Source organism: Leptidea sinapis, chromosome 14, assembly GCF_905404315.1.
Source record: "Leptidea sinapis chromosome 14, ilLepSina1.1, whole genome shotgun sequence".
Classification (NCBI taxonomy): domain Eukaryota; kingdom Metazoa; phylum Arthropoda; class Insecta; order Lepidoptera; family Pieridae; genus Leptidea; species Leptidea sinapis.
This window is the reverse complement of record NC_066278.1, coordinates 10,041,911-10,325,583: the sequence shown is the minus strand read 5'-3', so window position 1 is coordinate 10,325,583 and position 283,673 is coordinate 10,041,911. Positions and strand designations below refer to the sequence as shown.

Sequence of the window (283,673 nt, the reverse complement as noted above, 5' to 3'; positions counted from 1 at the left end):
AGACGAACTGTCGACCTTCATATAATCCAAATTGGCACTGTCAAACTGTCTTTTTGGATATATTAGACTGTCATCATAACAATGACGTCATCATATATTTTTTTTTGACAATAAGTTACGTTCAGCTGATGGTAACTGATACGCCCTGCCCATTACAATGCACTGCCGCTTAGCATTCTTGAAAAACCCAAATATTCTGAACGCTACTACAACCGCGCTCGTCACCTTGAGACATAAGATGTTAAGTCTCATTTACTCAGTAATTTCATTAGCTGCGGCGCGCCTCAGATCGAAACACAATAATCACACATTACTGCTTCACGGCAGAATAAGGTGCTGTTGTGGTATCCATAATCTAGCCGGAATCCTATGCAAAGAAGCCTCCCACTGGTAAATGCCCTTAGTAGGCGGCGAAGAACCTTTGGCTCTGGGACTTCCCTATTATTTTTATGCCCCAGGGAAGCACAGGGAAAAACGACGTAATAATGAGTTATTTATAAATGTAATGACGTATTACATAATATTAACATTACTTCTTAGATAAAGACATGTGATTAAGGCTGGACGTTCTAAGCATGTGTTTAATTTTCTTTACTTACGTAAATGAAGGTATTTACAAAAAAAAAAAAACACAAAATTTCTCTATCACTGTGATCAAATAATTGTTACAGGTAGCTTTGAATTAAGAACGTTTGAATTCAAATACAAGCTTAGTTGAGAATTATGTCATTATCCTATTATATATGTTTTGGTTAATGGAAAAATAATCACAACTAATATTTGAATCTGGAAACTCAATCAATGCCTTCTTGTACTGTTTTCCGCAGATTTTAAAATACTATATTTACCAATCCTTTTGATTTTTAAGATACCTAATAGTATCACTTCATTGTACCCATGTACATCTAAGTCATTTATTTCTTATATAAATAAAATTTAAAAACAAAATTTTATGAACGATGCGAAACTCGAACCCGCGACCTTTCGTCTTCGTCGTCGTCTTTCTTCTTACCAACTGAGCCAACCGTTCGAATGACGTATCGTTGATAAAATCTTGTATGCTTTGTTCGTAAGAGTTGGTGGCGCTCGCACGGACGGAATAAAAAGAATTCGTTTTCAAATTTCATTTGTGTAATTAATCCCAGAAGTGATGGTTATCACTTTAAAAAGTAACAAATTGTTCACATTTATTTCTTCTCTGAATGTTATACTTCCGGAAAGGGCTCCATCAAATGAAAAAAATAAATCAGAAAACAGTTATTTATCGTTAGTTTTGTTGGTAGTTTACGACGAATTAGGAAAAACTTACGGCCTTACAAATAAAATTGGCATAAAGATATAATAAACCAAGAACATGTAAAATGTTTACAAATAGACATTTTGCTTACGAATGGTGAATTCGGACGTATAACGTTTCCCGCGTTTATTTGCAAGGCAGCTTGTCATTCGGAAAACTTCAGAATTGTCATTGTATTGACAGTGATGTCAACGATAATGTAAATACTTATATATAGATATTAATACCATATTTGTGCTGCAGAAGAGGGCTATTCGCGCCATTTATAACCTAAGTCCTAAAGAATCATTAAGAGAAAAATTTAAAGAAATAAACATTTTGACTGTTGCTTCTCAATACATTTTTGATAATGTTCTGTATGTTCATAAGTACATTGAATTTTTTTTTTAAAAAGGTGACATTCATAATGTTAACACGAGGAACAATCATAAACTTGTTGTATATGCTTCAGCAATATGATCCCAGAAAATGTACAAAACAAATGTGTTACGAAATTTAAAGGAATTGTTAAAAAACGTTTGTGTGGGAAAGGTTACTACTTATAGCATAAAGGATTTTCTTAATGACACCACGGACTCCACGGACTGGCAATAAAGCGAACACCCTCAGGATCTTTAATTATAAATGTTTATTGTACGATATCACATTGTAATCCATATTTTATATTAAAAAAAAGCCCGCTGAGTTTCTTGCGCCCATTCTTCTCAGGTCTGAGGCAGTCTCTTTTGAATGGGTGGTAGTTTTTGACGTTCAATAAATGATTTTAAATCCTATTTTGATTAAAATTTTTGAATTTGAATTTGAATAATAATATTGACACACTCTTACACAAATTATCTTGCCCCAAACTAGGCATAGCCTGTACTATGAGTACAAGACAACGATATATTTAATACAATAAACTTACTTAAACATACATAAACACAGATAAACATCCGTAACTCGGAAACAAACATTCATATTCTTCATATTGCACCTACCGGGATTCGAACCCGGGACCTCTAGCTCAGTAGACAGGGTCACCCACCTTATAAAATGAGGTCACTAAATAAAATCAAACATTGCTTGCTTGCACTCAACTAACTTTTACGTAAGTAAAGTCTTAGCAAAGTCTGAGTACGCTGTATAGATCTCAGTCTAAATCCATCGAGTTGGAAAAGTACAGATGCGTTATATTTTAAATTGAATGTTTCAACGTCGAGTTACGTCCCACGCAGCCAAAAATCATAGATGAAAAATTACAGGAACTATAACGTGGATTTAGCGCGGGATCGGTTTAGGATCTATATCGGTCGATGGTATCACTGCAACGTCTAGCATCGTCTAATTATAGTGCGGATATCACTCCAGCTGACTACAATCTAGGATTATTTTAATTTGCTTGTCTTGACTATGAAACGGCTTTTTTGATTGGCTCGTTCTATTCTATTCTATTCTTCCTACTATGGCTCCTGTGGAAGGTATACCACAAGTTTGCCAATGTCACGTTAAGGTAGACCACCAACCTTAGAATATTCTTTTACTAATTTTAATGATAGTGATCGGTGCTTAAGATTGAAACAAGTTTTATTTTCTTATACCTGAAACAAATATACATGCTGTTAGGACTATAAAGGACATACACAAATATAATTACATAAACTATTTAATATAAGTACTTAGTGCTATTCACGAACGGTTTCATAGCTGACGTCTGTCATACCAATTTGGGCTACCAACCAAAGAGCATGTAAATACTACGTAATAAGAGGCGGGATTTGCCTACTTACAATTGACATTAGTTTAGTAAGAAACGTACATTCATTTTTTTTTTTTTTTTTTTTTTTTATGGAATAGGAGGACAAACGAGCGTACGGGTCACCTGGTGTTAAGTGATCACCGCCGCCCACACTCTCCTGCAAAACCAGAGGAATCACAAGAGCGTTGCCGGCCTTTAAAGCCTGACATAAGTATGAAATTGTAGTAATTACAGTATCGTGATAGGCCATGAAGTATAATCCGGCTAAGTTTGATAGCGAATACTAACTTAAAACGTAGTGGATTTTGGATACCTCCATTTTTTACAAGATTATAGCCGTCATGTGTCAATCTATCAATGACTGCACTTTTCATACAATCGAGAGTATCCCTTTTGTCTTAGAGAGTTTCGCCAGCCACCAACTGCTAGATGCCCCAGCTCGTGATTAGACGACAAATTCGAACATCAATAAAGTTTCATCCAACCAACAACGAACAAATAGACTTTATTTCTGATAAGATAATATTCCAATACTATAACAAAGCTGAGTTATTAATATTTTATTTATCATAATATTACTTACTAGTTATAGTTGCCCGTTGCATTCGCAACTAAAGGTTTTATCTCAATACTGCCTGTCAGCCTTTAAGTTGGCATAGCGACATCCCATTTTGCACGGACGCCAAGAAAGGGAAGATATTGTTAGGATTTTACAATTGCATATTTATTTAGCTCGTGGACATCAATAAAATTATCATTAATCAGATTTACCTCTGATAAAGGCCCTACCTAGCACTCTACAATCCATTTGACCGCGTGCAACGCAGAGCAGCTCGAATTGTCGGGGACCCAGTGCTCTGTGAACGGCTGGAGCACTTGGCGTTGCGTAGAGACGTCGCTTCATTGTGTGTCTTCTACCGCATTTATCACGGGGAGTGTTCCGAAAAGCTGTTTAACCTGATTCCTGCCGCCGAATTCCACCTTCGCACGACACGCCACAAATTAGGATATCATCCCCATCATCTGGATGTGTGGCGGTCCTCCACAGTGCGGTTTTTCAAGGAGCTTTCTTCCTCGTACTACTAAGCTGTGGAATGAGCTTCCTTGTACGGTGTTTCCGGGACGATAGGACAAAAAAAGCGCGTACACCTTCCTTAAAGGCCTGCAACGCTCTTGTGATTCCTCTGGTGTTGCAAGAGAATGGTGACCCGTACGCTCGTTTGTCCTCCTATTCCATAAAAAAAATATATATTATAATATAATCTAGTTAGAAACTAAATTCAAACATCGGCAATAACTTCAATGTGATATAGAGAAGACTTATTTTTTACTTTTTAGTTACCAAGCTACAATATTAATTGTGAGTGCAAAGGCTGTAGGTACGTTAACAAAAGATTTTTAAAATGAAGAAAATTTAAAAAGTTCTAAAGTATATAATATGCATATTTGTATCCGAAAATTATTTCTGATATTTTTAAAATATTATGTTACTTAAAAAAGAAAGAAAGCTTCCGGTGATCGCAATTAATTTATAATATCATGGGACAGCTATATATACAGCTTGTTACAAAACTACCCGTTAAAGGAGAAAGGTCTTACAACGAGTTCATTCACAATATTTAAGAACCGTCGTAGCATACCCCAAAAAATAAAAAATATTATCTATTATTTTCACTGATATGCAACCCTATTTCAGTAAAATTAAAGAGTAAACTACGCAGAATGTACATCTATTTCTACCTAATTCGTGGAACGACAAAAATTTTAAAAGACCTAATCTAACGAAACAACTCAAACGAACGCTTACTTTTTCATAATAAACATATTATCATACACTTGTATATATAAGTATATATACTTAGTTTGGCCAGAAATACTGTTACAATTAAAAATAAACAAAATATTACATTTGAATTTGGAATCTGTCATTTTTATATGATTGTTCATTGAGTTTTCTCATTTTGGCGCTAATACATTGTACAATATTTTGCGATATTAAAATGCAGTGGGGTGATAAAGAGAACCGAATTGCTGTAATTGCATTACACAAAGTAGGTATGGAGCCAAATGTAATTCTTATTTTCCATACGCTTGGTATTGGTAAAATGTTTGTGTACCGGGCTATAAGTAGGTAAATTGAGACCTCCTCTGCTTGTGACAGTAAAAGATCTGGCCGTCCACGTAGTGTTCGTAAGAAAAAGGTAGTTAAAGCAGTAAGGGAAATGATTCGAAGAAATCCTGTCTGAAAGCAAAAAAAATTATCTCGCGGGATGAAGATAGCACCTAAAACCATGTCGCGTATTTTAAAAGATGACTTAGGACTTGCAGCCTATAAGAGACGTACTGGTCATTTCTTAACTGATAATTTAAAAAAGAATAGAGTGGTAAAATGGAAAACTACCTTATAATAAATAAATATATACCGTAGGTATATAAAATAATAATAAACAGGACCGTATTTATGCTTAAAGCTCTAAGGAAGCTTCCCAATTAGTCGACAGAGAGCGATGTGGGCACTACCCGACTTCAGAGATGGTTTGATGATATAGCTATGAAGGAGTGACTGAGCCATACTTTTGTGAAAAAGGTATCAAAACATCGGCAATACTGTATCAAGATACTATTCTTGTGGAGGTAGTGAAGCCCCTTAACAACACCATGTTCAATAAACAAGAATGGTCCTTCCAGCAAGACTCGGTGCCGGCTGATAAAACTCGGTCTACGCAGTCATGGTTGTTTATATATATACATATAAATAGATGCAACGAAATTCGACAAAAAACGTGTTGACTTGTAGTCATGTCTTTTGACGTCCCAATAGCAGCAGCAGCATTAAGATTTAATCACGTTACATATATTATATTCATAATTAAATTACTATTTATCGCAAAAAACAAAAGTTAGACGTTGCCAAATCTATTATGTCTGCGACGTTACAGCGACAGGTGATGTGATTAAGAATAAACCAACGGTTAAATTATAATAATATCTTGCTTGCGTTCGGTGCCAATAATTGTATTTGTTCTGAAGTTATAGGTATTTCTTTAGGCGAGTTATCAAGAAATGACGAGTGCGCGTGCATCACTGTGCAACACAAAAGTAACAGGTTGAAGTTGGTTCCTAAAATTTTCTGACGTTTGCGTCATTCCTTATTTTTGGGTTTCTTCGTCCATTATTAGGACAAGCAAAGGGTTCAAGTCCATACAGCCGTTTTCATTAGTTTATAATGAATTGTCAAAGCCATCTTTGCAAGATTTTTAAAAAATTGTTCTTTCTAAAAACGTAGAATAGCACGAGAAATAAATCATTTTGATGACTTTTGCTTCGTTAGGCCAAAGAAGTAACTTCTTGCGTGCATGCACAAGTACACACACACTTTTTTTATATCCTCCACCTCCTCGCGTCGTTTCCCTCATTACTGAGCGTCATGACTCCCCCGCTGCCTCAGTTTCTCCCGTACGATTTCCCTCCATCTGCTGCGATCCTTAGCTTCATGAAGGGCATTGTGGATGTTCATAGAAGATCTTTTTTGGTCCGACCATCTCGTGGGGCTGCGTCCTCTGGGTCATTTGCCATCTACCTTGTCGTCCTTTTTATATAAGATGGGCAAATGGGCAAGAGATTCACGTGATGGGAAGTAATATAAAGCCAGTTGCCCAGTAATTTGACTAGAGCCCTTTCAAAGTTAAAGTCAAATCAACTATATTCAATAAGGTTTAAACTAAGCCCTTTTGAAACTTCACTATAAATATTTCTTTTAAATTACTAAATCTACATCTGCGGATAAAGTAGAGCTCATGAGAAGAACATACAAGAAACTCAACGGCCACTCTTTTCAATCAATAGAGTATTTTACAATAGCTGTATTTATTAACTATAATAGGTTGACCTGACACGGCAAGCACCACCCGTTCACGAGATGACGCATGGACCAGCCATCATCCCCTTCTCACATATTTATTGGAAGAAGACGACTCGGCACACGACGCCAACGCAAGCAATGCCATTTTAGTGAGGAAGTTTAACCTTGTTATATCATACGCATAATAACTACAAAATTACAAAAATAATGTTCACAAAGCACATATGATTCTATTAAATACAATTACAGTGGATTTTATTTATACCAAAAGAATATTATAATATTTTTACGTTAAGTTCATAAGATTATACAATCTTATAATAATAATAACATATTTTATTTGACACACACATCAAACAATACATAGCTACAAAAATAAGAATAAAAAAGAAATATTATAACTAATACTAACCTAGAACATATTTTACAAAGCTTAAATAAAGAACTATCCCCAGATATTATATAGCAGCTGTGTGGCAGTGTGTGTCAAAATGGATGCTACTCAGGTTGCCCGTGACAATTGGTCTAGCACTGATTTTCAGTAGATCCCGTTTGACGCTTGGTGCTGAGTAATAAATTATTTATCCCAACATAATATTATATAAAAAAATAAAATAAGAAAGCCAATAAAAGATCCAACCTAGTACTGTTAAAGTCCATTATTTTTTGAGCAACCAGAGCTGGCCAGTCTGACCCGCCATTACCTATTGCTTCATTTTTACTCGAAAGTTTGAAATTGTACTGAGGTTACGCAATGGTGGAGACAGGTTGTTCCAGCATTTGGTCGCGCTATAACGAAAGCTACCTCTGAAGGCAGTTGTATGATGTTTAATATGAAGATATATTATTAGGTGGACCAGGAGAATGTTTTTTCCATACTTCTTAATCTTTAGATTAAGATGGCATTTAATCTAATCTATTTCGTATTCAAACCGGGTGTATGTGAGTTAAAATATTGCCGAAGGTACAGGTGTGACTACTATGAAATTAATAGCAGTCAAATAAAACATTATCTAGTTCATCGCATATCAGTACTTTTGTGTGTTCCAGTGAATTTGAGAATGATTTAGATTCTCTATTCAGTACATATATAATACTTTTGCCCATGTTAGTGAACTTCTCTAACGGCTGGCCTGATTTTTCAAACTTAAGACGTTTTTACAGGACGACGTCTGTAGGGTTTGCTAATATATATATGTATTTATGTACAAGAATTGCTCGTTTAAAGATATAAGATAAACTAAGCCTATGGATGTGACATATTTGGGTCAGTAAAATACTTTTATCTCTTAGGCAATACCTAAAAATGATCAAAAGCACGTGATACAGTCAATAACCCATACATAAATTACGAATGGCGACCGGCCAGAGTAGCTCTACCCGAGGCACTACCAAATATTGGAAAAGTTCTGGCGAAGATCCAATTTAGTTAGGGTATAGCAAAATTTTCTCAGAGAATATAGTATTAATAGCGCCGCTGAATTTGCACAATGAGGGTCAGACAATTTACTAAAGAATAACGTCTCTCTTGTCTGCCGTCTAGTCTCGCCGGTTACCAAGATATCCTCAGATTATAATACTTTTCGGAAGCATCTAGAATTTCAGAGCATCTACAGTTATAGGTTATAGGTTATCACGGGCTATTATCCGCAACTCGACGACTACAGCGTGCCTATTTTGCGTGGTGAGGAGGGCGGCTAATCCTGCCACCCTAGTTCCTCAAGGTAATGTATCAAACCTCTGATGTCACCTATGACCTCGGGGAGAGTCCTCGGTGACCCCAGGTGTTTGGCCCGGTATGAGGCCACACTCCTACACTCCAAAATGACGTGTGCGGACGTTTCGTCCGCCTCCGTGCAGGCTCTGCACAGTGGGCTGTCGGTGACACCTATATTGAACAGATGCTTGTTAAAAGGGCCGTGACCCGTTAGTACATGAGTTATTTTCCGTAACCTAGGTCGTGGAAGTTTTACTAGCTTGCGAGAGAGCTTGGGGTCTATTTGAGGTAGAGCTTCTTTTGCTTGTCTACACCACTTACATTCATCCAGTACTTATTATGTAATTCCTTGGTGTGTTGGCGTATTACCTTCGTAGGCCAGCTAGGCGGGAGAGGGATAGTTGGTTCTGGTCCTTTTGCTGTCATCGCTGAGCCTCTCCTGGCCAATTCATCAGCGGCATCATTCCCTCGTGAGTTACTGTGTCCCTTTATCCATTGAAGAGTTACTTGGTTGTTATTTTCGCATAACTCCCTCAGACATTGGTGACAGTTGTATATTAGCTTAGAGGTGATAGTGTGGCTTTGTAGGGCTTGTAGTACTGATTTGCTATCTGAAAGGATGCGGATGGAGTAGTCTTTTACCTTTCGAATCAAAGTAGCAGTGACTGCTTCTATGATACCCATACATTCTGCTTGGAAGACAGTGTTATGAGCACCTAGTGATGCAGCTATTCTTATATTTAGGTCATCCGAGAACACTCCGTATCCCGTGCCCGACCTTGTCTTTGAGCCATCTGTGAAAATCCTGAGGTTTTTTGTACTGAGGTCCTCTTTCAGTTCTTCATACAGCTGTATTTTGTATCTCTTATCGAATATGTATTCCTTTGGAGATCTATCACTTACTGCCAACAGCAGAGGCTCCTTTTCAATCACCTCATTTAGAACCTCTGGGTGTGGAGATTGAGTGGTTTTCCAAAGATTTAATGTCTTCAACCTTACTGCGGCGCAGGCCGCCTCTTGTTTTATATAGAGGTGTAGTGCCGGAAGATTCAGCATAGCTTCTACAGCCGCGGTAGGTGTAGTTCGCATACATCCTGTGATAGCCATACACGCTAGTCTTTGGAATCGTTGCAGTTTATTACAAGTAGTGATCAGCTTGGTGCGTGGCCACCATACAACTGCGCCGTAACATATCATAGGTCGTATCACAGCTGTGTAGAGCCATAGTACGATGTTCGGGGCAAGTCCCCATGTCTTTCCCAACATTCTACGGCATTGCCAGAAGGTTACGGTAGCTGTATTTATTTTTGTTTCCAAGAGGGCCGCCCAGTTTAACTTGCTGTCAAGTATAACTCCTAAGTATTTCACTTCGCTGTTTAGTTGGAGTTCGGTGTTAAACAGTTTTGGCAGTTTATAGTTACCCAGAACTCTTTTGTTTGTGAACATTACCAATTCCGTTTTATGTGGGTTGACTGATAGGTCGTTATCTATGCACCATCTTTCCACGATTTTCAATGCTGCATTTGTTACTTCACATATAGTACTGGCAAACTTTCCGCTTATTAATATAGTTAGGTCGTCTGCGTAGCCTACCGTAAAGTAGTGATTTTCGTTTAGAGTGGTAATTAGATCATTTACTACCAAGTTCCATAAAAGAGGTGAGATAACTCCTCCTTGGGGGCAGCCTTTAGCTACAAATGCTTTCTGTGTCTCACTTTCATTTAGTAAAATCACTCTGTGTTTGAGCATGTTTTCAATCCATGATGACAGAGTTGTACATACTCCATGGCGGTGTAATGCTTCTTTTATTTTTGTAAATTTTGTCTTATCGAAGGCTCTTTCAATGTCCACGAAGGTTCCTAGACAAAAGGTTTTTTCCGAAAGTGCGCCCTCTATAACGTTCACTACAGCGTGAAGTGCAGATTCGGTGCTTTTACCCTGACTGTATGCGTGTTGGTTGGGGTGTAGGGGTATGTTCTTAAGGTAATTCTCCCTCAGTTCTCTTTCACACAGCCTTTCTAGGGTCTTCAGGGTAAAAGAGGTAAGACTTATGGGTCTGTAAGATTTAGCGTTAGAATAGTTACTTTTACCTGGTTTAGGTATGAAGATCACTTTAACTTCCCTCCATATCCTAGGGATGTATCTACGCGCTAGACACGCCCTTTAAATGTTGATCAGCTGGTTGTGGAGACCTTCTCCTCCCCATTGCAACAAGGCGGGAAAGATCCCATCAGGTCCTGCTGACTTAAAGGGGTGAAAGGAATTTATAGCCCACTTTATTTTATCGGTTGTCACCAACTTGTGTGCTTGTTGCCAGTCAGCTTCCTCAGCGGTTATGTTTTCATTTACCCACTCGATATGCTGCATTATTTTGCATCCTGGAAAGTGAGTTTCCGTCAGGGCTCGCTCTGTTTCCTCTGGTGAGTTGGTAAATGTACCGTCAGGTTTCAGCAGGGATCCGAGGATTTGCCTGGGTTGGTTAGAGATTAATTTCCTTGCCCTGTTGGCCTGGTTATGGCATTGGATGCTGCTACAAAATTTACGCCAGCCTTCTGATCTTCTGTATCTGAAGCGTTTCTTGTATTCAGACTTACACTCTTTGTAGATGTCCCAGTCGTATTGATCGCCTGTGTTCATTGCGCGGTTCAGATATCTCCTCACTTTTTCCCTGAGCCTTTCTAATTCAGGTCCCCACCAGGTCTGGGGTCTTGGTCTGTCTGATTGAGGGCTGGTGAGGGGACATGTAGCATGATAACTGGCAGTCATGAATTCGTATATTTTTGCTATTTGGTTTTCGATGTTGTCTACTCCGATTATCCTGGCTGGGAGTGTTTCGTCCTTTAGACGCGATTCCATCAGCAACTTGTACTGAGTAAGAATCGTTCTGCGGGGTTTCCTCTTGGGAGGCGGTGTAGTGATGTTTACCTCCATGTTAAAAAGTATCCATCTGTGGTCTGAGCAGGATGCTTCTTTCGACACATGCCAATTGGATATATAATCAGACATTCCCTCTGTTGCTAAGGTGATGTCTATAATTGTTTTGCTCCTTCTATTTACAAAGGTGGGTTCTGAACCTACATTCAAGATATTGAGGTTAGTAGAAAAAAGGTATTCAGTGAGTTGCTTACCCCTTTTGTTGGTTGTTTGCATGCCCCAGAGCGGGTGATGTGCATTGCAGTCTGCAGCCACAATAAGCTCGCTCTTGGTTGTCTCGCAGTAGTTCACCAGTTTGACAAGTTCTTCCGGCGGTGGGTCTTCCCCGTCAGGCATATAGACGGAGGCGACCACTATCGCTCTCTGGTGAGTTGGAAGGATGTGTCTGTCCAGTATTTTTATTGCGCATAAGTCTCTGTAACAAAAATCTGTTAGGGGTTGCACATGTAGATTATTAGAAATGTAGATACAGGCTCTAGGGTGTTCTGGTCCTGAGTAATGTATAAGCTTACCTCCGATATTGGAGAGATGGCATATCCGGCCCCGCCTAACTTGAGAGATCGCAGGTTTGGATAGCAAAAATGAAAGGAAAAATAAATTGCGGGTGATCTGGGGTCGGGTCTTTTTTCCATAGGACTTGTAGTTTAGCCGGAATCAAGATAAATCGCTGATCGCCCGTAATTTATATTTCCTTTAATTTTTGTTATATTCTTTTCCTTTTCCAATAAGGGTCATCCTACTATTGGCTTACTGCTATAGGCTTCAGCACTTGTCTAAAGTGATAATACGTGGTGGGTGATTTTTCAAAACTTTCACACTAATATAGAACCGCTATATCTCGTCGTTGTCCGAGTGCAAGCTCAAATGGAGCTAATGACACTGTTTTTCTACTCTCAACCGTCACCGAGATTTCCATCGGCTTACCATGAGGATGAAAGTGAGATCAGTTATCAAAATAGAATATTATTTAATCAACAAAGACTGCATCATCCGAATACAATGCGAAGGCCAAATCCTACGTCATACAAAAGCATTGCAGCACAAATATGTATATCAGGTCATAGTTCGAAAGAATACATTAAAAAGATAACGTGGATATTGAATAGGCAGTTATTTGATTCTTATAAACTTATGTGGGTTGATCTGGCATCTGTTTTATAGCGAGTGTCGAATGTTTGTGGCAACAATGAACCCTTTAGGTTCTGCCTAAAATAGAAACACGCAATATAAACCTTTTGGCACACATAGCATTTAATAATAAATAAATACCTTTTGATTAAACTGTAGATTATAAAAATAGCTTTTATGCATAAATTAATATTAATTATAAATATAAAAATTTGATTGCGTGTATCGCATAAAACTCCGTATCACATACTATTTTGACTAATCTCTCTTTTAACCTTTTGATTATTTAGGTTTTCTGAGTTCCTCGCAGACAATATTGATAAAATTTGACCATTGTTATTAAAATACAAATCTACTAATATAATAAATTTTTATAATTAACATAATACGTTAGTCACTCAACTCCAGAACTTTTTCATTACATACATGCATTAAATTTATGTTGAATCGGGATCGCCTTTTTAATCCACAATACGGTTTTAAATAATTTTTTCGCGTATCTTTTGAACTAAATTTTGAACAAAGTCCGTTCCGCAGTATTTCCAAACCAAAATGAGATTAATTCTGTCGTGCGTGTGGTTAGCTCAGGTTGAAAAATATTCAATGAAAATGTTATTTTAAATCCTCAGATGTCCAAAAGAGCAAGACAGACGTAATCAGTTATCATCATGTTACCCGGTAATATGGTTTGTCTTCCTATCCATAAAAATAAGATTTCTTTTTAAGTTGTTACTTAGTTATACTTTTAATGAATAATGTAATAAAGATTATATGTTTTTATTCTTTCAACTTTTTTATTATTTCGATTGGCAATTTTTATCAGTTAAGCAATTTTAATTCGTGATTTAATCTTTCACTCGGTACCTCACTTTCCTTATCTCTTTTCCGTAGCTATCCTGTATTTTAACTGATCACGTGACTGATAATAAGTTGGTATTGACTGCAAAGGAATCACAAATTACGATGATGACTGCTCGCTTTTTTACTTTTCTCCTATAACACGCAGTATCAATATATGATAGAGGTTTTTATCGGGTATGCTTCGAAGAGAAAATTAATGTCAATCAACATACATTTTTTCTTTGATTAACTCATAACACGACTGTTAAATATATTAATTATACTGTTAATAGATTTTTGTGTAAAAGTTACATTTTTATTATTATTTTAGTTAACCAGACGTCTCATTACACGCTTTTTAACCCTTTAAAAGTGTTTTATTTAAATGAATATAAAACAAATATATGTATAGGGTTTCTTTAGTATCCCAATAAAATATGAATTGAAAATGAAGGTTTGCCAGGAACACCGTCAGAAGTAAACTTTAAAATCCTAAATAACATATTCTTTTGTGGAACAAAATGCTAATTGTTAATTTTTTTTTATATAAATTCATATTGTTTGATTTAGTTTTTGTTCTTGTTATTCTATTACTATGGAACTCTAAATGCACAAGACGGACTTATGCTTGACGGATCCAACTCAAATATTTTAATTCAACATAGTATTTTCAAATTGCTTATTGAACCTCAAAACTGCCAACAAGTTGAAGAGATTTGCCTCAGACATATGAAGAACAGTCGTAATACACCCAGCGAGCCTCTTTTTTAATTAATTAAAATTGCATTTCACCTTCATTCGATAAAAAATAGCCATAGGACATAGGGGATCCCTCGATTCTCGTTGAAAACGTCATTTGTGCGTCAACCTTCAAACGTTTTCTGAGATGCTGTTGTAATAGTTATTTATGCAACTGTTGTGTAGTGAAGTTGTTAGAAGGGGTATTACAACATAATGTGGATTTATTACACGAGGCGAAGCCGAGTGTGATAATGGTATCACATGAGTGTTTTAATACCTAATTATAAACAGTTGCATACAAGACTTTATCTACACCCAGAATATGAATCCTCTAAAACATTCTGGAACAGTTAGCGTACTGCTAACAGTAAAACACCCGTCCTAGTAGTAACCTAATATCATTAATTACTGATTATATACAAATAAAGCAAGTATTCATGAAACAATTATTTATTTTTGTTGTAACTTACATTTTTTATAGTGCAATAATTAAAATTCACTCGAATATAATTTTCTTTTGCATGTTTCAGAATCTTTAATAGAGAATTTAAAGCATGGGTGTAGATAAAAGCATATTCATCTTCCAACAAAAAGGCTTACTAACTCGGCTTAACCGACTCGTGAGTAAAACAAATTTATTTTTGTTCGTGTCGTTAGAACTTTGATAAAGATAACACTGTCAATAATGTATAGAAAGGCGACATCTGTTAATATGTTATTTCTTTGAATTTTTTTACCAAGAGTAGCTGCATCTCAAATTTATATTAGGAAGAGAAACGGACCAAGAATGTACCCCTGTTGTTTTTCTTAGTTTGTATACGATGTGATTAATAATTTTTGAGGACCCAATATTTTGGCCATTATAACTACAAGTAAATGCGTGTGGATGTTATTGTTAAGAGCACATTTCTGTGTACGTGCATTCATCTTTATCTACGATCACTTCAAAAACTATTTATCACGACTACGTGAATACGTGAGTGTAACTTCAGGAAGGCTCCCCCCTTCCTGGTTAGGATGTATGCGAAATTATGTAATTACTTCATATTAAACAAGAGAGTGAACCCATAAATATATTTTATTTATATTACATAACCAAAGCTTTAATAGTAACTAGCTTTTACCCGCGATCTCGTCCGCGTTGAATAGTTACTTAGTGCATTTTTTATTTTTATTTATTTATACATAATCCACAACACTTACAAAGATTTAATTTATAAAAAATCTCGTTTGTTTTATGGATGCCCCTTAAAAACGGCAAAAAATCACGTTTGTTTTATGACAGCCACCTTAAATATTTATTTTATTCTGTTTTTAGTATTTATTGTTATAGCGGCAAAATAATCTGTGAAAATTTCAATTGTCTAACTATCACGGTTCATGAGGCTGGTGACGATAGACAGACAGGCAGACGGACGGACAGCGGAGAGGAGTCTTATTAATATTGTCCCGTTTTTACCCTTTGGGTACGGAACCCTAAAAAAAATTAAGGGGGGTACTCCATACCTACATGTTACGAAATGTCAAAAAAATCTACTTAACCCCCTATTTTTTATAGCTCAAAAAAAGAGTTTCCCCATGCACACTTTGCAGCCCTATTTAGCTTCTGCCTGCGACTCCGTCCGCGTGGAACTTGTTTAAATATCGTAGAGCCATACAAATCTCCACCCCCCATTTCATCCCCTTAGGAGATGATTTCCGGGATGAAAACTATTCTGTGTGCTTCCCCGGGTTTCAAACTATCTCTATACCAAATTTCATCTAAATCGGTTCATACAAACTTTGTACCCCTTTTGCATTTTCTTGTATTGTAATAAGGAGTCTATACGCAAAGTTTCAAGTCTCTTACCTAAAATTTTACTCCATCCCCATACAAACTATCAACCCCCTTTTTACCCCCCTTAAGGGTGGAATTTTCAAAAATCCCTTCTTAGTGGATTCTTACGTTCTAGGTTCAGCGAGCGAGCAAATTTGGGAAAAAAATGTGTCATATATACTTTTCTGTACCCTTGAGATACTTGCAAAATTTGGCAACTTTTTGGCAAATATCGGTTGGCTTGTTAAAACGTGAAAGCTTAGCAAGCAAAGAGAGTTCGCATTTATTAAATTAATTATGATTAAACGTGAAATGTTTGTTGTTACAGCGATGCAGACTAAGGCGTGACACACCGGGTTGACAGGCTTCAACCCTCGCGATGTCGCAACCGCCACATGGACGCGGCCGAGCGCGTCTCCCGGGCCCCCCCTCGCCCGCTCACTACCGCCCCCCCTCGCCATGGGCTCCGAGCCCCCCACCCCTAATATCCGGACCAAGACATTCAACAGCCATAGTCTCACCTCCACCAGTGCAACCATCACCGAAACCTTTCCGTCCATTACAATCCCCACATCTACGGCAACATTCTCCATCGCCTAGCTCTCATTTTTCAATTTCTCCCTACCCTATGTCCCCCATTTTGGGGCATAGTCCCGAATACTATTACTCCTCACCATACGAAGCAGTTCGGGAGTATGACTATGCAGAGCCAGTTCCTCCACGGCCAATGATCTATGAAGAAGAGGAAGAGAGAGGCCCATCTACTGCGGAGATCATTGCCAACCAGTCTCAAGAAGGTTACGTGGATGAGAAACTTGCGGAGTATCAAGCTACCATTCAACTTTTGCAAGGTATGTTTATATGCTATCCTACAAGAATAAGGAATATTTTTTTTTACAAATGGTATTCTGATTTTTAGTAGCGAATCTAAAATTTCTAATTCCAAAATAACTTTAAGAAATTATTTATATTTTTAGGAGCTTGAGATGTTTTACAACAGATATGGGTTTACTTTTAAGACTACATATTCCATTTTTGATATTTGTTTTTTATCTCTAGTACAGTAGTAGTAAAGATAAGCCTTTTTAAGTGTAGCCATTTTAAATGAAGTTACAGATACAGTCTCACAGTTGATGATGTCAGAAAAATACCACAGATATGTCAAAATTACTTTTATCTCTTATTTTTGATGTAACGAGACGAAATAAGTATGCAACCAGGTTAGCTTCAATAGATACGTAGAGATAAGACGAGAAAATGCGTAGAGATAATTTTCTCGTGCTGCGCATGTTAACCCTGCAGGTTACATGCATATTGTTTTAACTTCATATGTTTATATTAGTGTTTCTGTTGATACAATTCTATTGTAAATATACACAATAATCATTTGAGTATCAAGTAAGCTAAATAACAAATATATATGTTAATTGGATTATGACAATTTATTTCAATTACTTCAATACAATCTGCACTGTAATCACTGCTGCCACCCCCCCTCTTTTTAGAAAATGCATGAATGCGTAGCAATACTACTGTAGCTAGTGTAAGGCTACCTACGCATTCTAGTGGTTTACAAATAAACTTAAATTACATGAAATTAACATTTTTGTACAAATATTAGGTGTTCATTATTCTTTTACACTCTCTAAGTTATCTATTCTATTCGCTTCCGCCCAATTTACATTCTCTAATAGATTGGAACTACAATAAAAATGTACAATGATCATTTGATAGAAAGACATCAAGATAACCTTGGCATCTAAAGATAGGATCGTGTAAATAGATCGAGATGTGAATTCGTACCATCTCTTATACAAATTTGATTTTTACAATGACGTAACTATTGTTTATCTATTTTTTTTTTTACCACTACTAGCTGATACCCTCGACTTCGCGTGACTGAGCATATAGTACTCATAAAAATAGGTGTGTTTTAAACCTCTTATAATTTTATATTAAGGGTATATTCCGATATGCACTGCGTCCACTGTACAGTGTGACATAAATTTAGTATACTGTGAAGCCATTCCTTTATAGTTAGTTATACTGGTTACTGTTTAAAACGGAACGCAATCCCGTAAACTGTCAGCCGCATTTTTTCACGCAGAATTCAAATGAGTGTATTAAAGTTTTCTAGTTCAAAAAAAACTGTTGTTAAATTTAAAATATTTGGGATTAAACTATAGGTATTGTTTATAAAACGTTAGGCACTCGAGTGGTTTTGACTGATCACGTGATCAAAGTATTGCGAGTACCTTACCTCGAAAACACCAGTGCTCACAATAGAATATGGCGGCGATTTATGACATCATATATTTACCTAGGGTACTGCGGCAGTATACTGGCAGTCCATAACGGAACAAATTTTTCTACAGTGATAGCACTGTGCAGTGCATATCGGAACGTACCCTAAATGAAAATATGGCAATATTTTTTTTAATAAGGGCGTAGTGTCTATTGAATTAAACATAGACTGAGATCTATAGAGAGTACTTACTTAGAGAGTTTACATACGTAAAACTTAGCTTAATCTATGTTTTCGTTTTAATAGTCATATGACAGTTGAAATTATCAAAGAGGATGAAAATACTACGTAATAAGGTGCGGGTTCCCTATATATTATTATACTCTTTGCTGCCTACGTAAAAATTGAAATTTAAGGCCGGAACGCATTAGCGCGGCGCTGCGCAGCGCTGCACTGCGCGGCACTAAGCGTCATATTATTATTACAACCATTTTATATGGAACGTGTCGCACCAGAGCGGTGCTGCACTGCGCGTCGCGTCAGAGTTGCCTCCGAAAGAATATTTTGACGCGCAGCGCCGCGACGCGCAGTGCAGCGATGCTCAGTGCGACACAGCAAGTGGCGCGTCGCTTCAGTATGCATACTGTTTATTGTTAAATCGATAGAATTTTGTCTTATAATTTAATTAATTTTAATAACTTAATAAAAATAATTTAATTTATTAATTTTATTAGTTTAATTAAATAAATTAATAATTTTATTACATTTATTTATTTTGGATGCATACCCTTACAAACTAATTTATTTTGTATATTACAGCCATTGTAAAATACTGTATTGATTGAAAAGAGTGGTCGTTGTGTATCTTGTATATTCTTTTCAAGAGCTCTAAGTTTTACTTTATTTTTTTCCGAAGTATTATGGTAGATTCAGTAGTTTATAAGAAATATTTATAGTGACGATTCAAAAGCGCTGAGTTTAAGCCTAATTGAAAAAAGTTTATTTGACTTTGAAATCTTATTTTTTTTCTCATCCGTAAATAGGTTCTTCTTCTGCACGCAATAAAGAAATAATGACCTAATCCTTGTCACTATCGCTCATCTTGTGATGTTGCTCGCACGCAAACTGCTATAGAAATGACGCGAGCTGCCGCTTACTGCAGTTGTAGTGCGATAGGTACCGTCGAGCGATGTGAAGCGACGCGCATCGCAGCGCCGCTGTAACGCCTTTAGTATAAAACGAGCAGTGATTTGACATAAATTTGAAATAGTAATTACAATATTACGGCGACGAAGTATAAACCGGCTTAGTTTGAAAGCGAACAGTTGCTTAAAACGTAGTGGATTTCAGCTATCTCCGTTTTTTACAAAATTATAGCTGTCATCTGAATCTGATCAAAATGAAAACCTATCTATATCCTATCATCATATTTATAAAGATTCTTAGCCTGGTAAATAACAATTTCACAATGGTAACAATATTTTAGTTTTAATTACAGCGTGACGTATAAAACGTGCAAATGACGTCAGAATATGAACAGGTATACTGGCGTCATACATAAGACAATCTCTTTTCAACTATGATCGCCTGGTACGAGAACGCTGTATAAAATTAATTTCAACGACTGTCTTACGAATTTTCGATCAAGACACGTGTCATGATGTGAGACTCTCATTTTATACCCGTCCCAAGAAAACTGCTCACCGCCGCCGCTAGAGAAGGTCTCACTTCAATAAAAATAGAATCGGTTGAATTTGTTGTTGCGGGCTTCTTCTTAAACTAAAGCTAACTTCTTCTTAAAAAAAAATATACCCATAGTATATGTTTAAATAACATGGTATACTTAAACAACTTGTTATGTTTTAAAGTAATAACCCTCATTTCTGGGATTAATTACATAAATAAAATTTGAAAACAAAATTTTATGAACGATGTGGGATTCGAACCCGCGACCTCTCGCGTTCCGTGCGAGCGAGCCCTCTCTCGCCAACCATTCGAGTGACGTATGGTGATGAAGCCACAACCTGAGAGTTGAACAAAGCATGCAAGATTTTATCAACAGATAATAATAGCTTAACTCTTCATCATTAATAATTAGAACTTACAATCTTCTTAAAACATGTCTTGAGGCAACCGCCATGGAGGATGTCCATTTCCGCAACACCAGAGGTCAAGAGACGCGATGCCGGTCTTAAAAATGGGAGTATTCTCTATATGCTCGAAGGTTGATATAAATTGAGATACTCAGTAAAACACGTTTTTTTAATGACCTGGCCAAATTTCCGTCCTCAAAACCCCCGTGTAGTAAACAGACATGATAACACATCGCTAAACAAACACCTATTCATAATCGGCGTAACGGACAGTGCAGAGGTTGTCTGTCCGAGGACGAAACGGTCACTCACGTAATTCTACGAATGTTTAGGGGTGGCCAAACGACTTGCAAAAACCTTAGTGAATATACGAGGTCGCTCCGTAAAGTCTGCGAACAGTCCTACAAGTGTTCTGAACTTCTGGATGGAGCTGGGCTGGTTGGAATGACTTGCCAACACTGCACGCAATGTGGACCCAACTGAGTTGTTTAATTGCGGAAACAGGAAACAATTTATGTGAGTAATTTCCGAAGGACGAGCAATCTTTACACAGTTTTGAACCGTACGGGCTATCCCGGAAACTGAAACAGAGGGGTCAAAATATTGCTGTCCAATGTATGGATATCCTCCAGGATTTCATTAGCATGCGCTATCGATTACTAAGGGATTCCAACTATATATCGAGGCAAGCTCTAGACAGGAAGCCCCAGGGAAAACCTAAACGAAGACGTTCAAAGTAACCCTGTCACCGGACCGACATTGATGAAATTAAATATATCGAGAAAGCCTGGAGAGACAAGAGAGATGCTCAGGACTGATCCGGATGGAGATGCACTGTGAATGCCCTCTGTTTTCCTTATCTGGCCCATACAACATACTAATAAACTAGAACTACACCAAGCTTTGACATCTTAATGTCGATTTCTACAGGGTATTTATTATAATTATGAGAATCAATGAACATATAAAATTTACGCCGAGGGGAGGCTCCTATGCCGATGTAAATCCGACCCGATGGTGCCGGCTGGATTATGAGTATCACAACGGCGCCTATTTTTACCGTGAAGCAGTATTGTGTAAGCATTACTGTGGTTCGGTCTGAAGGGCGCCGTAACTAGTAAAATTACTGGCCAAATTATACTTGACATCTTATGTCTCAAGGAGATGAGCACAGTTGTAGTGCCGCTCAGAATTTTTGGGTTTTTCAAGAATCCTAAGCGGTACTGCATTGGAATGGGCAGGGCGCATCAATTACCATCAGCTGAATGTCCAGCTCGACTCGTCCCTTATTTTCATAAAAAAATATAATATAACACTAACTAGGTACCCTATGACTTCGTCCGCGTACACAGAGGACTGAGCACGTCGGAACGACATTTCAACTAAGTCTTATAGAATAAACGAAAACTTTTGTAAATAGTGATGTGTTATGCAAAGTCCTAGTACATTATTTTATTCTATTATCAATACTTTTCGCAGCGGACATGATTTAAAGAATAATTTAGGTATTTCTTACTTGGGTAAAATTTTTGGAGATTAAGAAAGGATTCCTATTTTTTTTTAGAAAATATATGATAGCCTATATTACCCGGGGATAGTATAGCTTCCCAACAGTGAAAGATATTTTCAAATCAGTTCAGTAGTTTCGGAGTCTATTTAATGCAAACAAACAAACTATTAGATCATTCCTCTTTATAATATTGGTATAGATTTACAATTAGTAGTGCTGCTTGACACGATGCTACTTCATAAAATAGTTAACAATCAAACGGATACTTCATTATTACCAAAAATAAATTTCAATTGTAAAATCCCTAAACGTACAGTTTGTACCAACAACATATTTAAAGATAATCGTAGCCGTACTAACCTAGCATATCACTCCTGCATCAATCGTATTTGTCGCCAATTTAATACAGTTTCTCAAAATAATCAGCAACTCAATTTATTTAATTCCACATCAACCTGCTTTCGTTATAATGTCATTGACTCCCTGCGTAAGGGAGCTAATTTGAAGAAATTACTATTATTTTTGTTACACTACTTTAAATAATCTGTGTGTCTCTAAATCTTTTGTACACACCAGTTATTGATATTTTTACTATTTGTCTTTCCGTTTTAAGTCTCCTTGTTGATATTTTTACATTTGTGCATAAATATTGTTGGTTTGTCGAATAAAGTAAAATAAAAAAAATTAATACTACTAACAATTAATTAGAACTAGAGTGCAGTTACTTGTAGACGTGTCCTAATCTTTCACGTGCAGAATAAATTTCTTGGTAGAGTATTTCAAATTTGTATCTAGGTCTCCTCGTTTATGTTTAACATGTGATATTTGCGCTTGGTGCTAAGCCAAAACCTATAATTTCGGGGACGTGGACTCTGTCAATCACAATCTTCAAGATTTAACGGACTTGTAAGTATTTGCCAATCATATTCTAATATTACACTCTATATCCCAAAATAACAATAGTGTGTGTCTGCTTATGTTCGTACGTGAAAAGCTATACTTCTTTGGCATAGTAAAACAAAAGTTGTTCCAAAACTTTTATATTATGTATGTACAACGCAAATATTTGCCTTATTATTTAAGTTAAAACTAGCGGGTTCGAGTCCCGCATCGTTCATAAAATTTTGTTTTCAAATTTTATTTGTGTAATTAATCCCAGAAGTGAGGGTTATCACTTTATAAAATAACAAATTGTTTTGATTTGCAAAAGCGACATTTCAAGCCAATTTCCTAATATGCAAATATTGGGGTTGAGCAGGTTATCAACTGTAAAGTAGATCCTGTAGATAAAGCCACAACCTGAGAGTTGAACAAGACATACAAGATTTATCAACGATACGTCACTCGAACGATTGGCTCAGTGGAAAAAGCGCTCGCACGTAACGCGAGAGGTCGCAGGCTCGAGTCGCGAATTGTTCATATTTTTTTTCAATTTAATTTGTGTAATTAATCCCAGAAGTGAGAGTAATCCTAGGTTTTCACTTTTAAAAATAACAAGTTGTTAAGTTAAAACTATTACAATACAAATCTCTGTATTATATAGTAGCTGACCTGGCAAACGTTGTTTTGCCATATAAATGATAGATATAGCGACCTGTCAAAAGTTACAAATTCGATACTGACTTGATAGTTTTCACTTTTTAATTTTAACTATGCCAAGGAATACGATGATGTAACACATTCCACTGTCTATGCTAAAGTCAGCGTTAATGTTAACATTAAATTTGACTTTAACCGTAACTATAACAATTAATATGATGCAACCCAACCCTAGGTACCTGTTTTAATGTATTGACAGTGTTACTTGCAAAATATTTACAATACAAGATAGAGATTAATCTACTATTTTCACTGTGTTGCAAAAACGTGTTGCTTTACGAACCTATTGTAAATAAATAATTCATTCTTTAAATTTAACTGCGCATATATATTACCTACTATAGAGTCTGAGACACAAATTTTGAGTAATGACTTTCCTTAATTCCGATATGCTGAGAAGTTCTTTCAAGTCTATCGAGAATTTATGATCGCACGATAGAACACAGATAAATTTTACAAGTGTGAGGCTCCTTTGCGCAGTAGGTATGCCGGCTAGATTATGGGTCAACGCCGCCTATTACTGCCGTGAAGCACTTATGTGTAAGCATTATTGTGTTTCGATCTGAAGGGCGCTGTAGCTAGTGAAATTACTGGGAAAATGAGACTTAACATCTTATGTCTCAAGGATATGAGCGCAATTATAGTGCCACTCATAATTTTTCAAGAATCCTGAGCAGCACTGCATTGTAATGGAGAGGGCGTATCAATTACCATCAGCTGAACGTCCTAAAAAAATTTTTTTTTTTTTTTTTAATTCAAGCCTCGAGCTCGTGGTGATATACGTAATACGTATAAGTATCGAAGTAAACACAAAATGATGTGTTTATTGCATAATAATATGAATCTTCCATTTTTCCATTCTACGAATCTCTTTTCGGGAATCTCAATTAAAAAACAACGAAATAACACATTTGTTCCAACATCAAAAGCTTTAAAAATACAATTTGTTTATAAATTTCGACATCTCAAATTAGCAGCCAATGATCCGAAGAGTGATGCGGTCAACATCGGGACATTATCGTTACATTTTAAAGTTTCAAAAACAGAACAATAAACAATGTTGGATTCAACAAATCTGACAAAATATCTGACCGACGATGCACACGATCTCCGGTTTAAAATAAATATGAGTGAAGTCTATATATAAAGTTATTAAAATAGAACGCCTGGAACGCTAACGTGGGCTTAAACACATATATATCTATAAATATCTATGGGTAATTACAAACGGGAACAGACCAGCCAGAGCTCTAGTATGATATCCTGTTCATAGATTAACGGCGGTTCCCAATATTCAGTCTATCTCTTACTTGAGATAAAAATTGTAACTATCGTTGACTTTTCTGTCCCGATAAACTTCGTACACACTGTCTGTCAATGGGACGACGTATAGCTTACCAGCGATAGAAGTTTGTATGGAAATTGCTATTCACGCGTCCCAATATAAGGCGATAAGAATGACTTATCGGGTATATTGGGACAGCTTTAGATTATTGACAGCTAATTACTGACAGTAGAAAGTAGTAATTTATCTCTATCTGTAGATAGTATATTGGGAACGGCCGTTAATGACTAGATCTTATCTATCCATAGTTATGTCCAATATAGTTATAATCCAATGCCGTATATCGATAGGTTATTGAAATGTAAGTAAGTGTAAAAGGATAGATTTGTCTACCACTAGTAAGTTAAACTAAGCATAGATAGGTTTTTGTAAGCGGCCGTTAGTCAATTTTTATACCAAAAGCCGGGATGTCAAAGTCAAAGTCAAATTTTCTATATTCATTTGGGCTTAAACTAAGCGCTTTGAATCTTCACTATAAATATTTCTTTTAAATTACTGAATATAACAAATGTTCGGAAAAAGTAGAGCTCGTGAGAAGAACAGACAAGAAACTCAACGGCCAGTCTTTTCAATCAAATAGAGTATTTTACAATGGCTGTAATATACATAACAAATTAGCTAGCTTGTCAGGCACAATAAAGTATTAAACCTGGCCTGTTTTTATGGGTTAACTAATAGCAAGGGGCTCTATCTAGACGTATAAATTATGAAATTTATCGAATATACTCACACCTAATAGGTTATCCAGATGTTTTGAGTTTTCTTAAGTGTTAATTCCGCCAATATTTGTCTTTTAAACAATTCGATACGTGCTTCGCCCCTACACGAAGCATCCTCAGGACATGTTGACTCTCCAAAATCTGGCACGATAGAGTTTAAAATACAAATAACGGCGGAATAAACACATAAGAAAACTCAAATCATTTGTATAATTATGGATTTCCGCAAAGTAACGCCTACTTCAATAAATTTTCCTAATAGGTTAGTCAACAAGTTTATAAACCGTGATAATTATTAATAAATTTCCAAAAAATTTGAGCGATGGCTCAATAGATTCGGAAAGACTTTAAGCATTCACATTTAAGAAATAAAAAAAAAACCCTAAAGAGGAGGAAATTTTCAATGGATAAGGTCCGATTCCCGGAACTCTTTCTATATTATTTATAGTTAAAGTCAAAGTCAAATAAACTTTATTCAATTAGTCTTAAACTAAGGACTTTTGAATCGCCCCTATTAATATTACATTTAAATTACTGAATCTATCATATGTGCGGATAAAGTAGAGCTCGTCAGAAGAACATACAAGAAACTCAACGGCCATTATTTTCAATCAAATACAGTAATTTACAATGGCTGTATGTAATATACATAATAAATTAGTTTGTAAGGTGCTGAATCCAATGATAGTGTTTAAATCTAATATATAAAATTCTCGTGTCATGGTGTTAAGCATTGAACGCCTCCGAAACGGCTTGACCGATTCTCATGAAATTTTGAGTGCATATTGGGTAGGTCTGAGAATCGGAAAACATCTATTTTTCATCCCCCTAAATGTTAAAGGACCACACGATTTTTTCTTTAATTTTTTTGAATTTTTTTTTAAATTTGTTTGATTATGAGTCCGCATTAAAAATACATACAACTTCAAATTTTCACCCATCTACGATCAACAGTTACTTCTGTATCGGGATTTTAATATCGGCAATACAACGTTTGCTGGGTCAGCTAGTATATATATAATATTTCACAAAACGTAATAAATAATAAACTATACAATATATGTTATTATAAATAATCGGATATTGGATGCGACAACCGATAATAAAATTGATTTATTGAATTTCACTCTTCATCTGGGGTAAATTTCAGATCATACATTATGACTCAAATCAAAAATTACTTTGACTTTAAATATAATAATTACAGCTATGGCTGTACGATCCGCAGAAATGTTTAATGAGATTTTACCTGTTCTGTGGTACAAAATTCGTTGTTAAAATGACGGTCGGCTACGTTCTTGTCATTGCTCTGGTATTAAAAGAGAGTATTATAAAAAAACTTATAAATATTTGCAATGATACTAGACCTCTCATAAAAACTGACGTCACAGTATTCATCAAATTTGGGAGATTTAACTCCAACCTTGTGTCTTATTTATGACCGCAATGTAAAGTTACTCCAAGTTTACAATTGCTTCTCCCTATCATGTTATTCATGTAATTGTGTAGTGACAAAGGTAATATAAAGACAAAAGTTTAAAATCTATATATATAAAAATGAATTGCTGTTCGTTAGTCTCGCTAAAACTCGAGAACGGCTGGACCGATTTGGCTAATTTTGGTCTTGAATTATTTGTGGAAGTCCAGAGAAGGTTTAAAAGGTGAATAAATAGGAAAATGCTGCTTAATTAAATAAAAACAACAAATTTGTTTTTCCTTTGATGTGTCCATACATAATTTCTATGAGATAATTTATTGACGCACGGTTTGACAGTTCTGCTGTGAAACAATTTCATTACGACAGCAGGGTGCATATTTTACGAAGTAATTCTTGATGTTATGATATATATTATTGACGAATTCGTAAAAAACATTATTTTATATATGATATACATAACACAGCAGTTGTATAAGAGTGATGCACATTTAATATGATTGCAGACATTTTGTTGTTATGGTAACATTAAACACAAAAAAGGTTTGTCTCTATATGCAGATTCTGTTAATCTCGTAATTAGTTATATCGCGTTGGTTAAGTTATTATTATCAATAAAAAGTTTGTATAAATTATGTACAGGTATGTTATACCTATTTGCATTTAGTCATTTCCTGTAAGTGCAATAATACTTAGTCTTATTTATAATAATATTTAATGTAATTATTAACCCCCGTATTCATAATAGTCTGCTAACTCAAAGCATTGCTAATTCGCACTCTGTCTTCTTCTATTGACCTAAGTCAGAATGAGAAAAAACACTCCTAAGCGGCTGTTTAAAGTTAGCGGACCATTATGAATAAGGGGGTAAGTGATTAATAAATAAAGCTATACTAAATAGAATACTAGGCGAGTTCGTTGAGCCGGTTCTTCTCTCTCATAGCAATATTCGTTACAAAAGCGGCAGTTGTGTATTAATAGACATAAAATATTTCTGTAGGAATTAATTGTTTTTGCAAATAAAATAACGTATACAAAGTTATTATGAAAATGACTGTCGTGTCCCATCACATTATCGGCGGAAATTTCGCTGTAACCAATCAATATTTCTTCAATAGCCTAAAATATATTATTAAGAAGATTTGAAATTACGTCCGAACGCATCAATATCTGTAATTCTTATATACACCAGCCGTTCCCGCCTGCTTCGCTTGGCGAATTTTAAAAGGAAATTAATTAATGAAGGTACGTTGGAATTCGAAAAATTACCACCTACGGTAAATTTCGCATCGAATGGTGGTAGTTTCATGTCGATACGATCAGTGGCTTAGCCGTGATTGAGCCTCAAACAATGACCATTTTTCATTAGAAAGATTCTGTCACTTAAATTATTAATCTAATAAACTCACACCTAATAGGTTAGTCAACAAGCTTAGAAACCGTGATACTTATTGATAAAGTTCCTGAAAGTATGAGCGATGCCTCATTTGATTCGGAAAGACTTCTAGAAAAATGTATTGAAAGTATGTATTTATTAACACATAAAAAATTGCAATTATTAACAACAAATTAAGTGGAAAAATATACAGCATCAAGTTTTTCGTTAATAACTCAAAAAACATTAACATTTAAGAAATAAAAAAAGGCTTAAAGTGGAGGATATTTTTCAATAAACATTTCCGATTCCCGTAACTCCTGTATTATTTATAATTTTTATTCAACGCCAAAACCACTCCTCCACGCGTCCGATATGCTATGCACACTGCTGCTAAAGACAGGATTCACATTAAATAATTTGTTTATTATATTATATAACATAGTAACAGATATTAATTCTAAAATTTCTCTTTAATCTTCTATCATCTTAATTTACTATCTTATTTTGCTTATATTTATATTTTCATTCGATACATTTTTCTAGACGGCATTCCGAATAGAATGACACTAGACTCATATTTTTAGGAGCTTTAACAAGATTTGACACGTTTTTGCAATAGCCGTACCTAATTAAACTCTAAAATAACTGAAAATATCATAAGAGCGCTTTCGCACTACGTCCGATCCGAATCCGATCCGTGCCTAATCTATAATATATATATAACTAGCTGACCCGACAGACGTTATTCTGTACATAATAAATAAAATAATGTTTTTGATGAATTTGTTAATAGTTTCAGTTCATTGTAACATAATATTATGCTCCTTGTTGTTATAATTAAATTGTTTCACAGCAGAACTGTCAAACCGTGCGTCAATAAATTCTCTCACAGAAAATATATCCATACAAAACAAATATTGGAAATAAAAATTATTATGGGTCCCAAAACGAAATAAAAACTATCCCAGCTCTCAAGTTGGACTAAACTGCACTCCATGAAGTAATCCCCATTTAAACCGTTCATTAGTTTAGGAGTCCATCACGGATATACAACGTGTCACGTAATTTATAATATATATTAAGATATATGTATATATCTAATCGATCTATCGGTTGACGGAATGAAATCGGATGACGGAAGCCGGATCTAGTGCGTAAACTACCACAGAAATAGTTCGACTACCTCGGACCGTGTTTTCACGGATACGGAACGGATTCGGATCGGACGTAGTGCGAAAGCGCTCTAAGTCAATATCTGTCAAACGTATTACATATTATATTCGAGATCAAGACCGATTGGATACATCGATATTTTGCGAGAACCTACGGGCAACATTAAGATGAATATTTACAAACAAACCCTTTCGTGTGCGTCGTTTATTTGGAACTAGGTCGACCGCTTCGTAAATACATCACCGGTATAATAAATTATTTGGGTATAATTCTTGCCAACGCACTGCGTGTGTGTTCATTTGTTTCTGCTTGTAAAAGTGCCATTGCCAATTTATAGACTACTGGGAATTTATAAGTCTAGAGATGTCGCTTTTCAGGTATTAGGTACTAAATTCTTACTTATTAAGTACGAGCAGACCCAGCCAACGTTATATTTCCATCATATTTAACACCTGGAGTTATTCTACCAACTTTAGGTAGCTAAAATTAAGTTTGTTTTTTACCTCTCGAGAAAGTTAGAAAAATACAAAGATTCTAATTAGTTATTCATATCATACTATTCTTTCAATTTGATTTCTGAACGACGGGGGAAACATCAAATGAAAAACAAAATAGTTGTTTTTATTTCATTCAGAACATTTTCATATTTATTTACCTTCCTGGACCTTCTCTGGACTTCCACAAATAATTCAAGACCAAAATTAGCCAAATCGGTCCTGCCGTTCTCGAGTTTTAGCGAGACTAACGAACAGCAATTCATTTTTATATATTAAAAATTATCGCCATGGCTTTTAGGTAGACATAGATTTTTTTGTGTGACATAAGAGAACGTAAGATCATGACCGGCATGATGATCACGAAGCATCCTTACACAAACAATAGCTCAATAGGTTGATGCATTTAATATACGATAATTTATATTTCTACAGTTTATGAAAAAATGATAAGAGTGAAATTTTAAGATTTTTTATTATTTATTATAATTAAATACATTGTTCTACATGCCTAACATAGTCTCATTCTCAAAAACAGAAACAAAGAGGCAGCATTAAATTAAACTCCTCTGGATGGCTCACTAGGAAACCCTGTTTAGAGCCAACCAGTGATTACCGTCTGCTATGTAATTTTATTTAATGTTAATAATTAATGAAATAGAACTAAGACTGACACTTACACAATATTTATCTAACTTTAAAGCATACCTATCTTATAATAAGAACTGTATAAAATTAATTAATAATAGATAAAGATTTTTTTTTGGTTTCTTCGTCCTTTGTTAGGACAGGCAAAGGGTTCAAGCCCGTACATCCTCTCGAAAGCTCCAACCCTTATGGATCTTTTGTCTTCTCTGTCTGTACAATGTTTCAGTAGTACATCCTCAGGCCAATCGAATCTATAACAACATTGTTCTTAAGCGAGGATGTCTTATTAAACTTTAACCCTCATTATTAATTTTTTTTCTATTCATAATTTTCCGCTAACTTTAAACAGCCGCTTAGGAGTGTTTTTTCTCATTCTGACTTAGGTCAATAGAAGAAGACAGAGTGAGAATTAGCAATGCTTTAAGTTTGCAGACTATTATGAATAAGGGGGTTCAAAGTTCATAGGTATACTATATAATGGCTGTTAGTAGGTATCTACATTAAAGTCTTTCAACATTAATTGGGACTATTTTTATGACTAAGTTCCTTCCCAATACTGTTTGCAGTAGTTTTGGGCCCAGAATAATAATAATAACATTTTACGGATGCAGCTTGATAGTAAAATAAACGCCATCTATCAGTTACCAGTGTAACCATATTAGTTGGTGTACAAATGCTGCCACAGCCATTTATAAACATTTCATATCAATCCGACCTATGGTTCAAACACTAAATATCACTGTTAACAGCGCCATCTATCCGACACTAGCGTAACTGTGTTCGTCGGAGTGGTCATGTCGTCAAAAAAAGGTTTATTTAAATTAGGCACACATTATCTTTTATATAATTAGACTATAAATTCTATAGATATACAGTACTTTATATTACATCACATATTACACTTTAGGGATATGATATGATTGAATGCAATCAATCATCTCAATCTGTAGCGATCAATCGACAGGAGGCAAAGCGAAGTAGGCACAGACTAATAATAATAAAATTCTTTATTGGTTTTAACAAATTCTCCATAATAAATAGTGGCAAGAACCTCCTTTTAAGCATATAAAAACAGATTACGGCCCCATTTGCTATTTTCCTATAATAATTCATCTTTAGTTACTACCATACAGAATATATTAATATGTATATCAATCGTATAAGTATATTATCATACCCAACATTTCGTGTAAACATACATGACCCGGTGTTACGGACCCCTTTTCATAAAAACCCCTCCAACGAATTTCATCGAATTCCAAATTTTTCCACCAAATTCAAAGACAAATAAACTTGATTGAATTTGGTTTAAACTAAGCATTTTTGAATCCTCTTTATAAATATTTCTTTAAAATTACCATATGTTCGGAAAAAGTAGAGCTCGTGAGAAGAACATACAAGAAACTCAACGGCCAGTCTTTTCAATTTAATAGAGTATTACAATGGCTGTAATATAAAAAACAAATTAGTTTGTGAGGTGCTGCATCAAATATATGAATCGTGTTCACACTTAAAAACGCTTATATAATATAAAATATTTCATAAAAAGTATTAAATAATAAACTGTATAATTAATATAAATTATCGTATATTGGATGCATCAACTTTAGAGCTTTAAATTCATTGTAAGGATCCTTCGTGAACACGATGGTCGTGTTTACTGTTAAAATTAGTAATTGCATCCAATAAATACAATTAGTTATTAACTATAACAGGTCGACCTGGCACTACAAGCGTCACCCGTTCACGAGTTGACGTCTCTTAGTCTCCATATAAAAAGGCATAAAAGGCATTTATTTTCTCAAAATTGATTCCTTTAGAATTCTTTTTGATGTCATTTCTAATAACTACTAGATACTACTACCGCTTCGGAAACAAATGCCGCTCTGAGAGAGAAGAAGCGGCGCAAGAAACTCTCCCATTTGCATTCCTTTTTTTTGCGCTCTTTTCAATAAAAATATACAATATTAATTAAAAAATTTAAAATTAACAGTTTCACCACAGTTTTTACCAAATTATTTCTAAACCTCTCAAGACGGCTTCCCGTAACTGGTATAATCGTCACCTTTTTTGGTCTGACATTGTCCAATCTTGTATTTACTTTTATAAGTTGCCCACTATGGTCGGACTGAAGATTATTAATTATGAGTTTACTATAATCAATAAAAATAATATTTAATTAATATAAAATCTAAATAATAGTAACATTTGTAAAAATATTAATTAAACAGTTTGCTGTTGTAGAAGTGGTTCTAGTAGGTTCCCAAAATACATTGAACAAATTAAAACTTTGAAATAAATTTTGAATGCTAGTACAATTGGCTGAAGTTTCAAGCAAGTTTATATTAAAATCTCCAACTATTATAACTAAGGCTGGCCACCAGTCCACAGACAATCCGTCGCTTTAATAGATCTATCAAGCACAGGGCCGGGCTCTCGTACAGCAAATTTGGTTGGCGACTCAAATCATAAACATATTTGAATATGCAACCCTAATGCTTAATTTAGTAACCAATGATACTCAAATAAAATTTTAAAAACAAAATTTTATGAACGATGCGGGACCCACGACCTCCGGCGTTCCGTGCCGGTGCTCTAACCAACTGAGCTAACCGTTCGAGTACCGCCTCAATATAAAATTCTGTTTACTTTGTTCAACTCTCAGGTTGTGGCTTCATCTACAGGATCTACTTTACAGTTGATAACCTGCTCAACCCCAATATTTGCATATTAGAAAATTGAATTGAGATGTCGCTCTTGTAAATCTAAACAATTTGTTATGTTTTTAAAGTGATAACCCTCACTTCTAGGATTAATACACAAATAAAATTTTAATACACAAAAAAAACCAATGATAGTAACATCATCCCGTGGTATGGTGTACTTAGGCTAATAATAATAGTATACTAGGACTTACTCAGAACAAATTTAAGAAATATATTAAAGCTTCTTTTTTTGGCACTTAGCCAGAATGGGTCTCAATGAATCAAACCTGTGCAGATTCTGCTGCGAAGCCACTGAAGACCCCATACACATTCTTCTGGAATGCGAAGCCATTGCCAGAATCAGGCCGGGGTGTCTTAAAACAACTTCGCTTAAAGCAGAGGGCGTGCCTTGACCCTCTGAGGATCGTACGCCTTTTAAAAGTAAATAGGTCTCGAGGATATAATTTAAATCTGGGCACAGTAACACGTATCCTAGTTAGTAGCCTCGATTCTTAACTTTTAAGTTGAGGGCAGGCGCGCTAACGCAAGAAGGGGGCACAATATATCCTAGAATTTAAGTGCATTGAAATCCCCAAATCATAATAAAAAGGCATAAAGGCATAAAAGGCATTTATTTTCTCAAAATTGATTCCTTTAGAATTCTTTTTGATGTCATTTCTTATACTACTAGATACTACTACCGCTTCGGAAACAAATGGCGCTCTGAGAGAGAAGAAGCGGCGCAAGAAACTCTCCCAGCATTCTTTTTTTTGCGCTCTTTTCAATAAAAATATACAATATTGTACAGTTGCTATAAAATAATCACAATCTAGTCCCAGGCTGTCCGATCATTTAGATATTCAGCAGTGGAGTAATAGGATTTACGACAGAGCCATTTTTTTATAAAACATTTAAATTTATTTATAGATAATGCCTGAACAGTGGCTGGGACTTTATTGTAGAAGTGTATACATTTACCCTTAAAGCTATTATGTATCTTATGAAACCTACTAGAATTAGTTACAAGCAATCCCTTATTTCTAGTGTTATAATAATGATATAATAATAATAATATTAAGTTTTTTGACAAAGAAGGCTTACTATTATACTTATATATATAGTATAGTAAATTGTACAGAGGATAATCATCTATGATTCTTGTCTGGTTCTGCGCAGGCCACATAAAATTGTACACTTATTATTTAAATAGCCTGCGTTGTTATATGACATTTTAAAAGATGGGCAGCGAGTTTCTTATCAGTTCTTCTCCCCATATCATAGCCCTTTTGTGAACTAATGTAGCTGACGTTTACCAAGTGTTGTTTCAATATGTTATGTTGACATAGACACAGGAATAGGTTCTCAATCCAACTGATTTTTTTTATTGAGTGTTTGTTACTGTCGTTTGTGAACCGATTTGAATTTTTTTTCGTGTCCGTTGAAGTAAGACGTAGAATAACAAAATAAAAATTAGGTGACGATATCTTGATTATATTATCAGAATTAGAATTTTCTAAAATCGTTATTAGAAAATTATTTGAAGAAAGCCGTATTCAATGTCGCTCCCGCTGGAATATAATATTTAAAGTATCATATATTATTTTTCTTTATTCAAATCAAAGTTAAACGATCTACATTGGCATTCAAAAGTAGAAAATATTTATAACTAGCTGTTACTCGCAACTTTCTCCGCATTTCCAGTGTTATTATTAATTGGTGCTCCAAAACCATCATATAACCATGATATAACCTCTTATTGTTAAGACAACGTTCGTAAGAAAAATTTTCATACGACCGTTTTTTGTCCAACTTACTTTGCAAATCCTAAGACTAAAAGTCTTTTTATTTCTCGGGTTAATAATAAATATATAGTTAATGACACTCAAATCATGTGGCTTAGTAACAGAATTATCAAAATTGGTTCAGTAGATCCATAGATAACCTCACAAGTTTTACATCTTTATAATATTGATGTTCCTACTATATTTTAGTTTGGCTTTTCAATTTTTTTTTATTGACATTAAAGGACGAGATGAGCAGGACGTTCAGCTGATGGTAATTGATACGTCCTGCCCAATACAATACAGTGCCGCTTAGGATTCTTGAAAAACCCAATAATTCTGAGCGGCACTACAATTGCACTCGTAACCTTGAGACATAAGATGTTAAGTCTCATTTGCCCAGTAATAACCCAGGCCGAAACATAATAATGCTTACTGCATTACTGTTTCACGGAAGAAATAGGCGCCGTTGTGGTACCCATAATTTTCCTGTTCAAAGGAGCCTCCCACTGGTATTTTGATAGAGAACGAAACAGGCCACTTCCAAATTCACATTCGGGGTAAAGTTTTCACTTACCGGTTATACTGAAGCCCTCAAGTTCGTCTCGTGCCTTATTTAGGAATATTTCAATATTCCTGTTGTAACGTAGCCTCTTTGCAGTTATAATTAACTACGGCGCTGATAAAATAAATATCTGATTGTTAATCAAGCGACCTGTGTGACATCGACGCGTGATTCGATTCTCGTAGCAATCACGATTCTCGTGAGATATACCTGAACTCTACCTATATTATTTGGGTTATTCAGAATTTACTTGGATTTTACAGAACACATGCAGACAGACAAGACAACGTTTAAGTCATAGATACAGTTGATTGTCTCCTTGATAATTCTGTCCAGATTGAGCCTGACTTATTAAACCACTTACTAGCTAACTAATCAAATACTAATACAAGGCAAGTATCCGTCCCTACTCTGTGCTAATATATAAAAAAAAGTGTGTGTACTTATGTATGCACGCAAGAACTTATTCTTCTTTGGTCTAACAAAGCAAAAAACTAATTGTGTGGTTTTATGAAACCACGATGCAAATGAAACTCTTTTTCACAAAATGACATGTTAATAATCTAAATAAAAAAAAAAAATCTAAAAATAATGTTTTTTTTTTTTAATTAAATATATATATATATATATATATATATATATATATATATATATATATATATATATATATATATTATATTTTTATTAATCAATAAAAAAAACAAAGAAAATAGCGTGGAGCACAAATGAGTAATAGTCTATACACTACACGGTCAGCTGCTGATGTAATAAAAGTTTCACTTTAAAAATCCTTCCTTTAAAAATTATTTATTCCTCGTGCTATTCTACGTTTGTAGAAGGAACAATATTGTAAAAAAAACGATGGGTTTGACAATTCATTATTGAATAAAGAATATGTCTGTATGTGCTTGAACCATTTGCCTATCCTAATAATGAACGAAGAAACAAAAAAAAAACTTAAAATTTCACTCTCATCATTTTTTCATAATGCACCTAAAGAAGTATAACTTCAAAAAAAGCTTTCCGGAAACATTATAAACGAAACAACAACGAACTATATATTCTAACGAGTTATTGATTGTATATATCATATTATTATTTGTAATATATGAAATAACACTTTATTCATGTATTCGTTTATCTCCAATATTCCAACAAAGATAAGGCAATTTTATAGATCACTTACTAAATATGCCCGAGTGCTAGAGTTGGCGATAACTGCAATGACTAAAGTTATAAGAATATATGAAACCTGTATGGAATCTAGGCACAAACGTATTACCTAAGTTAGCCGGTACAATGCCAGCTCATATTTCTAGCGCACGCTGGACCGGTTTAGGTAGTACTTAAGCCTCCTATACACGACACGATTTTCTGAATAAATTAGGTTAACTTGACGTTAACTTCAGAATTTATTATTAATGAGAGTGTAGTTATGACTCAAAATGCCACCATTTTTATTTTATAATGCGTAAAATTTCTTTCACATTTAATTTCCGATTAAGAGTTGCTGAATTCTAAATAGAAACATTTTACTACCATACAGAATAGTAGAATAACTTTTATTCAAAATAGGTTCATTAAAACACGTTTATATCGGCAATAGCATTTGTAGGATACCACCGATATTAAGAATCGATTCAAAAGCTTGGCTCTTGTTGAGAAGAATCGACAGGAAACTCGAAAATTGTTGCAATTTGAAAAATACAAATATAATAATACCAGTCACCCATGGCGACATTTTTAATTAAAAAATTATACCAGAAGCTTAATTTCATTATTTAAATAAAGAAAAAAAAATAACAATTTAAAATGTTGAGGGAAAGCTGTTAGTAATTGTATTATCATAGAACTTTACCGAAGCTTTATCACTTGTGTTTTCATTTTGCAGTTACTGAGTGGTTTTTGAGTAAAACAAACCAAATATTAGAGATTGCATCGACTTAATTTTAATTGATGACTAGCTGTCCCAACAAACGTTGTATTGCCATATAAAGAAGGTAATAAGAAAAAATCTACAATTAAATTAAAGTATGTTTTGAGACCTTCTGAGAAAGTTAGAAAGATATAACGATTCTAATTAGTCAATCATTTTTTTTACTATTCTTTCAATTTGATTTCTGAACGACAGGTTCAACGATTTCATCAAAGGAAAAACAAAGTTGTTATTTATATTTGATTTCGACCATTTTTATATTTATTCACCTTTTAAACTTTCTCTGGACCTCCACAAATAATTCAAGACCAAAATTAGCCTAATCGGTCCAGCCGTTCTCGAGTTTTAGCGAGAGTAACGAACAGCAATTCATTTTTATATATTATATATATATATATAGATGGCTCTATTGTTTTTCTACTCCAAAAAAGTAGTTAATAAATAGGTATCCAAAACTTAGTATATAATTTTTTTGTTTATCCTTTTAAAAGTATAAATTGTTAGACAGTTCTTACTTTCTTACTGGGCTGCCGGAATAAAATATTGCGTTTCTTTAGAATATTCAATTTCATCTCAATTCACTTGAATTAATTTTTAACTTTACAGAATGATAGTCTCAGGTTCTAGTGCAATATTTTTTTTCTGTCGTCTGTAGCCTCCTTTATTCTAGATTTCTCTAAAGTGGGCGTTATCTTTATCATGTAAGTACTATTTGTGAAAAGTAATTTTAGATTTTATTGCGATGCTACATCAATGAGATTTATGTGGACACATCTATTATAAGTTCAGTAAAACTATCTTAAGAGCATTAAAAATTTACAATTCGATTATGCTCTTTGGCAGTTTTCTTACGACTAATCTATTTGGAATAAGAAGAAATAATATGTGAAGTTAAAAAATCTTCTATTGCAATTGCAATTGCAAATCTAAATTGCGCTCGTCTCCTTGAGACATAAGATGTTAAGTCTCATTTGCCCAGTAATTTCACTAGCTACAGCCCTTCAAATTATTGCTTCACGGCAGTAAATGTGGTACCTATATCTAGCCGGCATCCTGTGCAAAGGAGCCTCTCACTACCAGACTATACAATAGTTGCCTCTTACGAGACCCTTGGGACTGGGACTTTCTTATGCTTTTTATGCGAGGGGAAACACACTTGATGGTGCTTTAGTTATTACCGACAGACCCATTGCGGAGCATGTCTGTTAAGAAACCATTGCTCATGAAATCCTGAATATATTCTATTCATATTGCGATATTGCGATATTCAGGGCTAACTATACTCGGCAACCCTACCTCACCCCTAGGACTCCAATAGACTGCTTCGCATCTGGTCGGAGATGGGTTAGCTGGAGTAATACAGCCAAAATTTCACGCACAATAGACCCTAATAGAAGCCCCGGGAACCCCGTAGACTTTAACTTTCGATTCTTTCGAAACCTCGCACCTTGTGCCATACTCGATAGAATAGCATTCGCTATAATATACAGACTAACTCTCAAGACTTCTCTCTTACATTAGATGATCACCGTCCATCTGCGTGTAAGGTACACTAGAATATCGCCACCTAATCTACCACGGCAAATGTATACTTGTCATTGATTAACTGGCGGCCCTATTGCTCTACTGGGATGCTTTGTTTCTCGTTCTCACTCTTTAGGATATTATTGAAATCTAAATTAGATGGTTCTTTAACTATTTACATGTTAAGGGGTCATCGTGATTGTGGTCTGTTGTGTAATAAGGGGTATTAAAATACGAATGTGGGTTTATCCATGGTTTATGATAATAGTATCACATGAGTGTTTTAATACCTAATTATATACAGTTGCATACATGACTTTATCTACACCCAGAATATGAATCCTCTAAAAGATTCTGAAACAGCTTACTGCTAACATTAAAACAGCCAGTCCTAGTAGGAACCTAATATCATCCATTACTGATTATATACAAATAAACTAATTAATTAATTAATTAATTAAATTAAGAATGATTTATTTTAGTGCTATTATTAAAATTCACTTGAATATTATGTTCTTTTGCAGCGTTGAATATATCTGCCGGTGTGCTATCAAAACTTGAATCGCTCATTTTTTCAAGAAAAATGGCGGGGTTTCGAATAACCTATTTTTTTTCCGGCGCGCCACTTTCTGGTAGTGTGGAACGTGCGTAAACGAAAATGTTCTTTTTTTGGAATTCATACAGATACCACGCATCGAGCAATAAGAATGAGGTTGTTTGTTGAAACTCTTTGCGCATGAAGGGATCCAAAAAAAAGGAGTGTTGTTATTAAATTCAGTACAACATTACAACACTCGTTTGGATGATGTAATGGTTATTACGACATTGGGTGTTTTAATGTTGGTAATAAGCTAACTATTTCAGAATCATTAGAGGATTTAAAGCATGGGTGTAGATAAAATAATATAAGTTTTGTCAGAGATAGTTAATTCAGCGACTACACTAGTACGCGGTACAGAGCTCGTTACATGACTGCTCGTCTTACAACAGATACATATTACATTGCTATTTTACAACTATAATGAAAGGTACAGTCATGTAGAAACATAGCGAATAAGAACAATCGTGTCGCTACAGTTCGGTCCTTATACTATTTATTTATTTATTTTATGACAGTATGGGACGAGACGAGCAGGACGTTCATCCGATAGTTATTAATACGCCCTGTCCATTACAATGCAGAGCCGCTCAGGATTCTTGAAAAACCCAAAAGTTTTGAGCGGCACAACAATTGGGCTCGTCACCTTCAGACAACATGTTAAGTCTCGTTTGCCCAGTAATTTCACTAGCTACGGCGGCCTTTAGACCGAAACACAATAATGCTTACACGGCAGAAATAGGTGCCGTTTTGGTACCCATAATCTAGCCGGCATCCTGCTGCCTCGCGGAGCCTCCCACTGATAATACTGTTCAGCGAATGGTGTCGCTTTAGTAAAATGCAATTAGCTGTAAGAAAACCTACAAAAAATTATTAATTTAAGCGTCATTATGACATAAAATCATAAAAGCACACGGCGCGGCTCGTTTGAGAGATATAATTGGTTTGACAAACCGGCCTCAGGTATTTCTTATAATTTATCAAAAACATTCAAGTGATTGTACATACTTCACTTATTTTTAACTTGAAAATTATGACTTGAACCGTAGCCTATTTTTAGATGCTGTTATGTTGAGATGTTGGGATTAATGACATGACTTTATTTACTCGTATTTGAAAACTGTAGTTATAAATATGCTCAGTAATATATAAGTAATATATTGAATCACAATTGAGTAACAATCAAATAAAATATCATATTTATTTATTTTATTTTACTTTATTCGACAAACCAACAATATTTATGCACAAATGTAAAAATATCAACAAGGAGACTTAAAACGGAAAGACAAATAGTAAAAATATCAATAACTGGTGTGTACAAAAGATTTAGAGACACACAGATTATTTAAAGTAGTGTAACAAAAATAATAGTAATTTCTTCAAATTAGCTCCCTTACGCAGGGAGTCAATGACATTATAACGAAAGCAGGTTGATGTGGAATTAAATAAATTGAGTTGCTGATTATTTTGAGAAACTGTATTAAATTGGCGACAAATACGATTCATGCAGGAGTGATATGCCAGGTTTTCAATATCATATCAATCAAATAAAATAAAATATTGAATAAAATCAAGCTTTCACTTATTCTTACGATTTAAATCAGGAATTCAGGTAACCTTAAGGTGTGACCAGTCGATTATTCGGTCATTAAAGCGGCCAAGTGTGAGTCGGACTCGCCCATGAATGGTTCCGTAGCAGCAAGTAACAGAATATAATAAATAGTTCTTGTAGTTTGTTGTAACTTTGATGGATGGTTTACTAATATAGTCTATTTTTTTAACCGACTTCAAAAAAGGAGGAGGTTCTCAATTCGTCGGTTTCATTTTATGTTTGTTACCTCAAAATTTTCGACTGGGTGAACCGATTTTGATAATTCTTTTTTTATTTGAAAGCTGGTGCTTCCCGTATGGTCTCATTGGGATCTGGTCCAGATCTGACAATGGCATCCATGAGAAAAGTATAAAATTAAAACCCAACCAGTATGGCTGGGTTCTGATTACGGAATCCATGACAAAGTAACGGAACTCTTCAATTCTTAGGAGCAAATTAACGATACTCGGCCGAATATTTTTTATGCTATCATATCTATATATTTATGGATTTTTGAGTCACCTATCGTAACGTCATGATGGTCAAGTAATTGTCGTAGTAAAATATGATGATCAATGGAACTCCATAAAGACTTATAGTAAGGGTGCCATCTGTGGCTGAACTTCTGTCTGTAATCAAATTGCAAAGCACTTACGTTCATTGCTGCATTGAGAAATTTTGCATATCTACACATATTTAGACAAATTGTTAGTTAGTGTACTTCAAATTCACTAAAAATAAAAAAATATTAACAAAAAACAACCGACTTCACATATACTATTCCAAAATAATAGATATAATATGCACTAAAGAGAATAAAAATAATTGCGAATTTTTATACAATCTAATTAATTAACCTAATTCTAGTTACGATTATTGTAATTTTTGGAGTCGACTTACCGAGTTTCAACAGTATAGCTCTATATAGTTTGGGAAAAAAATGGCTGTGACATACGGACAGAAACATAGACGGACATGACGTAAAGTCTGTAAGGGTTCCGTCTTTTGCCATTTGGCTACAGAACCCTAAAAACTTTATACTAAAATTGAAAGTACTTTACCTAATCAGTAAAATTACATGAATAACTATTTAAAAATCATACCAAAGTAGGGAAGTATCCAAAATTTATATATTAAACACAGCCATACATAACTGTACATATAATTCGTCATTGTATAGCACAACAGGGACGTCATTTCGAAAAACTTTTTCTTTTTTTTCATCATTGAACACAAGATTTTGTACTTACTAAGACATAAATAGAATTCAACCAAAAATAGTTTTATTTATTTATTACATCACAAAATGCACAGAACTTAAGTTAGGTTATAATAATACTATTGTAGAACTTAGTTCTAGTAACGGATTTATAATATTTATAATAAGACGTGGTTGGTATTTATGCGAGTGTGCTTGTATTGTTGTTATGTTATATGGAAAGAAGAATTGTTGTTATTGTTATATGGAAAGAGAAGGAAAAACTCATATAAAAATGTTTTTCACCTAAGAAGGGCCGGAATGAACTTTAAAAATAGAACTGCTGTCAGCTGTGGAGAGTGTTATGTGAAAAAAACTAATTAAAAAAAAATGCTGCGGCCATGTGACGTTCTAAATAGCCAGTGTGAACTTAGTGCAAACTTCTTTGAGCGAAATAAGCGGCAACAATTACCCATTGAGTTACATAAAAAATTAATTAAAAAGTCTACATAATTTGTCGTTCGTTGTTCGTTGTCTTTTAATAATGTCGTATTATGCATCAGTCACAAAAATAAATAATGTAAGTGGTATCTAAAGAGATAAAATTATGCATAATATTTAGCAGACGGAAGAACGGAATGACTATACCAACCTCTCTTTCTTGTGGTCAAAGGCCTTTGTCCTTGACTTCCCAAATATGCAGCTGGCTATAAAATTCGGCAATATAACACCAGTGGGTAGCAGTGTTTTAGTTACTGGCTAATAATTGTGCTTGATAAGGTAAAACAAAACGGCTATGGTTAGATTGGCCTTCATTAAATTCTGCTACCTACCTACCTTAGGTGGTTAGTGTTTCTATAAGGTTCTGAAGACAACAATAACTTTGTCAACAACGACAAATAATGAATATCCGTCGAACTATGTGCCCTGCCCACTGCCACTTCAGTTTCGCAATCATTTGGGCTATGTCGGTTCTCCTACGGATCTCCTTATTTCTGATTCGATCTCGCAGGGAAAGTACAGTAAGTCATCACTGGCAACACACACTGGTCGAAAACCTTCGTCTTCAGACAATGAGATATTTGGGACAAGAAGATTTTACGGAGTTTCCCGAACGCTTCCCATTCGAGTTGGATTCGGCGAGTGACCTCTTTCGCGAAATTGGACCTGCCTAACTGTATTATTTGTCTAAGGTAGACTTACTCGTCAACAATTACGAGAGTACAGTTCCCAATTGTTACGGGAGTAGGTGCGACATGGACATTTGACATGATCTTCGTCTTATCCATTTTCATTTTGAGACCTCCTCCTTGGGTAGCTGTATTGAGGCCATAGGTCATATGGCTTAAGTGCTCAATGGTCTCTGCCATGATTACGATATCGTATGATAATCGAAGGTGAATGATGTGTTCGCCGTTGATATTGATGCACAGTCCGTTCCAGTCCAGAAGCTCAAAGACATCACGACAACGATCAAGACAGACAAGCGTGAACATCTTCGGCGATATGACATCGTCTTAGCTGACTCCCCACTGCAGGAGGCACCTAGATCCTCGAAGCAGGAAGATCCTCGAAGCTTATCTTCGAGGATCTGATCCTGGGATTGACATGTTGGCGTATCCATATAAACACTACATTATAAACATGGCTCAGAAGAGATATGAGCCTATATTATCACCCTTTTTTGAAGAACAGTATCACTATACTTCTGTGCGATGCTTGGGCCTTTTTCCCGTTTGAATGGCTGTTGAGATGTCTTCAAACATGGCCTCCAAGTGTGTCGAAGTCGTAGCGTAAGCCTGTATGACCTTCAGCGAATACCGTTCAGTAATTCTGAGTATTAGGTACGCTACCCTAGTCGACACGCTCCCCATCTCAGTTACGTTGTTGACGAGAGACTTGTGAACGAGGAACCCGACACCACCCTGGGACAGTTGGTCGCCCTTCCGGAAGTAGAGCAGATGTCCGGAATAATACATATAATATATATACATGAATATGAGAGAAAAAACATTACTTAATCCAATAATAACAGTTATTTGAAGTCACTCAATTCTAGAAGAAAGAATAAACTGCCCTCCTCGTCCCTAATTGTCATAAACAAAAATGGTGGAGTATAAAACGGTCGCTCATATAATCTTGGAATGTAAAAAAGTTGCTGTCCAATCGGCAAAAATTCCCAGAAACTTCTGCGAACATTTCAGAAAGCTTCTGAAAGATTAGGAGGTCTAATTGCGGAAACAGGATATAGCCCCTTACCATGCCATCAAAAATTTCAAGAAATTTCTTATTTTGTGTGAAATCATGGCTCCCCAACTCGGGTGTATACAGTCTACATCCTGCAGCTAATAGGTACTTATTTTTAACCACTTCTTCTCATTTAAGCTAAATTTTTCGTAATCGGAGGTGGATAATACAATTTCGAAATTTTTTTTATTTTCATCAGTCTTCATGTTTCCGGTCAAGTCGTAACATTATAACTAAAGAAAGCACTATCTTAACTTTTATAAAAATAATACTAAAGGCCAAATAAATCACTTGAACTTTCATTACTGTCTGTCAATCGGTCTTAATTTGAAAGTAGGACAACTAGAGAACAGGTAATGTCTAATATGGCGACTCCATGGCGGTCGAGTTACTGTGCCACATATTAAAACTTCAGAAGCTAGAATTATATAAGTACAGAAAATTATTTATGGTGACCACATATCCTGAGGAAAATTCCCATAGATTCAAATTCATATCCAAAATAGAATATGAAATCACTTATTCAAAGTTAAAAACTACTACCCATTCGGAAATGTATGCCTCAGACCTGAGAAGAACGGGCGCATGAAAATCAGCGGGCTTCTTTTTTGAAGTAAATCTAGGTGCGACTATCTTAGGGGTAACTCGGAATTTTTTTCTGACGGAAGTAACGCTCAGTACAAAAGTCAATTGAAGGAATTTTGTAGCCATTATAATATTTTAATGGTTTTAAAAAATATTTCAAATTGTTCAGTAATATTTTTTAAAAATCACCAGGTGTTTAATTTGTTTATCTATTACTACCATTGCAATAAATAATATATAAATTTTCAGAAATTTTCAGACATTTGCGACACTTGCGACAATCGCTAATTTGTTTTTGGTTTCTTCGCCCACTATTGAGACAGGCAAAGGGTTTGAGCCCATACAGCCATATTTGTTGATATTCAATAACAACATCATATTGATATGTGGTAATAATAATTTAACCTTCAATTTCTTATGATAAATTATTTTATTTAATGAGTGAAAATTTTATAATTTGCATTAAATCATAAATAGAATATAAAATAAAAATAATAATCTGTCAAATAAAATGGCGGAATCCCAGGAACATTTTAGTCTTAAAAGAGAAAATGAAGAACCTGATAATGACTTGACCTGTAAAGTAATTGTTTATTTTCTGATGAATAATATCATAACATAACATTATAGCATTCTATGTAAAATATATTAAATCTCACTTGATAAAATAATACATATTTATAATTATATGACCTAATAAAGGCCTTTTTTATTTTAGGTAGAGAAAATGCCAACTTTGCTCAAAGATATAGTTATATCGTCAGCGTTTCCTATTCCACATAGAGTTTTCCGTACTACATATATCATTGGAGCATAAGGCGGTACGCGACACGTTAGGGCGTTGGTGATGATGATCCTATCATCCAGTATCCACAATTAAATTACATAGTTAAACATACAATCTTAAAGTTAAAGATTAATTTGACGACCAATGTGGTTAGTGACCCTGCCTACTGAGCTACCGGTAGATGCAAACATTTATGTGATAAATATGGATGTTGGTTTCCAAGTCATGGAAGTTTATTTATATTTATGTATGTTTAAGTAAGTATATAGCATTAAATATGTCGTTGTCTTGCAACCCACAGCAGCCAGACTATGCTTAGTTTGGGGCAAGATAAATTATGTAAGTGAGTCAATATTTATATCTTAGATTATGGATTGGTCTCCGCTGCGCTCCACCGTTTAAATCCCATCAACCAATCCTCAATCTAAGATTTATTATATATATAAAAATATAAACTTAACCGCCTTTTTACAATCTCATATTTATTACTTATAGTTTCAATATTATTATAACAATAACGTACGCTAAATACTAAACCAATAACTCATATTATCAAACGGTATGACTCAAGCATAGACAATTAATTATAGCAAAAAATATAGAACTTTAATTAAAACCTTGTATTTTTTATAGATATAGTTTTTGGTAGCATTGAACTAGGTAGAAATGTAATGCAGTATTTATTTCCAATGGTACTAGGAAATCATAAAATTTGGTAACATGAAATCTTAACACTGCTAATATTATCGCTGAAATACGTCCAGTATCTATTTTATTTTGATAATTATTGTATTGTAACTCGTGGTATATTGATAACGAATGATTAGTTTGATAATATTTTGCGAAATTATGATTTAATTTACATGAACCGGAGTAAATAACAGTTTACATTTACCAGTGGTAGGATCCTTTGCACAGGATGCCGCCTAGATTATGCGTACCACAACTGCGCCCATATCGTCTGAATAGCGCCGTAGCTCACTAGCTAAAGTCTCACGGTGACGAGCGCAATTGTAGTGCCGCTCAGAATTTTTGAGTTTTTCAAAAATCCTGCATTGTCATGGGCATCAGCTGAACGTCCTGCTCGCATCGGCCCATATTTTCATAAAAAAAAACCTCCATAAACAAACAGTATAGGATATGTTTAATTTAAATAATTATGAATGACTTCTAATTATAGTTACACTCATAATTGTGAATCATAACCAAGACCATATTTTTTTATTTATTTATAAATATACAGTGTTTTTTTATGGAATAGGAGGACAAACGAGCGTACGGGTCACCTGGTGTTAAGTGATCACCGCCGCCCACATTCTCTTGCAACACAGTTTCTTCTTAAAATAATACAAAGTCCTGTAAAACTGTTTACACAGTTTGTCTACAGGATCGAGCGAGTCTCATTAAATAAATCTTAAAGCCTATTTTACAAATGTTATTCTAGTATACGATGAAAATAGATTGTAGAGTCCTTATGAAACAAAACGTCGCATATTTCTAAACTGTGGCCTACCTAACTGTGCTAATAAAAAATCTGTTTAAAACTCGTAAATGTTTTAATGAGAAATAATCAGAAAATATTGCATTAATTTGGTTTAGTTATGTAAAAACAGAGCTTGGTCAATAACATTATAATCTTGTTAAATAGAGTAAGAATAATGAATTGTTTATTTCTTATAATTGGTCACAGATTAAGTACCTTGAAGTTCAGTTATTCAAATTTTTAACTTAAATATTTTTAATGATAATTTAGTTTAAGCGCAAATGAATAAAGTTTATTTGACTTTGACTTTGATAAAGTCAACTACTGTTTACTTAACATTGAACTACAACTAATTTGTGAAACCAAATTTAATATCATTAAATAAATCCCTTGATTGTTTTAAGTGAAGCTAATGTTTAACTTCGTCTGGTCGGCGTCTAGTTTTGCGCATGTTAACTTAGCCACTAGCTTTAACTTTATTATAACTCTCGCCACTCAGTATTGAGCGAACCTCCGCATGAGGAGGACATGTTGCAATGTCGGATAATCGCGACTCACCGCCTCCGAGCGGCCTCCGGAACCGTGTCAGTTTCTTCGAGAGGGTCTGGAGTGGTCGGAGAAGCAGCGACACCGTAGACTCTACAACGGATGTCGACGATATAGAGCGGCGCATCGAACAGCGCAAACGGCGCCCCGAATCGCCGAAAATTGAAGTTAAACTTAAACACACACGCGACACCCAATCGCCGACAAAATCATATGAATCTACATTCCCAAATTTGAAGTTGAGACATGTTGAGACTGAGGCCTTGGAGAAGGAACGTCAGGTTGAGGGAGACCTGGCCTCTGGATCCCGGATTGTGAAGTTTGAACGTGTTGTAAAGAAGTCTGTCGGCGAATTAGGAGAGGATAGACCAGATTCCCCCCAGGGAGAATGGTACACGGAGTACAAGCATCATGCTATCCACAATGTGAACAGGAAAGAATACTCCAGGAGCAGATCGGAATATGACTCTCACATCGCAGAAATACGAGGTATTTATAATCTAGTAATTGCACGAAATAAATTTTTGAACAAAATATTACTGAATAAGTGGATAAAATTAGTATATAATTTAATGGATCTTGCAGTGCGTCTAATTTAAGGTTTAAAATCTAATATAAAAACATGATCACGATTACCCGCGTTTTAATCCTTTAAAAAGTTTTTTTTAATGGATGTGAACTATTTATTAAAAATTCTAGACAAATAATAGAAAATCTAATAAGGTGCCCGGCGAATAAAAAACTTAAACTGATATTGATAGTGTCTTCTAAAATATTGTGAATTTGTTACGATTTTCCCTAAAGGAATTTCCCCTTACAGTTGATCTGTGGTGGTAGGATAATGGTAACCTTGTATAATCTCTTAGTCATGCCAATAGGGCCATGCCATTAGCATGAAAAAATATGGTAGTAAAAAAGCCTTATATTATTATGTTTATTTATTTTGGTAAATATAAAATTAAGCTTGTTTAATAAGACGTGATTTTATGTATGTATGTATGTGTGTATGTAATAAAACGTTCTCAATACATCGGAAGATATTTATTTATTGAATAAAACTTTACAGCATTTATATTTTACAAATTATTACTTTAAACTATATACATGTATTGCCTGTTACGAAGTTTGACAGGATAAATTATAATGAAATAATAACAATATGTATAGACAAGGGTCGATAATTTTTCAAACCAAAAAAAGTAATAGTAGGTTGAAACCGTTTGGAAAAGGAAGATAATATAACAAAAATGAAAGGAAAAATAAATTACCAGTGATCTGAGGTCGGAAAACGGAAAAGGGGGGGTGTTTAAGGGTAAAAAACAGTTTATCTTGATATTCGGTCTACTACTAACCACAAGTCCTATGCAAAAAAGGTAAATAGCCAAGCTGTAGGTAATAAAAAGATCTACAACTTTTGTTTGTTATGTTTTCACATAACATCAAACTTTATGTGCAAAATTCAAAAAACTAAGTGTTTGTTTTTTGGAGGATTTAAGAAATGAGAATTTTGGAAAAAATAGATTCAATACACAATAAGGGTGTAATGAATAGCGTTGCAAATAAAATAATATTTATTATAATTTTGGTTTCTGTGAGCCAGCCGTAACAAGAAGAGACATGCCATTAATTTTTCTTTAGGGTTTTAGAAGAACTACCATTCTCTTGTAAGTTATTATGTATCTTAGGTTAAGCCTGCGTAGCTAAGCCATATTGTGCATTTATAACTTGGTTGAAAAATGTTATATTTTTCTATTTACACAAACACTTAATTAGTTTTGTTATAAGTTTCAGTCAATAATTATCTAATTGATGGTGCAAATAGTATCAATATCTGTTACGTTGTTTAGGAGGGGTTTGTGGATATACAGATAGCGGAAAACGAGTTTGTTTCATAATATGTGATGATAAAAGATATAGTAAATATACACAACCGCGTGTGTGTATGTGTGTGTGTTAATCTGAAGCAGTACTGCCTTGTTTAACATTTACGTATTTAGGCCGAAAGCTTAAGTTGTTACATGCCAGTTACCTTCCTCATGGGGCGAGGTCGGGGTGACCAGGGCTTACGGTTAAAATAATTATTAATTATTAATAATTGATGACTAAATAATTAGGACAACCACCCGACACACGACACAACCACTGAAATGTAATCCTTCTAAAAGTGTCTTCTATCGAGTCTTCTCTTGAGAAGGTCGCGGAATGGGGAAAATTGAACCTTGTCCAATTTAACCCCCAGAAGACTCAAGTTTGCGCGTTTACCACTTAAAAAACCCCATTTGTCGTATCACCGCTCTTCGACAACACTTCCCTCAAAGCCTCGCCTAGTATCGGAATACTGGGTCTCGAAATCTCGAGCGATTGCCAATTTCGTGGTCATCTGGAAGGCAAAGCCAAATTGGCTTCAAAGAAACTGGGCGTCATTAATAGAGCACGGCAATACTTCAAGCCGGCCCGGCCCACATACTAGGGCTCTACAAAGCGTAGATCCGGCCACACATGGAGTATTGCTGTCATCTCTGGTCTGGCGCACCCCAGTATCAGCTCGATCCATTTGACCGCGTGCAACGCAGAGCAGCTCGAATTGTCGGGGACCCAGTGCTCTGTGAACGGCTGGATCACTTGGCGTTGCGTAGAGACGTCGCTTTATTGTGTGACTTCTACCGCATTTATCACGGGGAGTGTTCCGAAGAGCTGTGTAACCTTATCATCGTCACCGTCTGGATGTGTGGCGGTCCTCCACAGTGCGGTTTTCAAGGAGCTTTCTTCCACGTACTACAAAGCTGTGGAATGAGCTTCCTTGTGCGGTGTTTCCGAGACGATACGACATGGGTACCTCCAAAAAAAGCGCGTACTCCTTCCTTAAAGGCCGGCAACGCTCCTGTGATTCCTCTGGTGTTGCAAGAGATTGTGGGCGGCGGTGATCACTTAACACCAGGTTACCCGTACGCTCGTTTGTCCTCCTATTCCATAAAAAAAAAAGTTCCTTATCGAATAAACAATTTTAAGGATATTTAAATATGAAAATTTTCTAAATTTATTTCTCTTAAGTTACTGAGTTGTTCTCAAAATGTTTAAAATCTTCGTTGTATTTTAATTACATGAAAAGGCGTTTTCTTACATCAGAAATTTATGATAATTAGCACAGTAATGACCTTATACATCTTGAAAATCTGGTTGTTTACATTTGTGATGATAGATTCAGGGAGGCATAACTCCCAAAAGTACCATAGGTGACACAAAACACTGTTAAAATTCGTTAATATCCTAAGTCTTCTATAAGTATCTGATTAATAGGTGTATATTATAATTATATTATATATATATATATTTATAATTTTCAAACAAAATGTTTTATTCAAATAAAAACCTATCAGCAAGTAATTCAAGGGATTTCAAAAATAAATGCTTTTTTTTAAATAACTTACCTGTTAAGTACAAAATTTTCGATTTATTAACACTTATATTTCGTTTTTTTTAGTGACATTTTGTTTGTGTACGAAGAGTGTCCCAGTGCCGATGTAATTACAGCCACATGAGACAAGTCATATTAAGTCGGTCACCGTGCAATGTAATCGGTTTGTATCGCATTACGGTACGCCTCGGGTCGTTTTGTGATTTTATATAAAATGGTCTTCTTTGGTAGATATATTCGATTGGATTTAATGCTATGCACATTTTTAAGAGATCCCGAGTTGCGCACCTCATCCATTAATTCAACAATTCTTTCCTCGCAACATGTTTTTTCTGACGCCCAAACTTAACAGATTTGTTCTTACATAAATATTTTTTAAGAACTTTGACCGAGGGATATTGTTTATAAATTAATTGTTTCATTAACTGAAACCTTTTTAATATAACAATTTTAAAACAGCATACCTTAGACAAAATCGTGAGTAAAAATTCAAAAACTATGGTTTCGTTCTTGACAATTTCCTTCTCCAAAAATTAATCAATCGAAACGAAATTTTGGAAAGTCAATGGGAAGGAAACATTCTATGTCAGACTGTTTTGATTTTATAAATATACTAGTGGACCCAACAGACGTTGTCTTGTACACACGTCTTAAATTTGAAAAATCGGTCCAGCCGTTAGGAGGAGTTCACTAACATACACATGAGCAGGAGAATTATATTATATGAACGGAATTGAGGATCTAAACCAATCTCAAATTCACTGGAACACACAAAAATATTATCAAAATCGGTCCAGCCGTTTAGGAGATAGTTCAATTGTGAATCTAAACCATCCTCGAATCCCCTTGAACTCATACGAAAAATTTCATCAAAATCGGTCCAGCCGTCTAGGAGGAGTTCAGTGACATACACACGCACACAAGAATTATATATATAAAGATCTTCCTACTCATATCTTCTCTTTCTTGGCGTGCGTCCGTGCAAAATGGGATGTCGCTGTGCCAACTTAATGGCTGACAGGCTTGGCCCTGTTTCAGTATGACATCTCTCTCTCTGTTATCCCTACTTAAACATTATATTGAGATAAAACCTTTAGTTGCGAATGCAACTGGCAACTACTAGTAATATTTATAGATCCAGTGTCCTGATGTTCCCAGTAAACTCCTAAACTAATTAACGGATATTAATGGGGATTATTTCATGGAGTAATCCAATTAATTTAGTCCAATTTGAGTTTTTATTTTGATTTGGGATCCATAATTAGTTTTATTTCAATATTTGTTTGGTATGGACATATTTTCTATGTGAGAATTTATTGACGCACGGTTTGACAGTTCTGCTGTGAAACAATTTCAATAGAACAAAAGGGAGCATATTTTACGCAATTATTTTTTGATGTTATGAAACAGTACTTTATCTGTTACTAGCTGACCCAGCAAACGTTGTATTGCCGATATTAAAATCGCGATACAAAAGTAACTGTTGATCGTAGATAGGTGAAAATTTATTTTTTAAAGCTGACTCATAATCAAACAAATTTAAAAAAAAATGTCAAAAATATTAAAAAAAAAATCGTGTGGACCTGTGGACTTAACATTAAGGGGAATGAAAAATAAAATCCGATTCTCAGACCTACTCAATATGCACTCAAAATTTCATGAGAATCGGTCAAGCCGTTTCGGAGGAGTTCAATGTTTAACACCATGACACGAGAATTTTATATATTAGATGTACAGAACAGTTATATAATATATTATAAAGTTTATAAATAGAGGAATTATGACTGAAATCAACTTTAAAGTTATAGTTTTCGGTTAAAAATATGTTTTTTTTTATACAAAAAAATGTTTTCAGCTGTCAGTTCATTTAATTTTAATTGTAATTAATACTGTAAATTGAAGGTGTGTGTATTTTATTGCTTATAAAGTGTTTTTTATTCTATTCTCTTCCTAAAAGTCTCGAAGTCCCGTGTTTTGATAGTAGGCTGTTTCCAGGAATTGACAGGAACTCCCAAACTTTAGTCAGGGCGCATTATTTCCCATCACATGGATGTCATGGTCGTCTCGCTCATCTCGTGATTTTTTTAATTAAAAAAATACTATGTCAACTAACTCCTTATGTAATCTATTAGTTACCTTATAATCTGTTTGTGTGGCCGTACCCAATGACCGATAAGCCGGCGCCTTGTGGACAGACAATCTTATTAAAGGTAATTAACTGCTTATTGTGTTACACATTACTTATCTGTAGAAATTCTCGTTAAGACATGTTATTATTAAACAAAGTACAAAGAATTACTCAAATGCCGATATTTAAAATTATATAAAAAAAATATGTATGTATTACACAAATAAAATTTGAAAACAAAATTTTATGAACGATGCGGAACTCGAACCCGAGACCTCTCGCGTTCCGTGCGAGCACTCTTACTAACTGAGCCAACCCTTGTTGAATTGTTAAGATTGCAAGAGCGACATCACGAGACAAATCCCTAATATGCAAATATTGAGGTTGAGCCGTTTTCCAACTGTAAAGTAGATCGTCTAGATGAAGCCACAACCTGAGAGTTGAACAAAGCATACAAGATTTTATGACGATACGTCACTCGAACGGTTAGCTCAGTTGAGTGAGCACTCGCACGGAACCGCGATGTCGTGGATTCGAGTCCCGCATTGTTCATAAATTTTGGTTACACATAGTTTAGAATTCTTTTTGATGTCATTTCTAATATACTAGATACTACTACCGCTTCGGAAACAAATGGCGCTCTGAAAAAGAAAAAGCGGAGCAAGAAACTCTCCCAGCATTTGTTTTTTGAGCTCTTTTTAATGAAATATAAAATATTGTCATTGCGATTGCTATAAAATATACATTATCTAGTTCAGGCAGGGATCGAACACAACCACTTAGATATTCCACTGTGGAGTAATAGGATTTACAGACCCAATTTTAATAAAACGTGTAAATTTATTTAAAGATAATGCCTGAACAGTGGCTGGGACTTTATTATAAAAGTGTTCACATTTACCCTTTAAGCTATTGTGTGTATGTATGTATCTTATGAAGCATATATAAATTAATCCCAAAAGCGAGGGATATTACTTTAAAATAAAAACTTGTTAAGTCATTATTATTGGTGTAACTATATTGTCGCATTGTGTGTTATTTTTCTTCCGGGACATTCAATATATTGTTTGATAATATCCATGTTTCAAATATACATAAGTGACTCTTGTGTAGAGTTCAGCAATATAACAGTTCTAGCCCAACTAAACTGAAGCGAAATTTCTTTTTGGTTGACTTTCAAGGTCTTGTTTATATTAATAATAATAATATTGACACACTTTTTACACAAATTATCTTGCCCCAAATTAAGCATATATAGCCTGTGTTATGGGTTGCAAGACAAAGATATATTTAATACTATAAACTTACTTAAACATACATAAATACATTTAAACATCCATGACTCGGAAACAAACATCCATATTCATCATATAAATGCTTGCACTAACCGGGATTCGAACCCGCGACCTCTAGCTTAGTAGGTAGGATCGCTAACCACTCGGCTATACAGGTCGTCGTATAATGTGATGAGACCTATGACTATTTATAGAACATTAGATGAGACGGGTAGATATTCACCTCACAGTAGTTTTGCCCAATACAAGTTAGTAGGTACTGATACAAATATTTTTGAAAATTTATTGAAGTAGGCGTTACTTTGCGGAAATCCATAATTATCCAAATGTTTTCAGTTTTCCTTAGTTTTAATTCCGCCAATATTTGTCTTTTAAACAATTCAGTCTGAGGCAAAACAGTCTGAGGCAGTCTATTTTGAATGGGTGGTAGTTTTTGACGTTCAATAAGTGATTTTGAATCCTATTTTGAATAAAAATATTTGATCCAAATGTTTTGAGTTTTCTTTAGTGCTAATTCCGACAATAATTGAGACATTCGAGTCATGTGCCAGATTTTGGCGAGACAACACGTCCTGAGGATGCCTCGTGTAGAGGCGAAACCCGTGTCGAATTGTTTAAAGACAAATATGGGCGAATTAACACTAAAGAAAACTCAAATCATTTGTACAATAAATCATTGCTATAGTTTGATGCGATTACTTATTATGACAGTAATCACGACCATCATGATCACGAAGCATCCTTGCGGAAATAATGAATTCAAGCTCTAAAGGTTGGTGCATCCAATATATGATAATTATTTATACTTATACCATTTATTACTTTTGAAGAAATATTTAAATTTTGAACACGATTCATGTTTTGGATGCAGCACTTTACAAACTAATTTGTTATATATATTACAGCTATTGAAAAATACTCTATTGATAGAAACAAGTGGCCATTGAGTTTCTTGTATGTTCTTCTCACGGGCTCTACTTTTTCCGAACATATGGTAGATTATTTATATTTTTATAGATATAATGTTTGACTTTGACTTTGTACTTAATTCTTCTCACGAGCTCTACTGTTTCTGTACATATGGAATAAATTGAAAAGATATATTTACAATGACGATTGAAAAGCGGTTAGTCGAAGCCTAATTAAGTAAAGATTATTTGTCTTTATTCAAATTCAAATATTTTGATTCAAAATAGGATGTGACATCACTTATTGAAAGTCAAAAACTACCACCCATTCCAAAATGAATGCCTCAGACCTGAGAAGAATGGGCGCAACAAACTCAGCGGGCTTTTTTTTCATATAAAATATGTGTTACAATAATAAAAGTAACATTGTACAATTCAACTTATTATTTAATAGCCTGAGGGCGGTCGCTCCATTCCCAATCTTCGGTATCATTAAGAAAGTCTTTTCTGTTATAGTAACCTTTACCACACAAACGTTTTTTAACAATTCTTTTGAATAACGTAATACTTTTGTTTTGAACATTTTCTGGGATCCTGTTGTAAAAGCATATACATCGCCCCACACATAACTCGACTTAGTCGAGTTGTCAAGTCTTGTCAACTTTGGCTAGTTGTGATATATATGTGTTCTAATGATACTCTTACAGAAAAGTCGATGATGTCATGAGGTTAAGAGATCAAATATCTTCAAATTTTAATGTTTACGTTTTTCTTATCGTTTTGCTTTAGCGACCAAAAATGTAACGCTGTAGTTTATGTTGTGACATTCATTTCAAGGTTAGATAAAATGCCGGTGAAGCTAGGGTTGACAACCGTAATCTAAAATAGAGTATTGTACTTTATTTCATGTGTATAGTGTACTCTATAAACTTATAACACATCTAGAATACGTAAAAACTCTTTTTGTTAAAACTTACTTGTTAACAAACATAACATAAAAAAGTGTGTGTGTGCTTATGTATGCACGCAAGAAGTTATACTTCTTTGGCGTAACAAATCAAAAGTCCTTAAAATTATTAATTCCTCCTGCTATTCTACGTTTGTAGAAATAACTAAATTGTTAAAATCCTGCAAAGATGGCTTTGACACTTAATTATTAAATAACGAATACGGCTGTATGGGCTTGAACCCTTTGCCTGTCGCAATCATGAACGAAGAAACCGAAAAAATAACGAATGTCGCAAACGTCAGAAAATATTAGGAACCAACTTCACCCTGTTATTTTTGTGTTACAGTGATGCGCGCGCATCTTAAAAATTCACTCTCATCAGTTTTTCATAACGCGCTTATGTATAACTTTAAAAATACTTTCTATTTACAAACTTTCTTAAAATCAATGTCGTAAAACACACATATAAGGACATATAATTCGCAGTCTCATACGGAACGGCAAAAGTGTGCTTAAAGACAATGTAAGCACAATTTTCTCCTTAGTCATGTGTCAACTGTCACTGTCCGAATCAAATCTGAACTGAATACATGTTTTACATTGCTGCTTATTGACAAAGGATATTTTAAACAACTGAAGTAAATGCGGCAATGTATAGTTATAGCAGTCGAAGATTATTATGGTGTGATTTTTGGCATGTTCCATATTTCGGCTTAGTTTTTGTACGACGTCATATGTCTAAATGTATAAAACTTCATTGACTAAATCCATTAAAGTTCCGGCGTTCCTGAACGCAATCAATGTGACAATTTGTAAAAAGAAAGGAAATATTTTCAAAAATTTAAAGAAATGATACTCTTTTATGAATCCTTATTTTCCCTTACTGATATCAGACATACCCGCGGTTATACCTCAAAATCAACAAAACTTGTTTTCTTAGGGAGTAGATTACAACATAACGCAATGAAAATATTCCGACGCAAAAAATACCGTGCACAAAGAAGGATCTAATGATAATTTTTAACCGAATAGAATATTTATATAAAATTTGAAATATCTAATAAAAAATTTGTAAGTTGCTTCCCAAAAATAAACTTTCGAGTAAAAAATCTCCGAATTTTAAGCGATAACAATATTCTTTTTTTAAAGAATTGAATAGAATTAGTACTTTTCTAAAACTTAAACCGAACAATTTTTCTATTTATTAAGTAATTTTTGAATAAACAAAAGAAAACCAGTAAAATAAATGCCCATTTGCAGCTTAGCCACATGATCAACACAATGTAGGGTTGGTTGTAGCTTCTTGACTTGAAAAGCTTGACAACCCTAGGTGCAGCCAAAATATGAGTTTTATGCAGATTGGTATAAATATTATCTTAATTAGAGATTCAAGAACCAACCAGTCCGTGTTATTCGACTTTTATCAATGTTTTACTCAATATTCTGTTGAGTAATAACTTGCATTTTTAATATTTGTTCTTAAATTTACATGTTTAAATAATAATATTTATTCGTAGCGAGATTCTTTTCCATCTTTGCATTAGTTGAATTATATTATTGGTTATAATTACTTGTTTACCCGGACACCACGGTAGCGCAACCAGTCGCCGCTACCAACAAAATATATTTGTTCTTAAATTTACATGTTTAAATAATAATATTTATTCGTAGCGAGATTCTTTTCCATCTTTGCATTAGTTGAATTATATTATTGGTTATAATTACTTGTTTACCCGGACACCACGGTAGCGCAACCAGTCGCCGCTACCAACAAAATATATTTGTTCTTAAATTTACATGTTTAAATAATAATATTTATTCGTAACGAGATTCTTTTCCATCTTTGCATTAGTTGAATTATATTATTGGTTATAATTACTTGTTTACCCGGACACCACGGTAGCGCAACCAGTCGCCGCTACCAACAAAATATATACAGCTCTTTAAGGAGTTAGATACTCACCTGGTGTCGGTCTGGTTGCGTAACCAATTTGGAGGCGCGAACACCTCGAATGCGTCATGCATGACTCTGGTGTCTATATGGTGTCTAGTTTGGTAGCTTTATTTTTAAGAAAATATGGGACGGGACTATCAAGACGTTCAGCATACGGTAACTGATACGCCTTGCCGATTGCAATGCAGTGCCGCTCTGAATTCTTGAAAAACCCAAAAATTCTGGGCGTCATTATAATTGCTCTCGTCACCTTGAGACATACCATGTTAAGTCTCATTTGCCCAGTAATTTCACTAGCTACGGCGCCCTTCGGACGGAAACACAGTAGCCGCTTAATAGCTTACGGACACCACGGTGGCGGACACAACTGGTTGCGCCACTGTGGTGTCTGGGTGTAATGTAGCCCTAATACGTCTATAGCCTATAATCGTTAAGTGTGACCGGGCGATTATTCCATAACTATTACAGATATCAAAAAACTTTTAACTGATATTGAAAGTACGTTTCCTAATCAGTAAAATGACATCAATATCTTTTTTTAAATCAAACGAGAAGTATTCAAAATTTTGATATTAAACACATCATACAATGAACAGGCGGGGTTCATAATTTATATGGCAAAACAACGTTTGACGGGTGAGCATTAAGTATTATAATAATAGTGTGGTTTTGTACCAAACATAGTAATGTTTAATAACACGACACGATTTATTGATTGCTCCTAAGCGTAGCGTAAAGGTCACAGAAGTTATATTACGAAAGGCTAACATTATAAAACGCATTGAATATAGATTATATTAGGTTTAGGTAGCTCTTTATAGGATCTATTGATTAGTTTTGTGTTCTGTAACTGTTTTACCATATTATTATAGTAAATATCTAATTAACTGAAATTCCTTTCTCGAAGTTTAAAATTGGGTGTTTTATTTATTAAAATACTAGCTACCCGGACAGACTTTGTTCTGTGAAAAGTTTATGGAAAATTTTTAATTAATATAATGTAATTTCCGAGTGAATCCGTTATTTATATATCAACAATCAACGACGATAACATACAAATATAAGTTTGGTAAACTGCAATACTTTATTACTTTAAAATCTGTAATATCTTCGAAAATATTTATTTAAATAACATGCTGTAATCGCTTCATAAATAAGCCATTATTTCTCGTAAAAGTAAAGGATAAAAATGGTTATTGTGGGTTATCCCAAAGCCTCCCTAAAGATTACCCCAAAAGGTACAGAACGCTACTAAAATTATTATGTAACTATGTCATAGGTTTCTTTTCCATTCGTCTTATCACATTTATTTCATATCTCTAACACATGTTAATAAGGTTCGTTCTTAGGCTGACATCCATAGAGCGTACTTAGATTATGCTCAGACTTTACTAACGTAAAACTTAGCTGAGTGTGATAAAACGCAAACTTGATTTTTGCATTGGGTTTTCTTAGCTTAAGCTCAGCCTAATTTCAGTTACAAAATGTCTGTTCTTCATCATCAGTCTTCCGACGTCCACTCCTGGACAAAGGCCTCCCTAAAGATTTTCACTCGGCTCATCCGAGTTGGATTCGACGAGTGACCTCTTACGCGAAATTGGACCTACCTAACTGTATTGTCTGTCCAAGGTAGAGGTACTCGTAGAAAATTTCGAAAGTACAGTTCCCAATTGTTATGGGAGTAGGTGCGCCATGGACATTAAAAAAGACATAAATAGGAAAAAAGACACTTAACATGATCTTCGTCTTGTCTATGTTCATTTTGAGACCCACTCAAATGACTATAAAAATGAAATTAAAGATTATACTAAGCTCACAGTTTTACATAAATACGTCCTATAGATCACAGTCTTACTCAAAAACTGGAATGTTATCGCCTTAACAAGTTGTGTACTTAAATATGACGTCACACGATGATGTCACTAAAATGTTTACGTGCCTCTTGAGTGTTGCCTTGTGACCTTGAATATTTCAATGCCAAATGAAACGGAATGGAAAATAGTAATAGTCAGTTGACCAGTGTATTTTTAATAAAAAAAAACAATTTTTAGTTTTCTGTAGATATTAACTACAATTCATACGAATTGTTTTATTATGAATTTCGAGTTTTTTTGGTTGTTAAGTTTAATTATCAATAACTCTTTGTTTTGTTATATAAAACTTTTTGATAGGTTTTTCAAATATATTGGGTATTGTCTGCCAAAAACAGTGACAGTTTTACCTGTGTGAGCTCCTTTGACAGGATGCCGGCTAGATTATGGGGACTACAACGGTGCCTATTTCTGCCGTGAAGCAGTAATGTATAAGCATTAATATGTTTCGGTCTGAAGGGCGCCGTAGCTATTCAAATTATTGGGCAACTGAGACTTAATATCATATGTCTCAAGGTGACGAGCGCAATTGTAGTGCCACTCAGAATATTTTTGGGTCTTTCAAGAATCGTGAGCATCACTGCATTGTAATGGGCAGGGCGTATCAATTACCATCAGCTGAACGTCCTGCTGATCTTATCCCTTACTGTCATAAAAAAGTGACATTATTATGTTCTGGGTCAAAACACATCACAAAAATATCACATAAATCTTATGCAGAAATTGTAAAAATATTTTTTAAACGACTTGAAACTTAACTAGGTCGGTAATGCAAGATGGCTGTCTAGTGTACGGTATCATTTTTTTTTAATGAAAATAAGGATCGAGACGAGCAGGACCAATCAAAATAACGACAACAAGTAAGCAGAACTTACGTTTATGGTAATTGATACGTCCTGCCCATTACAATGCAGTGCCGCTCAGGATTCTTGATTATACATACATAGACAAAAATTCTGAGCGGCACTAGTACAGCGCTCGTCACCTTATAACATAAGATGTTAATTTTCATTTGCCCAGTTATTCACTAGCTACGTCGCCCTTCAGACCGAAACACAGTAATGCTCACACATTACTGCTTCATGGCAGAAATAGGCGCCGTTGTGGTACCCATAATCTAGCCGGCATCCTGTGCAAAGGAGCCTCCTACTGGTAAAACAATCAAGAAAATATAGAATAAGCGACCAACATCAACATAAATATTGTTGTTATGGTTTTATATCGTCGGCTGACTTATTAGCCTCAATCGCTGAGGTTAAACCTATATTAAGAAATAAGTGTGATCTCATTCTTGCTTTCTACGTTATCATTTTGTTCGTTGGGAATAATAAACGACGTACTCGAGGTCGCAGCGACTCACCATGTCATGAGATACGCCATTTTGTTTTAATTTACTTTTTATGACCACTTGTTTAAAGGGATATTTTTAGAATATTAGTAATGACTAGATTATGTTATGACTAAAGGGCTGAGAGCGTAGTGTTGTTTTAATTTGCATAGCATTACACTTAGATTAAAGATTAATATATAATAATAATTAATATAATACAAAATACTTACTGATCATGCGTGATCCCAGTGACTTGAATTCTTTTTTTTTTATGGAATAGAAGGACAAACGATCGTACGGGTCACCTGGTGTTAAGTGATCACCGCCTTTTTTTCTTGCAACACCAGAGGAATCATAATTCAGAATCATTGCCGGACTTTAACGAAGGTGTACGCGTTTTTTTCGAAGGTACCCATGTTGTATCGTCCCGGAAACACCGCACAAGGAAGCTCATTCCACAGCTTCGTAGTACGAGGAAGAAAGCTCCTTGAAAATCGCACTGTGGAGGACCGCCACACATCCAGATGTTGGGGATGATATCCTAACTTGTGGCGTGTCGTGCGAAGGTGGAATTCGGCGGCAGGAATCAGGTTAAACAGCTCTTCGTAACACTCCCCGTGATAAATGCGGTAGAAGACACACAATGAAGCGACGTCTCAACGTCGCAACGCCAAGTGATCCAGCCGTCCACAGAGCTCTAGGTCAAATGGACCGAGCTGATACTGGGGTGCGCCAGACCAGAGATGACATCAATACTCCATGTGTGGCCGGACCTGCGCTTTGTAGAGCGCTAGAATGTGGGCCGGCTTGAAGTATTGCCGCGCTCTATTTATGACGCCCAGTTTCTTCGAAGCCAATTTGGCTTTGCCCTCCAGATGGCCACGGAATTGGCAATCGGCCCGAAAAAAATTGGCTCGAAATTTCGAGACCCAGTATACCTATACTAGGCGAGGCTTTAAGGGAAGTGTTGTCGTAGAGCGGAGATACGGCATATGGGGTTTTTTTAGTGGTAAATGCGCAAACTTGAGTCTTCTGGGGATTAAATTGAACAAGGTTCAACTTACCCCATTCCGCGACCTTCTCGAGAAAGGACTCGATAGAAGACACAAGTTTATCCCGGCACTGGTCGACGTTTTCCCGAGAGAGACCTGCATGGCCCGTGTATACGGCATCACCAGAGCTGTCGACTGCAAGCAATGTATGTTGGCGGTGTCCAACATATTATTGATATGCAGTAGAAACATCGTGGGAGGTAGCACACAGCCTTGGGGCACTCCAGCGTTCACGGGCTTGGGACTCGAGCAATAACCGTCGACAACGACCTGTATACTGTGCCCAGTGGTCCACTTGCATAAGCTCTCGGGAAGCCCAAATGATGATAGTTTTGCGAGGAGCGCCTTGTGCCATACACGATCAAAGGCCTTCGCTATATCCACGCTAACTTCCAGGCCTTCCCCCTTGCTTTCAATAGCCGCCGCCCATCTGTGTGTTAGGTATACCAGAAGATTATTTCTTGTAGTATTTTTTTTACAGTTTTACATATGCGTGGTAACGCAACCCGGTATTTGAGTTTCAATTATTAGCATAGTTTAACGTGTAAGTAATTAATGAAAAAGAAATAAAATTATAATGCACACAAACAATAGTAAAAAAATTACAAAATTTTCCGTTATAAACTAATACATAAACATCCAAATACCGTTCATCCACTTTGTTAAAATCGTCTGCCATCCATCCGAAGATATATCACAAGCAGGGTAGGTTTCGAGAAGAGCGTTGAAAACAGAGAGAGACTTCGAAGTTAGCGTATGAAACAAACAATAATTGATTATAAATAATATCACATTGGCATGAACACTCGTTGTTATTGCAATAACCATATGCTACATTAAACTCTATTGTAAATACTTATATGGTCATTATTGGTAGTAGGTGACGGAGGTTTTTAACGAATGTGTGTTGCCAGTGATGACATACAGAACGCAGACGTGGTCGCTTACTATGAGGAAGCTCATGGTCGCTCAGGGCGCAATCAGACATGAGGTGGAGGAGATCTATAGGTGAACCAAAGGCACCAGCCAAAGCCCAGTGGGTGCGAAACTGAAGTGGCAGTGGGAAGGGCACAGCCCGAGGGACAGATGGCTGTTGGGGCAGTAAAGTCCTCGAATGGCGACCACGTACCGGAAGACGCAGTGTTGGTAGGCACAAGATGGACCGACGATCTAATCAAGATCGTTGATTGGGTTTGATGAGGGCAGCGCAGGACCGTTCGTCATAGCAATCGTTGGGGGAGGCCTTTGTCCAGCAGTGGACGTCTTTCGGCTGAAATGATAATGATGAATTATTGGTACTGACGTTCTACAAATATTAATAAGTTTCCATGATGTATTCCACTACTTTCAATGGGACCCAAAATACATGCATTCTCGCCATCCTCTTTTAAATTAAGTGCTAGTTTTTGAGTTTATTAATAAATATGTTTTATAAGATAAAATAGTGTAGTAATCTTGTATTGAATGTACCAACCGGTTGACTTTGACCGTCTAACAGCAAGATGTATAGTGTTATTGAATCATCTGGACAATGTCGTGGATATTGAATTACCATTGAAACTGTAGCCACTTCACGACTTCTCAGCTCTCAATGTTGTAACAAACAGCTCGCAGATACATTCTAGTTTTATGAGTCTTTTAAAACCTGATTGTTTTAGGTTGTAGGATCCAAGCGTTTGGATATTTCTATTCAGTGAGTTATATTTTAGTATATTGATATTATTTACCTGAAAAGGAATGTATTTAAGAAGGGAATGTTGAGTGTTATTTGAGAGGAAAGAAGATGGGTGATTTTTTTTTGGAGTGGATTTCCAACGAGCTGTAAGGATGGTTTTCGTACATTTTTGAAGGTACCTATGTCGAATTGTCCTGGAAACACCGTGCAAGAATGCTTATTCCATATACGTGGAGGAAAGTTCATGAAAACTGCACTGAAGAAGAGTCCCAGACATCCAGATAGTGGGGATAATATCGCAATTTGTTGCATGTTGTGCGAAATTGGAATTCGGCAGGAATTCGTTCAATCAACTCTTCGAAACGCTCCCCTTGATTAATGCGATAGAAGACCCACAATGGAGTGACATCTCTACGTAACGACAAGTGATCAAGTCATTTACAGAGCACTAGATCCTAAACAATCCGAGCAGCTCTGGTTTGCACGCGGTCAAATGGTTCGAGCTGATACTGGGGTGCGCCATCCCAGAGATGACAGCAATACTCCATATTTGACTGGACTGCTGCTTTGTAGAGAGAGCTAGAATGTTGGCCGGCTTGAAGGAATATAGACTTTATAGAGTGTTCGTTGCATGTTTTTACTCGGAAAGAGAGATTTTAATTTCTTGCCATCCAGATTGGGAAAAATATAACAATTATCTACGTTAAATATTTATTATTTTATTAAAACAATGCTTATAATTAAGCTATATTTACAATACTGTTATTACATTAAATTAAAACTATAATTACGAGGCAGCGTACCAGGAATACTGGCAGGATTTCTGTTGGATAGCTAGGTTAATAATACCACAGTGTCTGAAGATGAAGGTTTTCAACCAGTCTGTGTTGCCAGTGATGCATTACGGTACGCAGACGTGGTCGTTAACTATGGACCTGATGAGAAAGCTCATGGTCACTCAGAGGGCAATGGAGAGGGCTATGCTCGGAGTGTCCCTGCGAGATCGAACCAGAAATGAGGAGAACCGTAGGAGAACCAAAGTTACCGACATAGTCCAAATGATTGCGACACTGAAGTGGCAGTGGGCAGGGCACTTAGTTTGACGAACGTAGTTAGATAGCCGTTGGGGCTGTAAAGTCCTCGAATGGCGACCACGTACCGGAAGACATAATACAATACATTGGATGAGGGCAGCGCAGGACTGATCGTCGTGGAAATCTTTGGGGAGGCCTTTGTCCAGCAGTGGACGTCTTCCGGCTGATGATAGCTGATCAATTGACCGAAATAACTAAATTGAATGAATATATACAATTTTGTCAAACGTAGTCTTTCAATTTAAGGCCCAGCATACAAACTTGGAATACTTCATGTTCTGTCCGAAAACCACACAATGTACATTGTTTACCGTTCCTCGTATCGGCCGGGGTCTTGTTATTGACCCGGCTACTTGTTAACAAGCATGTCATGTGATAACGCGGTGACATCACCTTTGCTTTGTATGCTGCTCGGATTGATGCAAAGGCCATGAATTTTGATGAATATACCTTTCGCTAACCTCATCTAAACAAATCAACAAGATCCCAGAAAATATTCAAAACTAATGTATTGAGAAATTGAAAAGAATTGTTAAAATACGTAAAGGATACTATAACATAAATGACTTTCTTAATGATTGGGAATGGAGCGACCGCCCTCAGGCTATTAAATAATAAGTTTTATTGTATGACATTACATTGTAATCATATTTATTAATGAAAAAAAGCAGAAGCCCGCTAAGTTTGCTGCGCCCGTTCTTCTCAGGTCTGAGGCATACTTTCTGGAATGTGTGATAGTTTTTGTCTTTCAATAAGTAACATCATATCCTATTTTGAATAAAAATATTTGAATAATACTTTGAGAGATCTTTAGTAGGGGAAAATACTTATGAGTTCATCACGGTTCACCTTGAAATGGTCTTGATATATTTATATTAAAAAATTACCCATAAACCAAGAATATATAAGCGTATAGAGGACGTGACAGCTCGATTATGCGTGACAACCATTGATTTGTCAAGGTGTGCGTTAGCTAGCGGTTTATTATATACTATAGGCTGGTATCAACTAACTTTAGCAGTCACAGACATGTTATAGTACCGGTTAAGCAAAAAATGAGTTGCACCATTTGATAATTTTTAAATGACGACATAACTTTAACTGTTAACCGTAACCATCTAATCTTCACCGGTTAAAGCTGTTGTTAATTTTAAATAGGGACCTGTCAAAAATTTCAAAGAAAGATTCGACTTAATTGTGGTGCCCTTCAGACCGAAACACAGTAATGCTGACACATTACTGCTTCACGGCATAATTAGGCGCATTTGTGGTAGCCATAATCTAGCCGGCATCCAGAGCAAAGGAGCCTCCCACTGGTGAGGTTTGTGTTTTGTTGATAAAACCAACCTCGCTTATACATTGCATACTTTCTCAACTTTCATTTAAAATAAGTTTTATCAAAACAGCACATACTTGTACATTCAGGCAGTGATATATTGTACTATGATATGTCACTTTTCACCATTAACTTTAATTATGCCAAGGAATACGATCATGTAACACATTCCGCAGTCTATGTTAAAGTCACCGTTACTGTTAACGTCCAATTTGACTTAACCGTAACTATAACAGCTAATATTAAGAAACCCAGCCGAATATCATGGTTAATAATCAAATTATAACCTATCAAAGTATTAAATAAGCAAGCCGTTAAGCAAGACTACTTGGTTTTAATGGGTGGTATACGATAAAACAGTGTTAATAAATTATACATGGCTATTAAATGTATTTTTATGGTGAGACATTCAGTAAGCCGATTATATCAGTTTATTGAGTTCAAGGACAAGGAGGCTTCAATCTCAAATCTCCTGCAAAACTACCTTTTAATAGAATTAAAAAAAATTACATATCCAACGAGATGGAGTTTATATGAAGATCTAGTCGGGGCATCTTAAGACTCCACTTTCCGTCCTTCTGTATGTCAGCGGGCTATAATTCATAATCCGCAATAGTAATACAGATCTTTGACAAAGTGTGTTACAAACTGAAATTTCTACAGTGTTTGTTACATACTGAAATATTAACAGTGCATGTTACATATCGACCAATATCCAAAAAGGCTACTTCAATCATAACATATACATTCACTCTGATAGTCAGGCAGCATTGTTGGCTTTAGACGCTGACTTGACGTCGTCTAAGTTAGTCAATAACTGCGTTGAATGCCTGAATTCATTAGGCATGAAAAACAGAGTGATTCTCAGATGGGTCCCAGGGCATGCCGGAATCATAGGCAATGAAATGGCCGATGAGCTCGCAAGAGCTGGTGCTAAAGCAGTCCAATATGGTCCGAAACCCATTTGTGGACTGCCTAAGAGCGCCATCCGACACACCCTGAGTAACCAATGTAAACAAGAAGCACTTAAACGCTGGAACAACTCTTCAGGTTTAAACCACTCTAAAGCACTGATAAGGGCATTCAACAGCAGCTATTCGAATGAAGCCCTATCTTTGAACAGGAAAAATCTATGCATACTCACTAGGATGCTAACCGGTCACTGTCGCCTAAACAAGCACCTCAGTGTGGTCGGCATCAAAAGCGACAAAACTTGCAGATTCTGCCTTGAGGATGATGAAACGCCTATTCATCTACTCTGCGACTGCGGCCCACAAATGCATAAGGGTAACACAATCTTTGGCGACTACTTCGTGCCACCAGATAGTGTTTGCAACACTCGCGTCAAGGAACTACTGCGGTTCGTAGAGGCGGCAGGGCTTGACGACGAGCTTTAGTATGAGTGGCGAACACAATAGTTCAATCTTTAGCGAATTTTAATAGTTTGTGTTACAAACAGTATATTTGGACAGCGTATGTTACCTTACCTTTACCGTATGAAGGGCGCCGTAGCTATTGAAACTTGAGAACTTTGAGACTTAAGATATTATGCCTCAAAGTATATGCCGCTCAGATTTTTGGGTTTAACCAAGTATCCAGAGCAGTACTGCATTCAAACATACATCTTATAAAAAAAACACCTTCATTTGAATAAGATACTTATTGAGTTTTATTTTTATGCATCCTAAATAGGTCAGTTTCATCTATCAAACTTAAATTACGAAAGTATTATTATTATTTATCGAGTTTTTACCATAAGAAAAACGAATTTAATACTAATTTGTAATAGAAACATGAGAATTATTTATATTTTCAAAATTAAGAAACATAGTTTATTAACTGTATGTTACGTGACTGAAATCGTGGACCAATATAGCAGAAACAATTTCTTGTTATTTTTGGAAAAATCAATAAAGATTGCACTGCACATCTGACGTTTCTTTGTTTATGTAATTGTGACGTCATGTTCATGGCGGGTCCCTTTTTGGTGCGACTATTTATCGTTTAAATTTAATACAACTTTTCTTAGCATAAAGGGGAATTATTTCGAAGAAACTCAATACCAGTTGGCTGCTGAATCATTACTATCATTTTAAAATATTTATATATTTGAAAAAATCGAAGAGTTGCCAATTATGTTTTACTAACAAGTTCTTAGAACCATCAGCGGCTTACCTATAAATACTAATCAAGAAAATGAGAAGCGATTATTGGAGTTTGATGACCGTTCAAATCTCGAACGCAAGTTTTATGGTTATACCAATATTTTTAGTTTCTTTAAGCTTTTTCCTTTTAAAAAAATAAATATGTTAGATGCGAGGGCATTTCTGAAAACGGCTACATCGCTTGCGTAAGTTTTAAGTGTACATATTATATTAATTGTTTGTGAAATCTGCAAAATGTAGATAAACTAAAAATACTTTGATCAGAACTTACTGATATATTATTGTATACTTACCATCTTATTTTCTACATTATTCAGCCTATGTGAATATAACTTAGAATTATCACACGGGTTATCCTGCCTAAAATCGGCAGGCCGTATCAGTCGTCACGCCAGCATTAATGAAGTCATCCGCAGGGCATTTGCCGCTCTTAATATACCAGCTGTTTTAGAGCCAAATGGTATTACCCGCCGCGATGGCAAGCGTCCTGATGGAATGACGCTGGTGGCTTGGGCACGGGGAAGGGCGCTGGTGTGGGACGCTACTTGCGTCGACACTCTGGCTCCTTCTCATGTCCAAGTTACGTCAGTTGGTGCTGGGGCTGCTGCTTCGACTGCCGAAGACAGCAAGCGTCGCAAATATGTTGGTCTCAGTGAGTCATACATCTTTGTGCCGTTTGGTGTCGAGACACTTGGCCCGTGGGGCCCAGAGGCGCGGAGAATGTTCAAAATACTATCTTCGCGCCTCAATAAGGCTACTGGAAACCCAAGCGCTGGCAGCTATTTCGGTCAACGGATTAGCCTTGCTATCCAACGCGGTAATGCTGCCAGTATTCTTGGTACGCTTCCACGTAATGATAGTTTTAATTTTATGTAGTCGTAGTATTGTAAATATCGTTATAAGATTTGTTTTGATTAAATTAACTTTATACTTAGAATTTAAGTTCTCGTGTAAGTGAATTGTAATAATTCTTTATTATAATAAATATCTTAACGTCATCATAAAAGTATAAATTATTTACTAGTTTAAAAGACCTTGAAACCAAACAGTTCAAAAGCGCTAGGATTAGTGTATTAAAAAAAATTAATGGCTTAATTGTTCCGTCGCCATCATCAATAAATTCGCATAAAATTGTAGTCTTGCTCTACGCTCTGCCGAATCACGACTATTTAAATTAACTGCGTAGGGCGTTAGTGGTAATCCTGTAATCTAAAAACAACTTATAAGTAACAGAGGCGTGACGGTAACACTGTCAGTGTTCTATTTATTAAGCTTAGATAATTTATACGTTTAGATAGAGTCTCTTTCTGTTAGACAATCGATAATAACAGGCCAGGTTTAATACTTTAGTTACAAATTACGTCTTACACTCGCGATTTGTATGACATTTTGTGATAGTGTGGGTGCATTGCTCGAAATAGAGTTTAATCCTAAACTCAATGTTTTTCGCCGTTTTCACAGTTGTCATAGGGCCGTTTTCAATAACGCATCTCTAGTTACGGATAAATTGCTATCACTGTTTAATGACAAGATCTTATCTATTCATAGTTATGTCCAGTATAGGTAAGATTGTAGACGATAGGTTATTGAAATGTAAGTAAGCGTAAAAGTATAGATTTGTTTACCTCTAGTAAGTTAAACTAAGGATAGAAAGGTTATTGAAAACGGCCGATAGTCTATCTAGACGTATGATCTAAGTTATTTAGCAGGTTTGTTCAAAAAACCTATCATTGTTCAGTGTCATATTCGTCATTTTCTTGTCTGAAAACTCTTGGGTTTAAAATTCTCGTGAAAATTTCAGTCCATTGTTCCCATATCTTAACTAGTTGGCGTGAATGGATAATTTATTTATTAAATAACGAAAATCACTTGAATAACTGTACGGTATTCAAAAGGGTTATCTATTCTCTATTTTATTGATGGTCTAACGGCCGTTCCCAATATACTATCTACAGATAGAGATAAATTACTACCTTCTACTGTCAGTAATTAGCTGTCAATAATCTGAATCTGTCCCAATATACCCGATAAGTGATTCTTATCGCCACTTCACTGTCACAATTTACATACAAACTTCTATACCTGATAAGCTATACGTCGTCCCATTGACAGACAGCGCGTGACGGAGAAGATGAGTTACCGTCGATAAGTTTATTGGGACAGAAAAGTCAACGATAGTTACGATTTTTTATCTCAAGTAGGCCACAACCGGAGATAGACTGAATAGTGGGAACGGCCATAAGTTGTCAACTCAACTAAACGAAAACTTTTTACTACTTAGATATTAACAAATACAATCGAACTTGTATTACAAGAATAAGCAAAGTACGATTTCCTTAAATCGGAACGTAACTTCATCAAAATTGGAACTAAAACGTTATACAAATGATTTAAGTTTTTTTTAGTGTTAATTCCGCCAATATTTGTCTTTAAAACAATTCGACACGTGTCCTTCCTCGTGCCAGATTTTGGCGAGACAACACGTCCTGAGGATGCCTCGTGTAGAGGCGAAACACGTGTCGAATTGTTTTAAAGACAAATATTGGCGGAATTAACACTAAAGAAAACTTAAATCATTTGTATAATTATGGATTTCCGCAAAGTAACGCCTAATTCAATAAATTTAGAATAAATTTACTAAAACGTTAATTTGTGTTACATGAATACGAAACTTAACATAAGGTCGCTTCAATTCTATGTTCATTTTATTACGGGAATAGGGCTTTTGGCGTCAAATGAAACCTTATTATGTAGATAAGTCTATAATATAATATTTATTCATAGAGTATATTATTGTTATTCGCAATGGGTGCTTTAGATTTCCACTAACCAGTAAATTTATTCTATTACCTCCAAGAACTTGTACCAATCGTAACATCCATAAAATACTGCATTTACAATTACAGCAAAACAAACCTTAAGCACAACAGCACAAAAGTTAAATTCGAATATGTGCGAAAAAGCTTTTAAAATCTCGACCTGTTCGGTTGGAATCCAAATAAGTTATAAAAGGCACTCGTTTGTGCACTGTTTTGACTTTGTTTTTTTTTTGGATTTAATTTATTCCAATGTTACTTAATAGCGATTGAAACTTAGGACATTTATTAGACATTATTTTTACTGATTTTGTTATTGTTGTTTAAAATGGTGCGTCGACCAGAGATTGATATTTTGTAATAAATAGCCCTTTAAACAATTTAATGACAATAAGAGACGAGACGAGCAGGACGTTCAGGCGATGGTATTTTAAACGCCCTGCCCACTACAATGCGGTGCCGCTCAGGATTCTTGAAAAATCCAAAAATTCTACTACTACAATTGCGCTCGTCTCCTTGAGATATGGCGACACTAAATGCCAGTGACCTTGAGCGATATGAGTTAGCGGCTGCCGGTCGCCAGCTATGTAACAAAGCCAATAGTTTAAAAATTCTTGCGTGGAAAACGTAACATTTTAACAGTTGCAAACAGTTTATATGCTTACAATCCTCGTTATTCATTTATTATCTGAATAAATGTACCTACACAAAAAAGTACAAGCTATAAGAATAACTTTTCTGAGAGTAGTACTAAACAAATGTGTCATGCCATGCCAAAAAACTTGTATAACTGCAAAGAAAAGTAGTAGTTTAAAAAGGACCTAGAGTGTTAACTATAACCAACAGCAAGCATTAGCAACCTAAAAATAAGACTTAAGGGTATTTGTCACATTATTAAGTAGTGTTCATAGCTCCAAATGCTATATTTTCACCACAAAATTTGTCTAAAAACACCTTGTTTGCGTGTTTTCTCTTTACCCTTCGCCTTGAGTCACACTAGCTACGGCGCCCTTCAGACCGAAACACAGTATTGCTTAAACATTACTGCTTCAGGGCAGAAAAAGGCGCCGTTGTGGTACGCATAATCTAGCCGGCATCATGTGCATTCGAGTCTCCCACTGGTAAACACACTGCTTAGTACCGATGCTTCCAGAAAATACCAGATTCTTTGGGCTATTACTAGTGCTGCCCTTAGTTGATACTTCTTTTGAACATTATTTCATCTTTTTCTTTTATAAATATATTATATTAAGCGTTTCACCATGTAACGTGTACAAGTCTTATAATTAGACGACTTTCAAATGTAAAGATCTGTTTTTATTAATTAATTATGTTGTAATCATAAGTGAAATAGATTTAAAAATTTCGGTGGCCATTACTGCCCTTCATAAGTTCCACTTCACAAAATGATGCTTTGTGTATAAAATAGCTTGTTATTCAAAATCAAATATTTTTATTCAAAAAAACTTTATAACAACAACCGACTTCAAAAACACTAATCCAAAACAATAGATAATATAATTATGCACTAAAAAGTATAAAAATAATTGCGTATTTTTTTACAATCTAATTAATTAAACTAATTCTAGTACCGATTATTGTTATTTTTGGATGATAATGATATTCAAAACATAACAGTCTATACTCTACAGTTTGAGTCGCATTCTTGCTAATATCAGAGAATTGGTATGACCAAGCAAGGTTATGACCGTATGATCTCATGAAAGACCTAAGCAGACGAAAATAAGCTCTATTTGCAATGAGTTTGAATGCGTATTCGTTAGCACTGAATGAATGTATTCAAATAAGGCGGAGAAGTAGATAATTTAATGTACGTGAGGATAATGAAGTTGGGTTTATGGGCGAGTTTAAACCTTAGTGTTTTCTCATTCGTGTAGGTGTTATTATACTTGTGTGCGGTCTTTACTCACCTACGCCCTGACTATGCTAAGCCCTCGGTGTACAAGTTTAAGTCTGACACTGTGTGTTCTCAGTCCACTAGAGTCTAGATGCAATACAATAAAAATGAAAGTATAAGCACTTTTTTTATTTAATGAACAAAATTATCTTAATATATACATTAATAAAGACATACTCGCAAAACCTTGACGGCCTTACAGATAAACCTGGTATAAAGTTATAACTGATGATAAACAAAGAAAATGCAAAATGTTTACAAGATCGTTGACAACACTGTCAATACAATGATAATTCTGAAGTTTTCTGAATGACAAGAAGCCTTGCAAATAAACGCGGGAAACGTTATACGTCCGAATAATCCAATCGTAAGCAAAATGTCTAATTGTAAACATTTTGCATTTTCTTGGTTTATGATTAGTTATAACTTTATGCTTTTTTTATTTGTAAGGCCGTTAAGGCTTAGTAAGTTCGCATTAGAATTATTATTTTCATTACTTAAGGCTTAATAACAAATAGTGGTAATATAAAAACATACTTCATAGGTATTCCTTGTTATTTATTAGCTTCTATAATATAGTATGTTTTATCTTTATTTTGAAGTATTTTCTTTCTTTCTATCTTACTTGTACTATTAGATATTCTTTGGTTTAAGTATAGTGGGAGTAGATAGGAGTAGATATTACCAGTGAGAGGCTCCTTTGCACAGGATGCCGGCTGGATTATGGGTACCACAATGGCACCAATTTGTGCCGTGAAACAGTATTGTGTTTCGGTCAGAAGGGCGCCGTAGCTAGTGAAATTATTGAGCGAGACTTAACATCTAATGTCTCAAGTTGACGAGCGCAACTGTAGTGTCGCTGAGAATTTTTGGATTTTTCAAGAATCCTGAGCGGCACTACATTCATTCGTATTCCTGTATATATATCTCCCATTCATGTTACTTGAATATTTCGTAAATAAATCTTATATTATTTCGTTGATAACAAGTTATAAAAGAAATCAAAGTTAGGGCATTTCTTATTTTCAAGGATATGTATAGAAATACATTTATGATTTGATTTGATTTATTTACGTTAAATATTATAATATCAATAATGTTATTTGTAAATGAGCAAAATAATACTGGGATTGTTTCTTGAGCTATTATTTCTCTCTCAGAGCGCAAATGTTTCCGAAGCGGTGATAATAGGAAAACGGAGTTCTAATTTGTGGCTTGAGCAAAGAGTATAACCCCCTTATTCATAATAGTCTGCTAACTTAAAGGATTGTTAATTCTCACTCTGTCTTCTTCTATTGACCTAAGTCAGAATGAGAAAAAACACTCCTAAGCGGCTGTTTAAAGTTAGCGGACCATTATGAATATGGGGGTAAGTGTTTTAATTTATTAAAAAAGCGTATCGAAATATAAATATACATACATATAGTTAGACATCCACAACGAAACTGACTCGGAGGCCGGGCGACCACGACATGGGCGGTCTGTGATACAATGGTTGTAATGGTGTATTCAAAGTTTTTTTTCTTTTATGCTGACGGGTTATATTAATGATTTAGTCTTAATTTTGTCATTTTGATATATAATGAACTATGCCCTCTAGTAACGTGAAGTATTAAATCCTATTTTAATAATATTTAATAGGAGATATTATTTAGATTTACACTCATATAACTCAGAGAAACACATACACACACGAGTGTAATTGTGTTTTTACATTAGTTATTGCTACACAAACAAAATTTTTTGAACGATGCGGGACTCGAGCGCTCTTACCAATTAAGCCAACCGTTCGAGTGACTAATACGTTGAATAGATCTTGTACACTTTGTTCAACTCTCAGGTTGTGGCTTCATTCACTCATAATAACTTTAACTTAACTCACAATAAATTTAATCCCAGAAGTGAGGGTTATTACTTTGAAACATAACAATTTCATTAGTTTTTCCGAAAAAGTTATTTTTTTGTTATTATTTTAGCTAACCCGACGTTTCGTTTCAAACTCATTAACTATTTACGTGGAGCAAACAGAGCTCTGTCACTCAGGAATCTATCATTTATTTAAGTTATACTTACCTACCAATCATTCGTTCGTGATTCAAAGCTAATTAACATAACTTGATTTATTGACTTGTTTTATTTACAACTTAAATTGCTTGGAAGAATACTTCGTCGAAGAGTGATGTAAGCCACACAGATAGTATCGCATTTTATTTAAAAATATGCTTTACAGAGTATATTCGTAATTCACGTGCTAAAATTATAATAATTCACATTTTTCATATATCTCGTAGGTGTATACCTACCCAATAAAAGACTTACTCGACTTAACAAATAAACGCAAAATAAATTTACTCCAAGTTTAAAATTGCTTCTCCCTGTCATAATAATAATAATAATAATATTGACACACTTTTTACACAAATTATCTTGCCCCAAGTTAAGCATATAGCCTGTGTTATGGGTTACAAGACCACATATATAAATTCACATATATAAATTCACATAAACATACTTACATAAATACATTTAAACATCCATGACTCCGAAACAAACATCTATATTCATCATATAAATGCTTGCACCTACCGGCATTCGAACCCGGGACCTCTAGCTTAGTAGGTAGGATCGCTAACCACTCGGCTATACATATCTGAGAACAAACCACGAATATGCAAAATGTTTACATGTAGACATTATGCTTATTATTGGTTTATTCGGACGTTTAACGTTTCCCGCGTTTATTTGCAAGTCTGCTTGACATTCAGAAAAATTCAAATTATCATTCAAATTCAAATTCAAATATTTTTATTCAAAATAGGATGTGACATCACTTATTGAAAGTCAAAAACTATTCCCACCCACAAAACCACCCATTCCAAAATGAATGCCTCAGAGAAGAATGGGCGCAACAAACTCAGCGGGCTTTTTTTTTCATCGAATAAATATGTTTACAAAGTAATATTGTACAATTAAACTTATTATTTAATAGCCTGAGGGTGGTCACTCCATTCCCAATCTGTGGTATCATTAAGAAAGTCATTTATGTTATAGTAACCTTTACCACACAAACGTTTTTTAACAATTCTTTTGAATAACGTTATACTTTTGTTTTGAACATTTTCTGGGATCTTGTTGTAAAAGCATATACATCGCCCCACAAAAGACTTACTAACTCGACTTAGCCGAGTAGTAGGCATCATAAGTTTATGTCTGTTCCTGGTGTTAACATTATGGTTATGACAGTTTCTGGCAAATTCACTTATGTGCCTATGACATACATTACATTATCAAGAATATATTGAGAAGCAACAGTCAAGATGTTAATTTCTTTAAATTTTGCTCTCAATGATTCTTTAGGACCTAGGTTATAAATAGCGCGAATAACCCTCTTCTGCAGCACAAATATTGTATTAATATCGGCAGCGCTACCCGATAGCAATATACCATAGGACATAATACTATGGAAATAACTAAAGTATACTAGTCGCGCCGTATCTATGTCAGTTAATTGTCTAATCTTTTTAACCGCGTATGCTGCAGAACTAAGTCTGTTCGCCAATCCTTCAATATGGGGGTATGGTAATTGTATTGACAGTGTCGTCACCTCTATACTAAACATTTTGCATATTCTTGGTTTATTCTCAGGCATACCTTTATACCAAGTTTATTTGAAACGCCGAAGAAGTTTTGAATCTGGAATAAATTTACTTCGCGTTTATAATAGCACAGAAGAAGTTAATCTGTGTCCCTCGTGTTAATATTATAAATGTCACAGTTTCTAGCAAATTCGAATAATGAACATAAGAAAAGTTTGGCAATCTATTTATTTATTATTACAAGGAAACATAACAAACACATCACAAGAACTGAACAATATAGGAAAGAGATACAAAATATAAATATAGATGCGTCCTAACACATGTTTCACAAATATAATAATAACAAAAAGAAAATCAAAGGTATACAGTCACAAACGCAAACATTCACAGAAGTAACTAATTTGATTATGCGCATTGATACAAAAGATGTAGACAGATGAAATTAATTAAAACTTAACTTGGGGCAACGATAACAACGATTTTAATCAATTAAAACAATCTCTGCTACATATAGAATTATAGAAGAAATAAACATCTAAGGCCTATATATTCGTTATACCTGAATTGTTCAACCACATTGAAACAAAACGTCGTGTGAATCGAATTAGTGATTCATTTCGTTCCGTGGTTTCTGATCCAATAACAATCTCGAAGGTCGTTAAGGTTTTGATAAACGAACGATAATTATACATGGAACTAACTATTTTTAGCGTTTTATAGATCAGAAGGACAAAGAAACTTGTGGGTCAATGCTTAGTCATCAGCCTAGCGAAACTCTCTAAGAAAAAAGCGATTCACTCGATTGTATGAAACGTTCAGTCATTGATAGATTGACAGATGAAGGCTATTATAATCTTGTTAAGAAAAGGAGATAGCCGCAATCCACTACGTTTAAAGCAACTGTTCGCTTTCAAACATAGCCGGATTATACTTCATCGCCAAGTATGGCAAATTTATGAACGATGCGCGACTCGAACTCGCAACCTCTCAGGTTCAGCGAGAGATGTCGCTTTAAAAATAACAAATAATTTATTCATTTAATCAAAGAAATTACACTTATGAATAATATCTCAATTGTTATAAATTTCACCACCTGCCACTTCGGAAAAATTTAAACCCCACTGAGAAGAAATGGCAAGTATTAGACCACTCTTTCAAATCAACACTTACAACTTCATAGTTTTGCAAATTATGATACAACAAAAATATTTAACTAAATGTCATGTTTTATTCATATAAGTTAGTCTTAAATTAAAAAAAAAAGTAGTTATTGAGTCAATAGATGCCCCAATCCATACACTGTCAATAAATAAAGGTATTAATCGTATCTGGGTGTTATTACGGCCAATATACATGTATGATGTGTGTGTGACAGCAATCACTTTTTCTTCGTTCTCATTGTCGCATTCAAGAAAATAACATTGAGAGCATATGTACTATAACAATATATCATAATCACTATGCAAACGAATACATAAAATTTATACGCTGTCATCATATCGATATACTAGCTGACCCGGCAAACGTTGTTTTGCCATATAAAGTATAATTCACGCGATAGTTTTATAAGTAATAAAATATTTCCTATATTATAGCCTGTACATCATTTTGTTCTATTGTCTATAGTTTTTGCAGCGCACGCAAAAATAGGTTTTCGATTTTACACCTTGTGTTACATAATAGCAATTTTATTACGGATCCCTAATTTTGAAAAAAAAAAAACATAGCCTATAGCCTTCCTCGATAAATGGACTACCCAACACTGAAAGAATCATTCAAATCAGACCAGTAGTACCAGAGATTAGCGCGTTCAAACAAACAAACAAACACTGCAGCCTTATAATATTATAGTATAGATTATTATGTCTAAAAAAGGGAGCAAATTTTTGTAGTTAGACAAAAAGAAAGGATGAAAGAAAACTCATTTATTCACTCAGGCCAAAATGACTCTTATGAATGTCTAACATTTTACCATCACTTCGGAAAAGTTGGGCTTTAATCCATATTTACAATGTCAGGGTTCAGCATTTTACATTATATTTTATACAATGTATGTAAGGAGATGCACCGAAAATACTCATGAATTCTGACTTATTATTGTGTAAGTTAAAAGGAGAAAGAAGTGATTAAACACAAAAAATACTCTCAGTAACAAATACAGTAGTTGTATCAATCCGCATATACTGTAAATAAGTAAAAGTATTATGCGAAAAATTTAAACAAATAATTTAAAATGGTATATTATCAAAATTAAAATAAAAATCCCCGAAGACAGTACCGACCAGGCACAACAAACACGACCATTCCCAAGCATGATACACGTACCAACCATCAATTTCCTTGCACATATCTTAGGGACCGACCCGTCTCATGACACAGCCACGGGCTGTGCTATAAGCGAGCATTTACAAGCCCTGTTCCGGGAACTCTACCAAAAACCAAACAGAAAATTACTGGACCTTTACGGCCTTTTTAAAAATAAACACGAATCCTTAGAACCTAACTTAATATCTTACTTAAATTTCTCAGTTTCAAAATGTTTACCATGACAACCGATTTATATATATAAAATATTTTCAAATAGTTACTGTAGAACTAATGTGAAACAATACGGTGATAGAATAGGATTTACAACCACTGCCCTGTATAAATACCACTGGACAGGCTGTTCCATATTATGTTTGACAGCAAATTTTTGTGCCTATTTGAAGCGCCACTCGCGAGCGTCCAGAGAACTAATTTTGACATAAAATACAAATGGCTGCGAAAGAACGTACAATACTCTAAAATATTTTTGCATTTTTAAATAATTTTGTTCGTTTTCCGTTACTTATACTTCAAGAATCAACGTAATAAAGTACTTTTTTTAAAAATAGTTTTCCACCATCTATCGATGTTTGCTGAGGTTGTCATCACTAGTTTTAGTACCGCAGACTCTCGCTACATGGCCAACAACGCCAAAATGGCGAATATCAAACAGGCACAAAAGCACTTTGACAGCCGCCACTCCAGTGGTATACAGTAGAGGTCAGAGGATGTAAATACTACGTAATAAGAGGCGCGACTGTCTGAGTAAAAATTGAAATTTAGATTATTAAGAAACGTGCAGTCATTTGACATAAGTTTGAAATAGCAGTAATTACTACTGTGATACACTGCACTTATATCTTAATATATATAAATTACGGGACACGTTGTTTGTCCGCGATGGACTCTTTAACTAATGAACGGATTTTAATAATTTTCTTCATGTAGTGCAGTTTGGTCCAACTTGAGGGATAGGATAGTTTTTTTTCGATTCGGGACCCATAATTATTTTTACTTTAAATATTATTTTTATTTCAACGTCTGTCGGGTCAGCTAGTATGTATATAAGGAGTAAATGTATACAAGAAGAAATTCTAGATCACGAAAATATGAACACAAAAATCTGTCATGATTAAAATATTTATACACGTTGTGATAAAAACTCTAATAATGAGTTGATGAATGGAAACCTTGGACTCATTCGCTCTCCCGTTAAAATTCAATGTTGAAATCGGACATGGTAATTAATAAGATCAAAGTCGAAATAAATAACGCTTTTAGCAAGAATACATCAAAACAACAAAACGGAACGTCAGTGATTTTAGCTGGTCATATTAATTTTAAAAGTTTGAAATGGTTGTTTGGATTTGTATAAGAATAAATTTTGGTCTTATAATATCCTTAGTTCTATTAATAACGTCCTGAATTGAGAATAGAAATAGACAAACCTATTTATTTACCTATTATTTTATTTACCTATTTATCCTACTGACTAAGCTAGAGGTCCCGGGTTCGAATCCCAGTAGGTGCAAGCTTTTATATGATGAAATTACCCCCCTTAACGATCAAATTGCCCCCCCTGCATGGGCGTGGGCCCCCTTTGGGAAACAGTGGCTTATAGCATATTCCCATTTTAACTTACAGCGTATCTCTTAAATTCTTGTATTTCAGATGACCATCGAGCAGACACTTATCCATTTGCTCCTCCAACATAAGAAAAATACAATTGCAAATTATTTTCCTCAAATATTCTCAAATTTAACAAACATCCTTATGTTATTAACACAACAGTGATTTCTTATTCCTTATGTAGAAACCAAGAAACTGGATAATTAATAATTTAAAACAGACGTTGAATTAATGAAGCGAATGTCCGAAAGTGTTTCGGGTGTTTGTTTACGAGCGTGACCTTGACATCGATACACGTAACTGATGTTTGTGTGTCAGTCCGTATTATGATTTAATGTTGCCAACTGCTGATGTCATTTATTAAAATGGAGGATTTATTTATAATTTGTAATTAGGTTTTCTTATTGAACAATAATTTATTGCGTAAGATTTTTAGATTTACTAGTGGGAATTTCAATTTAATGTTAATTTTCTTTAAATTTTATGTTCACAAGGGGTGAACGCTATTAGATTATTAATAAATAGGTACTTGAAGGGATAGTAATATCACGAACACAAAATAATAGAATAGTTATTTTAAGTTATTAACTTTGACGTGTCCGTTCGGTGCAACAGCTACCAAGTACGAGCCAAATGTCTCTAAACTAAAATATCGTTAGCTATGCTGCACCAACCAATCCTTATTCCTTAGTTGACTTAGGTTGGCAATCCTAGCTGGAACATTCAGGAACAAACTCTTATTGGCTGTATTGGCTTTAAAATACATGTAAGGTAATGAAAAAAGAAAATGATGAGGCATCTTCACTCTCATCATTTTTTACGCGCATCACTGTAACACAAAAGTAACAGGTTCAAGTTGATGCCTGAAATGTTGCCTGATGTTTGCGTCATTCGTTATTTTTGATTGGTTTCTTCGTCCATTATTAGGATAGGCAAAGGGTTGAAGCCCATACAGCCGTATTCATTATTAGTTTTAGGATGTCAAAACATAACTCCTCAAACTTTGAATTGGTTGGTTTTATTCAGTGTTATTTACTTCTTTAAGATTATAAGATAATAACATGAAACCTTATAATCTAACACACTTCTACACGAGGCACCCTCAGGAGATGTTGGGTCGCGAAACTCAGGAACGACAGTGTTAACCATCCCAATAATACCATTAAAAGTCATTACCTAGACGGGACCCAACTTGCAATCTTTATGTGATGGAAACACATTAAATTTCAAATAAGGAACACAGTTCCATACCGTCGAGTATTCTAAATCTACATACATAAATATTTGCATACATCACAAACCAGTTCCTCTGGTCTCGAAGACACCAAAGCGGCCATTTTGAATTAAGTCTGCATTCTGCATTTCCATTTTATTCCTCGCTATCCTCGCCCACACGTCTGTAAAGCAAGGTATACATATAACATTATTATTTATTGTATGTTACCTTGTATTTTGCTACTGCTAAACAAACAAGGCAATACTCTAAACAAAACTGAATTTGATTTTAATGTGGGAATAGCTCAATTTATTAGCTGTTTACGACATGAATGATATCAGAAAACTAAATGTTTTAAATTTGTGTTTGTTCCGGCTCAGTTTTGAAACGGCTCGTCCGATTTTGACGAGATTTTTACTGGCAGATGCTATTAGGAGACTGCAGTTTAGAAACTTGTGAATAAATGTGAAATTCCAAAAGGGAAGGATTAATTTTGATACATTTTTCAGGCAAACTTCATGTTATTAGCCCAGTATCAGACTGAAATACTATTTGATTAATAAATAAATAAAAAAAATTGACAATTGTTAAGTCAAGTCATTCTAATCGGAATTTTAATCTTAATAAAGAATAATTGACACTTCCGCTTCACTCTTTTGTTAAATTTAACACATTGCTGAATTGGAAGAGCGGAGACACCTGGTACAGGCATTATTTGCTTAAAAGGTGACTCCGGCCACTAGCTGCTGTAAACTATGATTTTAAGAGAAATAAATTATTATTATTATTATTAACTCTACTTCCTTTGGTAGGCCCCACAAGATGGACCGACGATCTGTTCAAGTCAAAGTCAAAGTCAAAAAATCTTTATTCACTGTAAAACTTAATAAGTTATTTAGTGCAAGTCAGGATGAAGTACAAAAGTTACAATAGCATTCAAATGAGTATAACAATATTCATAAACAAAATTTGGAACATTAATTCCAAATATCTTTATCATTCAAATAATCTTTCACATTATAATAGGCCTTAGATGTTAATTTATTTTTTTGCGACACATTTAAATTTTTTATAGGTTTAAAAGATTTAGCTATTTTACGGAGCTTAGTAGATGGAATTGCGAGCTTAGATTCCCGGAATACGTTGGATGAGGGCAGCGAAGGACCGATCGTCGTGGTAATCTTTGGGGGAGGCCTTTATCCAGCAGTGATTCCGGTCAGTCTTCCGGCTGATGATGTTGACACTTTCGCTATAAAAATTTGTCGATTAACTTATTAAATAATAATTGTTCTTAGAGAGATGCTTCCATAGATAGGTACTCAACAACAAACCAACTTGGTATTACTATTTCAAAATTCCTTGATGTTAAAGAACTGCATTAAATCTTCCAATATAGCTTGTCATTTCTTATTGGTACCTGTGGCATGTCTTTTTGCAAGTAGGCCTCTTTTATTATTTGGGTCCTATTTCTTGTGTGACATCTACTGAAAGCCTGTCTTAAATTACGTGTTTATTAATACGCCAGTAAATATTTTATTGCGTTGGAAATACTTATAAATGTAGTGTTTTTGTTAATACTGTCACGAGTTTAATTGTTTTTTTTTTCATATCGAAATATGCTTAACTTGCATGTGTATGTATGAACGTAACAGCAAGCCTAAAGAAATATTCACGTAAAAAAACATGACAGACTTGTGAACTTCAACAAGACAAATCTGGCAATCCACGCGACCGCGCGATTTGCAAGAAATTCCTTGCCTCGCACAGCCACTTTGTGGAATCTAAGTTATGACCGAATATATGAACCGATACGACTTACCTTCAAGAAAAGACCATACTCACCTTAAAAGCCGGCAACGCATCTCTTGACAGCGCTGGTTGAAAAGAAAAATATTTATTTGTTACGTTATAGTACAGTACATCTAAATCTAAAAGACTTAAAAATTACAAAATACATACGTAAACAAAATTGAGAAATATTATTATAAAAAAAAAAATTATAATTAAGTACATTACGAATTTTGTAGTTGGTTTAATTTTAAAATCTTATACAAGCTGTGCGACCCTATAGGATTGCAATAAGATTTAAATGTAATTTAATTATAATAGTCTTCCGTTGGGCCATTTGGTGACGTCGCCTTAAATTCTTCCTTCTATATAATACCTTCCTACATTAATCCGACTGCACCGAACGATGTTACATTACCTAGCGTGACGCTTCAGTCTCATTCAATTCCCGCAATATAAACAGCGAAGATTTCACTTCAAAAACAAAATCCATTTTAATGTCACAGTATAACAAACGATGACCAAACATTAGCTATTTATATCCTGTTGGCAATCGCAGCAGTGACATTGGTCGGCGGCGCCGGCCGTGACGTCACCGGCCTAACAATACTGAATAGATATGAGACAGGTTACAAGTAGGTTACAATGACAGGTTGTATTGTTCACCTTATGTACTTGTTTATGGCTGAGAGAATTGAATGCAAGTACAGCTATCGTACAACCTTAGATCATTGTTGACTGTTGACAGCTGTTGTTGTTGACAGCTGTGAAAACGTCGAAAAAAATTGAGTTTAGAGTGTATTATGAGCACTGACCTGTATAAATACCACTGGACAGGCTGTTCCATATGTTAGACAGCAAATGTTTTGTGCCTATTTGAAGCGCCACTTGCGAGCGTCCAGAGAACTAATTTTGGCATATAATACAAATGGCTGCTAAGGAATGTACTATACTCTGAAGTATTTTTGCATTTCGAATTCATTTCGTTCGTTTTCTGTCTTATTTATACTTCTAGAATCAACGTTATAAAGTACACATTTTGTTTTTGAAAATAGTTTCCCACCATCTATCGTTTTGCTCAGGTTGTCATCACTAGTTTTAGTACCACAGACTCTCGCTACATGGCCAACAATTGCGAATATCAAACAGATACAAAAGCACTTTGACAGCCACCAGTCCAGTGGTATATAGTAGAGATCAGTGCATCAAACTTTGAAACAAATACAGCCTTAAATGATACTTATTAGTTACGTAATGCGAAACGTAAACAAAGAAATATGATTCTTAAATATTCACAACAAGCATTGAAATGGTATTACTTCTAAATGTGTATTTTTATATGTAGGGAAATTCTGCGGATGTTTATATTTTTGTGCTCCAAAAAAGGGCTAGTGGAGCAATTTTTAAAAGACTGAAAGACTCATGCCAGAGACTCAATTCGGGAAAACATCAAGTTGACACACATCCGAACTCTTTCGTCAGAATACATGTACAGGTTGTCATCATTAGTTTTAGTACCGCAGACTCTCGCTACATGGCCAACAGCGCCAAAATTGCGAATATCAAACAGATACAAAAGCACTTTAACAGCCACCAGTGCAGTGGTATATAGCAGAGATACTGATCTCTGCTATATACCACTGCACTGGATACTCATAATCACTGGATTATGAACAATTCACGCATGCTTACACAAAGTAACGTACAAATCACGAGTGTAAGACGTAGCATGTCACGCACACTAAAGTTATAAACCTGGTATTATTTTATCGGTTGTCTAACAGCAAAAGACTAACCCCCTTATTCATAATAGTCTGCTAACTTAAAGCATTGCTAATTCTCACTCTTCTCTCTCTCTCTCAGTCTTCTTCTATTGACCTAAGTCAGAATGAGAAAAAACACTCCTAAGCGGCTGTTTAAAGTTAGCGGACCAGTATGAATAAGGGGGTATATCTAGACCTATTATTTTTCTAAGCGTACAACTTCATAAGACGGCCAAAATAACTTGACACCTGAGAAGAATTTGGAGTTTTAGAATCTTTTGTGAACAATTGACGGGACGACATCTTTTTCTTTTATGGAAGAAGAAGATAAACGACTTAAGTAAAGGGCTTTCTATAAGTTATTTATTATAAACATATTGGTTATAAAAATAATTGAATTTGATCCCCAGTGGGGCTATTGTATTATTTTCCATGTCTGACAGTATGCTTTGTTATCAGCAAAGTTATTTCGGGTAAAATTATCGTATAATTTTTGACCATTTAATTGACGACAAACTTCACTCTGCGAAACTCGAAGTAAAAAACCAAAAACTTTCGACTGTTTAAATTGATTCCACGTTTTGTTCTTTGAACATAAAAAACACACACACACAGATACATTCTCTCCAGTGCGGAAAATCTACGATATCAAACTAATCTATGTAAACAAACTTTGATGTAAAAAGGCGGTCGTGGAAGATAATTTTGATTATTCGCTGTCACGCAATTTACTATACAGAGTGTATCAAAATTACTGACTTATTTTATATTGTTATATTTATTCACTTAACTACCGGCCAAGTTGGGTTATATTATAGAAATTTCCAGAAAGATATTTGATAACAAAAATTGATTTATCTCATTTAATTACGAGATGGTAGAAAATAATTTTTAGTATCTATTTATTAATTTAATTCAGTACATAAAACAATTATAATATTAGTGTAGAAAACAATAGTTGTTCTGTTTATTATTTTAATAATTTGATATTTTAGAAAATAAGTTTATTTAATTCGCGATTTTATGTTCTTTTAATTTTTTTATGATATCAACTAAGAAATAGAATTCTTTATGATCTCTGTTGGTTTAAGTGCTTCCTGCTCGTCTTGTCCCTTATTGTCATAAAAAAAAGTGTTGATTGTGCTTTAATCATCGCATCTTCTTTCTGGCAACCTACAGCCATCACAGTTGTATCATATAAAAACGATCCAATGTTACTGTTTTGTACATCTGGAATATTACAGGAGTATAATAAAAACAGCAGCGGACCTAGATGTGCTACTTGTGGTACTCCAGCTTTTCTTTTTATAAGTTCTTACCTTAATATATTGTAGTTTGCGGAAATTATTACTAATAGCTACAAGTTTTTTATAAGAGATTATTTCGATTAAAAACTCTTAATTAAAAAACTCTCGTTAACTTTGGGTTTATATATATGAGGCCTGAGCCAATGACATTCTTTATAGCAGAGTGAGTGATCCTGTGAAGTTTCCTATTGATCCAACCAGCAGATTTATCCGTTTTTAGCAAGGTCAATAAAATGATATAAGAATGAAGTACAGGAAAGCCCAGCCTGGTGAAATATGTTTTTTTTTATAAAATCCGCAATAAAAAAATATCAATCCAATTTAAAACTACTTGCTTTCGAATACGATTCCTTTCCTTTAAGACGTTTCAGGAAGAATGATCAGAGACAGGTCGTTGGCCGTACCGGGGTGTACCACCTGCGTGCCTCTTTAGAAGCCTACAAACACGAACTTTGAAACAAATACAGCCTTAAATGATACTTATCAGTTACGTAATGCGAAACGTAAACAAAGAAATACGATTCTTAAATATTCACAACAAGCATTGAATTGCTATTACTTCTAAATGTGTATTTTTATATGTAGGGAAATTCTGCGGATGTTTAAATTTTTGTATTCCAAAAGAGGACTAGGTGACGAGCAAAGACTCCCTAACTCTTTCGTCAGAATACATGTACCTACATGAATACAATGTATTTCAGAAAAATATTACTTAATTCAACACATATTTTGATTTGAATCCATTGCATTCAAGAAGAAAGAATAAACAGTAAAGTTGCATGACGTGTTAAAGGTAAGCTAGGGTAAAGGGCTCCTTCATGAGGTTTTTTGTACAATTTTACAATAAAATACCGGACAGAATACTCACTGAGCACAAACTTAAGAAATATATTAAAGTTTCTTCGACAAAGAAAAGTCGTAGCATAAAATGTCTCCTGTTTAATTAGCGGTTTATTAGAATTTACAATTACTTCACTAAATAATTAAATGCAATGCATGGTATTTGAAGGCAACCACTCTGGTCAACTTTTGAAGATCAACTGGCTAATCGCTAACACGTTAGTCATCGATTGACAATTGACTGAACAAAGAGGAGGTTAAGTTGTCAGGAGGTACATTAGAGAGAATGGCTGCGAAGGAACGTACAAAACTCTGACATATTTTTGCATTTTGAATTAATTTCGTACGTTTTCCGTATTATTTATACTTCAAGAATCAACGTTATTAAGTACATATTTTTTTGTAACTAGTTTCCCACCATCTATCGATGTTTGCTGAGGTTGTCATCACTAGTTTTAGTACCGCAGACTCTCGCTACATGGCCAACAGCGCCAGAATGGCGAATATCAAAACAGGCACAAAATCACTTTGACAGCCGCCAGTCCAGTGGTATATAGTAGAAGTCTGTGTTTGTAACACACAATTTTCTAATCTAACTTTCTGTAACAACGAGTATTTATAGCAAAACTAGGTAGCAAGTGCGATACTGATGGTTCTTAGAAGTCTATGAACTCATGAACTGCAAATAGCGATTACCATGCAATCATTCGATATTTGGCACGTTGGCGTCGTTATTGAGCGCAATTAGTTTGGTGAACTTGACTGGCAATTATAAAACTGACTCATCGCATTATTGCCTTGTTGAATGCATGAATTACGAGTCCGGAACTGGGATGTGGAGTGTTAAAAATATTATATTTTTATGGAATAAGAGTGTCATTGATCAAGCCGTCGAAAATCGAATCCACAATCGACCAGTCCTGGAAGAAACTTGTGTCTTCTATCGAGTCCTCTCTTGAAAATGTCGCGGAATGGGGTAAAATCAACGTTGTTCAATTGAACCCCCATACGACTCATGTTACAAAAAAATCCTTTGGGATTTAACCGCTCTTCGAGAACACATCCCTTAATGCCTCGCCTATTATCGGAATAGTGGGTCTCGATTTAACTTGGCGTTGCGTAGAGACGTCCGTCGCTTCATTGTGAGTCTTCTACCGCATTTATCACTGGGAGTGTCAATGACGTCATATAACTGCTATCTACTTCCCATATGCAATATTTTTATGTAGGTTTTCTTTTTTAATTTATTTCTAACCACAATAATACATCGCAAAATGGGAAAGTAGGAAAAGAATCGCAATCCATCTAGGCTCACAGATAACGTGACTGACTACTATGTTTATCCCTACTAATATTATAAATGTGAATGTAAGTATGTTTGTTACGCTTTTACGGCGGAGCTACTGAACCGATTTTGATTAATTTGGTACAGCGATAGACTAGAGCTTGGGAAAGGACATACACATACATTTTATCGCAGAAAAATCCACGGTTCCCGCGGGATTTCTGAAATTCACGTCGATGAGCTATAACTATTCCAATACTTGATTTAGTTTGCCACAGCAAACCACCTCGAAATAAGATTAATATAATATGTTGGGAACGGGAGCGAAAACGGAAACTGGAACTGGAAAAGGGACATGAGATTAGTATCTTACCGTACCGTAAATCTTTAATTCCAAATTTGCTTATTATTTTTAAAAAACCCATTATCTATGCCGACGAAGTCGCGGGCATCAGGTAGTATATAATATAAAGAGCTTCATTCTTATGAACGAGGCTTAGTGCCATTGCATCTCGTCGGGGAGAAGAGGGTTCAACTACAACCACCACGGCCACGCGCTTATAATGTTATAATATTATATGAATGTTTATTCGAAACTTTTACAGGCTTTACAAACACTATTAAAAATTATATTATGTAAAAATGTACCCTCACTGAATGTGAATTTATGTTGTTTCAGATGAACAGGAAAGAGTGCAGAAGAAGACGTTTGTAAACTGGATCAATTCACACTTATCCAAGGTAATAACTACTGCTATCAAGGTATAATGACGTGAAAGAAAAACTTATATAGCTTTATACGTAGGTGATATTCAAACACACCAGTTGTGCACCTTTTCGTTTAAAAGTATTTAATTTATTTTCCACTACGCTGGACACAGAAATGTTTCTGACGTCTTAGCTTTACTATGCTATAGGTGAAACTTAACGCACCTTCTTAGAAATTGCTGCACGCTGTCATCTCCAGTCTGATGCGTGTAGCTGGTGGCAATCTTGCTGAGATTCTGGAGACAGTGCTCCACTTGCAGGATCTTGCCTTGCTTGCGTTCTCCTCGTTCCGTAGTAAGATGCCGTCTGAGTCATCACTCTGGTTGAACCCCTGTTGGATCAACATTATTTACAATAGCCAATATTGTATCATTCATAGTTATTTCCTGAAGAGTGTTGGGATTGTATCTTGCTTAGTACTCATCTCATATTTTACCAGTGAGAGTTTTCTCGCACTGTATGCGGTTAGAAGAGAAAAACAGCGACGCCTTTTTATACCGTGCAAGCATTATTGTGAAAAATTGTATTAAGAGCCATAGATAGTTAAATTACTGGGTTGATGAGCCTTAACATCTTATGTCTCTTCACATCTTATATCTATTAATATCTTATGTCTCTTCACATCTTATGTCTCTTCATATCTTATGTCTCTCAACATCTTATGTCTCTCAACATCTTATGTCTCTTCATATCTTATGTCTCTCAACATCTTATGTCTCTCAACATCTTATGTCTCTCAACATCTTATGTCTCTTCACATCTTATATCTCTCAACATCTTATGTCTCTTCACATCTTATGTTTCTTCACATCTTTTATCTCTCGACATCTTATGTCTCTTCACATCTTATGTTTCTTCACATCTTATGTCTCTCAACATCTTATGTCTCTGAACATCTTATGTCTCTCAACATCTTATGTCTCTTCACATCTTATGTTTCTTCACATCTTATGTCTCTCAACATCTTATGTTTCTTCACATCTTATGTCTCTCAACATCTTCTGTCTCTGAACGTCTTATGTCTCTCAACATCTTATGTCTCTGAACATCTTATGTCTCTCAACATCTTATGTCTCTTAACATCTTATGTCTCTTAACATCTTATGTCTCTTAACATCTTATGTCTCTTAGCATCTTATGTCTCTTAGCATCTTATGTCTCAAAGTGACGAACGCATTGTGATGCTGCTGAAATTTTTGTCAAGAATCATAAGCAGCAAAGCGTTGTGATGGGCAGGATGTTTCACTTACTACGGTAAATTCGTTGTTCGGCGACAGTTTGAGTAGCTGAAGCCATAAAACAGGGTTTAATTATGCATTTTACTCAACCGTTATTGAACCCAGAACTCATTATTCGGTATCTGATATCACTTGGTAATTGTATTCGTCGTAAGTGGAACAGTAAGTTACATCGTTCACTTTGAGTTGAATACAGAACCTTGTATTGACATATACTATAATGATTAATGACCATTTCAATGTTAAAGCACTTTGAGTCCATTAAATGTCGATGATTCTACAAATATCTTTTGTAACTTGATTTTTTGAACAGTGGGACACATCTGAAGTTATGTCATTACTGCCTCATAAGCTCTCATGCAGCACGAGAAGAATTACACCAGCATTGCCGACTTTTAAGGTTGATGGTGCTTTTTTAAATGTGCCCATGTCATATCAGTCAGGAATAACAGACGGAAATACATTCCCTGGTTTGGTACATGGAAGAAAATAGATTAAAAATAGCACCCCGGATGACACTGAACCAGTTGCCGAGGATTCTATTAGAGTTTGTAGTATGTATATGGTGTTGCTGACAGTCGACCGCAGAAATCAGTTCAAACTGCTCTTTGTAACTTTTTTCCTTTAAAATATTTGTAATTATTATAATTGGCAATCATACATTTTTGCATAGAGTCTTGCGATATGGAAATTACTGAGACACGAAGTGGCAGGAATTAAGGATCGGCTTGATTACTGTCACAACCATGACCCATTTGTATTAACAAAATACTATATATGAGTAAAATAGATATAAATAGCATAGAAATTTAGCAGTAAATAGAAAAAGCTTTGCAACAAGTTGCAATTTGCTCATGAGATCAGACCATCATAAAACTTTAGTTCTCATATCAAATTTTGTTCGCAGCGGATACCTCCGATGAGAATTGATGACCTCATCTACGACTTACGAGATGGCAGCAAACTGTTGGCGCTCCTTGAAGTGCTGTCTGGTGAAAAACTGGTACGAACTTAATACTTTTACTTGATCACTTATCATTATCAAGGTTTAGAACACAATTAACAGGATATTTACCAATTCGCAAACAACCCTACCAGTGCTAGCTCCTTTGTACAGGATGCCGGCTATTATGGGTACCACAACCGCACCTATTTCTGCCGTGAAGCAGTAATGTGTAGACTTACACAAAGTCTGAAGGGCGCCGTAGCTAGTGAAATTACTTGGCAAATGAGACTTAACAGCTAATGTCTCAGGGCGACGAGTGCAATTTTATCCCGCTGAGAATTTTAGAGTTCACCGTCGAAATATCGAGAATACAATCTCGAATCACGGTAAATTTCCATTATTAGTTCTAACAGTAAGGTACGGCTTAATGTTCAGGATTAAGACTAAACAGTATTACTTCAAACCACTGACCTCTATAGCACTGGACTGGCGGCTGTCAAAGTGCTTTTATATCTGTTTGATATTCGCGCTTCTGTTTGATTTTGGCGCTGTTGACAATGTAGCGAGAGTCTGCAGTAGGTACTAAAACAAGTGATGAAAAACTCAGCAAACATCGATAGATGGTGGGAACTACTTACAAAAAAAATGTTGTTGTGTAGTTTATTACGTTGATTCTTGAAGTATAAATAACACGGAAAACGAACGAAATTAATTCAACATGTAAAAATACTTCAGTGTATTTTACGTTCCTTCGCAGCCATTTGTATTATACGTCAAAATAAGTTCTCTGGACGCTCGCGAGTGGCGCTTCAAATTTGCTGTCAAACATATGGAACAACCTGTCCAATGCTATTTATACAGGACAGATGAAACATTGTCAAACGTAGTCTATTCAGAGTAGAATCTTGACCATTGCTACACTTCAGTATTTTTAATGAATAATAGTGACCGATAAGGACTTAAATATAAATATAATTACTTTGTATATTGTTGACTTGTAATATTTTAAAAATTAATCTTAAGATTTCTTCTCTTTAATATTGAAAATGTATGGTCCATGCAAAGCAGATTTATTTATAGAGGTTTTCTTTTGGAGAAGGAGGACAAACGAGCGTACGGGTCACCTGGTGTTAAGTGATCACCGCCGCTCACATTCTCAATCTTGCAATACCAGAGGAATCACAGGAGCGCTACCGCTCTTTAAGAAGGGTGTACGTGCTTTTTTTGAAGATACCCATATCGTATCGTCCCGGAAACACCGCATAATGAAGCTCATTCCACAGCTTTGTAGTACGTGGAAGAAATTTGCCTGAAAACCGCACTGTGGAGGAGTGCCACATTTCCAGATGGTGAGGATGATATCCTAATTTAGAGCATGTCTAATTTAAGCCCCTTTTTGCCAACTATTGCCGATTAGTAAAGCCACGTGAAAAAGATTAATGATACTTGTTGCTGATTAGGTAAGTATTCAGATTAGCCAGTTATTGGCTTAGCCTGAAGCCCTAAGTTAATTTACGTAAAGTAAGCCTAACACAAAATATACGACAGTCATGTCAAAAGCCAGGCAACCTTTTGTAATGCGTCATCGTTGTTCGTAATATTTTCCTAATCTATCTTTGGTTAAGTAAAGATTAATGGCTGTTTACTGTAAAATGTGTACATCTTTAAAATTAAATTTGAACTTGCATAAAGAAATATTTCGAATATGGCAGCTCAAAATTAATAATATTGCACGATAATGAACCACGTAAATTTAAGTTGGCATGAGTATCTATGATCTATAACACCATTTTTCAATCTTTGTAATGATTTTGAGAGATGGCGCTTATAAGTATAAAAAAATATTGAAGAAGGTGTAAACTAAAGTAATTTGGTTTACCAAAATTTTTCTTACGAAAAGTTTAATAATATTTTAAAGAAAAAATAGGAATGGCAATGCATCATGAGTATGTACTTAGGTTTCAATTTAAGAAACCAAACTAACTTCCAAGGTGTTAAAAGTCTTATGAGACTTTTACTTTACACGTGTGTGGGGAAGGTTACTATAGCATAAACGATTTTCTTAATGACACGTCAGACTGGGAATGAAGCAAACCCCCGCAGGCTCTTAAATTATAAATGTTTATTGTACGATATCATATTGTAATCCATATTTTTGTATAAAAAAAGCCCGCTGAGTTTCTTGCGCCCGTTCTTCTCAGGTCTGAGGCAGTCTATTTTGAATGGGTGGTAGTTTTTGACGTTCAATAAGTGATTTTGAATAAAAATATTTGAATTTGAATTAACTAAAGTAAGTTTTGTCAACAGCCAATGGAACGTGGGAGGGTACTCCGCCGGCCACATTTCCTCTCCAACGTGAACACAGCCCTCCGGTTCCTGGCAGGAAAGAGGATCAAGTTAGTGAACATCAATGCTGCAGACCTCGTGGATGGTCGACCGGCTGTTGTCCTCGGACTCATATGGACCATCATTCTCTACTTCCAGGTACATTTACTCTCTCTTTCATCACAACTCTTAAACTCCACAAATGATTTAAGCTTTCTTTAGTGTTAATTCCGCCAATATTTGTTTTTAAAACAATTCGACACGTGTTTCGCTCCTACACGAGGCATCCTCAGGACGTGTTGTCTCGCCAAAATCTGGCACGAGACTGAATCAAATGAGCCGGAAGCCGCTGTTTTGTACCCTCGTCCCATGAAATGACGCGCTGTGATTGGTCGGCTGTTGTGACGTATTACCCCCGGAACAGACACGTAACAAAGGTGATGGGACTAAATTTGTTTGTTCATTCAACAATGTAAACATGTTATTTTTGTGTTTTATTATTTCTAATTGCTCTAACACATTTAAGCGAAATCCTTTTTCACATGTATGTAAAATATTAATTTTTGTTTTAAAAACAAATATTGGCGGAATTAACACTAAAGAAAACTTAAATCATTTGTATAATTATGGATTTCCGCAAAGTAACGCCTAATTCAATAAATTTTCTTAAACTCCAGACAAATCTATAATACATACAGAATGTGTAACAACCACATCCTACAAGTGGGAGGTTTCAATTGGACCATGATTCTATAAAAGCACTGAAAATTTCCTAAATAAAAATGTGATGCATGACTAACTATGACTAACTAACTAAAAAGTCTACAAAAAACTTTGTTTTTATTTTGTCTGTAACTACAAAACTCTCTCGCTAAAATGTCAATGGCTATGATTCAGTTACTCTTACCGCGGATCACGTAAGTTACCAAAGAAAAGATTTCCTGGAATTTTTAGATGGTTAATTGACAAATATTAATAGTATTAAGTTAAAAGTTAAGTTAAACTTTTAAAATTTTAAAGTTATTGCTAATTTAAACTAGCCGAATAGAAATAAATTTAAAACCCATGATGTTTATGACGTCATAAATTTTCATTTCATTTCATTTCAGAGTTAAACACTAAAGATTCATAACATTAAAATAATTATAAATTTCCGCCTAAAATAACGCCTATTTCAATATCTTATTGTTCAGAGAGGCTGAATATATTAATTCATAGCACATGATTGAAGTCCATTGGTGGTGGTGATGTCACCATTAGCTTACCAATTCCACGAACGAGTGAAGTTAATTTGTTAACATCATTTCCATTCACGTTTGTGATATGCTCAGAGTTGTAAAAATTAGCATTTATATTATGTATATAAAGTTTGTACCTACAAGCTACAGATGAAAATTATAGTCATCTAAATGCTTTGGGTCGATTTAAGGCAATATTATTGTCAGATATCAAAAACTAAGCGTAAAGACAGAACGGCTTATGTCGAAACTTTTTTAAGTTTAACAAGTACCTATAATTGATAATTGTAATATTGTGAATAATGCAATCGAAAACAATACCCGGTATTTTCTTCGACGCTAATAATGTATAGATAATATATATCGTATTTGTATTTAGAATTTATTTAGTAAAGCTTAAATTTAGCACATAAAAGTATAATTTAAATACACATAAATATATATAAATTAGTTTAGTTATTAGGAATTACACATGAAGTACTCACAATAGCGTTGATAGAATACAGTGTGATAAAGCACTTTTGAATTTAAGCACAAAAAAAAATTAATATTCTTCCTTTCAAAAAAATAATTTCTAACTAAAGGACTATTCAAAAAAATAGTTTTTATAAAATGTATCTTAAAGTTGAAAGTTAAATAATAATTATTTATACAGTCCAAGAAATGTGTCTTACAGTAAAATAAGTTCTGCCGATTTCTCGTTTTAATTGGCTTGAATAAAATTTGTTTGCGCAAGCTTCGATCAATATATTGGACCCACAGGAGAGAGAAAAGGTGGGTTTGGCTTCTGCATGGGTTTTGATATGATATGCATGATAAAAATATTTCATTTGATAAATCGACGTACTGCTAGAGGTCACAGAAAATGGGACTTAATAAAAGTGGATTGAATAGTATTCTTAAAAAAACATGGTTTTATTTTTATTTTCATTACCCGATATTTAATTTATTTTTATATAAAAAATTGTTGGCGAATTCTTATTTGAATAAAATATATTTTATGATAGTTATTTAGCTTAAATTCTGCCAAAATATATTTATACACATACAAAATGCATTGAATGAAAAGAGGCGACATAACAGCTTCACTTCTGAACACAATTTTTTTTTAGTTTAAATTTTTTAACTCTATCCAATTTTTATAAGCTGCATAAAAATTTTGACGTTTACTAACTATATCTTGTCGCATCATAAACATAAAAGATCTTTGTAGAATTTATAAACACTGTATCTATTTGAAGCATTATAGAAGGACATTTCAAAATTATTTATTTTCAGTTATAAAGGTGCTTCACATTCAAAAGTACAATTTTAATAAGATTAAAACTATTTTAGATTACGCTACCTCAAATGTACTTTATTTATTTTATTTGTTTTAAAAGCATGACGATAGAACGAGTATTTTAGATATTAATAATTATTGTAGTATAGAAAATTATTATCACTGCTTATTAATGTTGAGTTCTTAAATATTGGCACAATACGACTAGACAATTAAGTGGATAGCTTTAGCACAATTATTTGCAATTTAAAATTTGCATCGAATTAATAGCAAGTTCAAAATATTTATAATAAGTTGCTTACTATTTAAAATGTTATCAATTTATATCTGAATTTATTTAGAACTGAGAGTTACGAACTAAAGAAAATTTATGAAATTAGTAATTTTTAACCGACTCCAAAAAGGAGGAGAATCTAAGACCGATGACGCTAATATTTATAATCCGATTTACGTAATTCTTCTTTAGTTCATAATACGTAAACGTAATAAAAATTATACATAGTTTGGCCCAGTAGTTTTCATTTTATGAACATTTTTTATGAAAACGAAGCTATCCCGCTCATAGTCACGCGTGGCGGGTTTAGGTGCATACTATTATTACATTTGGTCTGTAGCATATGTTTTTTGTACTCAAAGAAACGTCAAAATTTTGAAGAGTACTCATCTCACAAACAATTGACGTTAGATCTTGTTACGAGAATACGTATCATACGATTTCCCTACAACGGAACGTAACTTAATCAGAATTGGAACTGAACCATCAGATTCGCTTCGTTCCTATTCTCGTTTCGTTACGAGAATATAGCTACCGAACAAAAGACTCTCAATTCAGAGCTCGGTGAGGTAACATAACCTAAGGATGCTTCGGGTAGAAATGGGGCATAGGTCTAATTTGTTTCAGCTGCGTTAAAATCTAACCGCAATTCAGCGGGAACCGATCTTTCTGCGGAGGACTTAGCCTTAGGAGCCTTTAACTCTATACCGTCCTAGAATGCCCTGTCCCTGCATATAAACTAACAAAACTTAACGGAATTAACATTAACCCCCTTATTCATAATGGTCCGCTAACTTAAACCAGCCGCTAAGGAGTGTTTTTTCTCATTCTGCCTTAGGTCAATAGAAGAAGACAGAGTGAGAAAGCAATGCTTTAAGTTGGCAGACTATTATGAATAAGGGGGTAAATATATAACTATATAACATTTTAAAATAACGACTAAATTAATAAAATTTATTATTTAATTTTTAATAGTATTAATTCCTTTTATTTGTAAATTGCTAACTCGGTAAAATTTGTTAGTCGACTCGCTAACAGATCCACAAAAATTAAAAAAATATATACTAGAAAAAATAATTTCGTTTTTAATTTCATGTTTATTTTAGAGTATTAATTATTATTAGTAAAGTAAGATAGTTATGATCTGAATAAATTGTTAATAGTTTGTAATTTAAAAATCTATATTTTTAACTAGCTGACCCAGCAAACGTTGTATTGCCGATATTAAAATCGCGATACAACAGTAACTGTTGATTGTAGATGGGTGAAAATTTTAAGTCGTGTGATTTTTTAATGCTGACTCAAAACAGATAAAATCAAACAAATTAAAAAAATGTCAAAAAAAAAATTTGGCATGGACCACCCTTAACATTTAGGGGGATGAAAAATAGATGTTGTCCGATTCTCAGACCTACCCAATATGCACTGAAAATTTCATGAGAATAGGTCAAGCCGTTTCGAAGAAGTTTAACTACAATCACCGCGACATGAGAATTTGATATATTAGATTTGCTAACTCTCAGTTCTTTAAAACGCTTTTCTTATGTATAATGTCAAAACACTGCTTGTAATAATTAATTTAATTAGCGATATCACACCGTGTTTTATCTTGAATGCACATTTACACATACGATTTTCAGTTTTCATACATCAATAAATAAAAACAGGAATGACCCAACATTAAGACTATGTTTTGAGGAATGGGCCCATTTAGACTAAACTTCGGAGACTGATTTCTTAAGATATTTCTGGTTTTGTCATTAAACTGAATCTCATTAAATGATTTTTAACAATAGAATCCGTTGCGTCTTATAATAATTTAGATGCAACAACCATTTAATATTAAATTTAATTTTAGAATATTCGAACTGTTTGATTTTCGAAGTAATTTAAAGTCATTTGAATGTTCGTAATGAGCCGTATAGGTTATAAATATATTTTTAACTACCAACTAGATAAAAATAATTAAACAAAAATTATATTAATTTACAAACAACATCATTATCAGCTTAGATCATTTATACATCTAGATAGACTGTGACAGCTCTGAAATCGTTTCGAAAATTGAGGTTGACTGTTAACCTCTATTATGAGCAATACACGCAGATTAACGCAAAGGCCTGTTTTCATCGGTTGTTAGCAAGAGTAGATCTAGACGTATAAATTATCTTTCATTATAAGTATCAAAATGTTGTTTTAACATGTAGTAGTGCACTAAGAATGCTGACAGCATTGCAAAATAAAAAAATATAAAATTTAATTTAATTCATTACGTTTTTTTTTTAATTTTTTTATGAAACTAAGGGACGAGACGAGCAGGACGTTCAGTTGATGGTAATTGATGCGCCCTGCCCATTACAATGCAGTGCCGCTCAGGATTCTTGAAAAACCCCAAAAATTCTGTGCGGCCCTACAACTACGCTCATCACCTTGAGACAAGATATTAAGTCTCATTTGCCCAGTAATTTCACTAGCTACGGCGCCCTTCATACCGAAACATAGTAATGCTTACACATTACTGCTTCACGGCAGAAATAGGCGCTGTTGTGGTACCCATAATCTAGCCGGCATCCTTTGCATAGGAGCCTCCATCTAGTAAAACCGAATGTTCTTTGTAACTCCGAATCGAAATACTGTTTATTAATTGATTTAACGAAAAAACAAAAATCCTAATCTATCCGATCGGACGTACATTTTTTGTCATTACAATAATTGTTCAATAGTAATTGTATATTTAATGGTAATAAGACGGCAAAAAGTGTAGTTACTTATATAAGTAATATATATATATATATATCAACTCATCTTACAAGCAATCATACAATTGTATGATGATCGTCATTCTTACATCATGTTACGTCGTCTATGGGCAAATATTTTCTGTGAATGAATTAACTGGAGGATAGTTTTAAGATAATTCAAAATTGATATTTTTATATATTCGAATCAAACTATGAGCAAATTATCCACCTTAATTCGTTACGGCAACAAGCAGTTTGCGGGGCAAATAATTTTATCATCGCCACTTTTAGGATAAAATTAAATCATCTAACTGCTAACATATTATCATAATTAAGTGACTTTGGCACGTTTTATAAATGTGTAGTTATATCACTAGCCAAATTATGTATTATGTTGATAATTATCAACATTTTTGGCAATCTAAAGGTATTTACTGCACTGAGATATGTTTATTTTGAACATAACTTTACAAGAACCAGGAATGACGAGAAAAGAACAAAAACTTATATAAAATATCTTTATGGTTGTAAAGTAATTTTTGATGTTATACTTCATCAGGCGCGTTATGAAAAAATGATGAGAGTGAAATTATAAGATCACTGTAGCACAAAAGTAACAGGGTGAAGTTGGTTCCTATATTTTTTTTAGTTTGCGACATTCGTTATTTTTTTGGTTTCTTCGTCCATTATGAGGACAGGCAAAAGGTTCAAGCCCATTCAGCCGTATTCGTTATTTAATAATTAATTGTCAAAGCCATCTTTGCAAGTTTTTTACATCAAACGTAGAATAGCAGGAGGAATAAATAATTTTAAGGATTTTTCTTTGTTACGCCGAAGAAGTATAACTTCTTGCGTGCATACATAAGTACACACACTTTTTTTGCCTTTAATTTTCTTTTTCAATTGTTATTGTATCAAATTCAAGTTATTGGTATCATTATACCTAATTGAACTAAAGATGAATTAAATTTGCATTCCTTTATTGTTTCATAGATTGAGGAGAACAGCCGAGCGCTAGAATACCTCGGCGGTTCGAGATGCGCGTCAGTCATGTCTCAGGAATCTGGTACTGCCACTCCGACCCATAGGGCCGAGGACAGATGGAAGCAGGGTGCCAAGAAGACTTTGCTGCAATGGGTTGCGAATGCTCTACCTAAGTAAGTATAAGAGACTTATTATACTTGGCGTTGCGTAGAGACATCGCTTCATTGTTTGTCCTCTACCGCATTTATCATGGGGAGTGTTCCGAAGAGCTGTTTCATCTGGTTCCTGCCGCCTAATCCACCTTCGCACGACACGCCCCAAGTTAGAATATCATCCCCACCATCTGGATGTGTGACGGTCCTCCACAGTGCGGTTTTCAAGGAGCTTTCTTCCACGTACTACAAAGCTGTGGAATGAGCTTCCTTGTGCGGTGTTTCCAGGACGATACGACATCAAAAAAAGCACGGACACCTTCCTTAAAGGCCGGCAACGCTCCTGTTATTCCTCTGGTGTTGCAAGAGATTGTGGTCGGCGGTGATCACTCAAGGCCAGGTGACCCGTACGCTCATTTGTCTTCCTTTTCCATAAAAAACCATGAAGGCGCTGTAGCTAGTGAAATTACTGGGCAAATGAGACTTGACAACTTATGTCTCAAGGTGACGAGCGCAGTTGTAGTGCCACTCAGAATTTTCAGGTTTTTCATTAATCCTGAGCGACACTGCATGTAATGGGAGTATCAATTACCACCAGCTGAACGTCCTGCCCGTGTCATCTCTTATTTTCATAAAAAAAGGCACATGATTTCTTAAATTTATGATGCGTTAAACTTATAGCCATTCCTACATTGTAAAATCAGAATGTTTCACACATACTTTTAGGACACATATAACTAACTTTTTAAGTAATAGAAATGATAATTTTTGTACCTAACGTTTGATATATTTATCATAACATTCCACATAAGAAAACATCATTCGATATCGAGTTCACGCTATCAAGTGAGCGTAGTTGTAACTCATGGTACGAATTTCATCGAAAACTATTCGATTCACGGTTACTCGCTATCGACTTTAGTAAGTGATCGAACGATTCGATTGCTAACACATGGTAGAGGCACAGATGTTAAGCAGGGTGTAAGTTCTCACTTCACTTACTAATTGCATTCGCTTTGCATATTAATGCACAATGAATGACGTGACATTCATTAGCATTCTTCGCGCGTTTCATGGTGTGAGTTACATAATATTAACTTACTCCTTTAAATACTTTCAACTAGATAGCCAGATGGCTTGGTCTAACGATAACGTTATACCAAGATTGGTATAACGTTATCGTTTTTTTGTATGTAGAAAAAGCTACTGTAGCTATACAGGCTTCCTTATGAGGATTGTTGACGAAATGTGGCTTCTAGAACAGTGACAATTTTAACCACTCCTTACGACCTATGAATTTGTAAGACTCGATTAATTTATTATGCTTGTTGTCATTGGAGGAGAATTTCAGAATTGTGTGCTAGGAAGTTGTTTTATAATAATATATTATATTTATACAATACTAGCTGACCCGGCAAACGTTGTTTTGCCAAATAAATTATTTTTAGAGTTAGACAGTTTCTTGGACATTGCAACATTACTTAATTTTTCTAAAATAAAAGAATTTTTCTAAAATAAACGTAGCCTATGTTACTCCTTATTACATCAGCTACCTGCCAATAGGAGAGCTACCTTTCAGAGATTAGCCGGAACAAACAGACAGACAGACAGACAAAAATTGTAAAAAAAAAATATTTTGGTATATGTACCGTGTATATATTCATTTAGATGTAGTAAAAAACGGATATTTCAATATTACAAACAGACACTCTAATTTTATTTATATGTATAGATTAATCAATTATTCCCTAGAGGCTTAGCGATTAGATGTACTCACCTACGTTAAAAAAATATATTTTCATATAATTGAATGACGTATGTGATGAACTTCCAGTTTATTCCTTTTCCCCGAATAACTGCGTTATAATAATCTCTTTATTTCTCGCAGGGACTCAAACATCCAAGTGACAGACTTCGGCCCATCATGGCGGGACGGTATAGCCTTCCTCGCTATAATTGACGCGATCAAAGCAAATCTCATCAACTTGGCTGAGATGAGACGAAAGACGAACCGACAGAGACTAGAGCATGCTTTCGATGTGGCAGAAGAGCAGTTGGGCATTGCCCGACTCCTGGACGCCGAAGACGTAGACGTGGACAAGCCAGATGAGAGATCCATCATGACATATGTGGCGCAATTCCTGCACAAATACCCTGAACCTAAGGTGAGGCCAATCAAGATAAGTTAGGAGTGTGGTAGAGCACATAACCTTAACGCGCTGTTCATAACTTCATAATTCTTAAAGGATCACTTGATTGACAAAACTATTATGGTTTAAAGACTTTACAAGAACGTATTTCTCACGGGGAGTGTTCCGAAGAGCTGTTTCACCTGAACACCTGTTCGCACGACACGTTAGTGGAGGTACTACAGTGCGGTTTTCAAGAAGCTTTCTTCCACGTACTACAAAGCTGTGGAATGAGCTACCTTGTGCGATGTTTCCGGGACGATACGACATGTTTACCTTTAGAAAAGCGCGTACACCTTCCTTAAAGGCCAGCAACGCACCAGTGATTCCTCTGGTGTTGCAAGAGAAAGTGGGCGGCGGTGATCACTAAGCACCAGGTGACCCTCTAATGTCTCCTTTACTATAAAAAAAAGTTAAACTGTAATGATCGACCTGGATACAAAACATTTATTAATTTTTAAGTGATATCCGAGAGATTACTCTTATGAAATTCACTTCTCTTCTGAGATTAAATAAACAAATTTATTTTGCACCAAAATTCATGGACGGTGCGGGACTCGATGCCGCATCGACCGAAATTTTGGTATGTCATCTCCAAATCTCAGGTTGTGGCTCCATCTACAGGATCTACTTTACAGTCGATAACCTGCTCAACCCCTATAATTGAATATTCGGATATTTACTTGAGATGTCGCTCTTGGAATTAATCTAAGTTCGTTTGGTTTGGTTGGTTCTGTTAGTAAGAGCGCTCGGAAGGAACCCGTGAGGCGCGGGTTCGACTCCCGCATCGTTCATAAATCTTGATACAAACTAAATTTGTAAAACTATTATTTTTATAACGAAGCAGGAGTAAAAATCATGCAGAGTCTCTCATTTTTAAATTCTTAGCCACTAGCACAAATTATCAAAAGTATTTTTAAATCGTTAAGTGCCTATGTCTAATAAAGAAGATTGGTCATCATCAACTGTAAAAAGATATTAATTATTTATCATTGTTACTATCAACAGCACCCATATTGATATGAGATATAAATAAAATAAATCGTAAATCATTGAGAAAATCAATGTACTCGTATCTCTCGTTTGAATAACATAACTACTCTGATATTTCTGATTTAAATTCAACGTCATAATTCATTATTATTTATGAATTATAATAAATAACATGAAAGATGTAAACAGCTTCGGTTCGTATCATTAAAAGATATTTATTTATAAAACGTGATATATGCATTTATTGTTAGTTGAACGAGTCTTTGTTGCAACAGATAATGTAGGGCAGATAAATAAAGGACTTGATAATGAAAAGTATCGACTAAGTTGTTTTTCCTTGTCTTGTTGTAATCAGTCACATCGTTACAATTTTTGAACCATTTTTATGTTCAATGATGTACATGTATTATACATTGCTGAAAGGCTTATATCATTGCCATTTTGAAGAAACTTTTACTTCTTGAACAGAAAACATAGATTAGAGATATCGCGATGTGTGAATAATAAAAAATTTCATGAATTTCCTTCCTTAATCAACATTTTTCTTCATAAGGTTTACAAATTATCTAAAGTATAAATATTAATTGAAAACAAGATTAAATTTCGTATCGTTCATTATATTTCTACTAATATTATAAATGTGAATGTTAGTTTGTTTATTACGCTTTACCAATTTCGCACCTTAACCACTGATTTTTACTTTTATAGCGAATAAAGGGCTAGGCGAGGTTGAAATAAGGGATTTAGTTAAGGGATTAGATGTTGGAAATTTGTATGAATGTTCGTCATTATCGAAAACAACACCGTGAAAATTTGTATTTAGGCACTTGATAAGAAATAAATAAATATTTGTTCTAGCGTTTTTAGAATTTAGACCTGTATGAGGATGAAAGTTCTATAGTTGGTACCTTATAAAAATGTATTAACCACAGATATTTGTTGTGCATTATTTGCAAAGTGAGTATATTAAAAAATAAAAATTGCTGCCCAAAGTAATGTACGTATTGCGTACGTATCTACGCACGAATCGAATCGCGGGAAAAAGCTAGTATATTTATACTGTAAAGCCTAGATTCAAAACATCTATTTATAAATGGGTTATGAAAGTATGCATAAAAATAAAACATACTCTTTGGTCAATTGGTTACTATCATCATCACACGATAGTTTTTCACTATTCTGTCCATAGTTTAAAAAGGTATTCAACCTATTTATTAGAATTTTCGTCGAAGTCCAAAAAACAAAATTTATTTTGTACAAAATAATAAGTGTTTGATTCCCCTCCACATGCATTTCGCTTCAACCAAAATCATAGGCACAGCAAATAATGTATTATGCCTTTTTTTCGATGACAGGCCTACCTGGTCTTTTAGGTATTTTCTTTAAATATCTGAGACCATGAACATTTTAAAAAACATTGTAGTCGGTTTCATGCCGTTTTTTAGAAACTTCATTCATCTTACAGATTTCTCTCCAAATATTACTTAAGAATTACTGACTTAAGAAGCATGATAAAAATATTGACAAAATTTTGATATTGCTTTCAGACTACAGGCCCAGATGCAGTCGCAGCTGTGCAAGAAGAATACGAAATACTACGAGCATGGCTTGCCGAACGTGTCATCACAATACAACGGCAATACGACTCCAGAACACTTTCAAGAAACTACCATGATTATCTTCTAGCAGAAACTGAGCGAATTGCTCGCGAACCGCTGTACCGCAAGCTGGAGAAACTCATGTACACTCAGAGTCTCGTTGCAATTGCACCAAGTTCGTGGCGCGAACTTGTTTCACTGTGGATCGAACTTGAAAGGCTTCATAGAAGATGGCTGTGGCTACTCGATTCAGATTTACCAGGTGATTTCAGAAATATTGGCGAATGGCTCGCTAGAGCTGAATACCTTTTATATTTCGACGAAATACCTACAGCATTAGATGAAAGAACAGCTGCTGTTATCAGCGAAAAACTTGAAGAGCACGCTGCGTTTTTCGTTGATTTGCCTGAAGTTATTGACCGGTTTGAAGCCGCTCTTAGGTCACCAGAAGCATCACAGATTCCCCCCGAAAGACTGCAAAATATTAAAGATCGTCTACACACTGTCAATCATGATGCTCCACAAAGAAAAGCAAGATTAAAGTATCTGGAACATAAATGCTGCATCGTTGCATTCACGGAATTAACGAAGGCTAAATTAGCCACTTGGACCGGCAAGTACGGTCGAATCGATCATGTTCGTGCCTTATTAGAAGATTACGACAATTTTGTTACGAAAAATAGGATATTCCAAGAATTTGACCGAGCTTACGTAGATATTAAGGAAGTAGCGGAAGAATATAAGAGAGTGTGTGAAGTAGATAGGACTGAAGCGAGAGAAATTGATGCGTTTTTGAAAGATGTATCCGAAACTTGGAAACGTGTAGCTTCTGAGGTGAGATGTGCTAGAAGTGTACTTGAAGAAGTTGTTGCTCATTGGGAGAGATGGGTGATGATATCTGATCAGTTTACTACTTGGTTAGACAAGGCACAGCATATGTTACGAGTGTCTGAAGATGAGAGATTAGAATTCTTCCATGATTTGACTGTATGGAAAGAGAGGCATCAGATGTTGGGTGATACTGCAGGATTTCTGGCAGCCACATGTACAGAAGAACAATGTTCAGAAGTCAAGAGAAAGTACGTAGAAATAACTGAGAGATGGGAGCGAATTTGGGAAGAGGCTGAGCGGTAAGTTGACATATATTTATTTTAAATTATTATATAAAATTTTGTTCTTTTGTAAGTTCGTTCAGATGATGCAGTGGAAGTTTAAGGTCAGTCGGTTTCTACAAGGTGAGCCATGGCGCCCTCTTGTCATTGGCTTAAAATTAAAAATGTGATAATCATTCTAGTTACGTCCGTGGAGGTGATGCCCTAAGACATCGCCGGGAGTTGGCTACCGGGATTCAAACCTTGGACTCATGGCTGATTACTGCGGATAATCTGCTATCACGGCACCCTCGGGCCAATACTGTGGATATACAAACTTACATCGATCAGTTGTTGCAGCTTAACTCAGAGGTTGAGCAACATGAAGAATTGTTCAAATCTATAAGCAGGTCGGTGAATTATAAAAAATCTAGTACTTTTTTATTTAATTTAATTATTACAAGAAACCCAAGATAAATTCTAAGATAGATTCTACTATAACTAAAACTAGATAAAACTTCCGATAATTGAACAAACTTAATTGTAAAAGAAAATTTAAATGATTTACCATGTATTTGCAGAACATTCCAAAATGCTATCGCCGATCTTCCCCGGGATGAAGTAGAAGCCAACATGTCGAAGTTGAAGCAACAAAAAGAGGCTCTAGTGAAAGTGAGAGCAATGGTTCCTGTAAAACTGCACCAATTCAGGCAATTATTGGTGCAACACGAATCACTGGAGAGTGGACAAAAAGAGATCAGTCACTGGTTAGATAAAGCTGAACAGACATTGAGAACTACAACTGAAACGAGACGGTAAGTCTAATATTGTGGGTGAAGATTGTATAAATCATTGACCTATGCAAAGATAAAACTGAGTCGATATTAATAATAAATTAACACTGTAACTTCTATGAATGGGAAGTGGATTGCAGAACCTAATTATATTAACACTTTTATTTGTTGGTTAGTAGTAGTTAGTATAATTAGTTGATTTGATATGGCAAAATACAGAATGCGATCATTTTAAAGTAACGTTCTCAAACAACCATTTGCTGCCAATATATAAGTTCGTCTTTTTCAATACCCAGCGAGGTGATAGAAGAAACCTATGAGATCCACCGCACTTTCTTCTCTCGCACTACGTACTACCGCTCGATGTTGGAGAGTAAGAACAAGGTGTTCCAAAATATCGTGCGAGCTGCTGATGACGACAAAAGTGCGGATGTCTCCGAACAACTGACTCTAATGAAGGATCTTAATGACAGGTACTAAAAAAAGATTTCTTTGTTTTAATATTTTATTAATTTGACCATTAATTGACATTGGATGGCTTCATGCCTTTTAATAATGAATGCAGAAATAACAAAACATATTGTCCGTACTTTACAACTTAAACCTTTACAAACAGTTCGTTAACTCCATTTAAGACTCAAAAGAGAATCTATATTTTCACAAATACTGAAACTTGTGTATTAGCCTAACCTATTAGCCGTTAAACGATAAGCAGACGACCTGTACAAAAAAACTCAAATAGAAATGTAAACTTTCTGTTTGCTGCACAATTAATTGTGCTAGATAAAATAATTCTGCTTTTTAATATTATAATTGCGCTTATAATCCAGATTTATATATAGACAATCTATCTTTAAACAGATTCGCGTACGTATCATCGGAGGCAACCCGTCGAGAAGCCGATCTTCAGCGATTAGTTCGCGCGTGGGACGAGTTCGAAATGAAGAAGCGAAGTGTCGAGGAGTGGGCCACGAGAGCTGAGGCTCTACTTGCAGACACCAGGGCTGACAGCAAGCAGGCACTGGACTTACACGAGCGGTTCTTCCATGGCGCTGATGAAAGAGCTGTCTCTGAGCTGGTCCGCTCCGGAAGGGAGCTTGTTGAGGTAAAAGCTTAATCAAAATCTTAAACCTATCCTCATTATTACTACTTCTTCCACTGTCATTGCTCAAGAAACTTGCTATCTTCTTCTTTTGGCAGTGTTTCCTTAAAGGCCAACGATGAACAGGAAGCTCATATAGACTATGTATGGTGATGATTAAAGTTAGTAATTAAAAGTCGTGCTATAAATAAATGTAAGAAGAATAAGTATAATAATATAATTGAGTAGGTGTTTAGAGTATAGGTTGTATTACATTATATAACGTTGTTGTTAATACTTTTGTTATGTCTTATATTCTTTCAATTCTTATATTAATCTTCGCTGCAACAAAAAATATCATATAATTTTTTAAAATCATTCCAACTCTCCTCTCCAAATAATTATGCTATTCGCAAACAAAAAGCAAGTAAATTTGTCAAAATTTTTTCAATTTCGTCTTTAAGTCAAAGACTTATTAAAATATTGTTTTGTTTTTCATTTTAGTTTAACTTCCCCAGTGCTAAGATAGAAGAAAGTTTTTTCTGCTTAAAAATATTTCGTTTGATAAATGGAGATAATTAATACTCAGAAGTTAGTTTCTGACATTAATACAAAATAACCATCTGGAGACTTGACTGTCGTTATATTTATTTTCTTTTATAAATATTACTCTACTGCTTGGTTTCAATAGTTGGTCAAAGAGGAAGATAGACCCAAAATAGTAAGAACTGTTGAAGAGTTGCAGAGAAGATGGAAAGGTCTTCTAGAACAAGCACCGCCACACCTCATGAGAATGGAATTCAAACTTGATGAGACGATATTCCACCACTGCATCAAAGATATTGACAAGGAGATCGCTTATGAAGAACAAGTAAGTTATTAAAATATGTAGTTCTTAATCTTTATAGTAGTAGGCCGTGATTACTTCGATACAAATTCCAGAAGAAGTATCAAAACTAAATTTACTAAGACCATTTAGTATCTACTAAGATTGTCAAATTGGTATTCTGTGAACTCGACTCGCGAAATGCGCGGTGGGCTTAACACAGTTCACTGTGTGATAAAAGTCCTGCTGAGACCACTCCGCCAGAATTAAGTATTAACTTATAGAAAAAAAGATTACGTTGTCCCAAAGGAATAATCAACGCCCGCCAGAAATGTTCAGACAAAAATGTGGTACGATTTGTTTTCCCAAACTCGAAGACTGATAATTTTATAGCTTATGTCTACCATGGTGCTCAGTTCTAAATATGGCTCACAACTTTTGAATACGAATGCTCATTTGTTCTTTGATTCCATAAAAATAAGAATTAAACTGGCAATAATTACAGATTACTTTATCTGGACACAATGATATGGTATGGGTACCTTCAAAACAACCGCATGCTGGATCTCTTGTGCTGCAAGGGAGAACTTTAAAATAAGATATATTTTGGACAGTAGCACGCGAGTTATCTCAAGGACACTCGCAGCCACTCAGCTGATCCAAGCTCCTCTCTCAAAATCTACACCACTTTAAATATTTTGTGAATAATTGTCCACTGATAAGCAGCATATCAGTGATTATATTTTTTAACGAGTAAAAAGTGACACGATGTGCAATGCGTTTACCTTGTGATAAGTGATACGCCCTGCCCATTACAATGCAGTGCCGCTCAGTATTCTTGATTGAACTCAAAACTTTGATTGGCATTGCAATTGCGCTTTCATCATTTCGTCCCATCAGCCGAATAATTTAACTAGTTACGGCGCCCTTCAAGCCGAAACAATAATGTGTAATTGTTTCACGGAGGTAAAAGACGCCGCAGTGCTACCCACCTACTGAGAATCCTGTGCATAAAAGCCTCTCACTGGTATATGGAATGCATGGAACTAAGCAAGATACAGTCCCAGTACAGGTCTTCAGGAAATGACTATCAATGATACAATATTGGCTATTGTAGATAATGTTAATCCAACAGGCGTTCAACCAGAGTGATGACGCAGATGGCATCTTACTACGAAACGAGGAGTACTTCCGCAAGCAAGGCAAGATCTTGCAAGTGGAGCAGTGTCTCCAGAATCTCAGCAAGATTGCCACCAGCTACACGCATCAGACTGGAGATGACAGCCTGCAGCAAGTTCTAAGAAGGTGCGTTTGGTTTCACCTATAGCATAGAAAAGCAATGCCCATAGTAATTCAAATTTAAATTACATACTTTTGAACAATTAACTATCGTTGAATAACTGAATTTAATACCAATTAAGTAAAATTAACATCATTATAATAATAAGCTATTTAATATGTTTATATAAAATTAAAATTATCATTACGAGGAAGTGTAGCAAGAATACTGGCAGGGTTTCCGTGTTAAATAGCTAGGCTGATCCGCTGGTAAAAATAGCTGTTAGCGCTTGGGTTTCCACTAGGGATTTCAATAGGGATTGAAGGGCATTGATAGTACTTTGTACATTATTTGCGCCTCTGGGCCTCCCGGACAAATAATTTTTATTTATTTATCCCGCTCCCGACTTTTAATTCTCTTTACAATCTTCATGATCAGGGATGACTGTTTGTTTTATATTAATATTATTAGAAATAAGTTTAAGTTTTAAAACTTTTAAATAAATGATTTTTTTTAATAATGAAGACAGATTCGATTATCTCTTATATGAGCTATCGATACTTGTGTATGATTGGCTAAACTGAGGCCAGGAGAACTATTGTGACCTAACCACCTACACTTTTGTAATACTTAGTAAGTTAATGATTGCCAACAGATAAAATTGTAAGATTTTTTCCATAATTCTGTTGGTAGAAGTTAGTACCAGATTCGCCTGAGTGATTTCATAAATTAAAATTTTAAAATGTAAATAAGTTAAATTACTTGGCGTTAAGTATAAAAGTATTCAACCAAAATTCACAAAGCAATGTAGGGTAATATGATTAATATTATATATATATATATATATATATATATATATATATATATATATAATATTAATCATATTACGGCACCCTTCAGAGCGATATACAGTATATATATATATATATATATATATATATATATATATATATACTGTATATCGCTCTGAAGGGTGCCGTAGCTAGTGAAATTACTGGGCAAACGATACTTAACATCTTATGTCTGAAGGTGACAGCGCAATTGTAGTGCCGCTCAGAATTTTTGGGTTTTTCAAGAATCCTGAGCTATACTGCATTGTAATGTGCATGGCGTATTAATTACCATCAGCTGAACGTCCTGCTCGCCTTGTCCCTTATTTTCATAAAAGAAAATATAATCTAGCAAACTGCAAGCCCGATTGTTAATTACCAATAAACTCCACCAGATGCGAACAAGAATGGGAATCAACAGTTCACAGAGTAGAAAACTTCCGGCAACAACTACAGCAGATTCCTGCGAAGTGGGAGTCGTATAGATTAAGGTTCAAAGAAATGGAAAGGTGGATGGACCACGTCGACAAAACAATGGACAGCATCGTGCGAGAGGTCGACTCAGCTGAAGCATTTGAAAGGGAGAAGACTGTTTTCCAGGTAATTTCAGGCATTATGTGTTTTGCGGATTTAAGAGGAGTACCAATGAGGGTACTGGTAATACTCAAGTTTTGTAGCAATACTAGAGGAATCACCTGAGCCAAGTACACCATGTACTTGTTTTTAGGGTTCCGTAGCTAAATGGAAAAAAACGGAACCCTTATGGATTCGTCAGGTCTGTCTGTCTGTCTGTCCGTGTATGTCACAGCCACTATTTACCGAAGCTATAAGAGCTATACTGTTGAAAGTAGATGTAATACTGTGAACCGCATTAAGATTTTCACACAAAAATAGAAAAAAAAAAACAATAAATTTTGGGGGTTCCCCATACTTAGAACTGAAACTCAAATATTTGCAATTGCAAATTCGCATATAGTTAGATCTAAATCCCATTATTTAGGTAAATAATTTTAATATTTAGTCAATAACTTAATTTAAAAAAAAATACACAATTATTAAAACATTTATCAAAGTTCCATCGAACTACAAGATTTTATATTATGTTACTTGCTGCTACGGAACCCTTCAAGTCCGACTCGCACTTGGCTTCTTTGTTTTGCTTCTTGGTAGATAGCAACGCGGTTAGTCAAACTGAATCTCATTGGCCATGTAATTGGTTAGCTACGGCTTCACAGGTCTTGGTATTCAATATTAAAATACCAGATAGCATAATTTTAGTCTGAATTTATCAGAGTAATTTTTACACAATTATAATTTTGATAAAACTTGTATATATTTGTTTATTGAAGTCTTAACTGATGATGACTACTTTGACTTTATTGCAGGCCCTTAATCTGTCTGTACACGCCATTTTTTCGTTTTGCCAGGCACTCTTTCCACGGGAAATTTAGTTAATGCGTGCCACAAAGAATTCTTAAGTGATTCCATGTCAGTGTGACGTTAAGATTAGACTATGTCTCCTAAAACTGACCATAATTTGTAGGCCAAGGTTAAATTTCCCATCAATCATGTGGTATCCATCAAGTGAAAAGATTCCGAACCTTCAAGTTTCTACAATCTTTTATCACATGGTATTTATTGTATTCAAAATAGGCAGTCCAGACACTTTCACTATATATGAATTTTATCCAATCATTACCGAGATATTTTGAAATAATTATATTATATTATTATTACATTATATATATAATATATACTGTATGCAAGGATATTGGTTGGTACTTCACCCACAATATGGGCCGATGATCTGGTCTAGTTCGCCGGAATAGGTTGGATGAGGGTATCGCAGGACCAATCATCATGGATATCTTTCTTTCTTTGGAGACCTCCCCACCTTTGTGTAGCAGTGGACGTCGTCCGAATGAATTTTTTGTATGATGAAATATATAAAATAATTTTTCGTTAAATATTATTACTCAGTAGCTTATTCTACCTATATACTATTAGATATAATCAGATAAGAAAAATCCACGAAATTGTTCTAATTATAGACGTTTGAAAGTAATCTTATTCTATGTACACAAATGCTTTTGATGAATAAAATAGTACATAATCATTCACCGTAGAAAGGGAATGAGTATGTACAAGTAGGTACGGTCGAATAGAACTACCAATCATTTTGAGTACTTAATCATATCTTATATAGATTTTTCTACAGATAATAAAAAGAATGTTTATACAAAAAAATAAATGTTAAATCACAAAAAAAATTAGTTATAATAAATCATAGAAATGTGAGCCAATCTCAACTGAGTTTTTAATTATAAGTATATTATTTAATATGTTTTCATTTAAACGCATTCCCTGGAACACAGCTACGGGAGCTAATGGTAAATATAATGAAGAATATTTATTAATTTAATTTTTTGATTGGTCAGTTATGAAACAGAAAAATATTTTTATGAACTAAAGACTTTTAAGGCATATAGTATGATAAATAACTTTTAATTATTATGCAAATATTATTCAACCTTTATCTTTTCAGAATATATGTCGCGAGGCTGATCGCAAACGAGAAGATATGAAATGGCTTGTTCAAAATCTCGACATGCTTTCTAATCACTGTTCGGACAACGAAGCTCAAGAAGAACAAGTCAAATTAGAAAATCTAATTGCAAGATACAAGAATCTCATACCGACTATAGAAATAACAATGATTAAGACTGAAACATATACAAGATGTTACACATACCGTCGCGAGGTACATGAAGTGATCTGTATTCTAGAGAATGCGAAGAAACAGGCTATGGTAGAGCCTGAACCACAATCTTTGCAACAAGTTGAGCAAATGGTTGTAGAACAGCAGGTTGCGGTACAAAAACTGGATAGACAGCGTCCATCAGTAATGTCCATGTTACAGCGTGGAAAGGATTTAATAAAAGATGCAAATGCACCGGCATTTGTAAGAGAAGATGTAAGAAACCTTGAGTCAGGTTGGAATGTAGCCTATGAGTCGAATAACGATCGTCTCTATAAGCTTCGTGATACTCAAAAAGTGTGGTCAAGTTATGAATATCAAAAGGAGGAATTGTTATCTGACATTGATAAAATCGAAAGTTATATTGCCCATCCAGGCTTGGAACTCGGTGTAACTAATGTAAAACGTGAACTACAAGAAACAAAATCAGTTAATACTGAATTGGAAAAAGCCAAAGTCGATAAACTTCCCCAGCTACAAAAAACATACGCTGAGTTGCAGAAGCTAACAGCTAACAAACCAAAACCAATCATAGAAAAAGATTTAGAGACAATTGGAAATAAATTGGAAAGAGTGCAAAGTGAGGTTAGCACTAAGATGGTACACTTGGAGAAATTCAACGAAGAGTATAATAAGATTGAGCAAAAGTTAGAACACGTCAGACAATGGATAAAAAGAGAGAGCCCTGCAATTATTTCACAAATTCGATCCGAAAATATAACGCCAGAAGAACGTGTTGCTAAATCCGAGACTTTGCAAAAGCTTATATCTGAAAAAATGCATGTTATAAGAAACACTGCTGAGGAAGGTTTTAAATTAGCTGTTGAACACCACGTACCAGATTCTAATAAATTGAAAGGGGATGTTATTCTTTTAGAAAAAATGTTAAGTGATCTACAAAACTCAACAGAACAACAGACAAAAGTTGTTCAGCATGATCTTGCAAGTTGGCAAAAGTATCAGAAAGGTGTTTCTGAAATAAAGCCTTGGATTGAAGAAGTAGAGGTCAAGTTGAGTACATTACCGAAACCTACAACTTTACCAGAAGCACAACAACTACAACAACAATCAAAAGCTCTTATTGCTGATTGTGAAAAACAGCTTACTAACTTACAAATATTATCAAGTGTAAGCCATCAATTATCAGGAAAAACAAGTGCCCCAGATGAAGTTGACGCTATCCATTCTCGTTGGGCAGTTATTCATGACCTAGCTGATCAATGGAATAACAAACTCGAAAAGTTGGTTTCCAATTGGGAAAATTATGAAAAGGAAGCAGAACAATTAGAAACATGGATTGAAAATGGAGAAAAATTAATAAACAGTCGTACTATCAATGTTGAGACACCACAAATTGAAAAATTAGATCGAGAACTTAATAAACTCAAGTCATTTGGAAACGAGATTTCCCAACAACAAGCTAAAGTTATTACATTGTCTCAGTCTTGTGATAATATTTGCCATAATGTTCAACCTGAAGGAGCTAATTTACTTAAAACAAAAGTGTCTGATATCAAACAACGAACCAATAATCTGGCAGATACAGTTAGATCTAAAATAAATGATATATCTGATAAAATAATTATTCGTCAAGAGTTTTTAGCTAAATTACATAGCTTTGATACCTGGATTAACGACTTTCGAAGGAAAACTGAAAGCATGGATCAGATAAGCTCAGATAAAGTTGAACCAACAGTGCAATCCATGCATGTACTTCTACAAGAACATGCAGCTAAGGCTCCTGAGTTTGCCGAAATTTATAATGAAGTAAAGAATATGACCCTAGCATCCCATCCAGAAGAATCGCGTTCATTAAGTGATACATATTCCAACATTGCAGAACATTATCAAATGATTGAAAGTGGTATACAACAAAATAAAAATTTATTAATGAAATGGTCAGATCTCTTAAACTGGTATGAAGATAATAAACAGCAACTTAATCACATCCAATATCAAATAGAAGGACCTAAGCTTACTCCTGAATCTTACGAAGTGCTTCGTCAAGAGCTTGTAAACATTATTACCAAAATACCAGAATGGAGAAGTAATGTAGCATTATTTGACGGCCCTTCTAAAGTTAGAGTTACAGATCAACATACAGGACGAATTATATTACCTTCCAATTTAGTAAAGGAAATTGAAACTAAAGCAGAGACATTATTAAGCCAGGTAACAACTAAGCGTGACATTGTTCAAAAAGTGGGTGATAGATGGGATAAGTTTAACATGCAACAAAAAGCTCTGAATCAAACTTTACAAGATATACAAACATCATTAACTGAAATGACTCAAAACCACATGCCTCTTACTGACTCTGCTATTCAAGATATGACTGAGAAATTAGATCAAATAGACACCCGGATGAAAGAAAAACTTCCAGTAAGAAAAGATTTTAGAGAAGAAGGTCTACATTTGATGCGTGAAGATCAACCGAATATGGGAACTATACAAAATGCATTAACAGCAGCGGACAATAATTGGGATCAATTAGTCAATTCAGTTCGAGATACTAAAAATAAATATATTCTGCTATCATCTACGCTGCATGAACTTAAAAACTTCACTGAAGCGTTTGAGAGAGAAATGAAGAGAGCAGAACAATTCTTTAGTGAGAGTAAAGATACATCAAATGATTATGTACAAACTTCTCAAAATTTGGATAAAGCTAAAAAATCGTATGAACTTTTGAAGCGTTCTAAAAGCTTATTAGATCAAATGGATGTTATAAAGCAGTCTATTTTGAAACAAGCATCTTCCTTAGGTGGATTTAATACAACTCCGCTTGAAGAAACATATTTGAATTCTCAAACTCAATGGGAGAGAGTAAATGACAGTGTTATTAAAAGAATACAAGACTTAGAATCACAGTTACTAGTTTGGAGGCAAATAGATGACATAAAGAATCAAGTTGTTCAGTGGCTAAGTGAAACTGGTCAAAATTTAGCAAATGCCTGTGATAATATAGAAATAAGATTTGGACAGAACCACTTAACAAAATACAAAGAGGAACTTCCTATTTATGAAGCCTTGAAAAATAGTATATTGACTAAATGTGAACAAATAAGTAACCTTAATAAAAATATACCTGTCAGTCAAGTATCCTCGATTGTTGAATATCTTAATAATGAATTTGATGCTTTAAAAACATTAGCAAATAACTTGGAGGGCGCTCTTTCTTCTCTCGAATCTAAAGAAAATAAGTATAAGAACAGTATTAAGGTTTTGTCAGATAAAATAAGTAAGATTCGAGATGATGTTGTTAAATGTGATGACATGTCAGGTGATAACATTAAAATATTAGATCGATTAAAAAAGTGCCAACTTTGTAAAGTTGAGCTTCAAAATTTAAATGAGGAAATTGATAACTTGGCACAAAATGTTTCGGAAATGAATATTAATTACCCTGGATTTTATGAATCGCTTGTACCGAAAGAGCTTAGTAATCTTCAGAAGAGATATGAGAACGTTTTAACACATGCTAATAAAACTGAAACTACTTTATTGACATTTTTACAAAAATCTTTCACTGATAAGTTAAATATGTTCAACAGAAATCTGAAAATATTAGACGATAAAGCACGGTGGTGTATGCCTGATGTTTCCAGTGATAAATATAATTTGGAGGTCAAATTTGCAGCATTAGAAGATGTTGAATCTGGAATTTCAGATTGTAATAATAAAATGAAAGAGCTTAAAGAAGCCTGTGAAACACTTCGTATTGTTGCTGAGCCAGCTAGTGCCCAAGAAGCTAATGTTCAAACTGATAAAGCTAAGAAAAATTTGGATGTGTTAGCTTCAAACTATGATGAAATTAAAAAAAGATTGCAGGAAAATATTGAATCATGGCAAGCATACGAAACTTTATCAGAAAATGTTTCTGAATGGCTTAGAGTCAAAGAAAATGAAGTGCGATTAGAAGTAACAAATCTAAGTGATCTTAAAGAGATTGACTCAAAAATCGCGAAAATCGAGTCTCTCAACGATGAAATACAGTGTTTTGAAAATGAAATCGGAAAACTTTCAGAAATAGGAGAACAAATATTGTCTCGGAATCCTGATTCACGAATTTCACAATACATCAATCATTTACTAAATAGATATCAAGCAGTTAGTAAATTTACAGTAAACCATCTAAAAAGGTTGAAAGAGCTGAATAAAGGTAAGGATAAATACGGTAAATTAACGAATGATTTCAAGGATTGGTTGAAAGATGCTAACATGAAGATATCCGACCTAGCGACAATGAGTAAACATTCTAAACCAACTGTAGCTGATTTAGATGAATTGAAAAAATTAAGCGATAATAAGGATATTGGTCAAAAGCTCTTAAATAGTGTAATTGAATCAGGTGAGTCCTTATTTAGTGGAATAAATCCTGAAGGTCGTGAAGAAATCAGGAATGACCTAAGAGCACTTCGTGATTATTTCGAAAATTCAGTTGAATCTCTAAATAATGTTATTAAGGACATTGAAACAACTCTCAACAAGAGATCATCATTTGATGACACCTTCAATCAAGTTCAAAAATGGATCAGTGAAAAAGAAATGGAATTGGGTGAGTTTAAATTACTGCCGAACTTGCCGGATAAAAAAGGTCAATTACACTCAAATAAATTGCAATACCAAGAAGTTGATTTGCATCAGACTATACTACAACAGCTGACTGAAAAAATCAAATTAATGCCCGATGAAGAAGCAGAGAAAAGTCTAAATAAGACTATTGACAGATATTCAAACTTAGCAAGAGAAATAACAAATAGGATTAGCACTTATGAAAAACACGTTACTGATCATGAAAAATATGTTCAAATGTATGAAGAAACACGTGATGCTATAAACCATATTTTAGGTGAAAATAGCATCGTGCATTATGGAGTCGGTTCGCAAAAAGATGACATACAAAATAAATTAGATGCTATTGAAAAGGTAAATATTAAATCAAAAGATATTGAAAAAAGCCTTGAATCTCTCAAGAATCAATTACACGTAGTATTAGAAACAACAAGTCCAAATGGTCATCCAGTACTAATAAGCGAGTTTGAACAATTAAAAACAATTTGGGACCAATTCTCCTTAAGTTGTGACGATCAATATAAGAAACTAAAGGAAAATTTACAGCACTTGAATGAAAGTCAAAAAACTTTAAATGACCTTGAGGAATGGCTAAAAACAAAAGAAAATCAAGTGAGAGACCAAAGTCTGAAAAGCAATTTAGAAGCCAAAATTGCTCATTTAGAAAAGGTCAAAGAAATACAAAGAGAAATGAATTCAAAACAGCCAAGTTTTGCTGCTTTATCCGATATGCAAAATGCTCCCAGTGAATCGGAAATTGCTAACAAAATTTCGAAGTTAGCAACTCGATTTCATACTTTAAATAATCTTATCAATGAATCAATTTCAAAGTATGAAGTATTTGTTTCGGAACACCAAGCGTTTGACAATGAATACGAGCACATGGAAGAATGGATAGGAAATATGTTGGGTGAATTACAAGATCTAAATGAAATCGTTGGAGATTACGCCGTTTTACAAGAAAAACAAAACAAAGCTAAGGAACTTTATGAATTAAGAAATAAGAAAAGTTCAACTTTTGAAGAATTTCTGAGTCTAGGCGAAAAACTCTACGCGCATACAAGTCCTGATGGCAGGGAAGAGATTCGCCAAAAAATACGAACAGTAAGATCACTGTGGGACAGCTTTGGTGACAGTTTCCAAGAAACTGTGAATAAATTGGATCAGTGCCTTTTACAATTTTCTGACTTCTCCTTAGCACAAGAGCAACTTACAAAGTGGCTGAAAGATGTAGAAAGAGCTATGCAAAAGCACACCGAGCTTAAGGGCTCTTTAGAAGAAAAGAAAGCTCAGTTGCAAAATCATAAAATTATGCATCAAGAAATAATGACGCACCAGCAACTCGTTGAATCTGTTTGTGATAAAGCTCAACAGCTTGTTGATCAAACTCATGATGCATCCTTAAATGTCTATCTACAATCAATAAAACAACTTTTTCAAAATATTGTCACAAAATCACAAAACCTTCAAGATAACCTAGAAGAATGTGTTAAAAAACATGAAGAGCTTTGTCTTCTTATTCAGCAATATAAAGAATGGATTAATTCTCAGTCGGAAAAATTGATGGACATTGAAAATGCTGCCGGTGAAAAACCAGAAATTGTAAGAAAATTACAATGTGCACTGAGTTTAATGGATATCGAAAAAGTAGGTTCTAGTAAACTTGATAATATTAGAGCCGTATTTTCAAATGTAAGCAAAAGTACTTCTGAAGGAGGAAATATATCTATAAAATCTGAGATAGACAGCTTACAAGATCAATTGCAAAGAGCTGTAAGAGACATAAACTCATCTGAAACTAAACTGAAGCAAATGCTTGAGGTGTGGCATAACTTCGAAGAATCTATCGAAGGGTTATCAGAATGGCTAAAGGATATGGAATCAAGATGTCGAGATCAAGCTCTTTGTTCAACTTTACAAGAAAAAGAATCACAGTTACAAAAGTACTCAAATTTACGCAATGATATTAATAATAAAGAAAAAGAGATTGATACCTTTGTTGATGATTCTCACAGCCTTATACAAATGAGTCGAGTTGAGAGACTGAAACCACTGGTAACGCAAGTGAACAGTCGCTATCAGCAGCTTCACTTAATATCAAAAGAAATTATTACTCATTGGGCTGAGTTAGTAAATGACCATAAAAAATATAAACAAATAAGTTCAGAGTTTGATCAATGGCTAAAGATATTAGAAGGACAAGTATCTCAAATGATTGATAAGGAAAATGGACTTGATATAGAGAGCAAAGGGAGCAAATTGCAGTTATTCTTACTTGAAAAAGACAACGGTGATCATAAAATAAGTATACTTACTAATGCAGCGGATAAGATACTACCAGAAACAGCAGCATCTGGAAGAGAGAATATAAGAATGGAAATAAGGGACTTACGAGAACGTTGGGAAAAATTTAACGAAAACATTCTACAACAGCAAAAAGAATATGAATCTCAAACGTTACAATGGACTAGCTATCAAGAAATTCTTCAACAGACATTGTCGTGGTTAGATGAAAAAGAAAAAGTGATTGATAATGAATCAAAAGCTATACTTAATTCTGCACAAGAAATAAAAAGCAAAATATTAAAACAAAAAACATTGCTGCAAGAAATTAACTCTCATAAAAGAGTAATAGAAACAGTAACAGAGAAAGCAAAATTAGTTGCGGCCAATTATCAGTCAAGCACTGAAGATCATGATAAAATGGATTGTACTATATCATCAATTTGGGATCGATACAATATCATAACAAAAAGATTAACAGAGTTAATCGATAAGCACGAAAAGTCATTTGATATTTACGCTAGGTTCGCTGATCAACAAAAATCTTTACAAGATTATCAAAAGAACTTGTGGGATAAATTACATCATTTGTCAGATTTTACCGGAACTAAAGCTGCCTTACAAAGCAAAATTATTAAAATTCAAGAGCTTCTTGATGCTATACCGTTTGGAACCAATAAATTAAAAATATTATCTGATCTCTTGGATAACAGTAGCGATGCATTATCACCTCGTGGAAAAGAAGGAATGTTCCGCGAATTAGGCATATTGAAAGCCGACTTAGATAAGTACACAACTGCAATTTACGATGTCAAGCGTGGAATAGAAGAAAAAATTCAGCAATGGGTAGAATTTGATGCGGCCAATGACCGTTTGCAGCATTGGCTAACTGATACAGAAGTGATTCTTAAAACTTACACACCAAAAGCCACACTCGAGGAAAAAAATGATCAACTACAAAAATATCAGGTATGTATACTTTAGTCATATTTACCATCAAAATGTGAATATATCTAATTATTCTATAATATTTTAAACAGGATTTAAATAAAGTGATTGAAATTCATGACAGTGATTTGATTGCTGTTATTAAAATGGGTGAATCCTTGGACGAAGTAAGGCCAAAAGAGATTTTTTGTAAACATCTAATTTACTGTAGAGTATTGTAATAAACACTATCATAGAATAAGCCAAAAATATAAACTCGTGCAACGAATTGCTATTTCTTATTAATTTTAACATAATTATCTTAAAAAATTCTAACAGTCTATAGAAAACTTAAACTGTCTCTTTTTCATACTAATTTTGAATAAAACGGTAGTAGTAGATGTTTATAATTTTAAATAAAATGAAAAAAAAAATGTTAGTAACACAATAATGTTTAGCTCACATTAAATATACTAATACGCTAAAATATTATATTATATTGTTGACCTTTATCTAATTTATTATAAATCGATTTTACAGGCTATATTAGCCAACCTAAAGAAGGCCGAAAATGATGTTGATAAGGTTAGCGATGAATTTAGTGAACTCATTGAAAATTGTCATGATACAAGAATAACGATGAATCTTCAGCAAATGACATCACGTTTTCAATCAATAAACTCAACTGCTAAAGAATTAGTTAAAAAATGTCAACAAGCGGTGAATGACCATAATGGTTATTTAGATAAATACAACCAGTGTCTTGATTGGATAAAAGCGGCTCAATACAAGTTCGATGAATGTAAAAAGGATTCATCAAGTACGCCTGAAGGAATAAACATAAAACGTGAATGTATTAATGATCTTTTAAGCCAACGTCGAAATGCTACTCTTCTTGTCAACAATACATTTGAATTAGGTGAGAAACTTTATCCATCGACCTCGCCAGAAGGAAGAGAAATTATTGAAACTCAATTACAAGACATACAGCAAGCCGTGGATGGTCTTTACGATAATATATCAAAGGTAGAAAGAGATTTGGACTCTGATATGAGTAAGTGGTCCTCGTTTGAGGAAAAACTCAAAAATGTTAAGGATTGGTTATCACAAGCTGAACGAAATCTACCCAAAGAAATACAACTGAAAGCAACTTTAGATGAAAAAAGAAATCAGTTAAACGTTTACAGAGATTATCTTCAAGATGCTCTTTCACATCAACAAGATATATCTGAAATATTGATAAACTCAGAAAATTTACCAGATATATCAGAGGATATGAAAAAAGATATAAAAACTTTGGAGAAGAGGCATGAAACAATTCTTAAGAGAGCAAAGTCATTTGTTGAACAATATGAAGCTATTGTCAACAATCACCAACAATACACTAAAGCTGTAATGGAATTACAAGAATGGGTAGAGGCAACTCATAATACAGCGCAACTTTGGGGTGATGTGAATCTTGAAAGAGTTTCATTGAGCAGTAATTGTGAAAAATTAAAATCATTGCAAATAAATTTACCAGAGGAGAAAAACAGGATCGACAAAATACGTACTATAGGTGAAAAAGTTTTACCTGGCACAATAACTAATGGACAAACGAATATCAGAAACCAAATCGATGCATCTCATCAAGAATGGGAGGGTTTGGTATCATATATAAGTAAGAATATAGAGTCCCTTGAAAATAAAATTCAGCAGTGGAATGAATATGAAGATATGAAAGATCAGTGCTTGGCTTGGATTAGGAATACAGACAATCAGATTCATGCTGTTGATTTAAAAGCCACTTTACAAGAAAAACAAGAACAGTACAATAAATTTCAAGAGCTTCAAGGTGAAGTACGAGCTAAGGAGTTGGAAATTGACAATATTACTGAAAGAGCGCAACAATTGTACACAGGAGTCCTTGGCTCTCGTGGCTCACAAATATCTGATTTGACTGTGAAATATCAGGGACTATGTCAGAAAGTTAAAGACTTGGCCCAAAGATGGCAACATTATGTTAAAACACACCAAGAGTTTGCTACTAAAGTGACAGAATGTTCACAGTGGATCGAGGAATTGAGAGATAAATTAGACTTTTGCTCTGATCTTGGTTCCTGTTCTCAAGATGACTTGGAAACTAAGCTGGTATTAATACAAAACTTATTGCTCACCAAAGATGAAGGTTATACAAAAGTCCAATCATTAGTAGAACTAGCGCAAAACGTTATGGCTAATACCGCCCCATCCGGGCACGAAGCCATAAACAATTCTTTAGTTAGTCTGCAAGAACAATGGACTGCCCTTTTATCGCGAATGATCGAAACAAAAAACTTGCTAGATGATTCCGTAACAAAATGGGCTGGATTTTTGGAGCAAATCCAGCAAATAGAAAAAAGTAATATCTGGTTAGAAACTATGTTAGAAGAGCTAACACCATTTGAATCATCAATTTCTGATAAGAGAAATCAATTGGAAAAACTTAAGGAGGTCGAAGAAAAAGCTCGTTGTGATCGTTTGGAAGTAGATAATTTAAAATTTAAAGCAAATGAAATGGTTGTTAGTGGACAACAAAATCAAGTAGCTTCAAAAGCCCAAGAAACATTAAGTAAGTTTGAAGTGTTGTATGACAAAATTAAGAAACTATTAACAGACCGTGAAGAACAGTGCAAAGACCACAGATTGTATAAGGAGGCTCATGACGAGTTAATACAATGGCTGACAAGAGCGAGAGAAAAAGTTCCTTCACTAAAATCCAAGCCCTTAAGTGACAAACTAGCAATTGAAAATTCTGTTGCGCCTCTTGATGCACTTATCAATAAACAAGCTCAAGGTGAGCTTCTATTAGAGCATTTACAGCACACTGGTGAAGTTGTTCTTGCAAGTACGTCACTAGATGGACAAATCATTATCAAAAATGAAATGAAAGCTTTGAAAGAAAGTTTTGACCATCTGTTCAATGAGATCAAACAACAAAAGAGCCAATTAGAGGACGTAGTTAATCAATGGAGAGAGTACAAAGATGAGTATGAAAGAATTTCGGACTGGTTACAGCAAAAGGAAATATTGATAAAAAATCAAAAAGTAACATTGCTCGGAACATCAAAAGAAAAAGGAAGCCAAGTTAACGAAGTAAAAGAAATTGTTGATCAACTGCAAAAAGGTAAATTTGACATTGAAAGTTTCAATGCTTCCGCTTCGGGTCTCTTAGCATCACATTTAGACACCTACGTTAATAATCAGCTAAGGCACTTAAACTCAAGATATCAAGTACTTGTCAATATGGCAAATGATGTTCTCAAGAAAGTTGAAACCAATTACGATCAACATCAGGCGTACGATAATAACTATTCAAAAACTAAAAAATGGATTGATGAAGCTTGGGATGTAACGCGAAATGGAAGTGAGACTGGTGGTAATAGTAGTAAAGATGCACTACAAAAACGATTAGAACAAATTGAAGATCTAATGAAACGTCGCGAAGAAGGACAGAATCTAGTTCATGCCACAATTAACAGTGGTGAGAAAGTATTACGTAATACGAGATCCGATGGTAAGGATAAAATTAATACAGAAATCAAAGAACTGCAAAATGATTGGGATCGTCTTGTCAAGAAAATGAATACAGCAAAAGTACATCTTGAAACTGCATTGTTGCAATGGGCTGATTATAGTTCTAGTTACTCACAACTTCAACAGTGGATCTCTGACAGGGAAGCAAAATTACAAGAAGTATGTGAGCTCAAAATTGCCAAATCAAAAAAAGGACAAGATCGACTTGCTGGTCTTACAACAGGCCTAAGTCTAGGTGAAAGAAAAGCAACTTTACGACAAACAAATAATATCGTTCAAGATATTGTTTCTTTTGAACCAATGATTCAGTCAGTAACTTCAAAGGCTTCAGAATTAATGCAACAAGCGCCAGCATCAGAAATAACAAGTAAATATGAAAACTTGTCGAAGCAAGCAAAAGATTTATATGAAAAACAAAAAGAAACTGTGGAACAACACCAAGCCTTTATTGATGCCGGAACAGACTTTGTTCAATGGATAAGAGCTGCAAGAGAAAGACTTGGAAAATGTTCAGATGCAACAGGTGACAAAGAATCGTTGGGTAGTAAAATATCCCAGTTAAAGGTGTTGGAAAGTGAATTACCTGAAGGACAAATAAAATTACAAAAGGCTCTAGAGTTGGGAGAGATTTCTTGTGGACTTGCTGATGACGAAGATCGTGAGGAAATCGAAGAAGAAGTAGCCCTTTTGCAAGAAGAATATGACTCATACGTGTAAGTTTTTTAATTATTATCATAAACAAGCTAAGGTTGAATACTTTAAATTATTAAATATTTCTTATTCTATTTAGTGAACAATTGAACAACACCAAGGCTCTTGTTGAAGGCGGTATCGTTAAATGGACTGAATATGAAGAACATTATAAGGAAGCCTTAGAATGGTTATCCAAAACTGAACAATTAGTCCAATCATTTAATAAATTACAAAATAATCTTGAACAAAAGAAAATTGTGCTGGAAGAGTTCCAAGTAAGTTAATATTATAATGGAATCCACTCTTATTTTTTACTGTAAAATACGAATATTAATCTGATGAATATATTTTTTAATATAAACCGTATTTTACCAGGGTCACTTGCAAACATTATTTGATTGGCAAGGAGAATTAGATAAACTTAACATGCGTGCCCAAACATTATTAGAGACATGCGCTGATACAAGAATCTCCAATGGCATCACTCAGCTTACAACAAAATATAATGCATTGCTTTCATTAGCTAAAGAAGTAATGAAACGTTTGGAGCTACACTATCAGGTAATTTCATAATAAAGTTTTTTGTGTGATCTCTAGCACTTAACTGTTTGTTACTGTCCTTTGTTTATTTTATTATTTCAGGAACATCAACAACATAATGCTCTTTATAGCGAATGTCAAGATTGGTTGGATAGAACTCGGGAGAAATTAAATCAATGTGCAGAAATACCAAATACCCTTCAAGAAGTTAATAATAAATTAAACACTGTGAAACTTTTGCGTCAGTCGCTTGAACAGGGACAGAATAAATTAAGATATTTACTGGAATTAAAAGAGAAAGTCATCATGAACACAGAACAAAGTGGTGCAGCTAAGATTCAAGAAGATACAGATAACTTAAAACAAGAATTCGACAAGCTCATAGCGGAACTACAAGATGTTCGTAACAAACTGACAAGTAGAGCTGCTCAATTCGATGATATCATGAAGGTATGAAGGAAAATTATTGTTATATTAGTAAACAAACCGTTTTTATTTGCTCTGTGTTTCCCCAGAGCTTAAAAGAATAAAGGGGTCTTAGGCTCAAAGCTGTCGTTAAAAGTTAACTAAGGGCTTTTCAATGTGGGAGAGACACGTTGCTGTCGTATAATGACAGCAAAAACGGGAAACAATAATCCGCATTAAGTACCACCTTTGCTTTGGAAATCCGGCTAGTAAACATAACAGTTTCACGCTGTTTAGTGATGAGAACCGGCCACCAACCATCCCACCTCCTTACACCATATAATGATAGCGGTCCTAAGAGATTTTACCCCAGGAAGATACCAGCTCCGAGCCCTGAGACCGGTAATCCAACCCCGAGCATTCTTGCTCAGACCACCCAATTTATTCTGGTAAGGGCACACAACTGTGTGTTTCTGATGACAAACGAGGCAACAACACAACCGCCTCCCCGAGCTCCACGCTTTATATGGAGTTTTGCAAAATTAGGGGAATCCACTCTATGTTAAACTAAACTAAACTATGCGGATGGCAGTACTGGAGATGTTACATACACAAGCCGTGCGGGTCTCTCTCGCGAAATCAGCGACCATTAATTCGTGTCTCCTGATGAGTCCTCTCTTTAGAAGGTCGCAGAATGCGGTAAAATGAACCTAGTGCAATGTAAGCCCCAGAAGAGTCAAGTTTGCGCGTTTACCACAAAAAAAAATCAATTTGTCGTACCATCGCTCTTCCACGGCATGCCTAGTATCGGAATGCTATTAGGTCTCGAAATCTCGAGCGATTGTCAATTTCGCAGTCACCTGGAAGGCAAAGCCAAATTGGCTTTGAATAAACTGGGGGTCATAAATAGAGCACGGTAATATTTCAATATCCCTGCGAGATCGAATCAGAAATGAGGAGATCCGCAGGAGAACCAAAGTCACCGATATAGCCCAAATGATTGCGAAACTGACGTGACAGTGGGTAGGGCACATAGCTCGGTGGACAGATGGCCGTTGGGGCAGTAAGGTCCTCGAATGACGACCACGTACCGGAAGGCGTAGTGTTTGCAGGCCCCTCACAAGATGGACCGACGATCTGGTCAAGATCGCCGGAGTGGGTTGGATGAGGGCAGCGCAGGACCAATCGTTATGTCGATATTTGGGGGAGGTCTTGTCCAGTAGTGGTCGTCTTCCGGCTGAAATGATGATGACGATGAATATTTGAAGCTGACACATTCTAGCGCTCAGAAAAGTACAGGTCCGGCCACATGTGGAATATTGCTCCCTTCTCTGGTCTGTGCACCCCAGTGTCAGCTTGAACTATTCAAGTTTCGTCCAACGCAGACCTGCCTGAACTGTCGGGGATCCACTGTACTGTGTATGGCTGGAACACTTAATGTTGCTTTGAGACGTTGCTTTATTGTGTATCTTCTATATTGAGAGTTGTTTAACCTGATTCCTGCGGCTGAATTCCACCTTTTCACGACACTCCACGAACTTGGATATTATCCTTACCACCTAGATATGTGGTGTCCTCTCTAGTGATGTTATAAGGAACAGTCTGCCACGTACAACTTTTACTATGGGACGAACTTCCCTACGCGAGGGAACTTACAAAAATCGCGTAAGCCCTAGGTGTACGCGCTGCTTGTTCGTATTACGTGTCTTGAGCTTGGTTTAACACATAATCACTTTTCCAATTGTGAATTTATAAACTTAGTAGTTACTGTTTTGTAGTTAATTTTTATAATTTATAATTCTAGGTTCATAAAGTGCTTCAGGAGTGGCTAGATGATACTGACAAAAAAATACAATCAGATGATTCACTCCTGAATGATCTGTCAGAGAAAAAAGCAAAATTAGAAAAATTCAGAACATTTAAAAGAGATGTTGACTCGCACAAAGATCTTGTTAACAAATTAAAGGAAAAAGTAGATGAAGATGCATCTCTCAGAACCAAAGAATTCGATAACACTCTACAAAGATACGATGATGTTCAAGTTGCTGTTAATGATATGATAACGGTTGGAACTTTTATTATTTAATAAATTTAATTTTAAGTGCATTGTTTCATTAATTTTAAAAACTGTGTTCAACTCATAACATTTTTTTCAGAAACTTGAGGATTACGTTAATTCACATATACAATTCAAAGAATCCTACGACCGTTTCTATGATTGGATTAGAAATTGCAAAATTGAGATTCAACAATGTGCTGATTCTCATGGTGAGAAAGAAGAAGTAATAAAGAAACTTAAGAAAGTAAATAAAATAATAAATTCGTTACCCAAGGGTTCCGCTTTACTAGAGAAAGCGGCATCGCTCAGTGAATCTGTGATGGAAACAACAGGAAATGAAGGAAAGGACAATATAAATCTGGAAATTAAACAACTAAATATAGAATGGGAGAACTTACAGCAAATTTGTAAGGATACGAAAAAAATGCTTGAGAAATGTTTATCTGCATGGTCTGACTACACAGAAACTTCAGAAAAAATGAGTAAATGGGTAAAAGATTTCAAAGCTAAATTGAATAATGTACAAAAAGAAGACAAAATTACGCCCGAGTACTTAGCAAAGTGTCGTGTAAGTATAAAAAGTCTTTTATATTATATACTTAGATAATATTTAAATTGGTAGGTAAATATAGAATAGCTAAATAAAAAAATATTTTACAGGATCTATTATCGGAAGCACTTGCCTACAAACACGTATTGGAAGAACTCAATGATAGATGTGAAAATCTAATGGAACAGAGTGCTTGTACCTGGGTCAGAGACAAAACCGTAAATTTGCAAACAGAATATACTACATTGTTAACGAGAATTCAGAGCTTGGTTTCAAATGGAGAGAAGAACCTTTCTGACCACACAGAATTTATTAAAGCCAAAGAAGATTTACAAAAATGGCTTGAAACAGCTCATGGGACAGTTCATGATTCAATCGGTGTGGGTGATATTGACACTATGAAGGATAAATTAGAAACTGTGAAGCTTGTCACTAACAGGATGACAGAAGGACATCATTTACTCGTAATTTTACAAGAAGCGTTTAAGAAAGCACTTAATAATACTCCTCCTGAAGAGCAAGATTCTTTGAGAAATGACGTGACTGTACTACAAGAAAGTTGGGATCAACTTAAGATTGATTTGAACTCAATTACTGCTCAGTTGAAAGCAGCTATTGGTAAATGGGAAGACTTTGAAGATTCTAAAGGAAAAATAAATAAATGGATTGAAGAGACTACGCTTAATATTGATAATGTTCCGTCTACTGGTGGTGAACTTGGAGAAATGAAAACATTACTTGAAAAATACAAACATGTAGAGGAAGGAATAAATAACAAAGTACCGGAGTTAGATCGTATTAAATGTGAAGCAGCGGAGTTGAGTAGTTGGGCTAGAAAACCAGCTGTTAAGGAAGCTGTAGCAGATATTGAAAAGAAATGTGAACTGTTGCGTGCAAAATGTGCTGCTAAGAAAGCGGACCTCGAAGCTGAAATAAAAGACTATAATCAATATTATCAGTCTCTACAAGATACCGAAAAATGGTTGTTACAAGTATCATTTCAACTTATGGCTCATAATTCGCTGTACATTTCTAACAGGGAACAAACTGAAGAACAACTTGCTCAACATGCAGTTTTACTGGATGACATACAAAAGTATCAATCTACTCTTGATCAATTAGAAGCAAAAGGCCGTGCGCAAATTGAAAAGTATGAAGCTACAACACCATCAATTAGAGAAACGGTTAATAAACAACTTAAAAATGTAAACGACAGTCACAAGAGTTTGTTGGCAACTGCGTTACAAATCGAACGGCGTCTTAGAGAAGGACTTGCAAAATTCAAAGAATATGAGGATACGTTGGAGAGTATACTGAATAATTTGGATGAATGTGAGCCTGCTATTACAGAGTTAGACGTACCGGTTGATGGACTGACACACGGGCGAGATCTGCTTGAGAAGGCTAGGGTGAGTTTGCGAATCTATGTAATTGAAGCTACTTTTATACTAATAAATCCCAGCCACGTTTTGCTGTGGCCCACTCTTATAGTACAATAGCGATCGTTAAAAAATAGATTTATTTGTTGCCAGACAAAATACAAAACACTAGATTTTTAGAGATTTTTCGTACATATTGATAAAAATTTAATATGAACATGGTGCTATGATTATCCATCACACACACATCACAACGCATTTTTCTTCACGTCTTGGTGTTTATAATGTTATTTGATAACTAATACTATTTTCAATTAAATTTACAAATACTTTCAATTACAATATAATATGCAAAAAAATGCAACAAAAAAAATCAAACGTCAAATACTAAATGCCTTGCACGAGTAAGTGAAAAAAATGTAAATTAATAAGTAAGCCACAAGCCTAAACCATAAGTAGCACCCGTTCACGAGCATGACGTCCATACTGACTGGTCCACAACCAGCCATCGCTTCCCTCGACCATTTTTAGGGAAGGGAACGACCCGCCACACGTCGCCGCCACAAGCAGTGGCATTAAGCGAGCATCATCGTCATGCCTGTAACGAGAAGTCTTTTTTTGTTATTTGGTAGAGCCAAATAACAAAAAAAGATTGTTCATCTAGTATATTATACTGAATGTCTAAACTAATTTACTTACAATTGGACTATTTTGTTTAAATTTACATAATATAACTCATAATTATTATTTTTATTAATATGAATTAAAAGCCCAAACCTTTAAGACATTCTTATCATTTGAATTATCTAACTATAATGTTGTTTGCATTGGTGAGGCCCAAAATTTGGTAGCAATGAGGAGGTTTTAACTTTTATTTCAGACACTTCATAATCGACTCCAAACGGAAAAGAGTCGCTTATCGGCAGCGGTCGCGGCCTGTAGCGCAGCAGCTGCCTCAGTTTCCCGTCCATCATCACCCGCAGATAGCGCACCACTTCCGATTCCTCCTAGAGAGCTCCACGTTAGAGCACGACTTGAAGACCTTATAGACCAGGTACTCAGAGCTGTGGCTTCCATTCTGGCTGCAGATTTACTAAATTCCTTGTCATAACAGTATGCGCTTCTTTGCCTTAAAACCTGTTTGAAAAAAATCATTGTTGACAAAAAAAATACATGGAAGTAATTTACTTAAATTATGTATTGCATATTTGTTATTTCCAACGATACTAATTTTATAATACCCTGCCTACAAAACTATAAGTCTGTAAATTTTTATGTTTATCTTTAAAATTATATCATTAAAAAAATAACGAAATAAAATTAGAGTCAAATTTGTTATTCAAGTAACAATTTTAATTAATACGACTTAAGAGTAACAACAAATCTAATTATTATACATAATAATTATTAATGTCCTTAGTATTGTTAAGATATGACTATTTTTAATGAATTAGTAATTTATAAAGATAAATATGTATGGAATAATGCATACAGTGAATATTTTATATTCGGTTACTTAATGAACAAAACTGCAATAAAATTTTACGTTAAGATTGCCAGGTCCGAAAAAGAACAGAACCAACGAGAATTATAAGCGTCATGAGTAAGAAATAATATAATACATTTTGTAAATAATAAAAAAGTTGTAGATAGTAACGTAGCTAGAGAAATAACAACGCTTTCGTTGGCAATGTGTTTTTGCACCTGGTAAACAAAGATTTTATCAAAGTTAAAATTATTTATGTAATCGAATCACTTTCCATGTTTCATCTTTGATAAAATATTTACATTTAGCTTCAGTCCAATAAAAATTTAACGCGCTCTAATTTTATAAATACGTTTATATTTATTACAAGTTTTATGATATATTCAGATTTATTAGACTGAGCTGGATTATAATAGTAATGCACTGCTTGAGTTTCAAACACCTGTTGTGCATTTTATAAAAATAATGAATGTTAAGCAATATAACATTATACACGTGACACCATAAGAACTGAACTTTACAATAATTTATTGACAATATATTTTTGTCAATGTAGACTCTATTTATCTGATGAAAAATTGTCTATAACCAACTGGTTTCACGAGTATAATAGGATAATCCGCACTAACAAGCACTGTTTGTTGTGTCATGCACGATTTTTCTGTAGAAACACATAAGTGAGGTGAGCAGCGCACGAGTTGATGTTTTGCTAAAGAATGTCGAAACACCCGAGTTTGCTGAGAAATTAGATTCCTTCGAAAAGAGGGTAAGGCTTTTACCTAACACATCAAGAAAATAACGAATTTATTTATCATTTACAGATCCTTTTATTTATTATTATAATTATTTTACTTGGGCTATTTCATGTAAATATTACATTGACACAATACTTTAACTATAAAAATAATTAAATTTGCTTCCTTTATGTCTATCAGGTTCAAAGCAGCTTAGAAACATTGCGAGAATCAGTCCAAGCAATGGAAGAATCAATGAAACAACTATTGGAGATTCAGGACTGGGTCAATATCCAGAAAAGTTTGGCAAATGATTGGCTCACTAATCCATCCAAGCTCCGTCCCGATGCAGCAAAACAAGATATAGCAGCCATGAACGATGCACTGTCATCGGTTGCTGAGAAGAGAAACAGATTACTAGCTGAAATTCCTACGGATGGTAAATTAATTATTTCCAATATATTATACATTTTTAGCGTAGGGTTAAGTTTAATTACGTCTCTATAATTTTTAGGTCTAGAAGATGAGATCAATTTGGAGGATGATTTGAACGATCTTGAAAAATTAATTGTTCAAGCTATTGAGCGAGAAAAAAATAATCAAGGCGTCATCGATGACTTCCGGCACAGATGTCAAGAAATTCATGATTGGTTTGATACAGTATTGAAAAAGATGTGTCTAGCAGATAAGGGATCCGGCCTACCTTGCCCTCAAAAGTTGAATGCAATCAAGGAACTTGCATCAGAGTTCGAACAAGCAGGAAACAACAAAGTTGAAACTATGAAAGATATTGGTGCAAAAGTTATTGATATTGTTAGCAACCTCGAGTCTCAGCAAGTGGAAGAACAGGTATATTGAATTGCTGCTCTTTTTCAATAAAAGTTTTCGTTTGTAAATAAACTAGGTAAGTCACTTTTTGATATATTTTCTATATATGTTTCATAACTTTGTTTTAGATGAAATCTATAGAAAGAAGATATAATGACATAACCAAGCGCATTCAAAGAAAAGTGCAAATGCTTGAAATAACTTATAATGCAATCGATGGAACTAAAACTGAAGTTGCTACTCAAAACAAATGGATGCAAAAGCAAATTGATGATATACAACACCCTGAAACTTTGGGCTATGACAGCAAATCCGTAAAAGAAAAACAGAAAAAAATGGCCAGTCTTCTTAAAGAAACTGATGGTAAAAAGACAGTAATAGATTCATTAGATAAAAAAGTAAGCAATATTCAGTCAGAACTTGAACCATCGGAGCAAATCCAATTAGAATCAGAGCTGTCTGAATTGTCATTAAAACAGAAGCAGCTAGCTACACTTATAAAACAAGAAATCGAAAGGCTTGGTGGCTGTATTGAAATAAGAAAGAAGCTAGAAAGTGATATCGAAAAAGCTCGGAAATGGCTAAAAACAAAACTAACAGAAATTAAAAAATTAGGAGGACCAGTACCATTAGAAACTAATAAGGTAGAAAAAGATATAGCAGAACACAAAAAAATTCAAAATGATCTCGTTGATTTCCAGAATAACATACTTAATGAAGTTGTACGGCAAGGCAATTCTGTATCAAAAGATTGTTCAAATGAAAATCGAGCTAAGCTTCAAAATTTGCTCGATGAACTTAATAAAATGTATACAACTGCAAAGGTTGACATTGATGATAAACTAGTAGGCCTTAACAAGTTATTACAAAAAAGGAACGAATTTGATTCAGATGTTTCAAAATGTCAGGCTTGGTTAAATGAAGCTGAGGTTGCAGCTACTCCCGAACTACGCACAACAACACTTCAATTGCTAGAAGAACAATTACTTAAATTTGAAAAACTTTATAAAGAATCAGAAGCAATTGATAAAGATATTAGCAAAATTAAGGACAAATCTAAGGATATAATGGTTTCCTTGTCTGATTCAAATAAGTTACAACTTAAAGAGCAAGTGAACGTAATATATGATAGATTTGCAAGAATAAGTGCTGTTATTAAAGATAAAAAGAATATTTTAACCAAACTTATTCAGGAATACAAAGATGCTGCTGCCAAAATTGCAGCTGCCTTGGAGTTCCTCCATGAGATTCAAAATAAAATAAAAGCACTTAATAAGCCCATTGGTAGTAAAGTCGAAGATGTTCTACCAATTATACATGCTTATGAATCCATATTAGATGACTTAAAGAAAAACAAAACAATGCTGAATGAACTGCAAGGCGGAAATTTGCATGACTTACAGGATATCCTTGCAAAACAAGATGATTTGATGAACACCATTGAAGAACAAATATCTAGACTCAAACAACACCTATTACTTCGTGAACACTTCTTTGCACTCGTGAAAGAAATAGAAGACTTTATTGCTAAGCATACTGACCTCACATCCGAAATTGAAAAATCAAGTGATTCTTTAGATGACAAGATAAAACGGTATGACGATATTATTTTGAAAATTCAAGGATGCGAAGCGTTGTTAGCAACTGCAACCGATAAGGGACAACAAATAGCAGCAGAAGGAACTGTCATAGACAGAAACAATATAACGGAGTTATTACAATCACTGAAACAAAAACTTCTAACATTAAGAAGAACAGTTGAATCTAAAAGACAAGAGCATGAAAGAGCAGCGGCTGAACATAAAAAGCTGGCAGCAGATTTATCTGAAATATTACAATGGTTACATGATAATGAAGCAATCGTCCATTCACGGCCACTACTTAGTAGAGATGTTTCCAGTGTAGATAAGAAACTCGCAGAACATGTAACATTAGCGAAAAACGTTCAGTCCCATTTGGACAAAGTGACTGCAATAACTGAAACTATTAAGAACGAAGATGGCATACCTGGTACACTACTTGAAATGATATCTGATGGAAATTCACTCAAAACAACGTTACCCAATGAATTAGCAAACAGAGAGAAACATTTAAAAGACAATAAAAAATACAGACAACAATATGCACAGATGGTTGAGAAGCTTAATATCTGGGTTAATGAAGCTGAAGTACGTCTTACAATGGGAAAAAATGGAACGGACTTCGAAAATATTGAAGCTGATTTGGATGAACATAAGTCCTTCTTTAACTCTTCGGAGCCTGAAATGAAGGAATTAGTTGGGAAAAAAATTCAGGATATTGTAGATAAAATTTGGCCATCATTAACACCTTCAGAACAAGAAGAATTATCTAAAGAGCATCAGAAACATACTCAGCTTTTAAAGAACACTCTGAACTCGGCTAAGTCTAGACAAGCGCAGTTGGAACAAGATTTAGAAATCTGGAAGGACTTCTGTCAGCTCATTGAGAAGATAAGGGGAATATTGGACAAGAATGAAGTGGATGATTCTCAATTTATATCCGTTGACGAGCTCCGGCTACATTTAGAGAAGTTAAACCATGCCAAGAATGATCTTGAGGTAAGTTCTTATTTATTTTATTTTTAATAATAGGATCACTATCAATAACAATGATAGCAGTTAAATTTCAGTTAGAAATTGTTTCACTAATAACTTTTTGGAGAATTATTTCATTATATCCATTATGTATTGAGTATAGCGACTGCACGTTTTTGTTGACGCAGTGGACGTAATTTATATTAGATACCTGTAAAATACTTAAATAGGCCATAACCGTGGTATCGAAATACTGACTCTCGAAATCTCGAGAGTCAATTCCACGGCCATCTGCAGGGCAAAGCCAAATTGGCTTCGGAGAAGCTGGGCGTCATAAATAGAGCACGGCAATACTTCAAGCCGGCCCTCATTCTAGAGCTCCACAAAGCACAGGTCCGGCCACATATGGAGTATTGCTGTCATCTCTGGTCTGGCGCACCCTGATATGAGCTCTAACGATTTGAACGCACAGCTCTCGAATTGTCGGTGACCTACTGCTCGACTCCACCATCTGGATGAGCGTTCCTTTACAGTGCGGTTTTCAAGTTACTCTCTTCTACGTAATACAAAGCTGTGGAATCAGCTTCCTTGTGCGGTGTTTTCGGTACGATACGACATGGGTACCTTCAAAAAAAGCGCGTAAACGTTCCTTAAAGGCCGGCTTTGTTGTTGCAAAAGAATGTGAGTGGCGGTGACCACTTAACACCAGGTGACCCGTACGCTCATTTGTCCTTCTTTGCTATAAAAAATCCTTATCTAAGATTAAAGAAGTATTACATACTAATTGTAAGTAGGTCCTGAATTCTGCAAAATGTTTTTTTTTAATATTGATTATGCCATTTTCCGTGGTTATGTTCAATTCCTCACTGACGTACTACTTACATTTGTTCAGCTAAAATACTATTTACCTACTTATCAACTCAACTTCAACCAAACGTTGAATCACACTCTGGGATGTTATTTTTAATGTGTTCTCACGCAAGAAAGCCATCATAACATATTTCTGAATTTAATTTTAATAGAATGATATCTTCCGATTTCGATGAGTTGTAGATTCAAATAATGTCTACTTAAATTTAATTTCTATGTTTAAAGTAAAATTTAAACAACAGTTTCTTTTCTAGCATATAACATTCTCAACAAATACACTTTAAATGACTAAATGTATTCAATATATTTCTGCGTTAATAAAAATTCAGACATATTGTGATACGTCATAATCTCATGTTGCTATATTGGGCGAATTAACTTAACCGTTTATATTGAATTCATATCACGACCTCAACTTGTCATTGTTAAGGGGAAGCTAAATTGCAATACTGATATTAAAATTCACCTGTCCAGTTGTATGTTGTTATCTGAATATTGATATGAAGTATTTATCAAATCAGGCTTAATCCATGTTGTCGAAGTAGCTAAAATTTAATTTATATACTGAGAATTTTAAAGATACTAGCGAAAATAAGGCTTTGTAAAGCTAAGGCGCAAAATCGAATCTTATTATTATATAAATTAGTATGATTCTCTGACTCAAGTCAAATCATATTCGCCTCCTGTATTCTGCTGAATAAGCCAATGTCATAATAACCACGTAGCCACTGTATTTAAAGTTACTTTCCAATATTATAACATACATACATACATAACTGCACCTAAGCAGATGTCGCTTTTCCATCGCATCTATGTTCTCAGTGAGACGTACCAAGGGAACAATTGTAATTATTTTAGTTAGTATAATTTGAATGTGTAGTTAATCTTTTGTTTCTGTATTTGTCTTCAATAAAGTAAATAAATACTTAGGTAAAATGTTTAGGTACCTTAAAGTTTAAATTATAGTTAATATTGAAAGATCTTAGGTCTGAGACTCGAGAAGAACGTCTGAACTACGGTGGCCTAATTTTCTTCTACGTTGTTCTGAAACATAAACATACATAGTTCGTTTTTTTGTTATTGGATCTAATTATAAATACCACTGAATAAATTCAACGTATACGGAGTACACGATACAATCGGAGCGACAAGCTACAGATCAGTATAAATTGTGGATCGCATCTTTTTATTACATATCCGCATATTCTTTGTGAGCTGGTAACATCGATATACTTATATATTATTTATCTATTCTCATTGTACATGACAATGTTATATGATTACTTGCGGTGTTGCGGTTTTGTACTTGGAACTGTATCAATTACGGTTTCGTGAAACTGCACATATCAATACTCTGGTATATATTACTAAATCTTTCTGTATACCTAGTCTTGCCATAGTCATACATACAAATTTTTTACTGTACCTAGTGTCTGTTAGTTTATACAAATATCTCACTGTCATCTTATGAATTTACTAACCTATCTAAATCATTATCAGCACCAGATGAAGGCCCGTATTCAGCTCTGGTGAAGTCAAAAACGTTCATTTCCAACCACGAATTAAGCTTTTTACCCTGTGCACAGTTTTATCGATAGTTATCGAACACTTTTATACAACACCATGATTTATCCATTCTTATTAGGGGCTTATCATTATCAAAATCATTCATGATAAGGAGTTAATCATCTTCTCAGACATCGTATGTTAATTATAACATAAATCTCGGCATAAATATTAATTTATGCCGATATTTTGACACCTTTTTCACTAAAATATGGCCCAGTCATTCCTGAATAGACTACTCCACCAAACCATCACTGAAGTCATATCAACGTTGTACTCTGATGACTAGTTTCGAAGTTCCTGGCCTTGAACAGAAACTCAGTCATTGCACCTGTTGAAATGTTACCCTACATTAAAAAAATCTCGTCAGAATATAAAAAAAAAATCCTTGACTAGGGTAGTCAAGGATTTTGCGTATATGAAATACATCATAATGGCTTCTTTTATTACCTAAAGTTTGTAAGTCATTTTTAATAACTAGCTGCGATATTCATTTTTTGAAAAAAACCTTTTGGGCGGTATTACTTCGAATTAAGTATATCGTTCATAATTTTGAACGCCTTTTTCGCTTGAATGTAACGTGGATGGCAAAATGTTATCTAACACAAAAAGAGAAGGTCTCATTGTATTTTTATCATCACCAAGCGGGTGAAGAATCTCGAGAAATATTTATTTATATTAAAAAAAATGTGATATAAATTATTTCAAGTTCACAAGATTGTTGCACAAAAAAATATATTCAAACATTCTTTTTATTTCTATGTATTCTGAAATTTACAACATTTATTCAAAGTAACGTTTATTCTAATAATATTTTTGTGTAGTTTCAGTAGGGTTTCGCATGACCTTTAAAAACAACGCCATCTGTTCGGTCTTAAATAAATAATTAAATTAAATTTCTGTCAAATTATTATAATACTACACGTCATAGTTTATTTATAGACACTGAAAAAATTGAACAAAATTAAAGAGTCGACAGTTCTTCCGTAATGACTCACACCATTAGCGAAATCATTCGCCTTAACAGTTGTTGACGACACTCGACCAGAGTCAAGGCCTCGCGTCAGTCATTGTTCGAGCACTAAGCAATGAAAACGTCTACACAATTACTGCTTTCGGACAATTGCAATTACGTGAATTTGAACCTTATTATTTAGACGTGAGTGTCGAAAATTCCGCGGAAAAGGAAGGTGAGTTGCCGGCTTCGACAAAACAATACAGCGTGATTTTGTTATTTTTACCATATTTGAATTGAATGACTATGTCAAGGCGGAGTTGCATTTAAATTTTTCATTCAAATATAAGAGTTAAGAATGTTTATTTATTCAATTTTTTCTCGTCTTTAATCGCGTAAGTTGTTAATAGGAATGATACTTTTATCTAAAAATTAAATATAATAAAATAGTTATGTGCTTAAAATGCCGGTCGGTAAAGTTATTAATCGGAGAGATAATTACTTTGTGGTTTCAATAGAGTAACTTTCTCTTTCATCGTAAATGAAGTATCTTTATAATAGTATTGGCAGTCCAAACGAAAATCAATGTCGAAAATTTTCATAAGTTATGTTCAGTGTTCATATTGTTTTTGTAATTCAGCTGTCGGACATTTTACCTTGGATGTATTTAAGCGACATCCACTTAATAATAATATAACATCCATTCTATAATGATCAATGTAAGCTCTAGATCTTTGTAAGTAAAATTTCTTTTAGCGATTGTGGTTAATGCGCAATTAAAAGGAAAATCATTTGATTTTTTGTTCGGTCGCGGTTCGGTGCTCTTGCTGCCGGAAATAGGAATATCTAGATTTATTATAATGTAGTTTTGTACGTATGGATGTATTAATTAGATGTCCCTCATTATCTTATATCAATAACTGCAGTTTCTGCCTTGTTAAATGATTAATTATTGACATGCAGGTATTATATTCTTAGTAAAATTTTATTTAAGTTCAACTAGCTGGCCCGGCAAACGTTGTTTTGACATATAAATATTTTTTAGAGTTTGATCGTTTCTTGTACATTGCAACACTATTTTATATTTATAAAATATTTTTTTTTCTAAAATAAACTTACTTGAGTAACTCCTTATTATATCAGCTACCTGCCAATAAAAGTCCCGTCAAAATCGGTCCAGTCATTTCAGAGATCAGCCGGAACAAACAGACGGACAGACAAAAATTGTATAATTGAACAGACACTCAAATTTTATTTATATGTATAGATAGTCATATCTAGTGTTTCTGTTCCAGTTTAATTAAGCTATAACTAAGCTACTTTTATTTTAAAAAATGAATAAGGGTTATTCCGCTAACAACGTAAAACCCATAAATGAAAATCTATTTTATTTTAAAAGTCAAATTCTCATATTAATGAATTTACACGGGCAAGGTCGGGGACTTTTCTGTTTGTAATATAATTACAAAGTAAGTAATAGTTCCAAGTGGTAAGTTGGGTACGTTATTTTGCCCACCTCTGTCTGTGGACGGCTACAAATTCAGCATGAATCATATTTTTAGTCCATTAGATATTTAGAACTAAACTCCAAGTTTCAGCTCAGTATCATCAAAACCCCAAGAAATGGCATTTATTTATCTATATTTTATTGACCTATATTTTACCAGTGGGGGTCGCTTTTGCATAGGATGCCAGCTAGATAATGAAACGACAACGGCGCCTATTTCTGCCGTGAAGCAGTAATATGTAAGCATTACTGTTTCGGTCTGAAGGGCGCCGTAACTAGTGAAATTACTGGGCAAATGAGACTTAACATCTTATGTCTCAAGGTGACGAGCGCAGTTGTAGTACCGCTCTGAATTTCTGGGCAGGGCGTATCAATTAATATCAACTGAACGTCCAACTCGCCTCGTTCCTTATTTTCATAAAAAAAATTGACTCATCACGATGTCTCCGGAACCATAAACCCCAGAGACCTGAAATTTGGTAGATATATTCCTTTCGAGCAGTAGGTCAACTAAGAACGGATTTTACGAAATTTTTTAAGTTTTTTTTTATTATGAACAGAACAACGTCTGTTGGGTCAGCTAGTATAAATATAAATTATTTGGGTCGATTTAAGACAATATTAAATATTAATATCAGATATCAAATACTAACGGTCGTTTTCAATAGCGTATCTCTAGTAACGGATACATTGCTATCACCGTTTAATGACAAGACCTTATCTATCCATAGTTATGTCTAATACAGTTATAGTACAATGCTTTATGTCGATAGCTTATTGAAATGTAAGTAAGCGTAAGAGGATAGATTTGTACTTACCTCTAGTAACTTAAACTAAGGATGGATAGGTTATTGAAAAAGGCCGTTAGCGTATTAGCAAAACAGATTATGTGAATACTAAAATATAAGTTCAAAACCCTGTATTTACATCCACGTTAACGTATTGATAATTATATATTGTATTTGTATTTAGAATTGGTTTAATAAACCTTTCATTTAGCACATAAAAGTATAATTTACATACATACTCGTATAAACATATTAAGTAGTTAAGAAATTTATGAACGTTTTTGAAGTGAAACTTCTTTAGAATCGTTGTGATTTCAAACCGGATGCAACGGAAAAAACGTCAGGTAAGAGACAGATGTTTTAAATAAATAAATAGACACAAATACAAAAATGTGTAAGATGAAGCCGGCAAAGAATGAGACAGAAATATGCATACTATTTTATATTTATGTATTACGCGAGTAGGTACACCTTAATATATTCTTTATGTCATACGCACGACTTATAACTGCATAGACACCAGGAGAACATAAATATGGTAGAGGTGTTAGTAATGTCTTTCATAGCGGTTGAAAACATGTGTCATCCTAGCAACATGTACCAGGACTTCATATGCAGTTTAGAGGTTCATCCACAACGCAGGTTTCACTTCTGACACAACTTTGTACACACGCAATTTTTTTTATTATGAACAAAATGTCTGTCGGGTCAGTTAGTAAGTTTATAACTGGTAATTACTAATCTTGTCATAAAACTGTATAACGGAGCTCGTACGAACGGATCCGGTAAGAAAGTATACACTTTATGCACAAACATAATTGCATTGTGGCGACTATCCGATTACATTAAGTGCAGTAATGTGTTTACCTACATGTTGCATACCCGTCTTGATTTCAACCTTGTATCGTAGGTACATCTTAATATCTATAAATTATGTGACACGTTGTTTGTCCGCGATGGACTCCTTAGCTAATGAACGGATTTTAATGGGGATTACTTCATGGAGTGCAGTTTAGTCCAACTTGAGAGATAGGATGGTTTTTATTTCAATTTAGGACCCATAATTATTTTTATTTTCGATATTTGTTTTGTACGGACATATTTTCTATGAGAGAATTTAGTGACGCACGGTTTGACAGTTCCACTGTGAAACAATTTCATTATAACAACAGGGCGCATTTTTAACAAAATAATTCTTGATGTTTTGAAATATTATTGGCAAATTCCTATAAAACAGTATTTTTTTCATTATCTACAGAATAAAGTCTGTCAGGTCAGCTAGTATACTATAAAATGTACGTATAGGTACAAATCAAATGAAATCAAAATCACTTTATTCATGTAGGTCACGAAATGACACTTATGAATGTCAAAGAAATTTTTTTTTCTTATTGAATCTACTGCTACTTCGTAAAGGGCTAATAGATTATGAGAAGAAGTAGCAAGAAACTCACTTTATAGTATATTAGTAATAAGAAGTACAATAAAGATATTAAATTAAAGATATTAGTTATTAAAGGAATGTGTGTGTTTTTCGCAAGATTGTGGTACGACACATTGTGCAGTGATCTTCTAAGATATATTTACAATCTTGCAATGAAAATCTTAATTACCAGATCCATAGAGTATAGAAAGTGCTTATCTGTTACATATTCCTACAAATACCAATACATCATCACATTATTCCATATATTATAAATTGAAAAAAAGAGATCTTGAAAACGCTCTAAAAATCGGTGAGATTAAAAATTTGACTCGCCTAACTGCGTCTCGCGCGATCGATAATTCTTCATCAAGGTCATCTCGAAGGTCAAAATTGGCTTTTGAGAAACTGGGGCCATCAATTATTTTTAGGGCTTTGTGGCTATTTTCGGTGACTGTGCATTAATTCGCTGGTTGTTGAGTTTCCTCCTGATAAAGTTGAATTATATCGACGTCTGGGTCTTAATTGTATTTGGCCACCCCGAAGTGGAGTTAGAACCAGGTATGTTCGGAGCATTCGCATCAAGTTTGGTGAGAACCGTAACAGAAATGCGTATTTTATATTAGAAGTATTTAAATAATACTTCAATAATACTTTTTACCAGTGGGAGGCTCCTTTGCACAGGAAGCCGGGTAGTTTATGGGCCTATTTCAGCTGTGAAGCAGTAATGTATAAACATTACTGTGTTTCGGTCTGAAGGGTGCCGTAGGTAGAGAAATTACCGGGCAAATGGGACTTAACATCTTATGTCTTAAGGTGACGAGCGCGTGATGAGCGTTTTTCAAAAATCCTGAGTGGCACTGCATTGTAATGGGTAGGCTCGTCTCGTCCCTTATTTTCATAAAAAAAATATAATCGTAATATCCAAGAAATATCTTTTCCGGGGAATGGTTACTGTCATTTTAATCGACTTATCTCATATATAATTCTGGAGATAAAATACTTTCGCTTACTTGTTTAATAACAAGCTTGTATCAGGTTAGTAATACTTTCTTATCAGACGGCGCATTGTTGATAACATTGTAAACACTTTACATGAAGCGCATTTTATTTACAAAAAAATTGTATCGTTTAGTTTCTGTTACCTTTTTTTTATGACATCAAGAGACGAGCTGGACGTTCAGCTGATGGTAATTGATACGGCCAACCCATTACAACACAGTGCCGCTCAGGATTCTTGGAAAAACAAAATATTCTGAGCGGCACAACAATTGCGCTCGTCACTTTGAGACATACGTTGTTAAGTCTCATTTGCCCAGTAATTTCACAAGCTACGGCGACCTTCAGATCGAAACACAATGCTTCACGGCAGAAATAGGCGCCTTTAGCAACTAAGTGATACCCTATACCATATTAGTTTTTTGATAACTACTCGTATGGCAACGAACGCTCATCCGCGACTTGTTTCCACTTTACGTGGCAATCCGATTATGTTAACATATAATATGTTATTTCTACACTACAAATAAAGATTTATATGTTTAGATGATATATTAAAGCTTATATTCATATGCAAAATCTTATTAGGTATGTCCACGACATAGACGGGCGGTCGTGTTATATTACACCGGGATACCACCGTGATGTTTCGGTGAAATATAGCCCTTAATGATAGCTATAACACCAAAAGAAGCCCAGTTTAAACTGGATTAAGAAACCGAAATGCTCACGTCACTAATGGTTACAGATCCAACAGCCGCTCCTGGACGTAGTTCGGGAGCGAGCTCGGGAGCTGAGCAGCGGTGCTGATGCTGCAAGCGGTGAACGAGTGGAACAACAGACAAGAGAACTAGCTGAGCGCTGGGACCTGGCCTGCGAGGGTACGTAATACTCATTGTTTTATTATTGCAATAAAGGACGACACGAGTAGGATGGTCAGCTGATGGTAATTGATACGCCCTGCCGATTATAATGCAGTGCCGCACAGAATTCTTTAAAAACTAAAAATTCTGATAGGCACTACAATTGTACTCGTCACCTTGAGGCAAAGGATGTTAGATCTCATTTGACCAGTAATTCCACTAGCTACGGCGCCCTTCAGACCGAAACACAATGTCGTGGCACCCATAATATAGCCGGTATCCTGTGCAAAGGAGCCTCCCACTGGTAAATAATCGTTCAGTTATGTAAACGTTCTAGATGATCGTTTTCACACAGGTTTGGCGAAGCGCGCTGCCACAGCAGATAACCAGCTACATCGCTGGAATCAACTCTTGGAGTCGCAGAGGAATTTGGCAGCTGCCATCACTGCCGCCAACGACCGGCTGAGGCAACTGAACAGCACTCCCGACACAAGGAGGAGGGCACTTGACACAAGACATGCCCTACAAGTGAGTCAACTTGACATCAGCATTGAGATGTCCACTGCTGGATAAAGGCCCCCAAAAATCTACATGACGATCGGTCCTACACTGCCCTGATCCAACCTATTCCAGCGACCTTGACAAATAATCAATAAAATTAATTAATTCATTACATTTAACCCGATTTCTGAATTCCTGCATCGCTACAAATGCTACAATCTTAAATATAATATTAACCTTGCCTAACTTACCATCTCTCTGGATGTCCCCTAACATTGTGCTTCAAAATCACTATTCATTTAGGTCAAGGAAATAACACGGGAGTGTTATTAGGAGAAAGAGAGAGCATTCAGAAGAATGTTATGTTAATGTTAAGCATTGTTCTTTCCATTTATTTTATTTTATTTGAGAAACTTACAGCCATTTTTAATAAATTAACACATCAAATAAATGCTTATTACAAACTTCTACATATCTGTTTAAATTACCCAAACTCAGACTAATATATATCACAAACAATAATGTAATAGGTTATAATCACTTATAAGATGAGATTAATTGTTTTTTTTTATTTATTTATTTACGAAATTGAACAGCATTATATTACAAACATTGCTTAGTAGATAAAATGAATTATTTATAACCATATTTGCCTTCAATAAGGCAGTACGCATATAACCATTGATCAGGCCGGTCCCAGTTACCATTAACCATTCTTCAATAACCATTACAGGGTCGGTCCGAGTAACCGTTTTAACCATTGTAGAGATCCGCGTACTCCCAAGTTGAACCATTAATTAAAGTTATTTAATGTGTCATAGATTAATTTAGTACCTTAAGTAAATAAGTATTATTACCATAAAAACCAATATATATATCTACCCCTAAGTGCACCCCTTTTCATTTACTTTAATTAAAACGTTTAACCACCAATTACATCAATAAGATTCATAAATTTATGTTACACTTACATCGACTCTATCTTTGTCTGTGGTATGTAGGAGCTACAAAGCGAAGTATCAGGACTGGAAGAGAGCCGTGACGATCTAGTGGAGCATGCTGATTTCGTGGTATCCTTGCTCACACCACACTCCAAAGAAGTCGCTGAGGAGACGAGGAAAAACACCGCTGAACTGGTCGAAGCTTATGAGAAGTAAGTAATTTTATTTAACTGTGTATTTTAATAGCTTAGAGCAAGTCATGAAAGCAGAGTAGTTAACAAGTCGTTGTAAGGTTATGTAATCAATTATTGTTTGAACAGTCGAACATGTTTACCGGAAGTTGTGAGTCATCGATACAATGAACATGAAATGTTGGCATTTTTCCCTGTAACAGATTCTTGACTTTTCAAATTCTAAAATTTTGTCAACGTCATGTTTGGCGCCAATTATTCTGCGTAACTCATCTGTGATTACTTTTATTAATAGCTAAGAGTCATGAAAACAGTTTGTTCGAAGCCACCACAGGTGGTTTTAACCGGTTTTAATTTAATTTTATGAAAAAAGGGATGAGACGAGCATGACGTTTAGCTGATGGAAATTGATACGCCCTGCCCATTACAATGCAGTGCCGCTCAGGATTCTTAAAAAACCCAAAAATTCAGAGCGGCACATCAATTGCGCTCGTCATTTTGAGACATCAGATGTTAAGTATCATTTGCCCAATTTACGTAAGTTAAGTAATTTTACTAGCTACGGCGCCCTTCAGACCGAAACACAATAATGTTTACACATTACTGCTTCACGGCAGAAATAGGCGCTGTTGTAGTAACCTACCCGGCTTCCTGTGCAAAGGAGCCTCCCACTGGTAAACTTTCTTAACTATCACAACATTTGTGACTTCTCTTATTCTTAACTAGCTGATATCCGCGACTTCATCCGCGTACACATAAATGAGCACGTAGTGCTTATAAAAATCGTTGTTTCTTAGAACTTCAATAACTTAAAATTAAATGAAGATATCGCATTATTTTTCTAGATAAAAGCCAAGTGTTTAAGCAATATAACTTAGAAGACTTAATTGAAATCTATCGAGTAGCTTTTCCGTGATGCGCGCACAAATGGCAAACTCTAATAAGTTAAGTTTCAAAACGGTAGCAATAATTATCACCATATTTACAAATCACAAAATCTCGATAATTTAAATAACTTGGTAGGTATGTTTTAGAACTACAAATATTAGAATAAAACAAAGTTACGATTGGAATTATAATTTTTTTCTAATTGATACATTATATTCGATTAAGATTAATGCATATGTACTTTGTTAACAAATATATTTATACGACCACAGAGTAGTTTAAAAATCGTTGAAAGGTTATGCAATCAATTATTGTTTGAACAGTCGAACATGTTTACCGGAAGTTGTCAGTTATCAATACAATGAACGTGAAATGTTGGCATTTTTCCCTGTACTGTCCCTCAACTAACAGATTCTTGACTTTTGAAATTCTGAAATTCCTGCAAAGTAATATGTTTGGCGCCAATTATTCTGCTTACCTCATTTGTGATTATTTTATTTTAAATTGTAAAGAAATAAATTCGATATTTAAAAGTTGGTGATGTTTTTTCTGCTATAAATTGAACGTGATAATCCCACAGTTTTTGTTAAAAACCATTTTGTCTTTCATATAAAAACAAGCCCGATTTCTCGCTTCGTTATTTCACAGCATAACTTTTAATGATTTTAAGAATGTAATAATAGTTGGTTTTGGAAGTTTATTTATTAACGCGACACCTTTTCCAGTAATATTATTATCGCATAGAAAATATATTTTTCACTTCTAATGCTCTGAAATTGCTTATTTGTGCACGATATAGGCTGCACAAAATCGATTTTTGTGCACAAGTGCATAAACGTATCTACTCATAAATGTATATATAATATTAAGGCAAAGAAAATGAGCCATACAGCCAAACACAATAAAAAGTTCAGATATAGAATTTGTTATTTTATAACATTAAATTTAATTTATTTGTTTTTAAGACACAAAAAATTATTATAATTTAAATTAAAATACAGTAGGTTATTTAATTAGTTAATATATATATAACAAAATTAATTTAATAGTAGGCTGTATAGGTCTGGAGCCCAAGCCTAATATCAATGTCGTAAGATTTAAAAAAAAGCGGCGGGAAACAGGTCTTGTATTTTCGTGCGTTTATTAATTTCTTCAAATTTGCTTAAATTGTTAAAAATGTCCATATTATACTACTGTTTTATTTCCTCGCAATCGAAATATAAATCAGAGTTTACAACTCGTCCACAAAACTATTTTATCCTCGACATTACTAAAAGTCTCGGATAAAAAATGGTTCGTTTTGTGCACTCGTTGTTAAATCTACTATTAGTAGGGTTTAGACTTAACTTCACGTAGGAATATTAGGGAGCTCAGGCTCAACACATATTACTCAGGGTAAATATTTTGAAAGGTGCATTCGTTATTCCAAAAAAACTCTTCAAATAAAACTACATATATATAAATCATAAATCTTTATGATTTTTAACCGACTTCAAAAAGGAGGAGGTTATCAATTTGATCGGTATTTTTCGAGATTTATGATCCGATGTACCTATGTTTTTTTATGAAAATTTTCTTTGATGTTACACAATTAAATAAAACACTTTTGAAAGGAATAAAACTCCTGTAATTGTAACTATGTGTATACAATAGCAATTGCGTAAAACATATTTTTTTTTTATTATTTTAGCTAACCCGACGTTTAGTGACCTTTTCAGAGCATTTCCCCTAAATAGGTGCTCTGAAAATGTCACGAAACGTCTGGCTAGCTAAAATAAGCGAGGACTAATAAAAAAAACACAGTTAATAACACACGCGTTTTAATGTTTTTAAAAGAAAATTTATTGAATTAGGCGTTACTTTGCGCAAATCCATCATTATACAAATGATTTAAGTTTTCTTTAGTGTTAATTCCGCCAATATTTGTCTTTAAACAATTCGTCTCGCGCAAGATTTTGGCGAGAGAACACGTCCTGAAGATGCCTCGTATAGAGGCGAAACACGTGTCGAATTATTTAAAGACAAATATTGGCGGAATTAACACTAAAGAAAACTTAAATCATTTGTTTTAAAAGAGTTTTATTTATGTTTTATAATGGATGTACTTCATTGTCTCTCCGTGCCAGCAAAACAAATATAGTCAATGAACGTCTGCTAAAACGTAAATGGTTCGGTCAAGGGCATTGCAAACTCGAAATTAAGGGCCGGACGATTCACATCGAACATACCTGCAATTGATGTCCAACCTTATTTAACTGGGCATAAAACTGAAATTGATATGAATAACTATATGAATAATTTTACGATCCACGGCCATTTGTGAATATAAAATGTAACGAAAGCCGTGTGTCCGGGACTGGTATTCGGTATATAGCGGTGTGTTTCATTTCGCAATTTAAAAGCGTCGATAACGCAATTGGTAGAACCGTTGACTCTCACCACGGGGCGCGTGGTTCGATCCTCGCACGCCATGTACCAATGTTTCGGCTTTCGAATTCAATTCGACTCTTTGTTACAAGAGAGTGTGACTTGTGTCTCAAGGAGACGAGCGCAATTGCAGTGACGCTCAGAATTTTTGAGCTTTTTCAAGAATCCTGAGCATCACTTTATCGTAATGGACAGGGCGTATCAATTACTATTAGCTGAACGTCCTGCTCGTCTCGTCCCTAATTTTGATAAAAAAATCTATGAATTACTTTTTGGCTTCAGTATTTTTTGTAGAACATTCAAAAAGTATTTTTTTAATATACAATTTACAGCTGTTATTACTTCCTTACAATTTGATTATATTTTGAGCCTAATAATGACAATACTTACCCCTTTAACTGTTCATGAATGTGTCAAAGTGGACTCTATTTCAAGCCGATAATGGTGTCTGTCTTTCACACATGTCAAACAGGGCTAGAACCCAGAATTGGTTGAAACGCGGAGGTTGTGCTAGTCTTGTGTTTGAATTGAAAATAAAGAAACTGACATATAAAATAATTAAGAGATTATTTTTTATCTATAGGTACCATCTTACGAATTATCTCATGGTTTTTAACATCTGCCTACAAGTAATTAATATAACTAGCTGACCCAGCAAACGTTGTATTGCCAATTAAAGTGATAATAAAATCAATAATTAAAGTTTTTTGGCTATAAAAATAGATGGCGACCGATTCTCAGACCTACCAAATATATCGTACATAAAATTTATCGTACTATAATTATTATATTCGATTGCCATCTTGCAACCCTATTCCGTAGCTGTGGATGGAATAAAATAATACAAAAATCGCGATACAAAAATAGGTGTTGATTGTAGATGGGTGAAAATTTGAAGTTGTATGTATTTTTTAATGCTTAATCATAATAAAAAAAAAAAACAATATATATTTAGGGGCGGACTTATTCCCTTATCAATGGGGTACCCAAAATAGATGTTGGCCTATTCTCAAACCTACCCGATATACACACAAATTTTCAAACAAATTGTTTAGCCGTTTCGGAGGAGTTTGGTAACAAGCAATGGGATAAGAGAATTTTATATATAAGACCAGCTGATCCAGCAAACGTTGTATTGCCGATTTTAAAATCGCGATACAAAAGTAACTGTTGATCGTAGATGGGTGAAAATTTGAAGTTGCATGTATTTTAATGCTGACTCATAATCAGACAAATATAAAAAAAAAGTTATAAAAAAATAATTGCCGTAGACCACCCTTAACATTTAGGGGGATGAAAAATAGATGTTATCCGATGCTCAGACCTACCCAAAATGCACTCAAAATTTCATGAGAATCGGTCAAGCCGTTTCGAAGGAGTTTAACTACAAACGCCGCGACATGAGAATTTTATATAATAGATAATAGTAAAATTTATTGCCTTGAACTTAATTTAAGTATAAAATATCAGCTTATTACAAACATACATTAAGACAAAAGGGAGGCTCAGCTTATGCTGCTTGAAATAATATTTTCATGCAGCGCTGGTTTTCAGCCATTCCCATCTCCCTAAGGTGTAAGGTGGGATACATAGTAAGGAGGGCAAACTAATAACGATAGATTACTAATAAATGGGCAGCCGGTATTTTTAGACCGATCGGAATAATACTTATACCATAAGATGCAGCGTGTTTCGGAGAAGGTTTTAGCATATGATATGTTGATGATTACTTATCCGGAACATATTTTAGTGACTATGTATCACCTATATATTCGCAATACAAATAATTCAGTCAATGACAATACAATAAACGGGCGCGGAGTACTAAATATGGCGAATCAACGTTTTCCGGGTCACCTAGTAATATCATAAATATATACATATTATATCTTCCCTTACAATTTATCAAATGATATTTAAGGTAAGGTAAGGTATGCTAAATTATTGTATAATAATATTGACAAACTTTTTAAACAAATTATCTTGCCCCAAGTTAAGCATATAAGTTTAGCCTGTGTTATGGGTTACAAGACAATGGTATATTTAATACAATATACTTACTTAAACATACATAAATACATTTAATCATCCATAACTCGGAAACAAACATCCATATTCATCATATAAATGCTTGCACCTACCGGGATTTGAACCCGGGATCTCTAGCTTAGTAGGTAGGATCGCAAACCACTCGGCTATACAGGTCGTCAGGTTGTATAGTATGTATATTAAAATGTATTAAAAATATAGAGGTCATGAGCGATGACGTCATAGTAACGACAATGTTTGTACTTCGTAGGATCTGAAGAACGGCTTGAGAATGTTTAAAAGTTAATAATAACCTCGCTGATGTCATCCTGGTACGCCTTGAAAGACGCGGTAGTCGCCACAGCTTGCGTTCATTATTGTTAACTCAATATTTTAACAGTGGGAGGCTCCTTTGCACAGTTTGCCGGATAGATTATAGGAACCACAACGGCGCCTATTTCTGCCGTGAAGCAGTAATGTGTTAGCATTATTGTGTTTCAGTCAGAAGGGCGCGGTAGCTAGTGAAATTACTAGGCAAATGAGATTTAAAATCTTATGTCTCAAGGCGACGAGCGCAATTGTAGTGCCGCTCAGAATTTTTGGGTATTTCGAGAATCATGAGCGGCACTTTATTACCGTCAGCTGAACGTCCTCCTTCTTAACCCTTATTTTATTTTTAAAAAATCTACAAAAAATTGCTGTTTCACTTATGGCAGAATCGCTTATGTCTTTTATCGGTGTAGTATTAGTTCATTAGTAAGTTGGTATATATATTATTATTATAATAATATTATAAATACCACGTTCTGATACTATTTAAGGTAACATGCAGAGAGGATTTTGTTATTCCTTAGCAAATCTACAACAATTATGGTAGATAATAACTTAAAAAAACTACTAGGGTAAAAATATTAAAAACTAAGTCAGATTCAAAGTCAATGTCAAATAAAATTTATTCAATTTGGCTTAAACTAAGTGCATTTGAATCGACTTTATAGATTTTTTTTTAAACTACTGAATCTAACCATATGTTCGGAAAAAGTAGAGCTCGTGAGAAAAACATACAAGAAATTCAACGGCTACTCTTTTTTAAGAGATAGGTGTATTAAAACTTTAAATTATTCGGCTATTGTAAAGCCAGATAAAACTGAGAAGATTATGAGCATATGATTCACAAAATAGAACGCAAAAATAACAATATTTAACCCCTATGTCGCGGAGTTATTAAATCGATCGCGGTTCCAGACAGTGCACGGGGGACTCAGATAATCGTTACGTACAGACAGTAGGTACCTACAGACTTATTTCAGATTGTATCGCGCTTGCGTACTTCGGTCTTTATGGGTCACGGACTCAGTCTGTGCTCATCGAGGAACAGAGCTATACATAGAACTTTCTCACTCTGTATTATATTTCCCAGTGACGTCACATGCAATGGATAACATGACTTGCGGTCTCCAACCCCTCATACTCAACCCTGCACCCACTTAATGCCGTAATTGCATTCGCGGAAATTCGTCACATAAACTTTTAATTGCGGCCTTAAGTTGCAATCGTGATAGTATATCTAAATGAAAGGTGAGTCAGTGCATACTGTTTGTTCATTTTGGAAACGAGGGGCTTTAGAACTCGCCTAGTTGGCAGTCGCTCTTTTTATGTTTACGTCGCCCACACCGCGGCGCCGGCCGGTTAGGGCTGTGTTTTCGCGCATGTCAATTCCATTGCGCAATACAGTTCACTTGACAAGTTCTGCGCAAGGTCGTAACACGTCACCTTATGCGAACAAATTGTACCGGCCTGAACGTAAACATTAGTGCAGAACGCCTGATGTCATCATAGAATAAATCGCGATATAAAATTAGACGCTACGGCTGTGGGAATATCGCGGTTCATTGAGCGACGGGCGGGCGATGTGAGCGGATCGCCGCTAGCCGCTGCCACGAACGAATAGGTACAGCATATTGTATAGAACCGGCCGACCTTGCTGCGTCATACCGCGTCACTCCATGAACAAACTATTTTCGTCGACTTTTGGCAGCTCTTCCCCATTCGACTGAAACACTGTCGACACTTTATACGTGCATTAACCGATTTCCTCTTTTACAGATTGCGACAGACTCTTGCGGCGAGACTTGCAGATATCGATAATATTGTTTCCGAATTCGATCGTGTGGCTGAGAATATTGAAAAATTCCGGCAGCAGATCGAAGTGTACATTGCGAAGGTTGGGACTTTCTACGTCTACGGGGAGGACAACGAGGGCGGTGTATGTGACTTAGCTAAAGAGGTTTCAGATTTAGTCAATAATACAAAAGCGTTTACGGAAGATAGTCGGAAAAGATACGGAGGCTCGGCGCCAGCTGACGTTGGACAAGAGTTATCAGCTTTAGAACTATCGGCAGAATCATTAGCTGCTGCCATGGAGGAGAAGGAAAGGGAATGGAAACGTGCACGGACCGCACGAACTGATTACACAACAGATGTAGAGAGTATACAAGCATGGGTGAGAGCTGCGGAACTCACTGCTAGAGAAAGAACTCTTCCTCCAGAACAATACAAAGAGCGCTTGGTGACAACGAGATCCGAAATTCCAAGTACCGCGGATCGAATGGAAAGATTAACACGTAACGCTCGTGCTATAGTCGAAGGAAGCAGAGATGCTGGGGAAAGACAATTGATTCAGTCAACAGTGAATGCACTATCAGAACAGTTTAGTGCTGTCTGTAGTGAACTAGAAGCAAGGCAGAGCGCAGTTGAAGATGCTTGTGACGCTGTTGCCAGATTCCTTGCTTTATTGGAGAAAGTCCTACTTTGGGTGGAAACTCAGCGCGCTTTCCTTGCGCGGCCACTTCCGTTGGCCGATTTGCAGGAGGCCCAACAGAAACAAAACGAATACGGGGTATTTATTTGGCTTTATTGTTGTAAGTTTCTTGTAATAATGTTCTTTGATCTAATAAAATCCATTCTTTTTTCAGAATGCATTCAAGAGCTGCAAGCAACAAGCTAAAAATTTAGCAGACATGGCTAAAGAAATAGAAGCGATCGAACGAGTCACGAGTCCAGGAGACTTACCTTCTAGATTAGAAACTGCAGAAAATTCCACAGTTGATGTTGAGAAGAAATTAGCCAAAACTGTTTGTATTCTGTTCTTATTTTAGTTTTGTTTAAATGCAAAATACTATGGCGTTCTTAATAATAATTTTTATTTTTTAGAGTGGTTTATTACAAGAACTTGCAGAAGAGTGGGAGAGATGTGAGAAAAAATTGAAAGACGTCGGTCACTGGATTGAAGCCACATCTAGAACGCTAGAAGCACCTCAGGGTGCAAAGAAACCACTCAGAGATAGGCTTGCTCTGCGTGAAAAACTTATTAATGACATATCAACACAGAAAACAAAAATAACTTACGCAGTCGAGAAACTTAACGTAAGTTACATGGTTGCGGGGTGACACAACACGTTAATTTAAGCATTGGTTTTTTATTCATTTTATTATATTGTATATGCTATGTGTTAATATGTTGTGTCTTAAATCTTTTTTTAGGTTATGCCTACATGCTTTATGAGTGGATGAATAAGTTGCTTTCTGTACAGGTTCATTTTGGTCCGGACGGCGTAGCAGCTCAGTCGCGGTCACCAGAAGGAGTACAAATAGCGGCGCGTGAATTGAGTGAATCACTAGATAAACTCAGCGCTCACACAACATCCCAAGCGCAACAATTAGCTGCTGCACTAGCACAAGTCGAGGCTTACTGTGCGGAGATTGTTCGACTTCGGACTCAGCTGCTTGACGCAGAACAGCACCTGCGTCACGCGGCACAGCCAAACTACAGTCCCCGCGACCCAGACACCAAGCAGAGACAACAGCAGGTAAGCTCATGTCTACGTTAAAATATCATGCACATTCAGTAGGTGGCTAGCAATTGTTCTAGTTTTGTTTTTTGAGTCATGAGGCTCTGTTGTCAAATTGACGATGCTTATGTGGCACATATATAGATCCACATGTAAATTATCACTGAACACGCGATTCATGAGTTTTTGTTGTTTCTTTTTTCCTGTTCCTGTACTAACTCGTCTACTCTATATCCTCTGATAGGAATGTCGAGACAGAGTAAAATCACTTCAAAGTAAAATACAGGCCCGAAACGAACGCATCAAATTGGTAGTACAGCGTGGTGGTCCCGATGCAGATCCGCTCAGGGATGCTTAGACGAGACGCTCTTAGCTTTAAGACCTTCATTAGTCACTTAATATTCCCTTTATATTAATCTTAAATGTAAATTGATGGTTGATAAACTTAACTGAAAATATAAAATCGATAGCGCTGCCACCATCGTTTTATTTCACTTTACTTGCTTTCATCGTTCGCACATCGAAACGACCCGATGAACCTAAATTATTTTTTGTCCGTACTTACGTATCAGGATGTCAACCGGCGTATCGAAGAGCTGAATCGGTGCATCTACGAGTTGGACCCGTTCTACGTCATGGTGGTCGAGGACGAGCCAGCCGCTACATTGGCTATGCTCGTATCGACCGCAGACCGAGCACGCGCTAACCGTCGTCCGCGCTCACCCGAGCGCAGAGAACACCAGTTGCGCGCTCGCAACCCCACCGATGCCGCTGCCTCCGTCTGGTTGCAAGCTGGTGCCACATACGCCGAGATAGTGAAGGGGCAAAGCTCACGTTCTAGTTCGATTGGATCAAGACAGCCAAGTGCTCAAAGACTACCACTAAAAAGACATGATACGCCTGAAAAATCACAAATATCCGCTACTAAAGAAAAGATAGCGTCCAGAAGTATGAGCCCTGAAGTGATTGAAAGTGATAGTGCAATAGAACAATCACGTCCGGTCAGTGAAATAATGGATTGCAGTGATCAATTGTGTCTTAAAAGTGAAAGTGATAAAACCTGTAGTGATATTGAAGCAAAAATTGTGGGTATAAAGTCCGATGTAAATGAACCTATTCAAGTGAATGTACTTAAGAGTAACGTATATCCTGTAAGTGATAAAAATTTCCAAAAAAATGTTTTACTTCAAATGGACTTAGAGGTACCCGAACTGCGGGCAAGATCAAGTAGCCCAGCGGCTAAAAATCGATCACATGATTTATCTTACGCTGAAATATTAGCCCTTGGGTTAAAAAAACAATCAAGTGTGCAAACAGTTACCTCTCTGCCAAAGCCTCAAATTGCGCATATTGAAGTCACACCAGAAATAACTATCGAAGTTGAGAAATCACCTTCTGATAAAGCTGATGGAATCGTATCTTCTAGAGATTCTTCCAAATATAGACCAGAAAAAACAATGAGGTTTCCACAAAGAAGTAGATCAAGAGAACAGACTCAGCAAAGAAAGGGAACAGAAAAACGTTCAACAAGAGCACATGATACACAAACACTTAAAAAGAAAAAAATGGTAAAAAGGTCTATGGAAGTTCAAGATTTCGACGACTCTCTTGAACTAGCGGTAATGGACCAAAACCTAGATGAAACCAAATTAGTAAAAAGAGAGCAACCTGCATGTATTGATAAAATTGAAATTTATGATGATTGTTCATTATTTAATAAAGCGATCCAATACGCTACGGAAAAAGAAACAGAAGCTTTTCATGCAGAAACCACAATGCATGAAATCAATATAATTGAAGGCAACACGAACGTTGAAAAAACACGCAAAAAGAAACAGAAACAAAAGAAAACTAATGAACCTGAAGATGAAATTGAAAAGGCTTTAAAAGAAATAGAAATTTCATCGAAACTAAGAAAAAAACGTAGTAAAGCTACACAAGATAACAAAGATAGGAATGATAATAAGAAGGAAAAAGTTAAACAAACTTCCTCTAAAGCGGAACCAAAAAAGATTTCATGTATTCTAAATGAACACAATGTACAAGATAATGCTACACACGAAGTAAAGAGGACTATTGATGAAAATGCTATTGTATCTATGCCTCAAGAAACACATGAACCAATTCAAAACATTAAATATTCAGAGGATATAAAAATAAAAAAGAAAAAGAAAAATAAGAAAAATGTTAACGTTATCACAGAAAATGTCAAAGACCCATGTAAAGTTGATATTAAAACGGATGAAAAAACATCTCCGATATTAAATGAAGATATAGTATTGATAAATAACCCAATACTGCAGGAAGTAAGCCAGGAAGCCTCAAATCTGGAATCTCCAAAGGAGGCTTATAAGCTGGAGGCTCCTAAGCCGGAGGCTCCTAAACCGGAAGCCCTTAAGCCGGAGATTCCAAAGCCATGTGATCTTGTCACAGTAGATTGGAATGCATTAATGGCAGAAGAAGAGAAAACAGTAGATTGGAATGCATTAATGGCAGAAGACGAGAAAACAACATTTGTTGATACTTCAGATTCATTTAACGATGAAGACTCCTCATACTCTCCGGAAGCAAATACGCCTTTCCCAGCTACGCAATTAAAATTAGGAGCAGAAAGCGATAAAGAAATAAATATAACTAATTCGGATAGGATTTGTGGTGAGATAAAATCTTGTGAACAAAATAATAATGATGCCTTATTTTTACATGAAATTACCAAAGATACAACGAATGTAACAGACCGAGAGTTGCAAGACGTCATGTCTAGAAATACTGATACACATACAATTTGTCTTATTACACACGAACAAAGGAAATTACCACCTATCCGGACTCTTAAAGTATTTAGTAATCGAAAAAAAAGTGATGGTTTAATTTCATTGTCAAATGAATCTAATATTTCAAATTCTGAAGACATAAATAGAAAATCAGAACAAAAGTCTTGTGAAATTGATAATATTTCTCTTGATCAGAATAACTCTGAAAAGGAAATACGTAAAACTGACGATGTATTAGATACTTCCCATTCTTCTAAATTTATAGAATATACTCTACTACCGCAAAACAGTTCAGAAGTAGCTACAGGTGATTCAATAGAGCAAGTCATATTTGGCTCAGTCCAAGAAAGAAAGAAACCTCAAATTGAAAGCTGTGTCGTCGTACCAAATGAGGCATTAGTTGATGAAGTTAAAACTTATTCCCTTGGTAATTATGATTATACACAACTGGAGTATGACTATTATAAATTAACCGAACATGAAAAACAAGTAAAGGATTCATCATCAGTTGAGGAATTACCTGACAACTCTACTGGGAGTACCGTCCAAGAAAAAAATAATACGACAACCACAGCTGAAAATGAAAAAAAAACGAAAGATGACAGTGATCAATTGAACAGAGAGACTGTGAAAAAAAATATTGACAATTCTGATGACATTGTCGTAAGTAATACTACTTCGGTCAAAGCTACAAATAATGAAGAAATAAGTCCTTCAATACCAAATGAGGTATTTTTTGATGAAATTAAAACTTATTCCCTTTGTAACTATAATTATTCACAACTGGAGTATGACTATTATAAATTAACTAATCATGAAAAACAAGTAAAGGATTCATCAGTTGAGGAATTACCTGATAACTCAACTGCGAGTACTGTTCAAGAAAAGAATAATAGGTCAACTATAGCTGAAAATGAAAAAAATACGATAGTTAACAATGTGCAAGAGAATAAAGAAACTGTGGACAAAATATTTGACCAGTCTGAAGATACTGTAGTAAGTTGTACTACTTTGGTCAATACTACAAATAATGAAGAAAAAGGTCCTTCATTGTTTAGTATCTTAAAGCCTCTCTTAACTTGTGAGACCATATCATATAACTATCAAGATATTAGTGACTCAGAAAAAGTTCTAGCCAGCATTCAAGCTGTTGACCTCTCAAAAAAAACGAATAAATGTTTCAGTGATGGAGAAACTGATGTAACATCACTTAAAGAATCATTAGGAAAAAATCTTTCTGTAAGTACCGTATCTGAAACAAAATTGATTGGAGAAGGACAAGAAGTTCCATACAAAAAAATTATTAAATGTCTTCTGTATGAGATCCCACAATATAATTATAACGAGATTTGGGATGCTGAGTATAAATTTGCAGCTAAAACTACTGAGTCTCATAAATGTGATATAATCGATTATGAATGTAGAGATAATTTGAAGATCTCTAAAAATCATACGATTTTAGAAACTGATAGCAAGCAAAATTATCTCGAAGACAAAACGAAATTGATTGAAGAATCAATATACTTGGAAGAATGTGATTCTCATGATAGAGAAGCTAAGACCATTTCGAATAATAAAGCAGATTCGAAACATGACGTCGTTCCAATGTCTAATGTGATTAGTAATGATAATTCATTACAAGGAAATATGAGTAATGCATACAATTCTTTAAATATAAACAACGATGCTACTCTTGATATTCATACATGTGTATCACAAGAAATAAAAACGTCTAAAAATGAAATCATGGAGATACCGCAATTCACATATAGCGATTTGAATGATGCAGAAAATATACTTGGAATAACATTGTCTGTTAAATGCTTAGAACCGAATTCGTCAGAGTTGAGTAAACATGAAGCTACAGAAACACCTCTAGATTCTAATAACGATAGTGAAATTCATATTAAAGCAGTCAAAATTGAATCTGATATTATACCAATTATGATGTATGAGATACCTTCGCTATGCTATACTGAATTGAAAGATGCTGAGAAACTATTAGGACTTGCTAGTCAAAATAGTAATCTGACTTTACAAAATGACTCGATTGAAAAAATAAGTCAATCGGAAAAATGTATCCTATCAACTTCAGCAAATAATAACAGCAATTTGAATAGCAGAATAGCTGTTTCAAGAGACAGTCAAAATAATATGGAAAGCATTTCACCAACGGGTGTCATATTTGAAGAGGTTTTGAATATAGAAAATATTCAATCAAACAATGACAAAGACTCAAGTTTTGTAAAACCATCTGATTCATTTGATGATAGTGAAAATTTTAATAATACAGTTCAACTGAAAACAGAAAATAACAATAAGCCGCAAGTAATAATTGAATTGCCTTCACATAACTACAGCGATTTGATTGATGCTGAGACACAACTAGGATTAGCTTGCCAAACTAGAAAACGAGATGCGACCATTGAAAACATAATTGATGAGTCCATAAAATGTCCGGTCAAAGAAAGTATTTCGTCAGAATCTTACCAATTAGAAATTAATTTGTTAGATCCTATTCAAACACAAGTAACGATTTTGAAGTCTGACTCCCAAAAAGTTGAAGAATTAGCGACACCAGATAAAGAACTTGATACGGAAAACAAGAAAACTAATAATCAGAATGTTTCACTTATACCTGTTGTGTTTGGAAAATTAGAAGATGTGGAGAAATCATGCGATATAGAAGATGTAGAAAATAAGCAATGGTCAGAATCTAATAAGAGCGATTTACTGGCAAATACCAAAGAAGCTGAATCTGATGATTTCTTAATTATTGAACATTCTGACTTTGATGATATCCAAAAGCTAGACGATATTAAAACATCTGCCGATCCATGTAATATAAGTTCGATGGAGTTAGTAGAAAGTGCAATTAAATTAATAGATGAAACTATTGAAGATGTTCAACTGCAAACGCCAATCAAGAGCGATATTAACAAGTATAGTGAAGTAAATTGTAATAATACAACTATTTTCAATGAACCCATACAATCAATAGGAAAAGCAGAGGTTACTGTTATTGATATCTTGGCTGAACCATCCAATTTATATAAAGATGAAGTTGACAAATTAGCTTGCGAGTTTGAAGACTTTGAAATAATAACTACGCCAATTGACGAGCAAGAACTTTGTGAGCCCCAGTCTATCTCGGCAGATTTAAGTAATGTCCTACCGACAGCAGTAGTTGGACCACACGGTACACATCCTGATACGGAGAATTTAAGAATTACAACAAATATTGATACTTCAATTATATATTTAGATTCTAATACCATAAATAATGAAAGTAAGGAGACAGAAACTTCTATGAAAAATGATGAAATAGTACGTGCAGAAAAATCTCCAATTCATAGTTTGCATGACCTTTTACCTGAAATAGACTCCATACCCGAATTTAAGCCCACTAACCCTAATACATTCTTTTCAAATTTGTCTGCTGATGCACCTGAATTTATGCCATCTTATATGTATCAAAACATTGACGAACCATTAGATATATCGGTGCAAACTAATCAAGGAATAGACACTATTTCTGTTGAAAATGTTACATTTTCCGAGGTTGTTACTGAACAGAGACCAAAAGACGTTGAGAATGCTAATGTCTACTGTGAACCTGTTACGTATTCTTCTGTTTTGTCTTCGAAAAAATATCCGAGAGTCAATAATAACAACTCAAGACCCACAGAAGACAAAAACTGTCCAGCACAAGTATCTGGGAATTCACAAGACGCAATCAGCTCAATATTTCTAACACAGAAAGCTGACTTTGAAACGTTAACTACAGATGATGAAAATAAAAATCCTAATAAGTCAGATGCCATGCAAGTTAGCAATAGATTAAAAATTGACGGTGACGGTGAGACCTATGCAAATATCGATAGTGAACGTTTTGCAGTTGATACCGAAAATATAAATAAAAATGAATTAAAACCCGAAAATATCAATCAAAATCGACTCGATTCAACATCAGAAAACATTCACAGTTCTTGGGCAAAAATAGTAGCGAGCAAATGTTCACAGCCTGAAAAGGTTACCCACAAAAGTGATGTACATTTACCAGACGTTCAACATAAGGCACCTCTTATTTTAATCGATGAACTAGATCCAATTAATCTAAAGCCAGATAAGAAAGTTGACGAAGAAGGGTTTATAACGGTTGAACGAAGTAGACGATCACGGTCAAGATCTAGAGAGATTCCATTGAATACTAGGGGTAATTCTTCGAAAACAAATCTTAATCGAGACAAGTCTGAAAACAAATTTGACGCACTTATAGATACTATTAAGTCTGATGTTGAGCGAGCCGCAAGTAGCCCAAATGAAGATAAAAATGAAGAAAATGATACTACTAGGAAAGGTCATTCCACTAAGCAAAAAGAAAAGAAGTCAAAAGCAAGAGATAATAAAAATAAAAAGGAATCTGGATCTCATGACAAAACACAGAAAAAGGACATAGTGGCCCCAACACTAATTAGCAATGCAGTTCAACCTGATAATAGCGAATCAAAGAAAAAATCTAAAAAGAAAAAGTCATCAACTTTCCTCAAATCCGATCAACTTGAAAAACCTCAAGAGGAAGTGCCAGATGATAGTTTTCATAACATACCGAAGGAACAGAATAGCAAACACTTATCACCAATATCGACTCCTGAATCAATACAAACACCTGTTAAGGATAGAATATATGCCGATGCGCAATTTTGGAAAGTTGGAACTGTTGCTCTCGATGAATTAGAAGATTTAACAGATACGATTACAATCGAAACAGTTGAAGCCGGAAATGATAGAAGTATTGATAAATTTTCAAAATCAGAAGTCTTAGAGAATCCAAGTCCGAATAGTTTGGATAAAAAATTAAAACAGCAACTATTTATCAAAATATCTGATGAACAGTCGCTAGAATATAAAATGGCAGATTTACAAAGAGAAATAGAAGAAATGCTGTCACCTGAAAATGAGAATTCTGCCATTAGTGATGTAACTCCTAAAGAATTAGCAGATACGAGTGAATCTATTGAAGAGCATGAAGATGAAATTTATGATAATATGACACCTTCGCTCGCTTCACCAGAATTGGAAGATATACAAGATTTACAACTTCGTGCCGATAATAAAAACGAAAAGAACACATCAAGTACAGAATTGAAAGCCGTCCCTGAAGATGAAATAATATGTGAACAAAAAGCGGAAATTAATATCATCGCTCCAACATTAAGTAAATTTTTGCCCGTAACAAGTAATAAAATGAATGAATCCAAACCTCTAGAGACTAATACCACAAAGTTACCCGCTATCGTTAAACCTTCTACTGCCATACTTAATAACATAAAACATGATAATTTTTGGGTCGAAAAATTCGCTGTCGATGATGCGGAACAATATATGGCCAGTAACAAAAATCTTTTAACATTATCATTGGATACTATGGAACCGGACCTGATTAATCAATCTAAAATTGAAAACCAAGTAGCTAACCTAGTCTATAATAAAACACTTCCACAAAATTTGATGATTGATGGTCAATTTTGGACTGAAAAACATAATTATAACGACGCGGAATGCCAGTACTATTTAGTAATGCAAAATAAAATGAAAAAAACTCAATCTAGTTCTTCTCAACAAAACGACGCCAAAGAACAGAATGACAAAGATCGCGATCCTGACGGTAGTTCGAGTAGTTCGTCTAATTTAGACGGAAATGTCTCGTTTGAATCTCACGGGTCACCTTTCGATTCAAACTATATTTCTATGGATCTTCCTGGCGGTATTTGTAGTTGGAAAGATCAAACTTCATATTTAAGCTCAGAAACCCCCACAGATTCATTTAAGGCCACGCTTAGTGATGACACGAAATTCATAGGCGCCGACATTTCAGAGGATAAACTAACAACCCCTACCATAGAACCAGTTGCCCAACCAACCAAACCTATACAGGAGCCGGCAGCGAAAGAGGGACTCCCGACATCGGCGAAGGTGACTGATCTACAGTCGTATTGTACAATTTTAAATTTTATTTTTGTTGTTTGGCATGATATTGTCGCAAAAATAATAATTTCACGTATTGCAAGCAATATGTACAAAAAAATGTGTTCTGGTGATCGTCTTGTAAAGTCAAATTTAGCTGAGCGTTTTTGAATTATAAATTATATTCAGTATTTTAATGATTAATTAATTACCTTCTTTTCGTAGTAGTTACTAATCATCTAGTCATTTCTAGTCTTCAATTCATGAATTAACTATATGCAGTGCAGCAACATTATTACCGCAAGTAGAAACTTGTAACTGTTTTAAATATATAACATAATATACCATAAATGTTTAATTGTTTGAATAATAAACAATATGAGTGCATTTTTGTTTTATTTTTGAAGTTTATTGATATTGCTAAAATGACCCCGATTTTTTTCTCATAGATTTTTCTCTTCTTTTATATCAGAAAATTTGGTTTTACAAGACGTTTATTATGCTTTTATTTTATAGATGCTTTATTTTGGGCTTAAAATTTAAATATTGAGAGTAGCTACTATATAACAGTATTAAGAAAATAAATATTATGAACACAACGACTAAACTGTCTTCAAAACAAAGTTATTGTAAGACGCTACCGGCTTCTTAAAAGTGAGTTTTTTAAACATTTTGTGTGATTTAGACATCAATAAGTACTTGAATGAATAATGCCTTTGAGTGTACGGTATAGGCTGCAAAATTAACGTGCACATCACATCAATTTCTACTAAATTGGCTTTGAGCACAGATATTTATTCAAAAATTTCACATTCTACAAGCCCTGTAATCAAAACTATATCGTACACTTTATTTTAAGCCTAAATTTTATGTTTACCAAAATCAAGCGTGAAAATGCATGTCATGCCAAAAATTTACATAAAACATGTCAAAATTTAAACCGACTGTATTATATAGCTTTCTAGTTATATAGTTAGCTTATTTAGTTAATATTTCATTTATAAAAATATTCAGGTAAATTTGGACATGTTTAAAAAAATATTTGATGTTTTTAATGTTGTTTTCGATGTTGTGTATTGTTTTATTAAAATCAATGTCATCTCATGTCACCCATTTATACTACATGAACACAAGTTAATGGAAATGAATTCTTGAACAAATAGTTGGTGATTTTGAGTTATGAAATTGGTTGCATTTAAATTCATAGCAAATGGCAATCCAAATTAATTTGTAATGGCGAATGGAGTTAGCGCATATTATTATTTGGAATGAAATCCCTCATTTTTTTAATACTGACATTCAAAAGTCAAACTGGTCCACTTGTTACATTCTATTTTAATATGATTTTAAATTTCAAATATGGAAAATCATTGATATTTGGGTTTTTTGTATCTAACTAAAGCTGATTTTCTAAGACATGTATTAGTTCATATTATAGATTTAAAATACAAAGTACCTAGATGTAACAAAGGAAATATATTTATCATTTCCCACGTTTTGTAAAACATAGTGAAGCCGGTATTTCAATTTTGTAGTATGAATTTCTTCTTACTCGGAATGTAAACATTACGGCAAGCAATATTTACTCATGCAGTTATTTTAGCTCTAACACTCGCATGTTACATTGTGTTTTGCAAAATCTGTGCGAGAAATATAACCGCGCACATGTCTCTAATGATCCTACGAACATTTGAAATACGGGCTGTATGCATTCTTAGAATTTCCCTTTGTGAAACTTCAATACCAATCTAGTGATATGATTCTAGTTTTTCTCCTGTAGGTACCTTCCATTTAAATCTCATAACAAAGCAAATGGTTGTTGCTGCATTTGTCTTGGCATCTATTTTGGCATGCGCTAATACTTCGTCATTGCTGCATTAAATGTATCTAATACTGCGATGTGTTTTAGGGTGAGTTGTCTAACGATATTGAAACTCTGCTTCACGAGGTGATGATCGTTCAAGATAATCTCTCTGATCTTCCCAATGAGAGTCTTGAAGCGATGGAGCAGGGGCTTAAGGTAAGCCTATATTCTGTACATATTATTCTGTTACTTATATTCCTACAACATTTACTAACAAGTAGATTTCACGTGGAATTGAAGCTATATTTTTAAACCACAATGCTTGCGTTGTATGTCATGAAAAATCTATGCATTGCCATTAAAATACAAAGAATTTATTAAAAGAGGACAAATTCTTATTCGTGATACTCACTGCGGCCGAACTATTCTCAGCTGTGTTATTTCGGACTAAAATGTTCCGAGACTATGATGTCATTTAGCATTCCTATATTTCTACAGTATGTCATTCTTTATTTAAACTTGACTCAACTTGGTGGCTCTCGCATAATTATCAAGGCTGGTACCTCTATACAGGATACAATCGTTAAGTTTGACACAAAAGTTTGATATTAAACACTCCCATACATTTAGTATGAGATTAGTGGAATGGTTTTAGTTCCTTTATTTTAGAAGGTTATTTTAGCTTACTACTGATATTAAAGAAAATTGTTTATTAACCTTAAAATCGCTCTGAAGGAATGAGTTATGTGATTGTTATTGCGATGACGAAAAAAAACAAAAACAAATTATTGGATAGTAATCGTATTACGAATTATTCGTTTTTTTAATAATAATGTAATGCTGTTAATGAATATGCAATTTTTATAATATTTTCTTAAATAAGTACGGTTGTTCTCTAAAACATGATTAGCAGTTTTTACTGGCCTTAATCGATAGCAAGTTACTAATTTATTGGCGAAATTTCACAAACTGACAATGAAATGACGCTAAAATGAGGAAATTGTAAAATTAAGACTGAGTTTCTGAAAGATATAGCAAAGGTGGTATCTCCATACCAAAAAGTTGCATTTTCAGGGAGGGAGATATGACACTGTGGCTTAAATTAAAAATTACTATAGCGAGAATTGTCTTCTCACCTCATTTCCCAAAAACAATCAATAGTTTTTATCAAGATGGCTGCCCCGAAAGAATTCTTCTAATCATACTGCAGATTTTTCTTTCTGCTTATGTAAATGTAATACATTACTGGTTTAAAAATAGGTTTCGAATGAACATTCCCAACAATACCCCGTACGAGAGCCTCAATGTAAACAAAACTAGAATCCAATGATATCAGTAACAGAATTATACAGTAACTACATCATCGCTTGGTTTTAATGATGAGTGTTCTCATGTTCATGTTTCCACTGTGATTAATTATCATTTATATGTATATGGCAGGGGTCAGGTGGTCAATAAATATCGCGATTCAATATCACGATACCTGACACAATATATTTTGAATCAACTGGTCGTACTACACTTTCAATAGATATTGACTTCAATATTGTCTGTATTTAGAATATCATTCTTCCGAGTGGAACGAATGGACGATAAAAGTAAGGCCTGTATTGCCATAATATTGGCATTAAATGTGAGTAAATAAATAAAATTGTCTCTGCGTTATGTAGAAACTTGAATGCATACAATGTTCATGATTTTGGCCTGTAAATTTTGTCTGTGCCTAAGTATACCGGAAGGTTTTGGTGTTTCAATTTTATTTAAACCTTTCCGGAAATTTGATCTTAGGCTTTTTATTTTCTTTTGAACATCCTCTTTCGAGGCTGGCTTCCAATTTTTGAAAATAAACTAAATAGATATACCTTATATTAATTTTTGTAGTGGGCATTTGTGACATTCCACAACCCCAGTAGGGTTTCAAACAGTTGAATAAACTATTTGAGAACTGTTTTATTACATTGTTCAGACTCTTCTATAGAAGACACATATCTGCAGTTCACAAAGATCGATTACGTAATGACGATATTGACAGCACCTACGCTCACACAGTTAATAAATATTGACAGATCACAAAAAATTTAAAATTTATATCAATATGCTCAATATTTATTTCTGCCGCATTAACACATTAATAAATGTTGACGAGATCGCAAGGGTCACGATATTTACTGACCGTCTGATCCCTGCCTTTAACGCAGTATTTCTGCTTGAGATATTTTCTTAAATTTTAATTCCGCTAAGACAAACGTTCTTACGCCGGGCAACTTTTCAAGTTCTTGCTTGATTAGGTACATAAAGGGGAACTAACCATACCAACGAGTATTCTATTCTAAAGTATTCGCTGTCCAATCGTCCATCTGTTGCAGGATATATCTTATAAAGCAAAATGTTAACATAGTGTGTAATTATTAAAATATCCTCGTCCTAAATACAACAGTGTCTCAAGATGAATGTTTTTAAACCAGTGTGTGTTGCTAGTGATAGCACACGAAATGAAGACGTGGTCACTAACTATAGGCCTTATGAGTAAGCTCAAACCATCAGAGTTCAATAGAGGGCTATGTTCGGAGGAATCAGAAATGAGGAGATCCGTAGGAAATCCAAAGATTTATATAGTAAAGAATAAAAATATCCGGGATGATTGCGAAACTGAAGTGGCAGTCGGCAGAGCACATAGTTCGAAGGACAAATGGCCGCAGTATTGAAATAAAAAGAATTTACACAATATTGTAATATGCCATAGCTATTGCTACAATTTGTTTGAAGCAATAACGCCAAATGGCGTGTTGCCAACGTAAATAAAAGTAAAGGCGGATTCTACTTTACGGCCTTATTTTGTCATTTACGTATTATTAAATTTCGACTTTAAAAAATCTCCAAAAATTGAATGGTGGCGCTTTGGTGGTGGTGAAGATTTAAAAAGACCTTAAAAAGGCTGTTTTTTGTATTGGACATAAAATATAACATCTTAAAAATTATATTATTTTTATATGTTGGCTTGGATTTGTGAATGGGAAGTAAACATATATTGTTGGATGTTTTAATTTTTCGCTTAGTGTTACTAGATTTTTATACTAGGCTTCTATTTTTGGCTGATTTCATGCCCATTCGGACTATTTGAAGCATTGTTTGAAGTACTCTAGCGCTTAGAAAAAAATATCTAAATAAGTAAAATAGACAGATACCTCTGATACCAATGATCTTTTTTAAAAAAAAAGTTGATCTAGAGTAAATAACAAGGAAATAGTCGAAAACTTTTGTATTAAAAACAAGCGCTAACCTTTTCTCATAATTTTCGTGTGGTATAAATGTTTACATGGTTGACTAATGTGTGATTTATTGTAAGCACTTTATAATGTCAATGGTAAATAAATTACCTTCGAAGAGTCACAGTCAACTGAATATTTTAGTAGATAGTGATGTCATACAATCAACACAGTACTTACGACATCGCCGTTAATAATAAACAAGTATTGTTTGGCAGAGTAAGTAGGCCACTAGTATACGAAACACGACGGCTTCGAAACGACTGTTCGATACATCGAATCGAATAAAAATAAATCGAAACTAGTGATGTGCTTTTTTTGATTTGTGTTACGAATAAATAGTGAGTGCTCAGTTTAAATTGTTTAAATGTAAAAAAATCGAATTCAATTTATATTTAAGATTATCAAGAAACTGAAAATATCATTCAGACAATTTTATAAAAAGGATTGAAACTCTCACAAACAATCACTGACACACACACACGCACACGCACACACACACACACACGCACACGCACACTCACAACACACACGCACACTTTATTGTTCGTTAAGAAGTTTTTATTTTTATTTTCATAAATTTTACTTATTTACAATTATTTTTCTACCATCTCCATGCTATGTTCCGCGAGTCAAATAGAAGTAACATTCTTTAGTAACTGTGTTTCCCGGCTTCTGTGTCACAAGCACCTTGCTTAGTGCAGAGCCAACACTTAGTACATATAACGTACAAGGTACTCAAATATTCACAATTATGTTAAAGTGTATTGTGTTAACTTTAATTACTTTGTATGTATCTTAATTATGGTAATAAATTTATTCAAAACAAAAGTATAACGTTATTCAAAAGAATTCTGAAAAAAACGTTTGTGTGGTAAAGGTTACTATAACATAAATGACTTTCTTAATGATACCACAGATTGGGAATGGAGTGACCGCCCTCAGGCTATTAAATAATAAGTTTAATTGTACAATATTACTTTGTAAACATATTTATTCGATGAAAAAAAAAAGCCCGCTGAGTTTGTTGCGCCCATTCTTCTCAGGTCTGAGGCATTCATTTTGGAATGGGTGGTAGTTTTTGACTTTCAATAAGTGATGTCACATCCTATTTTGAATAAAAATATTTGAATTTGAATTATTATTATTTAGATTAGATACAACGTAAATATAACATAATAATAAAAGTATAAAGATATTCTATTGATGCAAAGACAATAGAACCATCAATTTGTAAACTATGAACTTGTTTCTTTTAATTTTTCCTCTTACCCATACAATAAATAAATTTGCATAGGTATTATATATACGTCTATGATATTCTTATGTAATTCCGATGTTTGAATTAAGGTTCAAAACATTCTTCGCTTACAGGAAGGGATCTCAATTCTAGTCAAGTGTGAAGAAGCGGCGCAGATTTTGGAGCAAAAAATAATGGAGAATTATCAAGAGACTGAAATGCAATCTCTGCTTAAAGATCTCATTGTTATGAAATCTAGGATATCCAAATTGTTGGTTCAAGCTCGAGAGGGTTTGGTCACCATCCAGGTAAGAAAGGTAATAATTTTTAACTGTGTAAGAACCAACAAACTTTTTTTTGCGATTTCCATTAACATTTAAATGCTTTTTAGTTTAATAGTTAATAAGGTTATCCTTGCCTTTTGAAATATGAAATACAATCTATTTTTATCATATAAAGCAACAAAATAAAGAAACGCATATTATGTTATGTTTTTGTAAGATGTTTTCTTTCTTAATTTCAGGAAGCAAAATTAGAATTAAGCAGACAAAATCAAGAAATAGAAGAACAGAAGCAAAAGATTATTCAATTAGATAATTGGCTCGAAAAGACCAATAATGATCTTAAAGAATCTTCGAAAGATATTCATTTATTAACAGAAAATAATATTATTAGGTATATCGAAATATATGAACGTTATTTAAAAGAATATGAAGAATATGAATTTATATTGAACTCTATCAATATTACGATCGGTGATAATACTAGTCAATTTAAAGAGAAAATTGAAGTAACAAAAGATACATTAAACAAAACAAAAACTCTAGTCATTAAAGAGATAGAAAATCTAAGAGATTTGTTATTACAAAATCGGAGTGCAGCAGAAGTTATTGAGGAAGATATATCGCAAACTGATAGAACAATCGATTCCACATCTATGCCTGAAGAAGTAGCAACACCACCAGAGCAGGAACATTCTATTCCAGAAACTCATGTTACTCAGGTTGAACTTATGCCACCTGAAACACAAGAAGAAAATTTCTTAAAAATGGAAACTGTGGAGACGCAAACTGGTAAAAGTCTAAATTCAGAAGAACCTAATTATGTTGATAAATCTGTTATTTGTCAGCCAGAGATTTTGATGCAAGATGTTAGTACAACGTGTGCTTTACCGCAAGAAGTAGAAATACAAACAAAAGAAACCAGTACAGGAAATAACACAAATATTTTTGAAAATATTAATATAAAACAAATTATTTCAGAAGGACATGAAACAATTGAAATAGCAAGTAAACCTATTACGGAAGATCTTGAGAACGAAAGTAAGAAGATTTTGATTGCTGCTGATTATGAAGATGACAAGGGAAGTAAGATGTCACATCTTGATATTACTCATAATTTACCACAATCATTTGAAACAATTATGGTTGAACCCGATGAAACTACAACGGAGGTAATTGTTGATGCGGATGGGACTAAACGAATAATTGTTAAAAAAGTAAGAAGAACTCTTGTTACAAAACAACATCTAGTACAATCCCAACAACAAAAAACTGATTTATTAACAGGCGAAGGAATCCCAAGTGAACAAACATTTTCACAAATAACTATGCATGAGGATAAAGGATCAAGAGTGTTGTCAGATGGCAATGATTTTGAACGTTTACAGTATCATACATTTGGTAGTGAAGTTATGTCTGGAGTTCCAAGTGGTGAAATAACTATTCAAGAATTCACTTCAAAACCGGATATGATTATATCAATGGAACAAGACGTCAAACCTGAAGAAATATTACAGATAGCAGAACGAGATATTACGAACCCAATAAATGTTGTTACATCTTCTTCGAGTGTAACAGCTGTTGTACAACAAGTGACGAAAAGGATTGTGAAAACAAAGCGACGAATAATACGTAAAATTGTTATTATAGATGGAAAAGAACATGTCACTGAAGAAATCATTGATGAGCCAGAAAATGTCCAAATATCTGAAGAACAGTATCCTAGAGTTTCGATAAATATTCAAAACCAAAAACCAACTGATAGTTTTTCATGTGATGAATTTGACAAATATAAACCTGATCCAACTAACTCTAACGATCAAAATATAAATTTGAGTAGCTATCCAGGTAAACTGACTGAGAGAAAAGTAAATGAAACTACAGATGATAATCATCAAAAAACTTCAAATGACCAACCAGTAGATAATGCTACTTTCACTGAAGATATATCAAGAGTAGAAAGAAGCACCGATGACATTCCAGAAGTTCAAATGGGTTCAATGGAATCAACAGCCCTGAATATAGCATCGGTTACACAAAAGATAACCAGGAAAACAATAAAGTCTAAAAGACGCATAATTCAACATGTAAAAATAATTGATGGTAAAGAACACTTGACAGAAGAAATCATAGAAGAACCTGATGATATAGAAATCATTGAAGATGCTCCTAATACGATTTATAATGTCCAAGATCATGACATTAAGCAAAAACATGTTAAAATTATAAAGCAAATAGATATAATTGATGGTGAAGAGCGTAAAACAGAACGATTTGTAGAGTTATCTGATGACGAATGCTATCCTGATAAGATTCATTCCAATATCACTTATGAAACTAACGTAAACCCTTTGGATAGATTTGGTCTTGTAACATTTCCAATAGAGGAAATTAACGAGAAGGAAAAGTCATCGATTAACATACAAGAGATACCTGGTGAAGTCACCAATGATCAAACTGATAATTTGGAACCATCGCTATTAACACATCCTGAAATGGATACTGACTTGTCATTAGATTCAGAACTTCTTAAAGCTTCAAGTACTTGTGAAAAAATAGATGATAATTATATTATTAATGAATCAGACCAAGAACTAAAGGACGATAGTAACTCCTATAAAATATATAGCGAAAATGCTGCAGCCACTATAAGCCAAAATATGAAAAATGAAGTTGCAATAGATGAATACGATTCAATAAAAACTGGATTTGCGAAATCAGTAGTTGAATTGGCCAATCAACAGTCAACCAACGAAAAAGAAGAAGAGAGTATAAATCGAAAAGATATTGATAAGGTGGAGTCTGCCAACAAAAATCAACTACAAATAATGAAAACTGAAAAGACATCAGATGCTTCCGATACAAAATTTGATGATTTTTCAATATTGAAACCAATCGATGAATTGCATAAGGACATAAAAGAAAAAACCAAAGATTTTATTAAAAACGAAATGGAACATTTAATACAAATAGGCGATGGAAATAAATCTTCTGATATGGATATCAATAAAGAATTATCTTTAGAATTAACAAATAATCCCAGTGCTATTCTAATAAATGAATCCAAGATTAAATTACAAGAAGAAGGAGTAAAGACAAAGCGTATAAAAATTATTCGACGAATTGAAATAGTGAATGGAAAAGAACAAGTGATTGAAGATATTGTTAAACATGATGAATATGTCCCGGATTCCACAGTTTTTGCCGAAGTTGGTATATCAATGTCAAAACAATCTACAAATGAGCTACTCATTCCGAAAGTTTCAGAAAATACTGTACAAAATATAGTGGTACAGTCAAGCGACGAGCAGCACCCAGGAAATGAACATCGTGTTTCTGACACATTCGAAAAAACTTCCATTACTATGGCAAAACAAAACTTTTCAGATAAGTCTGAGCAAATTTTGTCAGAAAAACCATTAGAAAAATTTCCGGAAAAACTTTCAAGTTCTCCTAAAAAAGACTCAAATATTCACGAGAGAAGTGATTCACGAGAGATTGAAATCTCTCGTGAATCACTTAATAAATTACCTGAGGGAATCATTACTGAAACATCAAATGACTATTTCGTCAAAGAATGTGAACAAACAAGATCTAAAACAAACGAAGAACCTTTAGTAAAAGAACTATTTCAAACAACAACCCTAGAAACACTAACTAATGTTTTACCTGGATCTATTTTAGATAAAAAACCTGTGGTGTCCTATCCTGAAACATCTGAAGAAATCAATATCACACCTAAAAGTGTATGTGTCGAATTGCCTGCTAATCTTGCTTATCAAAATATTGTTGAATCTTCAAAAGAAACTTGTATTAGAGAATCAGCAAGTGTTTCTAGTAATGAACGACCATGCGTTGAAGGGAATGAAGTAATTCTTGCTAAAACCCCTGAAAATTTACAAAGTCAAACATCACCTGAAGTGTCACGTGTTATAGTGCTCGAAGAGGCTTTAGATGAATTATCTAAAAGACCACCTATTGAGAAAGGTGGAGAACCATTAATTACGAAAGCGTCTAATGAAATCATATCACGTGAAAATATGTCACTTATTCAACCTTTCAGCAAAGAATCTGAAGAATTTGTTGGTGTCAGTCAGAATGGAAAGAAAGAAATATCTGCAACTATGAGTAAAGATAAACAAGATTTAGAAAGTGATATTCCTGAATTTGTCCATGACAGTCAAACAAATTATCAGCCATCTAATTTAGAGTCGAATGATTTTATAAACGCTGAGCGTCAACATATTGAAATTTCTATGTCTATGGTTAAAACAAATGTTCCTTTCGAGATTCAACCAAAAGTACAGTCAAATATCGTTATTGAAAATGAAGATTTGGAGCATTCACATGTCCTTAAAAAAGATGTTGAATTCCAATTACCTAGTAAAGTAGAAATAGCAAAAGACGTAGAAACAAATGTTTCATGTCTTATAATACCAGATGAAAACAAATCTGAGTCTGAAACTAAAGATGCTTCTAAACGGAGCAAAAGAAGGAAAAAAAAGAAAACTACCACTAGTGACAATGATTCTTTAAGTGAAGACGTGACGGATAAAAGCTTAAAAGATACTGTAAGTTCGGCCCTTAGTAATTATGTTGATTTACCAATAGCCTCACCTATTGAATCGCCAAAACCTACAGAGACTATCTTATCATCAGCATTACATAAAAATATTACAGAAGAATCTTCATTGGACTCGCAATCTTTAGTAGAAGAAAAGGGCTATGAGCCAGAAGACGTATCTGCAGAACAAATTCCGACACCACAAAAGACAAAAAAACAAAGGAAACGCAAAGCTCATCCTAATAGTGAAGAAACTATGTATCCCAAAGAAACATCTACTGAAGAAGAACCTATTAATGACGGGAAAGAAGTATTAGATAGAGATTATGACGTAATAGAGAATCCTCAACAAGGAAATGAAGTATCTACACTTTCGCCTAAAGAAGAATCATGTCACACCATTAGTGAGGCTTCAGAAATAAGTACTGTAAAAATAATTGAAGAATGTGTCGGTAGTAGTCCTGAGATGATTCCAGCAGAAGTTGGAACTACAGTTGCGTTTACTGTACCTATTATAGAAGAAATACCAACGCAAGATTACTCTGTTCAAACATCACCAACTAGCCATAAGGATTCATTAGAAACTAAAGGTAAACCAACAACAGTTGACATCAATTTGCAAACATCGCCAACTACAGTTAATGAGGCTGTGGTTCAAACACAATTAAAAGAAGAAAAGGAAATTGATACACAAACGGAATTGACTGTAATCGATTTTCAGATGCAAACAAGTAGAAATGAAAGTCCTGAACAAAAAATACTTTCGGAAGCTACAACACAAGTTATTTCAAGAGATATAATGACCCCTGACAATAAATCGGTGCAAACATCACCACAAAAAGTAATGTCTCCACATGATTCCATAGAATCTGTATACAAAGATACAAGAGAAGTTCAAACATCGCCTCTTGATAATGTCGAGATGGATGATAAAGGTACCGAAGTAAATATCCCAACATCCGACTTTATAAGCCAGACAACAGTACAAGAAATTACTGAAATAGGAACATCTATGTCACCAGTTGAGCAAATAGTGTTATCGGAAGTAAGCATACAGACACCTGAAATCACAACCATAAATAATGCTACGCAGTCAATTGAATATTTCAAATCAGAACCTGAACATAAAGTTACCACCGTAGAAAAGTCAACTATCTGCGATACCATTTGTACAACAGAGACGTGTCAACAGACGTCTCCAAAACATGAAACAGAAAATAAATTAGAGTCACATCAAAGGGAAATTGACTCTAGAGATATTGAGCAACAAACTTCACCAAGATTAGGAAAGGAAGACTTTATTGATTTATCTACCAATCTACAAGACCAACAGACGTCCCCAATACAGAGATCACAATCTTTTTCAGATAAAAAAACAACTGAAGATACGGATCAAATATCGCTTTATATGATTGATGGCTCACAACAAACATCGCCTAGAATAATTTCGGAAGATTCGATATCAACATCTACCGATGAACCATTTGAGGTGCACCTTCGAGCTATGATAACCATACCCCAGGCGTCTAGTGATTTCCTGGAAAAGGAGCGAAATACTGAAGCAGAATCCAATGCCATTGTAAGGGATTCGAGTAAGCAAAAAAAGAGAAAGCCAAAACGCAAAGTAGAGTCACCTTTAATGTCTCCCGAGAGTTTGTCTGACCCTGTAAATGCTGAACTGTCATTCTCAGTTACACCTACAAGTGAGGATATTTCTAGTAAAGAATACTCTGTAGATGAAAGCATATCCCATCCTATTATATATAAAAATACTATTCAGACCAGACCCACTTATTCTGATGTGGTGCAAAGATCGAAATCAAAGTCTCCATCTCCTAGTAAAATAACACATAGATTGAAATCTGATAAAGCTAAATTGCTAGATAGCCTTGAAAAAAGAACATATGCAGTCAAAAACCCACAAATTGTTTCAGAAGTTATGACTGTTGCGCTTGACGAACCCTATGTAGAAAAATCGTATGATCTTGTTATAAATACAAAATTAAGCGATGTTAAGAATGCGATAGATAAAAGAGATACAGTTACTGTCGAAAAAAATATTATTGTCATCATTGAAACCATATCAATTTGGTTGGAAGAAATACATTTTAAATTATACAATTCTATTTTAAGAGGCCAGAAAATTCCAGATGAAACATCTCGTATACTAGATCTAGAAAAACACGTTAAGCACCTTCAAGAAATTGTGCATACCTCGGATATCAACGAAGAAATTATTACACTAATAGAAACATTAACATACCAAGTTAATGCAGTAGAAACGCTAAACAGTGAGAGTGTAATGAATGCCGAACAATACGAAAATGTATGGAGTAAATTTTTAAATGAAATCGAACTTTTAACTATATCGGTTACTCAAATAAAAGCCAATTTGGAAGAATTAATTTTATCAGATACACCAACTTCGGAGAAACTCGAAAAACTTGACAAACTTGATTCAGATAACGCAGATAATGCTAAAAAAGTAAAAAAATTATTCAACACTTTCCGAAAACTAATGGAAACACATCCAAGAAGAGATAAGAGTCCTTCAAAATTATATATTTGTGATGAAGATACAAAACAAATTGAGAATGCAATAATCGCGGAAAGGGATCGACTTTTCCAATTAATGTCGCTAGCGGAAGAATACGAACACACATTACAAGATTTTGGACAAATAACGGAAGTAGCTGAAGCTTTACTTGATGGAAAAATAATAGTTTCCGATTTGGACCACCTTCATGAAGAGATCCAAAAACACAGAAAATTTTTCGTGAATCTCAGTCACTGTAGAGCAATTCTCGAGTCCTTAGAGGACAACCTGGATAATGAAACTAGGTCCAAATATGCCTCTCTGCATCATTCACTACACGATAGAGCAACTTTAATTATAGATAGAGCAGCTGGACGTGCTCAACAAATGACGCTAGCTGCATCACGATGGAGTGTTTTAGATCAAGGAATGAAAGAAGAACTTCAATGGCTCAGAGTTGCTGAACAAAGAATACCAGATCTTACAAATGTTACTTCAATGGATCACGAACAGTATATAAATCTATATCAATCCATTAGCTTAGACGTTTCGCAACATTATGCTAAAATGCTGCGTTTATTGTCAATTACCGAAAACCTCCAAAGCTTAATTGTTTGTCCTGGATTAGAGACTAATTGTTCTGGAGCATTAGACAGCTTGTTGAAATTACAAGGAAACATTGAATTTTGGCTGGTAAGATTAACTGATTTTAAAGAAAATTGGATAACATATGATCAGCAAATAAATAGAATTGAAAGTTGGATAAACCTAGCGAATAGGGAAATTGAGCATTTAACCCCGGAAAATATAACAACAACCAGTAACTTACGAAGATTCTGGGAACTGAAAGCTCAACATGAAGTGCATAGTAACATAAAGAATCAGTGTGGACTAGAATTTGAAAAAGCTTTAGAAATTCTACCAATAACTGACGAGATGGTTCAGCGTCAATTCTTTTCTAAGATTGAAGACAAGTGGCGTGATTTGTCACGTAGAATAGATAGCATACATTCATCAGCAATCCAAACTATATCTGACAGAGATGTCACATCTGGTGAAAAATTAAACATTCTTGAGGAAGAAATTAGAGAGCTTCGGACAGCATTAGATGGTCTAAAAGGTGTTATTAAATGTGAAAATGAACTAAATCTTTATATTGAGAGATTACAGGTCATGACCCGTCGCATTGATAGGATACAGAATGAGTTAGGAAGACTAAGCCTTTTACCAACAGCAGAATCTGAAAGATTAGGTGCATTACTTTCAAAATCCGGTATACTGGACGATCAAATTGCAGAAGAACTAGAGAGGAGCCTGTTACTCAAAGAAAAAATAAACCAAGTTCAAGCTGGAATAACGCGTTGCCAGAAGGGACAGCGTCGAGCCCGATTGACTCTAGAGGAATGTGAAGCTGCTGAAAATTTAGGAAGCGATGTAGTTGAGAGAGCATCACAGAACTGTGAAAAATTAATCGAAGATCTGGAGGTACAATGGAAAGATATCCTAGTGCTGAGGCAAGCACTGCACACGCTACCAATAAGTCTTAGAGTATGCGTTTCACCAACCAGTATAGAAAAGGATATTTCAGCCTTACAGGTAACTAAGTCGATAAAATTAATTACGGATAAGAATAAAACGAATTTTAAAATTCTTTGGCTCGTAGACAAAACCAATTTTGTTACTAAATATAATTATGATTATTTTGACAGGAAACTCATGCGGAACTTGAAGCAGCATGTAACGAGTTAAGCATCAGACTCAGAAATAAGCAGCAGTTATGGAGACGATTCGAGAAACAGCTCGAGTTGGTGCAAGGTGCTGTAAGAGAAGCTGATTACATGGTTGAGCTTCTTACGGTTCAAGGCCAGGTCGACTATGATCGACTTTTAAAGGCAACAGAGAGGCTTGAGGTGAGTTGTTCTTTTTAAATTATCGTATTATTTGATGCTTGATGGGCGGCTGTGACTGCATGTACTCCAGTCCAATGTCAACGGTTCGATCACTTGGCATTGCGTAGAGACGTCACTTCCAGCGGGCTGCTTTAAACTGATTCCTCAATGTATCACATTGCTGTACGTTTCAAACTTTCGGCCACGTACAACCAAACTGAGGAAGGAGTTTTCTAGTGCAGTGTTTCCGAGTCGATAAGACATGGGTATCCTCGAAAAAGTACCATAAAGGAAATGTGAAGGGCTGGAATGCTTGTGTTGGTTTCCCATAAAAAAAAAACTTGGAAGGTAAAACCGATGTGTGGACTCGAGGAAATTAAATATATAAATTTAAACACGTGCAACATTGCCTTGGCAAAAGTACTAACTCACTTTCATGAATGCGATGTAGACGCTGAGTGACTCGCTGTCCCGGCGCAGCGGCGAACTGGTCGGTGACCTGAGGCAGGCAGCCGCACCTTTGGAAGAGACGGCAGAACCAAGTGTAGCAGCTAAGCTTCGAAGGCAGCTGGATGATGCTGCGGCAGCTTATGAGCACACCTGCTCCAACCTGACGCAGCTCTGTGACAAGTGAGTATTTAACAACATTTTGTTGTTGCCACCAATTGAATTCCAACCTTGTAAAAAACTCCATAGTGGCGCTGTAATGGCGATATTAAATGAACACACGGGTATAGCTATCTATCTAAATTTAATAGAGAAAAAAAATTCTAAGATTTAAAGTAAATAATTGAAATTTTCCAACAAACATGATAAATTTAAGAAAAAATTTTAATCATTTATAGGTACAGGACCTACACTAGCACGCGGCTACTTGATTTCTTACAGGTTGTTCCGAAATGATATTATGGATAATTGAAATTGATTTATTTAGGTGAATTATGTACATTATTTTTTGAATATTTTATATGATTACGGTTTAGTAGTTCTACCCGTGTGTTTATTTAATGTCGCCTTTGTGGCTCCACGCTGTATATTAAATATGGTTTTACAAGTGGGTAACCACCTACCACCACCTGTGCTCCTTTGCACAGGATGCCGGCTAGATTATGGGTACCACAGCGACGCCTACTTTTCCGTGATGCAGCAATGTGTAAGCATTGCTGTGTTTCGGTCAGAAGGGCGCCGCAGCTAGTGAAATTACTGGTAAAATGAGACTTGACATCTTATGTCTCAAGGTGACGAGCGCAGTTGTAGTGCCGATCAGAATTTTTGGGTTTTTCAATAATCTTGAGCGGCAGTGAATTGTAATGGGCAGGGTGTATCAATCACCATCAGCTGAACGTCCTGCTCGTCTCATACTTTATTTTCATAAAGAAATTTGATTTCCATGTATTGTCTTAACGGCACACTCTATCTAAATAAAAATCATATTTTTCGCGAGTTGTTAGACATAAGTTTTGCTGCATCTACACCGTCTCTGACAAGAAAGTAAGACATATTTTAATTTTAAAAGGTACCATAAAGCTGTGGACCTCTGGAAGCGTTACCGAGAGGCCGCTGCCACTGTTCGAGCCTTCGCCGAGTTTCAAGAAGGCAGTCTACATGCCCTGCGACCAGACGATGCACCCGCCACTGCTAATGTAAGTAAAAAGGCATTTATTTTCTCAAAATTGATTCCTTTAGAATTATTTGTGATGTCATTTCTAATAACTACTAGATACTACTACCGCTTCGGAAACAAATGGCGCTCTGAGAGAGAAGAAGCGGCGCAAGAAACTCTCCCAGCATTCTTTTTTGCGCTCTTTTTTTAATAAAAATATACAATATTGTTTATTCAGCAGTGGAGTAATAGGATCTACGACAAAGCCATTTTTTATAAAACATTTAAATTTATTTATAGATAATGCCTGAACAGTGGCTGGGACTTTATTATAGAAGTGTATACATTTACCCTTAAAGCTATTATGTATCTTATGAAAATGTACTGAAAAATTGCAACTCTTTTATGGTCGCTTATCTGTTAATACCTTTCTGGATCGTGTGGAGGCAAACTTTAATATAATTTATTTATTTCATATAGGAAGACCAACAGCTTACAATAGTTTTAAATAAAATCTAATAGTGACAAAAAGCCAATTAAAGGTCCTCACGGATAGCAACATATTAGTTTAAAATAGTTATGAACACTTAAGATATTACTGTCAACGATAGTAGTATATATACATCATACTTACATACTTATGCTCTAACAATTTAGTCAAAGAATAGTTAAAATAAGAATGAAATATCAAGATACAAATTGTAGTAAATATCAAACAATGGGCATATTTGTAAAGTTATTTGTAAGCCTGTTGTAATGTATTATAAAGCTGTTGGATTATTAGTAAATAAATAACTAAGCACAATATAGGTATTAATTACCACACTAATACCGTAATGTAAAGTAAACAGCAAAAATGTTATCTCTTGGATTATGAATTGGAGACACTGACCTCTACTATTTACCACTGGACTGGCGGCTGTCAAAGTGCCTTTTGTGTCCGTTTGATATTCGCTATTTTGGCGCTGTTGGCCACGTAGCGAGAGTCTGCGGTACTAAAACTAGTGACGACAACCTCAGCAAACATCAATAGATGGTGGGAAACTCTTTACAAAAATGACGAAATAATTCAAAATGCAAAAATACTTCAGAGCATTGTACATTCCTTCGCAGCCATTTGTATTATACGTCAAAATTAGTTCTCTGGACGCTCGCGAGTGGCGCTTCAAATAGACACAAAAAAATTGCTGTCAAACATATGGAACAGCCTGTCCAGTGGTATTTATACAGGTCAGTGATTGAAGATATTACGGAAGAGCAATTTTACGTAAGTTACCATCACTTGATTGATATGCTTTGAAAGAAATGACAAGGAAAAAAATTAAAATACTGCAGGAGGGGGGTTATTGGGAACGAATTTAAGGCAAGTGGTCGAGATTTTGTCGCGCAACACCATCTTTCACGAATATTTTCGCACTATACATACATAAGTTAATCTGTGTCACGAAGTTCGTTGGCCTGGCAAACGTGATTTTTTATATCGTCGTTTTATTTACCTTAACTTAACCGTAAATGTAACTTGCGGCGCATAATTTAATAAGATTTATAGCATTCTGATTGTGCGTACAACATCCTGAACTTTACAAGTTCAGTGTCCGTAGTTGCTCTGATCAAATCAATATGTATTAAAATACACACGTTTTAATTTAAATCATTTTTTGCATCAATGGACAATCATGGGATTAAATTGTTCAAGGCATCAGCTACAACCCTTTGCTTCCTTGTCATAAGGCTGAATCTCTTAAACCACAATTCGTTAGTCAGCCAAAATTTTGACATTGTAAATTACATAAGCGGATGAACCTTACAAACTTTTACAAATAATTATTAGATAGCGCCCCCTTTTGTTTATCTTAGAAAGGTATTCAAATTTGAATTAATTAATTTACGCAAAAAAGGTTTTAAAATCCCTTATTGATCATAAAAAACATTCATTCGAAATGTGTGCCTCAGACCTAAGAAGAACTGGCGCAAGAAACTCAGTGGACTTCTTATTATCAATACATACAATAACCCTGAGGTCGGTCTATCTCAATCTGTGGTTACATTAAGAAAGTCATTTATGTTATAGTAACCTTTCCCACATAATCGTTTTATCACAATTCTTTTGAATTTTGTAATTCATTTTTAACCTATATTCTCTGGGATCTTGCTGTAAGAGCATATATACATAGTCCAACAAAAATTTACTAACTCACCTTAACCGAGTAGTAGGCATAACAAGTTTATGTTTGTTCTTGGTGTTAACATTTTTGTTATGACATTTTCTAGCAAATTCATTAATGTGCTTTTGAATATACATAACACTATCAAGAATATATTGAGATGCAACAGATAAGATGTTTATTTCTTTAAACTTTTAAAAAGGGGGAAATCCTTTCTGAATAAGCAACGCTCCTGTGATTCCCCGGGTGTTGCAAGAGAATGTTAGCAGCGGTGATCACTTAACATCAGGTGACCCGAACGCTCATTTGTCCTCCTCTTCAATAAGAAAAGTAAAGTAAATTTTAATAATACCCATGAGCAGGATTTCCGAAAAAGGAAGGCTGTCTATAAAGCTCCGACCCTGAACACTCCAAATTGTTAACTGATACGTCTACCTATAGGAACTATAGTTACAATTGAAGCATTAAGTTCTATAAATACATTATATGATGTCATTTGGAACAGCGCAGTAGGTATAGGAACTCGTGTGAATAATTTTAAAATGCTTACTAGAAACGAATATGTAGCTCGTTGGTGAAATGCTATAGTTTCTGCTTCGAGTTGAGACAATAGTTTGTTTTGACAAGGCAAAGCCAAATTGGCTTTAAAGAACTTATTTTTATGAAAATAAGGGACGAGACGAGCAGGACGTTTAGCTGGTGGTAATACGCCCTGCCCATTTCAATGCAGCTTGAATATTGAACACAAGAATATTGAAAAACCCAAAAACTGCGCTCGTCACCTTGAGACATAAGATGGCAAATCTCATTTGCCCAGTAATTTCACCAGCTACGGCGCCCTTCAGACCGAAACACAGTAATGCTAACACATTACTGCTTCCCGGCAGAAATAGGCGCCGTTGTGGTACCCATAATCTAGCTGGCATCCTGTGGAAAGGAGTCTCCCACTGGTAACTATTGTATTGTTCTGCAACGCGCAGGTCAGTATAAACTCCACACCCCAGTATTAACTTGAACCATTTAACCTCGTGCAACGCAGAACTGCTCAAATTGTCGGGGTCCCACTGATCTGTGTTAGATCACTTGGCGTTGCGTAGAGATGTCGCCTCATTGTGTGTCTACGCATTTCACGGGGAGTGTTCCGAAGAGCTGTTTGGCCTGATTCCTGTCGCCGAATTCGCTATAAATAAGGATATCATTTATCATCACCATCATCTGGATATTTGGCGTTCCTATACAGTGCGGTCCAAACTATAGAATAAGTTTCCTTCACATCTAAAAAGGGCTTCACTTTCCAAAATGCCGGCAATGCTCCTGTGATTCCTCTGGTGTTGCAGGAGGCGGTGATAATTTAACATCAGGTGACCCGTACACTCTTCCATAAAAAATCCCGTTATGGGATAAATTATTGAGCCTGCATGAATTTTCCAGTATCCTTAGCATGCAAAATAATGCACATAACGGTGTGAATATAAAATGCAGTAGTTTATACAGCTCTGTGTAAACATTAGCATCTTCGGGTCAAGTCGTGTGGTTGGCGATTGAACAACCGTTGCTTTTAGCCGGTATCATACCTCGAAGCAATATTTAGTAATTTAATTTATTTACAAGTTTTGGGGCGCAATAGGTAGAATTATTGACTCTAACCAAGGCGAACCAAATTCGATCACCCGTCACGTCTGTTGTAAATCTGTTTGCAGTTTTCCATTTCAAATTATGTATTTTTATTCGATCTTTGGGGGAGACTTTTGTCCAGCAATGGAGACATCCATAAAAGATGGAAGACATTCCATCTGATGATGATGATTCGGCGCTTTGTAAGGTCGGCAACGATCTTTTGATTATTACTGGTCTTACAAGAGACAATGGGTCGCCGTGACCATCAAGTGACCCTAGAGTTTCCATCCATCCTGATTACTCCGGACATCAGGACATGTCCGGAGGACATTTAGACTCTAGTCCGGATTTTGTGTGGCTCTCTATATTGTCCGGAATTTATTTTTAATTGGATGGAATATAGTAACAAAACTACATATTAACTAATATCAAAAAAGAAAACTTTTATCGAAATGTCAGGATTATTGTCCGGTCTTTTCAAATTATTAAATGGCAAACCTAAGCGACCCATATAAAAGTATATAATAACGGCTCGTTTCACCTCCTTTTTTATAAAAATACAATATAATAAAAGTACTAGGTACGATGTTAAGAAATTACGATTAAGTGTATAAGGAGTTGGAGAAATTATAACAAACACGATTAGATTCAGACAGTAATTATAAAAACTTTAATTTTAAATGTTGGCTGTATCTGTGGTCTCCCCTATTTGTATGATAGCTAATAGTTCTATTTTAAAATGATAATGCTATCAGGAACACTCCGTACTTTAATTTGCGAAAACACTATCAGCTTATTCGCGCATAAATGACTACACCAATATCATTGTAATTTAAATGCGAGGAGTTAATGATAACACCCTGATAACAGCCAACCGGCCTTTCTACCAATCGCCGTTTAGTAACTCGACAAGCGTCCAAACGGTCGGACGTTTGCGCGGGCGAAACCTAGCGAAACGAACTCGAAAATACCCTCGAATAAAAAGTGTGTTCTGTCAAAACGAAACGTCAAAATTGCCGCGCAATCTGACACGTCGCGTCAAGGTCATGAGTAATGCCGATGCAATGCGTATTATTAAATATTGTATAGAATCGGTATACAAGTAAAATATTTTAATTAATTGATTTCCAGCTAACGTTAAAAATACAATTGTAACATTGTTTGTATTAACAAAGCAAGTTCTTACTTGACGTTATATAAATTTTTGGTGTTTTCTACGTAATATATTTTAGGTGGGTACATACATTTTGTGCATAATATAATGTATTTCATCATGCCGTTCTTTGCATAAAATACCTATATGACATTTCAGTGTTATATAAATAATTAGGTACATACAATATTAATAATAATTTTGTGATGTTAGCGTTCTCGTTTGATACTTAGCAGAAAATTATAAGTACATTATTAAAATATTTGCCATAGGTAAGTTTTGCTTGTTATTGAATCAAACATAATTATTCAATATTCTCTATTATGTACATTAATTAATAATAATTATTATTATTATTGTAATAACGAAACGAACGACGATAATACGTCTGTTATCGTTACCGCAGTCATGCGAGAACCATGATTTCATATTTTAACCTAATATGTCGCATACCTACTTCGAATTATTTTTGTATTGAAACGAAGCGATTTTTTTGTATTTAAGCCGTAAACACATAACACAAATAAAACCTAACTACCTAAAAGTGACAAATATATAATAATTGTGTTACCTAATGACTTCGTGGGATCTAGATAGCTAGTTCAAGGATATAAAGAAAAAAAGACACGTAAAATGAAAATAGAAATCCATATATACCTACCTACTTGTTAATTAATCCATCAATTAAGTCTATCATAATATCGTACCCGATTTTGTTTATTAAGTGACGTGAGAATATTTTTTCTATTCAGAGAAAACGAAAGTGAATTTAGCAAATTATGGAATTACGCGTTCCATGCAATTATTGTTAAAAATATCGTTGTACTGTTTATGAATTTGCAATGTTGTGATGCGAGCGTGGCTTCCAAGACGTACAAATCTTAAATTGAATTAAATTTGTTAGTGACGGAGATATGGTGACAGAGTGTTGACGTGGGTCGATTAGTGTTGCTAAGATAAATGACAATGATGTGATGTAAGTTGGTGTTCTGTGAATAATGAGGGCTTTATCGCGATAAGGAATATGTGTCAAATGTGTGTGAGATTTTGAAGATAATGTCACTGCAAGAGGTGAGTGATTGGCCTAAGTTTGAAGGTAGTTTAATTTAATTTAACCAAAACATTTAAGTATTTTATTTGATTAACGAGAGTTCACATTTAAATCATTAAATGTAATTATAACTGTGATTTTACATTAGATTTTTGTGTAAAATTACATTTTGATTTTAGTTAAACCGACGTTTCAAGACCTTTCTAGATCTCGTTTTCAATGGGACTTTTTACGAAATTTGCATCCCCATTCTATGTATTTCATTCATTTTTATTCACTCAGAAGTTGCCTCTTCTGACGACATTATGGTTGTCTTCTTTGCCTTTAGATAATTTATACGTCTAGATCAACAGTAAAAACAGGCCAGGAATATTAGTTCAGTGTGCGTGACAAGTTACGTCTTACACTCACGATTTGTTTGACACTTCTTGATAGCGTGTGAATTGCTCAAAATAGAGGTCAGTTCTAAACTCAATTTCTTTTAACCTAAATCTGTACCTAGTATCAGGCTATCTTATAAAAATATCTCAGTTTTTTCTATAATATAAATAGGTAGGTAGTTAATCGAATATTCTTTCGTTGTCAAACTTAGCAGGCCTGTAAATAGAAAAATAATATAAAATATTAATATAAACGTTCTAGTTGTGTTGTGAATCTGCTTCGGTGATCATATCATCATCATCAGCCGGAAGACGTCCACTGCTGGATAAAGGCCTCCCCCAAAGATGTCCACGACGATCGGTCCTGCGCTTATCCACTATTTTCTTAATATTGTATTAACCTTCATAGACCTTGGAGTGTCTGTTTGTAATATTGAAATAACAATTTTTTACTACATGTATATGAATATATATACGGTACATATACCAAAATAACACATTTTAAAAATTTTGTCTGTCTGTCTGTCTGTTTGTTCCGGCTAATCTCTGAAATGGCTGGACCGATTTTGACGGGACTTTTATTGGCAGGTAGCTGATGTAATAAGGAATAACTAATTTAGAAAAATTATTTTATTTTAGAAAAATAAAGTAATGTTACAATGTCTAAGAAACGGTCTAACTCTTAAAATAATTTATATGGCAAAACAACGTTTGCCGGGTCATCTAGTATAGTATATATATATATATATATATATATACGGTGATCATATAGTAACGATCAAATAACGAACCTTACAGAAACATACGGGGCCCACATATACTTATGTTAACTTATATATTTTTATGTACTAATTACCATTTTAATTATTGAAACCGGTATTTTAGAAGAAATTATGCACAATTTACTAAGTGTCATTATGTCAACTTTAACACTTACCAAACAAAAATGCTAAGTTTTAAAACCTATTAACCTCGATAATTTTGTAGAATAACGTTACAACTTATTGTATTAATAATCATTAATAATATTTAAGAATTTTAAGCCTCATTTTGAAAGTTTAAACTTAGCATAATTGCAATATTTATTTTGGTGGGATGTCCCTTGATGATTAAAGAAATCATTGATTCTTCTCTCTTAGAGTGCCATTTTTTCCCAAGCACTAATTAGTAATAGAAAGAATTGTCAAGGAAGTGGGCGTCTACAAATTATGCGAGGCATTTAGGCGAGCAAGGGTATCAAGCTAAATCTTACCCAATCTCACGCGGGGAGGAAGGGATCTCAGCAAATATCGTGTAATTTTGTTCCGTAAGAAACAGAGTAAAATTGTGAGAAATTTGAATATTAAAGTTAAATTAAGTAAAAAAAGGGATTGAGATTTGGGCTTTTTAAGAAAAATCTAACGAAATCTGACCGCGGAGTGGGCGCCCAAAAATAGCTAAAATTTCTTCACGAAATATATGCCAAATAAAAAAAAAGTTATTAATTTTACTTAATTGTGAAAATGTTAAAATTGAGGTTGACTGTTAACCTCTATTTTGTGCAATGCACGCACACTAACACAAAGTGACATACAAATCGCGAGTGTAAGACGTGGCTTGTCACGCACACTAAAGTAATAAACCTGGCCTGTTTTCATAGTTTGTCTAGCAGCAAGAGGCTCTATCTAGGCACGTAAATTACCCAATCTTTACTTAATAATATAATTTGACTTGCCTTATCTATTTCTATGTTTATTAATATGGAAGCATAATAACTGTGGTTTAATTAACTACATAGATAGATTATACAGAAACTGTCAACATTAAACATAACATTCCTTCCTTAACATGAGATCATTTCTAAAATAACCTCGCCTGTTCGAGTTAACAACATTAAATTAATAGAAATAATCAAATATTTTATGCTTCATTTTAAAATATGTGGGCAGAAGTTATATTGTTTGATGAAATTATTATTCTATAGGGTTGAAAAATGTATGAAAATCCATTTCCTTCCAAATGATAAAAGCGCGTGGAAAGGTCATTGAAACGTCGGGTTACGAGTAACTAAAATAAAACTATTACTTTTACGCAAAAATCTTATGTAAAAACATTAAAATCAAAGAAAATACCACATTTCTTACATATTCTTTAAAGTACTATTTTTATTTTAAAATAACTGTAAAAATACGATAATCAATGTTTATCTTGACTGCTTTGAAACTACCATCAAAATCTGATTTTCACAGTGTTTCGCACCATAAATACTTAAACCTGTCGTGCTACGTTCCATGACGCGTCTAATGGACCTTTCACAAATTAGAGGGTTCAATAGTGGTGGTCAAATGGTGGGTCATAAGGTACCACCACCTAAATTGCCGTGATCACGCCATCCTCAACGTTTTAAATACTCTCATGTTTCAAATAAGAGAAACAGCATAAAAAAACTAGTGCGTTTCAAGACACCCGACAGAAGCGATAACTTAAACTAATCTAAGTTGAACTATTTAATATTGAAATTGCTTAACTTGAGAAAAGCTTAGGTTATTACTTAAATTTTATGAAAATTACTTAATATTATGATAATGTAATCAAAGGTTATTTTATTTTTAATAACATCTTTTATTGATTATATAATATATTTTATTCTTATTTAGAATTCTTTGATATACACATTAGAATTTTGTGTATGTACATAATTAGTATCATTATTTAATACTATACAAGTAACAATTGGTTAGAGTGAGAGAGGAAGAGCCTGCCTACCGCTGCCGTATGCGTGAGAGAAAAGGAAGCCAGACAAACTGGCGCCGTAACGCGTTACGTTACGAAGCGGTTTACCGTCCCATAAGAAATTATCACTTCAAAATAGAGATGATTTAATACTTATACCATTATGTATTTTAAAATGTCTTACTGTTTTTTTTTATATTTTATTAGTAGGTAGAAATAATCACTTCTATGCGTCATATTTTATCTTTTTGTTTCTTTTTACCCAAATTTTACGTTTTATCCAAATATATATACACGTATTTTATCATATAACATCTTGAATGTTATATAAGGGTATCATTATAATCTCAATTTTTGTTAACACTTGTATGTGGGTGGTATTCACCAGTGGGAGGCTCCTGTGTACAGGATGGTGGCTAGATTATGGGTACCACAACGACGCCTATTTCTGCGGCGAAGGGCGGCGTATCTAGTGAAATTGCTGGGCAAATGAGACAACATCTTATGTCTCAAGGTGACGAGCACAATTGAATCAACAAGAATCCTGAGTGGCAATGCATTTTAATGGGCAGGAATTATCAATTATCATCAGCTGAAAGTCCTGCTCGTCTCATCCCTTACTGTCATAAAAAAAGTTTTATGGTTTTTGATACCACCAACCAGATCAATATATGTACCTATAGGACAGTAAATGAAATGTATTAATTTATTTTATGTTAACGATTATGGCTGTGTTTTAATGTATTCTATTAGTGATATAATATAGTACAATATACATTTTAGGGTACTGGTGGCAACCCTACTTCCACCGATCCAACAACCCCTATAGCTCAGTGGTTAGTGACTACTAGAGGTCCTTGGTTTGAATCCCGGTAGGTGCAATCATTTATATGATGAATATAAATGTTTGTTTTCTAGTCCTGGATCTTTATTTGTATTTATGTATGTATATTGTATTAAATAGATCGTTGTCTTGTACCCATAGTACAGGCTATGCCTATTTTATGGCTAGATAATTTGTGTAAGAGTGTGTCAATATTATTATATCTTACCTATTTGTTCTAACGATTAAACTATAGAAAAATCAAAAGGAAACGTCCTGCAATTCACTGGAAAAATTATATGTTGAATACAGTTATAAATTCAACAAAAAACTTTAGGTACCTTTTATGAAATGCAAGTAATTTATATTCGGGCAGCCCATTATATGCTAATGTTTTACCAAAAACGTATGCGGCCACAATACGTCTTCTATAGTATACCTAACACTATTATATATATTACTAGCTGACACGACAGACGTTTTTCCGTAAATAGTAAAAAAAATGTTTTATAAAAATTTGCCAATAACTTTTCAAAATATCATGAATTATTTCGTTAAAAATGCTCCCTGCTGTTGTAATGAAATTGTTTCACAGTGGAACTGTCAAACCGTGCGTCACAAAATTCTCTCATAGAAAATATGTCCATACAAAACAAATATTGAAAATAAAAATATTTATGGGTCCCAAATCGAAATAATAACTATCCTATCTTGGACCAAACTGCATTCCATGAAGTAATCCCCATTAAAATCCGTTCAATAGTTTAGTAGTCCATCGCGGATAAACAAATTGTCACGTAATTTATATATATTAAGATATATATATATATTATTAAGATTATCAGACATCCATCCGTTAAGACGTTCTTAATTAAAACAAATAAAAGGCATAAAAAGTCGTAAAAGGCATTTATTTTCTCAAAATTTATGTCTTTATGATGTCATTTCTAATATACTAGATACTACTACCGCTTCGGAAACAAATGGCGCTCTGAGGGAGAAGACACGGCGCAAGAAACTCTCCCAGCTTATTTTTTGCGCTCTTTTTAATAAAAATATACAATACTGTACTGTCATTGCTATTGCTATATCAAAATAATCATAATCTAGTCCCATGCTGTCGAATATTTAACAAAACCTACTGACAAGCGAAGCCAAAGTGTTGCCAAGACACTGATGATTGACAACTCTTAGGTTCTGATTCCGGCACTTTATTTATATACAACTAGCTGACCCGGCAAACGTTGTTTTGCCATATAAAATATAATTCACGCGATAGTTTTATAAGTAATAAAATATTGCCTATATTATAGCCTGTACATCATTTTGTTCTATTGTCAATAGTTTTTGCAGCGCACGCAAAAATAGGTTTTCGATTTTACACCTTGTGTTACAAAATAGCAATTTTATTACGGATCCCTAATTTTGAAAAAAAATAGCCTATAGCCTTCCTCGATAAATGGACTACCCAACACTGAAAGAATCATTCAAATCGGACCAGTAGTACCAGAGATTAGCGCGTTCAAACAAACAAACAAACACTGCAGCTTTATAATATTAGTATAGATAATATATACAGGATGTTATCGTTAAAAGTGATCAGTCTATCAAATAAAAAAGATGTTATTGATTTTATATGAATTACCGTAACTATTACAGATATCAAAAAACTTTAAGTTGATATCGAAAGTACGTTACCTAATCAGTAAACCACGAATCGAAGGGAGATACCAGTGGGAGGCTATAATGGGTACCACAACGGCGCCTATTTCTGCCGTGAAGCAGTAATGTGTAAGCATTATTGTGTTTCGGTCAAAAGGGCGCCGTAGCTAGTGAAATTACTGGGCAAACGAGACTTAACATTTTATGTCACAAGGAGATGAGCGCAATTTTTTGGGTTTTTCAAGAATCCTTAGCGGCACTGCATTGGAATGGGCAGGGCGTATCAATTACCATCTGCTGAACGCCCTGCTCGTCTCGCCCCTTATGGACATAAAAAAAGTAAAATGTCATCAAAAACTATTTTTTAAATCAAATGAGATGTATCTAAAATTTTGATATTAAACACTCCCATACATTTAGTATGAGATAAGTAGAAGGGAGTGTTTAATATGAAAAAGTATTATACTTCTCGTTTGGTTCTTTAAAAGGTTTTGATATCATTTTACGGATTAGTTAACGTACTATCGATATCAGTTATAAGTTTTTTTGATATCTGAAATAGTGTCGGAATAATCGCCTGCTCACAGTAAACGATTACCTCCTGTATATTATGTACCATCTAACTTTTATTTGTAAGCCAAATTAGAATATCATCCCCACCATCTGGATGTGAGGCGGTCCTCCACAGTGCGGTTTTCAAATTTGTTTTCGGGGCGAAACCCAACCTTCAAAAAAAGCGTGTACACCTTCTTTAAGGACTGGCAACGCTCCTGTGACTGACGGTGGCTGACTCCTCTGGTGTTGCGAGAATGTGGGCGGCGGTGATCACTTAACACCAGGTGACCCGTACGTTCGTTTGTCCTCCTTTTCCATAAAAAAGCCAACCAAATAAAATTAATGTCTAATATAACATAGGCACTCCTATGCCTCACAATTAATATACGTTTAGCTCCTTCGCCGAGCGAAATGTTTACAGTTCCACATCGATTAGTCAGTCCTTGGAAAGTTCTGTTAATTATCTATGAAACGCCGTTGTTTCCACTGTAACTTACGATTCTCTCACGAAACTATGTTTGCACACCAATTAAATTGCCTCATTTGCTTTTGGAATTGTAATGTCGAAAGCGAAATTCAGAGGTGTAAACTTTTTATACGAAATGTTGCTTTTTATCCCAAATCTGCATTTCATGATTTATCATTTAGTATGAAGTCATATACGGAATATATATCATATGGTCATTACATACGGAAGGCAGACGTGGTCGCTAACTATGGACCTCATGATCGCTCAGAGGGCAATAAAGATGGCTATGCTCGGAGTTTCCCTGCGAGATCGAATCAGAAAATGAGGACATCCGTAGGAGAACCAAAGACAACGACATAGCCCAGATGTTTCCGAAACTGAAGTGGCAACGGGCAAGGCTCCTATGCACCAATGGGAGGCTCCATTGCAGAGGATGCCAGCTAGATTATGGGCACCACAACGGCGCCTATTTCTGCCGTGAAGCAATAAAGTGTAAGCATTACTGTGTTTCGGTATGAAGGGCGCCGTAGCTAGTGAAATTACTGGCCAAATGAGACTTGACGTCTCAAGATGGCGAGCGCAGTTGTAGTGCCGCTCAGACTTTTTGGGTTTTTCAATAATCTTGAGCGGCACTGTGTTGTAATGAGCAGAGCGTATCAATTAGCAACGGCTGAACGCCCTGGTAATCTCGTCCCTTATTTTCATAGAAAAAGGCACATAGCTCGAGGAACAGATGGCCGTTGGAGTAATAAAGTACTCGAATGGCGACCACGTATCGGAAGACGTAAGCCCCCCACAATTGGTTGGATGCCCTCATCCGCGTAAGCGCAGGACCGAGCGTCATCGCTATGTCCAACAGTGGACGTCTTTCGGCTGAAATGATAATGATAATGATGAAATCATATAAAATAGTGAAAGCTTTGTTTACAAATATAGATTTAGTTTTGTAAAGTCTAAATTATCCACTTAGTATAATATGTATTGGATTGATTTATGCGGAAAATTATCGGATCAGTGTTCAAATAATGTAATGATGTAATACAGTTATTTATTTAAAGACGACGTCTGGTTTGTTTCAGCTACGATAATAAACTTGTATTGGACTGTTTATTTAATATTAATATCAATATGCTTTATGCTACAAGCGAGGGTATCGTCGCTATTAATAACCTTGGTAATAAATAACCATTCAGATAAAATTCTGTAGTTATAAACATATTAACTATTGCTCTCTCAATATATTCTTAATAATGATTTAAAACTGTGATGATCATAATGTTATCACCAGGATCAAACATACACTTGTTATGTCTACTACTCGGTTTAGCTGAGTTAGTAAGTCTTCTGTTGGGCGATGTTACATGTGCTTTTACAGCAAGATAGCAGAATATGTACAAAGGAAATGCGTTACGAAATTCAAATGAATTTTATAAACATTGTTTGGTATGAAGTAACTGTAACATTAAATAATTTCTTAATGATATAACCTTAAGACACCTTAGGAATACAAAGACTGCCTGTCCCCAGTATATTTATTTAGTAATTTTTATAAAAAAAAGGCTTGCAGTCTTACTTGGACAAGTTTTTCTCAGTTCTGAGGCATTTATTTTAGAATTGGTGGCAGATTTGACGTTCAATAATTTCAAATCCTATTTATAATAAAAATAAATTATGCTTACATAATTTATAACACTAGATAGATCTCTTGCTGTAAGACAAACGATAATAACAGGCCAGATTTAATAGTTTAGTGTGCGTGACAAGCTACGTCTTACACTCGCGATTTGCATGACACTGTTAGTGTGCGCGCATTGTTCAAAATATATGCTAACTCTCCTCTCCCCTCCCCCTCCTCTCTCCCCCTCTCCTCTCCCTAATCCTCAATTTTTTTCGACGTTTTCACAACTGTCATATTCTATCTAGACGTATAAATTATTTAAGATGTTATGACTATAAATCATTTCCAATCTATTCAATATATCATATAATTATTTTTTAATTTGATTGGATAATGTATTAGATACATATTACCTACAAACTTAATATAAGAATATGATATGCTTATATTGCATAAAGGTACATTTGAGTTGATTAACAATTAAATAACTTTATTTATATTACCAAGTTCTCACCTTAACAATTGAATGGAAAAAAACAAATTTTGACTTAGAACAACGCAAAAACGTAGTCAATTACGTTATTACCTAATTATCTTTAATTCTTGTTAGTGCAATCTTTCATTCTGCATGACTTTAAGTCGTTTTCATACAGAGGTTAGTCCACTGACATCCACAGCTGTGAAGCTAATAACAACATCTTTTCTTTTCAACAGCAGGACTTTCAGTTGAATGGATACAATGCAGTGCCGCTCAGGATTATTGAAAAACATAAATTCTGAGCGGCACTACAATTGTGCTCGTCTAGTCGTCATCCTGAGATATAAGTCTCATTTGTCCAGTAATTTCACTAGCTACGGCACCCTTCAAACCGAAACACAATAATAATGCCTACAAATTACTGCTTCATGGCAGGAATAGGCGACGTTGTGGTACCCATTATCTAGCCGGAAGCCTGCCACTTGTAAATTGCAAATGCCCTCGTCACCAGACAAGATGTTAAGTCTCATTTGCCCAGTAATTTCACTAGCTACAGCGCCCTTCAGACCGAAACACAGTAATGGTTACATGACTGCTTCACAGCAGAAATAGGCGCCGTTGTGGTACCTATAATCTAGACGGCATCCTGTGCAAAGGAGCCTCTCACTGTTATATCTCAAATGTTTTAGGCAGCGTTTTCTTTGAAAGCTCCCAGACGGCTTATTTTTGCCGACACCTCCAACAAATACCGTTCATGTATGCAGACTAACAAATCATATACTAAAACCTTCCTCAAGAACCACGCTATCCATTGGTGAAAACAGCATGAAAATCGGTGCTGTAGTTTTTGAGTTTATCGCGAACAGACATACACTGGCGGACGACTTTATTTCCAGTGTTGTTCATTCTCTTTCAATTTCAATTTATTGCAATTATATAAATACATTCCTTAAATATAACGTTCGGAGTAAATACTATAATTGTACAAGGAATATTATGGATACCCAGTTTGAGTGTCGCAATTTGGTCTGAACAGCAAACCGTAGTAGGGAGACCCATATTTTTATTTATTTTCGTTTGAGTCGTTCAGAAAATCATTAATGGCATAGTAGCACTTTTCTAATAAAGTTTTTTAATATTTTGGTATATTCATTTTCGTTATCTAGGCTTCGAATTTTGTCTGGCAGATTATTATATATTTTTATAGACATTACGTAAGGACTCGAGGTATGTAGTACGAGTTTTGATTGCGGGAGGTTTAATTTATTTATATATCTTCCGGGAAATCTTTTAAAGTTAACTATTTCAAATTTAAATGAACTCAGTATTGGAACTAAGTAATTAATCAATATGATGGAATTTAAGTTTATTAAGGAAACAAAATGCCTTCTCAAAATCGTGGCAGATAAAGGGTCTGATAAACATTTGGGTGTGTGCCCTTGGACTGTTGTCAAGGTCGAGATAAAACAATTCTGTTTGTTGACCTACTTCTATTTGTTTCGAATTATAATCTGCGACGATAATATTGTGTACATATTTCATTATTTGTTAAATTACATCTCGACAATCCATTTTTGTTTTATTGTGTACCTTCTGTTTGTATACCTTTCATTTACCTCTTTTTAGGGTAAAATACTCTAATGCCTTTTAGAGTTTTTAAGCTGGTGTAATTGGCTAACTTTCACATAACACGCTTCTCAGACCGTACCTCATGTTCTCACGAAACAATCACAATCACAGACATTTACCGAAGTAGAAGTCACGATCAATGATGTACGGGTTTCAATTATGATTAATCGGTTATTACCTTTTATTTCTCAAAAAAATTCTTAAAATCTTCAGTGTTGGTATTACCCCTCATTTACACCAAGGTATTATACATGTATTTGACAAGTTACAAACAAATTTCAAATATAAGTTGTATGCAATGTTTTTAAAACACAAAAATATAAAACTTGTCGTAGACAAAACTTGTATGTAACTTCTCTGATGAAATTGTTTGTCAACTACTAGTTGTATACATGTATATGATCTCATGTTTTATAATTATTGTGGAGCTAAATTTGTAGAATTAAGACACGTCAGTCCTGAAGTAATTAATATAGATCAATTGACTACTCGTCCTGACAATAGAAAGTGAAGGTACTACATCATACAAAGCAAATGCAAGGAAACCCGCAAGTACTGGTCGCAATCATTTTTAAGGAGACAACACCAAGAAGGGACGTATTGTGCCATATTGAATGATTTAAGAATAGTAGACAGAAGTGAATTCACAATCTTTGTTCGATTGACACCAGTAATTTCGAGAATTTGCTTCAAAAGTTGCACTATACATTCGCGTGTTCACAACTGTCACAGTTTATCTAGACGTAAAAATGATCAAAGAATAAAAGTTAATTGTTGTTGTGCAGGCATGCCTAGAGCAAGAAGCTCGGGTAGCTGAGCTCCGGTCGCTGGCAGCCAGGGTCGCCGCGGAGACAGGGTCCAGGGCACTGCAGGCCGATGCCGACGCGTTGGCTCGCAGGCTCCAGCTGGTAGCTGGTGCGGTGCAGACTCTTGCAGACCTAGGCGAAGCCAGGCAGGTCGCCCGTGCTAAGGCACACCACGCCAAGGAGATGTTCTGCGATATGCGGCAGGCAAGTATTTAATTATTAAGTGCAGAACCATTCGATTCATTGGAAACTATTCTCATGCTTCGCCAGAAATTGGTGGTAATGACGTGTCAACATTCACTTCAGATACAAAGGAAATGAATGTTTATTTCAAATTTATTTTCTTCTCGTTTGCCGAGTAAGTTAAATATAGCTTAAGTCTACGCCGGATTCCACCTTCGCACGACACGCCACAAATTACGATATCATCCGCACCATTTGGATGTGTGGCGTTCCTCCACAATGAAGTTTTCTTCCACGTACAACCAAGGTGTGGAATGAGCTTCCTTGTGTGGTATTTCCAGGATGATAAGACAAAGGTCACTTCAAAAAAACGCGTACACTTCTAAAAGGTCGGAAACGCTCCCGTGATACCTCTGGTGTCGCAAAAGAATGTGGGCGGCTGTGATCACTTATCACCAGGTGACCCATACACTCGTTTATCCTCCTCATATATAAAAATAGTGGCATTAATTTACATAATGCGTATGTAACCCGCAAAATCCGGTTAACACGTTGCGGATTTAATAATATACTCCTATGAATAGCAATACCACTTAGTTAGACAGATAGAAGAATTGAGTAACTCAATGATGGGCTTATTCAATTTCGGCCTTAGCAGAGCTCGTAATTCCCGTTATCGTTTCATTTATGTCACTGTCCTTAATTGTGTAGCCCATGACGCGGGATGTGACACACCTTATTTGGCACAAGCATTATTGGATTACCATTCACTTCCTACCCCATATCAATAACAACAGCACAGGTCAGCTGAGCTATATCTATAATTGTATTATGTTTAGTAACTTCACTTAATCCTTATGCAATACAAACATCATTGGGATTGAAAACCTTTGTATTATTCAATCCGATAGGTATTTTTGTTTTAAACAAACTCATCATCATAAAAGTCATTTTGCTGCTGCTATGAAACAGTACTTCTAAAATATCTATTGCTTGCAATGCTTCTTACAACGGCCGTGCCAGTCTTGATAAAGTCGGAACATGCATGGGTCTGAAATCGATATTGCGCTATGCAAAGTTTACAAATGGAGTCGTCTAAATTTCGTCCAGTTCAATTCTCAGAAGATAGGTTTGTAACTGCTATAAAGTCTTCTTTCGATTCCATTCGATTTGAGAACACTCCCCTGACTACCACATAGCCATACTTGGCGTCGATATATCGATAGACTTTCAATTTGAAGTAAGGCTATATTGGCCTCAAAAAGTGTTGATGTAGTCAGTAAGCCGGGGCATCAAGTCAAACTATACACAAATTTGCCATCACGTGCAGTACTTTTATCAGTTCTGGGTGGGGCTTGCCAGTACTAGATCCCTTAATTTGACGGCATACTACGTAGACCAAGCAGAAATGTCGACAATCGAGTCATTTTTGTGCGTCTCTGGCGTTGCTTAAAGTAGGGTTTCTCTGCATATATCATCAACACTCCCCGTTTTGTAGGTTTTGTTCGGATTTATACCAGGCGCCAAATTTCACCACGAACATCGCGGTGAAATTCATAATTTCACCTGAATCACGACGATGTCTGGCATTCCAAAATCATGTATTTCGCTAACGTTACCTCGTTAGGTAACGATGACTTAAGATGATGACTTAAGGTGGAACGTTTTCCACCTTAAGTCATTCTCTCTTTTGAAAACCCGGAAAAGCAAAAAAACAATATATATCTAATTAGATATATTGATGTCTATATATCCTATAATATAATATATAAAACTTCTCAAGTTGTTACTGAAAATCTGTTTTATATACACAGTGAGTATACTTATTAACATGAATTACTCATGAGTTCTCAATGGCAATAAAAGTGCAAGTACTTACTAATTATTTTGTTTTCTTTTTTTCTTAATGTGCTTTTTTCTGTTTTAGGACCTTACCCCACTTCACGAAGATGGAGAAATAGTTGAAGATAAACTTATCGCTTTAAGAGATAATCTCATCGCACTCGGTAAAAGCGAAGCTGACATTGCTCCGGCTAAAGCTGAACTCCCTGACATTGACCGTGATGTTTCTGACGAACATTCTATTGTGAAAATATTGGAGCTATGGCAAGCGATGTTCAGAGATACGTTCTTGCACTATCACAGACTATCGACAGCTTTAGTCAGGTCTGGAGATGCTGCAACTGCTCTTAAATTATGGAATGAATACCTCTTAGATCTACAGTCATTCCTGTCTGGTTCCGTACCCGCTGATTATGAAAACCTAACAGAACATAGACGTTTATGTCGTGTACATCGTAATCTTCTAACATCACAAAGATCTATTCTTATAAATGAGAACAGAGAAACAAATAATAGAGATCTAGTTGATAAATTTGATACCTTAACAAACCTTCATAATGAAACCTTAGCGAAAATTGTGGAGCGACATGATGAAGTTAGTACTAGAATTACAGCGTGGGATAGTTATAGAGATATTTGTACGGAACTACTTCGATGGCTGAAGGAAATAGAAAGAGAAAAGGAAAAGTTACAATTAAGATACGTTCATATAAAACGAATACACAGAATACTAACACAGATACAGAATCTCTGTGATAAATTGCCAGAAGGCCGTAAATATACAGAAAATCTATTCAGTAATCTCAAAAAAATTCTTGAGTTCACAGACGATACTTATGGAGCCTCTGTTAGAATGGAATATGCCGGTATAGTCAAAAGAGTGGACAACCTTCAAGCTAGTCTCGATACATGGAGAGATTTTCTTACTCGAATTTTAGGTCTTATTGGTGAATATGACTCTCTAACAAGTGACTTACAGAAAATGTTTTCAAAAACACAAAATGAAATTAATTCATACTCTGATGAAGACCGCTTATCTAGACCACAACTGAGAAAGGCTATAGAAAAATTCGCAGCCTTACGAACACAGGTTGATAAGACTGAAACCCAGATCGAAGCTCTTAGTGTAATACAAGAACAATTAAAGGAATGCCTCAGTCCTCAAGATATTCGAATTGTTAATCAAAAAATATGGCAGTTAAGACAACAAAGAGCGGATTTGGAACATCAACTTTCTATTATTATCCACAAGTTGCAAGAAAGGATTGAAATCTATACAATATTTGACTCCAGACTGTCGCGATTTTCTGAATGGCTCAAATCAGTAGAATCTCGGTTTGAATTAACATCTTCAAGTAGTGAAGTAGGTGCGTTAGACCCTCAAGACCTAATAAAGAGAATAAATTCTGACATTCACGCTGAAACAACATTAAAAGAAAGGGAATTCGAATGGATTACAGAAACTGGTAGTACTTTAGTCGAGCTCTCTAAGAAAGACGAGAAGTCATTTAGTAAAAGCACAACTAAACAGCTTAAAGATATTCAAGAACGTTGGTATAATTTACAAGAGTCGAGAAGATGTAGAATAGCTAAAATCACAGAATTATTAGAAACCATATCGCAACTAGAAATAAAACTGTCCGAGATCAGAACCAAATTACACAGTATTGAATCTAGATTAACTGCTTCTGTTATTCTTGAACAATTAAATACTAAATCTGTTGACGCAAAGTTCCAAAATCGTGACGAAATCCATAAAGATATTGAAAATCAGAGTGAAGAGGTCGGTAATACGCTAAACTTGTGTGAGTTTGTGTTTAATGATCCGGATGTACTGAAAGGAAACTTTGACTTGAGAAATCTCCGTATGGGTGTCGAGATTGTTGATAAAAAATGGAAAAACGTTTGCGAAATGTCTGAACAACGAAAGAGTGCACTCAAAGAAATCCGCAAGTCTGCTGAACTAGTAAATTCTTTACTTCCTAAAGTTGAAAATAAACAAAATTCTATACAAAAACGAATTGAAAAAATCGAAACCCGCAAACAACGTGGTGAAGGTGAAGATGAAAGCGTATCAAAGGCTGTGATCAATGACTTGGATAACATGGAAGGAGATATTAAGAAATTAGAAGATGCTTATAGTCGTCTACGGTCAGCCAGAGGTATTGAGTTTCGCGGATCTGGAGCGGATGATGCAGCGCGTCTTCGAGATTCAGTGAGGCGGTGGCAACAATTGAAAGTAAGAGTAAACGCCGCGGGTGCTGACGCTCATAGGCAATTTGTCGCAGCGCATGGAAAAGCAGTTGTTGCTTTAGCTGAAGCTGATGTAAGATTGACAAGAGCGTTACACTTATCTCCTACACCATCGGATAAAACTGCGATTCTTAAGGAGTTAGATGTAAGTCAAACTTTTAAATCAATTTTGTTATATACTGCCAACTAATTGCATTGCAAAATGGATTTTAATTGTATTGCTTTTATTTCCAGGAAGTAATGGCTGATCTGCGTGAATGCGAGGCTCTGGTTCAAGAAGCAGATAGACTATCGACCTCAGTCACGAGCCTGTCTGGTGTTAGCGACATGGTAGCAGAATATCACGCCTTGTTTGCTGATGTCACAACCAGATTGAATATTGCGCGAGCTGAGGTTGTCGGAGATGTCGATTCTGCTGTACAGGTTTGTGAATACGTTGAAATTATTTTTTTAATAATTCCTACCCAAACGATTTGTACTACACTTAATAAATTAATTGAATTATGTTTTTATTTTACCACCTGTACTATAATTATTTGACTGCATTTTGAATTTTTCATGTTTGTATGTAAAATTTGACCTGATTGATCTAACAATTTTAATAGATCAATTTACCTAAGTTTAACCAATTATATATAATATATGGATGCAAAAAATATGTACCTACTAATAATCTTAATCTTCTTGCAAATTTTGAATTTATTTTTGTTATTTTGTGGGTATATTGTAAAAACGGCCGTCTAATAGCTTTTTAATGAGCGAATTCCAGACCTCTTTATGTATAGGTACCTACTTTTCACGTAGGAGTAAAATTACCTTGGACAAAATGGAGTCCCGAGGTATTCCTATAGTTTGTGTTGGATGTTTATTATTTTAATTGGTTTTTAAAAATAACTTTAAGAACTTTAGCTCTTTCTAAGAGCATCATGTGTGAAGTAGCAGCTCCATAAACAAAGATAACATATATTGGCAAATGGTAAAAAAAACAGTTTAAAGTAAACTTGAAAATGCTGATACGCGTAAGTTCTTAAAAAGATCAACTTGCGGACTCTTTTAGTTGTATCTAATAAGAATGCTGTTTAAAATTAAGATTTTCAATAAAAAAATATATAAATTCTTATTCTAGGTTGATACGCTTAAATGGGAAACAGATGCCGCCCTTCAAGTGGACACATTAACATCGAAAGAGACGTACCATGTTGAATTAACATCAGCTGTTAAAGAAGCATCTGAAGCGCTAGAAGCCTTAAGAACAGCTTTACTACAAGACTTCAAAGAAAACGCTTCAAGCGAAGAATTAGCTACAGCAGCTAAAGAAATCGCTAGAGCTGGAGCTAAACCAGCACAAACTCTAGAATTAGCAAAACATTTATCTGAACTGCTACTAACTGAATGTGATGCAACTGAACAAGAAGCAATGCTCGATGAAGTTAATTCATTATCCCTTAGATACGAAGATCTATTGAACCAGGCTAAAAAACGAGAGCTTCAAATAAATAACTTGAGGTATGTATAACTATATGGCATACTAGACTTAATATTAACAAGGCATTCACTGATATATACAACTTCTTAAGCCGAGCTTTAAATTTACTTCAATGATATGGATTTGAATTAAAATTATTAAAATAGATCATAAGTCTGCAATTGGTTAAAAAAACAAAATTCTCTGTTTCAATATGTAGTTTTGACGAAAGTAAGCGACAAATCTAAACAAGGCTTCTGTAAAAATACAAAATTTAAACTATACTTATCAATAGCCTATTTGCACACTTGTGGATCTATTTAAGACTGTATTTGCTTATATTAGGCACAATATTATGTAACTTATATAATATTTCAATGACTTGACAGCTTTAAATTAAATTGGGGTTTGTGGCACGAGCACCTTTGGTGAAGGCCTTTACAATGTACATTAAAATAGCACGACATTGCAAATTGCAATTTATAACAGGAATAACAAAATGCTGTAAATACTGTTTTTGATGTTGTTTATTAACTTTGTTTTATTGCTTACGAAGATTAAACTTATTACTACAATTTGGCAAATAAATAACGAGCTTAAGTTTTATGAAATCCACGCAAATATATTTTAGCACGCATTATATATATACACAAACCTATTAATGGCTTTTCTTGAAACGGTACTTACTTTTTAATTAATTCATATTCATTTAAAGACTTGCGCTTTTCTACAAAGAACTGGAGGAATAATAACATTAAAAGCAGTATTCAAATTTTCAACGTTGTATTTAAAAATGCACTTAAAATGCACCTAGCAATCTCTAGTTCTAGTGTTATTGAATACACAATAATGACTTTTCTAATGGTCGAAGAGACGATAAAAATCCCGATTGTAAATCAATGATAACAATTGGGCTATAACCAGCCAGAGAGTGATACCATAACTATCTTTTTTTTAAAAATTGCATGATAACGGCATTTTATTCAAAGTCGTTTTCTTACCCTAGGTTGCCGCACTCAGCGTCGTATGCTCTCACTTGTGAACAGTGAGTATTGCTTCTCTAATTATTAATACACTTTCATTGGCAAACATTTGATTAAAATAGGAACTTCGCAATCATATATAAACAGATAATTAAATTTATGAATCCACTAACATAGCAAAATATAAATTTAGCTACATCGATTTACTATTACCATCATTCGAGAGTTTGAAAAATAGTAAACATTCTAAAATTTCATTTGTAATAATTTTATTATTTGAAAACATGAACGCAAATATTATCAATTTAAAACAAGATGGAAACCATTTTTATCATTCTTATATTTTACCACAGCTAAAAAGCTGCATTAATAGCTTTGAAAGTCATATCTTAATATCATTTTTTTTTCAATTTCAATTCAATAATGCCGGTTGTTCCTATTGTAATCACCATAACCATCTATGAATACATTTTCATTATCTATATTAGACTGTTTTTAAACTCTTCCAATAATGTTTATTTCAGTTGATTTATCTGAATTTTGCCTTTGTATCAAAATTAGAATCATTAATTATTAATTTTTGTTTGCTTTTAGGTGAGTAGTTAGTGTTGCATGATTTTGTAGTGTTTGTTTTATTTTTTCACCGTTGTGATGTTTGTATTGTTCTACTCACTTTTTACTTTTAATATATAGGTTATTGGCGGTATCAACCTTGATCACAAATCATTTTCTAAGTCAATTACGCTCGCCATATTAAGACATGCGTAATACGATGAATTGCTACTTTTGTGATCAAGAATTTTGCTGTCAAATAACTTAAATTTATCTTTCTGCACTGTATTAAGTACACTTTGTTTGTTGCATTTTTCTTTTTAATGTTGTATTATATATTTATTTATTAGGCCATTAATTTTAGGAAGGTAGTCATTTCATTTCATATTCACTTTCAAATTAAAAGTTCATTCATTTTCGATAGTTGGCAAATTTTGTAAAGCTTGTATGTTATTTGCAGCGAGGCTGGTCGTTTGACTTGCCCCCTGTGCTCGGATAGGAACTGGAAGCAACTGGACAATGACTTGTGGCGGTTGGAGCAATGGCTGCAGTTCTCTGAAGCGACGGATGAGGCCAGGATGGAGCCCCCAGAACAATATGACGCGTTGGAAGATGCTATACAGGTAATAATAATACCTCATAAGTTGGTCACATTTCGATTTAGGTTCCTCTTCTCTAGTATTGTTAGAGATAAAGTTCTAGTGGCGTATTGAGCACTTTATTTTATGGGTATTGTATGAGATTAAGCCGTCACTATCGCCTATATAACGCTCGTTTGTGTAAAGTTGGGTCGAGTCCACAAAGGCCGGCATTACATGAGAGAGCATGAAGTAGCTGTCTTATTCAATATCATCAATACCTAATATATTTTTTTTTATTTGACCCGGTACATAGGTATCTTGAGCAGTCAGCTTAATTGCATATATATATATAAATAACTGCACACATGAAGTGTAATAATTGGTTAACTGATCCCACTTCTGACTTCAGCACAATACATGCCGTTGATTATAAAGATCGCTTTCGGTAAATTAGATTTCCAGTTCACGAAATATTAACAGTTGCATGAAAATATATATATATACTTACCTAACTGTGTCTTTCAGGATCACCGCGAGTTCCTATTAGATTTGGACTCGCACAAAGCGCTTGTGGTGTCGCTGAATGTTGTGGGCACACACGTGGCGCGACACGCTCGGGACGCGGCGGCGGCCGAACGCGTCACTGAGCGTCTGGCGGCGGCCAATCGCCGCTGGGACGCCGCGTGTGCACGCGCCGCCGAATGGCAAACCAAACTACAACGCGCTCTTGTGCATAACCAAGAGTTCCACGATATCGGTGAGTCTGATTATGATAAGCCTATGGGCTTAAATTATTACTTTTTAAACTATCATCGGGACAATTATCATTTAATCGAGAGTGTCCTGACGATATAACGACGCAATAACTGGGGCCTTGATCATTATTATTAACTATTTATAGGTTATAAATGTTATAATGGAGTTATTAGTAATTTTTGTAAAGAGTCGTATTAATAAGTGTCCCAATAATAAACAGGCTAGTTTAAGTCTATTTGAAATTTAAAGCAATTTGTCCGATATTCAATCGAATTTTGTGTAAATAAATTGTTTTAGATGTGTGTAAGTTTAAAACTTTGTAAAAGGGTTTTGCATAAAGTAATCACATCCATAAAAAAGTCCAACAGTATTCTTGTCAATATTATTTTGTCTTGCCACGGGCGTGCATATCATATAGACAATTAATCACTGTCAACCTCGTTAAGAAACTAAATAAATACAGAACTAATATTAAAGTTGTTTTAGTTCAATTTGGTTCCATTATTTTATTAGTAAATGTATATTAATTCAATACAACAGTATTGTACTAAATAGTATATACCTATTGAACACCTATTAAACTAAAGTTATTAGATTGACCAAATGGTCCGAAAACCATATTCGAAACACAAACAACTTCAATGTTTAGACTTCAAAACCTAGTACTATTGGATTTAAACGCAACTACGACTAGTTATATCTACAGTGCCTACCTTGCTGTAAACCAATGCACACCCCTGGTCTAAGGCCCGTATTCGAGAACGTCTTTCAATTTGTAATTCATGATCTAGTGTTCTGTCTCTTAAGGCCATCATAATTATTATAGTGGTAGAGCTTGTGAGCCAGCTGGGTAACGCCGAGCGGGTTGTACGCTCGCGCGAACCGTTGCGGTTGACACGCGCGGCGTCTGAACTGCGACGTGACTTCCGACGCTTCAGCGAGTTACGCGACGAGCTCACCCGAGCTGAACCGCGCGTACTGGCATTACGCGATGCCGCCCGTCTACTGCAAGAAGACGCACGACATGTTTACACCAGGTGAGGAACCCTAATACTGTGTTATATATACCAAAAATACCTTTATGGGTATGCGCAAACAGAACTCCCACTAGCTGACCTTAATAACATTTTTAGAAATAATACTTTAAATTGATGCATCTCAGTATATTCTTGATAATGTTATGTAGTTCATAGGCACTTCAGCGAGTTTAAAAAAACTGTGACATTCACAATGTTAAAACCAGAAACAGACAAAAAACTGGTATGCACTTTTGTTGGTCGATGTACCTATAGTGATGTACCAGAAAATGTACAAAACAAATGTGTTACGAAATTTAAAACAATTGTTAAGAAACAAAATATACAGGATATAGATTCTTCTAAATTAACATCACAAATTGGTATCAAAACGCCCAATAACTACACCAGAACAAAATGTACTATATACGTTCCTCATTGGAGTACTAATTACAGGCAACATTCATATTTTATAAGGTGTCCAAGCAATAAATCAGATATCAGTAGACTTGCCTGATTTCGATATATTCAATACGTCACCAAACGCTTTAAGAGGTACATTGACGAGGTGTTGGATGAGTGTGTGTTCTCTTGATTGCTGAACGCCTGAATACTATAACATCCATTCAGTTTGTCTTCGTGTATTTATATCTATATACTTTTATTGTATTACTTCTTGATCTTTTTTGTATTTTTGTTCATTATTTGTAACACGCTTATAGTCTCTTATATGCGAAAACTGTAAATGGTTAATAGATGTATACTTTTTTAACCTATTTATGTCATGTAATACTGTTTGTTTACCTAATAAAATAAAATAAAATACTGTGACATAAATGAATCTCTTAATGAATCCATGAATGAAGATTGGGAAATGGAACAACCGTCCTCAGGCCTTAATATAATAATTAATTTGGCCTCGATAATAAATTTAATTGTTACGAAATTTTATTAAAAAAAGCTTGCTGACAAAAATTTTCGAATGGGTGATAATTGGTACTGATTTTAAATCCTATTTGTAACCGATGACCATATTGTTACAGGCTGGGAGAGCTACGGCTTCGTCTACAGTCGCTCCGCAAGTTGTCGGCGGTATATGCTCTCAAACTGGGGGCAGCACTTGCGCGACACCCCGACTCGGGCTCGGCTCTAGCCGCAGCGGCGGCCGCAGTGGCACCGCAGGTACTATCACCGTCGTGTGGTCCAATGCCACTCGATCAAGCTTAATATTAAATATTAAACTATTGATTTTATTTATTTATACTTTAATAAAATGGCGTAAGCCAATTACAATATTAAAGTAAGAACTAATTACAAACTAAACATATTACTCAAATAATAGTTAATAAATACAAAGTTTACTGTAAATAACTAACAATTAATTAACATCCAACTACCGTTCATCCATTTCTCTCACAAAAACGCAAGCACTCTGTTAAAATCGTCTGCCATCCATCTGCAAATAAATCACAAGCAGGGTTGGCTTCGAGAAGAGCGTTGAGAGCAGAGAGAGACCTCGGTATAGGTGAGTTGGTGCGAGCCACAGTACGATGTGTCGGACTCGCGAACAATCTTTGCCTGCGCCTCGAACAGTAATGTCCGGTACAAAGATTCTACATAGCTCAACATGCAAGCTCGGCGCATCTATATCACCTCTATATGATATCTCAATAAATGCTTAATTAATAACTTAAACTTAAAACGAAGGTTTTAATAAAATACTTTGTGTGTTTTTAACACACGTCATACCCTTGACTATTCAGGCTGTATGTGATCTGAAATGTCAGGATATATAAATATATATATTATATACATATTAAATTTTATGAATCTCCCTGACACTACGAATGAAGCCTATCTAATAATTCGTAGTAAAACACCTGACCAATATATTATATTCCCTATATTAAGTTGGTTTGAAAAAGTAAATACATTCACGCCTAGAATACCGCACCTAGTCCATCAGAACGCAAGCTTCTACATAATTAAGTTACTTCTTAATCTAGCTTACGGGTTACTTAATCAATATTATAATTACGATCGATTTGTTATGTTTTTTTTTAAGTGATAACCCTCACTTCTACGATTAATACACAAATAAAATTTGAAAACAAAATTTGTAGATGAAGCCACAACCTGAGAGTTTAAAAACCTAACTAATTGTTTAGATTTGATACAAGTCAATTTCCTAATATGCAAATATTGGGGTTGAGCATGTTATCAACTGTAAAGTAGATCCTGTAGATGAAGCCACAACCTGAGAGTTGAAAATAGCATACAGGATTTTATAACGATACGTCACTCGAACGGTTAGCTCAGTTGGGAGAGCACTGGCACGGAACGCCAGAGGTCGTGGGTTCGAGCCCCGCATCTTTCATAAAACTTTATTTTCAAATTTTATTTGTGTATGATTACCATAATTATTTTTTTTTAATATGAGTTTAAAACGAAATTCTAATTCACTTAAAGCTTTAAGCTTAGTTCCCCTAGAGTAATAATATGTTTTGCTTTTACAATGACACTATAATTATATTTTTACATTCGTAAGAACGAAAGCATTGCTTATTAAAGTAGTGACCACATTTTTAGTAATATCTGTATTGGCACCCACGTAAAACGTTTGTTCAAATTAGTTAATTGCTGAGTAGATCTACTTTAAATATAGAAATAGAAATACGGAATTTTATTTTATTGGATTACTTAAACAAAAACTATTAATATATCTCCAGTTGGAGGCTCCTTTCACCGGATGCCGGCTAGATTATGGGTACCACAACGGCGCCTATTTCTGTCATGAAGAAGTAATGTGTAAGCATTACTGTGTTTCGGTCCGAAGGGCGGAAGTGAAATTACTGGGCAAATGAGACATCTTATGTTTCAAGGTGACGAGCGCAGTTGTAGTACCGCTCAGAATTTTTGGGTTTACCAGTAATCCTGAGCAGCAATGCATTGTCTAGTCCCTTATTTTCATTAACAAATATATTTTTGTTTATAAAGTTATAGCCGACAAATAGTCAATATGACGGTATTATGAAATTAGTAAACAATGCTTTCGGTCCACAAATCCACAAGTAGTTGCTTGGCACAGTATGTTGACGTACCTATTGTATCCCGTAGCTTATGGAGGATGAGGAGGAGCAGATGTCACTCAACCTGCCGCCCCTCAGCGAAGCAGAGTAAGTATTGCACTTGATCCACAATCACACCGCTGCGTACTGAGACAGTTATACCCCAAAATGCTTAGATAATTTGCACGTCCAGATAGTCTCTTGCTGCTAAAAAACCGATAAAAACAGGCCAGGTTTATTACTTTAGTGTGCGTGACAAGCTACGTCTTACACTCGCGATTTGTATGTCAATTTCAATTTTTACTCTCACAGCTGTCACAGACTATCTAGGCGTATAAATAATCTAGGCCCAAAAGTATAAAGGCCAAGCGCAAGATGTATGGAAAAATGGCCAATATACTTGTAATTGATTAATTTTCAAAGAATCAATAAAATACATAATTTAGTTTCATGACATTAGATTACAACAAATTTTGAGCTACGTAATTACTTCCTGAGCACAAATAATAACAAAGTAACTCTTGATTTAAGAACACTCATTGCTTTATCCTATGGCGATTATCGATCATGAAAAGGCTTATTTCCTATCTCTATGTTATCTTAACACATCTACGGCCTTACAAATAAACTCCGGACAAAGTCATAACCAAGAATATGCAAAATGTTGACTATATCGCTGAGAACACTGTCAATACAATGATAATTCTGAAGTTTTGCGAATGTCTAGCAGCCTTGCAAATAAACGCGGGAAACGTTATACGTCCGAATAAAACAATCGTAAGCATATTGTAAACATTTTGCATGACATATAGTCTTGGTTTATACTCAGGTATAACATAACACCAAGTTTATTTGTAAGGCCCGAGCATTAAACAGGAGATAGATGACCTTAATCTTTTAGTAACATCCGTCATATTAACGTCAGGTTCAATCATACACAGACAGACACTCTAATAACGTCACACGTAATAAAGTTATTGTCGCGTGCCGTCCCAACCCTCGGGAGCTATTTATACTCTTATCAATTTGGAGTTATTTATAATTTTTATGATTTATTTTGCAATCGTATTACTGCCAAAGCTTCGAAATTAATTACACGTATTATCTAGCAATATGTACATAGAACATTACATTTGTTTATGAACTCTGGTTCTATTTAGTTAGTGGCCAAGAAACACACACTATTATCCAAATGTTTTCAGTTTTCTTCAGTGTTAATTCCGCCAATATTCGTCTTCAAACAATTCGACACGTGTTTCGCCTCTACACGAGGCATTGACTTGCCAAACACTGGCACAAGACTCTCGTGTCGTCTCGTGATATTAGCGGAATTAACACTCAAGAAAACTCGAAACATTTGGATAATTATAGATTTCCGCAAAATAATGCCTACTGCAATAAAAATTCAAATTCACATTATAAAAGCAAGTTGTTAAATATACTTTTTGTTTGCAGCGTGGCGGTTAGTGACGAAACAGAAGAGCGTTCACTAACGGGCGTACAGCGCGGCTTGCGTTTCGTATGCCGCGTGGCGCGAGCGTCACTTCCGTTCCAAGCCTTATTGTTGTTGTTGCTTGGAGCGGCCGCGCTGGCGCCGCACACACAGACCGACTGCCGAGCCGTGCCCTCGCTAACACCAGTACTGCGCTATCCAGACGGACCCCCTCCCATATAGACTAGTACACATGAGCAAATAATTTCCACGCGTAAATTAAACGAGGCGATATTTTGTGTTCTATGTTTCACTATGATTTATATTAAGTTTACTACATACTCACAATTATTGAGTAAACTTATTATAAAACTATGTAGTCCTTAGAACACTAAATACAGTCTCTTACTACTACTAAACTGTTGTCTCACACACTCAGTGACTCGACATATCGAACAAAATTCGACTCCAAACTTATTAATATATATGTAATTAATTATTTATTGTATTTGTAAAGACATCACAAATTAATGAACTTAACATCTAAAATATTATTAGCTTGGCTCGCCGAGCTTATTGCAATAAACCTTGGCTGAACACAAACGCAATTGCTCACAAGTCCGAACTCCCTCTACGACATTTGACAGTTGTCTTTGATGTTTCAGCGCATGCGCTCTCGCCACCGCTTTTGGTAAAACGCAGTGTTTGAGGGCGCGAAAACATTCCATATTCTCAAACACAGGTGCTATTGGGCCGACACGTATGTAAATAGATCCGTTTTTGTATATTTGTAACGTATAAAGACACTTATGACGGCCGATTCCAAAATGCGCCCTCTCATGAAAACTATTTAATCTATATTTAAAAAGCGTCGCACAAATGACGACATATTATTCGCATTCATGCATTGTTACTTAAACGTTAGTTAGTAAGGACTGATTATAAAAGTCAAATAAAGCATTGCATTGATTATTGGGTAGTTTTATTTACATTATTGTTTATGTACATTTATTTAAATAGTCTTGTTGTTTGAATTTCCAACATAACCTGAAAATATAACAAATTCAATATTTAGCTTTACTAAAAATCTGTACAAGAATATTTTTATTAAAGTTAAAAAAAAATTGATTGGGGGTGAGAGAGGATTTCAATTAATCTCTCATAGTAGATAAAATTAAAAAATGCTACTCCCTACTAATAGTAAATCCCTACTGATATTATAAATGTTAATGTAAGATTGTTTGTTACACTTTCATGCCTAAACTACCGAACCGCTTTTGATAAAATTTAGAGATTGAAATAGGACATGAAAGTTCACAGGGAAATACTATTACAGAGACTGTCCACAATGACAAGGGATATGCGGTGTTTCATAGAAGAGCGGAAAGAGCAGTTTGTATGTGTATTATTTGTATGTGTAAAGTATCCTAAAATATAAAAAAATAAATTTCCCAAAGTAACTATTCAACGCGGACGAAGTCGCGGCTAAAAGATAGTATGCCATATTTCTAAGTAAATATCTTTTTTTTACTATGATCGCGTTGCTTTTCTAACAAAGAGAACTGAAAGAGGTTAGTAATATAGGGTTAATAATTATTAATAGAACTAATTCTCCGTGGTCTGATTATTTCGAGGAATAATATTTTTAATTAAAATTAGGTATTTAGGTTGAGAGTGGTATTATCTCAACCACAACAATTGTGTGCCAGGTTGCTTAACTCGTTCACAAAATTTTCAATTCAACATTTGTTTTTACAAAATTGCCAATAATATACTGTATATCAGAAACACTAATTGTTTTTCATCAAAATCGCATGAACTCCAAATATCTTACCTTCAAGACAGGTATGGATAGCTCAGCCGCGAACGTAGCCGACGCACTCGCATCCGCTCGCGAGCATTCGCGGAGGTATTCCTGTGAGCGCGCACCGTACTCCGCCGAATACACACCTCGGACTCTTCGTGCTGTAAACATTTTATTGATTAGTAAAGTAGCAGTTATATAAAAAACTTCAGATTGTAAACGGACTGTTGAAGCGAGGAAAGGGGGTACCACAAGGGTATATTCTTGGACCCTTCCTCTTCCTAATTTATATAAATGATTTACCGCGAGCTGCTTCGCTTCCCGAAAGCTGCTAGAAAACCAATGCATGCTACTGACACCTCCCTTTCCTTATTCAGAAAGTTCCCTTTTTTATGGAAAAAGGACCTAATGAATCACTGCCTTCCTTCCCCTCTCGAGCCACCACAAGAGTGGGATCACAAGAGTGTTGGCAATTGTACCTGATGATTATATTAACATTACTAGTGCTTTGCCCCCGCTCATACGGGAGAAGTAGTACGCATGTTGTATGTAGATGTTGTTGTATAAAAATGTGAAGTACTGCCTTTGATCTAGAATTTATTTATAAACATTGAACAATTTACGAATGAATTTCAAGTATCGGGAAAACTTTTGAGACCATTAATTTGCAGTCAGTTTGTCATACTAAACTTTTAAGTGTGCGGCATAAAATTGTGGTCATAATATTCACAAACAACATAAAAATTATGACTAGTCTGGCCATAAATATTGTTACAACTTCAAGACGTGAAATTTTATTAATTCTTCGATAAATTTGTTATGATTTTAAAGTGATAACCCTCACTTCTGGGATTACTAACACAAATTTATAAACAAAATTTATGAAAAATAATATCACTTAAAAAAATAACAAATTATTTAGATTTGCAAGAGTGACATCTCAAGTCAATTTCCTAGTATGCAAATATTGGGGCTGAGCATGTTATCAAATTATTACTGTGAAGTAGTAGAGCAAAACATATACAAGATTTATCAACAATACGTCACTCGAACGTTTGGCTTAGTGGAAGAGCACTCGCAAGGAAAGGGAGTGGTTGCGGCTTCAAGTCCCGCATCGTTCATAATTTTTGTTTTTAAATTTAATTTGTGTAATTCTTCGAACATTTACCGCCATTTCACACATTGCTTGCGATGTTATTATAAAATCACAACAGTGGAATAGGGTGCTAAAGAAAATAGAATTGCAATGATTGCCTTGCACAAAGTAAGTAAGTGGGAGGCTCCTTTGCACAGGATGCCGGCTAGATTATGGGTACCACAACGGCGCCTATTTCTGCCGTGAAGCAGTAATGTGTAAGCATTACTGTGTTTCGGTCTGGGTGCCGTAGCTAGTGAAATTACTGGGCAAATGAGACTTAACATCTTGTCTCAAGGTGACGAGCACAGTTGTAGTGCTGCTCAGAATTTTTGGGGGATTTCAGGAATCCTGAGCGGCACTGCATTGTAATGAGCAGGGCGCATCAATTAGCTGACCGTACTGCTCGTCTCGTCCCTTATTTTCATTCTGTATGTTCGTATACTATCGATCGATATATCAACACATCCTCAGTTGTATTATTACGATACTCACCATATCTGTAGTGGACGGGGGCGGCGCCGTCCCCACACCTCTCGTTGGTCCCCCCGCACTCCCCTCACCGCGCAGGTCGCCCCGCAACATGGCGTCAGTGCCACTACTGCGTATCACTTGCGTGAGACTTACGATGATCACCTGATTTAAAAGTTAATGATATTATAATACTTTTTTTATGAAAATAAGCGACGAGACGACCAGGACGTGTAGCTGATAGTAATTGATGCGCCCTGCCCATTACAATCCAGTGCCGCTCAGGATTCTTGAAAAACCGAAAAATTCTGAGCGGCACTACAATTGCGCTCGTCACCTTGAGACATAAGATGTTAAGTCTCATTTGTCCGTTAATTTCACTACCTACGGCGCCATTCAGACCGAAACATAATAATGTTTACACATATGTGCTTCACGGCAGACATAGGCGCCGTTGTGGTATCCATAATCTAGCCGGCTTCCTGTGCAAAGGAGCCTCCCACTGGTAAAACATGAATTATGTAATATGTTTCAACACAGTATCTACAGCGGCGTCGGTTTTGGTCGCGGCGACCTACCCCCTTATTCATCATGGTCCGCTAACTTAAAACAGCCGCTAAGGAGTGTTTTTTCTCATTCTGACTTAGGTCAATAGAAGAAGACAGAGTGTGAATTAGCAATGCTTTAAGTTAGCAGACTATTATTAATAAGGTGTTAATGTCCACTTGTACTAAAATATATGCTTTGGTTGGGTCAGCAAATATACCTACAAACCTACGACCGCAATATTAAGTCAGGCTTTGTATTCAGGAGTTTCCCTACTCATATTTATTTATGAAAGAGGAGGACAAACGAGCGTACGGTCACCTGATTTTAAGTAATTATCTTGCAAAGCCAGAGGAATCCTAGGACCGTTGCCGACCTTTAGTATATAATAATAAAATAAGACATTGAAGAAAAGTAATTAAATTAATCGGTTGTTGCAGCTTTTACGGCCGTTTTCAATAACCTATCTATCCTTAGTTTAACTTACTAGACGTAGACAAATCTATCCTTTTACGCTTACTTATTGACAGATAGCATTGGACTATAACTATATTGGACATAACTATGGATAGATAAGATCTTGTCATTAAACGGTGACAGCTATGTATCCGTAAGTTAAACTAAGGATAGATAGGTTATTGAAAACGGCCGTTAATTGAACATCCTTGTTTTAACAAAGAATTAACCTAAAAATAAGTCACTCAAAACATCTCCAGACCCACTTGAAGTAAGATAATCACTTTCACCGAAAAAGGGGGTTATTCAATAAGAAAGGCCGATTCTTGTTTCGGAATTTATTATAAATTAAACACTCCTAGCACTCAAACTGTACTCATAGATGAACACGTTTACCTAGAAGTGGAAAAATATGCAACTAAGCCTACTCGAAACCGTTCCCGCTGATGATGACAGGATAAATTGCAGTAGAAAAACCATACCACCATACAAACCAAGACCAGACCAAGACACGGTATTACTAGACAAATAGCCACCTTCTCCAAATAAATAAACAAAATGGGGAGCGAGTATTTTATCAACGCAAGATAATACTTTGGGTAATTGACGGTATTCCCGCCAGCTCTATTAACAGATAGGTACCTGCAGCACCACTGAAAGCAGAGCACACATCTGCAGCGCTAGGGCTGCGCGGGTGAGCGGGTCCCGAACAGCCTCCACGCAACCACGAGCCTCCACCGAAGCGCCAACCAGCGGCGAGCCGGAAGACCACGCTGACCGCCATTCCCACTGCCCAACAGACAGCATCAAGTAAATCAATTACCCCCTTATTCATAATGGTCCGCTAACTTTAAACAGCCGCTTAGGAGTGTTTTTTCTCATTCTGACTTAGGTCAATAGAAGAAGACAGAGTGAGAATTAGCAATGCTTTAAGTTAGCAGACTATTATGAATAAGGGGGTTATTGTTCCCCAATTTATTTACAGTTTACAAAATATTTTAGTATGCGATATAAATTTAGTTTATAAAAACAACAGTGGCTAAATCTACAAATAAAATAAGACTGTCAAAGCCACTTACTAGGGCAAAAGGCACTTGTGCTTCGGAAAAATAGGAAATTCACAAAGCTCACCTGTTGTAGTAGATCGTGATAACACGGAGCCAGGAGACGTGGTGTGCAGCAAGAGTAGGGCGCCACTGGTGGTAAGATCTTACCATCACTGCCTGACAACCTTCAAGACATTCGGTTAATTGAAACCTTTTTTATTTTAATAAAATTCTCGTTATATATATGCTAAGTAATCTGGCAAAAAGGATTTAAATATAATATCTAATAAACTATAATCATAGTACGCTGTGATCATCCAATATGTAAAATTCTCGTGTCATGGTGTTAAACATTGAACTCCTCCGAAACGGCTTGACGGATTCTCATGAAATTTTGAGTGCATATTGGATAGGTCTGAGAATCGGACAACATCTATTTTTCATCCCCCTAAATGTTAAGGGTGGTCCACACGAATTTTTTTTTATTTTTTTTTAAATTTGTTTGATTATGAGTCAGCATCAAAAAATACATACAACTTCAAATTTTCACCCATATACAATCAACAGTTACTTTTGTATCGCGATTTTAATATCGGCAATACATCGTTTGCTAGTATTAGTATAAATTTCAGGCTTTTTCGGTCGTTACCTACAAACGCTTAAATAATAAGAAAGTACAGTTTCCCATTCCAGTTCATACTGCGTACACGACTACAAGAAAATTGTTACTTTAAAAATAACATTTGCTTGGAACACAAACATTTAATTAACATAATATTTGCACTGAATTGACAAATAAACGACTAACAAAAAATATTTTTATGCCAGCGACCAAATACAGAAAAATAAAATAATAGTTTAAAAAAACTAAAAAACACACTTTCTGTAAAATTCAACTAAGAAATAGAAAATAAATTTTAATAAATTTAAATTGAAAAGTGTAATAAAAATATATTTCATTATCATATTTCATTTTCATTTCTATTTTTTAGTTGAATTTCATATAAAGAGTGTTTTTTAGTTTTTTTAACAATTATATATTTTTCATTTTTAAGTTTAATTTTTTAAATTGAATGAAGGGATTTTAATATTTGCGAATAAAAATATTTTAGTTTTATTGAAAGAAATAAAAATATTATAATAATTAGCTCAGTTAAATCACACATTAATAATTTAAAATGCAAACAGATTACTTTTAGTATCGCGCCATCTTTTCGTAAATAAAAACATTACCTGATTATTATAGAATCATTTGTATACGCGTACGTTAAATGATATCATTTCATAATTGCCTTAAGAGTTTATTAAAATGCTGCTAGATGGCGTGAAATACAAATTCACCGCCATCTATTCGCTTCTAAACGAATTAGATACTATAATTTTGTAGAACTGTCTTGACAAGTCGTGCGGTTCCTTTGTAGTTTACAATAAATTACTAGATGGCGCTTCTTAGTAATTTATTTATTTAAAAATTAGATTAATTGGCAAAAATTTTGCAAATTGAATCATGGAATAATCTTATCAAATTAGTGTATTATCATCGGTCCTCGATAAATCTACAAAGTTTGAATGAAATCTGGCCGTTAAAAGTGGGTCAAAATCGCGTCTAAAGGAGTCAGTTACAAACATACAAGTGAAGTTAATATAAAACGTGTAAAAAGCGCAGCGCAGAGCGGAGAACCCCATACATTTTTCATACAAAACGCTCGTAGGCGATTATATCGTTTTAATGCATCCTTCTTACAAAAAAATTACTGATAGGTATGTTGAACTCATAAATTAAAAAGTAAATAAAACATTGCGATAGAAACCTTGGCCTGCAATGAAGATTCAATGTGATAAACATAAATTTCAAAATTGTGTAAGGATTACTCAAAAACACGTATTTCCTGGAAGAAGCTTTAGTGAATTTCTGCACTTTATTTTTCGACCAAAGTTTGTCCATCAATAGGCGGTATATTATGTGGATGAAACAACATGCTTTTCGACCACCCTCGCGTTGACGAATGACGATAGACAGGACCGGGAAGGGCCCTCTTAAGTTCTATACCAAAATGTTGTTCGCACTTACTTCATAACTATATCAGAGTCTGCGTTTAGATAGTCAATGTTGATCCAGGGAATGTCGTACCAGTCACTTGGCTGATCTGCCCCGCAACAGTTTAACTCTATCTGTAAATTGACATTCATGTTTTCATAAGTAAAGGAAGTAGTACTAGTGACAAATATATTCTTATATCTTGGAATTGCTTCAATGTCCTGGATGCGCGCTCTCATGGTACTTTTTCCTACGTACAATCAAACTGCGGGATGAACCTGTTTTGGTGTTTTCAGGTCTATCTGAAATGGGTATGAGCCTTTACTATTGAACTTTTTATTTTAACAAGTACGGTTCAAGTAGGTATCCACATCTTATTCGCCAGAATTTTGGCTTTTCAAACAGGACTTATTGTAATTGCTTAGCATCCAATATCTTCTAATACATGGGTGCTCAAACGGTCGATCGGGATCGACTGGTCGATCGCGAGTGCCTTTTGTTTCAATCTCGAGAAAAAAATCCCGTATGATAAACTTAAATCCGTAAAGATCCATCCAGACTGGTCGATCGCGAGTGCCTTTTGTTTCAATCTCGAGAAAAAAATCCCGTATGATAAACTTAAATCCGTAAATACGTATCATCTTATAAAAAGTATGCTCATGACATGCAGTGTCATGCAGATTCAACATCCAAAGTCGCTCTTTAGTTAAGCTATGAACTTTAGAACGCGTTTGTTTTGTAAGAACCAATAATCTCGCAATTTTGAATAATAATTATGAGTTTTTTCATTGACATTTAAGAGCAGACCTACACTTACCTTGACTAAAAAAATATATATTTTGCGCAAAACTAATATCTATGTCATCGTGAAACTACCTAGACGACATTCCTTCATCACACATACTTGAAGCCTCTCAGAGCCGATCGATCGTAGTCTAATTAATTTTGAGGTAGATCGCCAGCAGTTCAAGCTTGAGCACCCCTGTTCTAATAAATTCTCACACAATCTCAAGATCCCACTGGTTACTAGACTCTGACTACTGAACAAGTATTTCGAAGGTGCCATAATTTATTAGAAAGTCTAGTCATGGATGTTATTTTGTATAAATATTCCAAGTTGTAATTTTTTATTAAATAATTGGTTTATTTTTATTATTTGTTTATAAAAAGGATAAATTTTGTACTGACGACTGGTGAATTAATTACAAATCGTATTGGCTGGTCAAGCAAAGATCTTTTGTCTTGACCAGCTCCCCGATAGTCTTATGATGAAATCATAACGTACATACCTGCATAGTGTCTAACAAGGTCTTCCACTCGGGTTCTGTGAGGTACTGCGAGATACCGACACGCAGTGATGACGAGAGCTCACGCATAAGTGCCTGGTGGAGAATAATACGGGGTGTTAAAAAATTCCTGTACTATAGTATAATAATAAGATATATCTTAATGCGTATGTTGGTATTAAGTAGTGAGAGCGAGTTGCCGCCTAACTGAATGAGTGTAAATGTTGTAAAGCAATAATTATAATTTACGCGATTGGCGTATCTTTCAAAGGATAAGACTATAAGCTATTTGATACATAAAATTGCGACTTTCAGGGGGATAGGGAATTATTGTGGTTTAATTTATGATCGACGAGGGATTCGAAGCCTTGCCTCTCGGGATACGCATCGCGCTCTTACCAATTAGGCCAACCGTCCGAATGACGCATGATCGGTACATCTTGGCACAAATCTCGGGGTGTAGCGTCATCTACTTTACACTTGATAACCTGCTCAATCCTAATAATCGCATACCGATTACCTAGACCTAAATGCGGCTCTATCTAATCGAAGTTATTTGTAGGCTATCTCCCTCACTTCCCTTGGGTTTACTATGCGACAACGCAAACACATTAATAAAAATCTTGAGTACCTTTAGAGTGCTCTTGCAGGCAGCAGACACAAGCAATCCATTGAGTGCTACCACTGATCCGCTGATCATCCACAACTTGCTGACGGACGCTGCCCGAGGCCAGTAAGGACTCCGCAGAAGGAACGTCAGGAGACGGAGACCACCGGTGTAATGCAGCTTCATTGAGTACGCTTGCATGAGAATTAGGCCGTAGAGCAGAAACACTGTTAGCTGAAAACCATTTAATGACTTATTAGAGTAAAAACTTCTTTACGTTGGGTCCTTTTTGGTAGGGAGAAATCTTATGGGTTCGCTTCACCGACATGCTCATGACTGGCGCACGCAATAAATAAATAAATAATTAAAAATATAAATATATAATTAGAAGTTCGATACTTTTTGGATGGGTGAACTCGTTAGTTCGCCTCTCCGAAATGCTTATAGCAGCATATCTGTAGCTATACAGCGGACGTATTGTGCAACATTAGTGCTGTGTATTAACTTATAAGTGAAATTGAATGGATTTTTTTTTATGAAAATACGGGACGAGACCAGCAGGACGTTTACCTGTCGGTAATTGATATGCCCCGCCCATCACAATACAGTGCCGCTCCGGATTCATGAAAAGTCCAAAAATTCTGAGCGGCACTGCAATTGCGCTCATCACCCTTAGACATAAGATGGTAGTCTCATTTGCCCAGTAATTTCACTAGCTACGTAGCTCATAAGCTAGGATTTAGTGAAAAGTTCAGTGTAGCGTGCATTGTTGAAATAGTTATGTTTTAAAAATAAATTGAAATTAATAATTTAATTGTTTTTATACATTACGAAATTTCAAATTTTAATACTAGAAGTTCTAAGTTTTCATTTCTATCGGCCGTCTCTACAACTGACAATTTTTTATTCTTCTGTACAATAATCACGGGTGATCAATCAGCCGAGATGTGATGTTAGAGAACATTACCAGCTCGATTAAACAATCACTTTGAAAACGCTTTGATTAAATTAAATTTACAGGTACTTTATGTAATACATCATAAATAATAAAGGTAAATGCGGGTGTGTGTGTGTGTGTGTGTATGTGTGTGAGGGTGTGTGGGAGGGTGTGAGGGTGTTCCCACGCCAAAGCATTAACTTTAAAGGACTCTACCCACTACAACGTATCATACCATGACCGTGCTATGAACGTGTCAGGCAAAAAAATATTCTCTGTATTAAAAAGTATGAGACCATGCCCACTAGCCCGTTCCGTTACCGACCAGCACCGTAGCAAGCCATGCATGGAGCGGCAAGTATTGTCGGCGAGAATATTTTGCCGGTGGCGATACGCTCTGTGCATGACACGCGACGTTGCCACACCGGTGCGCGCAGGCGGTGAAATGGGGAGCACCCGCGTTATAACCGCGTAAGATGGCCGTTATAAACGCGTTGCCAATCAGGTGAATTACTACAAACGCGATAACAGCGCACAGGGACTGCTCGGATATGGCACTCGGATGATACGGAGATGATATGCGGACCCTCCCGTCACTAAAATTGTTACGCACGGGCATGTCACGCGGATGATAATGAGATGATATGCTGACGCTCCGGTCATTAAAGCCGATACATACGACTTCGATACGTAATTGATACGCTCTAGTGGGCATAGTAGAGCGTATCGTGTTGCTTGTCGTGTCTGATACGTTCATAGCAAGGTCATGGTATGATACGTTGTAGTGGGTAGAGTCCTTAACAGGGCATAGTGTAGGTCTTAATAGAACTTTTTTATATTACCGCGAGTGTTAGACGTTTAAATAAATCAGTTTTTAAATGATCAAAACGCGTGTAAGTTGCATTTATATCTTATATCTTTAAATGAGCAATTCTTGTATATATATATATATATTGGAATCTCGGAATCGGCTTCAACGATTTTCATAAAATTTAGTATATAGGGGGTTTCGGGGGCGATAAATCGATCTAGCTAGATTTCAATTTAAAAAAATGTAGTTTTATCCGTTTTAATGAGAAACAGCTACAATAACTTTAGAATACAAAGGTAAATTTCGACACTATATACAAGACTATAGTAGCTCAGATGGGACATTGGGTGATCCGGAAAGCAGAAGACCCGGTTCGAATCCGGATGTCCTATTAGTTTTTTTTTAAATTCAAGTTTGTACATTCTTAAAAATCCGAGCAAGGCTCGGTTGTCCGGATATTTATTTATTTAACGCTGTAATTGGTATGAGAGAATTATGCGCCAGACTTAAAAAAAAAATTGTTAAAAATTTTTCAAATTACATTTTGAAACATTAAACAACTTTATTACCTATGGACGTGTTCTGGTGGCTCGAAATTTGTATAAAAAATAGATCAAATTAAATCAATATAATTTTATTTATTTAGGTATAGTGGGCATTTATACAGCAGAGGGCATACAAACTGAGAGTTGAACAAAACATACAAGATTTTATGACGATACGTGACTCGAACGGTTGGCTCAGTTGGGAGAGCACTGGCACGGAACACAAGAGAACGCAGAGGTCGTGGGTTCGAGTCCCGCATCGTTCATAAAATTTTATTTTCAAATTTTATTTGTGTACTAATCCTAGAAGTAAGGGTTATCACTTTAAAAACATAAATTGTTTAGATTTACAAGAGCGACATCTCAAGTCAATTTCCTAATATGCAAATACAGGGGGTTGAGCAGGTTATCAATACTGTAAAGTAGATCCTGTGCATGAAGCTACAACCTGAGAGTTGAACAAAGCATACAATTTTATGACGATACGTAACTCGAACGGTTAACTCAGTTGGGAGAGCACTGGCACGGAACGCCCGAGGTCGTGAAAAAGTGAAATTTTGTTTTCAAATTTTATTTATACATATAACTATTAATAAATTTAATAACTTTTATAGAAACAATATGAAGTAGACTTTTTTCTGATGATAACTGCGCCACGACGCCGCTACAAGCAATGACATTAATCCGCTAATGACGAAGCCTGCTACAAGAACTCAGATGTTTGAAGTTGCTGACGGACTACAAGAGGAAACTCATTGTTTATTCAATCAACTTTGTATGGTTGTATAAAATAGTGAAATACCTTATGTATATTCTTCAATAGCGACAAAACACGAAAAGACACGTTATAGCAATAGATAGCCATAACAAGGGATATGACGAGTTGTGAGATCAGCAAGGCACGCAGAATGTTCGCCAGCCGTTCGCGACCGTCGTTACTGAAAGTGAGGCCAGCCCACCCCATACCTTAAGCCGGAACATTCTAAATAAATATATATTTGAACACTAATGTGTGCCCGCTACACGATTTATATTCATACTTTGATAATCTAATGTCATTGTACACAAAGATAATATAAACACAACAGTCAATTGTACATAATATGCTACCTGTCAATGGTTGTCCAAAAGACCAAAGAGAATATAAAATGAAATACTATATCATTCAATTGTGCCAGTGTTGTCTAAAGTCCTAGGAAGGAATGTAGTACTAATCCAAGTATTGCAGTTTGTCGAGGGATATTATATAATCCTCAAATATCAATCCGGCTGCAGGAGAGGTCACAGCTTAGAAACTGCCTTCCTACATATTACAGATGACTTGACGGAAGTTTCAGACATGGGGAAGTGTAGTATCATGGTGCTGTTAGATTATTCTTGTGCATTTGATTGTTAACACCCGGAGTTACTTATAGCTAAACTGTATCGATACGGGTTTTCAAAGAACATGTGTAAATGGCTTAGAATATTTCTTACAGATAGACAGCAAATAGTGGTGATTGAAGGGAAAATAGTGATAAATGTTATTCATCCTTAAAACCGCTGGAAAGAGGCGTGCCGCAGGGCTCTCTATTAAGCCCTATTTTATTTACCATACTTACAACGTTGTTCGTTACATTACAGCTGACTTACACACGAAATATATTAAAAATTGCAAAAACCATCTTTATGCAGATGATACACTCTTTTGATAAAAAAGATACAATAGGTTCTATTATCTCGGCAGTAGGCGCTACCGGGTAAAATTTACCACATAGTTCTTAACTTCATAATTTTTTTTTTCTGCCATTTTTATGATAATAAGGGACGAGACGAGCAGGTCGTCCAGCTGATGGTAATTGATACGCCATGCCCATTACAATGCAGTACCGTTCAGGATTCTCAAAAATTACAAAAATTCTGAGCGGCACTACAATTGCGCTCGTCACCTTGAGACGTAAGATGTTAAGCCTCATTTGCCCATTAATTAGACTAGTTACGGCTCCCTTCAGACCGAAACACAGTAATGCTTACACATGACTGCTTCACGGCAGAAATAGGCGCCGTTGTGGTACCCATAATCTAGCCGGCTTCCTGTGCAAAGGAACCTCCCACTGCCTAACCTTGTGCTGCGCTGCTTTAGGTACCTTTCGGGGAATTTTGGATGTAAACGGCCAGCATGAGCGGCAGTGCGCGGCGTTCAGCCACAATTATTACAGACGTATAAAGTGCCTACGGATATTTGTTATCCGGGCATTTTATACAAAAAAACCAGATGAATACTAATTACAATTCTTATTATAAGAAAGAATGTGTAATTTTCATGTGATATTTATATAATTTTATTTCAATATATTTAAGAGTCAAATTTTTGTTACTTTGTATAAATAATAGTCATGTGCAAAAATCACAATTTCGCGGTGATTTCACTTAAGAAAATAATATATTACATCAACAGATAAATATTTTTTGTGAAAAATATATTGTATTTTACATTAAAATTTGTTTCGTTAAAATACACCTAAGAAATTTAAAAACCCATTTTTAACCGACCTCAAAATGGAGGAGGTTCTCAATCCGACGGATTTTTTTTTATGTTTGTTACGTCAGAAATTTCGACTGGGTGAATCAATTTAGATGATTCTTTTTTTGTTTGAAAGCTGGTGCTTCCTGTGTGGTCTCAATCTTGCAATTTGGTCTAGATCCGACAATGGCATCCAAGAGAAATCAATGAATTTACATTAAGTATGTGCGCGATAAATAGATGAATAACTCAATATCACGCCAACCGTTTCGATTATTGTTTTTATTGGTACTTCAAGCGTACTTTGATGAGAGTTTGGTTAAGTTCTGATTATGGGATCCATGAGAAAGTACCGGAACTCTCCTTTCTTAGGAATTAACAATACCGAATCTGTAATATGCTGTCCGGATATTTGAGTCACCTACCGTAACGTCGTTGTGGTCGAGTAATTGTCGTGGTCGACAACTAACAGTAAGGGCAATCTTTGGCAGAATTTAAAGCTGTCTTTAATCAAATTGCAATGTGCTTACGTTCATTGCTGCATTGCAAAAGTTAGTAGGTATATTCGTATTCAAACAAATCAGATTGAGTACTACAGATTCACTAAAAAACAAAATAAACATTAAGCCAAAAACACGGTTCCATAACAATAGGTATAACATGTATTAAAAAGCAAAAAATAATAATTGCGTATTTTTGTACAATCTAATTAATTAATCTAATTCAAATTACGATTACTGTCATTTTTGGAGTCGGTGACAGCCAAGGTAGGCTTATAACTACATACATATTCATAGGTGAGATGTGCTTGAGTCAAACGCGCGACGCGTGAGGAGGCGAGAGGCGAGAACGGGACCGCTGTGGGGGACACCGATTCCATAAATAAAAATAACCATAACTCTCTTTTCGATCGGTCACTCTTGTCAGAGTGATCGTAGCCGCTAAGATGATGCGACATTAGTCGTCCTTGGCCTTCTTATTTTTGGGTCACACTGCTCCCGCGTGATTCTCCTCCACTTTTGGCGGTTAGTTGCACTGCGCCCCACCATAGTTGTCTAGGTCCAAGTCTTCTAAAGACGTTACAGCTCTATTAAGGCTCTATATAACACCTCCTTGAGGTTAACTGTCAACCTCAATTTTCTCGACGTTTTCACAGCTGTCAGTCTATTTAAACGTATAAAAAGCGTATTATCAATGATCTAGTTACACTGACCTGTTTAAATTCTCTTTGCTGACTTCTACTATATACCACTGGACTGGCGGCTGTCAAAGTGCCTTTTGTGCATGTTTGTTATTCGGCCGTTTGGCGCTGTTCGCCATGTAGCGAGAGTCTGCGGTACTAAAACTAGTGATGACAATCCAGATGGTGTGAAACTATTTACAAAAAGAAATTATGTACCTTATTAAGTTTTTTACTTTGATTCCTGAAGTATAAATAACACGAAAAACGAACGAAATTAATTCAAAATGCAAAAATATTTTAGAGTATTGTACGTTCCGTCTCAGCCATTTGTATTGTATGTCAAAATTAGTTCTCTGGACGCTCGCGAGTGCCGTTTCAAATAGGCACAAAAAATTTGCTGTTAAACATATGAAACAGCCTGTCCAGTGGTATGTATACAGGTCAGTGTCTAGTTACCTACCTCAGTAGGTAATGTAAAGCGTGGCTGACTGTTTACTACTTGCCAATAAAAATAGGTTACAGGAACAAGAGATCCGCTTTTCATTTCCATCATGCTGTATATCCATTAGAGATGTTTTTATCTCTCCCACGCTTTGTTTTGCTTTACTTTAGTATATCGTAAGTTTTTTTTAAATTTTGCCTATCATTTTAAGATGTAAAAGGTCGCGACGTTGTATTAAGATTCAATGATATTTAAAAGTATAGATAGGTAACGTAGACAACATTCGGTGTTTGAAAATGATACACTAACGCACACATGAATAATTTAACATTGCAATAGCACACTACATTACGATTACACGTCAAAGAAGGATAGTAAATGCAATTATCGCAAGCGAAATCTGATTTGCTAATAATTCGTATTTGTACAGAAAAAATACAGTTAATTCATCAGATATGATTGTGTACATATATCAAATTGTAAGCAATTCTGTCAACAACATACGCATGTGTACCGTTTTCGTATCGAGAGAGCGACTACGACCAAAGGAACCAATTGACTCCATTTAGGCGAATTATTTTCTACCTCTTTTAATGCTATAATATCATTGTTAAGATTATTATAATGTTTTTTGAATGTTCCCTTGGTTACCAACACGCATTTGATCAATATAAAATGTTACCCATAGCTACATAAACGCCTTAAATACTCCATCGTCGTTTGCGAAAAAATTGTCAATATAATAAAAACAGTCATTTGTTTTTCCGAATCCGGGAATGATGACAGATTGTGTTTTAGCAAAATAAGCTTTAAATTTACTTTATCGTTTTATTTAAGCTACAGAATAATAATTAATGATGGCGGATGCTCCTGAAAGAGTCAAAGCGACATGGAGCGATGACCTAAGTCGCAATTCGGAGGAAGAGAGAGGTATTTGTTGCATCTAAGTTACTTCGCATATCGCCATAGTGCGTACAGAGGACCGACGTACGTTGGACTGACGCGACGATTCTTGTCAGCGCGACATAGCTCTACGCGTGTAGCAATTTATCAGCGCTGGACTGGACGTTCTCTTATTATGTTTTCATAGTTATAGCTACGCTCGACTGACGATTCTCGTCAGCGCGACGTAGCTCTACAGGCGTAGCAATTCAGCGCTGTACTGGACGCTTTCATAGTTATAGCTACGCTCGAATGATGTCAGCGCTTACGGTCGTTCGAGCACTAAATGCAGCCTTATGAACCTAATATACTACTATTTATTACTTTTTTTTAGTGTTTGAATTCAACTTTTGATACTTACCAAACATATATATTAAATTATTGTTTTAATAATAATTAGATTGTAATTTTTAATTTTATATTGACCGTTGGCTAGGGTTTTATGGAACTATCGAACAAATTCTTCATACTACTTCATTCTACAACAACAATACATTCCTCTCAATTAAAACGTGTTTTATAATAAAATTTCAAACAGCACAGATTACATTTATAATATTTCAATCTTAAGGATTGGTCTTCGCTGCGCTCCAACTAGACACCGTACTACCTATAGCCTTAACACGTGATCGGATTGGATACAGCCGAACCATAGGACACGGTCGCGACGCATTATCCATCGCACAAAATTATTATTATTACAGTCCGAACCGTACCGAGTACTAGTCTATGAGAACAATAGCTTTTTTATTACGGCCACTTTGTATTGTAGTGTGCATTGGCTAATTGTAAAGATTTTGACGACCTGAATAGCGGAGTGGTTAGCGATCCTACCTACTAAGCTAGAGGTCCCGGGTTCGAATCCCGGTAGGTGCAAGCATTTATATGATGAATATGGATGTTTGTTTCCGAGTCATGGGTGTTTAAATGTATCGTTGTAAAATGTATTAAATATATCGTTGTCTTGTAACCCATAACACAGGCTATATATGCTTAACTTGGGGCAAGATAATTTGTGTAAAAAGTGTGTCAATATTATTATTATTATTATTATATAAACTAATCTAACTATCAATATAAATTAATTTAGTTTATAATTATAGTTATTATTATAAAGATGATTGTGTGCGGGGCATCTTGACAGTCAATTTTGTAACTTATATACGCTTCGTGTTATTTTACATTGAAATTAATAAAATACAAAATACTTACTGATGATATGTGGTTCCAGTGTCTGTTTTACTACGCAATTCGGCATTTTAGTTTCAATTGTTACCAAAGTTTAACTTGACATGTGGCACGTCAACGTAACACATTGTTCGAGACTGGCTCCAGTCCTCCCACTTGGGCGTAGTATTGGTTGCTGCACTTTACAACTCAGCCTTCGGTATGGAATAAGCTTCCTTGTGCGGTGACCGGAATAAACCGGTACCTTCATTAAAAGCGCGTAAACCTTCCTTAAAGGTCGGCAACACTCCTGTCATTCATCTGGTGTTGCAAGAGAATGTGAGCAGCGGTGATCACCTAACACCAGGTGACCCGTACGCTCGTTTGTCCTCCTTTTCCATAAACAAAAGTGAAGTCTAAATTTATACGTACTTACAACTAATTTGTTTCCTCTTCAGAGCGCGAACGACAGCTCCAATTAGAACTAGAACTCGCCAAGCTTCCTGTGAAGCCAGTTTATCCTCCCGAAGAAATGCAGAAGTTAGTTTCATATGTAGTGGACATGACGACTCTCTACGATCTCAGAGATGAAGACTGGAACGACGAGGCGAAGCATGCTATAGAAGAATGGTTCACAGATCCCAAAGCTCTCATACTCTGTGTTTACTTCAAAGGCGAAAGACTTAAAGCTGCTAGTGACATTCCACTCAGTCCTGTGTATGATCTCACGTACTTCATCAGACAACCTGATTACGTGTTCAAAGCCGAAACATTCCATGACGATGTCGTCTTCGGCACATTCGTGGACTCTGTGGAATCAAATATGATCAAAATACTGGAATTCGTGTACGCACCATACTTTTTTGCAGTCACTACTTGGCCGGATAGTAAGTATTAAGTGCAATACTAGCGTTTTTTTCTTTCTAGAAGAGCTTGAGCATTTATTCTTTGCAATTTACAAATATTATTCGAGTAGACATTGTCGACTTTTTGGTGGTAGACTAGTTTTTATATTTCGAATTTGAAAAAAACATACAATCAATTTATTGCAATTCCATAAATACATTACTTAAATTCCAGTATGATGGATACCCAGTTTGGGTGTCGCAATTTTTGGCAAATATATAGGTACAAACGTGATACCGGGTGGAGGGGATGATAACTGATAAGTGCTTGATAACCCAAGAAGTTGGTTAATATGCTAGAGAAGTTTAGTCTATATAGATGAAGAATTACGCTTTACTTTAAAAAGATCGGCTACAACTTATTTCTCGACTGAAAGTGGCTACCTAAGAAACTTTTAATTTCATTCTAGGTGTCAAGAGTGAATTCTGCTCTCAAATCCACACATTTCTGGCAAAACTAACGGACATGTACTACAAGATGCTGGGTATTACGGTACTTTATATACCACGAGAAGGTGAACATTTGTCTTTCGAAGCAGCCAGCGTTGACAGGGAGTTGGTTAAACGTCTGGAAGGTGTGGTCGTCTACTGGACACACCAAATTAAATCTTGCATCGAAGATCAATCTTCAGTGGCGTCACAAAACGAGCTGCTTTGTCCAAGCGATGAATACGATTTTTGGGTGTACAGGCGTATGTATCTAATCATTTTGAACTATATTTTAATAACGTCAAATTATACCTTAAAACTTTATCCTCTTGCAGATGAAAATCTCAGTGCGCTTGTCTACCAACTGAAGAATCCAGCTGTGAAGCACATAACCAAGATCCTTGTCACAACGCATTCCACGTTTATTCATCAATTCCAATCACTGTGCGAAGAAATCTATCAGAAAATAAAAGAAGCCACGTCCAATATTGAATATCTCCAAGTGATCAAACAGCCTTGTGCTATTTTAGAATGTGTCGTTGATCCTGACGAGATATCCAACCATATTCCATTAATTATGAATCTTTTTAGATTTATATGGATGGAATCTCCATACTACAATTCAGAGACCCGTATTACAAACTTGTTTAAGGCATTGAGTAACCAGATTATAATTTTATGCCGAAATTATATTAAATTGGAGGATCTTTTTGACGGGGAAACGAAGAAGGCTTTAGGAGAGTTCAGCAAATGCATCGATTGTTGCAAGAAGTACAGGGAGATTTATGATATAATGTCGGAGGCACATAGTGAAGCAAAGCCTGGCACTTGGGAACTTGATACTGGAGCCATTTTCAATTATATCGATTCTTTCGTACAGCGATGCTTTGATATGTTGGACATCTGTAACTGCATGATTATATTTGGCAGGTAAATTTCCTTAACGCACTTCTAAGTATGCAATAACACTTCAACATAATATCAGTTGAAGACAGCTAAACAAAGGCCTCCTCCAAAGATATACACGACGATCCCACTGCCCTCATTCAACCTTTTCCGGCGATCGTGATCATCAGTCCATCTTCTTGGCCTACCAACACTACGCCTTTCGGTACGTGGTGGCCATTCGAGGACTTTATTGTCCCAACGGCTATAATATATCCTTCGAGCTATATGCACTGCCCATTGACTTCAGTTTGGCAATAATCCGTGCGTTGTCGGTGAGTGTTTCTCCTGCGGATGTCATCATTCCTGTTTCGATCTCGCAGGGAAACTCCGAGCATAGCCCTCTCCATTGCTAGCTTGCAAGCGACCATTAGTTATCTTATCAGTCCTAAACAAAAATTATGTTTTATGTTTTTCAGATATTATGTTTCTCTGTATTTTATGTAATACATCCATAATTTAACCTCTCAATTGGCGGGGGTGCTCTGGGTCTGCATCAGTTGTGTCTACGTTTGTAGAAATCTTTGTTTTTGTCTATATGTCTATAATTTTTTTATCATTTTTGGATAGAAATTAGTCACATACATGATCTTCACATTCCGCTTACCTCGGAAGTTTGTAGTTTTGCTCTGACACCGACCCATGTCAAAATGAATAATTTCTGATTTCATTAAATATAATATATTCAAGGATTGACGAAATGGAAGTGATAAACAAGCCAATGTTCGGAGGCGCCCGCGGTGATCAGTTCGAAGACAAATGTGATCAGATCGAGCATATGTTCCACGACGCTCTGGATAACGTCAAGTCAGTGTCGGCCACCATACTAGACGTGCAGGCGCCGTCGTGGTACGACGATATATTACAGTTTCGGACTGTCATAAAGGATATCGAGGTATGATGGATGCTGTATGTTTTTATGTTGGCTACAAAGTTTTATTATCACATTATTATTTTATCAATACTGTTTTTTTTATGGAAATGGAGGACAAATGGTCATGTGGCATTAAGTGATCACCCCCTCCTGTGATTCTCTCAGGAATCACAGGGGCGTTGCTGGCGTTTAAGGAAGGTGTACGCGCTTTTTTGAAGGTACCCATGTCGTATCGTCTCGGAAACACCGCACAAGGAAGCTCATAGTCGAAGCACTTGGCTGTTTGATCGGAATGGCCACCTTCTTGAAGAGAGCTGCTACTTTTTGACAGGAGCGAAGCGGATCTAGTTGTGAACGAGGCAGCTATAAGTATCATTATGTCGTATACGGATTAACTTTCCCGAAAATTTAGAAAATGATACCCATATTGATTTTATTGAACAAGTCACATCCGCTATTTTTGATTTCGAAATGGATGTCCTATTTGTAATTGACCCTCCCGAAAGCCTCGAAAATCATACCCATATGGATTTTCTTGAAAAAGTCACATCCGCCATCATGGATCTCGAAAAAGATGTAAGCGATGATTGCCCCGTCTGTGACGAAGACTTGCCCTGAAGACTGTGGTAGAAGTGAAACTTTAACGGGCAAAGTTAAAAAACAAATAGGTATTTCAGTTTTCGATTAATATTTCAAATCAAATATTTCTTAGAAAAACTTTCAATAAATGTTGTTACGCATATATAAAAAAAAAATTACAACATGCTTAAATATTTCAATAAAACATATTTCAAATAAAATTATTTCCAAAAAATATCTTCCAAAAATGTGCTTCAATAAAGTATTAATTAAAATCAGTGTACCCAGGCCAAGAGATGGCGCTGCGTTATTTTAGTAAAAATAATTTACGCTCGTAACGTACCGACTACCATCGCTAGATGGCGCTTATTATGTTTAAACTCTTCAGTCTATTCACTATGGTATTGTTGTAGACCGTATTCAAAGAGTACTTATTAAAGGGATGACCGTATTGATTGCATATTGCGATATTATTGTAGTTTGTTCTTTATCTGTGGTCATTATGTGTATGTATTTACCAGCTATACCTACTTAGACAAGAGTTCGAGTTAGACACAGTCGAACACAAACAATGTTCTGTTGTTTCAGATCATAATTGAAAACCTTGTGGAATCAGTCTTCGAAGGAGTCAATCACGTGGAGGAAGCTGTTATAGCTTTGTACTCACTTCACAATTATTCTAAGCGAAAGAGCTTAAAACGCATTTTCAAACGCAAAACAGCTGAGGTGAGTGTTATCTGTTTAATATATTATCCATAGATTAAAGGATTAGTCTCCGCTACGCTACAACTAGATACCGCAGGCGTAGTAGCAAAGTGAGGCAACTACTACTACGCCCAAGTGGGCGTACTCGAACCAATCTCGAACAATGTGTGACGTTGACGTACGACATGTTCTGTTAAACTTTGCTAATAATAACTAAAATGCCGGCTTGCGTAGTAAAACTTTATAAAAGTAATAGTACAAGCAATAAGAAAGATACTGGGTTCACATATCATCAGTAAGTATTTTATTAATTTCAATGCAAAATAAGTCGAGGCGTTATTATGTTACAAAATTTGATATTATACAAGCCACGCACACAAGCGTCTAATAGTTGTCGTAATAAAAAAGCTATTAGGTAGGTAGTGCTTCGGTACCTAGTTAGAGCACAGCGGAGAAAAATTATTGATGCCAGTGCAGAGCTCTAAACCTCCAGCACCCACTGAGCTTCTAAAAGTGATATTTTGCAAATGCAAAGGAAACTGTAGTTCCAAATGTGTTGTAACCAGTTAACGTCAATTTTATCTCTCCACGCAGAACATTCATGACTCGATTATTTTATGCCCACACATACAAGATGAGAAATAACTTTTTATTTAGTTTATAAATCTAACCCTTTTATGGCTGTTTTTAATATATGACATGTTTACTAAATATTGTAAGATAAACAAAAAAAAAACTATGAGTAATTCTGTAGTATTTACTACTTACTAACTTAACATAATGAGCCATTAAGGCGATACTAACTGCCAGTGACCTTGAGTGATTAGGTGTGAGCTTACATCACTCCCTGCGACCACACAACAAACCTCAATTTTTTTGGGATGCAATGCAGATTTTTGTCATGAATTCATGATTTTATTTAGGTCTGGGCAATGTTCAGTGATGAGGTACAGGAAGCCAAAAAGGACATGGTGGCCTCCCGAGGACAACACCCTTCAGATCTGCCGTCGTTCTCAGGACGGGCTGCAGTGCTGCGTATGCGAAGAAACAGACTTGCTTATCTGAAGAAGGTAAACTCCTCTTTTTAATTGGAGAAAATGCAGAAACTGTGGCCATTTGGATTGGATGAATTTGGACATAAATACTTTGGGGTTTCCTTGTAGATATATGATTACTAGATATATTCTAATGTTTTCTTATGCAATAAAATTTAAATTTTGATGAACTGATTGGCTATCTAAACGGAAAAATTTGGATAAGAGAGTATGCTTTGATGGTGTAGGTGATGACGGACGCATCAGTGTGGCTGATGGTGTGCAGCAGCTCTGAAGACGTGATAATGCACGTGAATCGGCTGATGGGAGCGATTGATGTCGCCATCAGGGAGCTGTGGATTTCTTGGACCGTGAGTATACGTAATGTAACGTTACGTTAGTAAATATCACCTACGATACTTATTGTATATGTTATCTATAATATTAAAATTATCTAATATAAATTGAAACAAATAGATGAACTATGAGTAAATATTATGCTTTTACGCTTTCCCTTACTTTACCTCTACATTATTTACTACTACTTCTAATAACTGATTTACTTACAATAGGTATTTAAAATAAAACAAGAAGCGAGTGTGGTTGTGTGTTTGTGATCGTGTGTTCAGTAGTGTTAAATTGTATTATAGTTGTATAGAATGCGATAAATTACGAAATTTTCTCAATGATTGTTGTAACTCAGCAGGAATTGGAATAGAGATGTGTGTCTAGTGCGACCTGATGGTAATAGTTCGGTCAGCTCTATACCTACTGTCGATCGTAACATTAACTATGTTACGAAGTAAACAGATCCAGATTGATCAAAAGTGTTTAGTCTCTGTTTTTATAATTGTTCATAAAAGATGCGAATGGGTCTCAGAAAACTAAGCTTTGAAGTCAGATTAGTATCCTCAATACAGGTGTCCTGTAAGGAGTGAAGTTATTTTTAGTGTCCTAACTTCTAAGCCTAGTGTGGTTGATGTTGCCATATTACACCAAAATGTAAAAAATGGACAATGCTTCAAACCATTATTTAAATGTATTATTAAAATACACACTCATAACAGGACATCTTAAACGATAGCGGTATTATACTATTATAATACCGCTATGTATGTAATATTATTACATACAACAAATCAGATCCGTCGTATTTCATTGATAGTACCATCGACAAAATAATTGACGGCATACTTTGGTGATAATTCTTTTCAAATCATATCAACTGTATTTACCAGCACAATTTAGACGAAAAATGCGGAGTGGGCCTCAATAGAACACTCATGAAGAAAAGCGCTGAGAATCCTGGATTGCTGGAGTGTAACATTGATGTGTAAGTACCTTACCTACCTTAAGTACCATTGTACTAACTAGCACATTAAGTTTTTTAAAAGAACTTTGTATAATATGCTTGTCGTGTTGAAACTATAAACTTAGTATACACCGTAAGACGAACCCTGTGTGAAAGTGAGATAACTTTCCTTACATAAATCATAGGTGTCAGAAACAGACGGAATAGATGAAGACAATCAAACCGTTTTGAAACAATTTAGTGTCCATTAGTCTCCTGTCAAATTAGTCCACGCTTTAGTGTTTTTATCGTTATTGTTCTGTGTTTTAACGGATATTAATTAAAAATATATTAGTGGCGTGCTCTGTATTAGATTGTGTTAGCAATAATCCAACTGAAAAAACATTTCACAGATAAATACTGATTCTTCAATACTACTTTCGTGATGTTTATTTACATAGAACATAATATGCACCAAAATACTTAAATAATACATTTTAAACACTCTATTTTCTTAAGATTATAATCATTTAAGAAAATATGTGTCAGATAATAAAATGTTGTATACGTGAATATGACGCCGTTTATCAATATTTGCCATAGGGATAGACCAAAAGCAAAATACTACACATACTTCAATAACACATCTGTAAAACTAGCACACATGAACATTTTAAATTTAGTATCGCCGTAATGAAGAGAATCTTTGTCTATTACGCTGGTATAAGTTTATTATTGAAACATTTATTGCATAATTTTCTACATTAATTTACGTAAACTTATATGAAAGAAATGTTTATTGACTTCATTATACATTCTGATAATAGTTCTTAAAGTTATACTATTCTAATTATGATCTAATGACGCCAATGGGCCCCCAACTCAGCACAGTTGTGGTTTCGAAAGAATCCACAACGCTGGTCTTCCGTGGAAACCCAGAGAGCGCTACTAACGCACAGTCCTGTCACACAAAGGTGTACAAACTATTAATTCTCTATGAGCACAAAGCACAAAAAATAGTGAAACTCGGATCTAAAATTAAAACTAAAGCAATATTTTTTTTTCCAGAACAATACAATTAAACTTGATTTAAACTTGCCATTGCCGCACAAAACAAACTATTTTTTTTTAATATGTTAAATTGATTTTTGAACATTAATGAGATATTCCTTGTATTTTAATTTAAATAGCCCTAAACTAACGCAGTTCCGTATGGGAGGCGGAATATTATTCCAACACTTCATGTAAGTTATTTGGTTGAGTACCCGTAGCAGTCGCAGTGTGCTCACTTAAATTAAATGGCACTTCTTATAATATTATTATGTTCTAGTTCAAGATGAAGTTCTTCTTACTTATTGCTTTGCGCTCTAAGTATGTACTATTGGTGAAGGAATATTGAAGACACCCTGATGTTAGCTGGCCAACTAGGCCATCTGTATCATAAGTACTTCAGCTACCATAAGCCTCTGGTAATATTCAGTAGATACTGAAACACAACCAATGGACTAGAAATAAATAAATTTCTATAGCAAGGTTACCTATAAGTTGTAAAATAAAAAAAATCTAATTACTAAGTATTTAAAAATAATTTAATGATATTTAATTACACATAATTTAACCAAATTATGCGGTAAGTATACTAATAATTCCATTGTTTGTAGGTATTTAATACCTTTATAACAATACTGTTTTTTCTACAAAAGTAAAATAGAACAGAGAATATTTTTTTAAGGATTTTTGTTTTATTACGTCAAAGAAAAATAAGTTTTGCCTTCGTACATAAGTACACACACAATTTTTTCTATCCGATTAAGTAGGTATAGAGAGGAACGATCCAAAAGTAGACCCTTGTTTTGGAGAACCAGGAGATTATCACTTGGAAGTAAAGCAGAAATAGTACGAGTTAAATAGCATTTACAGTTTACATTTTTTTCAGCAACATATTGGAGTTATGTAAAGAAGCCGCCCACTGGGAGAATTTGAGGCAAGAAATTCCGATGCATGCCTACGCGGTAAGTAAAATTCAAATTCGATTTAAATTTCTTAAAAACTACCACCGATTCGAAAATTTATGTCTCAGACCTCGGGCGCAAGAAACTCAAAGAAAATAAAATTTTGTAACTAGATACAATAAAATTTATTATTAAGTAGTCTGATGGTGGTCGTTCTATTTCCAATCTGTGGTATCATTAAGAACGTCATTTATGTAGGTACCTTAACCATATTTTTTTAACAATTCTTTTGAATTTCGTAACATATTTGTTTTGTACATTTTCTGGGATCATGTTGTAAAACCATATACATCGCCGAATAAAAGACTTACTAACTCGACTTAACCGAGAAGTGGGTTTTTTCCTGGTGCTAATATTTTTATTATTAGTTTCTAAGAAATTCGCTAATATACCCACGAACAAAGATTACATGATCAAGAATATATTCCGACCGAAATATCCTGTGCAAAAGAGCCGTTCAGAGAAGACTGGTAATGTCCGGGAAAAAGCAAAAGACTTTGGGACACCATCTTCGGGGCTACATTTTATCGTGGTAGATGCAGACAAGTATATTTTTGGGGCCTATGTTAATTCCATCTTTACCTTTATCAGGTCTACATGAAGAGTAAGACTGTGTTTTACGTGTACGAGAGTGTACTGGCGGTGGTGAAGGGCTACAATAAGATCCTGGAATCCTTGTCGGACGAGGAGAGACTTCTGTTCAAGCCGCTGACGTCGGTATGTTTTGCTTCAATTATATGTAGGTATACTACTGTTCGAGGACTTTACTGCCCCAACGGCCATTTGTCCGTCGAACTATGTGCCCTGCAGACTGCCACTTCAGTTTCGCAATCATTAAACTTAAAGTAAAGGGCAGCAAAGACCTTGAATGGCATCCACGTACCGGAAGACGGTCTTGGCAGGCCTCCACAAGATGGACCGACGATCTGGTCAAGATCGCCGGAATACGTTGGATGAGGACAGCGCAGGACCGATCTTAGTGGAAATCTTTGTTGCTTTGTTGTTTCTTTGTTGTGGGAGGCCTTTATCCAGCAGTGGACGTCTTCCGGATGATGATGATACTATTGTTAGTTAGTTTGGCTGGCTATTGTGCGCGTCAGTTAACCTTTTCACTCCAACCAGCTCAGCCCAGGCAGTTCCGGAAAGATAGCAGCCGTTTCAGACTGCTGCAGGCATTCGGGACTGATACTGGGGATTGGAGAATTTGTGTCCACTGTTCAGCCACGCTCTTGCACTCTGTAAGCACATGCAGTGGCGTTTCTTCTTCCTCCACGCATCCTCTGTTATGCAGTAGTAGGCAGGAAGCGTATCTGTCCCACCTATGGTAAACAGATGATTGTTTAAGGGCTGTCCCTTGCTGCCAGCAGTGGCCAGTTATAACACCTATAATTTTGCGTACATTATCCCTGAGTAGTCTCATCTCTTTGGTGACCCCGGAACTGCATTCTTTGTTTGCCTGAGGTATATATACTACTGTGGTATGCAGATTATTGTGGGCAACTAATAAACAACGAGTTAGGATAACTAATGTTACTTAATTTGATCAAATTCCTCTTCAATTTCCATGGTAGGCAAGCTGAAAGTCTAACACCCAGAAACCTTTAGAGAGAATCGTGTTACGTGTTCAAATGTAGGTAGCCATACTACCAATTTGCAATTTTGGAAAAGGTTTGCAGTAGATATCAGATGAGAAGGAATAAAAAGCTCTTAATCCAATGAATTCTCTATTGAAATGAGTTTTTGCTGTATGAAACGTTTTGTTTCTCGTATTTTTATACTTGATAAAGTGTATTTACTTGATATTTTGTTTTTTTTCGTTTAACCTATTTAGTTGGAATTGTTTTCATTATGTTGTGAAGTAGTATAAACCGCAGACATAGAATTCACTAGTGTATATAAACCACGTGACAGCCCGATAAATGAGTGACTAATTTTAATTTGTCATTTAATATCTACAGATAGAGAAAAATTACTACCTTCTACTGTCAGTAATTAGCTGTCAATAATCTGAAGCTGTCCCAATATACCCGATAAGTCATTCTTATCGCCTTATATTGGAACACGTGAATTGCAATTTCCATACAAACTTTATATCGCTGGTAAGCTGTACGTCGTCCCATTGACAAACAGCGTTAAGGTGAGTTACCGTCGATAAGTTTATTGGGACAGAAAAGTCAACGATAGTTAAGATTTTTATATCAAGTAAGAGATAGACTGAATATTGTGAACGGCCGTAACTGGTTTCGACTTGTCAATCAAGACTGGTAACAGTAAATATGTGTGTAAATGTATCTACATTTGTGTTTCATTTACACAATAAGCTCTATGCAACAGACTGTTGTGACAGCAATGTGCTACTTCGCATGGATATGGAACGAGTCCGAGTATTTGTATAATATAATGTTATTTTACGTACCAACATTTGTTATAATTTTAGCTTTTATCTTATACACGGGCGGCGTCACCATCATACTAGCAGAACCTTTGTTGCGCGAAGTTTACTTTAATCCAGCGACGGAGGAAGTGTGGAAAGAGGGCGACCCGATCCGCGAACCGAACCTAGCGAGTACCCTGGACATCATCGCAGAGGGTCCGGAGGCGATTCACAACGGCACCCATACCGCACCACTCGTCGCAGATATCCAAGATTTCGAGGGTATCATCAGAGAAGAACACAGTGGAGTGGAGTGGCAGGATCCGATCGCAATGCAGGTGTCCGAGGAGCAAACCTGTATCCAGTGCCCCTGCCAGGCTTGGGTTCGGTGCTGGCAGCCATCATGAACATGTTGCGGGACTGGGTGGGGCCCGGATCCCACGTCTCAACAGACTCCAACCTCTACTGGCATCGCACAGTCAAGACCTTCAACTACGCGTAGGACTTGCGAACCGGCCTCGGAGACCCTTCACGCTCTATCCTGCCCTTCAGTATACCTGAGTTGGAGCGAAATTTGTCAAAGCCTGAGTGGTCTACTTCATTTCTGGAGCTAGTCGACGATACCCGTACGTACAATGACCGGCACCACTACGGGGCGCTGTTCGAAGGATCTGACGACCACGGGACCACTCACGTCCCTATGGTCGCTCACGACGGTAGTGCTGTTTCAATTACTAACACTATCAACTATATTTGGGGCTCACAGAAGCGATCCAAGCAGCTTGGTATTATGTTGAACAATGAAATGGATGACTTCGCGATTCCTAACATTCTTGTTAGGAATCCATCTAAGGTATCCCCCTCCCCGGCGAACATGCTCGCCCCCGGATGGCAGCCGTTGAGCTTGATGGTACCAAGCATAATCCCACAACTATTTTTAAAATTATTGAAAAAAATAGTTGTTAACAACTTAAGTTAAGCAAGCAAACTTATTTAACATAAATTGATATTGTTGTTGGCAAACATTAACGAAAACCTTTAATTAAAATAACACAATTATCAATAAATTAATTACTAATTAATAAAATTAAAGTCACTGCTAAACTTCAACATTATAAATTAAAACTATATCACAATAATATCACTAATCAACACAATGGAATAATATTAATACATGTATGAAATTACTCCGTTATTTAAATTATTATATTGCAGCTAAACATACATCTAAATGATTATTCATATCAACTGCTTCAATCATTTTCATACAACAAGGGCATGGGTGCTTAGTTCCCGTAGCATTCATGGTCAGAGTTTCATCACAGATGTCATTATCATCATCAATAATAATTGTTCTATCAGCGAAACTTGTGGATGCGCCTTCTTCGGGTATTGTGTTATCATCACCAAAAAATGATAAGCATTCATCTAGATGCTCTTCGATCTTTTTATCAACAGAACTTCCACAACAGGGGCATGTTTGTTCCAATTTTATTTTATCATGTCTGCTAGCCTGTGTCTCATATGATTTTTTAATTGTTTGTTCTTCTACTTTACAATCTTCTTCTACTTTAATTTTATTCAATTGTTTGCCTGCAACTATAGTGACTGTATTAATTTCAATTTTAGTCATAGGATATTCTTTTATTGTTGGTTTTAGAAGCACCGGATTTTTTATTCTATCTACACTATCTACGAAACTATTTTCAGTTTTAAATTTTACATTATTATGATCATTACCTATTTCAATGATTTCATTGTTATTATTCAATTTAGCTAGTTCTTCCTTGTTCAGACATTCATCTAAATGACTGTTTACGTCATCATTTTTTATTTTAACATTACAAACTGGACAATGAACTAAACTATTATCACATGATACTGGTACAGCTACTACTTTATTATCTCCATTCTTTTCATCTTTTATAATAAAATCTTGTCCATACAAATCTTTCAAAATATTTGTTGCTGTTGTTTTAAAATAATCGTCTATTTTCTTCATTTTTTTGGGTGGATGAGAATGAAGATCTGAATTGCCTGTTGTGATGTGGATGCTGCTTCTTTTACTTGTATTTGTATCAATTGGTTTTAATAATGAGGGTATTGTTTTATTTGCCCAAACATTACGGACTTTTTCCAGCACATCAGTGGTATCAGTCTTGTTTGATTTCTTAGTAACACTATCACTAAGGTAATTTGGTGCATTTGTATTCTTAGATTTAGATAAAATATTACTAGAATCCTTCAATATAGGCTTATAAATTTCATTAATCTTGGTGTTGTTCAGGTTACTTATCATTTTAGATATATCACCATTTGCTTTTTCATCTTTCTTGCGCTGTTTCTTTCCTTTTTCAGGTTCTTTGATTTTAATAAAAATTCCCCCGCACTGGCGTTGGTGGCTCTTCCACCAGTAATCATTTGGACCTGGGGCTTTATTCATAGATCGACGGACAATTCCAAATCTAGGCTTTTTATTTTGACAAGGTCCATTGCACCTCCACCAGTGAGTCTGGTAAAGTTCAACCTGAAATTGATTAAAATAATAACAAATTAATTGAAGGATTTGCAACTACAAATAAAAATTTTGTAGTTTTTCATATTGGCCATCTGCTTTGAGCAGTGTTGACTTTTCCCCTTCCATTTTTTCAATTTCTAAATAAATATGTTTTATAATTCTTGACAAATTGTATGAAACATGGCAGTTAATGAAAAAACTAACTCAACTATATTTATTAATATCACAGGTCTCTTAAATTGTCAATATAAGTGAAAAATATTTATTATATTAATTATTCCTTCTATTTGTAGAGATACTTAATTGCTAAATTTAATATTTATTATTTACAAAGTCATTTTACATTTACACACACACACACACACAACCCTTGTATTGTGATATATATATATATATATATATATAATAACATTTGCACCCTCAAAATATACTTTATGAAGTTAAATTACCTTAGCATGAATTCATTTAAAAATTAGTATTTTTAGGGTAGGGAAACAAAAGTAATATGACATGCAAAGTGAATAATTATTTGGCCATCTATATTATATGATTTCAAATATAGGATAAATCATCAACAAATCAAGTCATCTCTGGTTGGCCTGATTTTTTAGCTTTGCATAAAGATAGTGGTGTTTCTCTGCTTCTACTATCACATCACTTAATTATTTACCATTTGCTCAGAGTTGTTCATGTTGATAATAGCATTTGAACTCCAACACCAGATATTATGTAAAAATGTGAAATTTGTACTAATGTAATGCATACATACATCATTCGCATTGCCCGTACAGCCAAGCACGCAAATAGAAACATATTACATTAAATTGCATAAACTGTTCACAGACACTTAAAAAACTAACCTCATCATGAAAGTCATGGTATATGCTGATATTTAGTCCAGTAGATTTATTTATCCTGTGCATGTGAGACTTGAAGTTAGGACCATGGCCATCCCGGTCTTGATCTTGGTGTGTAACAAAGAGATATGCATGTATCATTTCATGCAGCAGGGTCTCAATTAAGTCTTTCCTTGGTCTTAGCTTGAGCAGTGGTTCACTGAGAGCAATATCACATAGGCCTCCTCGGTCATACCTAAGATAAATGTATAATAGTTAATTCCTGTGGCATGTGACTCTGAATGTAAGAAATTCTGTATCTATTGTTATTCATTCTTTCTTCAAAATATTTTGCCTGTGTATCCAATGAAGAATATACATACACCTAATTAACATATTTATAAAAGATATGCAGTCCCCACTCAAATGTTAGGTTCAGTCTGCCACAAATCTCTTCCATCCTTAGCAACGAATAAATAAAATCAAATAAAAAAAATTCGCAGATAGAAATTATTCTGAGGTAGATACTCGCGTAATCTTGAAGATTTCCAACAAATTCTCGCGTTCCGTACCAACCCATAACAAAATGAAATGAACACAATTTTAAAAATATTTTATATTTATTTAAATAATAAATAATATAAATATTTATTTATATTTTAAAACATACAAAATAACTCACTCTAACTAGCTAACTCTGGCCAAATCCAACGATGACGCTGAATTAAAAAATAATCTTTTTCATGTATAAAAATATAACCATCTTACACCAAAATATTAACGGACTAATTACAAAAACCGATGAGCTCGTTATTTGTCTCGAGGAACTCTCTGTCAAAATGAGTAAATACTTTGATGTCCTGTGTATTACTGAACACAATATGATATTAGACAATGTAAGCTTCCTAAGTATTCCTAATTTTCAACTAGCATCATTCTGCTTGAGGACAAGTAGACATGGAGGGTCGTGCATATTGATACGCAAGGGCCATAAGTTGTCGCGTGATTCGTGATATAGATGAATACAGTATCTTAAATATCATAGAGTGCAGCGCAGTAGAATTAGTAGACCACAAGATTATAATTATTTGCGTTTACAGGTCACCAAAAATCATCGTAACTGCGATTGACTTATTTTTCAGTAGTCTAGATAAAATACTTAATAAAATATGTTTTAAGAATAGGAAAGTTATACTATGCGGCGACTTTAACATCGACAGAATGAAAACAAATAGGACATCTGTATATTTTGAGCAGTTATTGCAATCATATAATCTCAAGCTATTATTTAAAGAGCCCACTTGTCTAAGTAGCAATACATGTATAGATAACTTTGCTCATAATATACGTGGCTGCACTAGTTCGGTATATGAACTAGCCATATCTGACCATACTGCGCAGGTTGTCCAAGTTCCAACTAAGAGAAGCATTCTTCTAAGCCACTGGTACATTCATAAACGGCAATTTTCGATTGAAAATATGAATAAATATTATGACTGCCTCAAAAGCTTATCCTTTCAAGAGGTGTACTCTGTTGATGACCCAAATTTGGCATACAATATTTTTTTAGACTTGATATTACTATTCTATAATTTATGTTTCCCTATTGTAAAAATAAAAATATCCTCTACAAAACGACATAGATGGCTTTCCAGGGATATAAGAACTTGCTCTAAAATTAAAAGGAAGCTTTTGTGGACATCAAGATTAACTAAATGTAAATCAGATATAATTAAATTAAGGGCTTATTCCAAAAGATTAAAATCAATTATAAAACTTAACAGAGGTCTCAAAATAACTGTATCATAAAAAATTCCTATAATAAAACAAAAGCCACTTGGAATATAATAAACGGTACTTTGAACCTATGAATATCTCTAGAGATGACATAGATGCCATTAGAATTGGATCAAAAATTGTCACTGATCCTCAAATGATAGCGCAGGCATTCAACGATTTCTTTATAGATGAAATTAACAATGATTGCAAAAAAAGTGGTTATAATGATAATCCCAAATACATCACTAGACATAGACACCATCAACCTAACTCACTTTTTTTTAACCCAACATGCTCCTATGACATTCTGGATGCAATAAAGTCATTAAAAAACACAAATAGTAACGGATACGATGGTATAAATACAACAGTAATAAAATATGTCGCTACCATAATAGCTCCAGTATTAAGTTACATTATGAATCAGTGTATCGAATATGGTATATAACAAGATAAAATGAAACTTATGATAATAAAACCTATTTTTAAAAAAGAAGACAAACTGGATATGCAATTTTATAGGCCTATCGCCTTGATTCCAATCTTATCAAAAGTTTTTGAAAAAATTATACACAAAAACCTGTATTTGTACTTTGAAACATTTAATATTTTGAATAAGGAGCAAGTAGGCTTTAGGAAAAATAAGTCTATCAATGAAGCAATTTATAACTTTTTTTGGAAACGGTAATGACTAGTTTAGAAAATAAAAAACGAGTGACAGCGATATTTATGGGCATGACCAGAGCTTTTGACTATGTCGACCATTTAATACTGACCAATAAATTAGAAAGGTATGGCATAAGAAACAATGCTCTTAATTTAATTAAATCATATTTATCTGGTAGACAACAATCAACAGAAATAACTAAAATAAATCTTATAACTAAAACCAAAATGAAATATTTATCATTCCCCCGGAAAACAACATTTGACGTGCCCCAAGGCAGTATTCTAGGACCACTGCTTTTTCTTATTTATATAAATGACCTTCCTCAAACTATTAAGGATCCAATGGCCCTATTTGCAGACGATAGTACTGCCATATTTATTGACAACAATCGATTAACATATGAAAATTACATAAACAATTCGCTTAACAAACTAATAGAGTGGTTAAATTATAATAATCTAAAAATCAATCTAAATAAAACATGCATGACGTAATTTGCTTACAAAAACACACAATATTAAGGATTAAATATAAATTATGACGGTAAAGCGATTAATGAAGAGAAGTCCACAAAATTCTTGGGCATTTGTCTTGGGCATTTGTCTTGATCTGTCATGGAGAACACACATTGATTATGTCATTAAAAAACTAAATAGGTTCTCATTTGCTCTACATATGCTGAAGAAAGTAGTTGATATGACTGCGGTGTTAGCAGTATATCATGCGTATGTAGACAGCACTCTGGGATACTATTCTGGGGTAATGCTCCAGGGATTTATGAAGTATTCAAAGCTCAAAAGAAATGTATCAGATCTGTCTGCTCACTAAAAGCAACCGAATCATGTAAACCTCACTTTATTAAATTAAATATTCTTAGCATGCCATCAATATATATTTATGAAGTAGCAGTTATGGTAAAGAATAATATCAATAAATATGAAACGCTAATTTCGAAACGAAACGACAACAAATTACGACCTTTTAAGTCCAGAACAGAGTTGTATCGAAACAGCATCTTTTGCATGGGACCAACAATTTACAACAAATTACCTGACAATATTAAGCGCGAAAATATATTCTACTTTAAAAAGTCTCTCAAATCTTACTTAATAAAAAAAGCATACTACTCATTAATAGATTTTCTTGACGATAAAATAGTAAATAATAAAAATTAACTTCGACTGAACTCAATATCATTGTATAGCTAATGACATTATATTATAAATTAAACTTAATAAGCCTATGAAATAAGGATGTATATCTTTTTTTAGTATAGTACAATATATTATAATTGTTACAGAAATTAAAACGTGAACTATGTATTTCTCTATAAGTTTGCATGCCTTGTGGATAAGGACAGGATAAGAGCACTTGTTAATTATAAGCCAACAACATATTATTACCTTATCATGCAAATAAAGATGATTTGATTTGATTTGATAATAATTTTGCTCTTGGTACTTACGAGCAGACTCCGGCACAAGAATACATTCTCTTACTCCAGCGCACAACAGCTCTGCTGTACAATTTTGCCCAGAAGAAGATTTTATCAAATTGTAAAAACAATGCGTGAACGTTAGGCGTCGGGTCAATAAGTTCCAACTCGGGGTCCGCTAAATTCATTTTTTGTTTCTGCGCTCATTATATTATAATATATATTATTATTACAAAAACTTTGATTTCAAACTGCTACCGCTTTGAATTCATGAACTTTTCGCAAAACAGCAAAAGTCAAAACAATATAAGAATTCAGAAATGTCACTGCTCCCAATGCTATGAGAATTGACAACCACAGAGTACCTTTCAGCCTAGCGCAACTATAAAAAAAAAACTTATTACAAGGTCGTCAAAAATATCCGAGCGGCGTTGTATACACGACATAACATGCATTCAAAACATACATTAAAATTAACACCGTGATGTTCAAAGTCTGTTGTATAGGCTCATAAGAAGCTGCTTGCTAGACTAAAGAAAGACACCTCCGTCTCCTTCGCAGTCAGACGTCGTCGGCGATGTGTTTTGTTTTAATTAAAAAATAATTATTTTGCAAAATTATTAAAACGCCAAGTTAGTTACATAATGTAAAGGGGCACCTACAATACTTAAATACGTCCTTTTTAAGTTTAAGTTTGAATATACTGTTATTTGGACAGTTTTTCACTAAACACTTTGTCATCGCGTGGCGTTGTATTCAAAGCGCGTTCAAAACACAACTGAACGAAAACTTTGCCTACTAGAGCCTTGGCGTAGGCAGAGCTTTGCTTTAGACAATTTTTGAGCGTGATTGTAAGTCTAGTTGTTTGTTTTTAGCAGTATTTTTTTACATTTAAAAATGTTTATGAACTTTTAGGCATGTGAAAAGAAAGTCCAACCTGGAATCGTTAAATTAACATGGACTTCAACTATGTCGGATGCGTATATTGCTGATTGTGTAGTACAAATCGGTGAAGTAAGTTTTATATCATTTCAATATTATGATTTTTAGCTGAGAATGATAAAAAGCTTAAGGTAATGCATGTAATTTGATAAGGCCTAGCCTTGAGTAGTTGAATAGCTTTCCAATTAGCACATGAAATGTGTACCACTTTTTTTGAATGTAACATAGAATAGGTTGAGTTATTTATGCTTAAAAATAGGCATGAACCATCGTGGACTTTTCTTTCTGTAGAGAGAAGTCTAAAAACGAGCACAAGGCACACCATACAATGTTTGGTTACCTCCATTCATAGAGATTAGGCAGCGTATTCTTGTTTACACTTAGTTTATTTCAACCATTATACCCAAATCTTCACAATATTATTAAATACCTTAGTCTTCCTTGTGAATCACTGTATCAAATGATGTGGTCATGATTAGATCGCCGTACCTGAGCAAAATCCCCATATATGTAAAGATAATATAGAAACAGTTATAAAGTGTTATTAGTGTTAAATGTTATTAAGGTATTAATTTTTTTCAGCTTCAAGATTTCTTGACAACTTATAAAAACTGTAATTTAAATTTAGTTAAAATTATGGAGAAAATTTGTGACACTCCACTTATAGAATTCGATATTTATAACGTTTTTGAAATCAAAGTTCTTAGAGAGACCATTCGCAACATGGAAAGTGCAGCAGTTACTAAGATACTGGATATGTATAAAGAAGTCGTAGTTTATGTTATTATTGTTTACGAGGGATTTGAGCCGTACATAGGACAGGTATTATTTTTTTTTAATTTAAAATTAAATATTAAATGGTTTACAGAGTCGCATTCATACTGTTCCTAATTTTACTAAATCTGTCCTAATACCATTTGCAATGCCTATAATTTGTGACTCTCTATATACTTTGTTTTATATGTAGTTCATAAATATTGTTTTTAGATGGTGGAGCACTGGGTGAAATATGTTCGAAGATTTGATCGTCAGATGGAAGATGCACTGCGCTTGTCTATCAAAGCCACTATGCAAAACATGTATAAATGTTTACACGGAGATGGCAAGCATTTATTTCAATTATTCCTACAATTTCATTTCTTCGTTAAAAAAGCCATTTTTGATGTTAATGGCAGAAATACACGCTGTACCTGTAGATTTGAATGAGAATAATATATTTTAGGAACAATGGCACCGTCGCCTCTTATCAAGATGAACCTCTACCTCTCCGGTAAGGACATAATTTATATTCCAACTAAAAGTGAAATAGCCGAAACATTCACAACAGTGCTTGAAGAAATCATCCACATAATGGGCACAATTCCTAGATTATTCGAGAAATTTGGACTGCCTGCAGGAGGATTAAAAAAGTTTACTGAAGTAATTCGTAATGACGCGGACTCGAATAAGCTCCAATCTCTAATCAACACTGGTATGTTTAGGGTGATTTTTAAATATAAATTGTATTTTAATGGTATTTATCTAATATTAAAATACATATTTTTAGAGATCGAGTTCAATATATCACTTTTATTAGATCATATTCGTATGTGGGAACCGTACTCACATATATGGAAGACAGACAAAGACGAATTTCTCGAGCAGTACCGGATCGAAGGACACAAGGCTGCTGATTTTGATGCTTTAATTATCAACTACAGTAATCTCGCAAATGCCGTTCAGATTCAAGAAACAATTAATCAAGTACAAATGTTGGATTGGATACATTGTCAATAAAACCGCTATAATTATAGGTATTTGAATTGAATTAAGCGAATGTTTTTTTTTTTCAGATCCATTTTATTACCTTGAACTCAAGTAATCTTAAGAAATCAATAATAGCACATTGCCTAGTATGGCAGACGAAATTGGGCGAACTGCTACGAAGAATAACTGAAGCGGATATCGACGTTGTTTATGAGTACATTGAAAGGAGTAGTGTTGAAGCAATGACTGTATGCATCATAAAAAACTTCGCTTTTGAAAAATAATGCTCTGATATAATAAAATTACGATTTGACAATTTTTAGATGCCTGTTGATTTAGCTGAATTAGCCTCAGCAATGGCTACTTATGAAAGGCTGATGTCAGAGATAGCCCCATTTGAAAAAACATTTCCCCCGATCACTGATCAGATGCAAACATTAGGTAAGATCTAATAATATGCCTAGCTAAAATACGAGCAAGCAGAAAATCTACACTGATATAATTATAAAGAGGTAAAGTTTTTGAGCTTGTAGGTGGCTCCAATAGAAAGCCACATTATTTGTGAGTGTATAATTATTTTATAAAACCGAAAAAAAAATACTTTATCGTGGCATTCGGATTTACAAAGTAAGTCAGAGGAAACAATGGTCGAATGAAAATCTTCCTTACGAACGTTGCCGTAACGATGAGAGATGATAATATTATATTATGATTGTTTTGTATATTTGCATGTGGCAGTATAAGCATTGGAACTAATAAACTAACTAATATGGGTATACTGGTAAATGCGTCTACTACCAGGTCGCGATTGACAGCTACTTTTTGAAATTTTGTTGAAGTTTTATAGCAGTTTGTCATCTCAGATGCAGAATTTTTGATACTTGTTAGTTTAATTGGAGTGTTGTAAGAACAATGTAATTTTCTGTACTCTGTCCCGGTTAAGCTACCTGTGTTGCCCATTTACATCTTGCTTGTAACAGATAGTGGGTATAATATTAGAGGGCATAATTCTCCATAACATTGTTTTAGGAGAACTAATTAATGTGAACTGAACATTTTTCTTTTAGCCAAATTCGACGTAGAATGCAGTTCGGATATGCAGAGTCGTCATGAAAACATTCCAATTGTATGGACAGAATACTTAAATTTATTAGAAGAGGCTAAAAAGGCGTTGGAACTGAATAAAGATAAATTTAAAGCCGAACTCTTGGAGCAAGCAGAGGCTAGTAACATAATAAATTGCTATGCTGTTTTGTATTCTTTTTTCCTACCCTTCTTTATCCTACATTTCCTCTCTCTCCTGAACTAGGAATTTAAAGAAGCCGCTAAGGAATTTTGTGAAGAATTTTATACTACAGCACCAACAAGTTCTGACGTTAGTGGAAAGGATGCAATGGCGCAGTTGAAAGCATTCAGAGAGCAATTGAATGCCCTGAGAGCACAAGAACAACAGATTAGAGATGGGCTTGCTGTTTTTAATTTAACGTAAAATCTCATTTGTTATGTTCAATTAGTATTACATAGTATGATAATTTTGAATTTAAGCATTGTCAGTATTGATAAATTAGTTATAAAAGCATGTACATAAATTAATGATTAAATCAAATTCTTGTTACATAATATACTATATTATATATTATCCTATTCATACATTTTGTATTAATGTTTATTATTGTTTTTTGTATTAGTATGGTAGTACATAATATTAACATAAGTTTGCATTAAGAATATTTCAATTCTTTTCATTATTCATTGTATGGAGTAAGTATATTTTTTTTAAATTTAGAACTCCGGTCAACTTGGACCTACAAAAAATGGAGAAAGAGTTGGAAAAGTTGGAGGAAGTTTGGGGTCTAGTTTATCAATGGGAAGAGTCATGGGAAAAATACAAAACCCAAACATTTTGGGAGATGGAAACTGATGAAATGGAGGATAATGTAATGTTTTTGTTTAGGTGAGTTCTTTACGCTCTTGTCTAATAGTGAAGCTTTATTAACATATTTTATTAAATTTCTACTAAGTATACTTAGATCCTTAAAAATTTCTTATCTTTCCTTAGAAACTTTAACCGACTTTCTCGTCAGCTAAAAGATAAGGGTTGGGATATTATCGACACCACAAGAGTAAAAGTCGACGCATTCCGGCGCACCCTTCCGTTAATAGGCGATTTAAAGAACCCCTGCATGAGAGAGCGGCACTGGGACAGAATCAAAGCTTTGATGGGAGTGTGAGTAATATATAACATGGCTAAATCTTGACTCTCGCTACTACCTAGTTACTGTTATATTCTATTACTTATATTAATTTTAGCTTACTGCATTAACAAACACACTATATATGATAAATCTCACACATATTGCACGCTATGTTGATAATTTTGCGAGATGTTCCAGTAACAAATATGATGAAGTAATATTTCACTAGCGCTTTTCATTATTATATTTGTCATTGTTATTCAATGATGATATCAAAATAAGATAATTCGCAAGAGTCGCATGCCGATTTGCATGTCGTATACTTTAGCTAATACCTACATTTGAGAGATTCAGCCAAGCAGACTTCTAAAGTGTCTACTTTTGTCATTGTGCTAGACCAGATCCTGCAAGACAAATCTTTAGATATCTTAATACTACCTACTTTAAACTCTCATTTTATTTTTAGTACTTATGAATTTCTTAAGATCTACCTATACCTCTAGGAATCGAAAAATATTTAATTATTCAAATTTATAATTATAATTTGAATTTTAGCGAATTTGACCAGGACTCTGAAGACTTCAAATTAGAATTGATAGTTAGATTAAATTTTCAAATGTATTCGGACGATATAGCTGAAATATCAAATGCAGCTACAATGGAATTAAATATTGAAAATGGGCTTAAAGCTATTCGTGAAGTGTGGAAGAATACAACTTATGAAATGCAACATCATAAAGGAGACATGTATAGAATTAAAAATGTTGAAGATGTTATGCAGGTTAATGATTGCAATTTAATCTAAATATTAAAAGTTTTTTGTGGAAATCGTATGTCACGGACGTGATGTTGATATGATGATTAATGAACATATTATGTTTTATATTAGTTTTTAGAAGACCATCAAGTACAGTTGTCCTCAATGAAATCAACTAAATACGTAGAACCATTCATTAAAGAAGTTGATTATTGGGAAAAGTCACTTGGCTATGTTGCGGAATGTATCGAGGTGCAAACTACTTCCTTAATAAATAGACATTAGTATTTATTTTAGCTATTTAATTAAATTGGGTTTTAACGTAACCTAACCGATGTTGTATAGTATAATAGTATCACACAATACATATTTTAGAATAATAAAATCTGGTAACCCTCAGTTGTAAATTGATTATTAGTTATATTATGAATATCCATGCAAAAACTATTGAGTTGTAAAAATTATTGTTAATGTAGTGTGCATAAATGTAAGTACTTAATAAAAAAATAATTGGTTTCAAATGTGATTTTTAATTTGAATTCGTTTCATTCTTATAGATTTCTTTACAAGTGCAAAGAAGATATTTGTATCTGGAAAGCATATTCAACGGAGAAGATATTCGGAAACAATTACCAAATGAAGTTATAATTTTTGACACATTGGCTGCTGATTGGACAGAAGTTACGAGCAAGTTAGAATTTATTTTAAAATAACATTTGGTTTTTTAAAGAACGTAGTAGATTTAAAATTTACTTAATATGGCATCTAAAGAAACCCATTGTTCATTAGGTACAATAATATATAAAGGAACAACCCCAGCACTTTGATTTTACGATATTAAAATGTAATTTTAATATTTTTTTACCGTAGTGTAAAATGATTCTTAATTCTGCAGCATGTATGCTGGAAGTAATGCTGTGGAAGCTTGCTTGTACAAACCAGCCCCATATTTATTTAATAAACTTAACAAAATGGTGGACAATCTAGATGGAATATTAAGAGCATTAGAAAAGTACTTGGAAACGAAACGTCAATTATTTCCCAGATTTTATTTTATTTCAAATGATGATATGTTGGAAATTTTGGGCAACTCAAAGAAACCCCAATTAATTCAAGTCCATTTGAAAAAGTTGTTTGATAATGTAAACAAGATAAGAATTGATAAGGTAATATTTCGAATACACTATTTCCTATACTTTACTTCCTAATATTTTAGATTTAATTTATGTAAGGATAATAGGTGCCTTACTTTTGGCAATATTTGACGAACGGTTGTGTATATTTTCTCTTATATAATTTTCGCCACCATTGTAAATGAAGTTCAGTCTGCAGTTACCTATTGCTTGTCCTGATGTGAAGAAGTTGTAGTAAATCTTTATGGGTAACGCTCTAGGGCATTGTGCGGTATTGCTTTCTCTCGGAATTTTTTGGAAGATGGTAGAAGTCGTTCCACACGACAAGGCAAGTGTTATGTAATTCTGTCTATCCTCGGCGATAAAGAAATCGGTAGGTACTGATATTAACGGAAATATTTTGTAGATATTTTGTTCGACGTTTTTACTGTCATCATAGTCTATCTAGTGGTATAACTTATCTAAGGTGCAGTCTCTTGTTAAATATTCGTATAGAATCAGAATTAAATTTAATCATTTTTACGTTTCGCCTGGAAAAAATCTATAAAGTACTTTATTGAATTTAGTACTGTCGGTACAAATACAAAAAAGAATAGAAAAAATATGTAGTATACATATAATGACGTTCAATAGATATGGACATTTCACTTCATAAAAAAACAAAGCCGAAAATTAACACATGCCCCAATCGCACCATATTTAGCTTCGACTACTATATCTATACATTTCTGCATTTACTCCAGTTGTTTATAATATTATTGGTCAATTGGCAGCGATGTAAAAAAATAAGTGTATGCTGCGATAGTTGAATTTTGAACCAATGTAGTAGCAGTTATTTTTTGAAATCCTGACTAAAACGAGGGTTGCTATAAGTTTTACGTTTGTCAGTCTGTCCCTATTATATTATTATTATCTAAGATATGTTCAGTAGGTAGGAGGTTTTTAACGTTTTCTTAATTTTTGTATATAACAAGAATACGACGGGCCACCACAGCGATACTGATCAGGGGATTTATCAGCCAGATGACTGTAAATTATCAACAATAATATACCTGTTTGCATTTGGCTTTTCAAAATTTTATTTAAAATGACAATTACACGTCATTAAATAAAATTTAATGATTAAAAAAACGTATAGTTGCATTATAAATCAGAAAATTAATTATACCAAAAATAATACAGGTACCTAGATCGGAAACCTATCGCTAATACATTGCATGCTCCCTAAACGATCATTTAAAATTATTTTTATCCAAAGAACACAAAGCTGCAGAATCGCGCGTTGGGATATTATTATAGGCTATTAGCCACTTAAAACTTTAGTCTGTTTGTTTTGTCTCTGTATTGTGATATTGTCATTGTCAGCGTAAGCTGTGTCATATGCAGCGTTGCCAGATGTACCGCTTTTCCACTTTTAACACCGCCTTTCTTGATAATGATCCACCTTCCGCTTTTAGGTGACGCGGTTCCGCTTTTTTTGAGACTAGTTAGTTCCATGTCATGTTCAACTTTGAACAAGTTAAAAATTTACTCGGTTGAATGAATACTTCCAATCCAAAAGACTGTTGAAACAGTAGTACACGAGAAAATGGTGACTTATGGAATGAATGGTGAAAGACGAAATTGGTGAACGGCTGTTCACAAATACTAACTGCGCGCTCACAGCTCTGTCAGTTCCTATTTCAAATGCAGATTATGAGAGGAAATTTTCAAAAAAAAATTCTAAATAATATAAAAACTGACAAGCGAAATCGTCTAATTACACCAACAGTCAATGGAGTACATTTGGCGGACCAGTCCGTAAGAAAAAATGAAGGCTGTTCCCAAAATTTCAAAGCTTCTCCAAACATGTTTGTAAAGATGACTGTCAAACAGATTTACAACATTCCAAATGCAGAGGTCGAAGAGTCGGGAGACAATGCCTCAGATGTGTTTTCCATCGAATGAGGAATAAGAGTAAAATTCCTTTTAAACATTCACATTTTTTTATGATCACTGACATATTCCCATTAATTTATAAAATCTCTTGTCCTGGTATGAATAAACATATAAAAAATAAAGCTTATAGAGAAAGAAAAATCGATAATGTAATGTTCCTATATGTAATGTATGTAATGTTTAAACAAGAAGTTCCGCTTTTTTTGTTGAAAATCCGCCTTTTTAAAGTACTGCTACCGCATTTTCAAGTTTCGTATCTGGCAACACTAGTCATATGTGACATTGATGTGTTTGTGCTTTGTAACCATGTGATTGTGACACAAAAATTTAAATTTTAAAATCAAATGTGGAAATGTGAATTTTATTTTGGTGATTGCTATTGTAATTTGTAGTGCTAATAAGTTATTTAAAAAATAATAACTTTTTATTTTATTTTGTATGCGTATCTCGTCTCACTCGAAATAAAAAAATATTAGCATAAGCAATTAAAATCATGTTAACTGAAGAAGAATTATCTAACTGCCGTTTTGTGCCTGAAAGTTCTATGGTGAGTGTTAAAGGTATTATTTATATTACATTTAAATATATTTAGAGCAAATAAACATCAGTCTAATAATTAATAAAAATATAAATTTAATAAAGTATACATAGTATTATTAAATACATATTTTATTCAGTGTTAAGAAATATATATTATATTATGCCTATTATACTTTCTATGCTTTCAGAAACGAGCTATTAAGCTATTGACTGATCCCTCATTGTCAGAAAAATCTCAATCAGGCCCAAAAGAATGCCGACTCAGTCTATTGGATCTACAAAAGAACAAAACTGTATACAATAGCAAAATAAAAATCTCAAAATGGAAGAGCCATTATCACCATTTAGTGTGTAAAGCAATTTATTCTCATAATTGGGATCAATTGCTATATTTGTTGAAGAAGTCTCCACCTAATGAATCTTCACGAGCATCTGATAAATATATTTATACGCGGGTAAAATTTCTGTTAACTTTTTTTTCAATCTATGAATATTGTTTTTTATTCATTATTCTTTTCATTCCTAAAATACTAATAAAACAAGACATTACTTTGTTGGTTAGCACCTTATTAGACACTATCATTTTTATGCTAATATTCTGTAGAACAGGTTACACAATGTTAAGTTTGCTTATTCAGAATTCAAATTCACTATTTCGAATATAATAAATGCTATTTGAATGGAGTTAAACAATCAACAAAACATGTAAAACATTTTTATAAGTGCAGATTTTGTATATGAATGTCTTGGTCTGTGCTTTAGTTTTATGAAAGTGGTTGCTACCATGCTCCAACCATGTTATTTTTCAACAACAGATGGGCTATGAGAATCCTTTAAAGGAAGGCCTTTAATGTTCACTTACAACAGAATACATCTATCTTTTATGTAACTTTAATCAATTATACTTCCATTAACTAATCCTTCTCAATTTTTTTTTCATTTCTGAAATTATACTTAGTCCATTTCCCATGCAGGGTTGGCTAGTAATTCCAACCATCCTTCCATTCCATTTCTTGTAAATGTTCAGAACTTTCCTGGAATATTGACAAAAGTCTCCGTCACCATATATTTTCTAGTATTCACTTTAAAGGTGACAAGTTTTAGGAATATATGGACATAATACCAGAAAAACATTGCAAACCACGATCATGTCTAAATTGATTTAAGAACACAAAACTGGTCATGTGATTCATATTAACGGACTGAACTAAATGCCGGCCCTACTCTTTAAATGACACCATGACTTAGTAGCCCAACCCACATGTATGGAACACACTAATATTTATTAAACTATAAACATGAATTCCTTAAAATGTGATGTTTGTGGTTTGAAACATTTTTCACGAACTATGTCCATATATAATACTTATAAGCTTCATCTTTGTGACGTTGTTGTGCTAATTATTGGTGTTTTAGTTTTAAAATAACTTTTTCTTTTCAGGCTTTAACAATACTGCTAATGTTCCATCCAGTGGCAAAATCCAAATGCTTACTAAATGATTATTTCCACATGGTATTGTCTTGTCGATCAGAACAAGATAAGAAAGCACTTTGTAAAGTGTTACTTACGCTGCCAAATAAGATTGTTCAAAGAACAGACTATGTTATAGATTAGAGACAAATTGTTGAGTATGCTGTTTGCAATTTTTGCATTATAAAGAAGACTTATTCAAGATCTACTTAATGAGAAGTTACTGGTGGAATCCATTAATGTTATTTTAATATTGAACCCATATGTATGGAATATCTATAGCATATTGAGCAGTTTGTATTTTATGTTTCATACAATACGTTACAATGTAGTACATTGTAACAATTCACTCATCATATATTTAGAATTTTTTTGAAGTTCTAATTATTCTGTATTTTTTTGTTTGATGTTCCATTAATATATTTAAAAGGCTGTCTTATTTTTATTTTGACCATAAAGATGGGGCAATAAATTCTGGCATAACCAAATAAATAAATAATATAAGTTTTACCTATATCTTTTTCTCTGGAAGCTATTGTGTATAGCTAAGAGTTTGCAGTTGGATTTTTTTTATTAATTAACAGGTAGTTTGTATTAATTTGTTGTAAGTTATCAATTTTCATTGTTTTATGTTATATTTATTGTATGTGTAGTGACGTGATACTACAAATACCGTATTGTATTATTTTGTAAGTGTTTATTGAATGTTTAAGTTTCACTTGAGCTTGCTACTTAAACAAGTTAAGAGCTTCAAAAATACAATGTAACTAATTTGATATAATATGTACATATTATATTAAATTGTTTTTAAATGCTTTGTATTGTTATTTGATTCATAAAATTATTATTATGATAGCTAGTGAAATAAAATACTGTAACTTCAGTTTTATTAATTTTAAGAATAATGTTATTGTTAAGGTCTTGCTACAATAAATATATAATTTAATTAAGTTTTTTATGTTTTTAAATTATTTGTGAACTTTTCATGGTTGGGGTAAAGTATTAATATTGTTTGCTATTTGTTTCTTGTATATTTATTATAGCTGCAATAACACTCTCAAAACTCCAGCTGTTTAACAATTGACATAACTATGAGATACAGACTGATGGACAGTGGAGTCTTAGTAATCGGGAAATGGGTTTGATCATTAATTGTCTTTTTTTTTGGAATAGGAGGACAAACGAGCGTACGGGTCACCTGGTGTTAAGTGATCACCGCCACCCACATTCTCTTGCAACACCAGAGGAATCACAAGAGCGTTGCGGGCCTTGAAGGAAGGTGTACGCAATTTTCTTGAAGATACCCATGTAGTGTCGTTCCGGAAACACCACACAAGGAAGTTCATTCCACAGCTTAGTAGTACGTGGAAGAAAGCTCTTTGAAAACCGCACTGTGAAGGACCGCTACACATCCAGATGGTGAGGGTGATACCCTAACTTGTGGCGTGTCGAAGGTGGAATTGGGCGGCAAGAATCAGGTTAAACAGCTCTTCGGAACACTCCCCGTGATCGTTGTGATATTAGTGGGTATTTTTATAACAATCGGTACTTTTGGTTGGTGGTTGTTGAAGACTGTTATTGGACCTGACCTTGTCATCAAGGTGGCAGTGTTTTCTTTTTTCAATCAATGGGCACTATACTTTAGCAACCAATTGATGAAGAGCCCAATAAAAATACGTAATATTTCTAACTCTGTTCTATTATTATTCATCAGAAAGATAATAAAAACATTTATTACGATCATTGCTAAACTGGACTGGCAGTGGGCAGGGCACATAGCTCGACAGAAACATGGTAGTTGGGGTGCTCGAGTGGCGACCGCGTAGCCGAAGACGCAGTGTTGGTAGGCGCCACTACAAGATAGACAGATGATCTGTTCAAGATCGCAGCAACAGGTTGGATGTGGGCGGCACAGGACCGATTGTCGTGGCAATCTTGGGGGAGGCTTTGTCAAATGGTGATGATGATGATACCTCTATCTTTACTACTTTACTCATTTCTTTATTTGTAATTAATCCCAGAAGTGAGGGTTATTACTTTTAAGAAATAACAAATAGTTTAGATTTGAAAAAGTGACATCTCAAGTTGATTTCACAATATGCATATATTGGGGATGAGCAAGTTATTAACTGAAAGGTCCCTGTAGAACAACCTGAGAGTTGCATAAGACTTATCAAAATTTATGCACGATACGTCACTCTAACGGTTGGCTCAGTGGAAGAGCGCTCCTACCAAACCCGAGATGTCGCGGGTTAGAATCCCGCAGTGTAATAAATTTTGCTTACAAATGTAATTTGTATTTACAAGTTTTTTATACTTTATCTACACAGGTCTATTGTTCTACTATGCCTAATTATTGACTGTTATGAAGTAAATATTACGTATTTACAGAATGCGATAGGTTTGCCTGTCGCCAAAGCGATGATGTCAGAAGATGGAGAGTGCATCGAGTGGAGGTATAACCTGGTGCTGGATGGACCTGCCGAGGTGTGGCTAAACGGACTTGAGAGCACCATGAGAATCGTGCTCAGAGATGTTAGTTTGATTTGTTTGCACTCGAACCAATGCGTTCATTCTTTATCAAAATTGGTGAAAAATGACATCCCCATCTAGAGTAATTGTTTATGCGTTTCAAGATTTAAGAACGATGCGTTAGCGGATGGTTTTATCTTATAGTTAAGCCGCTGTCCCACCGCTGCGCATGCGCATTTCACCTGTGTGGATTCATTTGTTTGAAAAAATAGGTCTACGTTTCCCCTGCAGCACACACTATACAGTAATATGAACGCACGACTATTTACAACTATAGCGTAGCTCACCACCGTGACGCACGCAGAGGCTGAGATGCACACACTTTGACAGCGTTGAACTATGTAAGCGCCTATTCAAGCATGCCACGCATGTATAAATGACGTCAATAGATGCTAATTGTGTCCGTGGGCTGCAGTGGACACAATCAGATACATTTTCTTGTAAAGCGAAGCTTAACACACGTGCGTAGCCTCTCCGTGCGCCGTTGTGGGACAGCGCCTTTAACTCTACAGTGGTCGCGCTTATGATCATACACAGGTAACACTAAAAATGTTTAGAAAATGAAAAACGGTTTAATGTAGAAAGCTGCCAATACTTCTATTGTTTTCCGAAGTAATCTCCGTTCCTCTGTACACATCGTCGCATTCGATGGAACCACAGAAAAGCAGCGGGCCCATTCTTCCTTAGGGGTCTCTTCTATGGCATTTTCGTACGCATACACCGCATCTTCAGGGCTCGTAAAGCGAATACCTCGAATTTTATCTTTAGTTCTGAGACACCTGCCATAGTCAAATATTCAACAGTACGTTTTGCGGAGTGCGCTGAAGCATTGTCGTGGTGAAGGAGAATCCTGCTTCGAGGGCGCTGCTGTCGAATTTTTCCAAGACAACAGGTAAACAGCGACTGCAACTGTCCTTCCATCATCTAGCACAACTGTCGCGAAATGACCTTTCTGACCAAAGAATGAGGCAATCATCTTTGTTCCTTGACTTCTTCCTTTCTTTAACGTAGCTGGCTGATCCTCGAAAGGAAACACCCACTGAGCTGATTGTCTTTTGGTTTCGGTTCGAAGAAATATATCCAGCTCTCATCACCTGTGACGATCTCAAATACAGGATTTGAGTCACCGCCGTTGAACTTATCTAACATTTGGCGACACCAGTCCATGCGAAGGTGTTTCTGGTCGTCGGTTAAAGTATGGGGGAATGCATCTGGTACTTCTTGACGCCTAAATGTTCGTGTAATATTTTTTGAACTTGACTCATACCAATGCTTAGACTGGCCCGTATCTGCTGATAGGTCACTCTCTTATCTTCCTCTATCATGCGTCGCACAGCACTGATGTTATCTTCAGTAGTCGCTGTTAAAGGACGTCCCTCACGCAGGTCATCATTGAGATTGCTACGTCCACGTTTAAACTCGTGAAACCAATTATAAATATTGCCACGAGATGGGGCTTCATTAAGAAATGCTAATCGCAACCTATCATAGCTTTGTTTTATCCCCTCTAAGCCCTGGTTCTTTCCTCAAAAAAAAAAAAACAAAATAAACTTTTCACTTCTGCCATATGACTTCGCTTGGGATTTGTTTGTTCCCCAGTATTATTGGTCAAGATCTGGGTAAGGGACCGTTCTATATGTGAATGTGGCATTGAGGAAGGTACTCTTGAACATATTTTTTTCTATTGCCCTAAATTGTCATATAGGATATCCCTCGCCCCATCAACATCCCTTTTCTTCTTGCTTTATGCCATTCCCCTTTCATAAAGATTCTTTACAAATTTATTTCCCGCAATAATATTAAATGGTAATTTCTATACTCCATACTTTCTACGCTTCTATTAGGCACATATTCCCACTTACATTCACACATTTCTCCCTTAAATTTAGATTAGATACTAACAAGATAGTTAATATTATGGGTGTTTATTACTAACCGTACTAACTCTTGCTGCCTATTCTTCAGTTCACAAAAAAAAACCATAGCTATATCAACCGATCATTTCCTTTTAATCAGCACTTTATATACTTCAATCAGCTAAATTAAAATAAAAAATCTCTCCACCTTGACGTTGGCCGAATCGTCGACATTCAGTCGACGGAGCCATTTAATATAAAAAAAATATCAGTATTTAATTATTGAATATAACAAAAATTAAATAACTTACATTACAGAAGAAAAAAGTAATAAAAAATTATTTTGCTTTTTCCTAATTAGGATCAGAAAACCAAGTCTTTATAAATTTCTTGGAACTGAAATCAACTTTTTACTAAACTAATATAAGAAATTAAAAAAGGGGTCTTAGCCGTAGATTTCGTAACAAATATTACACATACACTTGCAATCATCTTCGCAAATAATTTGGCGCAGGTTTGGCAAAATATACCTACGTGAGGTTTTATTGCATTTTTTTCCGCACAAAAAACAGTGACCATGCGCGAAGGTACGGACAGACGTGGTCATTACTAGCACGAAAGCATGCTTTTATTGAGCATGTGCTCATTAGTAGCACGTGTGTACTGTAATGAGCATACTTATTTATAGCGTGCTTAAAAAGCAACCGACGTTTGATTTTTGAGCATGCTAAGGCGCGGGTAGAAGGGGGCGTGCTCCGAGCGCGTCTGAACAGGTTTGCTTATTAGCATGCTATTATACAATTTTGTTCTCGATCCGCGGCGGGCGACTATGATTATTTTATTGAGTTCTGTATGGATATCACTGTCACTATATCTTTGTACATCCATTTTGTCCAAGATGCCTGGTGCCAAATAGCAGCACGTCTGTCCGGCGCGTTTGCTTTGAGCATGCTTTTTTATGAGTATGCTTAAGCAAGCATGCTTATTGCTGGCAAATGTGAACAGTTGCATGAGCATGCTAACTTTAAGCATACTTAAAAGTACGCTTTTTTTGAGCACGTCTGTCCGTACCTTAATGCATTTGTCAAAAATTAATTCCTCGAATATTTAAAATATTTAAAATTTTCGTCATCTGAACACGGAGTACCATCTATAACGACTTCATCTTCGTCCAACAGCCATATTTCGATTATCGGGTCTAAAATAGAAAAAATAATAAATATATAGAATAGAAGTATGAAAAATAGGTTATTTAATTAAATTGAATAACATTTATTAATAAGGTTGCTATAAAAATACAATAGAATAAGCATAATATTTGAAACATATAGTAAAAAATACTCACGTCAGCAGTCGCGCGGATGACATGCGTTCTCCACCCACAATTTCGAACTACTCCTGACACAGCCAAGTCACTCAAGCATACGGCCGTTACTGATGTGATAAATCGTATCGTATGCATTACAAAACTCAGCGCCAGCGAACTTTTCCCATATAAAAAACAAAAAAATCCGCTAGTTCAATCAGCTTGGATGACATATGTCATCTGCGCGACCACCTAGGTTAACACACAGTGGGCTAAGATTAAAATCTCGCATCATTCATAAATGTCATTTCAAGAAAACAAAAAAAAAATTAACAAAAAAAACAACCGACTTCAAAAACATCCGACTTCAAAAACATCATTCCAAAACAATAAATATAATATGCACTAAAAAGTATAAAAATAATTGCGAGTTTTATGTAAGTGATCTAAGTAATTAATCTAATTCTAGTAACGATTATTGTCATTTTTGGAATCACCAGCACCAGCTCTCAAAAAAAAAAATATCAAAGTCGGTTCACCCAGTCGAAAGTTCTGAGGTAACAAACATAAAAAAATACCGACGAATTGAGAACCTCCTCCTTTCTTGGAGTCTCTTAGTAATCATATTATTATTGCGAGGAGCCTATTGTTGTTTTCCAACTCGGAGAATATTTACTATAAACTTCATTAGGAAAATAATGAGCTTACGATAAAATTAAGACCGACCGTCTTTATCGTCCAATTTTGCTCGCTAAATGTAAAACAACTCACTTCGTATCTTACAAAAGTCGTAAGTACCTTAAGTATCTTCAGCTATGTAGGTTCCTACACTTTGCCTAAGTTTGGTCTTGAATTTTGTATTTCCAGCAAATGATCTTAACCCGTGCCGCTCTCAGGAAGTGCAAGTACCAGAGGGAGCAATGGATCAATGACTGGCCGGGACAGCTTGGGATTACGTGCAGCAAGGTATCGAAATAAATATGAATCAAAAACCTATATAGGAAAATGCTGCCTGTTCCGCATTATTTGAAAAATGATACATACATCATTTTGTACTAACAATTTGCTTAACGTAACGTAATTAACGTTGATCTTTTGTATCTGGTTGGTGATGTATATTCTTGTATATTAGATGGGTAAGTAAACGGGCAAGTGGCCCATTTGATGACAAGTGAAGACCAGAGCTCAGACCGACAGAGACCAGTTTTTGCATAAACTAAAAACTTTTGTGAGACACATTATTTACTTACATATTTAATTTATTAAAATCTGTTTTTACTCTCGGTTCATCGATGTAGGTAACGACTAGTTTCGGACCTCCTTTCGGAGGACCTACATCAGGGTGAGTGAAGTTTGTTCGCTCGCTATAACGACCCGTCTCATACTGCGCCAGCGCGGTCTGCGGAGTGCGGATTTGCGTTCGTAGTGCGTGCCTTGACGGGGCGGGGTCGCGGGGCTTTATTTTTTATATAAAAGAAGGGGTTCACGACATGGAGAGTGGTGAGGCAACCGCCCATGGTAATTTCCAACAACAGGTGTCAATCGATGCGTTGCCGGCCTTTACGGTGGGAGTATGCTCTTTTCTTGAAGGTTACTAGGAAGGTCCCTAGGTCGTATCTGTTCGGGAAAACTGCAACCGGTAATAGTTTCCACAAAGTGGCTGTGCGAGGCAAGAAATTTCTTGCAAATCGCGCGGTTGTGGAATGCCAGACGTCAACGTGATGCGGGTGGTATTTAGCATTTTAACGTAATGTCCGGTGGCGGAATTCGGCCGCTGGAATCGAACAGCTCTTTTAAGCACTCCCCATGATAAATGCTGTAGCAGATGCAGAGAGAACCCACATCTGTAAGCAATGCCAAAAAATCGAGCCGATAGGAGATGACTTGATTGTCGACGATTCGAGCCGCTCTTCATTGTATGCGGCCAATTGCAAGAAGCTGGTACTTGGGAGCACCCGCCCAGAGGTGAGGACAGTACTCCATGTGGAGCTGAATCTCCACCTTATATAGTTGCAGGCGGACGCTTATAGTTAAATACTGTCTCGCCTTAATGTATGTTCACCAAGCTTTTTAGAGGCCAGTATGGCCGTCTCTTCTAAGTGACTACGGAACTGAACGTCGCTTGATATATCGATGCCAAGTATGCTAATACAGGCTGTGGCAGTTAGAGAAGTGATCTCGAGTCGAGGGGTTGCGACAAAGGGAGACGTTAGCGGTGACCGCACAAACTTGTGTCTTCTTAGGGTTGAATTGAACTAAATCTTTTCGGCACCATTCCGTAACTTCGCTTCGATTTCGCCGGGGTGCGCCGTCGGTGATGACGAGCACGGTAGCACTGAAACTTTTGTGTGACTATTGGCGGTCACGGTTGTACGTTTGTACTCGCATTGCCCCAACCTCCGAATGCTCCGAAACTAATATTTACCAACACCGATGACCTGTGCATAAATTGGATTATAAGTATCAAAGACAATAAAATTGTTTATGTCATCATTGTTTCATTAAAAGGGTAAAGGACTTATATATTTTTTTATGGGAATAATTTATGGATTGAGCAGATGAATCGCTTAATCGCGGATCTTATTTTGTTTATAACGCTTCACAAAACGATCTTAGGCGTAATTTACTAAAACATTTATTTTATAAAAAAATGTACGTTCACAATAATCGTCACCTTTTTGCTCTTAATAGTGATTTTCATTATTATAACACTAGAAATAAGGGATTGCTTGTAACTAATTCTAGTAGGCTTCATAAGATACATAATAGCTTTAAGGGTAAATGTATAAACTTCTATAATAAAGTTCAGCCACTGTTCTGGCATTATCTTTAAATAAATTTAAATGTTTTATAAAAAAATGGCTCTGTCGTAAATCCTATTACTCCACTGTTGAATATCTAAATGATCGGACAGCCTGGGACTAGATTGTGATTATTTTATAGCGATAGAAATGATTGTACAATATTGTATATTTTTATTGAAAAGAGCGCAAAAAAAGAATGCTGGGAGAGTTTCTTGCGCCGCATCTTCTCTCTCAGAGCGCCATTTGTCTCCGAAGCGGTAGTAGTATCTAGTAGTTATTAGAAATGACATCAAAAAGAATTGTAAAGGAATCAATTTTGAGAAAATAAATGCCTTTTATGCCTTTTAATGATTTTAGGGTTACCTAATGTACCTAGTTAATACCTTTATTTAGACGACATAGTTTTCATTAAACTTGCCTGCTCGACGTAATGTATTATGTATGTAGCTGACAAATTTAAGGGATAGTACATTTAAAGCACATTTAACGATAAGATTTACTTATTTTTCATGTTTTTATTAAAAAACATGTGTTTTTTGTATTGTTTGATAACCTATCAATTAGTTTGGCTTCTTGCGAGGCCGCAACAGCATTAAAACTAACATACAATTCAAAAATCTTATTACAACGATGAAAAATTACACTTCGGACAGTATATTTTTAATTTTTCAATAAAATGGTTGGTAACTACTCGAGTACAGTGCTTCGAGTACCAGTGGGAGGCTCCTTTGCACAGGAAGCCGGCGAGAGTTTGGATACCACAACGGTGCCTATTTATGCCGTGAAACAGTAATGTGAAAACATTACTGTGTTTCGGTCTGAAGGGCGCCGTAGCTAGTGAAATTACTGGGCAAATGAGACTTATCATCTTGTGTCAAGGTGAGGAGCGCAATTGTAGTGCCGCTCACATTTTTGGGTTTTTTAAGATTCCTGAGCGGCACTGCATTGTAATGAGTAGGGCGTATAAATTACCATCAGCTGAACGTCCTGCTCGTCTCGTCCCTTATTTTCATTAAAAAAAGCTAGCTGAATAAAGTTAACTGCTTTATGTTTAAGATACAATGGACTTCGGACTGTACTCGGACTCTCTGCCGCTGCGAGCTCATGAAGGAGAAGAAGCCGTTAAAAAAGCTGCGCAAGAAGCAGAACCAGATACTGAGCACATTGCAGGCCATGTCTAGGAAGGAGATATCCAAGATCCTGCGCTGCAAGGTCAACGCGCTGTGTGTCATCGAGATACACTCCAGGGATACTGTGGATAGGATGTACAAGATGGGTAAGAACTGGTTCTGCGCAGGCCATCTAAAGTTGTATATATCAAGTAGACTAAACAATTTTGTTATTATATTATTATTTCAAACTTAGATCATTTATACGTCTAGATCGAATGTGACAGCTGTGAAAACGTCAAAAATTTAGGTTAACTGTTGACCTCTATTTTGAGGAATGCACGCACCAGCGTTTTCCGAACATATGGTAAATTCAGTAATTTAAAATAAATATTATATATTATACCAAAGCGCTTAGTTTAAGCGTAATTTAGTAAAGTTTATTTAACTTTGACAATAATAACATGGACATATTATTGTTCCCCAGGTTGCATGAACGTGACCGCTTTCGAGTGGTTCTCGCAGCTGAAGTTCTACTGGGACCGGGAGCGCGAGGACTGCTTCATCAGGCAGACCAACACTAACTCTGTGTATACGTACGAGTACATTGGTAATTCAGGGAGGCTGGTCATCACGCCCTTGACTGATAGGTATTTCAACTGATTTTTTTTTTATGAAAGTAGTGGGGATAAAAAGGACCTGATCATAGATGATGGATGTTTACCATTGATTATTTTCCCCTGTGCTTCCCCGGGGCAAAAAAGAATATTCAAGTCCCAGGCCCAAGGGGTCGTAAGAGGTGACGAAGGGCATTTACCAGGTGGCTCAATTGCACAGGATACCGGCTAGATTATGAAGACCACAACGGCGCCTTTTTCTGCCCTGAAGCACTAATGTGTAAGCATTATTATATTTCGGTCTGAAGGGCGCCCCAGCGAATGAAATTACTGGGTAAATGGGACTTAACATCTTATGTCTCAAGGAGACGAATACATTTGTAGTGCCACTCAGAATTATTAAATTTTTCAAAAATACTGAGCGGCACTACATTTTAATGGACAGGGCGTATTAATTACCATCAGATGAACGTCCTGCTCGTGTCGTCCCTTATTGTCACAAAAAAACCCACCACATGTATTCTTTTGCAGCATCAGAGAAATAAGGAGGGCATTTACCAGTTACCTTGAGGTGGAATACGTACTTTTCTTGTCACAGACGCCATTTTAAGTGAGGATTATACGGAATCATATTTATTTTTTTACATTGAATAGGATTTACATTTGGTCAGTAGGTACTTATGCAAAAAATAAATTCATAAAATTGGCGGTTTATCATAAACTAAAATGTGTCGGGGGTAGAGACAAATAACTGTCGAGAGAGCCCATTGGCCGTTGGTTACAGTTTCACAAATTTTTTTAATTAAAAAATCTTATTCCAGATGCTACATAACCTTGACCACAGCTTTGAATTTATTCCGCGGTGGTAGTCCCCAAGGTCCTGCCGGCACCGGCAAGACGGAGACGACGAAAGACTTAGGACGAGCGCTCGCGAGATGGGTCGTTGTCACCAACTGCTCCGACGGACTGGACTATAAGTCCATGGCAAAGTGCTTCGCAGGTCGGTACGAACAATTTCACATTCTGGTCTTTAAGAATCATCTACTGTTTTCGGTAATCGAACGCTGTAAAGCAGAATGGGTAACATAATAGTAGTTTTCGACGTCCAATATCACTTATTGGAAAACTCGTTGATATCCTAGTTTGAGTAAAAATATTTGAATTTGAATATAATATGACAATGAAGGCTTTATAACGAATGGGAGTAAAGAAAGTCGCCCTCTTAATTGGTCTCTCGCAAAATAAAATTTACAGCCTTTATATATTATAGATTTTTTTTACAGAGTAGGACAGACAAGCATACATACTGGTCACCTAATGTTATGTAATGTTTGCGCATGTTTTTTTATAACACCAGAGGAATCAAGAGTGTGTTTTTTTATGGAATAGGAGGACAAACGAGCGTACGGGTCACCTGGTGTTAAGTCATCACCGCTGCCCACAATCTCTTGCAACACCACAGGAATCACAGGAGCGTTGTCGGCCATTAAGGATGGTGTACGCGCACTTTTTGAAGGCACCCATGTCTTTTTGTTGCTTTGAGTCGATTATATATATGAATTCGAAAATTAGAAACGAGGTGGGCAAGGATAAGGATAAGGCTAATCGCGGGCACTGTGGTGAATGTTAACGGTTGAATTTTTTGAGCAACTGAGGCGTTTTAATTTTTTTTTATTTAAGAGGGGGCAAACGGGCAAGAGTTGCACGTGATGAAACATGGTGAGGCAGCCGCCCACTTACATCCGCAACACCAGGGGTCAAGGGATGCGTTGCCGGCATTTAAGTTGGAACCGACGAATAACCCTGGAATGTACAGGAGTTGCTAATCAACGGGCAAATGAAAACTCTCTCTGGCAACTCCGAGAAGTTTACGGACATCCCAGGGAGGTTCTGAAGTTCTGAAAGGAGGCTGGTTGGAATGTTCACCTTGCATACAGAATGGACCCGTATTAGGAATTGGGGAAGCAGAAGCCCATATGCAATGGCTCTAAATGTACTCTTGAGAAAGTAGCTAGTTATTGAATCTATGGTGGGTAGGTAGGGTGAATGTAGGTGCAGCCTATCTACTTATATTATTTAAACACCTTGTTATTTTTAAATGGTTCTCCCTTACTAATCCTACTAATATTATAAATGTGAAAGTTTGTATGTCTGGATGTATGTTTGAACTTCTTTAGCGCAAAATCTACTAAATATATTTTGATGAAACTTTACAATAATAGAGCTTACATACCAGAATAACGAATAGGCTATAATTTATAAAACTATAGTGTGAATTATACAAAATATAAAAGAAGTGTGATTGTTACTAATGAATACAACTAGCGCCATCTCTTATCAACTAGCAAGGAAAGATCAATACAATTTATATGGCAAAACAACGTTTGCCGGGTCAGCTAGTTATATATAATGGGATTAACTATACACTAATTTAATTTGTAACAAAACTATTTAAGCTATGCCGAGTTTAGGATTCTATCGCGGATAAACATCGGGACACGATGTTTTCATAAGTAATAATTATTATTTTGATACAGGTCAAATTTACTTGTGATTGATATAATTTAAGTTATTAGTAACATGCTATTAGTATTAATTATTACTTAATATTTATTATTTATCCGTTATCGTTGTCCAGGTATAGCTCAAAGCGGCTGCTGGGGCTGCTTCGACGAGTTCAACCGCATCAATATCGAGGTGTTGTCGGTGGTAGCTCAGCAGATCCTCGCGGTGTTATTGGCTCTGTCGCAGACCCTGAAGAGGTTCATGTTCGAGGGCGCCGATATCAAGCTGGACGGCAACTGTGGAATTTTCATCACGATGAATCCAGGGTATAAGAACCAACAGAACAGCATGTAGTTAGCTTACAACAAAATGGCGGAATTGATGTCCTAATACTAATAAAAAATATTTCTACTTGTTCTGTTAATATTGTTGATTGGACGTACAAAGACCAAGTGCAAAGAGGATGTAAATACTATGTAAAAAAGGCGGGGCTGCCTAAGTAAAAATTGAAATTTAGTTAAGGATGAAACGTGCAGTCATCTATACTAATATATAAAGCTGCAGTGTTTGTTTGTTTGTTTGTTTGTTTGAACGCGCTAATCTCTGGTACTACTGGTCCGATTTGAATGATTCTTTCAGTGTTGGGTAGTCCATTTATCGAGGAAGGCTATAGGCTATGTTTTTTTTCTTTCAAAATTAGGGATCCGTAATAAAATTGCTATTTTGTAACACAAGGTGCAAAATCGAAAACCTATTTTTGCGTGCGCTGCAAAAACTATTGACAATAGAACAAAATGATGTACAGGCTATAATATAGGCAATATTTAATTACTTATAAAACTATCGCGTGAATTATACTTTATATGGCAAAACAACGTTTGCCGGGTCAGCTAGTTTTATATAAGTTTGAAATAGTAATTACTTATTTATAAATAGCTAAAATAGAAATATATTTTAATGGTATGCGCGTGGCTTTACCTTTTTGTTAATCACACGTTTTATCCTTCTTTAAATAAACTTATTGAAAATTATTTTCTATTTTGATGTTTGGTTTTCTTTTTCAAATATTATTTTTGTTTGCTTTTTAGTCTTAAATCAATGATTATTTCGTAACAATCAATTATCGTGTGGTGTGTCTTAGCACGCGCCTTGGTCTTTGGCACAAAGACTCTAGCAGGTATCGGACATTGTCATAGATCCTTGATAAGTGTCAAAGTTTCAAATTAATCTGACGTTTTGAAGGAGTCGAAAGAATAAAACATTGTAAAAAAAGAAGACCGCTGAGTTCCTTGCGCCTGTTCTTCTCAGGTCTGAGGCATGTATCTTGGAATGGGTGCTAATTTTTGAAGTTCTATAAGTGATTTTATTGCGAAATTTTAATAAAAACATATTGAATTTAAAGTTAATCTGAGTACATTGTTACTTCACCTGTGTCGTTTTTTAATAGTAAAACGGTCAAAAACTTCTCACTAATGTCTTATATGGAGTTTTTCTATAGTTAATTTTCTAAGTTATTCTTGATCGTGTAAGATTCAAATGATATAGTCACAAATGATATTGTATCAAAAGAGATCTCTTTAAGGGTTTGAATATCGAAATATGGGCTAAATTTGACACACAACACATTGACAACGTCGTTGACAGTTACGCCGGGCGAACGGAGTTGCCAGACAACCTGAAGTCGATGTTCCGACCGATCGCCATGTGCGTGCCCGACTCGCTCATCATTGCGGAGAACACGCTCTTCTCTGACGGATTCACGGCGTATAAGATAAATGCTAAGAAGGTATATGTATTAGACACTGGCCTGTATAAATACCACTGGACAGGCTGTTCCATATGTTGACGGCAAATTTTTTGTGCCTATGTGAAGCGCCACTCGCGAGCATCCAGAGAACTAGTTTTGACGGATAATACAAATGGCTGCGAAAAAAACGAACAATACTCTGAAGTATTTTTACATTTTGAATTAATATCGTTCGTTTTCTGCGTTATTTCTTCTTGAAGAATCAACGTAATAAAGTACACATTTTTTATGTAAATAGTTTCCCACCATCTATCGATGTTTGCTGAGGTTATCATCACTAGTTTTAGTACCGCAGGCTCTCGCTATATGGCCGACAGCGCCAATATGGCGGATATCAAACAGGCACAAAAGCACTTTGACAGCCGCCAGTCCAGTGATATATAGTAGAGGTCAGTGGTATTAGATCTACGTGTAGTGTACTAGATACGACTAAATAGATTGTGACAGTCGTGAAAAGGTCTAAAAAAGGGTGACTATTATCCTCTATTGAGTAATGTACGCACACTAACACAAAGTGACATACAAATCGTAGTGCAATCGGAGTGCTTGGATAGCTTGTCACGCACACTAAAGTAGTAAACCTGGCCTGTTTTCATCGGTTTTATAAGCAGCATATCTATCTAGACGTATAAATTAATTATATAACAATCTCAAAGTTCGCCATCATTTCTTCTAGACATTTCGCAGATGTAAATGTGCTTACTTTAATTTTTGAATCAATATAAAAATTAGTTCAATTGGGTGCATTCTGTAACAGGTATAATAATACAATGTATTCCATTATTCCCAACAAAACCCATCATGATTTATGTGAAGGAGAGAGTGTTAAAGTGAGTTTAAATGAAAACCGCCAACCAGAAAATTATCATTATATAATTCACGGTTTCGTAAACAGTAATCAAACTGGACTTTTTCATAGTTTATTTAAAAGAAAGCACTTGAATTTTTTGTTTAAATATTCCAGGTATTCACTTTGTACCAGCTGGCGATGCAGCAGTTGTCAAAACAAGAGCATTACGACTTCGGTCTGAGGTCTATGGTCGCCCTGCTCCGATACGCGGGCATCAAACGTCGAGCCTACCCGCACTTGCCCGAGCAGGAGGTACCAAATACACTTACATAAGTTACTTGCAAATTGCAGATTCGGTTTCATTCACGTGTAATACCTAATTGTCAATCATAAAATAAAATTCACCGACGGTCTGGTCAAGATCGCCGGTCCGGTCATTATGGTGATCTACTTTCGACTGAAATGATCACGATGATAGAAGTAAATATTTATAGTCTTCTTTTGATGTCATTATCGATATTTTTGTAGACGTTTGTATTTATGTATTTATTACTAACCCATACCACGTGGATCAAGCTTTTCGGGCGCGCTTTATATTCGTACTTACTTCATAAAAACCAATATATTTAGATATCTAGTTAGTGATCTTAGTGCCTTAGTCTATTTTCCTCATAATATATAAACAGGCTCATGATCCAGAAATTAGTGCCATAAAAACATGCGAAATTACGTGTGTTGGGAGTGTGCTTCTGAAAGGGTTCGGTTTGGATTTTTTCGCTATTATTTTAGTAAAGTCCAGTCATTTAAGCCTGTGGGGCTAGAAGACATGTATGCTAGGCTGCGGTGATCGCTTAGTGCCAGGTAACCTGTACGTTTTTATCCTAAAAAGACCCTAAAGATGCATTGGCCATCTAGATGGTGATCCTAGCGATGCGTGACATGAACGTTGCCCGGCTGACTGCGAAGGACGTGCCGCTGTTCGACGGCATCATGCAGGACATCTTCCCGGATGTGACGGTGCCGACGCTGGACTACGACCTGCTGGAGACGGCCATCACCGCCGAAATGAAGATAGCGGGGCTGCAGCCGGTGAAAGCCGCGCTGCATAAGGTCATACAGACCTTTGAGACTAAGGTGAGTGTCGATAGAACTATAGTGGGACTCCGTGGGACGTGACGGGACGTGCAACAACTTCCGCACGAAGTTGTTGGACTATAGTCCATCTAACTCTTACAGCTCTCATGGTTACATGACTGTTTACATTTTTGAGTTTCACGAGAAATTATGATATGAACATAGGGATCTGTAGCATGACTTTCCCATTATAAATATGCTGTATAAGTCAACTTATACCTAAAGCAGCCCATTTGGGCTACTGTTTCAATTGTCAATGTTGTGAGGACACCAGTGAGAACGCTAACACTCCTTTTTGGATGTTATGAGAGGTTGCAGTAATGCGTGCTAAATAAGGGAATGGTTGAAAAATCTTAGGGACGCCTGTGCTTAAAAGAAAGGCCATGAATAACTCTGTTTTTCTATGATAAATGATGCTTGTAAATTTAAATACCTCCAGTAAAGGTTAAACTTAAACATGCGATAACATTGCGATCAAAGACTCTGTTCGCAAATCTCTAAGTAGAAGTACACAATGGATCAGTTGTTCAGTTACTCGCCACCTATTCTGAGCAAAGACATCATTCTAAATTGATTTATTTAAAAAATAAGCTTCTGTGAAAATTAATGTTTTTTACATGCCATTTCTTAAAATAACAGAATTCTCGTCATTCGAGCATCCTCCTTGGTGACACGAATACGGCTAAGACGGTGTCGTGGAAGATGCTAGCGGCGACTCTGAGCCGTCTGCGTCGGGAGAAGGTGCCAGGGTTCGAGAACGTTCAGGTGTATCCCATGAACCCCAAGGCCTTGACCTTGGGCGAGCTTTACGGGGAATATAACCTGGGCACCGGGGAATGGAAGGATGGCGTGCTATCGTCGATCATGAGGACAACATGCCAAGGTACGTTCCGTGGGCTAACGCTTACACTATTGTTGTATTCAGTTTACCCGTAACAATTTTTACTGAGCATTTGGTAGCACAATGTTGAATGAATAAATAATTATGTACTTAATCTTTTGTTATGATAAAAAATATTTTTGGTTAAGTCCCTTAGGTAAATAATTAAACATTGTCGTGCAAATGTCCTATTTCAAATTATTTTATTACACTTAACAATCTTTGGCACTTGGTCCCGATTAAAAAATTATAATATTAGCAACCTGTGGCATATGGATGTTGTATTATGTCCTATCGTCCTAAAAACACAAGGAAGCTCATTCCACAGCTTGGTTGAATGTTTTTCGCTATTATTCAATACAATCAATTACACTCTTACGTTTAATATGTGTCATCACTTAAGACATATTGTTTTTCGTATTTATTAAGTCTCTTGCAGGAACATTTTCATGAGTGGCATAGTGTCTCCTTGTAAAACTGGCTGTAACGCCTAACCTCATTTTTCACAACAGGCATTTTCAAATTGTCGTGGATATCGTTATTTATTTTTATTAGTATCAATATACACTACTGATCAGTCTTAAGACAAAATTCTTGAAAGTATTTCCAGGTTGGAGTTGCTCGCCGAACTCCAAAGCCTCGACTCCCATAGGTTAGGTCCAGATGGTTTTTCATCACCTGAAGATGAAATGGTCAAGAAGTAATGGAAACGTGTACTTGGGTTAATGTCACCAAAACTAAGTATGTTAGGACCCTCGCAAATGATGGTCATTTATCTCTGCCTCACCTAATCCTCGTTCCTATAAATCACGCGCAAATACTTAACATGGATAAAAGCATATAAATGTATGTCTATGATATCATGGTATCGCCCTATTCCATGAACGTTTGCAGATGAATCGCCGGACATGAAGTGGATCATCTTCGACGGGCCCGTGGACGCGATTTGGATCGAGAACCTCAACTCCGTCATGGACGACAATAAATTGCTGACATTGGTCAACAGCGAGAGGATATCTATGCCGTCACAGGTAAGTATTGTCCGAAAGCTTCCATAATATTTAATATGGGACGACCCTTTTTGGGAATTGAATTCAGATACCACTGCGGCTATAAGGCGCTTCGGCTATTTTTTTGTCATAAGATTGGCACCGGATTTGGTCTACGTCTCACATGTGGCTCATAACTGCTGAAGTCAAACTGAATTTACCAGAGTGGAACTCTTCGTGTTCCGGGCTCTATAGACCTCGAATGTCCCGAGAATACGGCCATTTATGCGAAATGCGCGAATTTTTCGCGTGCGAATGCGTATCCATGCATATAATTTTACGCGTAGCAAAAGAATGCTTATAGCAAGGGCGATTTTAAGGAATTTATCTGAAAGCTAATGAAACAATCTATTATAATAAGTACAAAGTATTTGATTTGTGTTTTTATTTTATTTTACACAGACCTTTCTTTCGACAAAACCTTTATAAACTGTTATACCTTAGAATAAACGAGTATTTTCAATGAAACCAATTAGTTTTCCTTATAAGTGTTAATGGTTTTATAATCAACTTTATATGTTCTTTCTTTTCAAAAAACTAAAATATACAAGCTTCGTACTAATAATTTGAAATATTCATGCAGAAAGACACCCACGAAATTGACGATGAACAGATACTGCACGCGTTGGTGACCGTACTTTTATAACCCTTTTATTAATAGACTAGTAGGTGCCCGTTGGATTCGCAACTTCAGGTTTTATCTCAATAAAATGTTTAAGTAGGAATAACACAGAGGGTTGTCATACTGAAACATGCGGGCCAAGCCTGTCAGCCATTAAGTTGGCATAGCGACATCCCATTCTGCGCGGACGCACGCCAAGAAAGAGAAGATATGAGTAGGATTTTGAGTATCTAGACTATATATTTATAAACTAAACGATAGGAAATTTAATCTGGTTTTAAATTATATATGTAAACCTTCCTTAACTAAAATTAAGTTCATTTTTACTTCCTGAGAAAGTAAGAAAGTAAGAAAGATATAAAGATTCTAATTAGTTATTAATTTTAAGCTATTTTTTCAATTGGTTTCTGAATGACAGGAACACATGAAAGGAAAAACAAAATTTTTGTTTTTCTTTATTTTTTTTTTCCGAGAATATTCATATCTATTTACCTATTAAACCGTCTCTGGACTTCCACAAATATTTCAAGACCAATATTAGCAAAATCGGTCCAGCCGTTCTCGCGTTTTAGCGAGACTAACGAACAGCAATTAATTTTTATATATATATAGATAATACTTTAGATAATTTATAAAACCATATACATTAATAAGAAAATTGTTTAGGTGTCCCTCCTAATCGAGACCCTTGATCTGGCTGTAGCGTCTCCAGCCACGGTGTCCCGTAACGGTATGGTGTACAACGACTACCGAGACTGGGGATGGTGGCCATTCGTCAACTCCTGGCTGGATACCATCGATGATCCTGAATACAAAGAGATGGTAACCGAAGAATTTCATTATTTTATTAAAAAAAAATACTTATTTATTAACTTACCATGTAAATTCCATATGAATTCTCGATATTTCAGCTTCGACGCCATTTCCTCAACATCCTGACTCCAGTGCTGGAGCTGAAGCGTCTCCATCTGACCGAGGGTCAGAGTGTGCGAGGACAGGAGCTGACGGGCGTTAGGTCGATGTGCCGGCTGCTTGGACTCCTGCCGCCTCCCGCGCCACCTGGCCCTGATGAAGAGGATAATGAGAACTTTTCGAAGATGAGGTTTCTGTTCGCGTAAGTGATAAAGATTTTACTTCCAATGCTATATTTTCTAGAATATTTTTAATTGGACAGGATACTTACGATATAGTTATGGTTTTTCAAAGTATATCACTTTATTTATTCTTTTACGTTAATACAAGTGGGAAAATATTCAAAACATAAGACTTATATAATGTGTTGGTTTTCCTTTTTCTATTCGGGTAAAAGCACAGTAGGATACGTCTTCCATATTATAGGCAAATAGGCTTAAAATTTAATCTTTCCTAATTGGACAATTGGCAGCATCAGTCACAGCTCCATCTGGAGCGCATTAAAAACATCAAATGTAGATAATAAATACATTAATATTATAAAACATATATACTTAAACAGTAAGAGCAGAGAGAAAGAGAGAAGACTGATTAAAATAGAAAGGGGAGTTAGACAAGGCGACCCTTTATCACCAAAACTTTTCATAGCTGTAATGGAAAGTATTTTCAAAAACTAACTTTGGGAAAAATTTGGAATCAATACAGATGGACGTCGATGAGTCACCTCAGGTTCGCAGATGACATAATTATTTTTGCTGAAACATCCAAACAACTACAGTCTATGCTGTGTACACTAAATCAATAAAGTCAAAAAGTAGGCCTAAACGAATAAAACTAAAACAAAAATAATGACTAACAGCCTCAAAATACCTATCAAGATAAATAACAACTTTATGGAATATGTAACTAACTATATCTATTTAGGAAAGCAAATATCGTTTTTAAAAACAAACAACGAAGAAGAGGCAGAAAGAAGAATAATTATTGCATGGAAAAAGTTTTGGTCATTTTGTAGCTGTACCTACAACCAATAATATCAATTAATACAAATGTCTAATATCTAACTTGTAACGTAGCATTATAGATCGTAGAAATATGCCGAAAGATTCGTTCTGATAAGAACATTTTATTAATATTAGCTCTGACAAGATCATTTTATTTTATCTAACGTAATATTAGCTCTGATAAGAACCATTTCATAATGCTGTAAATCAACTCATAGAATCATACAGATCACCAGTAATTATCTCATCAATGTACGAGCATCGTCACGTTCTCTCGACGATCGCAGATATACTCACGTGATCAGTCATATGCTCCGCATTACACAACCGCACAGCAAGGCCGAGTGGACTCGACTGACGAGTGATTTTTTTTTTTTTTTTGAGAGGAGGAAATACTGTTACGTATTTACGCCCCGGAACGGGACGTAATATGTCGGACTCGAGTGTCCGCGCAAGCGGACACCCCATACCGACTAAAACCTCCTCTGTGCTGTTAGCAGCTCTAGCAGCTCAGTTAGGAGACTCGAACCTCAGACCGGCTGTGTGCTTGTGGGAAGGAGAGAGAATGAAAATGAAGATGAAATGAAGATGAAAGATGGAAAGGTGATAAGAACACACTCGCCGGCGAGTGTGGTGATGTTTTGTGTAATGTATGTAAGTGTGTATGTATGTGTTTATGATTGCGTGTATGTTTGTTTGTATGTATGTAAGTAGTGTAAATGTTAGTGTGCATGTATGTTTGTGTCTGTTTGTGGAGTGTGTTTGTGATTGTGTAAGTGGTGTATGTCAGTCCGTCAGTCAGTCCGTGTGTGAGTGAGTGTAGTGAAGCGATTACAGGACGAGGACTAACGTCTCGTCGGGTATCAAAACAATGTGTGGTGTATCTAGGGT

At 35.1% G+C, this 283,673-nt stretch overlaps 5 protein-coding genes and 1 long non-coding RNA gene across 8 annotated transcripts; 3 read left to right on the top strand and 3 right to left on the bottom strand.

Moving 5' to 3' along the window:
- Positions 1–48,224: 48,224 nt before the first annotated feature.
- LOC126967942 (muscle-specific protein 300 kDa) lies at positions 48,225–166,783 on the top strand. Of its 2 annotated transcripts, none has more exons than XM_050812650.1 (36): positions 48,225–48,750; positions 90,581–90,642; positions 92,815–92,910; positions 95,161–95,337; positions 101,707–101,870; positions 103,738–104,014; positions 106,579–107,759; positions 107,924–108,130; positions 108,302–108,535; positions 108,811–108,987; positions 109,376–109,619; positions 110,287–110,466; positions 111,557–111,726; positions 112,926–113,130; positions 115,076–123,115; positions 123,187–123,261; positions 123,614–127,341; positions 127,419–127,596; positions 127,697–127,882; positions 127,964–128,311; positions 130,071–130,331; positions 130,423–130,893; positions 130,986–132,284; positions 133,135–133,308; positions 134,408–134,506; positions 134,676–134,913; positions 134,989–135,323; positions 135,431–137,881; positions 146,714–146,846; positions 147,184–147,356; positions 148,331–148,482; positions 155,911–156,703; positions 156,780–156,938; positions 157,018–157,230; positions 157,398–157,673; positions 158,228–166,783. In XM_050812650.1, exons 1-36 carry the CDS (start codon positions 48,252–48,254, stop codon positions 166,565–166,567), a joined length of 31,995 nt encoding a protein of 10,664 aa, XP_050668607.1. In that variant the 5' UTR covers positions 48,225–48,251; the 3' UTR covers positions 166,568–166,783. The 2 variants fall into 2 exon arrangements, with proteins under 2 accessions (XP_050668607.1, XP_050668608.1); XM_050812651.1 differs by lacking the exon at positions 158,228–166,783 and adding an exon at positions 157,900–158,131.
- A 21,486-nt stretch (positions 166,784–188,269) lies between these two features.
- On the top strand, positions 188,270–215,800 carry LOC126967946 (muscle-specific protein 300 kDa-like). Its single transcript, XM_050812660.1, has 13 exons — positions 188,270–188,593; positions 189,419–189,585; positions 200,677–200,901; positions 202,808–205,120; positions 205,210–205,398; positions 206,102–206,481; positions 207,447–207,485; positions 208,436–208,598; positions 209,082–209,313; positions 210,139–210,349; positions 211,372–211,510; positions 213,446–213,504; positions 214,852–215,800. Exons 2-13 carry the CDS (start codon positions 189,571–189,573, stop codon positions 215,069–215,071), a joined length of 4,185 nt encoding a protein of 1,394 aa, XP_050668617.1. The 5' UTR covers positions 188,270–188,593; positions 189,419–189,570; the 3' UTR covers positions 215,072–215,800.
- On the bottom strand, positions 215,789–227,522 carry LOC126968019 (peripherin-2-like). Its single transcript, XM_050812800.1, has 9 exons — positions 227,313–227,522; positions 224,242–224,451; positions 223,614–223,706; positions 222,358–222,458; positions 220,372–220,471; positions 219,883–220,029; positions 218,263–218,403; positions 216,663–216,793; positions 215,789–215,875 (listed from the first exon to the last, which is right to left on the bottom strand). The coding sequence occupies exons 1-8, from the start codon at positions 227,472–227,474 to the stop codon at positions 216,665–216,667; spliced, it is 1,083 nt and encodes a 360-aa protein (XP_050668757.1). The 5' UTR covers positions 227,475–227,522; the 3' UTR covers positions 215,789–215,875; positions 216,663–216,664.
- Positions 227,523–231,482: 3,960 nt separating this feature from the next.
- LOC126967944 (dynein axonemal heavy chain 2) lies at positions 231,483–264,356 on the top strand. The gene is made up of 26 exons (XM_050812656.1): positions 231,483–231,568; positions 233,206–233,634; positions 234,063–234,344; positions 234,417–235,011; positions 235,717–235,921; positions 237,068–237,205; positions 238,108–238,254; positions 238,467–238,589; positions 239,457–239,551; positions 241,446–241,521; positions 242,113–242,238; positions 252,049–252,147; positions 252,658–252,897; positions 253,063–253,177; positions 253,298–253,546; positions 253,622–253,818; positions 253,908–254,069; positions 254,145–254,262; positions 254,889–255,043; positions 255,131–255,306; positions 255,608–255,775; positions 255,881–256,048; positions 256,572–256,797; positions 256,906–257,025; positions 257,331–257,464; positions 264,247–264,356. Exons 1-26 carry the CDS (start codon positions 231,493–231,495, stop codon positions 264,254–264,256), a joined length of 4,629 nt encoding a protein of 1,542 aa, XP_050668613.1. The 5' UTR covers positions 231,483–231,492; the 3' UTR covers positions 264,257–264,356.
- Positions 244,951–251,409, bottom strand: LOC126967980 (DNA-dependent metalloprotease dvc-1). Of its 2 annotated transcripts, XM_050812721.1 has the most exons (4): positions 251,164–251,409; positions 247,274–247,505; positions 245,636–246,422; positions 244,951–245,494 (listed from the first exon to the last, which is right to left on the bottom strand). In XM_050812721.1, the coding sequence occupies exons 1-4, from the start codon at positions 251,319–251,321 to the stop codon at positions 245,100–245,102; spliced, it is 1,572 nt and encodes a 523-aa protein (XP_050668678.1). In that variant the 5' UTR covers positions 251,322–251,409; the 3' UTR covers positions 244,951–245,099. The 2 variants fall into 2 exon arrangements, with proteins under 2 accessions (XP_050668678.1, XP_050668677.1); XM_050812720.1 differs by having other exon boundaries at positions 244,951–246,422.
- Positions 264,357–274,767: 10,411 nt separating the features above from the next.
- Positions 274,768–283,128, bottom strand: LOC126968050 (uncharacterized). The gene is made up of 3 exons (XR_007730129.1): positions 283,080–283,128; positions 281,744–281,931; positions 274,768–274,880 (listed from the first exon to the last, which is right to left on the bottom strand). It is a non-coding gene; the product is annotated as an uncharacterized LOC126968050 (long non-coding RNA).
- Between the last annotated feature and the right edge of the window lie 545 nt (positions 283,129–283,673).

Bases quoted from the DNA above. Each gene is read 5' to 3' on its own strand.
- LOC126967942 (XM_050812650.1), top strand. From the start codon at position 48,252: ATGTCGGATAATCGCGACTCACCGCCTCCGAGCGGCCTCCGGAACCGT. The intron at 111,727-112,925 runs GTGCGTTTGGTT...AAACTCCACCAG, and splicing joins CTGCAGCAAGTTCTAAGAAG to ATGCGAACAAGAATGGGAAT. The intron at 135,324-135,430 runs GTATATTGAATT...ACTTTGTTTTAG, and splicing joins CTCAGCAAGTGGAAGAACAG to ATGAAATCTATAGAAAGAAG.
- LOC126967946 (XM_050812660.1), top strand. The intron at 209,314-210,138 runs GTGAGTCTGATT...TAATTATTATAG, and splicing joins CCAAGAGTTCCACGATATCG to TGGTAGAGCTTGTGAGCCAG. The intron at 213,505-214,851 runs GTAAGTATTGCA...TTTTGTTTGCAG, and splicing joins CCGCCCCTCAGCGAAGCAGA to CGTGGCGGTTAGTGACGAAA.
- LOC126968019 (XM_050812800.1), bottom strand. From the start codon at position 227,474: ATGGGGTGGGCTGGCCTCACTTTCAGTAACGACGGTCGCGAACGGCTG. The intron at 223,707-224,241 runs GTACTCAAGATT...ATTCTCCACCAG, and splicing joins CCTGCAAGAGCACTCTAAAG to GCACTTATGCGTGAGCTCTC. The intron at 216,794-218,262 runs GTGAGTATCGTA...AAATGTTTACAG, and splicing joins CCCCGTCCACTACAGATATG to CACGAAGAGTCCGAGGTGTG.
- LOC126967944 (XM_050812656.1), top strand. From the start codon at position 231,493: ATGATGGCGGATGCTCCTGAAAGAGTCAAAGCGACATGGAGCGATGAC. The intron at 252,148-252,657 runs GTAAGTTTTATA...AATTTTTTTCAG, and splicing joins GTGTAGTACAAATCGGTGAA to CTTCAAGATTTCTTGACAAC. The intron at 254,070-254,144 runs GTATGCATCATA...GACAATTTTTAG, and splicing joins GTAGTGTTGAAGCAATGACT to ATGCCTGTTGATTTAGCTGA.
- LOC126967980 (XM_050812720.1), bottom strand. From the start codon at position 251,321: ATGAATTTAGCGGACCCCGAGTTGGAACTTATTGACCCGACGCCTAAC. The intron at 247,506-251,163 runs GTAAGTACCAAG...CATTTATCTTAG, and splicing joins TCTTGTGCCGGAGTCTGCTC to GTATGACCGAGGAGGCCTAT. The intron at 246,423-247,273 runs GTTAGTTTTTTA...AATCAATTTCAG, and splicing joins ACCATGACTTTCATGATGAG to GTTGAACTTTACCAGACTCA.